Source organism: Ambystoma mexicanum, chromosome 7q (genome assembly GCF_040938575.1).
Source record: "Ambystoma mexicanum isolate Mex_15411 chromosome 7q, UKY_AmexF1_1, whole genome shotgun sequence".
NCBI lineage: Eukaryota > Metazoa > Chordata > Amphibia > Caudata > Ambystomatidae > Ambystoma > Ambystoma mexicanum.
In genome coordinates this window covers 655,214,672-655,503,029 of record NC_090941.1, presented here as the reverse complement: position 1 = coordinate 655,503,029, position 288,358 = coordinate 655,214,672, and positions in this window count along the sequence as shown.

Genomic DNA, 288,358 nt, shown 5'->3' with positions numbered 1-288,358 from the left:
TGTATTTGAGGATTCAGTAACTTTCTAAAAATCCTACATTTTGCATACAAAATGATCGAATATAATGATTGGAGGCCCAATTCTATATGAATCGGTGCAATAGGAAGACAAGGTGGAAGGCTTAATGTTTTCCTCAAAACGAGGCCTTCCAGTTTATCTAGATCTTGTTTCTGCAGTGTATTGATCACTTCCAGCTCGTAAGTCAGGGATGAAATTATCTTCCCTCTATAATATTTTATCAGTGACATACAGTAAAGGCACAATATTTGATATAGGTTTTCCTCATTTGTGCTGAGAGAGGGGTAAGTTTGACTTCAGCCTGGTTATCACATCAATTATCCCAAATGTGAAATAGAAGGGAAACCAAAGGTATACCAGGTGTTTAGAGATTTCTAATGGGCCAATATGCCCAGTGGCGGCAGGCCGACCCTGTCGTTAACAGCCCTCTGCCAAAGTTAAAGACCCGCATGAAGTGAGAGTCCCTTAATGAGGGCGGTGGTGCCGTTACTGACAGGGTCAGCCTGCCTCCCAGGGGCATATCGCCATTATCACCTGTGTAGTTCCCTACACGGGTGCTATTTGTATCTTTAAGAAAAAGAAGAAACTTACCTATGCTAATGCCGCTGACCAGTCGCCACGCAGTGCTTTCTTGTGAAGTCCATTTTCAATGTTGATTACTGATGTCATTGAGAAGAGACTTCGGGGACAGCACTGTGCGGTGCTGAGTAATGCAGCAAAGGTACGTTTCTTTTTTTAAAAGTAATAAAACCTCACACTCTTAGCACCCATGTAGAAAACTACATGGGTACTAAGAGGTGAGGGGGAAGAGGGAACGGGGAAGGTAAGCAGGAGCTGGCTACCTAGGTTGCTTGGAACACAGGCTTCTACCATAAATACAGCCCACTTTCAGAGCACTCTCACAGGCCAGCACCCCCTTGTGCTAGGCCCTGAAGACCCTCCATATAAGAAAACCAAGGCACAATCACCATATACGAGTGATACGACAGACACAAGGTTCGATTTCCAAGTACTAGGGTTTATTGCAAAAATATGCTCAGTCGGCCATCTGGGTCTAACGTCTTGCAACGTGTGTCACCCAGACCTCGTGAGACGCAAGAGAGCGAACATCATAAACACAGTTACATATATACAACATAGCTTCAAGGCACATCAGAACTGCCCATAATGTATCTTCTTCAGCTAGGGTTCAGTGATTGACAATTATGACACATATGACACATTATGACAAGTTTCCTGATCTGTTGTACTCAGCAACAGTTACAGACATAGTTCTTTGTTATAAAGAACATAAAGCTCTCGTTCAGTGAGGATATCGTGATCGCGGGAGAGACACATTCCAAAGCACCTTATCTACTAGTTTCTATTCGTGAACTTGGGGTCAGCCCGTTCTAAGGAAGATCCTTGAAGGAGGACCGCTAGAAAAGTATAATTCATGTTTTAACTGCCTATTTCTACAGCTTTAGTGAGACAGGCCGGCACCTGGGCCGGTGATAAAATGCCGTTTCTGCTTGCTCTCAAGGATTTCATGAGGGAGGAAAACAATGTATTTCTGTAATGTTTGGCATTCCTGTCTGGGCTGATCTTTCAACATGCAGGCTGTGGCCTCGTACCGCGTATGAGCTTTTCAGAATATAATATGTTTAGCAAAGCATTTAACAGAAGAGCAAAAGAGCAAAGAGAGATCAGCAAAAAATGGCGGATGTTACACAAGATGGATGCCCTGTGGTTCTATAGATGATTCTGTGATCGGACATGATGCGATTGGTTTACGGCTAACATAATATACCTTCTCTACTTGGTTTAGGGTCATTTCTAGACTTACAAACTCTCCTTTTGGCCGTAAGCCAAACGTATCATCCATACATCTCATCTTCATCTGACCATATGTCTAATTCTGAACTGTACATGCTTCTGTAATCGTCATCTTCAATATTAATTGACATGAATTCTTTCATTGTTTCCATTTTGATATTTACACTCTCCTTCACTATGGGAGTCCTTTTTTCCGTTATAGCCTGTACACATTCATTTGTAATATCAGAGCAAAAGATTGGTAGGCAGTGTATGCAACAGCAGAAGACCATAAGGATCCCAAGTGATGTTAATAATATTGGGATTAGTTTCCAGCCCCATGAACGCAGCAGTTCCCACAACCATGTGCTTATATTCAGATTCCAACCGCCTGTCGGGGCATGAATGTCAGAACTCAGGATGTGTAATTTCTTGATTGCTTCAAAAATCGTAGGGGAGGAGTCACTTACAAATACACAGCACGCTGACCCCACATTTTTGCACACACCTCCACAATTATATCTAAAGTCATTCTATTCTGAAGTGTCATTAATCTAACTGCTTTCTCATCTAGTGTCATGTTATATAATATATCTGTAGTTCCATTTATTGTTTGTTTCTAGTACCCTGGACAATTTTCTTATATTCCATGAATTTATTGCTTGCCCCCAAAATGATATGAATGATTTCGCTATGTCTTCAGCAATTAGTCCTTTATCATCCCGTCGTGGCCTGGATCTGGATAGTCTGGATATGTCTATAGTTTTGGAAAGGAATAGACCAGGAAAAAGGATCCCTAAGTAACCCATCCCTCCCCAATTTCTAGGTAACCAGGGGTAGGCCTGTTCTCCACATATAAAATAAACGAGATCACCTACATATATTGGTTCTTCTTCGTTCTCAAGTACTGCAATATTCATGCATCTGGTGATTGTTCCTACTGAATAGGAACCCCTTTTTCGTAAGCAAAATGGGACAGCACGTGGGCTGTAATTGATAGTATATGAGGGGGGCACAACATCCTTATTCCCTACTGGATTCATGTGGAAAGTGATTACTGATGATTTATAAGGCACAAACAGTCTAACTACCGGCTTTACATTTGTTTTTATTACTCTCGCCCTGTTAAATATGCAACAACCCACTAGTTCCATCACCACTCTTTCGAACTCATCCATGTTTGTTCCATCCAATTGACCCGTATCACTCTTGTTCCATTTACCATAAAATAGTGCACTCAATGATGCATAACATGCGGTATTAAGCGGTAATGGCTGTACGTAGTACGTACCAACCCATTCCTTTTCCCCCATGCTGGGGTAAATGGGAGCAGACCCAACAATTCGTCTTATTCAGGATAGTGTGAGTCGAATTCATAATCAAAAACAATGTGTTATTATCATGCCCTCTTCTGTGTCTCTGTAACGCTCACCTGATTCCCGCAGAGGCGCCGGTCTTGACTGGGTGAATGCCGTATCTTCAAAGGTGATGTGTAACACACGGTTGGCTCTTTGGGCTCGACCTCTGTGCACTGTATGTCTGACTCGAAGAGTAAGATGTCTGCAGATAGAAAATATGGGATTAATGAACTGGGGTTATTGGGTGCCTCTCTCCTCTTCCCTTTCTCTTCTCCTGTAGAACCCCAAAGGTTAACACCCTCACCTTAGGTAAGTGAACGCCGAGCTCTCCATCTGCCTCGGGCAGGGTGCCGTAACCAGTTTCTTCACTGGATAAGGGTGCAGGCCTCTTGACCTCAGAGGACTGCTGTCCGTCGTTAACTGCACGAACGGTAAGTTCTGGGTACTTCAATTGTCTTAAAAGTCTTTTGTAATGATATCTCTTGTTTTGCAGGGTTCCGACGATGGCGGATGGCGGGCTGATGAGAGTTGAGGATCGAACCCGCGTGAGGAATAGAAGCGCCTGGAAGCACGTAAGTAAGCGCTTGTAGCCTGCTTCACGATGCGCACTAACTGTCCCTTTTGTCTTGCAGGTACAAGTTCGGAGCTTTAGAGAAGCTGAAGGGTGCTGGAATACCCACTGGATTCGGCGTGGGAAGGAGTAATGGCACGTGAGTAATAAAGTTGCCCAATGTCTTTAAACGCACCTTCTTTTGTCTTTCAGATGCGGGATGCAGCGCCGAAGGCCTCCGGAGCGTGCGAAGAGCTGGTAAGCTTTTGTCTTTCAGATGCCGGAATGCAGCGCGAGGCGTTGGTGACAGCCGATGGACCAGGTAAGAGATGCGCTGCCACTGAAGACCGTAGTGCTAACCTGTTCTTTCTTTGTCTTTACAGGTGCTGCTGAAGACTGGATTCCAGGATGGTAAGCCTTTGTTCCCTTAGGCCCAGGATCAGAAGCAGAAGACACGATGAGCGTTCTGCTGCAGAGAATGCAGAATAACGCAAAGCAAGATTCATCCATCGGGTGTGGTTTAAATAGCCTCCTGTAGTGCTTAGGTGTCTCCTTCCACAGCCACGCCTAAGAAAAGAGTTCCTGCTTTCCAGAAGAGTTCCAGTGTTCTGAACCTAGGGAGTGGCTCCTGCCCCACCCAACAGGAAAAGTAGTCCCAAACAGAAGAGGATCAGGGGTTCAACTGGCAGGTAAGTAAGCAGCATGGTCTGCTGCAGGTAAGTCCACCCAAGCATTATGAGCCCTTCGCTTCCAGCGCTGGGACTGGGCATCTTTATGAGCCTGGTGCCACTGGCGCCAGGACAGGGTCCAAAAGGTCCCAATTGGGACTGGCTGGCACTCGGAACCGGGGTTATGGGTCTGCTTCCAAGGGAGTTGGGCAAGTCCTGATCTTTTGGAAGCAGAGATCATGACAGCACCCCCCCTCAAGGCCCCTCCCAAACCGGGCTTCTCCGGGGGTTTGGGCTTGTTAGGAAATGTTCGATGAAATCTTTTGATTAGACGAGGCGCGTGGACATATTCTGCAGGTTCCCAGGATCTTTCTTGGGGACCGTAGCCTTTCCAGTCAATCAGGTAAAATAGTTTAGATTTGGAGATCTTGGAACCCAGGATGCTTTTGACTTCAAACTCGAGTTCTCCATCAACTAGAATAGGTTTTGGAGATGTAGTTAGTCGGGTTTGAGGTTGCACGGGTTTTAATAGAGAGACGTGGAAGACCGGATGTATCTTCATGTGAGGGGGCAAGTCCAACTTGACCGCTACTGGATTTACTATGGTAGTGATGGAATAGGGACCAAGGTATCTTGGGTTGAATGTGCGTGGTCCTTTTAGAGGTAGATATTTGGTGGATAACCAGACTTGATCTCCTACTTGATATTGGGGGGCTTCCTTCCGATGTTGGTCTGCTCCTTTCTTGTATTGTTCTTTAGCCCTTTGAAGGTGAGAAACGGCTTCCTTAAAGGCTTGGGTGATTGTAGAATGCAGGTGGTCTACTGCTGGTGTTCCAAGATCTTGGAGTGGATCCAACTCTGAGGTTCGAGGGTGACTACCGTATGAAAGAAAAAACGGGGTCTTCCCAGTTCCCGAGTGGACAGAGTTATTGTAGGCATATTCGGCTCTCCAAAGGATATCTTTCCAAGTTTTTTCAGTTTGTTGTAGCATGCTGCGCAAATACTGTTCCAGAGTTTGATTGGTCCTCTCGGTTTGTCCGTCGGTTTGAGGGTGGTGGCTGGTCGAAAGTCTCACATCAATTTGAGCCGACCGACAGCAACTTCGCCAAAAATGAGAAATAAATTGACTACCTCGATCCGAAATTAGAACTGAAGGAAAACCGTGCAGTCGGACGATGTTTTCGAGAAATTCTCGGGCCAGAGTTGCTGCTGTTGGTAAGCCTTTGAGTGGAATGAAATGCGCCATCTTGGAGAATAGGTCCACGATTACTAGGATCGTATTGTATCCGGAGCATGGAGGTAGATCGGTGATGAAGTCCATAGAAAGCGTATGCCAAGGGCGAGGCGGGATGTCAATAGGGCGTAAGAGGCCGGCTGGTTTTTCCTTTTGACTCTTGTTTTGGGCGCATACTCCACAGGACATTATAAAGTCTCTGATATCTTTTTTCCAAGACGGCCACCAGAAGTAGCGCTTGATCTTTTCCGAGGTCTTGGTCATACCGGGATGTCCTTCCATTAAAGAATCGTGATAACAAGAGATTACCTTTTTCTGTAAATCTATGCTGGGCAGGTATAACCGTTCTTGGAAATATAATAGGTTGTCCTTCACCGTAAAGTCCTTTCCCTGCAGATGCCAATTATGTATGTCTGCTGGAGTTACCAGTAGCCTGGCTTTATCCTTAACTTCCTCTATGGATTGTGTGGCGATTACACCTAGAATTCTTTGTTCGGGAATGATAGGTACAGGTTTAGGATTGATCAAATGTTCTTCCACTCCCATCCGAGAAAGGGCATCAGCTTTACCGTTTTTTGTACCAGGTCGATAGGTAATTATGAAGTCAAACTCGGCAAAGAATAGTGCCCAACGGAGTTGCCTAGAGGATTGAGCTTTTGCGGTTTTCAAATATTGCAGGTTTCGGTGATCTGTAATCACAGTAACGGTGTGTCGGGCCCCCAGAAGATAATGCCGCCAAGCCTTAAAGGCGGACTTGATAGCTAGAAGTTCCTTATCAGTAATAGTGTAATTGATTTCAGGAGGCGAGAATTTGCGGGACCAAAATGCCACGGGATGCAACTGATTGGTTACTGGGTCCTTTTGTGATAGAACTGCCCCCATGGCAAGGCTCGAAGCATCAGTTTCAACGATGTAGGGGAGTTCTGGGCGAGGATGTTTTAAGATCGGTGCAGAGATAAATCTAGTCTTCAGATTCTGGAAAGCTTGTTCCACCTCGGTAGACCATTCAAAACGTTTATTTTTCTTTAACAAGGCGGTGATGGGCTGGACTATTCGAGAGAATTCGGGGATAAACCTGCGGTAAAAGTTAGCGAAGCCTAACATGCTTTGAACACCTTTTACGGAGGATGGCGATGGCCATTTGAGAATTGCATCGACCTTCTTTGAATCCATACGCACTCCGCTAGGTGATAATATGAATCCCAAGAATTCAACTTCAGTCACGTTGAAAACACATTTTTCCAACTTAGCGAAAAGTTTGTGTTGACGCAATCTCTCGAGGACCATTTTCACGTGTTTCCGATGTTCAGTTTCCGATGAAGAATAAACGAGGATGTCGTCAATGTAAACAACAACACACACATCTATGAGCTCTCTGAGGACATCGTTCATAAAATATTGAAAGGCGGCCGGGGCATTGCAAAGTCCGAAGGGCATGACCTGATATTCAAATAGCCCATACTTGGTGCGGAAGGCCGTCTTCCATTCATCGCCCTCTTTTACTCGTACCAAGTGGTAGGCTCCTCTAAGATCCAGCTTTGTATATATGCATGCTTTTCTGACTTGGTCCAGGAGTTCAGGGATCAAAGGTAACGGATATCTGTTCTTAACGGTGATCTGGTTCAGGGCGCGATAATCTATACAAGTTCTAAGGTCCCCTTCTTTTTTTGGAACGAAGAACAAAGCTGAGGAAGCAGGGGACTTGGAAGGACGAATAAACCCATTCGCTAGGTATTGATCCAGGTATTGTCGGAGGTGAAGATTCTCAGGCTCGGTGAGGGCATAAATTCTACTACAAGGAGGAGTAGATCCAGGTATCAGGTCTATCTGGCAGTCATAAGACCTATGAGGAGGTAGAGAGTTAACCTGATCCTTCCGGAAAACATCTTGGAATTCTAGGTATTCAGGAGGTAACTGAGGAGCCTCCGAGGAAATTGCTGCCAGTGCAACACCAGGTCGAGGGTGACAAGTAGAGACACATTCTGGAAACTGAACCGTTCTTGCTCGCCAATCGATCTGAGGATTGTGCTTCTCTAACCAAGGAATTCCTAGAATAATCTGGAACTGGGGGGCCTTGATCACATCGAACACGATCTTCTCATGGTGTCCATCTTGATTTACTAGCGTCACTTCTTGGGTGGTATGCGTTACTGGTCCGGAGGCTATCTCTGTACCATCCACCGTAGTAATGACGTCCTTTACAGCCTTTGGACAAAGAGTCAGATTCATCCTCAAAACCATTTCATGATCCACATAATTGCCGATGGCACCGCTGTCGACGTAAGCTTCAATCGCATGTAATCGATCCGGATGTTCAGGGCTAATGAGGACCATAGGTATCACGAAATGCGAGGTCACGGAACTGGTTTTAACGCTCGGCAAGAGGACCTCTATTCTTGTCGGGCGAGGTCGTTTCCCTGCTCAGAGTTTGTGACCCTGGTAACTGCAGCTCCTACTGCCTTCTTGGCTGGTTTCACCGGACAGTCTCGAAGAAAGTGCCCCGAGTTTCCGCAATAGAGGCATAATTGCAGCTGTTTTCTCCTTTCCCGCTCCTTTTGTGTTAGTGGTCCTTTCAGGCCCCCTATTTGCATGGGTTCCCCGGAGTCTACTCCTTTGGTAGGAGTTGGTGGTTTGGAAAATACTCGAGCATCAAACTTGGAACGATCGGCCTTCCTGTTCTGCAGTCTGTGGTCAATTTGAACGACTAAGTCAATATAGTCCGAACAGTCTTGCGGGGGATTCACTACTTGGGCTAACACATCTTTGAGCTCTCCACGTGGACCTCTATAAAACAGCGTAATCCTTTTGTCCTCAGGCCATCGAGTTTCCACTATCAGTCTGTTGAAAGACGCAATATAAGCCAAAAGGTCTTGATTACCCTGTCGCAATGAAAGGAGCTCATTGTCCAAGGCCTGCCCCTGTGAATGTCTTGCAAACAGTTTTTCCATACTGAGCTGAAAAGCTCGAAAATCATGGAGAACCGGATCATCTTGATTAACTAGAGGGATCGACCAGTCTGCCGCATTGCCACTAAGGTACGAAAGCACGAAAGCTACCTTAGCTTGATCAGTTGGAAAGGCTGCTGGCCGGCATAAGAAGTGCAACCGGCACTGATTAATAAATACTGCAAACCTCTTTGGGTCACCAGAAAATCGTTCGGGCGGAGCCAGAGGTACATTCCCAGGTAGGTTGATCTGCACTGGGTTCGTAGAGGATGTTGAAGGAAGATTTGCCCCTGATGCGGGTAACAGAGTTTGTCCGGCTTGTGACTGTAGCAATTGTCTAGCGAGATCGTCTGTTCGCTCCTTGGAAATAATCAGTTCCCTTCTTAGAGCATTTGTTTCCTGACGGGCTGCATGCACTTCTGCTCTTAGTTCCCCAAGTAACTGGGCTAGCTGGTCGGTATCCGATGTTTGCATAGCGCCTGGGTGGGAGTTTTGCGATAGGCTTTGCGTTCTGTAACGCTCACCTGATTCCCGCAGAGGCGCCGGTCTTGACTGGGTGAATGCCGTATCTTCAAAGGTGATGTGTAACACACGGTTGGCTCTTTGGGCTGGACCTCTGTGCACTGTATGTCTGACTCGAAGAGTAAGATGTCTGCAGATAGAAAATATGGGATTAATGAACTGGGGTTATTGGGTGCCTCTCTCCTCTTCCCTTTCTCTTCTCCTGTAGAACCCCAAAGGTTAACACCCTCACCTTAGGTAAGTGAACGCCGAGCTCTCCATCTGCCTCGGGGCAGGGTGCCGTAACCAGTTTCTTCACTGGATAAGGGTGCAGGCCTCTTGACCTCAGAGGACTGCTGTCCGTCGTTAACTGCACGAATGGTAAGTTCTGGGCACTTCAAATGTCTTAAAAGTCTTTTGTAATGATATCTCTTGTTTTGCAGGGTTCCGGCGATGGCGGATGGCGGCCTGATGAGAGTTGAGGATCGAACCCGCGTGAGGAATAGAAGCGCCTGGAAGCACGTAAGTAAGCGCTTGTAGCCTGCTTCACGATGCGCACTAACTGTCCCTTTTGTCTTGCAGGTACAAGTTCGGAGCTTTAGAGAAGCTGAAGGGTGCTGGAATACCCACTGGATTCGGCGTGGGAAGGAGTAATGGCACGTGAGTAATAAAGTTGCCCAATGTCTTTAAACGCACCTTCTTTTGTCTTTCAGATGCGGGATGCAGCGCCGAAGGCCTCCGGAGCGTGCGAAGAGCTGGTAAGCTTTTGTCTTTCAGATGCCGGAATGCAGCGCGAGGCGTTGGTGACAGCCGATGGACCAGGTAAGAGATGCGCTGCCACTGAAGACCGTAGTGCTAACCTGTTCTTTCTTTGTCTTTACAGGTGCTGCTGAAGACTGGATTCCAGGATGGTAAGCCTTTGTTCCCTTAGGCCCAGGATCAGAAGCAGAAGACACGATGAGCGTTCTGCTGCAGAGAATGCAGAATAACGCAAAGCAAGATTCATCCATCGGGTGTGGTTTAAATAGCCTCCTGTAGTGCTTAGGTGTCTCCTTCCACAGCCACGCCTAAGAAAAGAGTTCCTGCTTTCCAGAAGAGTTCCAGTGTTCTGAACCTAGGGAGTGGCTCCTGCCCCACCCAACAGGAAAAGTAGTCCCAAACAGAAGAGGATCAGGGGTTCAACTGGCAGGTAAGTAAGCAGCATGGTCTGCTGCAGGTAAGTCCACCCAAGCATTATGAGCCCTTCGCTTCCAGCGCTGGGACTGGGCATCTTTATGAGCCTGGTGCCACTGGCGCCAGGACAGGGTCCAAAAGGTCCCAATTGGGACTGGCTGGCACTCGGAACCGGGGTTATGGGTCTGCTTCCAAGGGAGTTGGGCAAGTCCTGATCTTTTGGAAGCAGAGATCATGACAGTCTCACTTCTAAAGGAGGAAGAGTGTAAGAGAGCACATGTACCGGACTGTCTGTGGCAGGAGCATTCGTGGCAGGTAAAAACAAGCTTAAAGGATGCACAGTTTCCAAATACCAAAAGATCGGGACCCGCGTAACCAAAATGCAAAGTAGCGTCATAGTCATTAACATATTTTTCCTACAGCAAATTCTATGCATTTTTATTTTGTCTCTATCGCTATAATATCATCAGCAGTGGTGCAGGAGGGAGCAGGAGTTAGTGTAGGCATTGTCTGCAATGTCTATCGCGGCAATGTTTGTAGCAAAAGATTTTCTTCACAGCAGCACACGTTGGACAGCAAAGCGTTCAAATAGCAGTAAAGCATTCAGGCCAGTTCTTGTTAGCCTGCTTGATAAATAAGCAGCAAGCTTATGCAGAGTGCTCCAAAACGTTAGAGCAAGCATCAGTTGTGTTGGTACCATATGCCTCCCCGCTTGTCCCCACGGGCTTGCATTGGTCATTCATTTCCCAAAAGGTAGCACCGGGAAGCTGCGTTTCAGAGCTTTCAATTTGATGCAGATTGATACAGCTCATATGCTCCACTTCCCTAGGCCTCCGATTCCCAATTCATCCGTGTTGGGAACAGAGGCAAAACAAAGTCGCAGATCAGATCGCTTCCATTTTTTTTTGAGAACGTAGGTTGTACCTTATTGCTCCACGTACTGTGTGATCTATGAATAATGCATTTTCGTTCCTGGAGGCAGGCTTAGTGTCAGCCTGTGATGCAATGAGTGATGATGCGGCATCTGTCGGGCAAGGCAGGTGTGCCTAGGGCCCTTTTATCTTTGTTGCAATCTCCCCAAGCCCTTTTTCCAGCTTAGGAAGCACTTCTGACAGAGAACTGGCGATTGTGTCTATGTGATCGGGTGCAGCTGCTTCTCTCTCAGTGTTTGGATCAGAAAGCTCTTTCAAAGGAAATGGAATTCTTTTCGTGTGCATAGCATGGATCCATGCCTTTTGACCATCCACTCGGACTGCAGTCTGTGTTGCCAGGAGGACCTGATAGGGGCCCTTCCACCTCGTTGATATAGAAGGTTTTCGCTTGATATTTTTTGTCAACACCCAATCTCCTGGCTGCAGACAATGCCCTGGGCCTGTATATCTGACAAGAACAGCCTCCTGCACCTGCTGGTGAATCAAACGCAAGTTCTGAGTTAACAGTTTACAATAAGTGCTGAGCAAGGGGTATTCGATCTCACTTAGATGCTTAGGCTGCGGGACACCCCAAACATTCGCTGGTCTTTCCATTACAATTTCATATGGGGAGAGTCCAGTCCTTGCCTGCACAGACATTCTCATACACAACAAAGCTAATGGCAACGCATCAGGCCACTTCAACTAACTCCCTGAGCATATTTTGCTAATTTTATTCTTCAAAATACCGTTCTGGCGTTCCACAAGACTGGCACTCATCGGGTGTCTGGCCGAGTGGAATCTTTTATCAATCTTGAGTCCTGCACGAATTTGTAGTATTACGGCTGCAACAAAATGCGGGCCGTTATCTGACCATATAACACTTGGCAAGCCGAATCGGGAAAAATACTCTTTTGGCATCACTTTTGCTGTGCTCATTGCTGTGCAATCTTTAAGCGGATAGACCTCCACCCATTTACTAAATGCACAGACCACCACAAGGACGTACTTGAGATTTTGACTCCTTTCCATTTCTATCAAATCAAAATGGATCACTTCAAAAGGCATAGATGGTGGGCCAAAAATACCTACTGGAGTCGTGGTTCCTTTTCCAATGTTATGTTTTAAACATGTCATGCAGTTTTGGACTAATTTGTCAGCAGTTTTTCTAATGTGCGGATTCTGCCATACTGTGTCTAGATGCTGAACCATTTTCTTAGCACATATGTGTGTGGGGCTGTGGGCCATAGTGACCATCGCTGTTACATAGGGATTGGGCAACATCCATTTTTTACTCGTCTTGTCCACCCAGCAACCCTCTATGTCTAATTCTGCTGTACCTTCAGACCAAGCTTTTATTTAGTCTGCAGTTGCTTCTGTTTGCATCTCTTTAACTGTGGCAATTCCATTTTCTATCATGCAGGGTAACTCTTTCGACCTTTCAATACACATTTATGTAAATCAGTGGCAGTTTGTTTCGCAATTTTGTCTGCAAATGCGTTTCCTTTTCCAACATCACATGCTATTTTTACATGCGCTTTGCATCTCATTATTGCTAATCGTTTAGGAAGTGCAAGAGCAGACAAGAATCTTACTATTAAAGTGCCATGTTGGATCTTTGTTCCATGTGATGTCAGGAAACCCCTCTCAGCCCATAATTGACCAAAATTGTGTACCACTCCAAATGCGTACTGACTGTCAGTATATATGTTCACATTTAAGATTTCAGAAATTTCACATGCTCCGATTAACGCTATTATCTCTGTAGCCTGTGCTGAATTGTATGGGATTATTTTTCTCTCCATAATAGCCTTTAGTGGCGTGAAGGCAAATGCAGCACTTGATGTACCATCGGGTAATTTGAAACAAGAGCCATCACAAAACAGTTCTCTGTCTGGCTCTTTTTGTGGTGTGTCTGTTAGATCGATTCTCCCTTTCGTTTCTTACTCAGTAACCATTAAACAATCATGGGGGAATTCTTTTTCACCTGTTCTTTCATTTGGAGGGAGCATTAACTCAGCCGGATTCAAAGCGCAACACCTCATAATTTGGATATGTGGTGCAAATAGAACTATTTCATACCTCGTCAGCCCGGCTGATGTAAAGTTCTGCGTCTGCGTTCTATTTAAAAGAACGTCTACTGCGTGAGGCACCATTATGGTCAAGGAGTGACTGAAAACCATCCCCTCGGTTTGTTTTACTGCTGCGCCAGCCGCAGCAACAGCTTGCAAACAGCGCGGCAAAGCGCATGCAACAGGATCCAGTGCGGAAGAGAAATAACCACATGGCCTATTTCCACCTCCTTGTTCTTGCATCAAGACAGCCAAAGCACAACCATTGTTTTCATGCACAAATAACTTAAAATTCTTCTCATAATTTGGTGTGCCCAAAACTGGAGCTGGGCACTGCACAACTTTGAGCAGATCAAATGCTTCTTGACATTCCATGCTCCATGGCAAAGGCAAAGCAACATCCTTCTTTGTCAATGCCATCATTGGTTTCACAATCATGGTGAAATTTGCGATCCACTGCCTACAATATGAAGCCATGCCTATTATAGCTCTGACTTCCTCCTGCATTTTTGGAATAGGCATACCAGAGATACTTTCTATCCTTTCTGGTATCAGTCTCCTTCCCTCCTTCTAAAGGAGGTAGCCCAAATAAGCCACCTCAGTACGACCATACTGGAATTTTTTCAATGAAGCTTTGTGTCCATGTGCTGCTAAATGTCTTAACAATGCAACTGTACTTTCTTTACAAATTTCTTCTGTGTCTGCAGCAGTTAGTAAGTCATCAATGTACTGTAATAATACACAGCCTGTTGGTAGTTCTAACATGTCTTGTTGTTCTTTTATTACCCTACTATAAATACTCGGGCTTTCAGTGTAACCTTGCGGAATTCGTGTGAATGTAAATGAACATCCTCCTAGAGTAAAAGCAAATACATATCTGCTATCTGGATGTACTGGAATGCTGAAAAATGCATTCTTCAAATCTACAACACTAAAATACAATGCAGTTGGTGGAATCATAGTTAAAATGGTTGTCACGTCTAGGACTAATGGAAATTGAGGATCAACTACTTCATTCAATCCGCGCAGATCAATTATGAAACAATACGGTATCTCGTTACCTCCTTTCTTATAAATCGGAAGAATTGGACTATTGCATGTACTACCTGAAATCTCTTCAATTACGTTTCGTTTAATCAAATCAGAGACAATGCACTTCAATGCTTTCTCCCCTTCCCCCGAGATCTTATATTGTGGAATGCGTGGTAATGTAATTCCTTCTTTCAACACAATTTTCACTGGCTCTATCTTTAAACAGCCCACATCGTTATCATTCATTGCCCATATACATGTTGGTACTCTACTAATTCAGTCGGTAATGGTTTGGACAAAAATTGTGATACTGGAGATTTTTGTGGTGATATTGTCAAATACACTCCATCAGGAGAACAATGAATAACCGCACTCAATTTTTTCAAATTTAAACCTAATAGATTTTTGCTGCAATTTTGTGTCAAAAGAAATGGGCAAGATTCAGTGAATGGACCTAGTGTTATAGGTACTGACTGTGACACTGGACTAATTACTGGTGTATGCGAACCCTACTGAGACATTATTCTGCCCTGACAGTGGTATATCTGGAACCATCTGATGGTCAATTGAACATTTTTGTGCACTTGAAAAGTGTGCTCCCTATTCCCAACCTTCATTTCTACGTAGGGCCCTTTCTGGTCTACAGGAATAGATACTGGTTCCAACCCCTGTCCTGGGCTGTCCTAGTAAAACAATACATCATCAGATGTGAAGACGCCAGAATAGTATGCGTTGGCCTGATTATCAAAAACATTTCCATCTCCCGCACCATTCTGCTGTTGTTGGCTTTGGTTCTGATACAGATTCCCCTGGTTCTTCTGACTTTGTGGCATTCTTGTGTTTCTATTCTGTCCTTGTGTTCCCGAGCGACCTCTATTCTGTCTTCTCAGGAAATTCCCATTTTGATTCTGTATCTGCGGGAACTGTGCTCGCCAATGGCCTTCTTGTCTACAATAGGCACATTGATTGAGTCCAATTGGACCACAATGCATGTTGGAAAAGTTAGAGCTTGTTTGTGTGTTCCCACCACCTCTGTTATTGTTTTCTACTTGTTGCATTAATACCCTTGTTTTCAAAATCCCTTTGTCCTTTATTTCTTTCTCCTTCTCTGCATTTACTCTATTCTCATAATATTGGGCCATGTGTAACACTTCACTCTGATTTTGCTTGCCATGCACTCTCAGATGTCATTATTAGATTTTGAATTTTCGGTAACAACCCTCGTACATACTTATCAACAAACAACCTTTTCCCGGGTTCAGTACTCAAATCTTGGCCACTAAAATCTGCAAATACTTCTTCAAACCGATTCAAATAACTATTTCATCTTTACCCTGCACGCAAGCCATAAATTTGTCCCAAACAATTCTTCTCTCAGGTACTAAAATTTTCAATTTCTGTACTATTCGCGGTGGTAAAGCCAACATGACTGGCGGCGGTTTCTCGCCAGCTTTTTTGTTTGCTCACTCATAATCAAATTTTGCGGTGGATCACCCAAAATATCAATGCCATCTGTATTTCTAATCTGTTTCCATATGTCTACAGGAAGAATCACGGGAAACGATAGGTCAATATCACTCACTGTAAAGACAGACAAATTCAAAACAGACTCTATTTCTTTGTAAAATCCCGCTGGGTTTTTCCTGAGATCAGGGATTGTTTACTTAATGTTATTTACCTCCTGTCTAGAAAAAGGGACATGTACGAACTGCGCAGTATAATGTGGATATAGGTGGATTTCCATCCGCGGCAGCAATCTCTACTTTCGGGACAAACGTGGGGGGCACTTCTCTCATAGGCAATTGTAAGCTAGGCGTTTCCTCCACTGTTCGCTTGCTGAGTAATAACGCTAAATCGAGAGAGAGAGCAGCCTTTCCAGTTTCAGGCAAAATGCCCTTTTGTATATTGTCATTAAATCAGGAGAGCAACATACATTTTTTTTCAAACACTCAGTATATTGACTAAACGAATCATGCACTTCTATTGGGGTAGTGGTAACATCAGTAATCCATCTAAGCGCCTCTCGCGTACAAATTTTAGTTTCTTCACTAACAGGCTGTATCAGCGGCAAAAATCGCTGCTGGACATATGGCACTACCTGTCGTTTCCCTCTTTTCATCTCGTCAGTCAATTGATCAAGCTCACTTTTAAACACAAATAGCTGGCCTACATGTTCTTGTATTTCCGATGCACTTTCCCGCATGCAAGAAAAAACATTTAGATCCCGCAACTCCTGCGATGCTAGTGTACCAGTCAATTTTTTCCATTCCTCCACTAGATACTCCCCCATGCATTCAAACAATACCTGTTGTTTGCCAAGCTTCTTATAGTCATACATGCCCGGATCCCTCATTCAATGTATATTTCTGCCCATTCTTTCAGCTACTCTTTCCTCTCTTTGCTAACCGTACTACGAGTCACTCTAGTGCTTCCTTTCAGCGCTGGCCCCACCTCTCTAGAACTGTCTCCTGCGGTGGATGCTAACTCACGCTCTGTCGGCAGTGGAGGAGATTGTGTCACGTGTACAGGGGGAGCTGGTGCAGACGGAACAACAGGAGTGGGGGGTGGCAACTGAGGTGGAGGAGCAATAGGTAGAGGTGCAGTAGTGTCAGCACTACCTTGAGGACGTTCATTTCTTCGTTCATTCAAAATTTTGTTTATTAGGTCATCTGATATATGCAAATCTTGTTGTGGATATATTTTTTGTACACCTATTTGAAAGGCCCTGTCCATTCTTCTTAGATACTCTGTTATTTTAAGCTCATCAAGTTCTAGTGCTTTCTCTGTGTTTAATTTATGTCTTCGTGCATGTTTCTCTCTACTTCTCAGACGGATGTTAGCTTCCTTCCTCCAATCTCTCACGACATCGAATGCCGCTGGGCGTGCTTTTTTGCATAGCAATACTGATTCTAAATGTTCTATACGTGCCAATTCAAAAGTCCCATTGTTAGGCCACTGTAAGTCTGCTACATGTCTGGTCTGCCTATGCCAAATCACATTATTGCCCCTATTCCATACTCCACATACATTTCAAACTCTGGCGACCCTATGGGTGGCGCAAACTGGCCAGTTTCCAAAGATTGTCTACCGCAGTGGAAAAATCCCACTAGACAAGAAGACAATTTCCCAGGCATAATTGATCTTTTACAAGTAACTTACCATGGCCGTTTGATCTTGCAAGAGCAAAACTCAATCAATATCAGGGCACAACTCACCTTATCAATCAGTTCGTTACTCAAGATGCAATTCGTCCGTATACAGATGCAACCAAGAATCGTTGTGACTGCGTATCTGGCTAAATCTGCCTCGTTTTGAGACCCTCACCTCGATGCCCTCTGGACACTCGTTGATCAGGGATCGGCTGTGTACAGATCTGCAAAGGAGTCTCTCATCACTTCTACAGGGGCGCCCCGAACACCTTTCGATCCCGGCTTGACGGTCTCGTCCTCGATTCATTTTCACCTTCTTCAATCTTAACGTATACGATGGAGCAAAAGGGGGAGGGTACCTATTCGGGCGCCATTTTTTGATAGGCCCTTAAGACCCTCCGTAAATGGAAACCAAGGCACAATCACCATATACTAGTGATATGACAGACACGAGGTTCGATTTCCAAGTACTAGGGTTTATTGCAAAAATATGCTCCGTCGGCCGACTGGGTCTAAAGTCTCCCAACGTGTGTCACCCAGACCTCGTGAGACGCAAGAGAGCAAACATCATACAAACAGTTACATATATATTAAATATTAGCCTTCAAGGCACATCAGAACCGCCCATAATGTATCTTCTTCAGCTAGGGTTTGGTGATTGACAATTATGACACATGTGACACATTATGACAAGTTTCTTAATCTGTTATACTCAGCAACAGTTGCAGACATAGTTCTTTGTTATAAAGAACATAAAGCTCTCGTTCAGTGAGGATATCGTGTTTGTTGGAGAGACACATTCCAAAGCACCTTATCGACTACTTTCTATTTGTGAACTTGGGGTCAGCCCGTTCTAAGGAAGATCCATGAAGGAGGACTGCTAGAAAAGTATAATTAATGTTTTAATTGCCTATTTCTACAGCTTTAGTGAGACAGGCTGGCACCTGGGCAGCTGATAAAATGCAGTTTCTGCTTGCTCTCAAGGATTTCAAGAGGGTGGAAAACAATGTATTTCTGTAATGTTTGGCATTCCTTTCTGGGCTGATCTTTCAACATGCAGGCTGTGGGCTCGTACCACGCATGAGCTTTTCAGAATAATATATGTTTAGCAAAGCATTTAACAGAAGAGCAAAAGAGCAAAGAGAGATCAGCAAAAAATGGCGGATGTTACACAAGATGGATGCCATGTGGTTCTATAGACGATTCTGTGATCGCACATAATGCGATTGGTTTACGGCCAACATAATATACCTTCTCTACTTAGTTTAGGGTCGTTTCTAGACTTACACTTGCAGGGTGCTAATGCTCTTTTTGTAAAGGGATCAAGAATATTTTGGTATCCTCTTATTATTTTTACAGAACATAACATACAACTTTTTAGTATTAATCAATAGATCATTTTTGACATATAGAGCTTGAGGCTATTCAGTGTATGCTGTAGCCTGAAAGGGGGTTGATCAAAAACATGATATTGTCAGCAAAGGCTAACAGTCTCACTATCAAGTTACAGTGCTTAATTTTTGGGGGTGTTTGACAGGGCTCAGTCCTGGCACCTATTTCTGAGCCCTGGCACATATTTCTTACCCCAGTTTGATTAAGTTGTGGTAGTTTGGCAACTTTATTATTTTAATTGTCAGTCGTAGCAACACAACAAGCAACAACAGTGTGCTTAGGTTGGCAGGTCAGGGCTGATTAGCCATTTTCATGAATAACAGTGTGTTGTAAGTGGACAATGCTGGTCATCCACGCTAGCCGTGCCTGCACAGTGAGCCATTCAGCCTGCATGACATTGGTGCACATTCTCTACCTTAATAACCAGCAGCACTGCCACAGCAGGGTGGGTTGGCAACATCTGGACAGTCACCAGTGAGCCGCCCCAACACTGGGACATGGTCAGAGAAAAGGCCAATGTCGAAGAGGAGTGTCTGTCACGAGTGACAACCTATAGAAGAAGAACTTACTGCAGTGTTTGGAAGGAAATTGCATTAGTTCAGTGATGATTGTGCCTGTATTTGTCCATCAATTCGTCATAGGAGGAAAGCATGTTAGCTCTTTTGTCTGTGGTTAGATTGCCAATATGTTCCACTTGCCATTGATAGAATTGGAGCAACATGTTAACGATGATGTGTTTTAAAGAAACACTCAAACATTTTTGTTATTTTGAGCCACGCTTTATATATGTTATGTCGACACTGCCAGAGTCGAATTATTCATCACGTTCAATGAACCGATGGGAGTTGCAGCTTCCCCGCCAAATACGTTGATACTGTATGTAGCAGACATGGGTGGTATCACATGCGTGCTAGAACATGTTTGTGCCCTGGCACTTATTTTCTTCCAAACGAAGCACTGCCAAGTTGCCTATTCTAGTTGGAAAATATCTGACTTTAGTCCCATATTCAAACAAGTCAGATATGCAAAGATTAAAAGGGCAGTCGGCCAACACGCAGCCCTGTCCCAAGCATGTACTTTATCCTATGAAAGACTCTAATATACCTATGTGCTCGCTCTGTGAAAAACCATGCACATGTACTGTGCGCACCTAATGTGGGGCTGCATGTCAAACTGAGTGCACAGCGCTGTGACGCCTGTGGGGGCATCTTCAACATACTATAAAGTGCAGGAGTAAATAATACATGTTACACTTTTCTTTTAGATTGCCTCTTCCCACACACGCGAAGAGAGAAGATGACAGCAAATAAGTTCAAAATCTCGTTTTCAAAGGGATAATTCTTTATTTTGCCTCTAACATGCGCGCAGTCTTGTAGCCGTCTTCGTTCGAGTGATAGTTTGCCCTACTTTTTTGCACCACACGCATCTCATTTGCAGCCGCCACCCCTTTGAGGTTGATTGCCGGGAAGATAAGGGTAAGCCTTGGCTAGGTTGAAACGTTCTATGAGAGTTATAATTTCTAACTCCTGAGTGCTTAGAAGCTAGTCCTGCATTCCAAAAGGCTCAATTTAGTTGGCATAACCCACTTTATTGGACCAACTGGTGGTAACAGTCATACAGTTTGGTGGTATCTCGGCGGATTTACCACTGAGATGCCACCAAACATTTCAGTAGGCCGTTGGTGCTGTCTTTATGTCCATCTGTTGTCTTGCCTATCCTGGTTTTCTACTGCTCATCACCAGCAAATGGATAGTAGTCCAGGCCCTGACTCTGAATAATAATGTCTAGCGGGTGGCTACGTCCATTTATATTTACCCCCATTCCAAAATTAATAGAAAAATCCCAAAACACTTTCCAAATCCATGCAGACGACACACAGAGGCTTATCATGCTACCAACTGAGCACGACATTGGGAACACCATCTCAGACTGCGTGCTGTATGTCCAAGCCTGGATGACAACCAACAGCCCACTTCAGTAGTCAGCACTCTTCCACTCTTCATATGTTTTGCACTCGAACTCCCAATAGCTAGAGCAGTCATTGGTGAGGGATCATGGGAGTTGCAGTCCAAAACACCTGGCGAGCCACAGGTAGCAGATCCCACCACCCCCCTGTGTCTAAATGATCTTAAAACAGAGGCCTTCATTCATGGCAATCCCTTCTCTAGTATACTACCATTCAAATTCCTATTCAAGAGGAAACCCAGTCTATCGCACCCAGCCAAAAACCTGGGCATTCTTTGCAATACCCAAGCATCCTGTATGCTCCAAATAATAACCTCAATCTTTAATACTCACTATCGCCACCACCACCGAAAAAGATTCTCCCTCACCTGAATAATAACCATAGAATAGAGCTGGCACTAGCCCATATCTTATCCAAAATCTTATTTTAAAAAACAGATCAGATATTGATATTGATATTTTATTTCTATTGTGCTCGTATGCAAGTGTTTCAGAGTGCAACAAGGCAAGGGAGGGGAACCGGGGAGAACAAAACAGCGATTTTACTAGGCCCAGTGACATTGAGAACGTGCAAGTGCATGGGAGAGGGGGAGGGGAAAAGTGCATGGAAGGGGGAGCAGTGGAAAGTGAGAAGCAGAGGAGAAACAGATAAATAACAATAAATAAATAATAAAGGTAACAAACAGTGGTAGTGCAGCCAGCAGTTTGCAAGTGCTAGGTTTAAGGAAGCAGACAGGGTAGGTCTGACAAGTGCAGGAAGAAAAAGGGGGGGCTGTATGGGTACAGATACAGACCCAAGTGCAAGAGGTGGCCCAGAAGCAGTGCCGGAGGGTGGCAGGGTGAGCAGGTACCTGGGCCCGGACGACAGAGAGTGGCCAGGTGCACGGTGCCAAGAGGGTACAGATCATCAGGGGAGAGGGTGAGTGAAGGCAGAAGAAAAGAGGAAGGTCTTGAGGTGCTTCCGGAACCAGAGATGGTTCTCCCCGAGCAATGCCAGTGGTTAAGATTCAGTCTAAACCTTCCAGCCATCACCTCTTTGTTTTTGCTTTGTCACCCCGAGTGGGACGGGCATGCCCAGACGTGGGTCCCGTGCCTGCTGGGCCTAGAGACCCAAGCTACTCCTCACTGATGAGCCCCAACAGGGTGAAACATGTTTGGGGATGCTTGTGGTCTCGTGCAGTAGGGATGTGACCTAGCAGTTCGGGCTGGACTTCCCCTTTTGGGGTGGGGCCAAGCCTGATTTGCATATGGTCTTTCCCCTTCTGTAATGGCTTGGCAGGCGAAGAACGATGGTCTGGAGGGTTGCCCCGAGCAATGCCATTGGTTAAGATTCAGTCTAAACCTTCCAGCCATCACCTCTTTGTTTTTGCTTTGTCACCCCGAGTGGGACGGGTATGCCCAGACGTGGGTCCCGTGCCTGCTGGGCCTAGAGACCCAAGCTACTCCTCACTGATGAGCCCCAACAGGGTGAAACATGTTTGGGGATGCTTGTGGTCTCGTGCAGAAGGGATGTGACCTAGTAGTTCAGGCTGGACTTCCCCTTTTGGGGTGGGGCCAAGCCTGATTTGCATATGGTCTTTCCCCTTCTGTAATGGCTTGGCAGGCGAAGAACGATGGTCTGGAGGGTTGCCCCGAGCAATGCCAGTGGTTAAGATTCAGTCTAAACCTTCCAGCCATCACCTCTTTGTTTTTGCTTAGAGTGGCACGGAGGCTGTTCCAGAGGGAGGCCCCAGCCAAAGACAGAGATCTACCCCCAGCTCATTTCTTTTAAAAACGACTGACCCTGAGGGAGTTAGAGGTAGAGGAGCGAAGAGCTTGCAAGGGGAGGTATTTGCAGAGGGATAGCTGAAGGTATTTTGGACCCAGGCCCAAGAAAGCCTTGTGGACAATGCAGAGGGTTTTGAATTTAATCCGTGCATCCACTGGGAGCCAATGGAGAGATTTTAGAGCTGGAGAGATACGATCCCAGGGCCGAGGCCAAGGACTGAGGCCAAGGACAAGTCTTGCAGTCCTGTTCTGGACTAGTTGTTGCAGAGGGCGGAGAGTAGAGGCAGGTAGATTTAGAAAGAGGCTGTTACAATAGTCCAACCTAGAGAGAACCAGAGCTTGGGATACCATGAGGGAAAGGATGGTGAAGGTGTGCTGATGAGGAGGATCTCTTGCTGGCATTCAGACAAAGATCATTGGCGGCACACCAATCTTGAATGGCAGTTAGACAATCAGAGATGAGAGAGGCAGAGGAGGTGACAGAGGGCAACCTGAAAATGAGTTGAGTGTCGTCAGCGTAGCACTGGAAATTTGAGCAGAAAATGGCAATGCAGTGGGTGAGAGTTGACAGGTATTGGTTGGATGAACCTGTTTTGACAAGGCTTTCATAGATCGGACTTGTCTAGCAACCTCGTCAGGGGAGAAAAGAGGAAAGGACAAAAAGGATGGTGGGGGGTGGCTAAAGGAGGGTCAGCAAACACAGATGGAGAGGGGATCCAACTAGTACTGACAAGGCCATTGGAAAAAGGCCCTGAAGTGCCAGACGGGCTCTTTGAAACATTAAGCGCCACCCAGGATCATAAGATCTTCTTTAGCCATGTGGCTTTGAGGACTCTGTAGAAGGAAAGCAAAAATGGCAAGCATTCTTATACTTCACCATCCCGCCTCTTCTGGGACAATCTGCCTCACTGATACACATACGAGTAAGCGCTCAAAATAGGTTATTCTCCGGCCCACAACCTGAACATCTCTATTGCCTACTGAACTATCTGTATCCCCCAGCCCCCATTCAGCAGAAAGGGTTTCCAGGCACCACTAGACAAAGGGGGGGCAGGGGAGAAAACAATAACGGTCCTACTAGGCCTTGTGACGTTCTGATTGTGCAAGTGCAGTAACTAGAAGTGCAAGGGAGGGGGCTGATCGGGGTGAGGGAAGGGATAAGGAGAGGGGGTGAGGGAGAAGTGCATGGGGAGGGGGCTGATCGGGGTGAGGGAAGGGATAAGGAGAGGGGGTGAGGGAGAAGGTAAATATCAAGTGGGCAAGAGGGGAGCGGTGAATGTTGAAAAGCCACGTTGAGAGGATAGAGTCCTGTGGAACGCCGCAAGTAGAGAGTGAAGTAGAGGAGAGAAAAGCGCCCAATTGCACTTTTGAGGGCCGATTTGAAAGGAAGGAGGTCAAGCAATCCCATGCCCGGCCTGTAATGCCAACGGTATCAGAGAGACGATTTATGAGGGTGGAGTGATTGACCATGTCAAAGGCAGAGGACAGGTCGAGGAGGAGGAGAACGGAATGTTGGCCCTAACCAAATCTATCCAGCACCCTTCTGCCCTCTTCATCACTCTCCTCACGCTCTCCTTTCTAGACCTTGGAGTGAATTATATTTCCATGCTAGCCGTTTTATAAATTACTCATTAAATAAAAAGTAAAGATATTTAAAAAGAAATGAATGTTAATCATGGACCACCATTGGGCACTCAACATTTAACCGAACTGACGACTTAGATAAAGGTGCGCAGTTTCAGTATCTGCATTTTAAAAATGTTTGTTTCATTTTATGGTGACTACTTTTATTAGCAGACCAAATCTGTCTTGCTTTTTGTTTTTTTGTTGTTAGCTATTGTGTTTATATCTCTTTCAGGATGAATACTGATATAGAGACATTTATGTGAATACATAACATTGTGAGACTGCATTCATCAAGGTGGTCAGTGAAACTTTATGAAACTTCAAGTTTTCAGGCTGATGTACTTTGCGTTAGGCCAGCACAGCATTAGGGAGCTCAGACAGTAGATCACTGACTGCACAGAGAGAGTGTAGTACCTTAGAAGCATCACAAGGCCACGGTACTAAAAATGCAAGACTGATGTGGATTTAAGTTTGTGGAAATGTACTGGTATGTGAGGAAGACATCAGGCAACCCCCAATGTTACTGATGCATCTAAATGCTTCGGGAATGTTCTTGGTCCCGTGAATGGCACAACAGGAGCATCAGAAATCAACAACAGACTAATGAAGAAATGAGAGAAGGACTTATCACTGCTCACTTCTGGAAGCGGAGCGAAGCATCTGCCCATGGCTGTTTGGCATTGGTATTATAGATAAGATTTCCTTCCCACCATCATATTGTTGTGAATACCCTCAATTAGTGAAATGTAGGGGGGAGACAGGGAAGGAGTGTGGCTACGGTGGCAGGCGGCTTAGGAACCCTCCCGTAAAATGTCCAGACGATTCTGCTAGAGCTCACGGCATTCAGGGCAGAAGTGCAAACATCTTTGAGCGCCATCACCAACAGGGTCTCTATGGTGGAAGAATGGGTGGAGACCTTGGAACACAATCAACGAGCAGCAGTAGCGGATGTGGGCCTAGAGGTGGGGGTAAAAGATCTCAAAGGCAGGGTAAGGGAGACAAGGAGCAAACTGGACAATGTGGAGAGTAGAGAAAGGAGGAACAATCTAAGGATATTGGGTCACCCAAGTAAGGAGGCTGAGTCACCCAGGGAACTAAAGCTCCTGCTAGGCAGAGTGCTGAAGAAGCTAATGGGAGAGATATTAGATAGAGGGATCTGCTTTGACAGGGTCCATAGATGCGCTGGAGCACCGAATGGGCCTCACTCATTGGTGGCTAAATATCACTACTACAGGGATAAGGAGGACATTTTGCAAAAAAGGTCAGTGAGTTGTGAGAAATAGAGTGGGATGGTGCTTCAGCAAACATATTCCAGGATTTTTCAATGTACACTCTGGAACAAAGGAGCAAATGCACACCCTTAACGAAATGGCTTCAGGAGGAAGGGGTGCGATACTGTTGGTGGTTCCCCTTTGCCTTCTCCCACAAGCATAACAGAAAGCAATACGAGCTTAAACAGGTGGAGGAGGAAGCCCATCTGCTGACAGAGCTACAGAAGGAAGGAGAGAGGCAGGACCGGAAAGGCCAACACAAGTTGTAGGAACATTTTAACAATGATTCTGCACAGCCGGAAGGGTCGCACGAATGTCAGTGGAGCCAGAAAATCCGGGAAAATCCAGGCATTGCAATCGAAAGCCCCTGGTTGAAAAGAGGACCCCCTTGAAGAATGCTAATCAGCCTATGTTTATAGGGTGTGTGGAAAAGTTATAACAGTTTATAGTTCTGTTGTTCGGCAGGATGGCGGTCTCCACATTATCCTAGTGACCCAGACATGTCTGGGTGTCTCAGGGAGTCCAGCTGTGGCGCTTCAGCCGGGTGTAATTACCTGAGAATGCTGAGTGTGTTATTTGACTTCTGGAGGGCAAGAAGGGTGGTGGGAGATGCATGCATTACTTTGTCACAACTACAGTTGGAAGTTAGCTTGACAATGGAGGGAGATCAGGAAAGACTGTAGTGGTGGGAAAATTGATATTTTGAAGGCTGCTACATTAAATGTGAAAGGGCTGAACTCCCCAAATAAAAGGTGTTCCGCAAAATCCACCTAGCAGTATTGTTCCAGCAGGAAACCCATTATAAGCAGGGAAAGGAGTGTGCTTTGAAGGGGATGGAAATTGTGCAAACACAGTGGGCTTTGAGCAAATCAAGTAAAAAGGAAGGTGTGAGGATTGTTTTAGCAAGGTCTATGCAACTGAGAGAGTTCCAAGTCAGACGGGAGTTTGGAGGTGGGTTTATAGCAGTTAAGAGTCATCTAGAATGGAGAATGCTCACCTTGGCATCACTATATGCCCCCAATGTGAACCAGCAGACTTTTCTTCAGAGGGTGTTCACAGTGTTCGAGGATTTATTTATTTACTTATTGGATATTTATAAGGCGCCTATACAAATGAACAGCGTTTCTAGGTGATTGGCGGGAAGCATTGTTGATGGTGTTATTTCAGACCTAGCAGTTGATCGGTGGTCTGTGCAGGGAGATAGAATCGAAACGAGGGAAAGGGTGCACAAGGCATTTGCACAACTACTCTGGTACCACGTTTGGACCGACGTGTGGAGGTCCAGGTTTCCTCAAGCAGGGGGGTATACCTTCCTTTCACCCCCACATAAACCATACACTAGGAATGACCTCCTGCTAGTCCCTCAAGAACAGGATACTAGGATGGCTTCAACTAGGATGGAAACCGTTACATGGTCGGACCACAAGATGGTCACAACAGAGGGGTGGGCAGAGGAGGGGAGGAAAGGGACATCTAGATGGCGCTGCAATTAGGGTCTCCTTCGGGACCCAGTGTTTAGAGACTTCTTGTGAAAGGAGATCAGCCATTATTTCGAGACCAATGCCTCGGGGAAGGTGCATTTGAAAAATGTGTGGGAAGCAGCCAATGCAACGATACAAGGCCTCCTCATAGCGGAAGGCCCCCATAAAGAAGGGAGAGTGCTCTGTTGGAGGGGCAACTGAGGGAGGAGATACGGGGTACGAGAACAAAACGAACAAAACTGGAAGTGGACTGTAGGGGACTACTAAGTGAGATGAGGGATAAAAGGCAAAAACTGCACTCGATCTTGATAGCAGAAGTACTAAAATAGATGTGATATGCCAGGCAGAGACTTTATGTAAGGGGAGACTGCATGGAGACTCTTTTGGCGAATACAGTGTGTGGGAATACAGTGGAGAGGAGAGTTGTTCACAGTAAAGATGCAAGGTGGAATTTGATTAATGCCCTCGGAAACATCCTGGATTGTTTTGCTGAATATTACGAACATCTCTATGCTCAACCCCCCTCGAGTTGGGAGGGGAAACATACAGGAGGATTTAGACAGACTTCCCATCTCACAGCTGACCAGAGGGGGAGAGAACAATGTTAGAGGCGTACATCACAGGGAGGAGCTACTTCAAGCCATAAGCCATCTTAAACTGGGTAAGGCGACCAGGGAAGATGGCTACACTTCAGATTTTTATAAACAGTTTCAGAAGATCCTGACAGTTTCCTTAGCTAAATTATTTAACTCAATCAAAGGTGCCAATAATATATCGCCCGCGTTTCTGGAAGCACTGGTAGCCATTATTCCCAAACTGAGCAAGGATTGTATGCATTGCACATCCTACAGACATATATCTTTTCTAAATGTGAATGTCAAGATATTCGCAAGAATATTGCCGTCAAACTTAGAGACACACCTCCACAGGCTGATCCACTCAGACCAGGCGGGGTTAATTTATAATAGGCAAGGCTCAGATAATTTTTGGAAGACCCTTCACATATTGAACGCACCGGAGGTAAGGCAAAGCAGAGCCCTGACCCAGTCCCCTGACGCCAAGAAGGCTTTTGATCGGGTCAACTGGTCCTTTATGAAAAGGGTTCTGAGAAAAAGTGGTATGGGGCAAGGTGGATGCAATTGATCTCTGCCTTGTATTCATACCCAAGGGCCAGAGTGGTAGTGAACAGGGGAATGTCAATGACATAGTTGTTGAATAGCGGCACCAAGCAGGGCTACCCTGTCACCCCTGCTATAGGCGCTTGTGATGAAGACATGGGCCTTTGGGCTGCGGGGCAACAAGGTGATCACAGGGGTAGAACTGGGAAGTCTGCCTGCATTATAAGGTGAGCCTTTTTTAAGACGACGGTTTGCTTTATGGTTACGAACACGCATACTTCCGTTCCTAGCCTGCTCCGGGGCCTCCAATGTATGGCAAATTGTCAGGGTTCAAGATGAACTTGGACAAGTCAGTGGCATACCTGGTGGGGAACTGGTGTCAGTCGGATAGGGGTTTTGCGGGGGGTATTGGATTTAGGGTACAACCTATATCTGGAGATTGAAATTATGAGGGACACTAAAGACCTGTTTGATAGGAACTATCTCCCCCTCTGGGAAAAGATACAGCTAGATCTACAGCGTTGAGGACGGCTCAGTCTCTCATGGATGTCTCGTTTAAATAGTGTCAAGATGACAATCCTCCCCTATCTGTTGTTCTTGTTCCACATGCTCTCAACAGTGGTCCCAACCCCCTCTTTTGCAACCATTCATATTGCTCTGCTGCATTGTTTGTGGGCAGAAGTGAAACCTAGGATGTCCTACAGAACATTGGTCCTACCGAAAGACAAGGGAGGGGTGGGATTCCCAGACCTCATGGCATATTATAAAGCAGTGCAATTGCGCATCATGATGGGCCATCTAGACTCCAGTTCAGAGAAAATTGGGTTAGCATGGACAATGCGGTCCTTGCACCAGTCTCATTGGGTGAGTGGATATGGGTTCCACAGAAGGAGATCCCCAGAAGGGTATTGATGCATCTCATATTAGAAGGTTTCTAAAAATAGCACCACATCCTGGCTGTCGACATGGACTAGCCGTTTAGTTGTATTCGGGGACCCCCTCATAAACTCGATTGTTGATGCATTACAGTTCTAATCCTGGTATGAGGCAGGCCTATCAAGGCAGATTTGGGAGGTGGGTTGTTTCTTGTACCTAGAACACCTGGAAGAATGCCTTCACATAGGTAGACTCTCGGTCTTTCGGTACTTACAGCTTAAAGGGGTGCTGATGAAGCCAGGTTGGGGGGACAACCTACGAAGGGATCTCACCTCCTTTGAGAAGATACTACTGCAGGACACAAATACAAAGGGTCGGAGAGCTAGGTTATATGGGGAGTTATGGTGCAGCGACCCTATTGACATCCTGCAACAAGGGCAGAATGGGCTAAAGATCTGAATAGGGATATAACTGACCGGTTGTGGACCAGGATTTGTAGGAGGGTAAAGTTATCAACATTGTCTCTGCAATATAGAAAGCAGGCGGTCAAATTGATACATTGTTGCCACTATAACCCGGCCGCATTAGCCAGAATGTACCCAGGGGCGGACTCACACTGCTGGCTCTGTAGGCAGCCGCAAAGCGATTACTATCACATGTGGTAGGGTTTCTCTCATATACAGAGGTACAGCACAGATTTGGATGGGATACAGAGCACATTGTTGCCATGGTTATTTTTGTTTAGGGTGCCTGCAGAGGATGAGGTAGAAGAGAAGGAGGGCCGCATGTTGCAAACTTTATTAGTGGCGTCAAGAAGCTGCATTGCACAGCACTGGAAAAGAGGTAACATCCCCACCGAAAAAGAATGGGTGCAGAAGGCGATGGCCATATGTGATATGGAATATCGAACGCATTTAATGGACGAGGCGCGTACGGACATAAAGGGAGCTTGGCTTTTTTACCAAATACAGACGCTAACCTGCCATGGGGGAGCAACAACATTGAATATGTATGTGAGAGTTGTGACAGGGTTGCAGGTTGTTTTGATTGCAATGCATCAGGGAGGGAAGTGGGAAAGAGGGATAAAAACTGACAAGAGCTATTTTTTATTGGATTGTAAGGTGTTTTATTGAACGATTGTATACTAAGAAAATGACAATAAACTTATTGTTTTTAATGATGCATTTTACAGCACACTTTCTGTGAAAAATTTGGTAAAAAGCCAGACATTATGCAATCGGTTATGTAGGGTAATTCACAAATAAATCAAATAGCTGCAAGTCACCAGCAGTGCACAGCAGTATTTCCCAAAGCAATTTCATGATGTCTTTCAACACTATATATGGCAGTATAAAAAATATTTTCATGCTGGCTGTGCCCATACATTTCCATGCTGACTACACCTATATATGCCAGTATTCCCATATGAGGACATATTCATGTTTGCTTTGGACATAATGCCAGTAATGGTATTATAAGGTACTATGAGAAAACATGTCTAAGCTGGCTCTGCCAATATATGCCAGTACCCATTTGTAAGAGCATACTCCTGTTGGCTTTGCCATTAAAAATGGCATGCCACAATATGACATGTTCAAACTACTTGCTCGAATATAGACAAGTCTAGACATGTAATAACACTTACCATGTTTGCTTCATTATAGATGGTCAGTAAAAAATACTACAATACGATATTATTGCTAGATAGGCTGCCCCAAAATGACTATCTAGCCATTTAACAATGCTTAGCATGCTTGCTTTATCATAATAGAAAATGCCATGCCACAGTAAGAAATGCCCAGACTTCCTAGCCATGTAATTACAAGAGATGGGGGAAAATCCTGCCAGCAAAATGGAATTGATGAAATTCGCCAGCAATTCCATTCCGCCAGCTGGGCTGCAACACACAAAAAATGACATTTTGGAGAAAACCAAAATCTAAAGGTGTGAAACACCCATTTCCCACCCAAAATGTAGTTTTTAAAAAAACAAAATTTTGAAAAAACAAAGGACGTTTAGGCGGGACAAGGCCTGGAACAGCCAATTCCTTTCTGCAATTCCTTTCTGTCGCAAAATTGGTGGACTGTGGTGAAATTTCCCAGGAATCTGCCAAATTTCCCACGGAATGGAATTACCCATTTTTTCCCACCCCTGGTAATAACTGTTGTCATGCTTGCTTTATCAAAGATGCCCAGTAAAAAAAGTCATGCCACAGTAATAAATGGCTAGACCTTTAGAAAAGAGAATCAGCAGTTTAACTCCACTACAGTGAAAAGAAGACCTCATATTCTTAACTTGTCGGCTCAAAAACGGTAAGGAAACAGTTCTCTCCAAAGTTTTCTTAACTCAAGAAAGAACTTTCATTAGTGAAAGATTACTCGGGGATATTACAGAAGGATCATAAGATTCCCACATTTAATATGATTGATATATGGGAATCCAAACTTGATGTGATGGATAAAAATGCATGATTGCCAGCAGGTGCATGCTGCAGATCCAAATTGCTGGGTCATGAGAGCTGTCATCTCTGATGTTTATATCAGCAATGAAATGCTACATCGATGTGCAATTAATTTGGATTTTATTAATAACAAAATTTGGTCCAGAATCGGGGGAACATGATGGACTTCAAGGTCATTTCGGTCAGGTCGATAGCTGCCTTTTGCTGCGGAAGTTCAAATCAAAGAAGAAGTTACCATTCCTTGAAATACCTGACAATATACCTGCCAGTACAAAGTAGACAATAACAGACATTGTTTGATGAAGAAACTTTTATTACTTTAAATAATATTCTTCAGCAACAGTGCCTGTCCCTACGTCCAAATCCATTAGAAGATCTCAAATATTACACAATCTGAATACTGGTTTATAATAATGATCCCCAAAGTGTCATTTTATTCTGTGGACCAACCACTGGAATGGCTGTTGATTCGAAAGACATTTCCATGGATATAGCCAATCCTATCATTGGTCGTACACCAGATGATTTGGATGACAATACTGATGGTAACAGATCAGAAACTCCTTGAACTCGACAAGGGGAGGGGTGTCATGATCCCTGCTTCCAAGGGGTCAGGACTTGCCCCACGACCTTGGAAGCAGGCCCATGACTCTGATCCCAGGAACCAGCCAGTCCCTATAGGGACCCTCTGGACCTTGTCCTGGCGCCAGTGGCGCCAGGCTCATGATGGTGACTGGTCCCGGCACAGGAAGCGCCGGGCTCATATTGGATAAGAGTGCTTGGTGGACCTACCTGTAGCAGACCATGCTGCTTACTTACCAGCTAACTGGTCTCCTGATCCTTCTCTGCCTGGAACTACTTTTCCTGTCTGGGTGGAGCAGGAGCCACTCCCTGGAAGCAGAACACAGGAACTCTTTTCTTACCTGGGTGGGGCCGTGGAAGGAGACGCCTAAGCACTACAGAAGGCTATTTAAACCACACCCGATTGGTTTCACGTGCTTCGCGTTATTCTGCATCTGCAGCAGGACGCTCACCGTGTCAGCTCCAGGAAACCTCCAGCTCCAGATCCTGTGAACACGAAATAACCTGCTGGAATCCAATCTTCAGTCTTCTTCAGTCTTCTGCAGCTCCTGCAAAACAAAGGCACAGGTTAGGCTAAAGTAAAGGCAGTGAATCTACTTACCTAATCCTACGGCAGCATCCAAGGCGCCTTTTTCTGCCTTTCTCTTCCGGCATCCGACATCTGCAAAGAGAGAGAACATTGGTCAGTAATATTCAACTACAAGTTCTGCTTACCTGTGTTACGCCCGTTCCAACTCAGCTCGCGCTGCATTCCGGCACCTGCAAGGCAAGATACATCGGTTAGTAACGCTTAGTTACAAGACTGCTTACCTGTGTTATGCTCGCTTTCAATCTGTTCGCGCTGCACCTCAGCACCTGCAAAGACAAAAGAGACATTACGGAGCCTTATCCAGCGCTAGTGCAGTCTTTCTACTTACGTGCCATTAGAAGGATAATCTTCATCGTCACAGCATCTGAAAAGGGAAAGACATAGACTTTACAGACTTAAGACTTCTGAAAGAGAAGAGAACAAGGCAAAAGGAACTTTAATACTTACAAGGCACGCTCGTGCATTAACGGCGTCTTCGCTCTCAGCAAATCCTCTGCTATCAAGAGGCAGAGCTCGCATCCAGTGAAGCAACTGGATCCAGCGCCCCTGCATAAGACGCAGGATGGAGAGCCCGGCATTTACCTATATAAGGTAAGCGCAATATCAACCCAGTTCCACGGGGAAAGAAAGGGCGAGAGGGGCTAGGAACTTTCCGAACCTTCCAAATACTAATACCTTGGTTTACCCTTGCAGACACCTCACTCTTCAGCTTAAACTGTCGGTGGGAAGGGGGCCCAGTCCGGGAGCAAAACGAACCCTGCGCCTAACACTGAAGACAGTATCCTCGCCAGATCAAGACCTGCGCCTCCGGGGGAACCAGGTGAGCGTTACAAGGGGGGGTTATGGTGTACTCTCTGTGCCCCTATAGAGCAGAGGATGTTACATGTGAGATGCTGGAAGATTAGATAGTATTCAAAGTTTCTAGTAACTACCTGTACACTAAGGAATCAATCACCCAGGTAGACCATTAGCAAAGACCTTTTCACTCAATTAGAAGGCATCTCAGAAATAGTCATCCTATAAGTATTTCCAGGCTTCAGTTAGATGGTCAAAGATGGTCAAAGAACAGATCAGTATCGCTGATGCCTAGGAGACAGAAGAGCAGAAACAACAATTAAGACAGATATTTATGGATTTCCCTAAAGTATTTTCTGGGGACCCATATGATTTTGGACATATGTCTCTTCATTATACAATACCTACAGACTCTAATATGGCGCCAGTATTTGTAAGACAATACCGGTTACCTCTAGCGTCGCTCACAGAGATTATCAAGAATTTGAAATGCTGTGGATTATTTGACCAATCTACAGTACCTTTAATAACCCAGTACTAGGAATATTGAAACCCAATGGACAATAGAGCCCCTATTCCGACCTAAGAGAATTCAATAAGAGGGTACACATGTTACGGTGGCCTCTTCATTATATTGCTCAGGGCCTTGCACAGATCCAAGGTTCTAAAGTATATGCTGCCCTCTATTTGGACTGTCTCCATGCTCTGTAAACACCAATATATATGTACCTTTATGTTTGGGAGGGCAGCAGTATGGATGGACAAGAACTCCCTTTGGGTATATTAACAGCGGAAATTAGTACGATGTATTCCTACATAAAGTCATGCCTGACCTGGTAGAAAGAGTAAATCTGGATTATGTGGATGACCTATTATTTAAAAGTAAAACTATTAAAGTACACTTGGAGGAGATGCGCCGCATGCAGACTCAGCTAAGAAATACAGGTGTGAAAGTATCACTTTAGAAAGCCCAGTGGTGCAGAATTAAAGTAAACTTTCTAGGCCATGAAATCACAGCCATGGGTTTTAATCCTCAGAAGAAGGTTGAGGCTCTACTTAAATTGAAGAACCCCACAAATCTATATGAATTCCATAGGATTTTAGGATTGACTAACTACAGTTATAAAATCATATAGGATTAGATTACTCAACCCTTGGTCTATCTGTTAAAGGCAGGGGTGAAGTGAGAGTGGGTGGGACTATCAAACAGAGGCTTTGAAACAACTGAAAAGAGGTTTACCCAAATTCTATGATTGGCTTACCCTATCAAAAACAAGGAATTCCTAGTGGAATTCAGATTTTGTGACACCTGCTTAACCACGGTCTCCTATCAAAAGCATGACCAAGTTAATAAAGTGATACCTTATGCAAGCACAACTTTATCACCTATGGAAATCAAACTTAATGAACTTGAGAAATCACTTCAGCCCAAGGTACAGGCATTGAAAAACTACTGTCTCTTGATCCACTGGGAGCATATACTAGAGGAGACCTAAAACCAACCTCTGCAATATTTTCTGAGTGACTCTATAGAAACTGGAAATGTATTTAATTCAAGGATTATCGCATTTTTTCAATGCAGAGTTACCCTGTAGCAAATCAGATATTATCAAAATAAAAAGAGTGAAATGGCACAAGAATTAGCTGATCTACATGATTTTTTCCAAGACAATTGTTTGGAGGATGAAGTATACAAAACAACCAATAATACAGAGGCTAATCTAGCTTCTCCTCATAAGGTATATGACAGGCACACCTGTAAGGGAATGGACATAGTTTATGTGGGTGGATGTTCCTACCATATTAAAGATAATTATTAGAAGGAGTTAGTAGCTGGTGTTGGGAATGCTTGTGTGAATTATACCCCTGAACCCGCTGCTGGTTATATAATTGATCCCGAGAAGTCACATGGTGGAACAGACGGCCATGTACAAAGCTGTGCGTAGTACTGCAAATCACCAACTCAGAGAACTAGTTATCATAGCCAATTCAGACTATGTCTGAAATGGATTTGTTGAACATTTACTAAAGTGGAAAGCCAGAGATATGCTTTGTGCAAACAACAAACCCATGAAACATTGGAAGTTAATTCAAAGGATAGATGATTTAGTGACATTAAACAAGATGAGCCTATTTTGGAAGAAAATAAAGGGCCAACCAAAAGTTGAAGGTCCCCATAAAAACAGAAATGATTTGGCTGATCAACTTGCCAAACCAGAGCAATCAAGGAAAATATGTTGAAATGGAACATCTCCTTGGAGAAATACAAGTAACAGCAGTGATTTGATCACAAACCTAAGCTGAAAGTAAACTTTATATTCTGTAATGGAGCAGAGAGACTCCAGACCAAGATTTCTTTACAGCACAGAAAGAAGATCCAATCATCTGATAATTCCATAATTATTTAGAAGACCCAGAAAACCTTCCCTTATCCAATCCGGATTGGAAGGCAAGGGAAGATCTTCAGGTCTTGATGAAATGCCAGAAGATTTTCAAAATTCAAGACAGACATTTGGTTATGAAATCCCAAACTAGTTATGATCAGTGGGTGGTACCTACCGCATTCTGAATATATAATGTTAAATCATGCCCATGATTCAGAAAAAGCTGGTCATCTGGGCTTTCAAAAGACAATTGCGATCCTACTGTGGGTCAAGAACTAAAAATGTATTGTAAGTGGTGTCATATGTGTGCTCAGTTACAGCTAACTTCTCCCACTCACAGGTGTCCTCTACACAAGAGAAGAATGACCTTACCATGGTCTGATCTTCAGTTGTCTTTTATTGTCCAGTGACTCATTTTGTACGTGGCAAGAAAGATATGTTGCCGTTATGTGTCTCTTTACCAAGTGGGTCAAATGTCTTCTGCTCCAAATTGAAAGGTGGAAACACTAGCTACGTTATTGATGAACCACATCTTTTCTTGTTTCAGCCTCCCTCAAAGGATTGAGTCCCATGAGGTAGCCATTTTACCAGTGAGGTAATGACTAAAATGTGGGAAATTCTTGGAATTAAGCATACATTACATATTGCCTACCACTCTGCATCGAAGGTGGGGCTAGAGCAATAAAATAAAACTATAGTAGGAATGTTAAAGACAGCCTTTGTGGATTCTGGACCCATTTGGGACTTACGATTACCACTACTCCTGATGGCTCTGAAGTCTACACCTTCTTCTACATCTAAAATGTCCCCTTTTGAAATCATGACTGGTAGGAGAATGGCCTTGCATCAATATCAGTTTTACCGAATGCAGGTACAGACCTTGATCAACTCCTCTCCCACTCATGAATATGTGGAAAATATGGGGAGGCATCTCCAACATATCTTTACCTATGTGCAGAGGAACCTGGAGAAACCTGCGGTAAGTTCAAAAACCTACTATGACTTGCAGCCATCCAAATAGAAGTCTGAGGTAGATGATAGAGTTTATCTTTACAATGCCAAAAGGGAACAGGCGAAGGAATGCAAGTTCCTTGAATGTTGGAAAGTATCGTATGAGATCACTAATACGATCTCCCCAGTAGCCTACAAAATATGCATTCTATAAGGGGAGCAGACAGCGCAACGTCGAGTCCATGTAAACCATTCAAAAGCCTGCCACGCTCAAAATGCTATAAGTTGGATTGAGGAATCAGTTCCTCCTCCCGATCAGATGAATTCTGGCCAAGGAAAGGAATCCATGTAAAGAGATTAATACAAATGATTTGGTTGAAAGGAAGAATGTTTGTAGAAGGTTGAAGATAAAATATAATGTCATAATAATATTTTCAGGGTTGATGTATAGCATTGTGTAAAGGATAGGGTAGAATATTGAATTATAAAATCTCTTTAATAAAACCTTCTTCTTATGTTATACATAATTAGCCTTTCTACCCTTCTCTGTAGTTATTAACAGCAAAATTTGTTTCAGCCTCCTGGACCAATAATGGGAAGAATGGGAGAGACCCCAAGGAAATGGCCTCAATCAAATGCCTCGATGAAGGAAAAGGGGCTATGATCCTAGTATCTGTGGCTGAAGAAAGAAAGATGGAATCCGAGCATCCATATTGATGAACTGAGGACAGTTGAATGATCTTTTTGGGCTGATATAAACTCCATGTTGATAAAAATAATATGCTTTTTTGAGAAGAAATGGTCCCTGACCCTTTTGGTGCTCATCCTGGAGACGTCGGTTCTGGGAGTGGGGAGCTGTCAGTGACTTTGAAGTGAAAGATAATTCCCCTGGAGTAAACTGAGAGCAAAAATGATTAGCAATAAACTCAGCCTGGGGCCCAGAAAATGTATTTGTTTAGCCCTGAATGTTAAAAAGAACTAAATTTCTCAGCATATTAGTATAATCCAGATGCCATGTATCGAGAAAATAGATCTGTAATTTTACAATGTGTTCCTTTTCTTTCAATGGTAAAACTCATAGGAAAATGCAGTTATAAATAAACAATTCCAGGATTTCATCATATTGCCCTGTTTCTAATATTGTTGGCAGAAAGTGCACTTGTGAATTCTAATAGAAAATAACCTTTTATTAATTTTCAATTATTGTATCATGCTATACATTCCATTTAGTTTTGGATAATACCGCATTTCATTTAACTTGATATGCAACATGCCTAAACAAGTCACTAGATTTGGCTGAGAGCAGTAGCCCCAACCAGAGGAATTTCTGTCATAGGTCCCCAGTTAATACTTTATTTACTTCAAGTAAGAATCACATCCCAAGTAAGGCTTGTTCAAACTGTTTTTTCCATGCCCTAGTCATAAAACCATGTTTACGTTGAATCAAAATCATTTTGAGCTTCCTATGCCAGTTAAATGGAAAAGAGGCTATTTCCCATGCACCGGCAATGACATCTGCAGGCCAAAATCACCATTTGTTTGACTTATAAATCTTATCAAAATTTAAAACAAATTCTTTGTGTGCATTTCAAAGCAACAATGTAATCATTTGACAATCTATATCTTGATCATAGAAAATCCTACCAACTTGAGACACAATGCAAATGGTAAATACAAAAAATATATCTTACAGCCAATATACAACCTGCCAGGTGCATTATGAGAAAGATGTCTAAAAAGTTGGAATAAAAATGATCTCTGTAAATATATACAGTACAGGTACATGAAACATCTTGAATTCTTCCTCCTGGTGTGTAGATGCCATTGCTCTGTATTTTATTAAACTAGCACATTTTAATCAAGAGTTATTGCAATTAAGCAAACCATCTCTGCATAAAATTAGGAGTTTCTCCCTGCCGATCTTAGTGACAGGACTCAGAGGGAAGAGCCCCTCCTTCGAAGTCACAAGATGAAGGGAGGAATCGATTATTATAAAATAGCTCAAATTGATAGAAAGATTCACATTAAAGAATATTTCTGGATACAACTGGAAGGATATGGTTGGGGAGCAGAATTAAAACCAAGCGGATGACTGGTTTCCTGGCTGACTGGAGAGAGGAGCCCTTTGAGGAAGAGAGATGAGCAGGCCATATAATGGAGACTAATCTTCAAACTGAGGGTCCCAGCTGACTCTCCAGAATAAGAAGCCACATTTAAAATGTAAGTTGAACCGTAATATAACCCAGATTGCTCAGAGTGCAGCCCATGGTAAATCCAAGGGGCTTGGAGCCAATGGGGTGCTAATCTGACAAAGATACAGGTGCAGTGTTAAATATGGTGCCCTGTGTCTCCTATTTAAACTGAGTACCAAGTAAGATACATTTTCATAAAGCTCAATGCATTTTTGTACGTGGAAGCACAGTTTAAAACTGACAGTATGTGGTGCTACTTAAATGCAGTGTTTGTGTAAAATTAAGTACCATCCAAAATAAAATCAGTGGATCCTGCCAGTATAGACTCATGCAGACCATATAATCATCACAAAATACTATTGACTGATGAAGTACTATGCACATTTGCGGCCAATGGGAGCCTAAATGTTTGCACAACAGAAATTAGCACAGGGAATTCATTCAATTCACAGAAAATCTCATGCAACGTGTAAAAACCCATGCTATCCCTTATCCTGCAATGCACACGCATGTTCATTGAAAGCTGCACACAGATATTCAGAGAAGAGTGCATATACATGCGACAATCCCCTGAACCACATTTAATGTTGAGAACGTATTTTGATCTGCAAATGGTGGGTGTCACTGGGAAAATTGAAGACTGCATTTTTACGTCGCTAAACCACTAAGTAAAGCCTCGTGTTCAAATACTTTTGTGAAGTTATGGATGAGAATCACTAGAAGTGTTTAGAATACCTATTATCTTTCAGAGCATAATATATATGTAGAATTGATTATGGTAAGGAGTGTGTGTGTGAATTAGTACGAATCATGTAGGCAGGGAGAATTTAGTGTTGCTGAGAAAAGTTTTTTGTATGTATAACTTTGTAGTGATTTTCTTGGTATAAAGATGGAGACCACCTTTGTTTGAATTGGACTTAATAAAATATTGAGTTTTGAGAAATCAACCCCGTTTCCTTGCACAGAATTGTGGGGTGGGACTGTATATAACAGGACATAGAATTAGTGAGCCTATAATTTAAACATAAAAACATACATATTTGTACTTGCCAAAACATTAAACGTGTAGCTCTAACATATACCCAAAGAGGGGAAATGAAAATAACTGTAACCACCATCCCTTCACAAAACATGAACACCTAGCATGGGGCTAGAAACACGCCAAAGTCCATGTCATACTCACCAGCCCCACATATCTAGGGTTTGACCTGAAACACAAAGGGCCTGATTTACAAAAAGTGTTTACCATGGGAAAGTCACATTGAAAACATTTTTGGAATTCATGCCCAAAGTGTTAAACATAACGAGAGGCAACTTATATCCGGACTGGCATGGACCCGAGCCAGCACGGTGCTGACACATTCTGATGAGAACAGACTCTCACAAAACCTTGCCACAGGACAATAACGGTCACTATTCCATTTGTAGTGTAGGCCAAACTCCATTAATCTGGAGGGTGCCAGACCAGTTGCCCTCTGCCTCTAGATACCAGGCTCCACGATGCCAGAATGATCCACACACTCAGCAGTTCCTCAATTTGCTTCTGTTCCTTTTGGGACCGCGTTGAATGAGAGTCTGTGCTCCCCGACCTTTTCTAGTTGTGACCATTGCACTCGAGAACATCAAGATTCTAAAACGTCATCAAATCGCCACGAGAGAAGGACTAAGTGACCCTCCTTGGATTCTCACACGGTTCGCTGAGCTCTCAGCCTCCTAGCGCACACAGGGGACTGTGCAACAAAGGCCATGTTTCCATTGCTTTTTTAAATTTTCTATTTTGCCCATTGCTCCCCGCACATCAAGCCCTATGCAGGTAGCTGCAACACCCAGCACTACTAAATGGAACCCCCCACTGGTTCAATTACCACATTTCAGATGGAAGTTTGTAGTGAGTGGTTGAATGGTGTCTTGACCTGCTGGACATCAGCTCAGGAGAATGTTGACGAGTGCTTGGTGCATGAGTGCTCTGAATGTGTCATTTGTGGGCCTGAGGCAGATTGGGTGAGGACAGTCGGTGGGTTGTCTCTTATTTATATAGCTCAGAAGTAACTGGATCCTTGAAATACTAGCAAATCAAGGTAACAGGACTGTTTTAAGAAGTAGCTCACAGTAGATCTATGCCTGGATTCCATCTGCACTTTCTGACCTACCCGTCACCCCCGGTCCTGATCGTAGTATGGCCCAATGATGTAGGGGATGTCGATATCTCATAAGGTCCTTGGAACAAGCAGGTGCATCGGTTCATCTCCCTAAGCTGTGCTGATCAAGTGCCTCTGGTGCCTGGCCACTGGCAGTCTAGCCACACACAGCTTCCTCACAGCCAACTGATTCCACTGTCACTCGAAGCTAGCCAATGCCTCTATGCCGCAATATAATAGTGTGCCCTTATACGCATGGTAGGGGCTCCAATGTTTGTCTCTGCAGCTCTGAAGGAAACACCATCTTCCAGGAGAGTAAACACGGCCTCCCAGTGTAGCACTCCTGCCCTGCACAGCTTTGACAGGTCTTGAGCAGACCAGATCTGTGGCAGCTCCCCATTATGTCTGCTTTACCATTTTGCTGTGCTGCTACATGGCTTCTACATAGTGACCTACATAGTGACTTGCTCTGCAACAACTTCCCCTTGTGCCTGCTTTTTCTGTGCTGATACATGTCCTTCTCCACTCCTGAGTTACACAGTGACTTGATCTGCACAGCGTCTCATTATGCCTGCTTGATCCCTTTTCTGTGCTCGTGCATGGCCTGCTTCACTCTTAAACTGCATAGTGACTTGATCTGCGTCAGCTTCACCTTATGCCTGCTTGACCATTTTTCTGTGCTACTACATGGCCTTCTTCACTCCTGAGCTGCACAGTGTCTTGATCTGCGACAGCTTCACCCTATGCATGAATGACCCTTTTGCTCTGCTGCTGCATGGCCTTCTTCACTCTTGTGCTGAATAGTGACTTGATCTGCGACTTCTTCACCCTATGCCTGATTGACCCTTTTGCTGTTTTAGTACATGCCTTCTTCACCTTTGAGCTGTGCAGTGTTTCTTATGTGCTTAGAACAATGTCTCTGATGACCAGCACTCCTTCGCTGCTAATTGTCCCTTAGCACTTAGGCTTAGTAGAGGTGTGAGCTATATATGCCCCTGCTGTAATAACACCTTCCTGTGTAGCCCCTCGCCTTCTTTGTACAGCTCACTTGAGGTTGGGTGATCCATGGGGTGGTCTGTACTTAGCTGCTCCCTCCCTCCCCCCTGCACAGTGCTCGTTACTTGTGCCTTGTAGATTAATGGTGAATCCTTTACTACTCTTTGCCACCGTTAAAAAGAGATGTGCTGCTTCCAGACACAGACAGGTCATGAGCCTCTTCGTGGCAATATCCAGGTGGCTTTAACTTCCATAGAGGTTACAGTTACTCAAAGGACCACCCACTAACCTCATCCATAGCAGCTCAGGCCCAGCAGACACTCCCAAAACATACATCCACTCCATAAACCAACGTTCTCCTGAGCTGTCACTAATTCGCATGCACCAATATTTTACAGGACTCACAGGTGGACAATAGGACAAGCCACATCATTCAAAGCCAACCCACAACAAAGTTCCATAGAAGCTACATGTGAATGATTACTTCCTCGTTATACATGTCTGCTATATACATGTTTTCATCTTTCATACTTTTTCTTTAAGTATGTTTGTACATATCTTATTTGGTTGTGCCTGTGCTGAGCAGCTGAAATAATCTAAAGTAAAAGTGACAAAATTAAACATTGTGAGCATAAATCCCAATCGATAAAGGATCATTTGCATTCATTGCCAGGCAAAAAGAAGGATAATTTTATTCGGGCAGTGTAATAAAAAATATTTCTGGAAATGAAATGCACAAAGACACAAAGGTAAAAGGGAGCAGAGTACTGAACTAGAAAGTGAATTCACAGATGGCAATCAATCGGCGATGCAATAAGCCCCAGGCAGGAACTGACGAATGTTCATGGACTTTGTGTTTTTCTGTGAATTGGTGCATTAGACAAAGCATGGTAACATAATGGGCCTATTTTTTAAAATACCAATAACAGTATCAGAAAATCAAGTTACAATCAACTGGACACCTAAATTACATGAAAGACATCACCTGGAAATCATGAATAGCCTACGCACACACGTGTTTAGACCAATTAGGGACTGGTTATACCTTCACATGCTTTCATTCGGTTTCACGTGTTTTTGCAGCAGCTTACCCATTTGCACTTACACCGTGCAGTTTTCACCGTGGTCGTTTTCGAACAAATTTAAGTTTTATTTAAATGTGTGGGTTCCCACCAACCCCTCATCTAACCACATCCACCACCTCACCCTAACACCCACCACCCCGTAAACCCTCACCCCAAACACACAATACATATAGATTAAAAAATTAATAATGTTACTGTGACGAATCAAATTCCGGGGTCCAGGGGTGAATATCGGTTTCTAAACCATCAATCAGCCCTACACCTCGACTACAACAGAATGGATCTGAACAGATTGCATTAAACAAGCATAAAATTCAAATTATAAACCTCCTTGTCCAATTTTGGTAGTGTGGACGGAATGGCAGGCTTATCTCCTCTTAAGGTCGTGGATCGTTGGTTAGTTGCAACGCAGTGAAAATACAAATATTACCCAATGGTAAAAGGAATGCCCAGTTAAGGTTGTATACAAATATCTACTTTATTATTATCACAATGGGAAATAGAGGGGGCAATTAAGCTTGAACCAGCTGTGCATGTCAAAGCATTGGAAAAAATATATATTTATAAACCAGTGTCCTAAGTAACAATTGAATTTACAGCTACACAACCATACTGTGCTAAAAAGGCTTTTTAATCAAAGAGAAACAGCTGACATGTGTTTTGACTTCACAGGTTGGTGTGACAATATTATGGCAGAATAAGACAAAAATGATGGAATAGTACACACATTGAACATTCCCAAATTACATTGCATAAAGTTGCATCATTAGGACACATGAAGCACAGACATTAGGGGCATGAAGGTTGGAAAGATAAACATAATTGCCAATTATTGATTATTTATTTATTGTTCACTTGTTAGGCGCTTATACAGGAAGCAAATACTGTTTCAAAGTTCGCACAAGGCAACAGGGAGGGGCCAGGGGATGATAGGCAATGTAATTACAACAATGTTAAATAATGAATACAACAATATAAGAAGAGACAATGGGGAGGGGAAGATGAACCTATTATGCCTTGTGAGTATTCAGAACGTGTAAGTGCAGAGGGGAGAGGGGTATGGGATAGGTAATGTGGTACTCATGGAGAGCAGTAGGTGAAATGCTGTGAAGAAGGTAAGTGCAACCACCAGTGGTGGAGGGTGAGCCGAGGCAAGTGCATAGGATAGACAGCAGCTGGGATGATAAGATGTGCGAGGTCAGGGCCCGAGGATGCATAAGGGCTCTGCACACCAATCAAGCTACTGTGCGATTAGCAGTGGTGGAGGGAGGTAAGGATGAGGTAACGAGGAAGGTCTTGAGGCTTTTCCGGAAACTAAGGAAGTCCTGCTCAAGACAAAGAAGGAGGTGGAGGTTGTTCCAAAGTAGGGAGCCTGCTGAGGAAAGTGATCGACCACCTTCCCGCTGTTTGGCAAACCACTTTACACACAGAGAGTTGGCGCCAGAGGAACGCAGGTGTCTAGTGGGGGGATATTTAGTCAGAAAGAGTTGCAAATAGAGTGGTCCCTTGTGGATGATGCAGAGGGATTTGAATTGAATCCATGCTGTGACCGGGAGCCAGTGAAGACTTTGTAGGGCAGGAGCGATGCGGTCCTTGGGCTTGAGGCCAAAGATAAGTCTTGCTGCCCTATTCTGGGTTAGCTGTAGGGGTCGCAGAGTGGACAAATTTAGATTAAGTAAAAGGCTGTTGCAGTAGTCAAGACTAGAGAGAATCATAGCCCAGGTAGCATTGAGTCTCTGCGGGAAGGTGAGGAAAGGTAGAATTCCTTTCAGAAGGAAAAGCTGAAAATGGGACCTATTGGCAATGTCCAGAGTATGAGCGCGGAAGGAGAGAAAGGAGTCGAAGATAACTCTGAGGCTTCTGGCTTCCAAGGAGGGAGCCTGGGGAGAGCACATGGAAGAAGGCCAGAGTGAAGGGAAGATGTTGGGTGCCGTGGTCCCAATAGGATCCCTGTTTTGCTTGCATTGAGGCAGAGATCATTAGAAGTACCCCAGGCCTGGATGGATGAGAGCCAGTCAGGGAGGATGGAGGGTTCAAGGGCGTCAGCAGGAAGTTTGAAGAGAGTTGAGTGTCGTCAGGATAGCACTGGAAGTTGGGGGAGAAGGAGGAAATGAGGTATGCCATCAGAGTAAGGTAGATGTTAAAGACAAAACATTCCAACCAAACAGAAAGCCAGAGTAAAATATAATGAATATGCGTCAACCGTCCATTAGTAGGACACACACATAACACATGTAAAAATACCATTAAGTCAAATCAAAAACAAGGAGAAGAAACAAGATACAATCAAAAAAGGCGAGACAAAAACAAATTTAGATCAATTTGCATTCTTCGTGTAAATAACACACAAAAAATCGCCAGATGACCGCAATTAGGTGTCATCTGAGCCAAGTTATCGATTGGCATGCTCAAGCTTGCATGTAGGCGATTGCCTCCACACCCTGTGTGCAGTGAAAGTTTAGAAACGCACCCTTAAATTGTGCAAGAAAAGTCGTGATTAGTGATTGTGGCCATTCAAATCTAGAGTGTGTGACAGTCTTCCAAATCCCTCAGATAAAGCGCACTGCCTGTTAGTCCTCACAAAGCGATAACAAACAATGTCAGATGGTTTTCTTTGAGCAAACACTAAGTTGATGAATCCAACTAACAAAAATAGGTCAGCCCCTTATGGTTAAATAGATGCATACCTGGGAACATTTCTGTTGGTTCTACCCGTGCATTGGGTAATGGTAAAGAACTGTAAGGAAGATGGAGAACTATATATAACATGTTACGGTGCATATCTCTATTGCCATAGAAGTAAACCCACCCCACACCCCATGTGAGGTAAACATACCTGCAATAGAGAGCTACCTTGTTGGTAACCAAGTCCAAAGATCTGACTATGGATTCCAACCCTCTTGGACTCATCACCCGTTACAACACTGATAGCCATAAAGCTTTGACCGTTTACAAAAAACATTGGCATGTATTACGCCTGGATAAAAGCCTGATAAAACATCTAGATACTACTCCAGGCATTACCTACAGCAAGGTGCCTACACTTGGGAATCTTTTGTGTCCTTCCTATATGGGAGAAACACCAAAGACCAGAGATTGGGTGCTTAAAAGGCATAAAGGTGGTTTTCATAAATGTGGATCTCGTTACAGCACTCTTTTAAAGCCAAGCGGGCACCAGCGACTGGTGTAGGCTATGTTTACCTTAGTGAACCAATCCTGGGGTACCTACCAACAGTTTTCTATATGCGTGAGTTCATAAACAAAGTGCTTTGCAACAGGAAAAAGTAAAGGTGTAACACAGGAACCAGGGGTGTCCCAGAACAAGAATGGCAGAAGCCGCATCTCAACAGAAATAGCTGTGGGCTCACTAAGTCCCATCCATCTTCCTGTATGTTGTGACCAAAGAGTCTCTCTGGTTAACGGCCATCCCTGTTTGGTTTCTGTTAAAGCAGCAGATCTCCCTTGAAGCTGCGGCGAGACCAGACTTTCTGGCTTCTGCAAACCACATTCTCACACCTCATGAATGGGGTCCCCCTAGCGGGGTGGCCTACTGCAACAATAGATCAAGACATGTCAGTTCACTGTCAGAGATACTGAGATGTGGGAGCTAGCTTCATGGTGACACAGTTACATATGAACAGTTGCTGGGTTTCCTGTCTCCTTTGTTATCCTCTGCAGCCAGGCCTCCCTGGGGGCCTGTTTCAAGTACCCTCTGTTGGTATGTTAATTACTGCCACAAAATGCATGGCCTAACAAAAGAGCAGGGCAAGTCAATGGAGCCTTTGGGCCTCATTACAACTCAGGCGGTAAGGGGTTTACGGCGCCGTAAACAGCGCCGACCCTTACCGCCTGAGTACGAGGTCCCTTAGCGCCATGGCGGATTTAACACCTGCTTTTAGCAGGTGTTAAAATCCATGGCGCTAAGGGACCATGGAGTTAATTACGCCACCGTAATTTAGGGTGGCGTAATTAACGCCTTCCCCACTCCCATTATGCCCTATGGGGCAAAAATGGGAATGGGGACGGGTAAATGGGGATTGGGGACTTACCGCCCCGCCAAACTCGGAATGGGGTGGTAAGTCCGCCAACCACCATGGCGTAAACGTAGTTTACGCCATGGTGGTAAAGTCACGGCCCAGGCGGTAACTTACCGCCTGGGTCGTAATGAGGCCCTTTGACAGTTAATCATGCTGCGCATGGCAAGGGGAAGTTTTGTCCTCCCCTCCTTGAGATGACATCGTGCCCTCATCTGCTTTCATATTACACTTAAATATGCCAGGGCGGACTGTGTCTGTAGGCGGTGTCCAGCCCAGAGTAAACAGGTCTATACTTTTGCTGTGGTCTGAGCATAGGAAAATATGAATGGATTAGATCATTTTCCTTAGGTCGGTCTACCATCATTGCATTTATAAGCGCTTGCCCATCATGCCGATGGTCAAATTCTTCACATCTGCAAAAACGACTGCGGTGGAAACTGAACATTTAAAATGCAAACGTGTAAAGTAGTTGCGGCAAAAACATGCCATACGTATCATTCCTACCACTGTGATGCTTAAGCTATTCTACTAAAATGCTGACGGGTGAAGGTAACTCATGTGAACAACCCTCCTGGGCATTCAGGGTCAGACTCTACATTGGTTATCCTGCCACGTGCAGGAGAGTAGCTCTTTGGTGAAATTAGTCTCTTTTAGCTCTGAATCATTCATCAACACATCTGCCGTTGCCCAAGGCTCCATACATGCCCCACTCCTCTATAATAGGTGCATGAATCCACTGGCTGACGTGCTAAGAGACCTTCCACACTCCCTTCCAGATGTATGCTAATGATACACAAATCTCTTCTCGATCCAAAGCTCTACTGAGGCACCGCAAGACATCACTGGGTGCCTGGCCGCCCCCCAAGACTGGACAATTGATAGTCATCTCTGCCTAAAGGCAGCAAGAACTGAGAGCATCTTGCTAGGGAGAAACTCCCCCCGCCCCCGCCCGCTCTTTGCGTGGCCTCCCTTCATGGGCCCTATCCCCACACAGATCCTGAAAACAAAGATCCTTGGCTTTTTCTTTGACTCCAAACTCTCTTTCAATAGGCAGATAAGATGTGTCACTGTCTCCTGCTTGTGGCACAAACGCATCCTGACGCGCCTGAATATGCACACAAAGTGGAGGTTATCCACACTAGTCTTAGCCAGTCTCGATTGCAGTAACAGTCTACATCTGTGCCTCCCAAAACACCCGAATCATATCCTCCAGCTTATCCAGAATAAGGCCGCTAGGCTTTTTCCGATATCCAAAGCATGTGACCACATCAAACCGGCGCTAAAAACATTGCCCTGCCTCCCATCGGAAAAAAGAATCAACTTTGAATTCCAATAAGGCACTGCATGGCAAAGCCCCAATGTCAGTGGCGGGTGGTGAATTTTTGACTTGGAGGGACGTAAATGCGTCCCAGGAATATGCGCAAGAGACCGGGAGTAGCGAAGGAGCACAAACCACCTAGGAAGGTTGAGGTATGTTCTTTCCACAATAACATTTCTTAAATCTTTGTTTTAAATCATGCATTTTGAGCCCACTTGCAGTGAACTCATTGGGTAAAAAGACTGTTTGCAATTGGTTTTGTAGAGTAACACGTGCAAAAATTAAACCGATCCAAGTCATCTACATGGGCAGGTGATTTTTCCAATACACTTTCATGATGCCTTTGCCCGCAATATATACCAGTATAAAAATCTGTTTATGCTGGCTGTGCCCATACATGTCCATGGAGGATGTACGGGCCCTCAGAATGTTTCCTTCCATGACAGAGTAAAGAAATATGTACCGATTGGGCCAAGTACCACATAGGAATACTCATCATGCTGCTTTCACCCTTGAAGTCCAGTAAAAGAAAAATGGCTTGCCACAGTAAATAATCATGTTCAGACTGGCCCACCAATATGGGCCAGTACCACGTAGAAGCACTTTGCATGCTACCTTCATCCTTGATGCCAAGTAAAAAAATCCCATTACTCAGCATATAGATATGTTCAGGCTGGAGAAGCAATACTTTTTTATACTGCGCCAGCTCACCACTCAAGCAGTCTCAAAGCACGTACACTTTCTCTGTGTTCAGGTGTATTGAGTCTGGCCAGGGACAGCTGGACCTTATTGTGCTTAGGATGTATTGACCTAAAAAAATGTGTGATATGAGAAGAGAGAGATATGCTGAAGTAAAATCTTTTGCAAGAGTATATGACGTTCCATGCTCTTTATGCCTCTGTTAAAAAGCCGATTTACATGTTTGGCTCAGACATGAAACTCCAGAATGAAGGAAAAATGATGAGAGATGTACTGCCTTTCAGCGAGGGGAATGAAAAGCAGAAACATAGAAGACATTCCTGATTCACAGAGCGTTTTCCTATGGGATTGGCCATTATAAAACGCTTCTGTGAATCAGGCCCTAAGAGTGATGCAATAGGTGCCACTTTCCTGCTATTCTTTTACTGGCCTCGTGGCGCATTTGTATTCTTTTTCTAATTTTCCTTGTTCTTTTAAGTGGTTCCACAGGGCCTGGTAGATGGATGATGTGTCCAGGGTTGCAAGCTCGGCTTTATGCGAACACGACGAACATGAATTAATATATGTTATGCTTGGACACTTTGACACGCTGCACGTGCTTATGTAAAGACACCACTTCCCCTATTTATTGTGAAAGTATCTAGAGAGTATCCCTTTGGGGCTTTAACTCTTTGTATATATTTAATTATGAATTTTGCATATTTAAAATCAGACCACAAAATACGCAATCCTGAAGCATCAACACTGGTACTTGTTGGGTATTTTGTATAGATTTGGGGCCTAGCAGTATTTTCCTACCGCCAAAATGAAAATAATTCAGTAATAATCACTCTTTGCATTCAGATTAGTTTTGGTATATAGTACTACAGTATACATACATTATTTCAGCACACAGATACATTTAGTGGTATACATTATGTTGGTATGCGTTATTGGTGGTATTTCTGGTGAGCATAATTCCTTTGTTTTTTATGTGGCCCCAATATCCAGAACCCCTTATTTTTGTTTAGTTTGTTCGTGTGATTACTAGAGAGGCCTCAGGCTTACATTTCAGGAACACCACATTTTCATTTGGAATGCCACCATGGGCTGTTCTCACTGACTTATCTACGACAGCGAGCTAACATGTGGCATTCATCACCAACTTTCTACATCAGTGAACTATGTCCAGGGCCTCTCTTTCTGCTGACTCATGTACCTCCAGCAGCAGGCTATTTCATTATGTTATTATTATGTTCCGTTCAGAAAACACACACTTATATACTGAATGGAATCGTGCACACAGCTACCGCCAAGTCTTATTTTTAGCTACCTTAAAAATGACAATTGCACTGTCTAAACATCTCCCATATTATCAGTACTGTAATGGTAGATGCACAAAGAAAAGAGAAAAATAAAACACACTACCCGTCTGCTTTCAGATATTTTTGTGTATTATAAAAAATTGCATTTCAACACGATCTTACTCTTTTTACAGAAATAAATGGAAATTTCACAGTAACAACATTATCTGTAACAAAATGAGAAAAGAGCGGCGAGAACATATTCAATTTGCAACATTAAACATGTTGATAAAACACTGGAATTCCCTCTTCTACTCTGACTGAATAGTTTCGCACACATACACACTGCCCCCACACTCTGTAATATAATTACGAAGCCTGTCCAGCATGTGAAATTCTTCGGCTGGTCGCCTTCTGGAAGTGGCTTAATGCTCCCTCTTAAATCACCCCAGCAAGGTCGAGCATCTGCCGTCACTCAAACCGGGGCTTATTGACTGGAATTCCCAGTCTCTTCAGCAGTGCACTGGGATCTGCTTTTTCAATCAGGAAACTCCCCAGCCACCAGCCAGATCTTTGTCCGAGCTGTGTAAAAATGTCTTCTCTCTCTCTTCCCCGAGATTCATTAGAAAAGCTCTGTAACAGCCTACCAAACGAGTTCAACCAATGAAATTCTATCATGTCCTACCCTCCTTCTCTTGAACAATGGCTTGGCTTATACAGTTGCAACTGTAACAAAACTGATTTCCTGCTTATTCAAGCCTTTGCTTCCTTTGTCTTTGATAGAAGCAAAGAGAAAAAAATCTGGATGCACGTTTAAAATGACTTTCAGAGCCTGTCATTTTCCATCTCATTTTGCACTGGAGAACACATTATATTATTAATGAGTTATATTATCATGTTAGTATTGTTAATGAGGTTAGTTCATTAATCCTCGAATGTGTCTCCTGCAACAGAGGAATTTCAGATGAGAAAAAAATATATATGCTTTTAACTGTGAAAAAAATTATTTGCATTATAGATGTAGAAATTGTTTTTGACTGAATAGCCTGTTTTCATTTACATGTCCATGTCACACTGGCAACACATGCCTTGCTGTACCGCATTATAGCAATGCACCAAACCCATGCAGTGGTGCTGCATGAAAAAAATGCTAAATACTCTTACATATTCCCTCCTTTTTTCTGAGAATTTGGCAGTCCAAGCCATAATTAGAGGAAAATCAACTTGCTCCCTTCCTTCTTTTAAAATGTAGCAATCCAACAACATGAATATTCACATGCAAAAACAAAAGAATTGAAAAACCACTGTCCAATCAACCTAATATCAAAATTCATCTTTGGGTCCATATGTTCCTTCCCAATGGAAGTGTCCATAGTCCAGTGCTTCAATTTTATACTTGAAGTCAATCAAAAACAATAAGATAAAACAAATAACTAAAACAAAGAATTAACATAACAGATTAAAATAATTAATTAAAATAATAAATACGTGGAACTCCATACGCCAGGACACTTGTCTGCCTCTGATATGTCCCGACCAGCGATGTCACATCATTTGGTTCATTCGGGTGTTCTACCATCTTGGTACTCTTGGATCCTTTTCTATAGAAGTCATCTTTTCTTTGGCATTCCGGTTATTTTGTCTTCACCTCCACCCGGAGGCAGGCATCATTCGATCTTTATCCAGGGGACTCCAGGACTCCATCGTCTCCCGTGACCTCCGGTACAAATATGTTAATATTCTAAATCAAATAGAAAAGAAACAGATTAAGTATATAGGACAATACTAACTTCACCCTTTTGCCAAAAATAAAACATGCTTTGTAAATCATTTCGCCCTTTTTCTTTCGCCTTCTGAAATTAAGCACAGGTTAAAAAGAAAACAATCATACATAAAACAGCATTCAATATTTAATACATTTTCATTCTGCACACCAACTCCATAAACTTCAGCTTCTATTTTTTTTATATTATATATTTACATATATTACAGTGTTTATGTGCCATTATAATCAACCATCTTTATTTAACTTCTCTGTCACTGCCTCCTGACTGTACCCATTTATTTTACCTCTTTGTGTTCAAGGGACTTTATCTGTTCTACACGCTCCAGATTTTTTATCTCATGTCTTGGATGACATGGCTTGGTTTGGTTTACATGCACAAACTGTTCTGTTGCTGTTTCACCTTCAGTCTTTAAAATTTTATAAACTACAGGAGAGACTTTATCTATAATTCGGAATGGCCCCTGCCAGGCTTCTAGGAATTTGGAATTTTTCTGTTTACTTTTTCCAAAATGAAATTTATACACCTGATCCCCTACACAATATTCCTTTACTGTTGACTTTTTATCATAATATGTTTTAGCACTGTCAGCAGCCCTTTCCAGATTTCTCTGTACAAAAGCAAATGCATGTTGTAAATGCTTCCTGAGCTCATCAATGTATTCATGAACTGTAGATGCGCTTACAAGTGTTTGCTCGTGTGTTCTGTATAGCAGGTGTTGTGGCAACACCATTTTCCTACCTGTCAAGACCTCATGTGGGCTAATACCTGTTGCTTTGGCAGGAGTTGATCTGATTGCCATCAAAACCAACGGTAAACGTAAATCCCAGCTGGAACCTGCTTCAGCTACAAATTTCTTTAAAATGTCCACAACAGACCTATTACCCTGTTCAACTCCACCTGAAGAAGCCGCCCGATATGCGATATGTAGTTTCCTTTTCACACGCAGTATTTGCCATACCTTGCTCATTAGAGCACTTGTGAAATGACTTCCTCTGTCTGACTCATTTCTTTGTGGCAACCCAAACCTTGAGAACACATGATTCACTAGCAATGTGGCTGCTGTTTGCGCACTACAATCTGGTGCAGTAATACATTCAATCCACTTTGACATCAAACATACCACACTCAAAATATAACGGTTTCCTCTGCTCGACCTTTTTAAAGGCCCTACATAGTCTATTTACAAATCTGACCATGGAAGGGTTAGGCCTCTTTTCATTAGTGGAGCTCTGTGCATCAGTGAAGCAAGTTTAAATTGGGCACATACTAGACATCCTCTAGTATACAATTCCACATCTTGGGACATATGTGGCCAATAAGCATAATCTTTTAGTATTTCCAATGTTTTTTGTGAACCTCTGTGGCCTGCAGTTATGGCATCATGTGCATGGTCTAGCATTAGCCCTCTAAATGAAAGGGGTACCACCCATTGTATCTGTCCTGTTATGGACTCTCTAACCATGAGTCCCTCCTGTAGTCTAATTCGTTTTTTATTCTTTAATAGCACCCTCAATTCCTCTTTTCGCACACAACCATCTTCTGTTAAAGGGTTTTGTCCAGGATTTATCAAATTGTTATAATAGATTCCCAAAATTCGATCATTCTTTTGTGCCTCAATCAAATCTTGGTCTGGGGTGTTGGAACTCCATTGTACCACTGATTTTTCTGTCTCCTTTGGTGCTTTAGAACGTGTTACTGCATCAATCTGTATTTCACCCAGTAAATGTTCAATAGGTAGCAATTCCCCCATCACAGTCCCAATTTTAGCCAGGTGGTCTTCCTTATCATTCCCCTCCTTATCCTCTCCTAAATGCCCACACATTTTTCTCCAGTATATTGTCAAATTATTTTCTGACACCAATTTGTCTATGGCTTGTATCATTTTTCCATGCTCAAGTGGCTTTTTGTTGTATGTAATTATGCCTCTCGCTTTCCAGCCAGGTAGATATTCCACAATATCTACCTGCCAATGAGTTTTTAAATGCCCACAAATTTTTCTCCAGTATATTGTCAAATTATTTTCTGACACCAATTTGTCTATGGCTTGTATCATTTTTCCATGCTTAAGTGGCTTTTTGTTGTATGTAATCATGCCTCTCGCTTTCCAGCCAGATAGATATTCCACAAAGCTATTTCGTGCATAGTCAGAATCAGTCACCAGGACAATTTCACTGAATTTATTATCAATTGCAGTAGCAACTGCTTTATAAATGGCTGCCAATTCCGTTACTTGACTGCTCCTAGCTCCAATTCTCATCCCTATGCTGGGGATACCTTCACATTTCAACCAGACATTTCCTATTCCTGACACTAATTGTTTATTACTGTAATTTTCAATGTAAAAAGCACAACCATCAACATATACAGTTGGCAAGTCCTTGCATGTTTTTTCATCAAAAGCTTTGTGTGGTGATTGTTCAAACTCCTGTAAATTAGGTTCTATTTCCATTTCGTTTGATGCTTGTTCAGCTGCACAGTCATGTAAATCTGCTAAACCTTGAGCAATTGGGCTCTTTTTATTTTGGCCATATCTCACTTCTACAGGAAAACCTTGTAATGCTAGCGTCCATGAAGTGATTCTGGACTGCGCTAGATTACCTGACCTAATTCTTTTACTCTCTAAGAATTGCAAAGGTTGATGATTTGTTTCAATAATCACCTTTTCTCCCTGAACAATGGGGCGGAAATGTTGTAGCGCCCACACAGTGGTTAATAGGGCCTTTTCACATTCATTGAATTTCATTTCAACTTGGAAAAATGCTTTACTTGCATAGGCAATGGTTTTGGGATTCACATCATGTTTTTTGTGATAACACTGCTGACATACAATGTTCAGAGAAACCTATTTCTATAAAGAAATCCCTATCCTTTATGGGGTATGCTAAACATGGTGCCTTTACAAGACATTCCTTCAATTTGGCTACTGCCTCAGACTGCTCTTTCTCCCATTTCCAGGGCGTATTTAGTTTTAGCAGTTTAGTCAATGGTTGAGTGATTTCAGCATAATTTTCAATGAACTTTCTGTTATAGCCTGTCATTCACCCCTTTCACATTTTTAGGGTCTTTTAGTTTTTGTATGGCCTCTATTTTCTTCTTTTGTGGATTTAGTCCATGTTAAGTTGCTTCATGGCCTAGAAAATTCACTTTTTTCTTGCACCATTGTGCTTTATGTAAAGATACTTTGGCGCCTGCTTTCTGCAATTGGCCTAGAACATGTCTTGTTTAATCAAAATGGTTTTTTAAGCTTTCATTTTTTATCAGGACATCATCCACATAAACTATGGTTCCTCTTTCCGCTGCATCAGGCATGGCCTTCCTCAAAAATATTCCAAATTCACTCCCACCATTAACGTACCCGAATGGAGTTCTAACCCATGCGTATTGAGTCCTGTCAAATGTAAAGGAAAATAAATTCTGTATCTCCTCTTCCAATGGCACGCACCAATATCCAGAGGTGAGATCTAATGTGGTAAACACTTTTGAACCATGTACCTGAGCTAGGCCCTGATCAATGAATGGCAGTGGCCATCTGGACACTGGTACTCTTTTATTTAACTCCCTCAAATCTGCACATAGCCGCCATTGACCATTTGGCTTTAACACACCTAAAATGGGCGTGTTGGATGTGCTATGGTTAGGCCTGATGTATCCTCGTGATTCTAAATTTTTAATAATCTCTGCCAATGATTCTAAACATGCCAGCGGTAGTCTATACTGGCGTACAAATACTGGACTTCTGCTACACCCTTCCGGAAGTGTGGCCACATGTAAATTAGTTAAGCCGCAATCATAGGCATCTTTTGCAAATACATCTTTAAATTCCATAAATATCTTCCTCAAATAATTTCTATCCTCATCGTTGTCACACGCATCCGCTAAGGAGATCTGCTCTTCTACCATTTTGGAAAATTCTGGAAAATGTTCTGGTAGTGGAATCTCGGCGCTTTCCTCTAGCTGTGTGGCTGTGTCTCTTTGTAAAGCTGCCACTTTTAAATGTTTTGGCATGTCAGCTTCCATTTCAATGGGCTGATTTTCCATTCCATTTTCACTTAAATCAAATGTTATACAACTCTCTTGATAATAGCACACTGTCTCACTTGAATCATAAGGGTACACAGAATGAATTTTAAATATTCCTTTGGGCTGAGAGTCCAGGTATTCTGGCAACTCTCCCTTGGCATCTACATACTTTTCAGGGATATTTCCAATCACCATGTTATTTAGATCTGCAGTATAATGTGATTTTTGTATGACCATTCCTAATGGGGAGTTTTCATCTAAGTGAATATCTTGACAACCCTTATTATTTACCATAATTCTTACAGGCCCTTCACCAATATCTACCAATGGAATGTATTCATAATCCAGACCTTGCTGTTTTATGGATTCATTCAGGCACACAAATGCATCAGAGTCTTTCATCTGCTGTCCATTTTTGCATTTCAGTGTTATTGCAAACTGTTTTGTAAATGCAGGAATAATAGTATCTTTCCTCATTTGTAGTTCGATTCCATAAGGAACCAGTTGTGCACAATGATAAGCCCTTCTTTTGTCTTCAAATTCAGGTGCCGGCCCACCTAGGCGTGACCATATTTTTTGATTAAGGAAATCTAACACCATACACATTCTGTGCATGATATCATTGCCCATGTAAAAATCATTTTGTGCTCCACTCACTATCCATACATTATGGTAAATTGTTTTCTGCCCGATGCTAATTTTTAGCATGCATCTGCCTGCAATTCGGTTTTCAAAATCTGGACTGTCCAACCCAGAAACATATTGGTTTTTAATCCTAAACTTTGGGATTTCCTCCCTCTCCATTATTTTTTCAACAATTTCTCATTAATGAAGCTCCTCTCCTGTTCAAGCACTAAAGTGGCTTTTATTGTTTTAAAACAGTCATGTATACCAACATGAACCCATGGTTGTTCATCTTCCATGTGTATTTCAGCAAGAGTGGTAATGTGTTTTTCTGAATCTGCTTTAGGAGTAATATTTTGTTTGCATATCTTTTCTTTTAAATAAAAACGTAATGTGTGCTCATCTATGGCGGTCTGCCAATTTTTCCTTGGGTCCAAGTATATTTGTACAGGTAGTTTCTCATTGACGCTCTGCATTTTGTCTTGACACATTAATATAACAGTGACACTAGGTATGCAACTATTCTGGAGATATACCTCCACAGCATCATTTGTTTTGGCAATGGTGTGACATTCATTTATGTTGCTGTTTTGTGATTTTAGTTTCTTAGGTCTCAATGGATTTTTGGTTAAGGACCACAGCACTCCATTCACCCCATCTGTGAGAGGAGACAATCCTTTCAGGCAATCTGTCCCCATCAGAAATGGAATTTCACAAATAGATGTGATCAATACCTCTTGTTTCATTCTGTGCTTTCCTATTTTTATGTCAGCCTCAGTTACACCTATGATGGGCACCTCCTCCCCATTAAAGTTATGCACTGGACCTTGATTTTCCTTCACTGTGATCTGATTCTGTGGGGATCTCCCTTCATTGATACTCTTTACCAGCTCCTTGGACATAATTGTGGCCTGTGCGCCAGTGTCAATCATTGCAAATGTTTGGCATTTTTCTTCTACAGTGATGGGAGCATACTACCTGTCCTCAACTTCCTCTAATACACATAAGAAGTGTGAATTCTTATTGATTTCAGGACTCACCTTTCTCAGGCCTTTTTCACTTTTGGCTAAGCACATTGGTAAATGGAAAGACATTTTTCCCTCCTTTTTACCCATTTCTGCGCGCAAGACTTTATTCATTTCTCCATGTTCAGAGGTTTTTTGGAGTGTGCCCACTGTTCGCCTATCCATCCAGGTATCATCAGGGGCCACATTACAATCCTCCAACTGAACATGTGTAACAACATCATTCAGCAATCTGTCATTGTTTAATTCTGTGCATTTGTGATCATTTATTGTGGTACCAGCCATTTCAGCCTCTTCAAAGATATGTGGCTCAAAGAATTCTTCAGGTGATTGACCTGTACCCTCCTTTTGAGTATTTTCTTTTTCTGCCTGTGTTTGGTCATTGTTCTGAGTGTCCAGGGAAGAAATGATAGCATCCCCACTTACTCCCTGTTTACTGGCATTCCCCATGCATGAGTCATTTTTCTTAAATCTGTCTCTTTGTTCTCGTGGAGTTTCAGGTTTTCTTATTTCATTTGTACAAATCTTCAATGTTTGATTTAGCTCTAGGTTAAACCGTACCTCTCTTTTAGAAGTATTTGCACTTTCTGTTACATGTCCATTTACTGGCATTTTCACTTTTAAATCATTAGACATCTCAGAGTCATTATGCGAAATTACATCAGAGCAATCTGTCTTTTCGGCGCTGTATGTATCCTGAGTACTTAGTCACTTTTCAGAACAAGCCCCCCGGTCATTGCTATGGCCATCTGCCCCCTCCTTTGATGACTGTTTTTGTGCTGTACAAAGCTTCCCTATTTGTTCAGCCACCATTTTCACTTGGGCCTCAAGGCACTGGAACCTTTCCATCTCTCTAGAATCCTCCCTCTGTGGCCTAGATCGATATTGGTTGCTTTCTCCCTGATTGGATCTATTCTGATACCTCTCAGGTGAGTGATTTCTATTGGGATAGTTTCTGAACTCTTGATTCATTTGTGGAGGGGAGCGGGGTGCACCCATCCTTTGGTTGTAGTCCCCTGGTGGGGAATCATTGTACTGACGTGGAGTGTAATTCATGTTCTGTCTCATGTCCTGTCTCTCAAGTTGTGGGTACTGGCCCCTATGTTGATTCCCATTATCAGCAAATCGATCCACATATCGGGGTCTATCCTGATTACCATATATCATGGTGTTGGGATCAAAATTGCTCTGTGTCCCCAATGTCTGGTAGGGACCATCATTTCTTTGATCTTGATTTTGTCTCTGATTATGGTTCATACCTGACATATCAGGCCGATAGCCTGCCCGGGGCCTATCTCCTAAATACCTAGGACTGATGTAGCTCTCCCTATTACTAGGATCATGTGATTGAAACATTGGTACAGAGTGTGATGACCTTTGTTGATTGACCCTTTGTTCAGGTGCCGAATTATTTTTACCTGGACTTTGAGCAGATTCAAGGGACATCTTGGCTGAGCTGATTTCCATCACTGTTGTTGAGGGTTCTTTAGATTTAGGTCTAGTATCTTTCATTTTATCACTTTCTCTACCCTGACAATAGAGTACCTCATATAGTTTTGTGCTTTGATGCACAATCCACTCAAGGGACTTGTCACGATCAAATTCACGAACCAATTGGGATATGATGTCTTTCTGTAGCCCATAGAAGTAGGCGGTTTTAAATTCATTAGAATTGGGGTCAAAAGATACATCAAAGCGAGAAAATGCTCTTTTTAAGTCTTGTAAAAACTGGCGAGGGGATGTATTAGGCCCAGCAGTAAGTGTGTAAGAAACTTTCTTTGCCTCCTGTAATGACTGGAAAGGAGAAAAATGACGCCTAATTTCTTTTTCAAACTCCACCCATGTCATATTCTGCTGTTCATTTAATCCACTTATGATGCTTGCCGTCGGAGCATCTAAAGTTAAATGAAAATATTGTCTGTACTGTTCCTTAGGTATCTGGAGTGCTTTAAAAATGTCATGAACCGCTTCTAAGTGATCCTCAATGCAGCATTCCCCTCCTTTTTTAAATGGTTTGATCAGAGCTTTAATATATTTCATTATTTTTAAGGGGCTACTTGTTGCAATGCATGGAATTGCACTACTTGGTGACTCAATCCTGGTTCCAGGTGTATGGGATTGGTGGTGGCCCCCAATGGGAGTATCAAATCCCCCAAGCGCGCTGCAACCAAGTTCTGTCACCGGCCCAGTCACTGGAGCACTAGCTCTTTGGGTAGAAATAGAATTCACCTCCACTCCATTGAATGTAATACCCTACCGCCTCTCCTGGGACCTGGGAATGCACATTTGCTGTTCTAAGTCGTTGCACTTTTTAAGGAGCCTGTCTGCTTCATTTTGCAGATGGTTGTTTTCATCACTCATTTTATTTATTACCTCCTGCATGTCGCACATTTGCATTTGGCATTCATTGAATTCTTTGTTTCTCTTGTCTCTTTCTTGAATCATTTTAACCATTTCTTGCTCTGCACCTTGGAGATCACTTTCTTTTTCAAAATGTTCTTTTTGTAAAATCTGCATTTCTGAAACAATCTCATCTTTATCCTGTCTAATGTGATCCACTAAGGCTTTTAAGTGTACCAATTCTTGCTCACTGTCTTCAAACTGTTTCTTGCTTTTGGACAACTGAATATCAAAATCTCTGCATTTTAATTGCATGCCTTTTTGGTATCCTTCTAATTCTGTTCTTAACATCTCCTCTTTTTTACTTGCCCCATCTAAGTCACTCTTTAACCTGTTAATTAGCTGGGTATCATTTTCTTGCATTCGCAGGGACCTATTCAAAATAAACCATATTTTGGCGCATAGCCGTATTAAACAGTCTTTCTCTGCACTTTTATCGGCTGCATTCAATAACCTTGTAAGGCAGACTTGAATTATGCTGTCTTCCGCAAAAATATTGTCTAGTTTTTCTTTCTGCACCTCACCCTGAATGCGGTCATGCCATTCTGAGGTACTGTTTGATGACCATGTCCCATGTGCAAACAACTTTGCCTCTAAATATTGCACTAGGTCTGAGAATGTGGTATCCCTTTGTGACATTCTGAAATTCGTTTTTGGTGACACACTGTTATTATGAAATGGGTTCCCTTTAATGTACAGATGGCAGTGTGAGACACACTTGCCACGCCCAGTAGGTGCTCTATGATCACTTTCCCGGCCTGCAACGAACCATAAATATGCTGGGTATTTTGTATAGATTTGGTGCTTAGCGGTATTTTCTTACCGCCAAAATGAAAATAATTCAGTAATAATCACTCTTTACATTCAGACTAGATTTGGTATATAGTACTACAGTATACATACATTATTTCAGCACACAGATACATTTAGTGGTATACATTATGTTGGTATGCGTTATTGGTGATATTTCTGGTGAGCATAATTCCTTTGTTTTATATGTGGCCCCAATATCCAGAACCCCTTATTTTTGTTTAGTTTGTTTGTGTGATCACTAGAGAGGCCTCAGGCTTACATTTCAGGAACACCACATGGGCTGTTCTCACTGACTTATCTACGACAGCGAGCTAACAGCGAGCTAACATGTGTCATTCATCACCAACTTATCTACATCAGTGAACTATGTCCAGGGCCTCTCCTTCTGCTGACTCATGTACCTCCAGCAGCAGGCTATTTCATTATGTTATTATTATGTTCCGTTCAGAAAACACACATTTATATACTGAATGGAATCGTGCACACAGCTACCGCCAAGTCTTATTTTTAGCTACCATAAAAATTACAATTGCACTGTCTAAACATCTCCCATATTATCAGTACTGTAATGGTAGATGCCCAAAGAAAAGAGAAAAAAAAACACACTACCCGTCTGCTTTCAGATATTTTTGTGTATTATAAAAAATTGCATTTCAACACGATCTTACTCTTTTTACAGAAATAAATGGAAATTGCACAGTAACAACATTATCTGTAACAAAATGAGAAGAGAGCGGCGAGAACATATATTCAATTTGCAACATTAAACATGTTGATAAAACACTTGAATTCCCTCTTCTACTCTGACTGAATAGTTTCGCACGCATACACACTGCCCCCACACTCTGTAATATAATTACGAAGCCTGTCCAGCATGTGAAATTCTTCGGCTGGTCGCCTGCTGGATGTAGCTTAATGCTCCCTCTTAAATCACCCCAGCAAGGACGAGCATCTGCCGTCACTCAAACCGGGGCTTATTGACTGGAATTCCCAGCCTCTGCAGCAGTGCACTGGGATCTGCTTTTTCAATCAGGAAACTCCCCAGCCACCAGCCAGGTCTTTCTCCGAGCTGTGTAAAAATGTCTTCTCTCTCTCTTCTTCCCCGAGATTCATTAGAAAAGCTCTGTTACAGCCTGCCAAACAAGTTCAACCAATGAAATTCTATCATGTCCTACCCTCCTTCTCTTGAACAATGGCTTGGCTTATACAGTTGCAACTGTAACAAAACTGATTTCCTGCTTATTCGAGTCTTTGCTTCCTGCAAATGCTGTGGACAGAGCACAGATAGAAGCAAAGAGAAAAAAATCTGGATGCACGTTTAAAATGACTTTCAGAGCCTGTCATTTTCCATCTCATTTTGCACTGGAGAACACATTATATTATTAATGAGTTATATTATCATGTTAGTATTGTTAATGAGGTTAGTTCATTAATCCTCAAATGTGTCTCCTGCAACAGAGGAATTTCAGATGAGAAAAAAAAATATATGTTTTTAACTGTGAAAAAAATTATTTGCATTATAGATGTAGAAATTGTTTTTGACTGAATAGCCTGTTTTCATTTACATGTCCATGTCACACTGGCAACACATGCCTTGCTGTACCGCATTATAGCAATGCACCAAACCCATGCAGTGGTGCTGCATGAAAAAAATGCTAAATACTCTTGCATATTGCAATGTTTGTTTGACCTTTGATTGACTTTATTAAACGTATCAACCAAAACAGTTTGATTTAGTAGTCCAGTTTCAAAATCACAAAAATCCAAAGATTGATTCGTTTCAATGGATGAACTGAAAATAATAAGCTACTATGACGCAATGCATTCGATTTTGTAGTTTCATGGTCTTCTTCATCAGGCACTTACAGCGGGAGCGAACAACACTCTTGGTAGCTTCGGGGAAAGCTGGGAAGTGTAGTCACAGGCGGGGGTGGGACTCAGGGAACCGGGTAGGAAGTGACGCAGCGGAAACACAGGAATTCAGTTGGAAGCCGGCATTGAATAAAGAAGGTTGTGCCTGTTACCGGTGTCCGCGTGTTCATTGTCAGACACGCTGTGCGGTGTCCGAAGTCACAGGTAGCCCCGTTTGACTCAACACTGGTGACGAAGGGTAAATCGAAGTGGCAGCCCATGGTGGGTTGCTGCTCATGTGTATGCGCACCAGGGCATGGCAGTGATGACTGAGGCCTTTCCTTCAGCCCGGTGCCATGGAGATGGGTTGCTGTCAAATTGAAGCCCTGTGCTGTGGCAGTGATTTTGAACAGTTGGAGAAAAATGGTCTACACGGTGGACCGGCGGTGCTCGTGCCTGACAGGCGGCCGCCATTTTGGAGGGTGCACCAGCTCCCTGATACACAAGGTGAGCATGGGGAACAAGGAACTGTCTAGCAGTAAAACCTGCTGGCACAGGGCACTGCAGATTGCCCTGCCAATTATCTAGTTTGTTTAACACCCCACAGCTTCTATTCTGTTAAAAGCACCATGTTATGTTCTTCATTTGAAATTATTTGACTGCTCAGCCCTGTGGTATCTACCAATGGTGATCTTCTGTTCTAAAAATATCTGATCAGGATATTGCAGCCACCGTCCCTGTCACACCACAGGTGCAAGTGCAACAGAGGGTCCAGGAATCCCCGGCAGTGCAGCTGCCCGGGGTGTTTCATGTTACCGACACCAGCTACATGTGGCCGAGGTGGATCAGGGATTTCTACCTGTATATGGGTGCCATGGGGACCATGAAAGACAACAGGCAACAGTGCCAATTGAAGCTGGCAGCAGCCCCAGTCACCAGGGACATCATAGATGAACTACCAACCGACTCCATCAACACTATTCAAGGCTTGAAAACTGCCCTGGCTGCATATTCCACACCACATACTAATGTAGACTATGAAAGACATGTGTTTTGATACTACCAAACAGCAGAAAGGTGAGACCATGGATGCCTTTGTAATGACATCAAGTTGAAACACTGTTACTTTAATAATTACTCGAACACGGAGGTCTTGCGATCCCAAATAATTGCAAGGTGTGAGTCTCAAAATGTCAGGAGAAAACTACTGAAGAAATCCAGAACACCAGAGGAAATACTGATGTTGGTAAGAGCAGAACTAGCGGTGGAGTCAAAATTGGAAACCGTGGGTTATCCTAAGGGCTTGCAAATGCACCCAAAGATGATTTAAAAATGTATGGGGGAGCAAAGGACCCCAGGTGAGTCGTTTTGCTACATATGTGGGTACAGATTTCTCCATCACGGCACATGTCCGGCGATTAGGACAGAGGTGTTCAGCGTGTGGGTGGGAAACCACTTCAAATCAGTCTGTTGGATGTTCTGAAGTCTGAGGAAAGGAGAAAAAAAAGGTAGAGGCATGACCAGGCCCAGAGTAAAGGTGCCAACCATGGCTTCCCAGGCCTCCAAAATTGCAGCCCAACTACATGGCAAAAACAGAGAAGGGAGTCGATGAGGCCATGACTCAGCAGACGAGAAACCTGGAAGAGATTGGAGGGAGGACTGGCCACTGAGAGACTGCAGGAAATACCGATTCTCGTCCCCAAAACCAGAGAGACGGTTGAAAAATCACCATCTTAAATGGAAGTGAGTTTCTTAGAGGGAGATCAACAGAGGAAAGGATATCTATACATTTTAGGCAACAAACAAGCCACAGAACACAGTCTGATGCTGCTCATGCACCTAAACGAGCGGCAGACGGAGTTGTTGATAGACAATGGCGTTACAGTGATGAGCATGTATACCAGAATCTTCCACAAGCATCCAAACTTCACCCATCTGAAGTGGACATATACCAGTATGTGTCCAAAACCCCATTGAAGTGCCTAGGTCAGTTTGAGGCAAGATGCCGATATAAGGCGCAGGAAAGGAGGATTACCATACATGTGATCTCCGCATCGACAGAATGTGGGCACGTTCTAAGTTTTAGAACCACTGTCGATGTGGGTCGGATTCATGTCATCTACAGGTTAATGGTCAACAAATACATTGACACCGTGGACAAAATTGACCAGCTGTTTCCAACACTCTTCAAAGGAATCAGAAAACTGCACAACAGACAGATCATGCTTCATATTGATGAGGGCATTCAGCCAGTAGCACAGAACTACAGGGGCACTCCTGTCAATATACAACGGCAGGTGGAGGAAGAACTCCACAATTTACTGGAACAAGACATTATAGAACCAGCAGTGGGTCCCATGTCTTGGGTTTCACCAATTGTGCCCATACCAAAGAAAGTAATCTAGCTGGCTGTGTGTAGACATGAGATAGACCAATCGGGCCATCAAAGGGGAACGCTTTTTGGACCCTTGCATCACGGACATGGTACACCTCTTAAATGGTGCCAAGGTGTTTTCCAAACTAGACCTGAAAAAAGGCTATCACCGGCTGACCTTGAGCTGCTATACATTACCATGTTTGTCACACATCTTGGATTATATAGGTACAAGCGCCTGAGTTTTGGGGTTTCGTCAGTGGCAGAAATATCCCAGGCAGAAATACATAATGTAATAAAGCACATTCCAAATTGCCTCAACTACAGTGATGGCATTTTAGTATTTGGTACGATTGGAGAAAAACACAATGACACCCTCTCAAGAGGTTGCATGGCATTGAAAGCAGACAATCCCACTTTAAACCAAGACAAATGTGAATTTCAGAAGGGAACCCACTGTTTCTTTGGGCACATCTTTTCAGAGAAAGGAATGACCCCAGTTCCTGAGAAGGTTGCTACACTTAATGAAACACCATCACCAGCAAATGTCTTGTAGTTTTGCTCTTTTCTAGGGCTGGCAAGGTATTGCACAAGATATATCAAGGATTTCACTCCCATTAGTGAGACACTGAAGGCCTTCATAAACAGCAGGTACCGTTTCAGTGGTCGACAGCGTGTCAGACAGTATTTACAACCATTCGGGACCGGATAGCAGAGGCTGAGAATACGGCTTATTTTGACGCACAGAGAGGGACTGAGCTGACCATAGATGCTAGCCCCGTAGGGCTGGGTGCCATTTTGGCCCAAAAGACAACAGGTGAATCCCAACAGCAACATATTGTGTCATATGTCAACAAGAGTCTGTCGAAAACGGAACAAGTATATTCACAGGTCGAAAAAAAGAAAGCCTGGCCGTTGTCTGTGACTGTGAACATTTTCATCTGTTTTTCTATGGAAGCCATTTATGATAGTCACAGATCACCAGGTCGTTCTGTTTCTGTACGGGAACCCCGAACTGAAAATGCCTCCTTGCATTGCACGTTGTGGCCTGTGGTTGCAAGACTATGCATTCAACATAATTCATCCAGGGAAGAAAGACAATCCAGCTGACTTTCTATCTCGTCATCCAAGATCAGAGGACGTGCCAGAACTATCTGCGGCTGATCAGTACATCAGATACCTGGTCCAACAGGCAATTCTGCAAGGTGTGGATCCAGTGTAGCTAACACAGGAGGCGGACAGTGACACAGCTACTCAGATCATCATAGCAGGTCTCTGGTTAGGGAAGTGAAGGAGGGCCAAAGAAAGGGCTGGCTTCAGCCCAAAGAAGTGAAGAGGGATGTGGACAGTTTCTTGCAAGTGAAGGAAGAACAGGCCCTGTCAGATAAAGGGATACTGCTGAAGGGTAACAAGATGGTGGTGCCTACGCCACTGAGAATGCAGGTGGTGGAATTGGCGCATGAAGGGCATCAGGGCATTGTGTCAACCAAAAGAATGTTGAGGCAAAAGGTATCATTTCCACGACTAGACTCGATGGTAGAAGACCTACTAAAAGAGTACCCCACATGTTGCTTAATTACACCCAAAAGGCACCCGGAACTACTAGGAATGACAGACCTTTCAAAAGGGGTGTCGTAGGAAGTGGCTCTTTGGACCAATTGATGAGGGGGAAGCAGTGCTAGCAGTTGTTTATGAATATTCCCAGTTCCCGGGAGCACAATTGGTCACTTCCACGGCTGCCCACCACGTGATTCCAGTATGGACCGAATATTCACAGCATATGACATTGCGAAACAGGTGAAGTCGGACAATGGACCACCATTTACAAGCCAAGACGTCAAGATATTCTCTGCATATATGGGGTTCAGCCCCAGAAAGATAACTCTCTTATGACTCCAAGACAATGGGACGGTTGAGCACTTTATGGCCAACTTAAAGATAGCGCTACAAGTATCTCACTTGACAGGGTAGCCATATGAAAACATCAATTGCTGTGAGATTACCAGAGCACGCCCCACAGCACTACAGGGAAAGGCCCTGCAGAGGTCATGTTTGGTCGCAGCATTCACACTTGGCTGCCACTACACAATAAGGAATCTGAGAAATATGTGGAGGATGATATCATGAGAGCAAAGCACCTGGCTACTAAGGAGAAGATGAAAGGTTATGTTGACACCAGGAGGAATGATAAAGACTCCTCACTGACACCTGGAGATGTGGTAGTTGTGAAACAGCCTAGAACTAGCAAACACACTGCCGCAATTCATGAGGACCCATTGATCATCACAGAAACGAAGGGTTCCATGATCACAAGGAGACCAGCATCAGGTGACACGGAACTCGTCACACTTCAAAATGGTGTCAGTGCCCGACCAGTCATGGAGGAGCAGACCTCATGAATGTGAGCTGATCTAGTCTTCGGATGAGTACTGCATGGTTGTGCCTAGAGCTGGAAATTCAGAGGTGAGATATGGATGACTTCAAAGGGCAAGAATAAGGCCCCGTAGACTTAATGAAGAAATGGGGTAGTTTGGGATAGTTGACATTTAAATTGGGGGGTAGTTGTAGCATCGGGGTAAGCTGGGAAGTGTAGTCATGGGTGGTGGCGGGACTCAGGGAACGGGTGGGAAGTGACGCAGCGTAGACACGGGAGTTCAGTTGAAAGCCCGCATTGAATAAAGAAGGTTGTGCCTGTTACCGGTGTCCGCGTCTTCATTGTCGGAGATGCCGTGCAGCATCCGAAGTCCTGCGTAGCCCTGTGGCACTCAACTCTCTTGTTCTTTAGTTTTGCTACTTTTACTTTAACATAATTAGGCAACAACCATAGAGACAGGGCTTTGACTGGATATGCTCAGGGTTTTATCTTTGTCCCAGCCAGGGATGTCAATTGTGGCCGGCCAGGGGTATCAGTTGCTACCCGTGTCCACTTCCTTCATACCCCTGACACTGCCCTTGGAACCCTTTAGTTCAAGGTTTTGCAGAGAGAGCTCCAAAACTAAATTAAAGAGGGCTCTGATGAGCGATCTGTTTACTTTCGGTATTTCCCTGATCTGAACACTGTCCTAGCACGTCAGCAGTTTCCTAATGGTTGCTGCAGGGATAGCGAAGGAACAAGGGTTGTTACTTCTCGTTTGCGCCCTCTTTGTTTGAGCAGGAAGCTGTCTATGTGGTCCACTAGGAAGAGGAACAACTGGAAAGAAGGAACAGAAGCAAGGCTGAAGCAGAGTGTGACATCGAAAATGTGAGCCACATCCACGGATGGAAGTCTCTATCCAGGTAAATATAGCGTCGTGTGGAGGGTATGGGGGAGAATACTGTATGTCAAGATGTACCTTATGCACATTAGCAGTGCAGCCATGCAGGTGAGTAGTGGGTGCATTCATTGTGGCTGCTCTTGGCATATGATGGCAGAAGCTGTATTTGTGAGGCTGCAAATTACATGCCGTTGGAATAACTTGTATACAGCATTAAATAGCATTGGGTGGCATTACTCCAGTATTTGGGTCTGTGCTTGGCAAAATATGGCAACAACTAGACATGCAAGGCCGTTACTTGCATGTGGTTCCTATAACTCCATTATAAGGCATTAACTGCCCTTGGATGAATTTACTGTGGCATTTGACGCTACACTTAGCATGTAATGACAGCAAATGGACATGTGAGGGTGCACTTACGTGTAATGGCAATACCATGGATATGAAGTATTTTCTGGCACTGAAGAGCATCAATAAAGCATTATTACTGTCCGAAGGCAAGCATATAATGCCTTTGTATTTGGTCTCTGCCGGTTCATCTGACCTCCATGGTCCCAGCTCCTCAAGCTCACCCAGCAGGATCATCATTGCTGGCTTCATCAGGCCAGCAGACACACAAAACCACATTAAGATGGCCGAAGAGCGCTTATCCAGGCTGCCAGCCTGCAGCTAGCCTGATGTCTTCCCATTGGCCACCATCCAGCTTTTTGCAACCTGCCCAGACTAGCCGGGAGGCGCACCCAGCCATCACAGAAGGCCAGCACATAAGGCCTTTGCATTTCATCTCTGCAGGTCTCGATGGACAAGCCTGCAAGCTGCCACCCCAACATTTCTTTCCCCAGACATTCACTGTCCCTACCACCTTATACTCATAGGTAAACTCACGCAATGGCCACCAGCGTGCGCATCGCCTAAGTATAGCAGCGTCTAGGGCTGCTGGATTCAAAACCTCACAGGGACAACGCACCCGCCCACAACCAAACCGTCCTCATTCTTCCCACCACTCTGCCCTCTACATACAACCACCCTCCTACTGCTGGCAACTATCACTCACACAGCACAATAAAAGATTGGGCATGCCAACCTAAACCGCAATATCCCCACTTATGTCTCAAAACTGCTGCAGCTTCAGCCAGCTTCCTTCTTGCCACAACTCTGACACTCGCAAACATTCACTGCCTTGCAGCACATAATTGCTGGGTATGTGGCATGTCCCACATTTAGTTGATGGCCTGCCATTAATTCAATTCCTCTAACTTACCCAGCAGTGCACACTGCCTTATCCCTCCCCCCTCACTTGACGCTACTCCGAGGTCACCCTCTTCGGCACACTACACATCTTACACCCTGGAGCTAGGAACCTGTAGTCCCACAATTAACTACACCATCAACCTTTCCAGTGCTACAAACCTGCTGCTACCTCAGCCAACTTCCTTCCTCCCACCTACCCGACCCTTTGAAATAAGCACCTGCTTGCAGCAAATAACTGCCAGCCTCCTGCAACGTCCCACATCCAGCTTTTTGTTGACCATGGGGTCAGCACACTCATCTTACCTAGTGACGCACAATGCTTCCTTCTTCCCACTCAACTGAAACTATCTCCAGTCTGTGCACAATGGCACACTACACGACTAACAGCCTGCCGTGACATACAACAGAACGTTCCCACCACCTGGCAACTCACACTTCGTCACCAACCTCTCTTCCTAAATCCTTTCCACCTACAACCTTGCTTCACAAGCCTCTCAGACTCTGTATGGCCGTCAACCCTCTCCCATCTCCTGCCACAGTTCCATCACATCCTGCCATGGTTCCATCATATCCTGCCAAGGTTCCATCGCATCCTGTCACGGTTCCAACATGGAACTGAAACAGCCCTACTGGACCTTAAAAACCAACTTGGATGCTGGCAACCTCTCCCTCCTCTTACTCCTTGATCTGTTTGCCGCTTTTGACCTTTTTGACGATCTGACGCTTTGCTACCACCTCAAGTCTTCTGCCCATTTCTCCCCTGAAGCTGCCAAACTTGCAACAGAAAGAATGGTCTGACAAACTAGTGGTGTGGAAGAGGTTTAATGATGATAATTTTGCCATCTTAATGGGTCACCAGAGTGAGTTTAGTATATTTCTGACCTACCTTAAGACCTGTCATCACAGTATCAAATTCACCCTAAAAGTAGGATCACCAATACACTTTTTAGATGTTGAAGTTACCCTTACTGATAACAAACTTACCACATCAGTTTATCGTAAGCCAACAGACGTAAACAGTACACTGCATTATGCTAGAGATTCCACCCCAGCATTTTATGGATAACCTTCCTTTGAGTCAGTCCATAAGGATCAGAACAATTGTATCAGATGATACTGAACATGAAACAGCATCAAACAGTTGCAAGAAGCACCACTAATTCTGCTGCTTGTGCTGAGAAGTGAGACGGTAGTCTTGCATTTGCTACAACCTCAAATTCCCTGTTTGCTCTATGCATCACCACAGTAGCACCTGAATGCCTTTCCCCATCAGTTTGATCAATTTTTGAAGACCCATCAATAAAGAGAACCCCCAGCCCCTGCTAGCATATTTTCCTTTACGTATGTGATGTCGTCATATAATTCCTCCTAGTTGGCGCAATCATGCACATGTTCACCCTCTGCCACAGGCTCAGCTACAAACAGGGTTCACTATTTTACACCTGACTATTTTGATTGCTGGATTTGATATAACCACCTCATATGCAGAAGCCCTCTGAGATGTCCATGTACCCTTAGGTTTCTCCAAAAAGGCAAACAAAGCATGCTCAACAAACAATGTCATAGAACACCCCATTAAACTTCTCTATTGCGAATGCGGCTGCTGCCAGCGACTGTTCGCGAGGAAAGTGCCCTCTCATAACTGGATCTAAAATCCCACTATAATATGCCAGGGGTGTGTACCCCAATGTAGTCCTCTGTGTAAGCAATGCTGTCATGAGTGTCCCATTCGTATGGAAAAACAAAAATAATTCCTCGTCATAGTTGGGAATTCCTAAAACTGGAGCTATACAAATTGCTTTCTTCAATTCTTCATTCTCCATTTCCTCAGTCCATTCTATTCTTTCCTTATTCACTTGTGCTTTCTTCAGAGTCTGCACAAGGGGTCTTGTTTATGAACTATAATCAAATACCCACATTCTAAAATGGTTGCATAATCGCAAAAGCTGCTGCATTCGTTTTATCGTGTGTAGATTTGCTTTTTTCATAACGCCTCAGGTTTGACTCTCTTCCCCTCATGTGAGATTAACAGACCTATGAACAACACCTCTTCTTGACAATATTACAACTTCTCCTTATCCACGTTATATCCCTTGTCTGCTAGAATAGCCATTAACTGAATTGAATCTTGTCTGCACTCATTTTCTGTCATGCTACAAACCAAAATATCATCTATATACTGCAGCACAACACGTTTCAAATCAATATTTCCTAAATCCATCTGCAGGACCCTATTAAAGATTGATGGAGATTCACAGTACCCTTGGGGCAAACGAGTGCTCTTCAGTTTAGTTTGGCGAAACATAAATGACGTAAGGTCTTGGGAGTCCTTATGCAATGGGATTGAGAAAAACGCATTTTTCAAGTCAATCACTGTAAAATACTGTGCTTCTGCTGGGATACTAGATAGTATCGTCGCCGGATTCTGAACTAAAGGAAACTCTGCCTATACAATCTGGTTAATAAGTCTCATGTCTTGTATGAATCTCCATGACCCTCCCTTCGATTTCTTCACAGGGGACACCGCAGTATTACACAGTGACTCTGACGTCACGAAAATACCTTATTCCATCAGGGCTGATAGAGTCTTGAAAATACCCTCATCCATCTCTCGAGACATTGGGTACTGTCTTGCTCGAGGAAAAATTGCTTCTGGCTTCAGCTTAATTTTAACCTCTCCTATCCTCTTCAATAGGCCTACGTCATATCATAGGGGTCTGTAGTCCACAAAGAGTTTGGTACCTTTTCCAAGTCTTCATCAAAAAATTCTGCACTATCACCATTTGCTGTAGGGTTTTCTCTTTCCTCTATTCTGATCCAATATGTAATACTCATCTCAAATATTACTTTATCATCTGATGGATCATCTCTAAACCTATCTTAGTCAGTGACGTCAGTCAATCTATACCCTTCCCCAATGGCAATCACTGTTCTCCATGGCCTACCCCCGTCATAAGTTCCTTCTAGCATGGCCAATTCCCCTTGCACTATGGCTGCATTTAACTCTAGGGGAATAGTCTGTCCCCCCACTTTGGCCATAGGTATCTGTGGCCTGAACAAAAACTCATCAGGTATTCTCATAATCTTTCCCACTAAGCCAGGTAGCCATGTCAACAAAATGCGTACCCTATAAAGAACGACTTCTGTCTATAATGGCATTCCTCGCAGAGCCATTTGCCCTGTAAATGCCAATATGAATTTGCCCACATTCATATAATGTATCCCTGGAGTAGAGCACACTATGCCTTCATCTGTAAAAGAAATCATCATATTAAGCTTCGTCATTAAATCTTGTCCTAAAATATTAATCAGTGTTTGCCTTGAATACAGTAATGGAACAGACGTGTCGCACTCTCCTATAGAGACTGGTAATTCATCAGAAAAACAAACTCTGCTTGTAGCTCCAGAGAACCCGTCAGTATTCATGGCATTTCCCGACATTGGATATTTTCCCTCTCGTATACATGAACGAGTAGTCCCAGTGTCTACTAAAAAAGAAAAAGATTTGCCTCCTATTGTCACATTAGCCCTTGGTTCCTCTTGGGGGTCTGCTGTCACTGATAGTACTGAACATTTCAAGTTGCCCTGTGAGCTGTGCTATTTTGGATACATACTTATCACCATACCTGTGAAAGGACTTCCTCCTACCACAGTGACACCCCCTACTCTAGGTGTAAGTAGCTGTCCTGTGCTTGCATTCTGCTGTATCTGCATGGGTACGTGCTGCGACTGCCCTTGTGGCTGGTTCAACGGTGCTTGCTGTGGTGCAATGCCTGTTGCATTTGCGGTGCTTGTGCTTAATACACTGCCTGATCTTGGGCAAACCTATCCCTAGCTTGTGAGCTATATGCTGGAGGATAAGCTGTCCACCCTCTTGAGAATTGCCCATTCTGCACATACCCTTTGCTTTCACATGTGCAGGCAATGTGCCTTGTCATTCCACTTGTCCAACATACAGGAGGAGCTCTTCTGACGTGCCCCCATTGGTTGAATCCTCCTTTGACATTCTGATTATGATTCTGCATATTCTGAAAACCGCCTTGATTATTCTTAAAAGCACCCCTTCCTGTGGAGCTCATTCCTCTGCCTCGTGGCATAAACCCATTCACTCCTTGATCCATTTGGCGCTGACTATTCGCCTGTGACATTCCCACTGCTTACTGCATTCTCAATCATTCTCTGATTGTTAACACTGCCCCTTCTATGGCATACTTTGACAATTTCTTCTGAACTAACTTGGCTTCCTCAAGTTTTCTAGCATCTTCCTTTTTATTTTTCTCTTGTAACAGCCGTCAGTGATGCACTATGGTCAACTGTATTTCTGCCCATGCCTTCACTTCCATTCTCACTAGTTTCTTGAGCTGTCTCTGTACCTGTTCTGGCAATCCTTGACACAAAATATGGTAGAATACTGCCACTGTCTTTCCCCACAGTTCCCGTGTTCAAGAGTCCACCATGCCTGAATACTTTGAACGTAAGTGAGCAGATCTTCGTCATCTTACATTTTACGTGCCATGATTACACCCATATCTGACGTATCAGGATACTGTACCCTGAGCGCTCTCCAGACATCTGCTCTACAACTGTTAAATGGCGCTTCATCATGCTCTATTTTCTGTACCGTGAAACTCAAGTATCCTGCTCTCGTCCATATGTCATCATCCTTTACCCCAGAATGGCTGCTAGGAGACCCTTAATGTCCTCTATCGCTAATGTATTTCCTCCTGTCATTTTTTCTAACTCATAGATCCATTTTCCCTCACCCGCCATTAAACAGGGAAGGTTACACCTTAAATTATACTTATCCATTTGTGGCCTGGGAATATACTGCGGTCTGGTCCCTCCTTTCTCCAATAAAGGGAACTGCGTGACCCCAAACCTGCAATCGGCTCCCATAATCTGCCTATCCATAGTGGGGACAATGGTTCCTGATCGGCTTCTTCCTGGCAATGACCTCAGCCTGCTCACATATGGTGGTGACCCTCCCTTCTCGCTTTGAAATCATCCTTTAGGTCACTCTGGGTACGCTATAGGATCTGGCATCCTATCTTTAGGTTGCTCTAGATCAGACCATCTTACTTCCTTTTCTGTCTGCAGACATCCCTCGGGACCACATGCACTTCCTCCTCCCGACGGAAGGTTTCTCTCATTTGGTCTGACATATCTAGCCCCAGCTAGTACAGCTTTCGTCCCCTTCTCCCTTATTTAAAGTCAGTCTGTCTAAGGACAAGGCTCTGTGCTTGAGACTAAAGAGGTCTCTTTCCTTGCTTTGTGATTGGAGGACCAGGGATTGTTCTTCCTTCCCTCGGTTTCTCATTGTGTTTCTTTCCCTTAAGTCTTGATAGGCCTTATCGGTCCTATCTCTGATGCTCCCTATGTCAGAATTCTCCTCTAGGGTTACCCTAGATGGCCCTGATGTTGTTCCATGTGATGGGAGGAAGTCCTCTTTATTGCCCCATGATATTACTGGACTGGGTCCCATTAACTCTTTCTGAATGTGATCAATATCACGTTCCATTTGTCTCCTTTTTCGTTCCGTTTCTTTGTCTAATTCTCTTTGCTTTCTCGCTTTCCATCTAACTCTTTCCTCTTTTTGTCTTTTCTGTTCCCTTCTTTCATTCACTCTATGTTCTTCTTCTTCCCTTTCTCTTTGCATTCTTTTATCCCTTAAGCTCTACGCTTCCTCCTCTTCTTTTATTTTCTTGCCTATCCCATTCTTCGATTGCTCTCTGTCTGTTGTCATACTTCCTTTGCTCCTCTGCCCTTTCCTCTTTCTTTTGCTGTTCTTCCTGATACATCTGTTCTCATCTCTGCCTATTCTTTCTCTTGTGCTCATCTTCTTTCAATCTTTTCTCTCATTCCCTTTCTTTTCTATCCTGTTCGTCTTGATCTTCCCTTTGCCTATCTTCCTCGATACTTTTCACATTGAGCTTCAGCAATATCTGTCCAACCATCCATTCGTTCTGCACAAGCATTACCTTGTCAGCTTTATCCTTTTCCCCTTTCCATCTCTTAATATCTTGCTCAATGTATGTGGTCACATTCGAACGTTCGCTTTTCTCCTCCTTGTCCTGTAAAATCTTGAAGATCTCCTCCTTTCTTTTAGTCTCCTCTGGACTAACGTCACTGCTGTAGGCAGGCGGTTCATATATCGGATTACTATATCATGTCGCAGCTTTAAGTTCCTTTAACGGATACAATCCTACATCTTCTGTACTATCGCTGTTTACTTCTGGCGAGATAAGGGGAGCAGAAGGCTCAACACCTTCCTCCCCACACTGATTAAGCATCCAATCCTCAGGAGGCAGATCCCCCACTCTTCATGGTACATCTTCCAGAGTTCTAAAATAGCTAACCTCTTCTCTAATTTCTTCCCTGTGTATGCAGCGTGCAAGTATGTGGTCATGTGTTGAAAAAACGCTTTTGACAGCGATCCCCCTTGTGGTCATGGCATGAACATTTTGTCTGCTCTGCCCTTTACCCACTCCGCACTATACTGTTTGAGCTTAAGTGTGTGTTTTGGCAACGTTTTACACAGGTGCATCAGTGGAGAAACATCCCCCATTGTGACAAGTCTCAATTGCCCTAACTGACAATGACCTAAAACAGATAACTTTTTATCTCTTCTTTAACCTCACAGTTTATTCTCATCGCTCTTCAAGTCCACTTTTCAATTACAAAATACACAAACAGACAGACTAGTCGACTTTTGACATATACCCCATGGGACTCCTTTTCTACTAGCCCCTAAAATACCTGATTGGAGTTTGAGTCATTCCCTATCATTAACGTGTTTATGTGCCACCTATTTACCCCCTTGAGGTTTTTAAATGACTCCTTCTAGACCTGGAAATCAGCTCTATAAAAGGCTCCTTCTTTAAACGCTCTTAGTTTACACTAGACAACCCCCTGTTACTTTTCTCTGTTACCACAATCCCATGCCCTTATTTTGCCAGTCCCTTCAATCTGCTCACCATTCGCTCTTCAGCTCAAAGCCTTCGGTATCGTCTCTCCTCCTCCAATCGACCACCGTCGCCTTCAGTCCGCTCAGCGCTTGTGGAAACAAGGAGGGATTTCGTCAAAGAGGGATCAGTCCCACCTGTATCGAAATTCTTGCAAGTTTTCTACATCTCCACAGTAAACCTTGCGATTTTCCGTCTAAATGACGGAGGGTGTCCGATCTTCCTATGCACTGGAAACCTACTGGTCGATGGGTACTGTAACCATCCATCCTCCCTCTGCTACCATGTGAACCCGTAGGCCCTTTAAGCGAAGTAGCGCTATATGGGGATGTAGATTTTACTCTAACACCAATAATAAGACTGACTCAGGAAGTTGGCAGATCTTTAGCTGTTTTATTAACAATTATCTAAAACAGGCAGTACAGCGTACATCAACGGATGTTCGCTCAAGTCTCTCAACGATTTACATGAAAAAATACAGTTATATAGTAAAAACCTGTCACCAGTGGCCTCATACTACATGGCAAAATAAAAAAAACCTAAGCTAGATTGTGGTTGGTCTACGGGGAACATCTAGGTATACTTTCTATGGGGGAAGAGGATTGTGATTGGGTCTCTAAGGTCAGGTGGACAGCTATGCCCACCCCTAGTGAAAGTCATCGTCAGTGTCATAAAATACACAATGTTTCATTGGCTTTCAAGCTATAGGGCTCTTTGCTATGTGGCCCTCTATGATTGGTTGGCACGCTTGCACCCTTCTTGAATATTCCACTCGCTAGCAGCATGCAAGCTGGTACTCCAGGTGCTGGTGGGTTGGACTTGACCATGCCTCCCTACACAATTAGCCCATCATCCATCATCACTCTTGCTGTCTGCCATTCGAATTGTCTTTGAACTCGGCCTTGCAAAGTATCACTGCGCCTGAGAATAGATGGGAGTGTGAGCATGGTCTTATCTTCAAGTCTCAGTGTAGCTTGCCCAAAGTCTATTTTCATCTAGACCATGTGACAGGGGACCGCTTTGGAGCTCTTTCTTTCGTATTTAACACTTTTAATTGAATATACACCTTGCGCTTCTAGTGTTTTTCCAGTATACCTCAACATGAGCTTGCCTCGCTTATCACGTTCATTGTATCTTCTCGAATAGATAACCAGTTTCTTGGCTGCCCCAAACCTTGATACCGGGCCAGACAAGCTTTCTCGAATCTTGCCTCATCGGACGCTGTTTTCTTCTACTGTGCCACACTTTCAGCCCTTCTGTTCATGGGGTCTTAGTTTGCTAAAACACGACGTGGAACATCGAGATTCTATATACGCATATATATTTTGGCAGCACCGCCTGCAGTCTATTCACTACGTATAGCCAGCCTTCATGATTACTTAGACTACTTGCGTTTCAGCATCTGTACAATTATAAAACAGCTTGCATTTTCTTCAGTGCTCGCTGCACGTATCTATAATCCACACATGAAATGTTGCTCAATTCTTCACTTCGCCATCAGATTCTATAAGGTCTATACGCTCTATTCCTTGGCATTTCTTCTTGGTGCGTCATCCCTGATTCATGTGGCGTCACCAGTCTCTTGCCTTTGTCACTTCACCTCTTCTTCAGGAACCTCCTTTAAGAGACTGTCATTCCTCCGCAGGTACATCATATAGGGTTTTCTCAGTGGATACCTTGTTTTGAGGATTCTTCGCAGTATAGGGACCATTATTGGCGTTGAGCATTTCACAATTTACGGCTTCCAACATATAGAAAAAAATGGGGAAAGGACTTCCGATAGAGGGAATTGTATCATCCTCTGCCGAATTATTTAAATTAGATGCATAACCCTATTCTACAACAACACAGTCATAGAAAAGGCTCTACAACATTCCTGAATGACGTGGCAAAAGTAATGGTATACCCCTAACACCTTGGGAAGTGATCCACATTACAAAGTATACTCAACAAAATGATTGTCTTATTCTCAAACTTATTACGGACATATGACAAAAAGGGAACGAATTATAAACAAATTGTCTGAAATAATTAACTTGTTTTGTTTAGGGTAGTTGTACTCAATTTTGGGGCGTCTTATCGGATGCATATGTTGTTACACAAAGTGATGCTCATGTTGGCTTTTGCACATAAATAAGTGTGTATCTGACAGCTGCACGAGAAACATGTGCATCTTGTTAGGTGTATCATCAAACACCCACTTATTTGCACATCTTTTGCACAATAATGCTTGCACTCTTTCAGATAGAGCATAATTTCTTTGGCGTTTTTATGGTAGTTTGTGCAGGCACAGGGCATCTAATGGTGGTTTCTTTGCGAATAGGTGCAGTGCAATTAGATGCATGATGGTGCAGATGCATCTTTGTGCCTTTGAACATCTTATTGAAATGCACATGCTTTTGAGAATCTGACCCATAGTTACATGAACACAAATACATCCTTCCATCACCACAGTCACAAAAACGGAAACAGAAACACACACATCCACCACCTTCCTTGAAAACACAAATAAATATAATAGGTTTTTCTCACTCAATCACCAGATACCCCTTGCAGTTTCCTCTGAATATCATGAATTAAAATATGCAACCAACCTTCCAAGAAAGTGCAACTTGGGAGAACAATTAATAAGCAAGCAACTTTCAAGAAAGAGCAGCTTGGGAGCACAATAAAAGTCAAGTCCCCTCAATCTCTTTCACTTGGAGTTATCCAAGTGTAGACCCCATAGCCACATTTACCAGCAAAGCCCAGACCACAGCTTCTTGTTGTCTCTGTTAAAGACTAACTGGCAAATCAAGCCAGTGTACTGTTTACATGTGTGCTAGGAGATGGTGAGTGACAAGGAATTGGTGTCCGTGAAATGTGGGCAGGGGAGGTGGGTGCATTCAAGTTAAGGTAAGGGAAGCTGATCAAGTTAAATGTTAAAAGATGGAGCACATTGGGAATGGGGGTCTGACCATTAATTGTACTGAATAAGGTTAAAGGGTAAAGGAGCCCTGGTGCAAGGGAAGGACACTGGAGGCTGCTGGGTAAGGAAATATGGTAAATGAGACATGGGAATACATCTGGAAAGGTATGTCAGCAGATTCAGTAACTGTTGCTGAGATCTGTGCCAGACCTGCATGCCACTGCACCTGACTGTGGGGCTGGCTCAACCACCTTAAAGTGATGGATTACTTTACGAACATATGTTTCAAAGACGACTTCTCTCACATTTTGTGAGGTTGCTTTATCATGTGACTTGGTACTTTGAAAGTACGTACAATTGTACAGACTAAGATTGTAATTATAGTGAGTTTTCATTATAATAATAATTTTGGTCTGGTCTATTGTGTGTACTGCCAGATAGTCTTGCCTCAGGATACAGATGATAAGAAGCTTCCATCCTGTAGATGCATAGGTGCTTAGAAAGCCAGTTTTATTGCACAGTATATGATTTTAGTACTTGAATGAACATTTTGCAGAACATGTATTTTACATGCAAAGGATTGAAACTGACCAATTCTGGTCAGCTATTTATGATGGAGAGATTAAGGTCTATATTGGGGCAGCCTTTTATATTTTATATTTGGAAGCGAGTAATATGATGTATGCTTTTTGTATGTATAATATATGTATTTGTGTTTGGTTGATATAATATTTTTTGTAGTGTATAAGGTTTTAATTAACCAATAAACACTTTAATTAAATAAAAAAAATAAAAAAAAAAAAAGAACATGTATTTTGGTTTTAATATTGAAGATGGAATAGGAGAAGATGAAGTCTCTCCTCCTCATGAAATTGGAAACTATAGAACCAGTAAAACAGGGCTGAAATCCCCTCATTCCACAGTTCATACATGATGTGAATCTGAGCAAATCGCTTTTCACTACTGTGCCTTATTTTCCATAACTATCGGTATGAAATGATATGATATGATATGATGTGGCATTTATAACGTGCCTGTACACAAATGTTTCTAGGCGTGACAAGACAATGAGGGGGGAAACAAAAGGAGGACAAAATAACGATTTTACTTGGCCTTGTGTAATTCAGATCACGCAAGTGTAGGAAAGAGGGAAGGGGAGAAGTGCCAGGGGGGAGGAGAAGGGGGAAGTGCAGTTAACTCACCAGTGCAGCCAGTGGGTGGCTCATAAGTGCAGAGAGAAGGGACTGTAGGGTTGCAGATAAAGACCATTAAGTGCTGGGGGGCCGAGAGGACGTGTGAGGGCAGCTGGACATGCAGGAGCCTGGCCCTGAGTTCAGAGGGTGACCAAATAACCAGTGTACAGAGCAGTCCGGTGCATCAGCAGGGTAGAGGAAGAGAGAAATTGGAAGTGAAAAGGAAGGTCTTGAGTTGCTTCCAGAACTGGTGGTGATTCTGCTCAAGTTTGAGAGAGGCAGGGAGGCTGTTCCAGAGGTAGGCCCCAGAGAGAAAGGCTCACTCATATGGGTTTATAATCTGCTAGCAAAAAGTACCCGTACTCCGCACAGGTTCTGTAGACAGACATGATAATACACTCATCAATAGTTGAAAATCAATGATCCTGTAGGTTGCAGTTTCAAGTCGCTTATCACTTGATGTGCTTTGCACTCTGAAGTGAACTGCACTGAGAAGGGGCATGTGTGGTTGGCTGACATACCCCGGAGCATACATGGAGGGGTGGCAAGAGTTGGCGTGCTGCAGCATACTTGGACTTTCTATGTGCCCTCCCCACCTGTCACCTCACCTTGACGCGGTACAGTGTGTTGCGGTACGTTGTGCAAATATCTGAGAAATGGTGCATCCTATGGCCTTGAAGCATGGTTTGTTTGTTTGTTTGTTTAGAATTTATTGTGCGCACCGGACCCTGAAGTATAAGGGCGCAAAAAGTAAGAATATGTACAGCTTAGAGCATAGGTTACAGGTTACAGTTACAAGTTACAGACATTACCAGTTACAGAAATTACCAGTTGCAGGTGCAAGTTTACAATACAGGTTTACAATCGTATGATGCAGATACTGTGTAGCAAACAGGCGTGAGCATTATCATGGGTTCAATTAGCAGTTGCTGTCGTTAGCCAGTTAATTACAATTTGCCTGAATTTGGAAAAGGAGTGTTCTAGCCTCGCAGTAGTGGGTAATTCGTTCCACAATTGAGCAGCTTTGACTGGGAAGCTAGCTCCGCCTATGGTGGTCAGTTTAAAGCGTGGTACTTGTAGGCGATTGGTGTAGGCAAGTCTGGTTTGTCTTGTGGGGTGTGTTCTGGTGAATCTGTCCTTAAGGTATTGGGGGGCTTTGTTGTGTAGAGATTTGTATGTGAGAGATGCCGTTTTGAGTCTAATTTTCTCGTGGGTGGAGAGCCATTTGTGTTTCCTTCTTATTACTGTAATGTGTTCTCTCCTGGGGATGTTCAATGCCGCTCGGAGGGCCTTGTTTTGCTGTATCTGGATTTTGTTTATGATAGATTTATTGGCTCCTATGTACAGTGCGTTACAATAATCTAGTTTGGAGATGATAAGGGCTCTGGCTAAAGTTAGACAGCTGTGCTGGGAAAGGAATTGTTTTCCTGCTCTAATGAGCTTACATGTGTAGGCTGTCGAGGAAGCTAGGGAGTTTACCTGTTTGGAAAATGATAGGGTAGAATCAAGGTAGATCCCTAATGTTTTAACTTCTTTGGCAACTTGTATGCAGTTCCCATCTATGATAAAGGAAGAGTAGTTTGTGCTTAGTTTTTTGATGAGGGGTGCGGTGCCTAGGATAAGAAGCTCAGTTTTATCATCGTTCAGGCATAGGCCATGGGTTGCCATCCATGCCTGAACGATGCTGTATATTTTGTTCACCATTGCTAGATCTTTTTCGTAAACCCCTGTGAGTGGGAGGAGGATCTGGGTATCGTCAGCGTAGTTGGTATACGTGATACCCAGAAGGTCCAAATCATCAAACAGAGGCTTAGTGAATATGTTATATAGCGTTGGTGAAACGCATGATCCCTGTGGCACGCCGCAGGTAATAGGGATGGGGTCTGCAGCTGCTATAGGTGAGAAGACCCTCATGGTGCGGTCACTGAGGAAGGATTGTATCCATGCTATAGCCTCAGTGGAGAAGTGTGCTGCTGAATCTAGGTGGTTACATAGGACTTTATGGTCCACTAAATCAAAAGCGGCCGATAGGTCTAGTAGCAGGAGGAGTGCTGGTTTTCCAGAGTCTCTTACTTTGTCTATTTGGGCTTTCAGGTCAATCAATGCAGTTTCTGTGCCGTGGAGAGGGCGGAAGCCAGATTGTCGGGAGCCTAGTAGTTGGTTTTGTTCCAGGAAACTCTGGATTTGTATATATGCCACTTTATCCAGTATCTTCAGAAGGAATGGTACCGTAGTAATAGGTCTATAGTTAGTGGGTATGGTGGGGTCTAGAGTAGCCTTTTTTAAGAGTGGGAGCACCCAGGACTCTTTTAAGTTACTGGGGATAATGCCTGTGGTAAAGGAGGCATTAATTAACTTGGTGATAAATGGTGCTAGATCTCGTGCGGCATCTTTGATGAGTTGTGCTGGACATAAGTCTCCTTTGCAGTTGGACGGTTTTAGACCGAGTATTACTTTCTCTACTTCTAGTATGGAGACTTTGGAGAAGTGGAATTGCGTAGTGGGTTTGGAGTTAGGAAGTGTCTTGATAGGCGGTAATATGTTGGGTGCTAGGGTCTCACGTTTTAGTTCTATTTTCTTTTGGAGGTTTCGGACTTTGTTAGAGAGGGCTTGCTGGATTTCGGAGCACCACTTTTTATCTTTAAGACAGTTGTCTTGAGGTGTTATTGGGTTTTCCAGTTCTCTGAGTATGGCGAACAGTTCTTTAGTACTTGATTTGGCTTGTGTGATTCTGTTATTGTAGGTCTCTTGTTTAGCTAAGATGATTTCTTTTTTGTAATGAGAAGAGATTTTAGCTAGTTTCAGTTTATTTTCTGGGCTGGGGTTAATTTTCCATGTATTTTCCCATTTCCTTTTTTCTAATCTCAGATTTTTTAAGAGAGGGGTGAACCAGTTGTTCAGGTGGTTCTTTGGCTTGCTGTTTCTGAGCTTGAGTGGTGCGATGTTGTCAAGAGTTTTGTTCATGATATTGTTAAATTCTTCCACTAGGCTGTTAGGGTTAAGGTTGTCAGGTAGAGCGACCAAAGTGGGCATGATGCCGGGGAGTAGTTTGTCTAGTGTCATGTTTTTTTTATTTCTGGTAAGTGCAGGAGGTGCACATGGTTGTTGCAGTTTGGGGGTGGCAGTGTCCAAGGAGAATGAGATTAGATGGTGATCTGACCAGATTTGGGGTGAGATGGTGAGAGTGGCTATATTGCAATTGTGGTCAGCAATCCAATCAAGGGTTCTCCCTTTGATATGGGTGGGCTCAAGCACTCTTTGTGTGTAGCCCAGTTCTGTTAGGGTGTTGGAGGCTGCTGTGGCTTGTAAGTCGTTGATATCATTGAAGCCAATATTGAGGTCGCCTAGTAATATTGATTGAGTAGTATCTTTAAGGTTTTCTGATAGGATGGTAGTTAAGTCTTCTATGAAATTCTTGATTGGACCTGGAGGTCTGTATATCAAATGAATGTTAAGGGTTTGTGAGTTAGCTGTAGGTGTCTTGGTGGACATTATCTCACAAGATTCAATGGTTGGTGAGGGGGTGAGTCTCATCTGGAGTTTAGTTTTGACGATGATGGCTAGTCCTCCACCTCGAGCTCCGCACCTATCTGATCTGAGGATAGTGTAATTATTGGGCACAGCTAGGGATAGTGCTGGGCCTGATGTCTCATGTAGCCAAGTTTCTGTAATGGCTAGGAAGTCGTAATCTTCTGTCAGGATAACTTCCGATATTTCTATGGCGTGGGCGACTAAGGATCTAGCGTTTATTAAGGCTCCTTTGAGTTTAGGTGTGCGGTTAAGATGTGTAGCAGTATTTTTTGCAGCATTGGGAGTGGCAATTGTTTCTTTATTAGTTTGGTAGTTGTTGAGCTTAACGTGGTTATGGGTGAATGGTTTGCGAGTAGGTTCTTTTTTGGTTCGAGTAGTGTTAGTTTCGTATTTGATGAGCGGATCAAAGATTCTGGGTAGTCTTGCTCGTAATCTTAGGTTTCTGTCAGCTATGTTATATTGTGTAGTGGAGTGTTGTATTGTAGTTGCTATAAGAGGCGACATGGTGAGATGTTCCCATGGGGCGAGTGAGGAGGCCAGGTATACTAGGTAGGATAGTATAAGGAGCATTGTGTAATGTGTAAGCGTCCTGTGTCTGGATAGATGGCTAGAGTTTTAGTTATGGTGTAGTGCAGGCAAAGTAACTGCTAAGTCTGCTATGTTGTTATCTAGAAAATGAGGTCAGGCACATAGTGTTAAGTTGCAGTAATCATAGGGCTCGTACAGATGGCAGTGTGGTGAATATATGACCATGGGCAACACAATTGCTATAGTCTATGAGCGACCAAAGGGCACAACACAATTACTGTGGTCAATGAGCGACCAAAGGGCACAACATGATTACTGTGGTCAATGAGCGACCAGAGGGCACAACACAGTTAATGTGGTCAATGAGCGACCAAAGGGCACAACATGATTACTGTGGTCAATGGGCGACCAGAGGGCACAACACAGTTAATGTGGTCAATGAGCGACCAAAGGGCACAACATGATTACTGTGGTCAATGAGCGACCAAAGGGCACAACACAATTACTGTCGTCAATGAGCGACCAAAGGGTACAACATGATTACTGTGGTCAATGGGCGACCAGAGGGCACAACACAATTACTGTCGTCAATGAGCGACCAAAGGGTACAACATGATTACTGTGGTCAATGGGCGACCAGAGGGCACAACACAATTACTGTGGTCAATGAGCGACCAAAGGGCACAACATGATTACTGTGGTCAATGGGCGACCAGAGGGCACAACATGATTACTGTGGTCAATGGGCGACCAGAGGGCACAACACAATTATTGTCGTCAATGAGCGACCAAAGGGTACAACGCAATTACTGTGGTCAATGAGCGACCAAAGGGCACAACATGATTACTGTGGTCAATGAGCGACCAGGGGCACAACATAATTACTGTGGTCAATGAGCGACCAGAGGGTACAACATGATTACAGCGGCACTAGTAGGCGTGGCGCGATGTGTTGCACGAGAACAGTAGCAATAGGCTGATGCACATGAGTAACAAATAGTTAGCAAGAGTAAATTCACCAAGGTGTGTGTATATTCTAGCAGTAGGCAGTAGACATTCACATGCGGATCGTGGGTAGACTAAGCAGCTAAAAGTGTTATGCTTACTCACATTGGGTTGAGTCCAGATAGTGCAATTAGAAAGTACTGCTTCCTCCTCGGCATCACGGAGGCTGTCCCACGGTTAGACTAGACTCTTTCAGTGGGTCTGTCAGGAGGCCTCAATACAGCAGAATCTTATGGTGGGATGTAGAGTGAGTGTTACGCTCACATGCGCCAAACAGGGGCAAAACAGGGCCTTAGTATGGCCTTCGGTTGGCCGGCGATCCGCCTGCCGGCGGTTCTTCCTGGTCAAATCGAGGATTAGCCTCGATTTCGTGCCGCGATGCGCCCGGCATGGGCGAGTCAGGCACTTATATGGACAGGGTCAGGCAGGCCCTGGTCCGATGCACGCTTCGCTCCTCGACAGGATCCTCTGCTGGGCTGTGGGGCTGGGGGGGCTCCTGCCCTCGCCCCTCGAGGTGGATGCTGGAAGTGGGGGACCTGGGGCAAAACAGGGCCTTAGTATGGCCTTCGGTTGGCCGGCGATCCGCCTGCCGGCGGTTCTTCCTGGTCAAATCGAGGATTAGCCTCGATTTCGTGCCGCGATGCGCCCGGCATGGGCGAGTCAGGCACTTATATGGACAGGGTCAGGCAGGCCCTGGTCCGATGCACGCTTCGCTCCTCGACAGGATCCTCTGCTGGGCTGTGGGGCTGGGGGGGCTCCTGCCCTCGCCCCTCGAGGTGGATGCTGGAAGTGGGGGACCTGGGGCAAAACAGGGCCTTAGTATGGCCTTCGGTTGGTTGGTTTTTGAGGTAGGACCGTCATGTTTTGTTCCCCCAGTCAAGACACTTAAAATGAGCTTTAACTAGTCCTTCTACGACTTACATTGATGTTTTGCTGATTTCAGGCAACCGTCTCATGGGTGAAGGGGCTGCAATCTGGGAAAAGGGGTGGGGTGTCCAAATGCCATGTAGCCAGTAATGTCCGAGGGTCCTAACAGGTAACTATGCAAACTGGTGCAGATTGGTGGAACAGTGTGGAATTGCATATGGAACAAACTAGCAGATTTTATGCTATATATATATATATATATATATATATATATATATATATATATATATATATATATACATATATATATATATATATATAAATATGTATAAATATATATATTACATGGACGCGGTAGCGTCCATGTAGTTATGGTTAAATTGGTGTTTCCATAGGAAGAGCACTTTTTGGGAGGCTTATAACTTCGCTCCCCCTGGACGAATTCTCACCAAACTTTGCAAAAAAAGTATATGGCCCACTCTGAATTTTTTTGCAAAGTCTGGTGAGGATTCGTCCAGGGGGGGAAAAGTTATAGGGGGGTCAAAAAATGTTTTTTTTCCCCATAGACTGAATGGGAAAAAACTTTGCACACGGCTACAACCAGAACCGCTGGACGGATTTACAACAAATTTGCGGCAGGAGCGGCGGCCTGGTCCTGAAAGCGTGCTCTTGCAAATTTGGTGTAAATGCATCCAGTAGTTCTTTTAAAAATGACCAAAACGTAAGGCAAAAAAATTAGTGATATCTGTGTTCGCTTCGCGGACGGACTTCCCTGTTCGCTCCGCGGACAGCACTCCGATTGGCCCATAGCCATGGATCATGTCCGCGGACATGCAACGTGTTCGCTGATTGGACGGCGAGGGGCGTGGAGCACGTCAGATTTTCTGTGGCGCCCGCCATCTTGTATTCGCCGTCGGCCGCGTACAGCGCGGTGAAACGTGGATAAAAAATTGTATTTAGTGCCGTGCGTTGGTGTGTAAGAGTGTTTGGGGAGGGTGGGGGGAGTATGAGATAGGTTCAATGTTTTGTTTTTTTATGTGCTAGACGTTTTTGTTGCGTTCGATTTATCCGCCAAGAACACGGCTGTTCTGACATTTTGTAAATAAACTAAATGGTGGGGTGTTTAGAGGACGGAGTATGTGTCATTTTTGTTCGCAAGGAAGGTAAAAATGAGCTATGAACACTCGCGGTGTACTTAATTGTTCATAAATACACAAACTGGGGGTGTCCTCAGGACGCTGTCCGTATTGTAATCTGTCTACTTGAATGTGTTCTAAGAACACTCGTGGTGTCCCGAAATGGTTGCAATTACACAAAATGGGGGTGTTCTGAGAACGTTGTTTGTATTGTTCGTTGTCAGGGTGTAAGTGTTTTAAGACCACTCCTTTTGTCCGCTAATAGTACAATTTCCTATGGGCGTCAACCGACTTTTTGTCCACTAAAGAAACGATAAATCCGGCTGGTGTGCGCCGACATTATATGATAATCCTATGACTGGCGCTATTGACCTGGCTGACTTGCTTTTGCGACACTAAATCATATCTCCCGCCCCTAAGCCTGATATTATCAAAGCATTCATATTCCCCGCCTCTGTCCGTGACGTTACAGGGTGCGTCATCAAACGCGCCCAGTCCTCTGCAGTCTTAAGTGACTTTACACAGAACCCGGAAGACAACACATATTATGTCACAACACAGCGCGCCACAATTCGGAATATGAAACAGTGATTTAAAAGCAAACAGCAAGATTGTACATTTTGTAAAGTACATTTATTTGACATCAAATGTTTAGAGAATATTCAGCAATTTGCATTTGTCTTTGTTGTCGATCCGCAAAAGTTCATGTTGAGGCACGCAATGTTCCTTTGCGGTACAGAGGGTGTTAGATCAGCTTACAACTCAGTGCGCCATAATTCGGAATATGAAACTGTGGTTTAAAAGTAAACAGCAGGATTGTACATTTGGTAAAGTACATTTATTTCACATGAAATGTTTAATGAATATTCAGCGATTTGCTATTGTCTCTGCTGTCGATCAGCAAAAGTTTATTTTAAGCCACGCGTTGTTCCTTTGCGGTAGATAGGCTGTTGGTTTATGATAAAAGCAGTAAATGGTCGCTCTGATAATCGGAAGGTTGCTCCAACAACAAGCCATTAGACCACCCTATTGGTTGGTATGTTGTTTGTAGCCGCTAGTACTGCGTAAGGGCATATTGGTCCTTGGCGATTGTCCCATAAAATGGTGAGGATCATGAAGTTGCATATTTGGACCTGCACCTGGCAGTTGAAGACCCCATCCGCTGGAGTCTGTAAATCGTGACATAGGCAAAATGGGGCCACATACCTGTTTTAAAAAACATAAATTAGTCTCACCGGCCGATCTTCATTAAAAATCATCATTTTATTTATTAGGGCGTGAAACTATTTGCTATCTAAGATAGTGCAACAGAGTATGTTAATAATAAAATAATAATATTTTCCCATTCATATAGCGCTAAGAACCGTGAGGTATCTAAGCGGTGCTTATTTTTAACCACAGTGTGTGGTGCTCATTTATCGACCATGGAAGGATGAAAGGCTGAGTTTGGCCTTGCCGGGATTCGAACTTGCGTTAGCAAGTTGTGCACGGATGTCAAAGCGAGCGTTGTACTCGCTGTGCCACTTGACAGGCTACAGTGAAGTGGCACAGCGAGTAGAGCGCTTGACCGCCTATAGACCGGTTAAATTATTTCTATTAACCCACCCTGTGTCGTCTGCCTTTTCCAGAGCCCTCTAAAAGACAGGGGATCAATTCGGCAGTGAAAGTGCGCGGTAGAAAACATTATGCCACTTTCAACAAACAAGTTCAACTTGAGCTGTCTTTAATGCTACGCTATTGTAATTATATTTGTTATAAAATAATCTAAAGGGTTACTTACAGTACAATTGCAATTTCCATTGTCTACGAGTAGTGCAGTCCCAAAATACGACTCCGCGTGTGCGAACGATCTTTCGCATAGTGATATAATATATAAAAGTGGTTTCGTTTCAGAAATTTCATCCTTATCTTCTCTTACGTTTTAGCAACACTCCTTCAAGAGAAATCTTTCATCACAATCTCTGTCTGTCAAGGTCAAAACACAATACAATCTTATAGTCCGCTTCGTGAGGCCCAAGAAAAAAATGGAAGCAGCTGACCTTCACTGTGAACGAGCATAAATTCTTACTTTGCAACATTCTGTGTAAAGCCATCTGTGAGAAGTTGGTTTTTGGACGCCATGTTTGTATATTGTTTGCGTGATATTAAAAAAAGTTTGTTTAAGGGACGTTATGGTTCTAAGTACAGCCGAAAGACCCCTGAAAATCGCAAGTTATGGTAAGCTATGAAAAATAACTCGCGCCACCACCGTGCACTGCTAAGACTAACACCCAGGACATCAAAGATGACATCGCAAATGTCATTGATGAAATCACTGATGACATCACATGTGTATGTACTTTTCATGGAATATGTGTACTAGGGATTTTTATTATAATGTTGTGAAAAAGTGTCAAGGATATTGCAATAAATATCATACCGTTATTAGTGCTTTGAACGATGCATTGATATAAATAGCATTGTATTATGGGATTCTATCTAATATACTGAGCTACTAATGGAGAAACATAGCATTGTGTGCAGAGTACAAGATGAAAGTATAATATTTGTAATGTTAATATGTTGAATAATGAAATGATAATTGTTGTGAGATGTTCGAAAATTCACAAAATGGGGGTGTTCTGAGGACGTTATTCGTATTGTGTGATTGCTTAGCTGTATGCAATGAGGGAATGGCACAGAGAGTAAAGTGGACGCCGTCCGCGGACACCGCGGCTGTTCGTGGACGGGCGTGCTACATCCGGGTTTTTCCAGGAAATCCAACATGGAAAGAAGACTGTACGGATCAGCCAATCAGATGTCGAGGTTGTGGATTTGTGTTGAAAGAGAATGTGTGTGGTGAAGATGGCAGAAGTAGAGAAAGTCAGGGTGTTGGTGCTTGGAGATATGTTTGTGTATCGTTTACAACAGTACGCTCAATGCAGGCATGTTGCAAAGAACTTTGATGTGAAAGGAGTGGAGGTGGTGTGGACCACTGTGCCTGATTGCAATGTACAGGGAATTGTACAAGTTTGTGAGGATATGGCCACGATGAACAGTCCGCATGTGGTAGTTTTCCACATGGTGCTTTCCATTTGGGCAACGTCAGTGCCCCTACTTTGTTGGCTGATTTGGAACGCTTGGTTCAAGTCGTAATGAAGATCCTTCCAAATGCGAAAGTAATTTTTTCTGGATTACTACCTAGGGCAATATGGGACAATAGTTCAGTTTTTTGTCCTCAGCAAAACATTGCTAGGTGTCTCATCAACCGAGGCATGTGTGCCTTCATGCTTACAGCTGGTATGTTCTTCTGTAATAATGAGAATATTGATGCCAGTAATGCTGTTAATTTTAAAGAAGATGGCATTTCTTTATCTTTTACGGGAAATGCCTTTCTATTTTGGAATGTAAGGGTTGCTTTGGAGAAGGTTATGTGAAGATTTTAGAAGTAAAGTAAGAAAAAAAAACAAGAAAAAAAATACAAAATAACAGGTGTCTGTCAAGCATCTGTAAAAAAAACAAAAAAAAAATGGCTCTTTTCAGAGCCAACTTTAAAGGGGAAATGGGGCACACTATTTAAATTTACATTCACCACGCTCAGATTTTTGATCTGTCCGCGGACATGGCGGTAGTCCGCGGACATGAAAATCACTACGAGGGGTTAGTATGTTCTATGTTACATGTATATGAAGTCAGGGATATTATGGTTAAGTTGTGCTACTAAAAACCTATGAAATTCAGTGAAAAAACTTTGTTAAAGGGACGTTATGGTTAAGTTGCGCTACTAAAAACCTATGAAATTCAGTAAAAAAACTTTGTTAAAGGGACGTTATGGTTAAGTTGCGCTACTAAAAACCTATGAAATTCAGTGAAAAAACTTTGTTAAAGGGACGTTATGGTTCAAAATAAAACCGAAAAACCCCTGAAATTCGGCAGTTATGGTAACATAAGCAACCATAACTCGCGCCACCGTGCACTGCTAACACTAACACCCAGGACATCAAAGATGACATCACAAATGTCATTGATGACATCACTGATGACATCACATGGCTAGCTCTCCATTTTTATCCTTTACTGACATATCGAAGACACATAGTTTTATTCAGTAACAGTCAGGAAGTAAAAATTGAAAAGGTACTATATTTGTAGACTTAGGGTCAAGTCACATCATATGAAACATATACATAGCGGAAGACACAGGCTTGAAAGAGAGCAATCATTTCTGTGCATGAAGATAATCATTAGGGTTATCAGCACTTTCTCATAGTTTTATTTTTATTACTCTACCTTCCCTGTATATGCTCATATTTGTATACATTATACTCACTCTCCTTTCCTTTGGGTGCAGTCACATCATGTGATACACATACATATGGTAAGTAGCAGCTTTGAAACAGAGCAATAGTTTCTCTGCATAAAGACAATCAGTTAGGTTATGAACTCTTTCTGCTACTACTTCTGCTTTTTTGTTTACTTCACTGTCCCTGTATATACTCATATTTGTATGTGTTGTTGTCTCTTTGTGTTTTGTCTGTAATAATTATGTATTAGTGGGTTTTATTATCTACTTATTACATGTTTCAGAGACGCAAAACTCTAATAAGAAAGCAGTTATCATTTCAGTATTCAACATGGCAAGATTATGAATATGGCACCTTCATCATGTATGCTGCACACACTGCCTATGTTTCTGCCTGAGTAGCTTAGTATACTGGATAGAACTTCATAATAGAATGCTATTTATATCAATGCATTGCTTAATGCACTAATTAGCTCATGATATTTATCCCAATGATCCTTGACAGTTTTTGGTCAGCATTATAAGAATCCCTTGTACAGAGTTTTTATGAAAAGTAAATGCACATGTGATGTCATCAGTGATGTCATCTTTGATGTCCTGGGTGTTAGTGTAGCAGTGCACGGTGGCGCGAGTTATGGTTGCTTATGTTACCATAACTGCCTAATTTCAGGGGGTTTTCAGTTTTACTTTGAACCATAACGTCCCTTTAACAAAGTTTTTTCACTGAATTTCATAGGTTTTTAGTAGCGCAACTTAACCATAACGTCCCTTTAACCAAGTTTTTTTACTGAATTTCATAGGTTTTTAGTAGCGCAACTTAACCATAACGTCCCTTTAACAAAGTGTTTTCACTGATATATATATATATAAATAGTGTTAATCCATAAATATTTATAATATTAACCATTTACATAATGCGTACTGGTGGGAAGGCAGGATGCAAGGTGAGGGTCTTATGTTGTTGCAAGTGTGGGTAGATAGGGTGGCAAGTATGGAGTTTGTGTTGTAGGCTGGGGAGGCTCCCAGAGTGAAGCCAGATCTTCTGGTTCAGCTATGGCTCTGCTCTAGCAATGAGTTCTTTAGCTTTGCCACCACTTTACATTGGTCTAAAACTGAAGGTAGGATTAGATAACATTGGAGGAGATGTAGCCTCCTGCTATCAATGTGTGGGAGATTCTCCTAGGTTCTTGTCCTCTAATAAACCATAAACATAATTGAAAGATATTTTCTATAAAAGGAAAGTAATGCCAATAATGTCTGCTACACATACCCGAGTATGTGTGGGAGGGCGAGAGGTTGGTATTGAGTTGACTTGTTCTGGAAGTTGGGGCTGCTTCATTGTGGGCTTTGGCCACCTCACCATGGGCCAGAAAATGATACTTGCGCCTAGGCCAAATGTTGCCAGTCCTCCCCCGGCACCTCCTATAAATAGAAGAACACATAGCTGTTACTCACATGTCGGTTATCTGATGCTTACCGTTTTAGTCAATGCTAATTTTAGTCCTGAAGGAGTGCCTTTTGGCAGCAAAATTGTGTAGATTCATAAAGTTTCTAAACCATCTAACAATGATGTAAATAATAAACTACAGCTGACAACAGGAACAATTTTTGCGATGGAATAACTTTGAGGGCTTATTCATGCAGAATGCATTTTTCACAGCTCAGGCAGAATAACCAATCTCAAAGCATATGTTCACCGGTGCAGAGAGGTTTCACACAGCACCAGCAGCAGTAACTACATGAAAGCACACTGGGATCCAGCTTCTTTGTGAGTTCTCCATGAAATTCTTTGCCCATCTGCTTTATCCGGGATTTAGCCTCTTACAAAAGTATTGTGTGCATTAAATAATACCACCGCATGGTCTGTTCCTAAATAATAGCAGTGTTTACATATAGGCAGTAGAAAGAGCTAACATGTGGAGCAACCCATGTTTCTGGTATTTAAACAGGTAATAGTATGTATGTATCCATGGATGCTGCATCTACTTGTTGCTATTCAGGGGATGAAGTGTAAAAAATAAAAGTAGGGCAACAATGTTCCTTCTGCCCTGCCCTCTTCCACCTCCACAAAGACCCCATACTCACCGTCACTCTCCTCTCCCCAATTCAAACCGCGTACCTGGGTCATTCCTTTCCTCCCCTCCACCCCACGGCGCTATGTTTTACAACAGTACTATCAAGGCTGAAGAAACAACAAAATGGATTTTAAATCTGGGTATCATGGTAAGTGTACTTCCCCATTCAGACTTCAGGTTCGAGACTGTAAACATGCAACACACAGGTAAACCTGACTGCCATGTGTGATACTGAATGTGCTCTTTTCTAATCTGTGCCTACCTTGTGTTACTCACTCCATATACTTGTTGCACTTTTACAACTCCAGTGGGCTGTGTTCTCATTACACTATCATCAGGAAGGGGGTGTGTCAAGGAGCACTCCTGCCCTTAGGGAGGTGCGCTGTCTGGCAGTTACCTTACCAACAGTTCAGCGTCTGTGGGGTTTGAGTACATTTCCATCTGTGGCTCCTAATGACTCAACTTCCGTGATCAAGAAGTCCCAGTGACTGACAGATTGCGATAAATGTTTACCCCTTGAGCCATGGAGGCCCTACTAAAGGATTTAGTGGCAGCAGCGTAAAAGCTCTAGGTAGACGTAGGCTGTCCCGTCAAGTGAACGCATTGCTTTACCAGTCCTTGACAGCCTTGCAGAGTACGGTTGATCAAGTAGTCAGGGCAAAAAAAACCTGTTGGTAACCCTTGGGGGATGGGAATTACGGTGCTTCCTCTGGAGTTACATCCAAGTCTGACACCCGACCCATTCTGAACCCCAGCCACTTTACCGCTACCAGTTGCTGCTCACATGGTTCCCTCCCCGCCTATGCCCCTCAAATACAGAGGGGAACCTTGTGAATTCGTACCTTTCCTAACCCAATGTAAAATCCATTTCCTGAACCGACCCCAAGTGTATACATCTTACCAGGCTCAGGTATCGCTAATTTAGTTTAGTTTGGAGAAAAGTGCTTTGGGTTGGGCAACACCCTATATAGATGGGAACAGTCCATTACTGCAGGATTATATAGGTTTCTTGACCACTTTTCACACAAGGTTTAATAGACAATATGCAGGCCAATGTATACAGACAGAGCTGCTTGAAATCCGTCAAGGGAATCGTGATCTTCTTCACTACATAACATAGTTCTGGGGACTGGCCACCCAGACCACTTTGCCTGAGCATACCCAATTAACCATCTTCGTTAAATAGTAAATCCTCCTGATGCGTTATCTGACTATATAGCTCTTGTGATATGATCTATCAAAGGACTAATGATCAATGGGGTGAGAAGCGGAGAATGGAGTTTTGGAGACCAAACCTCCATTGGGTTAATGAAACACCCCCATCCATTGAGCCAGAACCCATTGCAGTTGGGGAGCACTCGAGGCCCAGTGTCCCCAGAAGACAGGGAACAACGACAATGTCTACACGTCTGCTTTTACTGTGGAGATGCAGGGCATTCTGTGAGAGCTTGTCCAAAAAGGTCTTCTCCTCCTTCAGGAAATGCTGCAGCTCGACCTCAGTAGGGAAGCGGGAAGCGAGCAATCAGTTTAAGTGTTCCCTTCAAGATGTATGTGCTTTCATAACTACTCAAGCCACGCATTTCTTCATTGAAGTCAATTTATATATCGATCAACAAAAATGGACACAAGTTATTGCACTCTTTGACAGCAGAGCCACAGGGAATTTTATAGATATCTCCTTTGCTCATAAGAACCATATTCCCTTGAAACTCAAGACACAATCAGAACCTATTCTGTCCATAGATGGCTCTCGCTCATTTCTGAGCCCATTCAAATCATCATGAGTACCCGCTGGCTCAAACACTACAACTCCCCCATTGACTGCAGACAACAAACACCTTCTTTCCTTCCCAATGCCCATGAGAGTGCTCTTTCTCTCAGCCGTCCTCATCCATGTCAAACGACAGTCTAGTCAAATTGACTCCTTGTACAGGTATAGGAGTAAGTGCCCTGGTAATTCAGTGGATTACCTTGATGGAATGGAATTCATCTCATACCTTGATGTGCTCAACTCCAAAGAGGCTGACAAACTACTTCCCCATAGGGAATATGACTGTCGAATCAAACTTCTGCTTGGAGCGAAAATACCTTTCAGAAGAATGTACGCTCTTTCTGAGGAGAAAAACATAATCTTAAAAGAGTACAAAGATAACAATCTCCAGAAAGTGTTCCTTAGACACTCCACTTCCCCTGCAGGAGCGCCCATCTTCTTGATTCCGAAGAAAGATGAAACGGAACTCCGTCCATGTGTAGACTATTGACAGCTGAATGCAATCACTGTAAAAAAAAAAGCTACTCCTACCCCTCATTCAAGTATCACTAGACCAGGCAAAAAACTGTTTTATGTACACCAAAATAGATCTCAAGGTTGCCTATAACCTGGAATGGAACGCCGCCTTTAGAACCCATGGCCATTTTGAGTATCTAGTAATGCTGGTCGGGCTATGTAATGCCTCAGCAGTCTTCCAATTCTTTCTGAATGAGATTTTGGGGTATGTATTGGATGTCTTTGTCGTAATATACCTAGATGATATTTGATATTCTCAAAAAATGGTCGCAAACATGTCTCCAATGTTAAGGAAGTCTTGAACTGTCATCGGAAGTACCAATTGTATGCAAAACACTCTATTAATGCAAATTTCATCAACAACACATTGTGTATCTAGGGCAGTGGTCTTCAAACTTTTTTGGCCAAGGCCCCCCTGAACAAAATTTGGGCAGGTCGGGACCCCCCAGAATGCCAAATGGACAGTATGTATTGCGCGCCATCACCTGCTCCCATCACAGTCGCTGGGCTCCCTCATCCCACTCCTACCCAGTCCCTGGTCTCTCCCCACCCCATCACACATCCTGGGTTCTCCCCACTCTGCTCCCACCACTATCCCATGGTTCCCGCCCATTGTGCTCCCACCATAGTCCCTGGGTTCCCCCCATCCCGTTCCCAACACAGTCTGAGGGCCAGGGCCGGCTGGTGATTTTTTTAAGTGGAGGGGCGTAACTATTTCCCCTAAAAATGCCATAGCGGCCGAGCATAGTGAGGGAGCCCGAACCAATAAAGGGAGGTTCGGGGGGAGGGGGGGTTTCCCCCCTGTGAAATTTTGTTAAATAATGGGTTGAAATGTTGCATTGTAGCACATACTTTAAACAAAAAAATGGGTAAATAGCCAAACAGTTTGCAATTGGTGCTGGGGGGCCCAGGGGGCAGGCATGACATTTTTTACTGGACATCTATGATAGATGTCCAGTAAAAAGATACCATCCCTGTCTCCTTGGCCCCACTGGGCCTAACACAATCAACATGATTATGTGTGTATGCAAGGCACTGCACATTCATACAGCAATCACTATCATTCACACAAGCATCCATCACCATACAATCACTCATAACATAAGCATACACGCATCCATACATGTTTAAATAAAAATAAACAATGAACATAAACGTACCTTCTGCATTGGCCTGCGTGTGTGTGCTGAAACCCCCTGCTCCAGGCTGCTCTGTCCGTATGTGCGAGGACGCAGAAGCTCCTCCTCAGACATACAGACATGCAGTGCCCCAGCCAGCATTTCCAATGAGCTATGCAATGCTGGCGAAGCAAAACACCCCAGCACTTGCATGGCTCAGTGAGCATGTGCGGCTGGGGAACTAAACTGAACTGTCAAAGGGAAACAGTGTTTCCCTTTGACAGTTCGGCCAGCCCAGGAGCACTCATCAGCTGGAAAAAACAGCTGAGGGAGTGCTCACTGTTTCACTGGGCTGGCTCCTTAGCTCCTCCATAATGGGTGAGGGGCCACTGGTTGGGTGTCCCCTCGCCATTATGGATGAGCTGCCAGGCTCAGACTGGCCTATAGGGCAATGCCTGTACCAAAAATGTAAAATGCTAGTGTGGGCCAGTCAAAATGGGCCACCATTTTGGCCAATGTGGACCAGGTTTATGAGTTTCTTAACTATGCAGTTAGTAATTTTGACCATTGTTGCTGAATATACCACAATTTACTTACATTTTAAACACAAAGCACCCCCTTGGGTACTATTGAAACAGTGGGCCTCATTACAACCCGGGAGGTAGCTGTGCTGGTAAAACCGTCACGGCTGCCGCCAGAGTTGTATCCGGGTCCGCCACCCGCGAATGGGCAATTACCGGGTCATGCCGAGTTAAGCAGACCTGATAATTGCCCTTTCGGGCGTACCGGTAGATCCCCATTCCCATTGAGCCCCATAGGGCTCAATGGGAATGGGGAGCTCGGATGCACCGGCACCGTTAATAATGGTGCCGGTGCATCCGATGAGCTGTGCTCACGGTTACCGCACGGCCTGCCAGGTCAGACCTGGCGGGCTGTCAGGCACCCACGAGCACAACTCGTACTATGGCAGTACGGTAGCAACGGTGCCGGTAGCTTACCAGCACCGTTGTTACCGTACCGCCATAGTTGTAATGAGGCCCAGTCTGTGACTAAAGGAATGAATACCCATTTACAACTGCGGGCCACTTTTTCATTGTTGCCTGAGACAGTTTCATGGTTCAGCCCGACCATGTGAGCCACCCCTGCCCATTTCTTCCAATCTAAAAAAAAAACAAAAAAACAAAAAAAAAAACGTTTTTTTAAATATATTTCTTGCTGAGCTCTCAGGGCCCCCCAGGGATGCACCCGCGGACCCCTGGGGGGTCGCGACCCACAGTTTGAATACCGCTGATCTAGGGTATATCATCACTCCAGAAGGTATCAAAATGGATCCTCACTAAATTGCAGCTGTGATGGATTGACCACGTCCAGGATCTGTTAGGGAAATTCAGCGCTTCCTAGAATTCACCAATTATTATAGGAGATTTATACCTGGCTATTTCAAAATCCTGATACCAATAACTCACTTTTTAAAGAAAGACATGGCTTATGTCTATACTCCATACACGGAAAAAGCCTTCATAACACTCAAGAAATTGTTCACTTTGTCTCCCATCCTTCATGTACATAATACTAACCTTCCTTACATTCTAGAAACCGATGCTTCTAACTATGCTCTAGGGGCCTCTTACTGAAAAAGGAATCAAGCTCCAAAGAAAATCATCATCCCTCCTACTATTTTCTTACATTCACCTCTGCAGAAAGGAACTCCAGTATCTTTGAAAAAGAGCTTCTAGCTATCAAAGACACCTTTCTACAACGGAGACATCTCCTGGAGGGAGCCAAACATACGATCACGGTATACACTGACCACAGAAATCTGGACTTCCTTAAAACATCCCAGTTAATGAATCAAAGACAGAATTGTTAGATTCATTTCTTTTCTATGTTTGATTTTACAGTCCCCTTTAAACTAGGCAATCAAAATACCAAAGCTAATGCTCTTTGCCGAGCCTACAAAGATTCCTCTGACACTCATTTCCTTCAGAAAAGATTATCTCCACTATCAATAATCCTTTGCAAACATATGAAGAGGTCTTATGATAGCATTATACTCCTCATCTCAAGGAACAATTTCTACAACAATTGCTTCTCCATGTTGAAGAACAAGGATTACTGTTCCATTTTAACAAACTATGGCTGCCCGCCTTTGCTTGTCAACATATCTTGCTTCGTTGGTGTCATGACTTTCCTGGAGCAGGACATTTTGGAACAAGGAAAACCCCTGAAAAAATCAGCAGGTATGGGACCTGATACAGAAGATTATATCAAAGGATGTGGCGTTTGCGCCCAAGCTAAAACTCTTAGACAACATCCCATGGGATTACTACAACCTCTTCCCATCCCTGATGGCCCATGGCAAACCTGCTCTATGGATTTTATCACCAACCTCTCCACAGAAGAAGGGTATACAGTAATACTCATGGTCATGGATTCCTTCTCTAAAATGGTCAATTTTCTAGCCCTCCCGAATGTGCCAAGTGTGCACGGATTTGGCCATGTGCTTCATACAAAACATTTTCTAGATTCATGGATTCCCCAAAATCATAATTACTGACCGTGGTACTCAATTTATACTCTTCTTTTAGAGAGCTAACAGTAAAGGATTGGGAGTCCAGTCAGCAAAGCAATGGACAAAGTGTAAGAGCCAACAAAACCATAGGGCAATACCTAAGATGTTATTTCACCGAACATCACCCAGGTGGACCCACTTACTTCCCTTAGCAGAATTTGCATACAATTACTCATACCATACTTCAATTCAGGATACCCATTTTCATCTTTCACTAGGTATACATCCTGTCTCTATTCCCATTCCCTCCTCAAAATCAAGCCCAGTCCCTACAGCCAATCAGTCATTGGAAAACCTATCATTAGGATTCAAGAAAGCCAAACTTTACCTTCAAGATGCTCAAAACCAAGACCGACTTTATGCTGACAAAAAAGGAGAGTTTCTCTAGAATACCAAATCAATGATATGGTCTGGTTGTCCACACTTCATATCAAACTTCCAGCCTGTTACATTGGTCTTTTCAAGATTATACATATTATTAACCTAGTAGGCATGGAACTAAAACTCCCTGCTCAATATAAAATCCATCCAGTTTTTCCACATTTCCCTATTTAAGCCTATCCAGCACTCTATCCTTTACCCCTGACCTAGACCACAGGGCCCCCTGGCTGAAGGCCTACAAAATGAATACGAAATACAGCGTATCATTGATTCCCAGTGGTATATACATTCTCTACAGTATCTGGTTCAATGGAAGGGATACAGTGTGGAAGACAGAACTTGGGTTTCCGTTAAGGATGTCATGGCTCCTTAATTTGTGAATTAATTCCATGCCCGATTGCCCTCAAAACTGGGCCCATTCCAGGATGTAGCACCATCCGGAATGGGGGGGGGGAGGATGTATACTGTCAAGAACTCACTGCTGCGCTCTTGGGTAGTTAGAGCACATTGGCCTCCATTACAGCACAAATTCAGTTGGTGGATTAAGGATTCGCGTCCTCCATACTTACGGCTCCCAGTGTGGTGTGTACTCACGCTGTTCAGTGCCTTCCTCTTGCAGGGACGCACAATGTGCCAGGGCCAGAAGCTTGAGAGTGAGGTCTTGTATTCAACACTGCAGAGAGCAAGACACACCCTTCTCGCAACAGTCATGTTTTGCTAAAATAGCCACTAGACTTTCACTGCTAGCACAACCTTTCTTAGAGATCCTTAATATTCCAGTCCAGTTCTACATTTAGTATTTAGGTAGTTAGAGTTTAGTTTTTAAGTTATGTTAGTGTATTTCCCTATTCAGACTCCACGTTCAAAGCTGGACACAAGCAACACCCAGGTAATCCTGGCTGCCACATGTGATACTGAATGTGTTCTATTCTAATTTGTAAACACAGAAAAATGTACCACCAGGAAATATTTCTCTCTGATCACACATTTTTCTAAATCCTTTTGTGTGGAGGTGGTGGAATACTAAGTGCGGTTCCACTCAGGTCTACCAAACATAGTCAAAGGCAGGCAAGCTACAACTTTAGATGCATCAATATTGCTACTGATATGCAAATGGATATTTCTCCTCTGTGAAAGGTACAGTGAGCTAAAACGTGGTTTTAGATCCTCCCAAGTGGGCACATTCCAATAGAACAGGTTGTTTGGCTGTGTTCTTTCTCGGTAGCGAGGCTCTGAGTCCTCTTTGTGCATTTTTAGGGTACTTTGGGTGCCACCCCAAATTACCCAGGCTAATCTAGAAGTGGACCCCTTGCTCACTGTACTTAGAGAGGCACAGCTTCACCTCAATGATGAGGCTCGACTAGGCCAAAACATGTGTATGGGGTTGCTGTTAATGCTCTTTTTCTGAGTAGAATTGCCTAGCATTTCGGTGCTGGACTGCCCTTGTGGGTGGGACAAAGACTGAAATGCAAATGGATATTTCTCCTCTGTGAAAGGTGCAGTGAGCTAAAAGGTGGTTGTAGATCCTCCCTAATGGGCACCTTCCAATAGAACAGGTTGTTTGGCCGTGTAAGTTCTCGGTAGAGGGGTTCGCAGACCTTTTTGTGCAGACTTTTTTACCTTGCATGTTGCAGGTTATTTATTTTACAAAAATAAAAGAGTTAATGTCTTTCAACAAATGGACAAACAGATATATATGTTTTTAAGTGCATAATATAATGAATCTACACAAACCAATTAGTGAACATATATCAAACACATGTCTGGTTTAATGAAATAAGGATATCAAAAACCAGTGATAGAAAAGGGGACAGACAATTTGTTCTAAATTAGCAGTCTGTATCCTATCACCATGATCCTCACTATCTAACTATCAAACTAAGTTTGACAACTCCAGGGGGGGGTGGTGTTGCTATTATCTACAAATGTAGTCTTACCATGAGATTAGCAACCACTATCAATGTCCTCTCCTGCAAACTACTCTCAGTTAAAGTCCCCCTTACTAATTCCCAAACTCTCAAAATCCACGTGATCTATCACCCTGCAGGCCCAATAGGCACATTTGATGAGAACATTAACACCATATTATCCAGCAACCTTAAAAGTTCCACTCAAGTACTCATCCTTGGAGACTTCAATATGGGCTTCAATGACTCGGAAGACCAATTCGCCAACACTACGCGTAATACCCTTGCTGAGTTAGGATTTACCCAAAAAAGCATGGAACCCACTCACGCCAAAGGTAGAATACTCGATTGGGTGGCTGACAATTGTCTAGCTAACATTACCGATATTTCACCACTAGCCTGGACTGACCACCATCTGGTATCCTTCACGCTTTCTACTATCCGACCCCCACCCCTGCCGGCCAGCAGGGCTCCACCTACACTCACGAGAAACAAAAAGAGCATCACTGTGGAGAGACTTATCCCAAACTTACTCCCCACACTCAACACACTTCCTGACAACTTGGATCCTGAAACTCTGGTTGAAGAATACAATAAAATTATGTCCACTTCGCTGGACCTAATTGTCCCCCTCAAACTCAGACCAAGTAAGCCTAAAATGCACCTGAACAAATGGTATACACCATTCCTTAAAAACTTAAGGCAGCAAAAAAGAAACTGCGAGGCCACTTGGAAAAAATTCCCGTCAGCAGCTAATAAACTCAAACTTACTAAACTAGCTGCCCTTTACAAAAAAGAAATCTACCTAGCAAAACAAACTTCATTCGACTCCCGTATATCCCAAGCCAAATCAAATATGAAGGAATTATTCTCCATCCTTAAAGAAGTAGAAACCCCTATAGCACAACTAGACACTTGTACTAAAGATAAAAACTGGTGCTCAGAAATCCAAAATGCCTTAGCCAACAAGATCGCCAACCTACAAAATAAAATATCCTGTAAAAAAGCTTCCTTGAATGACCCACACCCGTCCAAACCACCTGAGAAGCCTACTTTAAGGGAAATCACCTGCTACAATTTCTCTAAAGTCACCACACTTGAAGCAGAAAAAATCATCTTGTCACTGAAACCTTCCAACTGTCAGGGAGACTTGTGCCCTGCACAGCTCATTAAAGACGCTGGCCGTGACCTCTCCCCTTTCATCACAAAGTTAATCAACGCTTCCTTTTCCACTGGTTCTATCCCTACTAATTTAAAACAATCCTGGGTACTACCACTACTAAAAAAAAACACACTTGACCCAGCCACGCCGACAAACTATAGACCCATAATGACCTTACCATTCCTTCTAAAAATCTTGAATAAGGTCGCCTACGTACAAATACAGAAGTACTTGGAAGAACATCACCTATTAGGAGCAAGACAATCAGGCTTCCGTCCTCAACATGGGACTGAGACGGCTCTTATTGACCTAAAACACAGATCGATAAGCTCAGAGACAATGGCCAAGCCACCTTACTCCTCCTCCTTGACCTTTCTGCAGCATTCGACCTGGTCGACCACTCTGTCCTATGCACACACCTCCACTCATCAGCTCACTTCTCTGTCGAGGCTATTACATGGATTGGATCATTCCTCAATGGCAGAACCATGAGGGTCTTTTCAGCTACAGCTGCAGCAGACCCTATACCTATCACTTGTGGTGTGCCACAAGGCTCCTGTATCTCCCCCACACTGTACAATATATTTACCAACCCCTTTTTGATGATCTGGATCATCTTGGTATCACCTACACTAACTACGCAGATGATACCCAGATCCTCCTTCCGCTTTCTGGAGATTATGGGAAGGATTTGGCCTTGGTGAATAGAGTGTACATCATCATCCAGGCATGAATGGCCACACATGGTCTATGCCTGAATGATGATAAACCTGAACTCATCATCCTGGGTACTACCGCTAGTTTAAAGAAACTAGGCCCTGCCTATTCATCTTTTACGATCGATGGCAATAGCATCAAGGTGGGACAAGAGGTTAAAACGCTAGGTTTTTATTTAGATTCCAACTTCTCTTTCAACAGACAGGTGAACTCCCTAGCCTCTTCCACAGTTTATACGTGTAAACTGATCCGTGCAGCCAAACCCTTTCTGTCCGACACTAGCTGCTTGATCCTTGCTAGAGCCCTCATATTGTCCCGCCTGGACTATTGCAACGCTTTCTATCTTGGGTCCTCCAAAGCTACCACTAGCAAACTACAAACTCTTCAGAATAACGCTCTTAGAGCGGCATTGGGCATCTCTAGAAGAGATCATAGCACAGTACACAGCCAACAGAATAATTGGCTCTCTATTAAAGATAGAATTCTACTAAAAACTGTGTCACTGACTCACAAGTCCCTCAATAACGCTGCTCCAATTTACTTGATCAACAGATTTCATAGACAGACTTCCCTGAGACCCACAAGAACAGCCTATAAAGACTGCCTTTCTGTCCCCAACTTTAAACGCTCCACCATAGGGGGCAATTGCTTCCCAGTGAAGGCGACTAAACTGTGGAACTCCCTACCGCCAACTCTCAGAATGGACTTACCTTTTCAAAACTTCAGATCTAAGATTGTCTCATGGCTGAAGACGGAAGCCTTCAAACACATCTAGTCATTCAGTCTTTCTTATTCCTGCCAACTGTATCCCTGCCAACTGCACATACTGTACCAACAGGTGTTTAACTGTATATATTCCTGTTATTATTACTGTGTGTATGTACATGTATATATCGCTGTTGTTGTAACTAAGCTTCTCAAATTCATGTAACTGCTGCGTCTTGTTCCCTAGGGTATTCTGGCGCATTACAAATAATAAAAGAAACAAACAAACAATAAACCTCTAGTTTGGCCACAGGAAGGCCAGTTGACCTAGTCATGGAACAGGGACCCCTGTTTAATATCCTGTGTGAACAGTTAACTCTTTTCTGAAATACTTTTGGTGGCTGGCATGCTGCTTTCTTCTTCAGGAGGCCTCTCTGAAATAAGGATATAAAACAGGGGTCCCTGTTCCTGTCACGTCTCCCTATCAACACTAGTCCTGGTGGCACTGTAGGAGATTATGCTATACTGTGGCTATTTCTCGCACCAACATGGCGCCCAGTCTGTTACACACCGATGGAAGGCATCACGATGTTACAGCCATTCACCTGGCTCTGCCTCCTCTGCAACTGGGAACCGGATATCAGCATTCTAAAGCTGCATCCCTTCAAGTCGCTACACTTTTAGAAGACGTTCCATAAATCACGCCTGTCCTAGTACTGTTTTCCTCGTTTCCTAGACTGTGTACCTAGACTTAACCTTTACTCCCCCCCCCAGCCATCTCAATTGTTCTCTCCGTGCTCACATGAAAAAACTCCCGGGCGTTCTTGCAGAGCTACGGCAGCTCTGTATATTCACTGATAAAGTCACCCCCCATCTTACCTCCCGCTACGGTAGGCACTTTTCTCAGTTCTTAGCCGCTCTTCGCCTGAGACCCAATTCGAATTCTCAAATATCATTCTTTCCCACAGCACGGAAAAACCACCCCATGGAACGAACCTCCGCACTGACTCAACATTCCTTCCTCAGCCCTCGTACTTCTCTTGGGCACATTCTCAATCCAGAGAGCCTTCACATCAGGTAGAGAAGCTTTGCATATACCGTTCTCCTTTTCCTTGATTCTCTCGACTTCTCTTACCTGTCAATTCCCTTGCAGAGCTTGTTTAGTTAACTCCTTACTGCAGCCCCTCCTAGCACTGAAGCTCGGCAGTCTGAAGGTATATCAGATTCCTTAAAAGAAACACTGCTCTGTACCAGTCTTCTAGGTCACATTTCACCCCTTACTTTCTTGTCAGACACTCCAGCCTACTGCAGAGCACAGATTGCCTTCCAGCAACGCCCTCCATGACTAGAGAACATAGACGACTGCACCCTGCCTGATTCCTGACATCGCCCATCCTGGTTCCTGGCATCAGGGTTTTTAACCCCACAGGGTTTCCATGGGGGTTCTTCTTCACTCCGACCTGTATCTTAGGGTCGGGGGATTCAGAGCTACTAGGGGGATTTCTCAGAGTCCTCAGTCGCGCATTTGGTCCAGGTCAGTGTCGTTTGGATTATATCGAACTTTAACTGTCTGTCCATGCCCTTCCATGTCACTTCCATGATTAAGTCAACTGGCCTTGCAGTGGCCGAACTAGAGGTTTAATTAGATAGTTAGATAGTGAGGATCATGGTGATAGGATCAGACTGCTAATTTAGAACCCATTGTCTGTCCCTTGTTCTATTGGACATTTCTATTTCAATCTTAAATTTTGTGGTACACATTATGCATTTTTATCATTTCTTTGTTTCATAAGTTCTCCACCCTGAGCCCCACCGAATGGCATGTCCCTGGTCCACCTCCACCCGCCAAACGGCACAGCCCTGGCCCCCTACTCTCCCAGCCCCAGAAAACATGTTCCTGTTCCTTCTACTCCCCCACCCCCACTATACGACATATCCCTGGTCCCACCACCCTCTACCCGGTCCCCATATTCCTCCCATCCACCACGCACCACCGTACGGCATGTCCCTGGTCCCCCCAACCTCTCCAAAATGGCATGTCCCTTGTCTCTCCACCTGTCCACAAACAGCATGTCCCTGGTCCCAGCACCAGTCACCCCCCCCCCATCAAACGGCATGTCCCTGGTTCTCGTATTCTCCCACTACCCGCCGTTCAGCATGTCCCTGGTCCCAGCACCCTCCACTATATGGCATGGCCCTGGACCCCTTTTCGCCTAAACCCCCCACCAAACCACCCACCCCCAAATGGCAAGTCCCTGGCCCCCCACCACCTCCAAACAGCATGTCCTGGCCCTCCCATCCACCACCCCCCTAACCAGATGACTTGTCCCTGGTCCCCCCACCAAACAGCAGGTCCCTGAAATTGGTGGAAGACCTGTTTTTTTGTTGCTTTCGGGGCACCCTCTATTAGGAACGTTTTTAATGTTAACGTTAAAAGTATTTGTTTCGTGCACCATCATCACTGGAGTGGTCCCCAGGGGCTCTGCCAGATCTGAAAAGAAGGGTGCGTACAAAAGGAGAGGTTAGGGGGGCTAGAAGGGTGTAGTGGGAAAAGGAAAGTGAGAGTTGTGATTTCCTGTTGGCATCTTCAGTTCGGTTTGCACCATTTGCTGAGCTTAAGTGCGGTGTTCGGGTCAGTGCGACTTCCCATGTGCTGTTGTGAGGTATTATGTGTTGTTAGTCTGTTGTTGCAGTGTGGTGAATTATGTGAGTATTGCTGTGCAGAGATATGGTTGTGTGAGTTTCTGTACGGGAAGTGCATGCGGAAAGTTGAGGTTTAGAGTTGGGATAGAGGGTTTTCCTTACCTCTTTGTCTTTGCATTTCTGTGCTTAACATCTATGATTATCCTGTGTGTTTGGTATTGTAGTTTGTCTGCTTAGTTGGCGGGGTTGTTGAGGAGTGGCTGTTTTCCTCTGTGTTACTCTAGTGGTATGTCTACCTGACTGATGTTGGCGTCTTCCATGGACTGGTTTGGCAATGATTGGGATAAAGGGTTCTGGTCACTCCCTACCTGACCTTTGGGAGGTCCTTAACTACTTATGTTTCCTATGTGGGCATGGATTGCTGGGGTGTCCTCCCCCCGCCCTTCGGTTAGGGGAGATTAACTTAGGCTCATGGGCTACTCCTTAAGGTTCTTGTTTCCTGTTGGGTGCATGCTTCCTAGTCATTTCCTTCTGGTTTTGGAGCGAAGAGCCAAGTTTTGAGTAGTTTCCTGAATTTCAAATGATCCCTTGCGTTGTGTATGTTTTTTTGTAGGTCATTCCAGGTTATTGCTGCCATTGCTGCCATGTAAGAGAAAGACAATTGTCCGAATTGTCTTTTATTGTATGGTTTTGTTTCTAAGCGAATGTCGTTGCTTGATATAAGTGGTTTTGTCGGACGGTAGACGGTTATTTTCTCATTTAGGAACTCTGCTCCTCGTATGTGGATTGTTCTGTGCATTATGCACCTTGTTCTGAACTTTATTTGCTGTTTTATTGCTAGCCAGTGTAGCATTTTCAGTGCTTGGCTAATGTGTTCTCTTCATGGCACTTTCAGCAGGAGTCTGGCCACTGTGTTTTGGATACGCTGAAGTATCTTTAATAGTCGTTCTGGAATTCCTATGTATAGTCTGTTGGCGTAGTCTTCTCTGGACATGATGAGTGCGATGATGGTGAGTGTTTTGTAGGCAAAGGAAAGGAATGGTAGGATCTTTTCTACTTCATGTAGGAAGAAGAAACATTTCTTGATTATGGTGTTTACTTGTGGCTTCATTGTTAGTTTGTTGTCCATCAAGACTCCCAGGTTTTTTACTATCGTTGATGGAGTCTGTGCTGTTCCAAGTTCCGTCAGCCATGGGATGTTGTGATTGTTTTTCCTGCTTTTGGATGTGATCATTATTTCTGTTTTGCCTGGGTTGAGTTTGAGGCTGTTTGTGTTCATCCAGCCGTAGAGTTCTTGTAGGCAGTCTTCCAGAGTTGTGTTTCCTTCCTGTGTATCTTGTATTTTACGGACAAGGCCCTCAGTGGGCCTCCAAGCTTGTCATGGTGGGCCGCACTTGGACCCCAAACCATAAATTGGGCACCTGTTGGTTAGGGGACAGATGGGAACCACCCGCAAAGGAAGTACAGTGTCATGTTGTGCTCTTGCTTTCTTTCTCTTACCTGCTTGCATGGTGATGCAGAACGGGGTGCGCGTGCTGACTGCTGAGCGGACTACGTATGAGCGGACTACGTATGACAGTTGGGGAGTTGCCGGCTGAGGGAGAGGGTGTGCTATTGGATGCCCCCTTTGCCTAAGCCTGGTGGCCAGTGTTACCTTTGGGGCCAAGCTGTCCTGATGCTCTAATTAAATAAAGAATGTTCCCTTTGTACCTGCGGATCCTGTTAATTTTTTTAAAGAAAATATCACAACATGGAGATTCTGTCAGGCACCATGTTCAAGAGAGCTTTAAAGTACAACAATGTTACTGCCCGGAAACCTCAGTCACGGATTGGCTGGAAGGAACTGAGTGTACCAGTCCAGGTGCTTATATATAGCAATTCTTAAAAGTGAAAAGTCAAACGGAATTATGATGTGAAATTAATTTAAATGAAAAAACGCAGGGTTAAAGTATACTCCACAATAACTTTTAAACACATTAAGTATGGGAGCTAGAAATGTACAACCCTCACTGACAGATTACACATGTAATGAGCAGAACCCTAGGAACTAGATGCAACTGCTTTTACTTCTCAGTATTTCTCCCTACTCGTCTTCTTTATTTGTACCAAAAATCATCCACGGTAGGTATTGTGGCATCGCCACCACTGACTGTCCTTGGTGCTGTCTCTCATCTTGCGTCTTCACTTGTCGGGGCCTCCTGAGATATTTTGGACCCAAACAGGGCAGTGGTGTGAGAAACTGCCTCTTCTACTAACACATCCAGGGTACTTAACGTGGCCTTCCTCTTTCAGGAGGCGGACGATGGTAATGGGGTCCCAGTGCAGGGTAACATTCACCTAACATTTGGAAACCTGGTTTTTCACCTAGCGAACCTTGGGAAAGTCTCCCCGCCCCACAAGACTGTCTGGCAGTATGAACCAGTGGTAGAAGTGCACCAAAAGAAGTAGCGGAACTGTGGTCCCGACAGGGGAGAGGGTAAGCAGAAGCATAGTGCAACATGTGACCAGGTATTACAGCCGGGGCATTGCAATAGTCCAAGTGACTAGTAACTAAGGCTCCTATTACAACTTTACACTTGCACGGGGGCATGAATGATGGACAAATCCTCTATATAGAATGGTGAATATGGCTGTAAAAAGTAGAGGAATGGTAAACAGAAAGAAAAAAAAGTAGTGGAACACCGCTCCCGACCGTTCCTGCTTACTTGGATCACTGGTATGAACACGACTTAGGCGGTAACGCCGGCGGTAATACCGCCGGCGGTATTAGCCCTACCGCCGAACTGCCCGGCGCTAATAGCGGATCACGAGTTCGGTGGTAATGTTAATCCCCATTCCCCATTGAGCCCATTCGGGAATGCCCCATTCCCCATTGGGCTCAACGGGGAATTTTAGCGCTCTTACCGCCGGTGCCCGCTGGTGGTAATAGCGTTAATTTTTGGCGGATTTCTCCCAAGCTCAGAGCTAGGGCGAAATCCGCCGAAGTCCTGATTTGGCGGACCCTTAAATCCAGCGGTAATAGCGCTACCGCCGGATTTAAGGGTTACCGCCAAAGTCGTGATCAGGCCCATTTTAACTTTCACTGCATCCAGCGTCTTGGTGCTATGGGTTTAGAGTTCTTTAATAAATAAATAAATGTCCATGCATTGGAAGATTAGCACTGGTTCTCTCGTGGTATTTATGAGGGTCGTGGCACCCTGGCATACACGACCCACACCTGCTCTTGCCCAAACCATTCAAAACAGAAATCACAGACTGCGAGGCGTTCTCAAGCAGGCTTTCAGCAGCATGCCAGCCCCCAAAACTATTTCAGAAGAGTTTCAACTCCTCACACAGGTATACCTCTGCAAGGTGTGCCTGTTCGTTCACACCGGAAGTTGTGTCTCAGCACGACACGGCTGCAGTGCTACACACAGAAATTCGAGTCACGAGACAAATGCGCAGCTGAGGAACCAATCTACACAGCTGCACAGTGTGTTCAGAGTGTGGCTAGCACCACCAAAATAGGAAGCAGTGCAAGTGCACACACAATAAGGCGTATTGCATGTTTATATGTACAACCCTTTAAAGAAAAAACGCAGAATACTCTTTACTTCCGCTTTCCCCCTACTTTACCCCAAAAGGAGACCTTAAGTGATCCAAGACAATAATTCCCATATGCTGACCCTTTAACATATATGGCATTCAATCCTTCACCCCTGGTTTCAGGTGCCCTTGCTCTCAGCACCCTCAACAAACTCCCTGGCTGCTTCCACCTGAGTCAAAATGCAGACCCTCAATTTGCATTCCACTCTCTGATTTCCAAACTAATGACTATGGGCCTCATTAGGACCCTGGCGGAGAGGGTGTTACGCCAGCGTAGTGCATGGCGTACCTCTCCGCCATACTACGAGTTCCCGTAGCGCCATGGCGGCCTTTTCCGCCTGGTTTTACCAGGCGGAGAAAACCATGGCGCTACGGGACCTCGTTGTTAATTACGCCACCGTATTTTACGGTGGCGTAATTAACTCCTTCCCCACTCCCATTATACCCTATGGGGCAAAAATGGGAATGGGGAAGGGCAGAATGGGGATTGGGGATTTACCGCTCCGCCGAGGTCGGAATGGGGCGGTAAATCCGCCAACCCCCATGGCGCTATCGGCGGCTTTCCGCCATGCTTCGCGGTGCATTTAGCACCGCGAAGTCCGCCTGGGTCCTAATGAGGCCCTATGTTTATTGCAACTGTTCTTACTTTACACTTGGGGGTTCTTTCATCCCGCAAGTCTCTTCAAAGTCTGAAAAGAACACCAACTCTTTCTCTTGTTAAGAAACTCCTTTTTTTCCCTGCTGCCGTCCACAGTATGTTCTCCTCTAATTTTTTTTAACTCACCCACCACTGCACCAGCTCTCCGGTCATTGGCACCCACGTAAACAAATGAAATGACAGCGCAAAACCCACTGGATGACCTTTGTTGTTCTGGGTTGGCTCCGCTTAACAACTAAGGGCCTTATTACACGGTAGGCGGTAACCATGGCGCTATTAGCGCCATGGTTGCCGCCGGTATTTTACTGTGTTCGCCTTGGTGGATGGCGGAATTACCGCCCTACTCCAAGGTGAGCGGGGGTGGTAATTCCCCTTTCACCAAGGCACTTCCCCATTCCAATTTTTGCCCCCATAGGGCATAATGGGAATGGGGAAGGCGCTAATTACGGTACCGCAAATTGCTGTACCGTAATTAGCACCAAGGTCCCTTTGCGGCACCCTACTTGTCGGGTCCCGCAAAGGGAACTCGTAGTAAGGCGGTAAAGGTTTACCGGTACCGGTGCCCTTACTGGTACCGGTAAACCCTTACCGCCTACCGTGTAATGAGGCCCTAAGACTCCATCAAGCTTTCGGTTTTGGCCGATCATTTCCAGAAGGTAGTCAAGGGGGGGTCATTACGACCCTGGCGTTAAGGGTTTAAACGGCGCCGTAAAAGGTGTCGGCGCCGTTAAACCTTCAACGCCTGATTACGAGGTCCCTTTGCGGGACCCGACCTTAACAGCTGGTTTTACCAGCCGTTAAAGTAGGGTGCCGCAAAGGGACCTCGGTACTTAGCGCCTTCCCCAGCCCCATTGAGCCCTATGGGGCGAAAATGGGAATGGGGAAGGGCCATGGTGAAATGGGGAAATACCGCCCCGCCAACCTTGGAATGGGGCGGTATTTCCCCATTCCACCATGGAGGACTCGTTACAACACCGGCACCAACCATGGTGCTAATAGCGCCATGGTTTAGTGCCGGGGTTGTAATGAGGGGCAAGGACTTGTATCGTTGCAACCCTTCACAGACTCAGTTCTGATGTCTGATTGCCTTATGTGTGGTTTGCACAATTATGTGATAGTTGTGAATCATAAATTGATGTATTGTTTATTCTTTTTATTATTATTATGTTTATTATTTGTAACAATTTTTTAATACAAAACATACATTTTTTGATAAAATTACAGCCTGTGTCTGATTCGATAAAACTGTTTGTAGTCTGCTCATGTAACCGTGTTTTGTGATACATCCATTGTAATAAGATGTTATGTTGATGTTTGTTGTAAAAGCACAACCAATCCATTCTTTGTCAGTATAGAGAGGGGTAATCAGTCTCTCACTCCTTATTATTACTGATAGCCACTCCCATATTTGAGAATCTGATCCCCACACAAAAAATAGGGAGTTTACCTTGTTATTAGATGCTAGTGCTAAAGCAAAATCTGTGCCTAAGAGCAGATAGTGTCTACTTACCTGTAAATAAGTAACTGACCTGCCTTCACCTGACCGACATTGAGCAAGCACAGCATATACAGAGTCACTTTCAATAACAAAAGAAAACAATGTTTTCAAACTTGCATAGATGCATTTATAGGAAAGCAAACACAAGATTAGGTGAGGTGAAAATGGCGTCATTAGCACCTGGGGGAGGGGTGCAGCTAATCATGTTGTGTGGATCGTGGGCTGAAACTGCTAATCTCAGCCTGCCTTCCATGGAACCCACAGGCTGCATCCCCGTCCTGCTCCTCCTTGTCTTGGGAGGATAGCACGGGGGCAACGCTCTTGTCTTGGAAGCAAGACGACGCAGAGCAACACAGGTTCTATCCCTGGGTCCGTGCTTAGAAACCTCTGGCTATTAAGTATGTTATGAATAATCAATTACAATTCATCCTCTCCCTGCCCTTCTTTTTTTTTATATCCCCAACTCCCCTCCCCAGTCCTACTTATCTGATCGTTATGGCAGGCATCCCTGCCGCAGCTTCTCTCCGTCTCCCTTGCGGGCTGCCATGGAAATAGAGAAGGGACTCAGAGCCCCGCCTTCCGTCTCCATGGTGGCACTCTAGGAACAGTATTTCCTATGATTGAACGGGATGCCACTAGGCATTCCGATCATTCATAGAAAAGACTGTGCTAGAAGCACCCCAGGTTACCGGATTGGCAACCTAGGGTGCTTATGGCGTTAGTAACCCGTTTCATGGGCTATACCAGGTGGATAACGTCCGGGTGCCCTCATTTAATGCCCTTGCTTTGCTCGGTCCTTTAACTCGGACAGCTGCCAGACTGTTACCCCCAGGTATGGCGTTAGTAACCTTTTTCATGGGCTATACCATGTGAATAACGTCCCGGTGCCCTCATTTAATGCCCTTGCTTTGCTCGGGCCTTTAACTCGGACAGCTGCCGGACTCTTACCCCCAGGTATGGCGTTAGTAACCTTTTTCATGGGCTATAACATGTGAATAACGTCCCGGTGCCCTCATTTAATGCCCTTGCTTTGCTCGGTCCTTTAACTCGGACAGCTGCCGGGCTGTTACCCCAGGTATGGCGTTAGTAACCTGTTTCATGGGCTATACCAGGTGGATAACGTCCCGGTGCCCTCATTTAATGCCCTTGCTTTGCTCGGTCCTTTAACTCAGACAGCTGCCCGGCTGTTACCGCAAGGTATGGCATTAGTAACCCGTTTCATGGGCTATACCAGGTGGATAACGTCCCGGTGCCCTCATTTAATGCCCTTGCTTTGCTCGGTCCTTTAACTCGGACAGCTGCCGGACTGTTACCCCCAGGTATGGCGTTAGTAACCTTTTTCATGGGCTATCCCATGTGAATAACGTCCCGGTGCCCTCATTTAATCCCTTGCTTTGCTCGGGCCTTTAACTCGGACAGCTGCCGGACTCTTACCCCCAGGTATGGCGTTAGTAACCTTTTTCATGGGCTATACCAGGTGGATAACGTCCCGGTGCCCTCATTTAATGCCCTTGCTTTGCTCGGTCCTTTAACTCGGACAGCTGCCGGACTGTTACCCCCAGGTATGGCGTTAGTAACCTTTTTCATGGGCTATCCCATGTGAATAACGTCCCGGTGCCCTCATTTAATGCCCTTGCTTTGCTCGGTCCTTTAACTCGGACAGCTGCCGGGCTGTTACCCCCAGGTATGGCGTTAGTAACCTGTTTCATGGGCTATACCAGGTGAATAACGTCCCGGTGCCCTCATTTAATGCCCTTGCTTTGCTCGGTCCTTTAACTCGGACAGCTGCCCGGCTGTTACCGCAAGGTATGGCATTAGTAACACGTTTCATGGGCTATACCAGGTGGATAACGTCCCGGTGCCCTCATTTAATGCCCTTGCTTTGCTCGGGCCTTTAACTCGGACAGCTGCCCGCTGTTACCCCAAGGTATGGCGTTAGTAACCCGTTTCATGGGCTATACCAGGTGGATAACGTCCCGGTGCCCTCATTTAATGCCCTTGCTTTGCTCGGGCCTTTAACTCGGACAGCTGCTGGGCTGTTACCCCCAGGTATAGTCAGCGGAATGGGTTACTAACGCCATATTATTATGCATTGTTACATCTCCCAAGAAGCCTCCACCTCTCATTTTCTCACACACCCATGTGTGACAACCCTGCAGCCAGCCCTAGCTTTTTAGCTAAAACATGTTCAACCTTAATCATTTTGAGGCGGATGCCTGAAAAAAGTACCAAAATAAGGCTTTCTGCTCTTTTTCTACATCAACCCCATTGTCCTGGATTCCCCACACAATACATAAACCCTGGGCAGGAACCCGACGCATAATTTCCGAACTAGAGTTTATGCACAGGGTTCCTGCACCATGCAAAGAATCCTGAAGCCCCCAGGGGGAGTCGTGGTTACTGCATATTTCACCCACTTTTCTTGTGCCGGGGAAAGCAGCTGCAATGAGAATATATTGTTCCATGACAACCTTCCTTTTTGTGATGGCGGCTCCCATTGCTGAGGTCTACTATATATGGGCGTGCAGAATGGATCACTACGTTTTTGCCACACGCAGCAGTGAAAGGCAGCAGAACCTGGATCTCACGCCTCTTAACCCTGCTTGGGGTGAATACAGTGGCTTCAGGTTAATCTTTTAATTGGAGGGGCATACATATTTCCCACTTATTCCAGAGAGACCAAGCATAGCGAATGAGCTGGAACCAACCAAGGATGATGCGCTGGGCTTCCACCTGCCCCGCACCCCAATACATTTTTTAAATATTGGGTTAAAATGGTGCATTATACGGCACTCTTTCTGTGAAAAACTGGGCAAAAAGCCAGACAGTTTGCAATTGGATTTGTAGGGCAACTCCAATCTAAAAATGCAACAAATGCAAGTAACCAACAGTGCACAGGAGCATTTCCCAACACATTTTCATGATGTCTTCACCCACAATATATACCAGTATAAAATATTTTCACACTGGCTGTACCCATACTTTTCAATGCTGGCTGCACCAATATATACCAAAATTCCTATATTAGAGTATACTCGTGTTTGCTTTGCACATGATGCCTATAATCATACTAAGAAAAGATGTCCACACTGGCTCTCCCAACACATGGCATTATTCCCACATAAAAACCTACTCCTGTTGGCTTTGTCTTTAAAAATACCACGGCACAATAAGAAAATGTGTCCAAACTGGCTGCACAATGTGGTGCAGTCTAAACACGTCATAAAACTTATCATGTATACTTTACCCTTGAAGCCCAGTAAAATGTACCATGCCACAGTATGAAATAACTAGACTGGCTGCACCAAAATCCCAGTCTAGCCACGTGATAACACTAATCATGTTTACTTTATCACAGATGCCCAGAATAACATTCCAGGCCACAGTAATAAATAGCTATTCTGGCAGCATCAAAATGCTAGTCTAGACACGAAATAACACTTAGCATGCTTGGTTTATCATAGATGCCCAGTAAACCATGGCATGCTGCAGTACGAAAGGGCCGGACTGGCTGCACGAAAATGCCATTCTAGCCAGGTAATACAAAAATCATGTTTAGTTTATCATAGATGGCCAGTAAAAAATGTCATGCCACAGTAAGAAATGGCTAGACTGGCTGCCTCAAAATACCAGTCTAGCCAAGTAATGACACTTGACATGCTTTCTTTACCATAAATATCCAGTAACAGTTCTCATACCAGAGTAAGAAATGGTTAGACTGGCTAAGCACAAACTCACACACGCCCCCACATTCATAGAACTCATTCATGTGTTTATTCCATTCACACAAAGCATTCATTCACTCATTCACACATGCACCCATACATCATATACTCACTCATTCACACACATATAATACATTTTTTTAAATCTGACTTGCATGCAGCCCGATCCTCACACAGCTCTGCTGTGGACTCCAGAAAGCCCTCCAGCTCCTGTGCAGCACAAACAGGAACTAGGAAGTAGAGCGCTTCCTTGTTCCGGCTCATGCACACAGGAGCCAGAGAGCTACTGACCCATGTCCCCCTCTGTTTGTATGTGCATTGTTGCGCAGAAACGCCCCCTCACACATACAAACGTGCAGTACCCCAGCCTGAATCCCCAATAGGTCATGTGAAGTTAGGGAAGCAAAACACCCCTGCCCTTGCATGGCCCATTGTGCATGTGCCCTGGTGTACGAATTGTCCAAGGGAAACCACATTTGGATGGGTAAATGTTTTGGCGGGTGGGCGCCTCTTCACTCACTATGGACGAGTCGAGGCTGGGTGAATGATGAGAATCTGTGTAAAAGAACCGAAACCTCACATGTGTGCTAGAGGTGGGTGTCTCTTTCGCTAGGATTCTCCGGGTTAATGAGAATGTGCCTATTTGAGCTCTGTAACCTCCAGTTTTATGTTTAAGACAGTGGCACTGTGAATGCCTATACTTGCAGTCTCATGTTTTAGGAATCACTGGAACCTATGGACCTGAAACACAATCTCTGCTTAAAGTGTCAAAGTGGCGGTTACTCTCGTGAAATCTAGAATAACCCTAAAGCAAGACATTTTGATGACGGTCAATGATACATGTATGAGAAATTCATTCATTAGATTGGCTATCAAGCATTACCTATTTGCTGAAACTATTGCATTAGAGTACAGATAGGGAGAAATGGTATATGAAGACGGGATAAAAAGTTTGTCGGTGTTCTTTGGTTATTTGCCCACCCATTGACTGCCCATGGACATGCTAATCCCTATGACCAATAGCACCTATTTCCTGCCCCTCTCTGCCGAAAATACCTCCTCATGGGACATCTTCGAGCTCGCTTTAATCAAGCCTCACCATCAAACTGTGTACTCAAAGTGCCTGCCAGCGTTTTCTCAAAGCAGTCTTCACAGAGTTAAGAATTTAATTGGAGTTGTAAACACCCTACTGGTGTAATGAAATTTCTTAACCAGGTCGGCCTTCAGCCGCACGATTCATAAGCACTATACGTGTCCTTCACTGAAGTCCTATTAAAAGCAAGCATTGGCAAAGCCAACTGCTTTGGCTTGTGTATACGTATTAGGCTGTTTGCCAGGCACTGCTATTAGATTCCCAGGTACTGGGACCATTTTGCACCTACTACCACCAATAGCTAGTTAATGCCACTAGGGCAGTGCCTGGCAAGTGCCTTGCCCATGCCCATACGAAAGCCCAAACTGTTGGCATTACCAACGCTTCTTATGTATACCTTGAATGTGTGATGTGGATTTTGCAGGACTCTATTTATTTGTTTCCAAATGTTCTTGCTTTGTATATGTAAAAAAAGATGTTCAGGTCAGCAAATGACAGAAAATGTGTCAAATAACTCAGTGTTTCGGTAATAACGTGGCATTTAACAGAGGGTTAAGAAAATACATCAGACATGGGTGAATAGAAGACTCAAGTTATGTGGAAATGCTGCCATACCTCTATCGAGGGTGAGGGGGTGTTGGATGCCTCTTTATAGCATCACTTGCCCTTAGATGAGATGACAGTACAGGATAGTAACGTATTCATGTCAGCCTCAGTCAGGTTTCACCTGTAATTGTGTCTCTGGTTTGAAGACAGAGCAATTAGAGCAGAAAATGAGCCTTTGTGCAGACGAGCGAGTTCTGTTTCCTTGAAAAGGCGCTCCCCTGAGCAGGGATTATAAACCGGCATTAAATTGGATTTCCGTGAGCGTGGCAACAGAGAAGTATTCGGATGAGAAAGTGTCTGCATGGAAATGTGCCGAACACAGCAACAGTGACTGTTTTAGGTGCTCGGGATCCAAAAGTGAACCAGAAAGCATTGGATATATGATGAATTCAGTGGGCTTCACTACCAGTGGCAAGTCAGCCAAACCCGTTCACTGCTACTGCCACTTGCTCTGGCAACTTAAGAGTGACAGGGAGGCAGTGTTATGTGTCCTAAAGGGCCCAATTGTCCTTATTAGGGTATGACGGAATGATCAGTTTAGCAGCAATTCTGCCTGTAGTAAATCCTTCATTTTTCCCGTAACAACTCCAGCCAAGTACAGGAGCTATTTCCCTGAATGCCCTTTAACTCTGTAATATAAATGGTGGAGAGGTGATATTGGCAATACACTTATCGCCTACATTTGTTTGGCACTGCCACCATACTCGAAATGAGGCACAACCACCTCTAAAGCAGCCAGGTTAGCTTAAAAGCCTGCAGCAAGTCTAAGAAATATGATGATCAATACATGACACTTCTCCATCATCTGTCAGATCAGCTCAAGTGACATGTTTCTAACATAATGTCAAGAGTAACATCTAAAACTGTCAAGGGGGCTCTGAACTCACACCGAGTACTGCATAAGTGGTGCTTCTAGAAAGGTTTGTGTGTGTATTAATGTATAGGTTCAGCTAGGGTGGCAAAATGTGTCTCATGCCCCCTGATCTGCAGTCCCACCCCACAATTCCAGGAAATGAACACACAGTGTATTTTCAAAACTCGAAATGTAATGAAAAGAATAGAGTCCGTTTAAACAAAGGTGCTCTCCATCTGTATGGGAGGGAGGTCACCGCAATGTTACAGGCTCAAATACAATTGGTCAGTAAAATAAATGCTACCTGTCTACATGAATCCCACTACCGGTTCTCACAAAAGCATTTATTTCCATAAGCAGCTTTATATAAATTCTACAAGATAAGCAAGCATTTTAAATACACTCCTTCTATGATTGCTTCTCTCTAGGCAGCACAATTTACTTTAGTGATAGCATCATCGCCCATCGGCAAATGTGAACTTGGCTGGTGCAGGAAGTAAAGAACCAGTAAACAGGCCATCTCTGTCTGTGCCCCACGACTTTGGATCCACCTCCCCATCAACATCAGATTTGCCTTGTTGCTGCTACAGTTCCAGAAGGAGCTCAAGACTTTCCTTTAGAATTAATGGCTCCTCTTTAACACCTAGGTCCACACACCCTTAACTTCCACCTTACCTGAGACTGGGTATATGCTCCCCACTATTTCCTCCCCTGATCCCTTTGCTACCAAATTACCCACCCTCCCCTACCCCTGTTAGCTCCCCACTCCATTGTTTCTCAGCTCTCGTTGCATTGATCTTCCTCTATGACTGTAAAGTGCTTCCTGAAGTTAGGCCTGCACTCAATAAATACCATAATAAAACAAATAATAAGGAAGGAGGTGAACAAGTCAAGGACAGAACCTAAAAGTTTCATCCTGTGGGACAGTATGTTGACTACAATGTTATGGTCAATGGTGCTGAAGGCTGCAAAGAGCTTGACGAGTATGAGTAGTGCTGTGTGTACTTTGTCGGTGATGTTGGGGAGGTTATCAAGGTGTGAAGTGCAGCTGTCTCAGAGAAGTGTCTAGGTCGAAAGCCAGATTAGAAGGGGTTAAGTAGGTTGTTTGTGGTGATGTGTTCTTGCAGTTGGGCTGTGATTAATTTGGACCAAGTTCCACAACATGGCATATAAAGGGTGTAAGAGTGCAAAAGTACAAGTCTGACACAGAAGTGGTATGTTTGCTGGCAAAGACTTTTATTTATAAAAGTGAAAGAAAAGAAAAGCCCATCTTGCCCTATGACTATGAGGGGTTGCCCTACCTCAACAAAAATACTAAGGACTCTGTCAGGATGTCCATGAAGTAAAATGTCCCTTATACCCTGAGCTAACTAAATTAAACTGGATGTCTTCTTAATCCAATAGGATGTCCCTCCCAGGTGAACGCCAGAATTGGGGAGGTGAGGCCAAGCCTGTGGTACTAACCTTGACTCGTAAACTGAAAGACTGTAAAGACAAGAAAGAAACGCTCACAGCCGGTGAGTTTGCAAGCTACGTGAGAGACCTGTGTTTGCTAAATAATGATTGAAGTGGCAAAATGATATCGCACAAGTGAAGGCTGCACGCATGTGGATGAGATGCAAAGAAACACAGACCTACAAATGAACCTTGAAGTAACGATAGCAGTAAAGTCAGCGATACTGAGTAACACAGTGGTCTGGCGAAAGGAAATAGCACACTCAAAATTCTCTGTGAAAGATGAAAAGGTTATAGTGACAAACTGAATGAACTGTAAAAGCAAGGTGATGGAAATTGACCCTGAGAAAAGGGGAGAGTAAATGGTGAACGTTGAACTTTGGTGCATAATACAGTGAACTACCCAGACCAGGAAGCACTGGGACAAATAAAATAGGAGTGTAAATTGAAAGCTGGAAAGTCAAAGTGATCCTGTGGAGGTCTGTAGAACAAAAGCCAAGCACATTCGAAAGTCATCAACATCAGGAAACAGTCCGAGGCTGACTGAGGGAGACCAAAGGTGTAATAAGCTAGGCGATGGGTGAATTAAGCTTGGGGAAGGGAACTCCTGCAAGTGTTTTGTTTTGTTGTAAGAGGTCTGACCATGACTGAGGGAGACCGGAATGAACTTTTGCTGTGAAAGGTCTGAACCCGACTGAGGTGGACTAATGTGAACTTTTGCTTTAAGAGGTCTGAGCCCGACAGAGGGGGACAGACGGGAACTCTTTTGATGAACTATATTTTGGAAATTGGAAAGTAAGACTTTAACATGGAATGCCAGGCAGCCTCGATCCACGTCTTGAACTGCCTTTGTGTTAAGAGCCTGAACCAGAGTGTGTCAACTTGCCTACAGAGACTGCCTTACTCCATGCTGGGGAGGAAAGCTGACTCAGCCACATTTATTCCTTACATTTGAACACTAACTTTCCTTTGCATACATATTCTCCTTTTTACATATTTTGTACAAGATATATGGCAGGCATTAGGTTTCTGTTAGTATAGGCCATTTTGATTTGACAGACTCAACTAGGACTGTGCTATTTATTATATGATGGTCAAGACTACTCCCATCTTAGCTACAGGGCAAAGTAGGAGTTTCTCCAATCCCATTGAAACTTTTATAAAGCTTTTACAAATGGTACCTTTTGTGTCAGTGACATGCTTGTGATAACATGCCTCCCTTATACATAGTGTCAGTAGTGGGATATGACTCAAAGAGACAAATTGGGGACTCTAAAATTCCAGAAGCTTAGTCATAGAGTGTCAGACCCCTCTGCCGCCACAAAAGAATCCATAGGCTTTCCCAGGAAAAGAGGGATGATTCCAACGGACTTAGTTCTAATCTCCCCTGTGGGTTGTTATATAAGATTGGCCCAAAAATCTGGCCTATCCTAGAAGTTTGGTCTAGATGTCTGGCAGGCATTATAGATCCAGACTTTTGGGGAGGCATAAAGGTTCTCCTACAGAACCATGGCAAAGCTCCGTTTGAAATACGCCCTGGGACAAAACTGCACTAGGAATTCCTAAGAAGGCTGTAATTCCCCATTTTGAGGAAGAATGTGAACCAGAGGAAATTGAGTATAGGCAGCTTAGGCTTGGGAGAGGGCCATGAGACACATATCACTGAAGCAAAAAGGGAAGCGGAACCTGCCATACTTTCAGATATAGCCTTCGCCCAGCGAAATGATCCAATACTCGTAGAGGGTTTCTTACAAGCGATTAATGATGGAGAAGGACAAGAGAAGGGAAGCCCCTTTTTCTTCCTGAAACAGGGATTACTATATAGAAGGGAATCCTCCAGGGAAGGCCTAAGTAAAACTCAGTTAGTAATACCAAAACCCATAACAAGATAGTGCGAGAGATCGCAAACTCTCATTTGACAGGGGGACACTTGGGACAATCGAAACCCCAAGCTCACATCAGTGGAAAATTCTATTGGCCGGGTATCCATGCTGACAAAGAACTTCAATCAGACTCGTGAGATATGCCAAAAAACCAGCTAACATATTCCCTTACCTCCACCTCTGAACCCATTAACGATAATAGAAGTCCCTTTCTCCCGAATTGGGATGGATATCATTGGACCGTTGTAAACTTCTAGACTGGGTAATAAATATGTTCTTGTAATCGTTGATTACAATACCCGATTTCCAGAAGCTTTCACTATGCGGAACAACACCACCCAGCAAATTCTAAAACACTTGCTGCCATTCTTTTCTAGTGTTATTTTCCCCAAGGAAATTCTAATATCAAATTTCATGAGTAAGCTTATGGGTGAAGTCAAGGTCATTACTACACATTACCACCTTAAGAACTTCAGTTTTCCACCCCCAAACAGGCGGATTGGTAGAGATTTAACAAAACCCTCAAAATGATTTTGAGAAAATTGGTAGATGAGGATGGGAAGGACTGACATTTTATGAACCCATGGACCCTATTTGCAGTCACAAAGACCCCTCAGGCATCCAGTGGATTCTCCACTTTTTAGTTACTCTACAGCAGAGAACTGTCATGATCTCTGCCTCCAAAAGATCAGGACTTGCCCGACTCCCTTGGAAGCAGACCCATAACCCCGGTTCCGAGTGCCGGCCAGTCCCAATTGGGACCTTTTGGACCCTGTCCTGGCGCCAGTGGCACCAGGCTCATAAAGATGCCCAGTCCCAGCGCTGGAAGCGCCGGGCTCATAATGCTTGGGTGGACTTACCTGCAGCAGACCATGCTGCTTACTTACCTGGGAGTTGAACCCCTGATCCTCTTCTGTTTGGGACTACTTTTCCTGTTGGGTGGGGCAGGAGCCAGCCACTTCCTAGGTTCAGAACACTGGAACTCTTCTGGAAAGCAGGAACTCTTTTCTTACCTAGGCGTGGCTGTGGAAGGAGACACCTAAGCACTACAGGAGGCTATTTAAACCACACCCGATGGATGAATCTTGCTTTGTGTTATTCTGCATTCTCTGCAGCAGAACGCTCATCGTGTCTTCTGCTTCTGATCCTGGGCCTAAGGGAACAAAGGCTTACCATCCTGGAATCCAGTCTTCAGCAGCACCTGTAAAGACAAAGAAAGAACAGGTTAGCACTACGGTCTTCAGTGGCAGCGCATCTCTTACCTGGTCCATCGGCTGTCACCAACGCCTCGCGCTGCATTCCGGCATCTGAAAGACAAAGGCTTACCTACTCTTCGCATGCTCCGGAGGTCTTCGCACTGCATTCCGGCATCTGAAAGACAAAAGCTTACCAGCTCTTCGCACGCTCCGGAGGCCTTCGGCGCTGCATCCAGCATCTGAAAGACAAAAGAAGGTGCGTTTAAAGACATTGGGCAACTTTATTACTCACGTGCCATTACTCCTTCCCATGCCGAATCCAGTGGGTATTCCAGCACCCTTCAGCTTCTCTAAAGCTCCGAACTTGTACCTGCAAGATAAAAGGGACAGTTAGTGCGCATCGTGAAGCAGGCTACAAGCGCTTACTTACGTGCTTCCAGGCGCTTCTATTCCTCACGCGGGTTCGATCCTCAACTCTCATCAGCCCGCCATCCGCCATCGCCGGAACCCTGCAAAACAAGAGATATCATTACAAAAGACTTTTAAGACATTTGAAGTGCCCAGAACTTACCGTTCGTGCAGTTAACGATGGACAGCAGTCCTCTGAGGTCAAGAGGCCTGCACCCTTATCCAGTGAAGAAACTGGTTACGGCACCCTGCCCCGAGGCAGATGGAGAGCTCGGCGTTCACTTACCTAAGGTGAGGGCGTTAACCTTTGGGGTTCTACAGGAGAAGAGAAAGGGAAGAGGAGAGAGGCACCCAATAACCCCAGTTCATTAATCCCATATTTTCTATCTGCAGACATCTTACTCTTCGAGTCAGACATACAGTGCACAGAGGTCCAGCCCAAAGAGCCAACCGTGTGTTACACATCACCTTTGAAGATACGGCATTCAGCCAGTCAAGACCGGCGCCTCTGCGGGAATCAGGTGAGCGTTACAGAACACAAAGCCTACCGCAAAACTCCCACCCAGGCGCTATGGAAACCTCGGATACCGACCAGCTAGCCCAGTTACTTGGGGAACTAAGAGCAGAAGTGCATGCAGCCCGTCAGGAAACGAATGCTCTAAGAAGGGAACTGATTATTTCCAAGGAGCGAACAGACGATCTCGCTAGACAATTGCTACAGTCACAAGCCGGACAAACTCCGTTACCCGCATCAGGGGCAAATCTTCCTTCAACATCCTCTACGAACCCAGTGCAGATCAACCTACCTGGGAATGTACCTCTGGCTCCGCCCGAACAATTTTCTGGTGACCCAAAGAGGTTTGCAGTATTTATTAATCAGTGCCGGTTGCACTTCTTATGCCGGCCAGCAGCCTTTCCAACTGATCAAGCTAAGGTAGCTTTCGTGCTTTCGTACCTTAGTGGCAATGCGGCAGACTGGTCGATCCCTCTAGTTAATCAAGATGATCCGGTTCTCCATGATTTTCAAGCTTTTCAGCTCAGTATGGAAAAACTGTTTGCAAGACATTCACAGGGGCAGGCCTTGGACAATGAGCTCCTTTCATTGCGACAGGGTAATCAAGACCTTTTGGCTTATATTGCGTCTTTCAACAGACTGATAGTGGAAACTCGATGGCCTGAGGACAAAAGGATTACGCTGTTTTATAGAGGTCTACGTGGAGAGCTCAAAGATGTGTTAGCCCAAGTAGTGAATCCCCCGCAAGACTGTTCGGACTATATTGACTTAGTCGTTCAAATTGACCACAGACTGCAGAACAGGAAGGCCGATCGTTCCAAGTTTGATGCTCAAGTATTTTCCAAACCACCAACTCCTACCAAAGGAGTAGACTCCGGGGAACCCATGCAAATAGGGGGCCTGAAAGGACCACTAAGACAAAAGGAGCGGGAAAGGAGAAAACAGCTGCAATTATGCCTCTATTGCGGAAACTCGGGGCACTTTCTTCGAGACTGTCCGGTGAAACCAGCCAAGAAGGCAGTAGGAGCTGCAGTTACCAGGGTCACAAACTGTGAGCAGGGAAATGACCTCGCCCGACAAGAATAGAGGTCCTCTTGCCGAGCGTTAAAACCAGTTCAGTGACCTCGCATTTCGTGATACCTATGGTCCTCATTAGCCCTGAACATCCGGATCGATTACATGCGATTGAAGCTTACGTCGACAGCGGTGCCATCGGCAATTATGTGGATCATGAAATGGTTTTGAGGATGAATCTGACTCTTTGTCCAAAGGCTGTAAAGGACGTCATTACTACGGTGGATGGTACGGAGATAGCCTCCGGACCAGTAACGCATACCACCCAAGAAGTGACGCTAGTAAGTTAAGATGGACACCATGAGAAGATCGTGTTCGATGTGATCAAGGCCCCTCAGTTCCAGATTATTCTAGGAATTCCTTGGTTAGAGAAGCACAATCCTCAGATCGATTGGCGAGCAAGAACGGTTCAGTTTCCAGAATGTGTCTCTACTTGTCACCCTCGACCTGGTGTTGCACTGGCAGCAATTTCCTCGGAGGCTCCCCAGTTACCTCCTGAATACCTAGAATTCCAAGATGTTTTCCGGAAGGATCAGGCTAACTCTCTACCTCCTCATAGGTCTTATGACTGCCAGATAGACCTGATACCTGGATCTACTCCTCCTTGTAGTAGAATTTATGCCCTCACCGAGCCTGAGAATCTTCACCTCCGACAATACCTGGATCAATACCTAGCGAATGGGTTTATTCGTCCTTCCAAGTCCCCTGCTTCCTCAGCTTTGTTCTTCGTTCCAAAAAAAGAAGGGGACCTTAGAACTTGTATAGATTATCGCGCCCTGAACCAGATCACCGTTAAGAATAGATATCCGTTACCTTTGATCCCTGAACTCCTGGACCAAGTCAGAAAAGCATGCATATATACAAAGCTGGATCTTAGAGGAGCCTACCACTTGGTACGAGTAAAAGAGGGCGATGAATGGAAGACGGCCTTCCGCACCAAGTATGGGCTATTTGAATATCAGGTCATGCCCTTCGGACTTTGCAATGCCCCGGCCGCCTTTCAATATTTTATGAACGATGTCCTCAGAGAGCTCATAGATGTGTGTGTTGTTGTTTACATTGACGACATCCTCGTTTATTCTTCATCGGAAACTGAACATCGGAAACACGTGAAAATGGTCCTCGAGAGATTGCGTCAACACAAACTTTTCGCTAAGTTGGAAAAATGTGTTTTCAACGTGACTGAAGTTGAATTCTTGGGATTCATATTATCACCTAGCGGAGTGTGTATGGATTCAAAGAAGGTCGATGCAATTCTCAAATGGCCATCGCCATCCTCCGTAAAAGGTGTTCAAAGCATGTTAGGCTTCGCTAACTTTTACCGCAGGTTTATCCCCGAATTCTCTCGAATAGTCCAGACCATCACCGCCTTGTTAAAGAAAAACAAACGTTTTGAATGGTCTACCGAGGCGGAACAAGCTTTCCAGAATTTGAAGACTAGATTTATCTCTGCACCGATCTTAAAACATCCTCGCCCAGAACTCCCCTACATCGTTGAAACTGATGCTTCGAGCCTTGCCATGGGGGCAGTTCTATCACAAAAGGACCCAGTAACCAATCAGTTGCATCCCGTGGCATTTTGGTCCCGCAAATTTTCGCCTCCTGAAATCAATTACACTATTACTGATAAGGAACTTCTAGCTATCAAGTCCGCCTTTAAGGCTTGGCGGCATTATCTTCTGGGGGCCCGACACACCGTTACTGTGATTACAGATCACCGAAACCTGCAATATTTGAAAACCGCAAAAGCTCAATCCTCTAGGCAACTCCGTTGGGCACTATTCTTTGCCGAGTTTGACTTCATAATTACCTATCGACCTGGTACAAAAAACGGTAAAGCTGATGCCCTTTCTCGGATGGGAGTGGAAGAACATTTGATCAATCCTTAACCTGTACCTATCATTCCCGAACAAAGAATTCTAGGTGTAATCGCCACACAATCCATAGAGGAAGTTAAGGATAAAGCCAGGCTACTGGTAACTCCAGCAGACATACAGAATTGGCATCTGCAGGGAAAGGACTTTACGGTGAAGGACAACCTATTATATTTCCAAGAACGGTTATACCTGCCCAGCACAGATTTACAGAAAAAGGTAATCTCTTGTTATCACGATTCTTTAATGGAAGGACATCCCGGTATGACCAAGACCTCGGAAAAGATCAAGCGCTACTTCTGGTGGCCGTCTTGGAAAAAAGATATCAGAGACTTTATAATGTCCTGTGGAGTATGCGCCCAAAACAAGAGTCAAAAGGAAAAACTAGCCGGCCTCTTACGCCCTATTGACATCCCGCCTCGCCCTTGGCATACGCTTTCTATGGACTTCATCACCGATCTACCTCCATGCTCCGGATACAATATGATCCTAGTTATCGTGGACCTATTCTCCAAGATGGCGCATTTCATTCCACTCAAAGGCTTACCAACAGCAGCAACTCTGGCCTGAGAATTTCTCGAAAACATCATCCGACTGCACGGTTTTCCTTCAGTTCTAATTTCGGATCGAGGTAGTCAATTTATTTCTCATTTTTGGCGAAGTTGCTGTCGGTCGGCTCAAATTGATGTGAGACTTTCGACCAGCCACCACCCTCAAACCGACGGACAAACCGAGAGGACCAATCAAACTCTGGAACAGTATTTGCGCTGCATGCTACAACAAACTGAAAAAACTTGGAAAGATATCCTTTGGATAGCCGAATATGCCTACAATAACTCTGTCCACTCGGGAACTGGGAAGTTGGATCCACTCCAAGATCTTGGAACACCAGCAGTAGACCACCTGCATTCTACAATCACCCAAGCCTTTAAGGAAGCCGTTTCTCACCTTCAAAGGGCTAAAGAACAATACAAGAAAGGAGCAGACCAACATCGGAAGGAAGCCCCCCAATATCAAGTAGGAGATCAAGTCTGGTTATCCACCAAATATCTACCTCTAAAAGGACCACGCACATTCAACCCAAGATACCTTGGTCCCTATTCCATCACTACCATAGTAAATCCAGTAGCGGTCAAGTTGGACTTGCCCCCTCACATGAAGATACATCCGGTCTTCCACGTCTCTCTATTAAAACCCGTGCAACCTCAAACCCGACTAACTACATCTCCAAAACCTATTCTAGTTGATGGAGAACTCGAGTTTGAAGTCAAAAGCATCCTGGATTCCAAGATCTCCAAATCTAAACTATTTTACCTGATTGACTGGAAAGGCTACGGTCCCCAAGAAAGATCCTGGGAACCTGCAGAATATGTCCACGCGCCTCGTCTAATCAAAAGATTTCATCGAACATTTCCTAACAAGCCCATACCCCCGGAGAAGCCCGGTTTGGGAGGGGCCTTGAGGGGGGGTGCTGTCATGATCTCTGCTTCCAAAAGATCAGGACTTGCCCGACTCCCTTGGAAGCAGACCCATAACCCCGGTTCCGAGTGCCAGCCAGTCCCAATTGGGACCTTTTGGACCCTGTCCTGGCGCCAGTGGCACCAGGCTCATAAAGATGCCCAGTCCCAGCTCTGGAAGCGCCGGGCTCATAATGCTTGGGTGGACTTACCTGCAGCAGACCATGCTGCTTACTTACCTGTCAGTTGAACCCCTGATCCTCTTCTGTTTGGGACTACTTTTCCTGTTGGGTGGGGCAGGAGCCACTCCCTAGGTTCAGAACACTGGAACTCTTCTGGAAAGCAGGAACTCTTTTCTTACCTAGGCGTGGCTGTGGAAGGAGACACCTAAGCACTACAGGAGGCTATTTAAACCACACCCGATGGATGAATCTTGCTTTGTGTTATTCTGCATTCTCTGCAGCAGAACGCTCATCGTGTCTTCTGCTTCTGATCCTGGGCCTAAGGGAACAAAGGCTTACCATCCTGGAATCCAGTCTTCAGCAGCACCTGTAAAGACAAAGAAAGAACAGGTTAGCACTACGGTCTTCAGTGGCAGCGCATCTCTTACCTGGTCCATCGGCTGTCACCAACGCCTCGCGCTGCATTCCGGCATCTGAAAGACAAAGGCTTACCTACTCTTCGCATGCTCCGGAGGTCTTCGCACTGCATTCCGGCATTTGAAAGACAAAAGCTTACCAGCTCTTCGCACGCTCCGGAGGCCTTCGGCGCTGCATCCCGCATCTGAAGGACAAAAGAAGGTGCGTTTAAAGACATTGGGCAACTTTATTACTCACGTGCCATTACTCCTTCCCACGCCGAATCCAGTGGGTATTCCAGCACCCTTCAGCTTCTCTAAAGCTCCGAACTTGTACCTGCAAGATAAAAGGGACAGTTAGTGCGTATCGTGAAGCAGGCTACAAGCGCTTACTTACGTGCTTCCAGGCGCTTCTATTCCTCACGCGGGTTCGATCCTCAACTCTCATCAGCCCGCCATCCGCCATCGCCGGAACCCTGCAAAACAAGAGATATCATTACAAAAGACTTTTAAGACATTTGAAGTGCCCAGAACTTACCGTTCGTGCAGTTAACGACGGACAGCAGTCCTCTGAGGTCAAGAGGCCTGCACCCTTATCCAGTGAAGAAACTGGTTACGGCACTCTGCCCCGAGGCAGATGGAGAGCTCGGCGTTCACTTACCTAAGGTGAGGGCGTTAACCTTTGGGGTTCTACAGGAGAAGAGAAAGGGAAGAGGAGGGAGGGACCCAATAACCCCAGTTCATTAATCCCATATTTTCTATCTGCAGACATCTTACTCTTCGAGTCAGACATACAGTGCACAGAGGTCCAGCCCAAAGAGCCAACCGTGTGTTACACATCACCTTTGAAGATACGGCATTCAGCCAGTCAAGACCGGCGCCTCTGCGGGAATCAGGTGAGCGTTGCAAGAACCAAGAGATGTCTTAAACAGGCTCCCGGAGTCCTTGGAAGAAAGAGAAGAGGCACCTATTCCCCTCTCCAAGACAGCTACCCACTTGTGAAAGCACAAGAAACTCGTCCAGAGTCTAGTTTGCACTCATATGGAGAAAGCTGAAGCCTAACAAAAATCCACCTATGATAAGAAGGCAAATAGAAGAAGATTTTCAGTGGGACAGAAATTATTAGTCCTCTTACCTACCTCTGAAAATAAACATGTCTCAAAATGTCGTGTGCCCTATGAAGTGCTAGTACAAACGGGAACCTGTATAATATAGCCCAACCTTATACAAGGCAAAATACCCACTTCTACCACGTAAATTTCCTAAATGAGTGGAAAGAAAATCCTTCCCCTACTACCTCCTCTATATTGTCCTGTTTGTTACCCGAGGAGATAGTTCTTGGGTCATACGTTCAGAGTTGTCTATCTGAACAGAAACAAGAAGATTTGAATGAGCTTATTATGGCATTCCCCAATGTATTCTGTGAGAAACCAGGGTGAAAGAATTGTACTTATCATTATATCCGAACTCCAAAGAGAAAAGTGGTCCATTTTAAACCATAAAGACTCCCAATAGCACAAAAGCATATAGCAATTGATGAAGTTAAACACATGCCAATGGCAAACATTAACAAGCCCTCTTCGAGTCCATGGTCCTCCCCTATTGAGTTGGTGACTAAATCTGATAATTCTTGGAGGTTTTTCATAGTCTTCAGGCAGGTCAATGCCATCTCTGCCTTCAATGCTTATCCTATGCCATGCATCTATGAGTTCATAGATAAACGTGGAAATGCCACATTCCTGTCAACTCTTGATTTAACCAAGGATATTGGCAGGTCCCTGTACACGGGCCTGATAAGGAAAAGACAGCTTTCTCGACACCAATGGGACTATTCCAATTAAAAGCCCTCCCTTTTGGACTGTATGGGGCCCCAGCCACTTTCCAATGACTTATGGACAAGATAATACAGCCCTCTTCTGATTTCTGCCGGGCCTATATTGACGACATAGTCATTTATAGTAAACCTTGTGAAGACCATCTTTTTCATCTTTCTACTATTTTGAGAACCCTTAGAGAGGCCGGCTTCACTGCCAATCCATTAAAATGCAAGCTGGCTCAATCGGTACATAGGCTTCTTTGTAGAGAATGGCAGTGTCCAACCCCAGCAAGAAAAAGTGAAAGCCGTCCTAGATGCCCCCACACCCAAGACCAAGAGACACCTCACGGCATTCCTAGGATTGATTGGTTATTATCATAGGTTTATCTCAGATTTTTCAGATAGAACAACCAGACTGACAGACAAACTAAGAAATGCGGAGACCCACAAAATTCATTGGACTGATGAGGACGATGCATGCTACAATAACCTGAAACAAACCTTATACTGAAATCCAATACTAAAAGTGGTGGAATTCTCAAAGAAATTCGTATTATAGACTGATGCCTCCCTCACAGAGTTAGGAACAGTATTGTTGCAAATATGTGATGGATTAGAACACCCCATCCTATTCACTAGTAGTAAAATCTTCCCACATGAGAAAAACTACTCTGTATTAGAATTAGAGGCCCTTGCCATCAAATGAGAAATTGTTCATCTGAGGTACTACCTTCTGGGAAGAAAGTTCACACTTGTTACGGACCACTCACCTTTGGTATGATAAGTTAACGAAAGGACTTTCACGCTCGAGTCATGCAATGGTTCTTAGACCTGCAATCCTACTGTTTCACCGTGGAAGACCGAAAAGGAAAGGAAGAGGGTACCGTTGATTTCCTTTCCCGGTTTCCCTGTGAAACAGATGCAGCTACATCACACGGGGAAGGGTATGTGAGAAACCAAAGGGTGTCTCACCTGCTAGTCCCCGCGGATCTCTCTCTCTCAGGTGATGAGCTTTATATTTGAACACTGATTTTACTTTTCATACATATTCTCCTTTTCACACTTTTTGTACAAGATATAGGGCAGGCCTTAAGGTTTTTGTTAGTATAGGCCATTTTGATTTGACGGCCTCAACTAGGACTGTTTGATTTATTATTTGATGGTTTAATCTACTCCCATGTTAGCAATAATGCAAAGTAGGAGTTTCTCCAACCCCAATGAAACTTCAATAACGGTTTTACAAATTATACCTTTTGTGTCAGTGTCATACTTTTGATACCATGCCTCACTTACATATCCCAATGCCATATAGGTATACTTGGTGAGAACTCTTCCTCTTCCCAAATCTCTAGTGGAGAGTAAACTGCTGTTTGTTTATTGATCTTTTCTATAATTCAGTTCCGATAATGGTTTCCTCTGGTAGCCCGGGAATGACTGCTGAGTTTCTTAAGGTTTCTTGGCTTCGGATTTTAATAACAGTGGGGAACTATGGTACAGCTACTGATCACCATGGACGCAGGTGACCCTAAAGGGTTTAGCATGTTTCAGTTTGTCTATATTGACCAAATCACTGCTTACTGCTGTCTGCTTGCTCCCCGAATCCACCAGAGCTGGCACCCGGACTCCGTTAATGGTGACAGGTTCTTGGGTTTTAAAAGGAATGGTTTGACAGAAATAATTGCTTGTGGTTTCAAGATTGGTGTCCAACTGGTACTCTGGATCACCCCATTCTTCTCCTGTCATATACCCAATTTCCATAGGCTCGTCTTTCTTATTAGAGGGACGTTGTCTAGCCAAATGCCCCTTTTCTACAGCAGAGAATCCAACGATTGGAGAAAATCTGGGAGCTCTAGTTCGTTCCACCTTTAAGCGTACCCTTGTCTTTTATCATCCGTTGTCTTCTTTCCTCCCTCTGATTATCAGGACCCTATTTTCTATTTTATTAGTTTTTTTGTAAACTCTCATTCATTGTCTGCCTTATTTAAAAGCCTGAGATGTTTATTAGCTTCTGCATGATTTTGGGCAGTTTCGGTCTCGTAAAGCATATGGGCGTATTCATTTGCAAGATGGGTCTATGGAGAGATGAAGGTAGGCCGGTCTGGAAACAAGGGTGCCGGTAAACTCACTGGGACCCTTGTCTCTGGATCGGCAAACTCTGAGTCTGCCTACCATGGCTGATCTGCTCGACCCTGCTAGTTACAGTGGCAATGGTAAGCAGACTGGTCACGGAAGCACCGGCACTGTTAGCAACGGTGCCGGTGCTTCCGTTTCCACACTCCCATAGAGTCCCATAGGACTCCATGGGAATGGGGACTTACAATTTACCGGCGCCTGACTTCCCGGGCCACCAGACTCATAATGAGCCGGTGACACTGGGAAGTCAGGCGCCTGTAAATTATTATGGGTCCGACATCTATTCGCCGGTAGCGCCGGCAGGGTTACCACCTGACCCGTAATGAGGCCCAAGGTGTTTAGGTGTCCACCACGATATTAACAATCAATTTAGCATCATAAATCCTGACACCATATGTAAGGGTGCAGAAGTACGAGTCTGACACAGTAGTGGTATGTTTGTTGGCAAAGACTTCCATTTGAAAAAGTGAAAGAAAAGAAAACCCTATCTTGGCCCATTACAACGAGGGCTTGCCCTACCTCAACAAGAATACTAAAGACTCAGGATTTCGTCAAGTAAAATGTCCATTTTGCTGTGTCCAAACCTATTTCCTTCCCTTACACTCTAAGCTAACTAAAGAAAACGGTGAGTCTTCTTAATCCAGAAGGAGGTCCCACTCATTTTGGATATAGGCTACAAGGCTCAATCTTGTAATGGAATATTTAACTTCAAAGTTCACTTCTTGAATGTTCATTTCAACATATATACAGCAGAGTTCTCAGGCCTCTGGAGGGAACCACTTCCTCTGTTTGTGCTTATATTCTCAAATGTTCTATCAGGTCTGGTTCTATAGCCTGCCAGAGCTCACCATAGATGTTACTCCTTACAAATAAAACTCAATGTCGAAAATATCTCCAGGTCACCAATATGTTATTAAATCTTTTTCAGTATCTTGTCAGGCTTGACTGTGGCTTTTCTATTCACTAAAGACTGTCTCCAAGTAACTCCAGTACACAAATGTGGTATAAGTCTGGTTCACTATTATTGCTGCTTGACACTGTTGTCTGATTGACCATGCTGCATTGATGTATCAATAGCTGGAAACTAGCATGGAAACGCTGCAGGGATTGCATTGTTCCTGTTTTTGCATCACTGGATTTAAGAAGATTGTATGGTCCTCGCTGCATGCTGGCTGACTGTTCTGATGACAAGAACCTAAGTGCTGTGGCGCTCCAGCTTCTACGGTCTACTTGCCTTTCTTCATTGACTCTGGTGAGTTTTTGTGGGTATTGTGGCGCACATTAGTCCTTTCTCTCGAGGAATGTTTTCTCCTTCGAAATAGAGACAGAGACTACCTGCGCCTTTGTACGCTGCTGTGCTACACACACTATGACTAATCTGAACTCTCGTTAATACTCCTGGGAAGGGCAACACTGATAGTACACTATGCCTGTTACTAGATCCCATGTATCTAAAAAGTCACCCACTCACCTGGCAAAGAACATGCTCAACTATGCATCTGCAAAGCATGGTACTGTGACCACCTCCCCAACACCTAGTAGTGTAACCATATCTATTGAGGACCACTATCAACACGGGAAGGGCATTCTCCCCCCCAGTTAAAGCGCCACACCAAATACTGTTATTCTGTAAAATTTAGTTTGCTTAGCCTGTTAGGGTTTATTTTATGGTCACACCCAAGTCTGGGAGCTCCTTCCCCAACCATGAATGTGCGGCACACGAAAGCGCTTTAGTTGATATTAGGTTCTTTTTGATAATGTCTCCAACCCATCTCGCACACAACCCCAACAAATACCCAGTGCCACAATGGACTAGGAACCAAGCCGGTGTGTATTAATAAGATGTTTATTAATTTATCTATTTAAGACAAATTGGGACAAAGAGATTACATCCGCCACACAAAGACAAAATAGCCTTTTGTAAAGTACCAACACAGGGATAACACTAGAATATGCAGTTCCAATAGATTCCTTTTCAATCATCCACCAATGCAAGGAAAGAACAATTTTACCACACAGTTATAGCAAACAGGATTACGCTTTTCTCCCAGCAACCCTCACGCTCCAAACATCATTTAGGCTCAATTACTTTGGCTGGAAAGCAGTGGCAGGAAGTGGGAACATAATAGGGAAATTGGTTTTGGATAGTGCTCACATAAACAATATGGGAGACAGAAAGGTAATGGGGAAATCATTTTGCAGAGCACAACGGGAAAATCGGTATTGAATTATTGAGTAGAACTGCTGTGCGAAAGACCAGAAAGAAATGGGCAATTTGTTTTTCTACACCTAAAAAGGACAGTCAGGACACAACGGGAAAATCGATATTGAGTTGGAATCACGGATGCAATGTAAAACAGGAAATGCAAATGGAAAAAAAAAATTCAGAGCACAATGGGAACACAGGGACAATTTAGTTTTCACAGGTAGAAGATCCCCCTGCACTTTTTTTTATCATTTGGATCAATCTACCTACATGGGAGACCTTGGTTGTTGGGCACTCAGGGATACAGCAGGGTTCATCTTTGGAAAGCACAGATCTGGTCAAAGGTGTCTGTCAAGGATAGTCACAAGCATCCAGTCCTCATCTGGCTCCTCAAATGTCAGGCCCAGTCAGATTTTAGGTTTCCAAGTCTCTGCATCCCATGCAAGGTTTAAGGCCTTTCAATGTAGGCAGGTGTCTACCTCCAAGATGGTTTAGTCATCTTGGGTCCTGTTAAGGTGGTACCCCGATGGTTTTGGCAGCTCTTCCCTTTCCCATGCAGAATTTAAGTTTATATAGTACCTGTGACACACTCTAAATTATGAATATTCCCACGCATTGGATTGGACACTCATGTTCTCTCTCACCTCTCTAGTCCGGCCTATGTCAGCCGATAGGTGAAGGGGTTTAGGACGTCTGGATTATGGATGATGAGGGGAGGAGGGAAATGCATCATTTCAAAATGACAATTATGTTACATTTTGGTTTTCTTCAATTTACAGATAACCGCCGCAAAGTATATACTTTCAGATTCAGCGACTCCTGCTGGGCCTATTAAAATTAGTATGGTCTCAGCACGACCTTCCTGGAGCATGCTATAGTTTTTCATACTTTATTCATACACCCAAATAGTTATGAACATCAAACTTCACAAAACATATGTTCATTTTACTTACTATCATCTCACCAGGTTTCAAATTTCCATCATTTATGGGAGGACCACAATCATAGTTTTGCCTATAACTCAAATTGCACACATTGCATGGTGTTGCTATTTATGTGATCTTCGAAATGAGTCCTAAATTAGTTCATTATGACACATGGTTCTCCTGTTATTAATGAAAAAGGAGTCCAATGTCAATCAGTAGCAATGCATAACATAGGATTTTTCCGTTTCACATTTCGGAAAACCCAGGCAGTTTGTTTTTCCAAAGTCACATGACTTGGACTTCTGCTTATCTGTGTTGTCTGTTTATACACAGTCTTTGAAGTTCCATTAGGATTCTCTGAAAGGCATTTTAATGGAGCCATGACAGCCCTGAAAGGTCAGTTCTGTTGGCTGCCTTATCTGTCCCTGCCACAATTTTGATCTAAAAACAGTTGTATTTCTTTGGATTTACTGGTGGGCCTCAGCCAAAAGTCTCTGAAGTCAGAGCTCCAGATACACAGTCCGGCAGTTCATTTGGGGAAGCTGCAAAAGAAAACTACAATCACATTTGCAAGCTGAAAGCAGTGTCTTGTTAAATCAAAAGATATGTTTTACACGTCATGCATTTTGTTTCAATACATTGCACTTGGCCCTGCTTTCCATGGGTTAATATATTTCTTTAATCTGGCCGTTGAAAAGACATGAGTATTGCTCTTGAATTGTGCACACATAGGCTATTATTGAACCTGGGAAGCCAGTGTCCATTTTAAAACACAGTAGGCCTTTCCATTTTACCCAATGTCACTTTGCGTGGTGGAAAGTAAGTATTTTGGTTTGTGTCAAATTAAATGTCACTTGGCTTCACTTTTAGGCATAATGCACAATTCCTTCTTTATTTTCCAGTGGACATCATTTTAATGTATGGCAGTCTTATGTATAATGCTGCTGTTTGTTTCTGTCAGACAAAAGGTGCCTTTTCTTTTTTTTTTTTTTTTATTTCATTTAGTTTTTACAAACTTTTCGAAATGTATAACTATAAGAACACATTACGTGTAAGAGACAAAAAAAAAGATCTTAATAAGACATAAAAAACTATATAGGATAAAAGAACTAACATCATTTCCAATTTTTTTTTTTTTTTTTCCTTCTCGTTCTTTCACTTTCTTCTGTCAATCGATAGCTTCACCTATATTTGTGGCGGCTCCTTGTCAGCTGATTCTATTGGATTGGTCTCTAAACGTATTTGGATTTGATCTAGAAATCTCATTGTGGCGATCCTTAGGGTTTTGCTCTCGCCAGTGTGTAGATGCCTCCACCATTCTTCTGCATTGTATGTCAGAACTCGGTTCCTCTCACGCCTTAAACATAGTTCGCGCTGATCCTTTAATTCAGCACAAAACAATATCAAATGCTTTAGGGTTTCGTCTTCTCTGGCACACAACCTGCACTTGGAGTTACTTGTTTCAATTGACCTTCTCCAAATTAGAACTTCTTTTGTTTCGAAGATATTTAATCTGAACTTCAGGTATAATTTTCTTAGTCGTTTGCACGGTGATAGCATTAAATAGTTTGCAAGTATGTTACGTTTTTTGGCTTCTGATGGTACATTATTCATACACTTTTGTGCCGCTCTTTTCTCACATACTTGGATCCAGTCTAGATCTAATAATTTCTTTTTCACCAGGTCGGGGTTCTGCCATAACGTTTGTTCATCCGACCCCACCTGTGCAAGAATCTCTTTACACTGGCTCTTCCATTCATCTAATGCAGATTGCCTTGTACTCTTCTTTTGACTTAAAATTTTGACAGATGGTAAGTTTGCTTCTGCATTCGTTTTTCTAAACAGGGCCAACTTATTCCAGGCAATCCGTGCATTGAGTGATGAAACCCCTACTTCGTACAGCACACAGGCCGTTGGCGTTCCTTGAGGAACTTGCAGTATTTTCTTCCAAAAGACTCCTTCACATCGTGACCATACCTTGTGATCAACCCCGAACATATTTTCAGCTCCATACGCAAGGATTGGGGTCACTTTTCCTTGATAGAATCTTCTTACGGGATCGTACGTAAATTTCCCGTATTTTTTCTGTATCATATTACCTTGCGTTGTGAGCTGCTTGCAACTATGTAGTAGCTTTCTCAGCATTGGCTCGTTGTTTATGTTGGAATTAATGATGGTTCCTAGATATCTCGTGTAGGGTACCTTATATATCTTTTTTGGTCCTACATACCATGATAACTTCTGATTTTTGGATTTTCGTCCTCTTACGTTTTCCAACACTAGAATTTCAGATTTCGCTTTTCCCTTTTACATAAAGACAGCATTTTCAGAACACACGTCTTTTGGAATCCATTGGGCACACTCTGCTATATCAATGTTTTAAGGCACGCTTTCCTTCACCTGAATGCGTTCCCATTTAGGTAATGTTGAGAGTTGAGTGAGGCCCCCTTTTCGCAGTTGCTATGCCTCATGTTGGAAAGTGAATGTTTTGGACTGGCCTGCATGTTGCAAGGGGTCGCATCCATCAGCCAGATTTAATCTTGCAGTAGTGGTCTTGCATGGCCTTTTAGTTTGTCATTCTGGGGCTGAAATTATACCCCACAGTAGTAGCCAACTGTCTGAGGCCCTGGCGCTTAGTATGCATAGGAGGCAGAGGCTCCTGATTAGGAGAACAGATACCCCACAGACTTTTAAAAGGTTGCCCTTTGCCTGGCTTCTGTTATGTTCATAGCAAGCAAGAAAATTGAACACTTGACCCAGCCTGTCAGGCAAATAGTGGGGAATCTCCAGGGGCAGTTAGTACTGGCGCCCAATCAGATAGCACCAATGATTCCTTGGCTTTATCTGTTATGGCTATACATGCTTCTGGGAAAAAGGTGGAGAAGACTACTCATGAGCCATTCGCACCCTCCTCGCCAATGACCTCTCCGCCCCCACTACTGCCGCCACTGGGACCCATGGGCAGTCCTGAGGAGAATATGCTGCATAAAGGACATATTACCCCTGCAAAGTGGCTGCAACGTAGGGGTAACATAAACCATGAGTTAAACATATGCAGTAGTTTCTCTGACTTCTGCAAATGGGTAGAATTGCTCGATAAATCTGTAGCACATTACCATCTGGACAAAACGGGCAGTGCCTGCCATAATTGTAGTACAACATCATCTGGACAAAATTGATAATTCCTGCCAAACAGATTATCAACCTGATAGGGTTGACCAATCGTTACAAATGGGAAATTACTGCCAAGACTTCAAAACTATACATGATCCACCTACCACAAGCCTCCCTCCATCATTAGGAAATAAAGAACAAACAAAGGTTTTCATTCCAACTTCTTCCACTGTCATTTATAAATCTGTATCAAGATCCGTATGCCTCTTGTGACTCACTATTGGCAAAACTAATTTTGCTACTTTTCAAGGTCTCTGCATGGGTAAATCTCAAATGCTGGTGATAACGGATAAAACCACAAGATAACTCTTCATGGACCAAAGAAATGTTATTATTACCAACTTAGAGAAGCCTATCGGGAAAGAGCCTAGAGAGGCCCTCTGTAATGAAGTACTGGTATTGCTTTTCGCCAGAGAACTGGGCCAGGAGTCATTAAAACCTCTGACTTGAAGATATTTTTGTTATATTCGTTTGTTTTGTCTGTTGCGTGTTAGCACTCTGAGGCCTATGGGCATGTGGTGCTTTATAGACTTTTAAATAAAATAAATATAAATAATGCTATCCTGCCGGACTTGACTGTGGCCTCTCTTTTTCCAAAACACAATTTCAGTGTATCTCTAGATCACCAATGGGTATCAAGTCTGGTTCACTATCCTGCCAGACTTGATTACATATTTTAGCATTCCAAAGTTTATTTTTTTATTTGGCAAAGGGTCCACATCCAGTAACTTAGCGCCTCTTCTCTTTCTCGTCCCGGACCCCAGATCTCTTTGGACTGTTTCTGGGTCTCGCTGCTTTGTTCTGCCATTTGTTTCTCATTTGTCTGAGTTTGAGATCCTTTTGAACTTGTTTGGGATCCTCCTGACTTACTGAGAGCTCCAACCCACTGATTATATGTGTCTGTGTAGTGATGTGGGTCCTCAACCCTTGTATACTTCTATGATGGACTTCGCCTATTTCTATATGGGCTACAGACCCTAATGTGCTCTGCCAGGGCTTCCCCAATAGCCGGTCTGTCCCTTTCCCCACCTTCGGGAAGTCTTGGGGCGGTCTTCGGTCTCTCCTGGAGGTTGAGCAGGGCTTCTATGTTGCCGTCACGCCCAATAGCTTTAGACTCTCCCCCACGTCCTTGGCTGTGTGTGTTCTCAGTCTTGGTTCACTTTCGCTGGTTGGGTTTCCCTTCTCTCTGCCACCGGCCAGATCCTTGTGACTTGGACCTCTTGGAGAGTTGCTTCTCTCCCTGACAGAGTCTCGGCTTCCAGCCTTCGAGTCCCACACCACGGAACCAGCGGGGTGAGGGACTACTCTATTGAAACACATAGGGGTATGGGGGACCAGATGGCACTGAGTGGGACATTGAGGACAACAATGGAGGTAATGAATATAGCTTTCTCCCAAGGCTGTTGTCACTGGTCCCATGGAGGATTTCCCTCCCAATGAGATCCACCCACTGAGTACCAGCACCAGGGGGACTATCGGCTAACGGCTTCACCTCCATGGCCTCATGGGAAGGGGCTTCCCCCATGGAAGCAGAGACAATACCCTGGGGTACATCACAAGAGGCACAGATGGATGTAGCTTGTTTTCAGCCTTAGGCTTATTTTAGAGAAGCAGGAGGTTGTTTCAGGAAGAAGGCTTAGATATTTAGGGATGGGTGACTACACTAGAGTAGTGTTATAGTTGGTAAGTAGGTAGAAAGGTAAGGAGAGGTCCTGAGTGACTGGGTGCTTTGTCAGAGTGATATAGATGTTGCCTATGCAAAGCTGTATGGCACAATCAATGATTTTAGTTAAGCAGAATACCACAAGTGCTGTCTGCTGTGAGTTTAGAGAGATGAAATCCCTCAGAGGAAGTGCAGCTTGGTTGACTTTGAGAAATACGTGCACCTGACTCTTGATTTTGTGTGACGTGTCTAGAAGTCTAGAGAAAATAGCAGTGATTGTTAAAGGCAGGAGGAGAAGCCAAGCATTCTGAATGAATGCAAGCAACACATGTGCCATGAGAAAAAGAAAAATTTATCCAACTTGTGCTTCACACTAGGGTAGGGCAGTTGTAGCGGGGAATCATGGAGTGCAGTTTGTGTGAGATTCATGCTTAGGTGATATTTGTGGGAGTAACTAGCAGAGATTCAGGGAGAAGAGGCCAATCAGTGCCCATCTCTTGATGTGATGGAACGAGAGACATGCCATGGTGTGACACCTGAGAGGAGGAGCAGAGAATCACTCAGGGCAGCTAGTACCATGAACAGTCTGTTGTGTTGTTTATAGTTGTAAGTGTCAGTGATTCAGGGAGGCAGTTTAGAAACCAATTAGTGTCCACTTCTTGAATAGAGTGAATGAAACACGTGCCACATTTGGGAGTAGGAGCAAGAAGGGCAAGGAATGGCTGAGGGCAGCTTATGTGAGACTCACGTTCTCACAATTTGTGTCAGAAGAAGGAGCAGAGATTCAGAGAGGTGGATGATAAACAAGTCAGCGTCAGATGATGCATGGGAAGAGCAGAAGGAGGAACATAGAATCCTGAGGGCAGCTGCTGTGACATGCACGCTTGCTTAATATTTGTAGGAGGAAGTAGAAGAGAGAAGCTATACATTAGTTAGTAACCACCTCTTGAAGTAAATGGATGAGAAACATGCCTTAGTTGACACCTGCGAGGTGGAGTAGGAAGAGCAGAAAAACCCTGATGGCTGTTAGTACAAGACTCAAGCGAACATGTTTTTGTGGAAGCATGAGATTCAGAGTGGTGACTGATATAAGATTCAGCATCTTGAAGTCAGTGGGTGGCACCTGTGTCATCAGGTGACTCCTCAGAAGAGGAGCAGGTAATCCCAGAGGGAAGCTTGTGTGAGATTCGAGCGCATGAGAATTTTCTGGGAGGAAACAGCAGAGATTCAGGGAGGCAGCTGATACACCAGCCAGTGGCCCTCATTACAAGTTTGCAGGTCTGGAAACAAGGGTGCCGGTAAGCTCACCGGCACCCTTGTTTCCAAACCGGCAAACTAGGAGACTGCTTGCCAGAGCCGTTGTGCCCACCAGGTCTGACCCTGCCGGGTGCAGCGGCCATGGTAGGCAGACCAGTCATGGAAGCACCGGCACCGTTAGCCATGGTGCTGGCGCTTCCGAGTCCCCAATCCCATAGAGTCCTACGACACTCCATGGGAATGGGGATTTACATTTTACCGTCGCCTGACTTCATGGGCCACTGGACTTGTAATCTACCGGTGGCACCAGGAAGTCAGGCGCTGGTAAAAGTTTACGAGACTGGCGATGACCCACCGGTAGAACCAGCAGGGTTACCGCTGGGCTCGCAATGACGGGCCCAGACCGTTTCTGTTGAAAGGAGTGGATGAGACACATGCCATCAGATGACACCTGGAAGGAAGAGTAGAGAATCTCTGAATATATGTTGTGATGAATCCTGCAGAGTCATCGCCAAACCCCAGCCTAGAGTCTCCTCCTATGATCCTAAACCTGGTGGTGATATCAGGGGGAAATATCACATGGGAGGAGACAGCTATCAATGGGAAGTGATGACTTCACTAAGAGAGATGCAGTATTCATCTTCTTCTGAAATATTTTCCAGATATTTAATGGCATGTTATCAATGTACCAATCATTCTAATATTAATGTCCAAAGAACCTGTTATGAAAAGTCAGTTAAACAAAACAAAGTTGGTGCCTCAAAGTTTCAGGATTTAAAGATGAAAACCTTGAATTGTCATAATTCTACCTTAATGAGAACTTCTCACTATCAGCCACTTTCCACAATCTCCCCTTACTCTAATAACTCTCAATTCATAGACCAGTCTGACCTATTTAAAAATAACTTGAAATAACTTAGTGTTTCACATTTCCCATAATCATAAAGGTACTAGTACGAGGAAGAGGATCTCAGAGGCAATAAAGACTCTCAATGGTGAATATTCAAAGGTGTGGTCTAGTTGCTGTCATTCAAAGCACCTGAGCGGGATATTTAAAACACAAGATGATGCCCAGCTGGGGAACAAATAGAATGATGATGAAGCAGAGGACGAAGGCCCAGGAGAAGGTAATGGCCATGCGGGAGTCATAGCCAGAGAAGCTGAAGCCCTTCAAGGTGCAGGTGCAGCCACAGAGAGAAGCCCGCCAGCAGGATTCACCACGAAAAGTGAAAGTAAACAGAACTGCAGAGTACGCTCAGTGGAAAGTGGCGTACTAAGAAGAAGCCCAGCTGAGGAGGAAACATGCTCCCACAGCAGCGTGGGGCAGACCAATGAAGCCGCAGAAGATCCACAGAGCTGTCAACGCTCCCAAAGACCGGCGCACAACTTACCTGAGGCTAGCAGAAGTGGAATAGAAAGCTGAACGGTTGCTGAAGGACCACCTCAAAGCCTAACGGCAAGAGGGAGTCACCGCAGAAAACAGAGTTGGCAGAGAGCAAAGGCTGCCCCCCCGGTGCTGATCCATACTCAAAGGCTGGTTAAAGCCATAATTTTGAATAATGAACAATTGAACAATCAAAGCAAAACCTATTGACTGAAAGCCGAATAGTTCAAAGAAACAAAGCTAAGTGGCAAAGAAGAATGTTCCTTTACAAGGGTCTATATGAGAGGGAGTTTGTAACCAGTACTACCCATAGACAAGATGCTGTCAAAAACACCTTCTGGGAAAAGCTCATAACCAGCATTACTATGAGCCAAGAAGTTGTGAGAAAACCTTAATAAATTAACCCAAGCATGAATCGCCTCTTCAGAGATATACTTTTGGGAAAGATTGCATCTCACATTGCCAAAAGCCCAGTGACTTTGAAACCATACTAAGGTGACAAGGGCACAGCCCTTCCTTTCTGGGATTACAACTGGAGGAAGCTTGTAACCCAAACTGCTATCACTCAAAATGCTTTCTAGAAGTCACTTAGAGACCTTTTGAGAATAATCCATGCACATTCCATTCTCAGGTTAGGGAGAACAGGAACACAAGATGTCAAGAGTCTATTAGAGAATGCAGTTATTGGCCAAACCTCCATCCAAGGGAGATTGGTGTGGAGAACCTTGGAATCAATATTGCCATCAAGTTTTAAGTTAGTTGTAGGAGTTTTCCTCCTGGCAGGCGAGTATAACAGGAAAGGGTTTTAGTGGTTAGTCCTGGCATCCAAGTGGGCCAGGAAAGAAGATATTGTTTGATATCTTTATGACAGAAAGATATGTGGAAAGAACCTTAGTTGAATTAAGAGAATTAATGCACTATATCATTTGATTGACAAACAGTGGCATCACCGAGACAAGTCGCTTTTTGCTATCCTGACAAAAGCGTTTTATTTCAAGAAGAAGTGTTGAAAAAGATTAAAGTGCTATCTTGACACGAAGTGAGTTCTTTGAAGAAAGAAAACATTGCATTTGGTTTATTGAACCTGTGTTTTGGGAGAAAATCAATCATCCTTTCAAGAGGGCTATTATGACCCTGCCGGTCTAGAAACAACGGTGGCGGTAAACCTGCCGCCACCGTTGTTTGCGGACCAGCAAACTATGAGTTCTGCAGGCAGGTGGTGTTACTCCCTCCAGGTGTGACCTGGCGAGAGTAACGCCACCCGCCTGCAGACAGAAATGGAAACACGGCAGCGTTTATTACGGTGTCGGTGTTTCCATGGTCCCCATCCATGGGACTCCATGGGAATGGGGAGTAACGTTATTCCGCCTCCGGAATTACCGGACCACCGGGATGTAATGCCCCAGTAATTCCGGCAAGCCCGGAGGCGGTAATTCATTCTGGGTCTGGCGGCAGCCTGCTGGTTTTTCCGGCACTGCTACCGCCGGACTCGGAATGAAGCCTTGACTTGGTTTGAGTTATAAACCAACTGTGGTGAAAGGGACATTTGTGGTATCTTTGAGAAAGACACAGTGGTTGAAAAAGAATGTCTATTTCTTTGAACAGAACCTTGTTGTATCAGAACTGTAAGCTAAATATTCCTAAACTGATCCAGGGAAAGAGAATACAACCCTGGTCACAAGGAGTACGTCTCAAGAACATTTTGAGATTGAATTACAAAACTGTTTTGTTGAACAAAAAGTCAGCAATGATTTCCTTTGTATTAGTTTATTATATGTATAGAGTGGGGTACAGAGATATTTTCGACACTAGGTTATTTTTTTAGCTTTAGTTTGCCAGGCAAGGACCTCTTTATTAGGTTAGGGACAGTGAGGTATTTATCAAAACCCCTTTTTTATTTTGAATCAATGCAATCCTTGAGAGAACTTTACTTTTGTGTCCGTCTCACATTTATGACCCCTCACATTGTACAGCAAGGTGCATGCTTGCATGATTTTTGTGGCACAAAGTAGCAAAGATTCAGTGAGCCATGTGATGAACCAGTCACTGTCTTTCCTCTGAATTGAGTGGATGAGACACGGGACATTTAGCGACACATGGGAGGAGGAGCAGAGAACCCATGAGGGCAGCTAATGTGAGATTTGTGCTTGTGTGATTTCTCTGAGAGGAAGTAGCAGAGATTGAGAGGGGCAGGATATATACACCAGTCAGTCAGTGAAGGACACATTGGAACAACATGTCAGCACCGAAACAAGACAGAGGCAGCAGGAGAGATTATGCTCTCAGTCTATTCACTTCCACTTCTTCAGCATGACTTGCAGTATGTACTGGGGATGCCAGATTTGCATGTAGCCAATTAAAGGTATGCAACTCATACTTTGCACCCAGCCAAAATTCACTGTGAATTACATGAACCAGTAGAAGTTCATGTAGTGGATTTACACCACAACAATGAGCATCTACTGAGACAGAGGAGTTTGCACTTTCATTGCCTTCCATGATCCCAAGGGTTAAGGGGAAGTGGTGCAGATCTTACAATCCAGTTATCATGGAAAGAAAACACATAGTGTAATTGATCAGCAGGAGGTGATGGGCAAATCCAGTTCTCTATCTCTGTCTCCCCCAAGGGGTGTAATCAGGCCTTAGGAAGACAGCAAAGCTTATCTTGCTAGAGCATCATTCCATGAAGGCCTGAGGCACAACCTCCTTAGCCCCCCCTTTCCAGGCTCGCTAGCCCAGCAGTCTCCATAATGTTCTCCCGAGCCATGGCAGCTCTTCAGAGACTCAAAATAAGAGTGGGACTGTACGATTAATTTACAAGCTGTGTGACAAAGAGCCAAATCCATCCATTCATAGAAGACTGATATTGTACGAATAAATATTTATTTCCTGTGGTTTACAGGTATTTTTCTGTTAGGGTGAATGTTGTGACAAATGGAATGAGCAGAGAACCCACTTCACATTACTCGCTCAGTAGGGTTTCATGTTTGAATCACAACCTTTCCAGCACTGGCCACCCTCATCCACTGATAAGTCAGACAATAATGAAGATGATGACAATAGCATGAATGAACATATCATGATCCATCAGAGGCTAGACAGGAACATGCTTTGCAGCTGAAAATCTGACACTGAGGAGGAGGAGTATGGCACCACAGATACAGAGGCTGTAATGGAAGCTCGCCCCGTACCCCCACCTGTGAATTTTTTTTGGGAGAAACGGCCTTCATGTTAGACTTCAGAAAGTTCCTCAAATCAATACATGCCATCTAGAACATCCCCAGCACCAATGCTCCCATATAGGGCCAGCCTGTGTGCTTGGGGTAGGGTGAGGGGTCAAAAATGCGAGACTGACACAAAGGTATAGTTTTCTCAATGTTTGCCATTTACTAAAATAAAAAGGGTGAGATAAACGCATATCTTTCCCTATCCTCACAAGAATGAACCTACCTAGTGTGAAAAACTGGAGGGTGTTTCACAACCTAGTCCTCGGGAATCCCGTACTCAGGTGGCCAGGGAAAGGCCACTGCTTTTGGATCCCATCCCTGTGGGTGGACAAGTGAGGGAGGATCACCGGGATAGGGAGGTCCTCAGGGACTCGGGTAGAAACACCCAATGGAAAGACATGGTAATCCTCTTTTTCCACAACCAATCTAACCCCTATCCCTGTTTATGTTATGGAAAACTACAACTCCCATAATTCCTCCCACTTCATCTTGACAAACTTACTGCACCTAGGAAGATGAAGAATGAGGTCAGAAGGATTACCCTGTCCCTGTAATGAGGCCACGCAGAGTCAGATAGAAAGCTCTAATAATGTGCACCTGACACTTATTAAGACTCCCTGTTACAATAAAAGGTGGGGCGTACAGGCACACTTTGACCGAGGCTGGGTACGAGAAGGAACAGCTCTTCCAAGGCTGGAGCGAACCAGGCTGTGGGAGGTGGAAGGCCGACGAAATTATCCAAGCTTTCGGGAAGCCGTGAGTATTTGAAAGGCAGAGCCGAGCGAGCGGAGGAAAGACACCTTCCAGGTGCCAGGAAACGGCCTGTGACCCTCGCGATGAATGGCAGAGTTGGGGAGGAGCAGGTACCAGCCTTGAAGTGAGGGAAAAAGGCGAAAGAAAGTAATTTAGCACAACTGATGAGTTATCGAGAGCAACAAACGCCTGGTTGATGTTAACAAGAAAGTGACTGTGACATGAAAGTTGAAGCTTGCTCATGTGGCAATAAAATGCAAATAAAGAGGACACATTTTAAATAAAAAGGATACAAAGTAGCAGAGTGGTCTTTCGAGAAGAAGTCGCACATTTGAAAGTCTTTGTGAAATGTTGTGAACTGTTTTTTGAAAGATATTGCGAGTGGAGTTCAATGGAAAGAACGTTTGAAATATGAATTGCGAAATATGCCCCAAGAGCTAAACTAAAATATAAGAACTAAAAGGCCATGAAAGCAAGTGAAAAGAGAATAAGAATTACAAGTACTAAGAGGCATTGGTGCTGCATGAAAAGATGGGAATTGTGAAATATGCCAAAGGGGCTAAAAGTGACATATTAAGACTACAAGTACCAAGAAGCATTGCTGGGAGAGAAACACCACAAAGTATTGGTGTTGAATATGGACTTTGGAAAAGGCCAAGAACAATAAAAACTGCAAGTGCCAAGAGGCATTGGGAGGGGAAAATAAATACCAAGGGGTATTGGTGTTACCCACAAACCTTTTTCTTGAAAAGGCCAAGAGAGCAAACTAAAAAGAGCGAGAATTATATATATCCAAGAAGTATTGGTGTCACAAGAGAAGTGTGGACTGTGAATATTGAAAGACAGGTTGAAGTGGTAAAAGCCTTGCAGTTTCGAAACCCCCACGAACAGCAAAACAGGTTTGCGCCTGGCAGAGGGAAGCCTGTAGAACTGTGAGAAATTGAACGCATTTGAACCAGGTATTGATGGCAAGGCGGGTGAAGCCTAAGGAAGTGATTGAACTACCAGAAGTTGACAGCCTAAGATCGAACTGTTAAACTGTACCAGTAAGCCAACATGTGTAATACTGACAGAACTGTGCCATCCACCTATCCTTTGTTTAGTAAGATTCTCTCTAGGCCCTGTGGGGTTGAATACGGGTAAGGGAGCTGGTGCAAAGGCCATTCTGACATTTATTTTTGACACACTATTTTCCTTTTTGTAATCCCTTAACACGTTTGTTATCTTGAGAAGGAGAGCAAGGTTATGTTTTCTTAGATTAGGCCTTTTTATTTTGACCAGGCTGAGTTGGAGGTATTTGTTATTGTTTAATGGTTGAGATTACTCCCTTTTTAGAGTTAGGGAAAGTTCTATGAGTTCTACCATCCCAATCAAATTCGTTAATGAAGGTTTTCAAAACTTGTATCCATTGTGTTTGTACCTACTGCTCCATACCATGCGTGTCTCACACTAGCAAACTACAACTAGAGAAAAATGACCTAGGGCCTTATTACGACCGAGGCGCTAATGGGTTAACGGCGCCGTAAAGGCTGCGGCGCCGTTAACCTATTAGCGCCTAATTACGAAGTCCCTTTGCGGGACCCGACCTTAACGGCCGGTGTAGACCAGCCGTTAAAGTAGGGACCCGCAAAGGGACCTTGGTGCTAATTACGGTGCCGCAATTTGCGGCACCGTACTTAGCGCCTTCCCCATTCCCATTAAGCCCTATGAGGCAAAAATGGGAATGGGGAAGGGCCATGGAGGAAGGGGGAATTACCGCCCCGCCAACCTTGTAATGGGGTGGTAATTCCCCCTTTCTCCATGGCGGAGTCGGTAACTTACCGGCATGGACCATGGTGCTAATAGCACCATGGTCTTCCGCCAGGGTCGTAAGGAGGCCCCTAGTGTGCAAAAATCATCTGACCCTCATATTAAAACATGTAACAAAAGTGTGCACAGAATATTTGTCTAACTTCAGTTCAACACAAAAATGCTAAGGTTCAAACCTATGCAGTTTAGAAAGTACTCCTTGGACCAGGGTTGGGCTCCTTTCCCTTGGATCAATTCAGGAATACCCTTGGAAAAGTTTAGATTCAACAAAGTTCTGTTGAGATCAAAACAAAAGGTTTTTTCCATCCACTCCGTCCTTCCACTTGGTAAAGTAAATACCCTTTCACATAACACTAAGGCAATTGTTTTCCTCTACACAATGTCTTTGTCAAGATGCCAGGCAAATCATAAACCAAGGGAATTCTTTTCCATCCACACAATGGGCCTCATTCCGACTGTGGTGGCCACGGTAGGAACGGTGCCGGTAAGGGACCAGCACTGTTCATACCTGGCCGGCACATTACGAGTTCTGCAGCGGGTCCCACTCTGTACACCTGGCCAGACCAGACGTGCAGACCGACTACCGCTAGCAGAACAGGATGCTAACAATGGACACATCATTAACGGGTCAGTTGTTAGCATCCTCCCCATTCCCATTGAGCCCTATAGGGGCTCAAATGGGAATGGGGACGTATCGGATCCTGAAAATGGGATTTACCGGGCCCGCAAATGTTGGAATGACCTGGTAAATCCCATTTTTCGGGACCCGGGCCCGGACCCGAGTTTGGGGGTAGCCATGCCGCTAAAACCGGCATGGCTACCTCCAAACTCGTAATGAGGCCCAATGTCTTTCTCAAGATGCAGGGCAAATATTAGTATCAAAACTATTCTTACAATGGAATACTTTGGACAGGATAGCACAGCAACTAACTTTGTTGAAGCAACAGTTTGTCAACATGAGAAAGTTACCAATGTCTTTCCACAACACTTTTTTGATAACTACAAGTGGTTCCTTTCCTGGTTCACTCTCCTGCCAGGAAAAAAACTCCTACTGCTACAGTTGATCTCTTTTTAGTGGCAATATTAGTTACAGATTTCTCCAAACTGGTGTCTCAGGAAAGGAGAATTGTGCTCTTGTTTCCCTTTTATCTCTTGGTTAAAGTGTCTGCGCTGCTGGAAATGTAGGTTACAGGTTTCCTGAAGTTGACCTCTCATAAGTGGAGAATTGCACCCTTTTTGCCTTCTTACTTCTTCTGGATAGCCTCTTGCCTGTTGGCAATGCGGGGTACAGGTTTCCCAAGGTTGACATTTCATAAATGGAGAATTACGCCCTTTTTGTCCTCTTACATATTCTGGATAGCCTCTTAGCTGTTGGTAATGCAGGTTACAGGTTTCCCCAAATTGACATCTTAGAAATAGGGAATTGTGCCCTTTTATATTTGGCCAATCAAGGGGTTTAATTTTTCATTCATTTAACACTCTTTGCCGCCCCCTCCATCTTTCACTTTGCTCTTGGGCATCCCGTAGCTTAATTGCGGGAGTGGAAAATGCTACGAAGTACCCCGGGGCCCAACATCTCTTCTGAGGATCACCGGTTACTGTTGGCAGCTTTGGCGTCCTTCCCATGTGCTGCACAGCGGTTCTTTTCTTAAGCGTCTCAGCATCTTGGGCACCTCTACGGTGCTCTCACTGTCTGGGTCTCTTTCTCTCTCTGGGAGCCTCTGCTGCTCCACTTTCAGGGACAACGACTCTCCAGATCTCCCGGCCTCTTTGCAGAAATCGCCACATCCGCTTCCTTACTTCTCGGCACACCGTCTGCTCTATACATGATCCGACTCCAAGCCACAGCTTGGGAGAGTGAAACCTCTTCTTGTTTCATCTCCAGCTTCTGCCGCTTTTGCATCCTCCTGTACTGCTTCTGCCTCTGCTGCTCCTTCCCTTCCTCTTCCACCTCCACCTCTACTTTCAGATTAAAATCTCCTGTTGAGGTGCCTTGCCTTCAAACAACTAGACTGCACATTCTCTTCAGGGGTACTGAACCCGTAGGCCCTTTAAGCGAGGCAACGATTTATCAGATGGATGGGGATGCAGACTTTACTCTGACGCCAATAATAAAACGACTCAGGAAGTTGGCAAAACCTAGCTGTTTTATTTGCTATTATCAAAAACAAAGAGTACAACGGTTATCAACGGACCTCGCAAAGCATAATCTCAACCAAAAACACAGAAAAACACTATTATATACTAAAAATGTGTCATCATTGACGTTATACTACGTGGGACACTAAGAAAACCTACTTGGTTGGTATACTTTCTATGGGGGATAGGATTGTGACTGGGTCTCTATAATCAGGTGGACAACTTATGCCCACCCCTAGTGCAAGCCATCTTTGTTGTCATAAAATACACAAAGTTTCATTGGCTTTCAAACTATAGGGCTCTTTGCTACATGATCCTCTATGATTGGTTGGCATGCTTGTACCCTTCTGGAATATTCCACTTACTAGCAGCATGCAAGCTGGCCCTCCAGGCGCATGTGGGCAGACTGGACCATGCCTTCCCACCCAATTTACCCATCATCCATCATCACTCCTGCTATCTGCCATTCGAGTTGTCTTTGAACTCGGCCTTGTAGAGTTTCACTGCAGCCTGAGAATAAAAGGGAGTGTGAGCACAGTCTTATCTTCACTCTCAATGTGGTCTGCCCAAAGTCTATTTCCATCTACACCATGTGACTGGTTTTTAGCTCCTTCCTCACATTTAATACTATTAAATGAATAAAACTTGGGACTGATAGTGTTTTTCCATTGCACCTCAACAGAAGCTCACCTTGCTTCTCATGTTCATTGTATCTTCTCGAATAGATAACCAGTTTCTTGGCTGCCTCAAGCCTTGACACTGGGCAGACAAACCTTTATTGATTCTTCCTTTGTCTTCTGACTTCTTTCTTTGCTGCGCCACACTTTCAGCCCTTTTCGTTCATGGGGCCCAAATTTGCTAAAACACGATGTGGAACATCCAGATTCTATACATACATATAGATATTGGCGGCACCGCCTGAAGTCTATTCACTACGTATGGCCAGCCTTCATGATTACTTAGTCTACTTGCATTACAGCATTTGCACAGTTATAAAGCGATTTGCATTTTCTTCAGTGCTCTTCGCACGCGCAATCTTCATTTCCACACATGAAATGTTACTTAATTATTTACTTTGTCATCAGATTCTATAAGGGCCATATACTTTATCCTTTGGCTTCACTTCTTTGTGCGTCATTCCTGCTTCATGTGACGCCAACATTCTCTTGCCATTGTCATTTCACACTTCTTCTAGACTTTCCTTTAAAAGACTGTCATTTCTCTGCCCGGTACATCATGTAAGGCTTTCTCAATGGATACCTTGTTTCGCGGATCCTTTGTGGAATAGGTACCATTACTGGAGTTGCACATGTCGCAATTCCTGGCATCCAACATATAGGCAAGATAGGGGCGGGACCTTCGGCAGAGGCATTTGGCTCCTCCTCTACACTACTTCTGATCCTCATTGACTCTTGGTCCTTCTTTCTCGTCCCAGTACCACGACATTATGGATCTTGAAGTAAGTCTTTTAGGTCTACTAATTTCTATTTGATTGTTAAATTGAATGCTATTAGAGTTAGGAGATGTTATATGCATAGCAGTTACATTGGTTTGCTCTACTAGATTTGATTTGATTTGATTTATTTCTTTTATAGTGCAGCATGCCCATAGGCCTCAGTGCGCTTACAAAAAATAAGAACAGTACAAACATAACATAAAATAGCAAACTTAATAAGAACCATAATAATAATATCAAGAGAAAAGGAGGACAAGGAGGACAAGTTATGAAAGACATGTAAACCAGGAAAAAAAAAGAAGAAAAAAAAGTCAAGTAACAATAATTCTCAATTTAGTGTAAAATGACACGTTCTATAGATTAACATTTTTGCTCAAAAACATGGGTAGATTGCTGGATCCACATCCAGCAATTATACAATCTGTGTTATCCAAAGAACACCAGCCGTCAATCAGAGAACTTTTAAGTCTTGAGTTCTAATACAGTTGCGGCTCGCTCTTCACTTAAGCCAAGCTAACATTTTATTTTTTAGCAACTCCCTGGATTCATAGTCCCTTGGCTTCTCGACATTGGTAATAACAACATTTCTGGGATCCACGGCAAAGCTCCTTAATGAAGGATCGACTATTTGTGTCATACCAGACTTGTTTAAACGAATGATCTTTGTGAGAGAAGGGCGCAATGGATAATAGGATTTCTTTAACGAAGGAGTTCCATCAGGCAGATGAACATTTCCTATACCAGGAGTAGTTTTTGGAATGGAAGCTTGTGGGTTCAGACTTTTATGAGAATGTTCTTCTGAGTAGGTTTGACAACCTTTGTGCACCCTAGCCAGGGTATTTGCGGTTTGAGAACGTTTTTCCGCGCTTGTAGGCACACATTGAAAGCATTTATCGCTACTCGAGACGGGTAGCAAAGAAGTTTTTGACGCCAGGGAAGCTGCCCAGATATGGAAGTCTTCAATGTTAGAGCATGCTTCAAGGTCCCACATAAGACGCTCCTGGAGAAGTCACCAACTTCCCACCATGTTTTGGTCGCCAGGCCTATTATTAGACTCACAGGGGTACTTTCCCCTGTCCTTACCCCTGATTTAACAAGCAGGGTAGGGGTTAAATGAATCTGTGTGGGTCTACCATCTTCAGGTTTGTTACATTTATCCCTCTCTACATGATCCTCCTTTGCCCTCACATGGGCAATAGAAAGCAGAGTCTCTATATTCCCAGACTGTCCTTGCGCATGGGAAAGGGACCCCACTGACACATCATCATCCTTAGAAAAATCACTCTACATGACTTTATTGTTAGGGAGGCGAGAGTTGTTTTGCAGTCTTTGTTTCCTTTTTGCGCTTAATGCAAGCACCTCGGAAAACCGACTACCGCACCCTTGGGGTAGAGGGCGTAAACTGTAAAAGGGGTTCCATACTACCTGAGCAGACAGGAAAATTGGTATAGGGCAGAGTGCCCGGGACATTGATATTCAATAGATCCCTCTTATTCTCCAATTTACTCAAGAAAACGCCCTGGTTACTGCCATTGTCTGAGGCAATGAACAGAGAGAAGACAAAGCCAATAGAGGGGAGAGCATTGTATCTAGGCAGCAGTGTGAACAACAGCAGGAGTTTAATATGCAGCAACTAGCTTAGCTTACCAAAATGCAGCAAAAAGGGAATCAAGTCAGCCGCCAAGCAGCAACACGGCTCTTGCAGACTCTCTAAGAATAGAAAGCAGCTAGAAGAAGGAGAGAGAATAATTAACAATATGCCATCAGTGCTTCAGGGATAATAGGGAAATCATGAGTTAAAGAGGTCCCCAATTCCCTTGATAGGAGTCCTCTCCCATGTGAGCCTGCCTCATAATACCACCCCCAGGGTCAGGATCAGGTAGCAGCTGCATTACCCTGGCCACATGGGTGGAGAACTCTATTGGGTTTGTAGGGGTGATCTCCCTAGATTCATCACAGTAGTCAGGCACCAACATCTATGAGGCTCCATATGCTGTCTCACTGATGATGCCCAACACGGCTGAAACATTTTTGGGGATACTTGTGGTCCCATGCAGAAGGGATGTGACCAAGAGGTTTGGGCTGGGTGGGACCAAGCCTGATTGCATATGGTCTTTCCCCTTTTGTAATGGCTTGGCAGGTGAAGAACGATGGTCTGGAGGGTTGCCCAGAGCAATGCCAGAGGATAAGATTAATTCTAAAGTTTCCAGTCATCACCAACTTTGTTTTGCAATAACACAACATGTAAATAGGCACTTGAAATTACATATGTAATTTACCTTTCAATATTGTATTGTTTGGTCTATCTTCAGTATTGTTCTTACCTGACTTCTCTATCAGCTCTTCTCTCTCCACTGTTTAAAAACATTCCCTTGGCCCTTCTCTTCTTGCTTCCTCTCCAACCTTCTCAAATATGCTTCCAACTCTCAGCAACCTCTCGATCTTGATTCTAACTCTCTCCTTCCTCCCCTACAATTTGGTTTTCATCATATCCATTCTACTAAAACTGCTTTGAAACACATCAATTGTCTTGATTTCTCATGTTATTCTAAACATTCCTTTCTTCTTATCCTTTTGGACCTATCTTTGGCTTTTGTGAGAAACCTGAAGGTGTCTCACCCGCTAGTTCCCGGACAGCTGTCATCCAGGTGGCCAGGACACGGCCATCGCTATTGGATCTAGTTCCTGGGGGTGGACCAGTGAGAGAGGATCATCTGGATGAGGGGTCTTCGGGGAGTGGAAGTTTGACACCGAAGGTTGAGATGCAGTACCCACTTCCTTGTAACACCTTTTCCCATTCTACCCTGTCGGATATTTAGAAGCTCTACCCCCCTTTTCTGACACAAGCACTTTCTTACACCCTAACAGACAACGGACTAACAACAGAGCCATTTACCTGACATGTCCCAACAAACGGTTCAGGCAGAGTCAGGCAAATGCAATAACCACCCACAACTGACGGCCCTTTACCTTCCCCACAGGGATAAAAGGCGGACCACGAGAGCATACTATGAGCAAGGCCGAACGCACGAGGAAACAGCTACACATGACCGGCAGTTCAAGTAGAGGAGAAAGGCAATGAAACCTGGAAGGACAACAAAGGGGGAACTGCCCTTGCCCTTTTAAATTCAGACCCATGAAGCATCCAAAACGAAAATCATAAGGTGGGGAGTTGCAGCTGGTGTGTGGAGGAACAGATGTCAATGGGGCATGGGGAGGCGTGCTGGCTATCGTGGTACTGTCCTTGACCCCAGCAGCAAGACAAGCCAACGGGTTCAACACAGCTGGTGAGTCGGAGGAAGTTGATAGCAAACTGAACTGTGTGGAGCCCAAGGTTGCAAGTGGCAACATTATATGAATGCAAGGAACTTGAGAACAAAAAACATTTGTGTGCGTTTGAACTTTTGCAAAAGCTGTTAGGGAGAATTCTCTCTTTAGGCTGAATTTCCTAACCTAGTGAGTCTCCCAGCAGCTTTGCTGGATTTCTGGAGTTTGTTTTTTTTCTCCCACTCTTGGACATGATTTATAGTGTTCCTTTGACTGTTAATGTGTTTTATGGGCTATGGGGTCCTTTACTCCATAGGGTCTCATGTGTTTTTACTATGTGTGTTACACAGCACCCTCTGTGCCGTAACACAGAGGTGTCATAGTGACACCCCACCATAGACTCCATACCCTGGGACTGACTACTGTCTCCCAGGGCATGTAAAGTCACCATTGGCTTTACTAGTCCCAAATTATTAACAGAAACCAGTACAAACCATCATATTGTGGACGTACTTGTCGGGGCAATTCGATTGCCCCGGGGTCTGTTAATCGAGGGGGCACGTCTCCGTCCCCCCTGATCGAGTTTTGACTGGTGGCAGTGGAAACTACTTTTTATATTCGACCGCGAATATTTCCCTATGGGATTTTCCCATTGTTCGAGGCTACCAACTTTAATTATTTAATTCTCATAGCCTCGAACATACCGCCGGTTTATTTATTTAATATTAATTTGCCGGTTGGTATTTATTGCCAAGACTCAATTCTAAAATGGAGTTTGTGTTCTCTTCTGTGACTCCAACCCAAGTCGAGCCCTTTGTTCCACTTTTTGGCGGGCTTCTCCACAGAAGCCTCCAAAAGTGGTGCCACTCTGTCTGGGTACCACAGGGGGGTGGGAGGGGGTTTAGGCATCCTGGACTGAGTTACCTTGATAACTCAAGTCGCACTCTTGTATGATTGGCCCAAGTGGTGAGCCGGCCGGCTCACCACTTAGCATGTTTGATTGACAGCTAGGCTGAGTGAATGTGGGTATGCTGCATAAAAGCAGGGCTTTGGGGACTGGAACTTCAGAAGTCGTCACAGGACCTGAGAATCTGACGAGGGAGAAGCTGAGCCGACCTACCACGATGACACCACCGGTGGAGCCCTGCGGAACCGACTCACCACTTCCCGACGACAGAGAAGATCTCCGGCTGGAGAGGCTTCTTCCCCTGACTGGTGGGCACAAACAGTTTACCTTCTTTCTTCGCACCCCAGACCGGTTTGTGGTCGAACTGCCCATGCCAAGCACCCCGGCGGCCGGATAGCCACTCATCACTGAACCACGAATCAACAGACCGCTCCTTGTACCTGAGAAACTCTGCGGCTGGTTTCTTCCCTGGCAGTGCAAAGGACTCCTGTCTTCCTCCCCGATGAGATCCTCTCTTCCCCCGGATGAAGCACCGACTTGCATCCGCTGCCAGGAACAACTGCCCCCGCTGGAGTGTTCTCACCACTTTAAGGTACCGTGTCCACCAGGCCTCCCTTTCTAAAGATTGCTACAAGGTAATAATAACCCCTTAACCTTCTGGACTGGGCTGGCCGCCTTGACCCTCTAACTGGTTCCTCTCTTTGATCCAACTCCTTTTTGAACCGTTACAAGACTTTTGTGCACTGCAACCGTGTGACCTTGGACACATTTCGTTTGGACCCTCTTAAGCGGATCCGGCCTACTGACTCTGAATTCCTAGTGTTACTTTGCCTTCCTCCCTTGTTGTGTTCGTGAAAAAGTGTTGGGATCTGTTTCAATTTATTCTCTGCTTTTCTCTCCCGTTTAAAACCAATTATTAGAGTGCCATCTGCGTTAAGCGCTCACCGCTGTCTGAAAATAAGTGGGGCTTTACTTAAGACTTGTCTAATATTCTTTTAAGGGAGTGTATATCTTTTAGTGACCGTGTTTTTTAATTGCTTACTATTTGTGCCTGTGTGTTTTTCTAGATGTGGTTTTAAATAAATAATTATATCTCTTTTACACCAAGCCTTGGTCAGTGTTTACTTGTTCTTGTTTATGTGTTCTCTTGACCTATTGTGAATACTCTGTATACTGCCTAACTCTTCTTGAGGGAAGTCTGACTGCTCAGCCAAAGCTACCAAGTGAATCTGTGTGGTACAGACTGCTACCAAGTGGGTTTACTGCCAAACACCTGTAGTCCTAAATCTTTTGCAGTGGTCCCAGAGGCAACTGCACAGGTTTCTGCCTAACACTGGTGTACAGCAGTGGGATTTGTATTGAGTATACACTTTAGAGTGCTTGTTGAACACTTTAGGACAACTAACCACAGAGCTTAGCACTAAAAAGCAGATTTTCTAACTATGTCTGCTATGGAGAGTTATACCCTAGAATCATTGTCTGCCAAAACTGCTGATTGCTTAAAGGTATTGTGTAGACATATGAATCTCTCTGAGAAGGGCAAGAAAATGGAACTTATAGAAAGATTGTTAGAAAACCAAAGTCTGGGTGGTACAGAGGAATCTACCCCCCCCCAGCAAATGTAGAAAGAAGTGATGATATTGATCTAAATCAAAGTCTTGATAATGAGTCAGAAGAGGACAGTGAACTTAATGAAGTTAGCCACTCTGAGCCTCTGTCTGCCTTAACTACTGTACCTACTGGGCCTGTACCAGGTGCCACATGTAACCCTGCTTATTTTGAACTTGAAAAAATGAAGCTTGAATTAGAGTACAAACGTTTTTTAGCTCAATCTGAAAGAAACCAAGAGCTAGAGTTCAGAAGAATGAATGCCCAGGCTGAGCAGAAGCAAGCTGAGTTAAGACTCAGAGAAATAGAGCTTAATCATGAACTAGAAATGAAAAAGTTGTCTGTGGAAAACGCTTCTCTCTACTCTGGTTCTTCTAGGAGTTCCAGTCCCAAAAGACCCCGGATGCCTAAGGAATTAGTGGGTATGTATGAACCTAAGTTGGATGTGTTGGATTGGTTAAAAATGTTTGGGTATAATCATGGGCTCCAGGACATCACAGGGAATGAGTTACTTCCCTGGTTGTTCTCTATGCTTCCCTCTGTTGCAACTGATGTGGCCATGGAGTTGGGGGAGGTGGATAAGAAGGATTATGAATGTGTGAAACTAGCTTTGATAGCTAGATTTGGGAAGACCCCTTCCCAGTTCCTTAAGAGGTGTAGGACCCTCAAAAAGCATGATGGTACCCCTTGGGCTACCTGGGTGAGTGAAAGTTTGAAAAACGTGTAGGGATGGATTAAGGGTTACAGAGTTAACACTTATGAAGGAATGAAGAATCTTGTAATGTTGGAGTCGATTTATGATGCCTGCTCTCCTGAGCTCAGACAGCACTTGGCTGATTCAAAGGAATTAGATTCCAGGAAGTTAGCTAAGGCTGCTGACTTGTGGGTTGCCAACAGGGCCACTCACAAGGATTCTGGGGCTACTCAGAAAAAGGATGAGGGAAAACAGCCAAAAAGGGACTCCAAAGAGAATTCTAATAATTCCAATTCCAAAGAGGGCCCCAAACAGAACCAAAAGGGTAAGCCACCAGGGAAACCAAATCAGACTAGTGTACCTCCTGGTGCCAAACCAGAAGGGGTCAGAACAAGCCACCATTCCAGAAAGCATTTGGTAAATGCTTTGTTTGTGGCTCTACTGACCATGTGAAAGGAGATCCCAGATGTAAGGGTAAACCTTCAGGGGTCCAGCTTGTCTCCTTAGCCTTCGCTCCAGAGGAGGAAGTACAAATGGCAAGTGGAAACTTTCTATTACTGGCTGATGAACCCATTGGAGTCTCAGCCAGTGTTTCTTTAGTATCTCTGGGTTCGTGGGAACAACAGTGTCCAGGTGAATGGTCAGGAGACTCCTGCCATTAGGGACACTGGGGCCAGCATAACTGTGGTGGACAAATCGTTTTTTCAGGCTGAGGATGTTGCTAAGGGACCCAAATGCCTCACTAAGTTAGCTGGAGGGCCTGTGCAGATGCTTCCCCAATTACCAGTTCTCATCCAGTGTAATGACATGACTGTGAAGATACCTGTCAGCATACAAAGTGAGGTGACAGGAAGGGTTCTGCTGGGTAACGACTTGAAAACTCTTGGAGTAGTGTCACATACACCCAGACCTCCTAGTAAAAGGTTACAGGAGCTCACCAGACCTGCAAGGGAGAGAACCATGAGAGGTACTTCCAAGGAGATGATGAAGAAAGAGATCACTCCTACTGGAGATGTCAGCTGCTGTCTCTAAGCAACAAGAAGCAAAAGGGAAACCTAAGACTTCAAACAAGAAACCAGCAGTCAGCACTCCAGTGCAGCCAACAAGGACTTCCCCTAGGTTGTCCAAAGTTAGACCAGTAACTCCCCCTCCAGCTGAGGCTGAGAGGGAGGTACAACCCTGTGTGGTTGAACTAGAGTGGAAGGCCAGGAACTCATTGGAGATCTGGATCCTGTTGACCATCCTGAGCTGCAGTCTTTACTGGCAGAAGGTGGACCCAACAGGGCAGACTTCAGTAAGGGACAGAGAGAATGTCCAACTCTGGAAGGTCTTCACCACCAGGCAGATGCTCAGGCTGAAGGGCAGGAGCCTGGGAAATATAGGTTACACTGGGAAGATAGCCTCTTCTACAGTGAACCAACCGAGTCTGCACCTGGGGACAACAAACAACTTGTAGTACCCCAAGAGAACAGACCACAGTTCTTGCAGTTAGCCCATGAGATTCCTTTGGCTGGTCACTTGAGTTTCAAGAAGACTAAGGAAAGGCTCTCACTCTACTTTTATTGGCCAAAGATGGGGGCTGAAGTAGATAAATACTGCAGGAGCTGCCACACCTGCCAGACTTCTGGTAAGGTTGGCTCCAAGAATGTGGCACCTTTAGTGCCTCTCCCAGTTGTGGGAGTCCGATTTGAGAGAGTAGGGATTGACATTGTTGGTCCCCTTGATCCTCCAGCCTCCTCAGGCAACAGGTTTATACTTGTTGGGGTTGCTGATGGTACTCTTGTTCAGAGAGGAATTGCCATAGCATTTCGGTGCTGGACTGCCTTTGTGGGCGGGACAAAGACTGATATGCAAATGGATATTTCCCATCTGTGAAGGTACAGTGTGCAAAAAGCAATGGCTGCAAACTCTCAATGTGGTTAATAACCACTGAACAGGTTATCATACCTTGTTCTTTCGAGAGAGGGGCGCCTGCTACCTTTTTTGTATTATACTTGTTGTAGTAGACCATGCTACTAGGTACCCTGAGGCAATTCCTATGGGGACTGTTACAGCTCCGGCTGTGGCTAAGGCCCTCCTTGGTATTTTTACCAGGGTCGGGTTTCCTAAGGAAGTAATCTCAGAAAGGGGGTCAAATTTTATGTCCCACTACATGAAAGCCATGTGGAAAACCTGCAGAGTTACTTACAAGTTCTCAACCGCATACCACCCTCAGACAAATGGGCTGGTTGAAAGGTTCAACAGAACCATGAAGAGCATGATAGGTGCTTTAGAGGACCCCCTTAAAAGAAAGTGGGACCTTCTACTGCCATGCCTTCTCTTTGCTTATAGAGAAGTCCATCAGGAGGGAGTAGGTTATTCTCCCTTTGAACTTCTTTATGGTCATCCGGTCAGAGGTCCATTGGCCCTGATCAAGGAGGGGTTGGAGAGTGCTCCTTCCCCCAAGCCAGTCAGAGTGACTGACTATGTGATAGGTCTCCAAAGGAGAATGTCGCAAATGATGGCAGAAGCAAGTGATAACTTGAAAGCTGGACAAGCATTGGTCAAGCACTGGCATGACCAAAAGGCTAACATGGTTGAGTTTACTCAGGACCAGCTAGTTCTTGTTATGATTCCAACAAGGCAGAGGGCCTTGCAAGACAAATGGATGGGACCCTTCCAAGTTGTGGGTAAACTTGGAGAGGTCAACTATCTGGTGGACTTGGGCAACCCCAAGGAGGCTCCAACAGTCTTCCACACCAACAGACTAAAAGCGTATGTCTCCAGACCTGATGTAGGAGCTTTGCTTCTAGCATCATCAGAGGAAGAAGAAGAGAGTGAAGCTCTTCCTGATCTCCTCAGAGGCTTACCTTTAGACGAAAAGATTGAAGGAGTAAATCTCTCTTCAAATCTGACACCTGAGCAACAGGAAGAGTGCAAATCTATGTTGAATCAGTTTGCCTCTCTGTTCTCGCTTTCACCAGGCTTGACCCCTTGGGGACAGCATGACATACTCACTGGTGACTGTCTGCCAGTCAAAAGCAGAGGATATCGAATGTCAGAAAATGTAAGAACCCACATCAAAGGTGAGGTCAACAAGATGCTTGATCTCGGGGTAATAGAGCCCTCTACTAGTCCATGGTCTAGCCCAGTTGTGTTAGTACCAAAGGCAGGATCTAACAAACTTAGATTCTGTGTGGATTACAGAGCTCTTAATGCAGTCACTAAGACTGATGCCCACCCTTTGCCAAGGACAGATGAGTTGGTGGATAGACTTGGTGCAGCCAAGTTCCTCAGCACATTTGACGTGACGTCAGGCTATTGGCAAATAGCCACGACAGACCATGCCAAGGGGAAAACTGCATTTTCTACCCCAGTTGGCTTATACCAGTTTAAGGTTATGCCTTTTGGATTGACAAATGCACCTGCTACGTTTCAAAGGATGGTAAACCAGGTTCTGAATGGGATGGAGGACTTCTGCATGGCATAGTTGGATGACATAGCAGTGTTCAGCAATTCCTGGGAAGAACATGTGGACCACCTGAGAGATGTTTTGCAGGCTCTTGGAAAGGCCAATCTGACCATAAAGGCAAGTAAATGCCAGATTGGACAGAGTAAAGTGGTCTACCTTGGACATGAGGTAGGAGGTGGAGAAATAAGGCCTTTGCCCAGTAAGATTGAAGCTGTGCAAAATTGGACAACACCTCCTACTCAGACCCAGGTGAGAGCCTTCCTAGGTCTCATTGGGTATTACAGGAATTTCATTGAGAACTATGGGTCCATAGCTTCTCCATTGAATGTCATCTCTTCTCCTAAATTCTCTAAAAAGGTTAGGTGGAATGAGGAATGCAATCAGGCCTTTGAAACCCTGAAAAAGGCTCTTTGCCAAGCCCCAGTACTCAGAGCTCCTGACTACTACCAAACTTTCATTGTGCAAACAGATGCTTCAAATGTAGGAATAGGTGCAGTCCTCAGTCAACTGGATGGGAAAGGTAGGGAACACCCCATTTGCTTCATCAGTAGAAAACTGAGGGATCCTGAAACAAGGTGGGCAACCATTGAACGATAGTGTTTTGCTATTGTGTGGGCTCTGAAGAAGTTTAGGCCATACTTGTATGGTTCTACTTTTGTCATTCAGACTGACCACCAACCCTTGAGATGGTTAATGCAAATGAAAGGGGAAAACCGAAAACTATTGAGATGGTCAATCTGCCTGCAAGGGTTTGATTTCACCATTGAGCACAGGTCAGGGTGTCACCACCAAAATGCTGATGGTCTTTCTAGGATGTATGTCATCGACTAGAGGTATGAGATTCATCCAGGAGTGGATTAAATCCTCCTGTCCCTTAGTCTGGAGGGGGGGAGTGTTAGGGAGAATTCTCTCTTTAGGCTGAATTTCCTAACCTAGTGAGTCCCCCAGCAGCTTTGCTGGATTTCTGGAGTTTGTTTTTTTCTCCTGCCAAGAGTGAGAATCTTTTTCTCCCACTCTTGGACATGATTTATAGTGTTCCTTTGACTGTTAATGTGTTTTATGGGCTATGGGGTCCTTTACTCCATAGGGTCTCATGTGTTTTTACTATGTGTGTTACACAGCACCCTCCGTGCCGTAACACAGGGGTGTCATAGTGACACCCCTTCATAGACTCCATACCCTCGGACTGACTACTGTCTCCCAGGGCATGTAAAGTCACTATTGGCTTTACTAGTCCCAAATCATTAACAGAAACCAGTACAAACCATCATATTGTGGACATACTGGTCGGGGCAATTCGATTGCCCCGGGGTCTGTTAATCGAGGGGGCACGTCTCTGTCCCCCCTGATTGAGTTTTGGCTGGTGGCAGTGGTAACTACTTTTTATATTCGACCGCAAATATTTCCTTATGGGATTTTCCCATTGTTCAAGGCTACCAACTTTAATTATTTAATTCTCATAGCTTCGAACATACCGCCGGTTTATTTATTTAATATTAATTCGCCGGTTGGTATTTTTTGCCAAGACTCAATTCTAAAATGGCGTTTGTGTTCTCTTCTGTGACTCCAACCCAAGTCGAGCCCTTTGTTCCACTTTTTGGCGGGCTTCTCCACAGAAGCCTCCAAAAGTAGTGCCACTCTGTCTGGGTACCACAGGGGATGTGGGAGGGGGTTTAGGCACCCTGGACTGAGTTACCTTGGTAACTAAAGTCGCACTCTTGTGTGAAAGGCCCAAGTGGTGAGCCGGCCGGCTCACCACTTAGCATGTTTGATTGACAGCTAGGCTGAGTGAATGGGGGTATGCTGCATAAAAGCAGGGCTTTGGGGACTGGAACTTCAGAAGTCGCCACAGGACCTGAGAATCCGACAAGGGAGAAGCGGAGCCGACCTACCACGACGACACCACCGGTGGAGCCCTGCGGAACCGACTCACTACTTCCCGACGACAGAGAAGATCTCCCGGCTGGAGAGGCTTCTTCCCCTGACTGGTGGGCACAACCAGTTTACCTTCTTTCTTCGCACCCCAGACCGGTTTGTGGTCGAACTGCCCGTGCCAAGCACCCCGGTGGCCGGATAGCCACTCACCACTGAACCGCGAATCAACGGACCGCTCCTTGTACCTGAGAAACTCCGTGGCTGGTTTCTTCCCTGGCAGTGCAACAGACTCCTGTCTTCCTCCCCGACGAGATCCTCTCTTCCCCCGGACAAAGCACCGACTTGCATCCGCTGCCAGGAACAACTGCCGCCGCTGGAGTGTTCTCACCACTTTAAGGTACCGTGTCCGCCAGGCCTCCCTTTCTAAAGATTGCTACAAGGTAATAATAACCCCTTAACCTTCTGGACTGGGCTAGCCGCCTTGACCCTCTAACTGGTCCCTCTCTTTGATCCAACTCCTTTTTGAACCGTTACAAGACTTTTGTGCACTGCAACCATGTGACCTTGGACACATTTCGTTTGGACCCTCTTAAGCGGATCCGGCCTACTGACTCTGAATTCCTAGTGTTACTTTGCCTTCCTCCCTTGTTGTGCTCGTGAAAAAGTGTTGGGATCTGTTTCAATTTATTCTCTGCTTTTCTCTCCTTTTTAAAACAAATTATTAGACTGCCATCTGCGTTAAGCGCTCACCGCTGTCTGAAAATAAGTGGGGCTTTACTTAATACTTGTCTAATATTCTTTTAAGGGAGTATATATCTTTTAGTGACCGTGTTTTTGAATTGCTTACTATTAGTGCCTGTGTGTTTTTCTACATGTGGTTTTAAATAAATAATTATATCTCTTTTACACCAAGCCTTGGTCAGTGTTTACTTGTTCTATTGTGTTCTCTTGACCTATTGTGAATACTCTGTATACTGCCTAACTCTTCTTGAGGGAAGTCTGACTGCTCAGCCACAGCTACCAAGTGAATCTGTTTGGTACAGCCTGCTACCAAGTGGGTTTACTGCCAAACACCTGTAGTCCTAAATCTTTTGCAGTGGTCCCAGAGGGAACTGCACAGGTTTCTGCCTAATAAAAGCCCAGACAAGGGACAGCTGCAGAGTGGTCAGGCGCCGCAGGAGTGCTCATTCCAAGGACTCTCGCAGGCCCCTTTCATTTTGTGTCAAAACTGCAAGTACCAGAAGGCCCTAGGAAAGAGTGTGAGGTGTCAGAGTAGTCCTACAAGTGGCACGTCAAATCCCTTAGACATCATAGGGGCGAAGAACAATCACCCAAGGTGCAGGACCACCAAAGGAACTTCTGTTTGTTTGTTTGTTGTTTTGATCCAGCAGGCCTTCTAAGGCAAGAGACTTTGTAGAAAAGAGACTTGGCCCCTGAAGGTTCTGGTATCATTGAATGGAATTGCAAACATTGTGCTGAAGAGGCCCAGGAGGGTGCTGTGCTCAGGAGTCAGGCCTTGTCCCATGCTTGAAACATAAGGAGGGAGATCCAGCCACACCATCCTGACTTATTATTTTGAGAACACTTCTTTCTTTTCTGGTGAACATTATCCCACAATCTTTTGTAACTTAGTGGTAAGGATTGGCAATAGTTTATTTTTAGTATAGGCACTTTTTATTTGACAAGCCGCTACTAGGACTGTCTTATTATTATTTGATGGCCGTAGCTTGCTCCCATCTTGCTTTAGGTTTATATGAGTTATTTTTCTCATCCATGCATACAGTTTAATAAACACCCTTGAACTGTGATCACTTATGTCTGTCTTTACTGTTGCCACCATGAGTTCCTTACACTTTCATAGAGTGGATCATTCTATTATCTGTGCTTATCTTTCTTCTCTTGGTGTTACTAGGTGTGCTTTTTCCTGGTTCTTTTCATAGCTCTCTAATCACTCGCATTTTGTTCTATAAACCAGGGACTCTGCTTATCCTCTCCCACTACGTTTCTGAGTCCAATAGTCTCAGTCCTTCGTCCTTTATTATTCTTTCTCTGTACCATTCCTTTCTGTTGTATTAATATTTCCTTTGGCTAAAAATCTATGCGGATGATTCTCAAATCTTTTTTTTTGTTTTTCTATCTTTACAAGCTTCAGTTTCTGACTGTCTTTCTGTGATTAGGCTCTGGATGATCACCCACTCTTTTCATCACCAGCCATCCAAAACTGAGACTGTCTACCTTGCCTTCCACCTCATCTCACAGCATTCCCCCAAAATAACGAGAAGAAAATGCCAAATGAGTGTTTTGTGGCATTCTACATGGACGAAAAACCTGTATCCCATAATGCCGAAAAAGGGCAGCAGGATTTGCGGGGGTGTCCCCTTTTCCCCCTTGTCCGGCATTATGGGATTCAGGCAGGGTCGAACTGTGGTATACATTGGGTCTGGCACCAATGAAAAAGTGTCCCACAGTTGCAAATGGCAATTCATTCCTTTTGGGACAGACTGTTTGAGTAGTACCCAAGTGCAAGGTTTTTTGATAAAATGTCCTGCAAATTGTGCACTTTAAAGAATATGTATTCAGTAACATTGGTCAAAACTACTAGCCGCATGGTTAAGTCACTTTTCAAACTTGCCCATTTTCACCCAAAAAACTGGCCCACACTAGTATTTTGCGTTTTGAGTTTGGGTATTGCACTATTGCGCTACAGGCCAGTCCGAGCCTGAATTTGGTGGTTGCGGGGGTGTCCCCCACTTTCATTACATGGAAATGGGGGACAATTGACTGATGCAAGCAATCGTCTTTTTCATCATACAAAGCTTTCCACTTCGCCAAATCATGCTGCATTGTTGTCGGCTTCAGCATTTCAATGAAGAACCCATCTCATAACTAGCCACCACCTCCCTGTATTCATTTTCCTCCTAATCCTCTTTCCCTGTCTTCTTTTGCCCATAATATTAGTGCCATTTTTGTCTTCACTATTTTCCCTAGTGATCCAATTTCTTTTCTTGCTTTCTTATTCTATGTCCAGCTCTTTACTATTAACACAATCTGAATACAAGAAATAGATTAAGCCCTCAGAATGGAAATGCCACTCTGATACTTCGCACTGTGGCCTTTTACAACAAACACTTTCAAACTCTGATTGGGCTGGAATTATTAATATTGCATGCCCTTCCACTATGGTAAGACTCAATTCAATATTTGCTTGTGTTTATCTCGCAGAATGCCATCTGATGAAATGTCCTTGCTGCCAGGCAACATGGCAAAACTTTTCTTATTCAGTGCGGATCTTTGCTTCCATGGAGCACACAGGGCCTAACTACAAGTTTAGCAGTGCAGGAAAAAAGTGGTGGTAATTCCGTTACTGCCACTTTTCCTGCAACACCAGATTATAATTTTTGGTGGATTTAACGTCGGTGGAATTACCACACAGGAAATCCACCGATTTTCAGAAGAAAAGTGGCAGACTCCCCTGCAGCTTGTTACCTCCACAAATCGGCAGATTTACCATGCAGTATTTATGACTGGCGGCAAATCCGTCCTATGGACTCAAAAAATGGGGAATTACCATCACTTGTAATCCCATAGTAATTCCACAAATCCAAGTGGCTGTAACAATAATTGAGTTTGGCAGCATTTCTGTCGATTTACAATACAGCCAAACTAGTTATGAAGCCATGTTGTTCATTTAACTGCTCTTACTTTCTCATTAACTAGCGGTTTTATAACATTGTTGATATATCTTGCTAGTGTTTCAGTAATTCCTCCTATTCCGCTCATGATCGGTCTACCTTCTGGGATTTTGTCAAAGGTCTTATGAATTTTTGGCAGAAAGTAGAGGGTTGGCATGATCGGGTGATCTGTTCTGAGGTATTCATGTTCATCATCTGATATGAGTCCTTCTGCTTAGTAGTGTTTAAGTAGTTCTTTGTGTTCCTTCAGGATTCTTGCTTGTGGATTGGTATCCAGTTTTTCATAGTTGCCTGGTATTTGGAGGTGGTTCTCTGCCATCTTTATGTAATCAGCTTTGTCCATTATTACAATGTTGCCACCTTTGTTGGCCTCTTTGATTATAATGTTCTTTTCTTCCCGTACGTTCTTAAGTATGGTTTGTTCTTCTTTCGAGAGATTTTCTTTGTTGTTTTTCTTATGATTCAGTTGATCCTCCAATCTATGTAGGTCGTTGGTGACAGCTTGTTGGAATGTATCTATGTAATTCTCTGCGAAATGTTGAGGGGTAAATTTGGCACTTGGTTATACCCCAGATCACTGCAACCAAACCTCGAGGCAGCCAGGCGGCCCACCACCGCGCCCAACGGCGCAACTCTCCTGTCACTTCCCAATTGGGTTCCTCAGCAGACGCCATTTCCTTTGGCACCCCCCACCCACCAGCAACTCTGTCCAACTCCCAATAGGCACCTCCAGAGCACTACCGGTCCAGCAATCTATTGCAGGGCCAACCAGCACACGGCCAACGGGCCACAAGATACCAGCTGGATCTCACAGCACTGCCGCAACACAACAGTGCAACCTCCAGAACTCTGCACGCTAGACCAATTGACAGCCCTTATCAGGGACAGACCCCCAACTCGCGAGCCCCAACAGGGCACCCACCCCTCCCCGGGCATAATTCGGTCCAACTCCCAATAGGCACCTCCAGAGCCCTACCTGTCTGGCAATCTAATGCAGGGCCAACCAGCACATGGCCAACGGGCCGCAAGCTACAAGCTGGTTCTCACAGCACTGCTGCAACGCAACAGTGTGTAATAACTAGGTACCTGAAGCAACACCCGGGCCAGCAGGTAAGTTATAAGTAGGTTTATTGTAGTATAGTTGTCAGGAACAACATTGGCATGTCCCCTTCAAGCCAGCATATCTCTCAACTGTAAAACATAGAACCCAGCTTCAGAGCATAACATCCCAACACTCCACTCACTCTGACATCACCGCATTACATTCCATGTAACAGTGATGTCACCACCCCACCTCAGATACACATTACAACACCTCTCCCTCCTTTCATTTCTTGAACAAGGAGAAATTCCACTAAAACCACCACCATACAAACCCCTACATACATGTGTGGCCAGCACTTAATGCACCAACTAACCAGACTCCACTGGCAACAAGAAAACTGCCACCCGGAGCTCACCTCTAACCCTCAACACTCCAAGATTTATGACACTAGGGAAATGTGCTTAACCACGAAACCATGGGACTAAACAATACCTACATGGCACCCCAAGAAATACCGTATCTATCTGCGCCACCAACAAATTGGACAACATAACAACCTGTGTCAGTTCAACACACCCAAATCCAACTCCAATTCCACTCCTCCCTCTATAAACACAACAGTGTGGAACCCAACACAATCTAATAAGGGCTAACTCCTCCCATAAACAGAACTGGAAAATACCCTCGAGAAATTAAACAATGAACTAAGCACTTCCACCTGTTCCAAGCTGCCCCTTGGAACCTAGGACCTGCCACGACCCAGCGTTCACACAGATAAACTACCTAACGCGCCTAACACTCCGTGTACAAACAACCTTCTGCCCTAGTCTGCCCCCTAGGACACCAGGGCTGCCACCCCCGGGCGCGAACCCAGCTCAACAAGAGCAACAACAAGCACACCTTTCTAGATCAGTCCACAACAGCACCCCCACAGTGCACCCCAACACCACAAGAACACCCAAAGAATCACAATCCAAAGGATTGCACCAAAACACCAGCGTAAACAAACACAACCGAGAACACTACCTCCTAGGACCCCTAGTCCAGCCAAACTGCATAACCGCAGTACATCCACACACACACCATGGACCCCGAGCCCAGCCAACTGCACCACCGCAGCACACAACACACCCATGTACCCCAAGTCCAGCCAACTGCAAAAACCGCAGGACACTACACCATCAGTGCCCTCCACCTGCACCACCGCAAGACGCCACTTTATTAATAAGAACTCCAAGCCTTAACTAACTCCAACAGCAGGATACCACACAATTTAAAATTGAACCACCCAAATAGCACTAGGTTGCTATTGGGACACCAATCGAGGCACACTACGAAAATAGTACACAAGCCCCACACACACACTGAAGATAGAGGTTCCAGCACACAAAATGTGCACACTCACTAAACTCCCAAGGGCATACAATAGAAATTTGGCATGTAAATAGAAACTTTGACTTACATATGCAGATATACGCTACACAGAACATTAGCATAACTGAGCAAATACCCAGTGAAATGTCCTAAACGCACCATTGGGTTGAAATCACTGCAGCAACCCTACCTTTAGCACAGAGTATCAATGCTGCCATTAATAAATAATCAATCACCCGCGAGTACCCCGCCCACGAGTCCGTCCAAACCCAAATGTGCGAAACCCGACCTGTAGAAAACATTGTTAGGCATTAAAACTTTCCTTTAGCACACAATGTTAAGTCATCACCACAGTTCTCTACATGTGAGTACCCGCAACCACGAGTCCAAAAAAGTTCAGTCCACCTGCAAGAAATGGATATTTCACAAGAAAACACAATGCAATTTCAGGCATATTAATGCAGCAACATACTCAACAACATCTCACTAGCACATAAAATTTCAATTTACGAACACGACACAAAACCACAGATCCAAACACACTCATACACAATTTTCAGCACGCGCATCCACTCACTCACACGGGCCCATGCAAAACGCACACACTGTCCTAAACAAAACCGATAATACAATGAAATCTCACTAGTGAACTAAGTTCCCCATCAACAGGAACGTCCTCTTCATTGCATCAAACTGCTGTGGTATAGGAGCTAACTCCTCCAAGGCCCACGCAGCACAACAACTCTGGTCACAGGCTGCAGGCGCATCCTCCCTTGCGCCTAGCCTGATGGAACTGCAGTGCGATGGATCCACATCACTGCGTCCCTCCGACACGACTTTACAACTCCCCATAAAGTCCACACGGATGTCCACACGCACCCCTTGTATGACAACACTCAAATCTTCATTGTTGACATTTTCTCAACAATGTGCACTTCTTCCGGCAACATAAGGAATAACAGAAGTACTCCTCCCGAGCTGCGTAGACTCAACGCAACAAAAGACTTCCTTGCGTTCAAGCTGCCCACGCTGGAACGCACGCGCAGTCCAGGGCAATGTCACTCTCGTCGAGCGTTCAGCGCTCCAGTCAACAACACATCCGCGTTCCAGCTTCTCATGCTGGAACGCATGCACAGTAGAAAGCAACTTCACCATTTTGCTTGAACTGCCGGCAAGACAATCTCTGCAGCGCATGGATGGTCACGGGTTCTGTGCAGTCCACGGCATCGGGGGACTTCTTCCCGGACACTCTTCCCCTCGACACACAGCGTGGACCACCATGCCCTCCCTGGCGAGCAATCAGCTGGATTCTGGCAGCCATGTGCATTATCAGTACTACTCTCCTTCCGCACCACGCCAAGACCTCACTCCAGCCTCAGCCCCAGGGCGTTTCACTAGCACCTCCGCTCCCACATGCAGAATGTATCCAACTGGTCCCACACACGAAACGGAGCCTGGCCGCAGCGCTTCCCAGTAACTGGGCCCCAACAGCTGAAGGATGAAAGCAATTGCTCCCCGGACACTCCACACACCGACCTGTGTGCCGCTAGGCTCCCGCAGCTGCACCAGGTCACAGATAGCAACAGGACTTAAACCGGAGCACATGCTGCCAAACCAAAGCGCTACCCAGTAAACCGGGCCCCCACGGCAGATGCCCCCTACATCCACAAACACCAACTTGTGCGTCGCTCGGCTCCCCAAGGCACCAGCCGACCACTGGGGATAAGATGTCCCCAAGGGGTGGAGCACTTGCCCGGCACTGCACACCGACCTGTGCGTTGACACAGCTTCTGGATTCAGCACCACCCGGCCTGCTGAGCAAGCGTACTGGGCCCAGGCAACACAGCCCTGATGAAACAGCTCCCGACCTTGCCACAACACCCTGTATGCCGAATAACTACCCACAGCACCACCCGGCCACTGGGGTCAGATGGCTCCCTTAAAGCTGCTGTGGCAACCTGGACTGCACACCGACCTGTGTGCCGACTGGGCTCCTCAACTCAGCACCTCCCGGCCTGCTGAAAAGGATACACAGCCCAGTCAAAACAACTCTGGGCCATAAACCCGCTGCCTCTTCTTCATGGGACATGGATTCACTGGAGGGCAATGTTTCCTGGTTCTGGACTGTCCCCTCCTCGACAGGATCCCATCCTCGTCGCCAGTGTAATAACTAGGTACCTGAAGCAATACCCGGACCAGCAGGTAAATTATAGTAGGTTTATTGTAGTATGGTTGCCAGGAACAACATTGGCATGTCCCCTCAAGCCAGCATATCTCTCAACTGTAAAACATAGAACCCAGCTTCAGAGCATAACATAAGAACAAGAAGGGAATCCAATGAGGATAGCTACGTCCCCTGCACACTTTCTGTAAGGCCAAACAACGGCCTAATGGAGATTAGATAAAGACTTATAGCAATTATAGACACTTAATGTCTCATATGTAGACAATTTCCATAAAGAATTCAGTAATAAAAAATTCAATAATAAACTTGTGTGGATAAAAAACAGTTTTGGCTTTTTATTTTTATCTTGGTTGGCCCAACGCGTTTCGAGTTATGTACACTCTTCATCAGGGGCAGCATAATTCAACAATTAAAGTCTAAAAAAGAAAGATTACATATGACAATATATTAGCATCAATTTAAAGAAACTTATGTGAATCAATTAACATTTACAAGCTATGATAGAGAGTAGTAAGGCATCCTGTTATTTGTCCTCATTAGTGACCCAATAATAACTCAGTCTGAAAAGAGCAAATACTAATATTAGAGTTATAGGATTATTGTTTCAAAACATTACTTATTGGAAAAGTGGCCTAGCATGTCCAACCCCTAGGTTTAGTGTGGGGTATGCTTAGAGAGAGTACTAAGAGATAATGGAGCATGTGGTGAGCAAGAATCTCAGTTTGAGTACTTATCAAAGACACTGTGCGTAGTGCACCCAGAGCATAACATCGCAACACTCCACTCACTCTGACATCACCACATTCCATTTAACAGTGATGTCACCACCTCACCTCAGATACACATTACAACACAGTGCAACCTCTAGACTTCTGCACGCCAGACCAATTGATCAATTAGACAGCCATTATCAGGGACAGACCCTCAATTCGCCAGCCCCAACAGGGCCCCCACCTCTCCCTGGGCATAATTCAACAGTATCACACGGAACCCAGAATACTTACCCATACTTCAACCTTCCCTTACAGGGCCCAACAGGAGCCACTGTACTCACAGGACAAGCCACCCACACCATTGTACCAGGACCCCACAGGGGTCACCAGACCTGAAATAATAGATAAGAGGCTGCAAAACTCACACATGATTTACTTGGAACAAACCAAAACTCTTGCTAAACCTTTAGAGCAAAGACAAACAAGGTCATAGTCCAAGAAAACAATGGGACAAAAGAACGGCAAAATTTAATTATGAACTTGTCATGCAAAGAATTCACATCTGTAGAGATGAAAGTACTCAACAAAGGACTCTCCTTTTCACCATCAAGCGACAACAACTTTGTAGATATTCAAATTGACCTTTTCAAATTCACAAAACGTCTTAAATTGACCAAATTCTTTGCTACAAAAGCAACAGTATACAAACCCAGAGAAGAGACACCACTACCAAGTGCTCTCACTATATGTGATCTAAAAGACATCCTTCTCCTAAGCACACTTGAAGAAGACAATAAAAGCAAAAGGGACTGCATGCAAGAACCTGGGATCCATAATGTAGCCATGAGTATCCCGGACCTCAGAAGCAAATCCAAATTTACTCCACAACTTTTCGCAGAGAATTACATAGCTACATTCCAACAAGCTGTCACCAACGACCTACATAGATTGGAGGATCAACTGAATCATAAGAAAAACAACAAAGAAAATCTCTCGAAAGAAGAACAAACCGTACTTAAGAACTTACGGGAAGAAAAGAACATTATAATCAAAGAGGCCGACAAAGGTGGCAACATTGTAATAATGGACAAAGCTGATTACATAAAGATGGCAGAGAACCACCTCCAAATACCAGGCAACTATGAGAAACTGGATACCAATCCACAAGCAAGAATCCTGAAGGAACACAAAGAACTACTTAAACACTGCCAAGCAGAAGGACTCAATACAGATGATGAATATGATTACCTCAGAACAGATCACCCGATCATGCCAACCCTCTACTTTCTGCCAAAAATTCATAAGACCTTTGACAAAATCCCAGAAGGTAGACCGATCATGAGCAGAATAGGAGGAATTACTGAAACACTAGCAAGATATATCAACAATGTTATACAACGGCTATTCACCAAGATACCAACGTATCTCAGAGACACCATGCATACCTTGGCAATACTTTCACAGATTGATTGGGATCCTAACTTTATAATGGCCACATTAGACGTAAAGGCCTTGTACACATCTATCAACCATGAACTTGCTATAACCAGTCTGGGTTATCTTCTGAAATATGAATCAGCATCACATCTGGAACAAGTGGAGATGAAAAAAGAATTTCTCAAATTCTCATTGACTAACAATACATTCATCTTCAACTGTGAATACTACAAACAAACGAAGGGGATTGCCATGGGAGCCAGCTATGCTCAAGCACTAGCCAACTGCTTCATGCATTCGTGCATTCGTATGAACAAAAACATGCAATGCGAGAAACCAAATTCACCACTCTTATTGTCAAATGTGCACGCTATAGGAACACAAGAAGAACTAAACCTATATGTGTACTACCTTAACCAAAACAGCTATGGTATTGAGCTAACTAGCCATATCAGTACAGAACAAATTGACTTTCTGGACCTAAGGATTTCAATCGAAGACAACAAGATAAAAAACAAAACCTTCTGCAAACCGACTGAGGTAAACTCAGTACTACATGCAGAAAGCTGCCACAGGAGAAGCGTCGTCCAGAACATCCCACAAGGAGAATACATTCGAGCCAAGAGAAATTGCAACACTCAGACACACTTCTCAGAAGAATTTGATCTTCTGTTCCAAAGATTCAAATGCCGAGGCTACCGAGGGAAACATTACTTACACCTAAACCAAAGAAGATGGACACAGAATCTACAATCAGATTTGTAACCAGATATAATATGGACAGTCATGAAATCCCAGAAAATGTGGTCAAACACTGGGACCTGCTACTAATGGATGAACACATTAGACCCAGTCTAAAAGCGCAGCCAAGCCTGTCATACAGCAGAGCGCCCACGCTCAGAAGCTTACTCAGCCCATCTTTTCTGTCTGAGAAAAACATCTCAGCAAAAGACTGGCTAAGCAGTCAAACACCAATTGGTTTCACCAAATGTGGAACCTGTTTGATGTGCAAATACGCCACCCAAACCAAATGTGCTAATTGTACAGGCTGCCCACCATTCAAAATCATGGAACACATAAATTGTAAAACTAAATATGTAATTTATGCACTTGTTTGTGTATGTGACAACATTTACAAAGGGAGCACCATCCGAGAAGTACGAACTCGGATAAGGGAACAAATAAACAGCATCCACTCCCAGGACCGGAAGCTGCCTTTAGCCAACCACTGGCAGAAAAACCACCAGATGGAAGACAAAAGCCAGATAAGATACGTTGGATTGAAAACAGTAAAGAAGGGAGCAAGAGGAGGGGACAGAGTACAAAGATTGCGACAGGAAGAAGCAAGACTTATCTGCCGCTATAGATGTGTCAAGAATGGCTTGAACAGTGATCATGATTTTAATGTGTTCTTGTAACCATGATCTGTCTCAACATGCCCTCCACTCTGCTCCCTGGGAGAAATCCCCAGGACAATCACCAACCCTTCTTGACAACCATGGCCTGACCTAGGGCGCATTACCAATCCCAATACAGGACGACATGAGCAGGCAACTCGGCTTGCACAGACGGTTGGGACTTCCCTCTCTACACGTGATGATATCCGCATTGCAGGACCACATGGACTATAGACATACAACAGCACACACCAACAAATGGACACATCACTAGGGTTCAGGATCAACACGGCCCGAAATAATCTAACAGGACTGATGACCACACAGCTCTCACCATCAAGCAAGAACTTCTCTGCCACACCACATTGCTCCGCATACCTACAACCTCAACATCCAATGGGAGAATCCAAGAGACCCAGACACAATTGGCCTACTTCAAACCATCTCCCTCCAGTGTCAGTAACTGGCACCCCTCGGTACCCCCCCACTAGCCCAGCAGGCTGTACACTAATCACTTAACAGGCAGGCACGGCGGCCACACTCCACTTCCCTTCGCACTTGCACACAACGGAACCGTGTGTTCACTGCCAACACGCATGCATGTCATAACACGTGCATGTACTACTCTTCCCGCACATGCGCACGGACATCCTCTCCGTGACTCGGCACTTCACATGCGCACAGGATATAATCCTACTGCCCACACGGCACCCGGTACTGTGAAAACAAAATCAAAATATCGAGGCTGAGTACCCCAAAAGGAAATACACCGAACACGGGTTACAAATGAACATACAAAGATCTTTATTTTATACTGAACAGTTTTCCAAGAAAAGTAACAGATAGCTATCGGCCCTCAGTACAACACAGTGAACTCCAGGGTGGTTCAGTGTGCTTAGTGAGAGACGCTGTACATTAGAATTCGTTGCTCTTTTATACCATCTGCGAACATGATGTCCAACCCTACTTTGGGTTAATATTCCTCTAATACATTACTGATCTAGGGTTCATGCCGGGTTCATACCACTATATGCATAGGGATTGCCTTTAATACATTCGCCAACAAGCCTACATGGTAACAGTGTATTTTAGGATTTCTCATAAAGGTCTTCTCAAACAGTAATACAATGTAGTTAAACAAGTGTTCTTAGTTCAGTATTTGGATACATTGTTCTTAACATATGCTCGTGGATTAGTTTCATTGCACGAGTAATCCTTTACACACAAGTCAGCGAAGGACAAGGTCTCAGTTCACGACCCAAACAAGTGGCCTGCAGGCAAGTTACATATTAATTACACACAGAGGTCAAGACGGCCATGTTGTATTTCAGAATGACATCGTCCACCATTTTAACTAACAGGGTGACTTTACAGAGAGAACCTAAAATGGCTGATTGAACTAAAATGGCGGTTTACATTGATTCTAAGGTCAGGACCTTGCAACATGGATTTCTTCGTAAGCGGCTTACAAGCAGCTTGGCCTAGGCCAATATACATATATTCGTTGCAATAGGAGGTATGATATAATTTCCCGTTTGACAAACCCTCCATTTGGCCTATGCCAAGTGCTAAACTACTTTGGATCTCCTTGCAAATAACTCCATGCATCATCGTCCATGCACCTGAATGACTGTCAGAAATATCTATTGCCATCAGATCATTCGCTAAAATTTCCTTTAACACGTATTCCTTGGAGATTTTATCCGGGGCATACACTTTATGTCCTATCGTACCTATCGCTTGTGGGCAACCTTCCCCTAGCATTGAGCATATAGTAGGTGGACACTGGATACAACAACAAAGGAACAACGGAATTCCCAAAATGATCAGTAAAACCGAAAGTACCTTCCAACCCCAAGATCGCAAGAAGTTCCAGAACCAAGCCCTAAGATCCCAGTTTCCCTCGGGAACATACACTTCTGAACTAAGGACGTGCAGATTCTGTATTGCCTTGAAGATAGTTGGGGAGGAATCTGGCACAAAAACACAGCAAGCGGAGCCCACTAATTTACACACTCCACCACATTCAGACAGAATGACATCTAATGGCATCCGGTTCTGAAGCGCTACTAGTCTTATCGCTTTCTGTTCTAATGTCATATTATAGAGTATGTCCGTGGTCCGGTTGATGGTTCTCTCCAGTACTCTCCCTAGTCTTCTGATATCTTCGGAATTTGCTATCTGTCCCCAAAACGGCACAAATGATTTTGCTACATCTCCCAAGACCTGTGCTGGAGTGTCACTATTCTCGTACCGCCGTGGACGAGCCTTTGAAACCTCTACTGTACTAGCTATAAATACCCCAGGTAACACGATCCCTAAATAACAGGTTCCCTGCCAATCCCTGGGCAACCATGGAAATGCTACATTAACGCAAACAAAGTAGACAGGTTCCCCTACATACAAAGGTCTGTCTTCCCCAGTCAAATTTGCTACGTTGGCACAACCTCCAAAATCTCCCATTGACTGAGTACCATTCCTCTGTATGCAAAAAGGAACTGAATCGGGGCTATGGTTAACAGTGTAAGAAGGAGGCATGGCATCCTTATTGCCTATCAGAGCCATCTTAAAGAAAATCAAAGATTGGAAAAGATGAGACAGTCTGTCAGAAGGCCTAATAGAAGCAACGTTGAGCTTACTCCTATTTGCAAAAAGCGAGCATCCCAGGGGAGTGAGAACACGTTTCCCAAAGCTATTCAAATTAGTACCATCAAAGTTCTCCCCGAGATGCTATTGTTCCAACGGCCAAAGAACAGTGCTCCAAGAGAAGCATAACAAGCAGTTGTCAAAGGTAACGGATGAATATACCAACCTAACCCCTTACCCCGCGTTGCGGTAAATGTGAGCAGACCCAACAGTTGGACTTATTAAAAATGGCATGTGTGGCATTCATGATAAGTAGCAGAGTATTATTGTGGTACCTTTGTCTATGCTGGAAGTCCCTAGGGGACAGAGCATGCAAATGTAAGAAGGGAGTAGAAACAGTAGGTACATTTTCAGTCAGTAACAAGGACTCTAAAGGATGAGTTTCCTCGAGGTACCATAAGCCTAAGACAGTGACTATTATAAAACCAAATATTATTATAAGAACACAGCAATACGTTTTCGGGGCCCAAGTACTTTGTCCATTATCCCGGTTGGTCACACAATCATTTAAAAGTCCCTTACGACGGTAGCGGTGGCAGGCATTGTAGTCTTCAAACGGAAACCCCCAATGTTCGTTGCTGGCGACCTCCTGGCCGTGCGACTTCTTAGTCCTTCCACAACCCTCGCCAACAGAATCCCCTTTCTCAAATTTGAGCAAAAACAAGCCCTCGATGATCCTTTCCTTCTTCAAATGCACAGCCGAACCGTGCTGTAAGTCTATCAGATGCACAGCAAAACCGTGCCGTAAGTCTATTTTCTTGGACGCAGATTGTACCTTGCTTTTCCCGGTACTGATTGATCTGGAAACAATGTGTTGTCACTTCCCGTTGGAAGCAACGTATCAGGAGCAAGTGAAGATGCCGAATTTGAAACGGCAATTTCCAGAAGCAAAAGTTTTGGAGAGTGTGGAGACAAAATGGCAGATTTCCCAAGCCTCACGGGCTCAGAAAGATTCTCCGATACACTCTCAGCGCTATTTACTGCTTTGGGATCGTTGGTTGCAGCATTAGCGAGGGGTTCTGTTTCTTCTGTCTCGTGTGGCACTGGGTGAGGAAGTTTCTTGACGTGCGACGCGTGCGAAGCGTGGATCCAGTTCTTTCTGCCATAAACCCACACCGCCATCTGTGTGACCAACAGGACCTGGAATGGGCCCCGCCAGCGAGGTGCAAGGCAGGAAGAGTGCTCAAATGCCTTGATGAGCACACAGTTCCCAGGCCGAATGCTGTGGCCGGGGCCCTCGTATCGCACAGGTAAAGCCTTTTGCACCTGGTGATAAATCAAATATAGGTTTTTAGTCAACTGGCTGCAATAATCTGAAAGTAATATATTTTCAACATTTCTCAAAGATCTACATTTAGGAAGGTTCCAGATATTGGCCGGTCTCCCCATTACCACCTCAAATGGAGAGAGCCCAGTCTTAGTTTAAGGGTTTGTAAGCATTGCTAACAACACAATCGGTAAGGCATCCGGCCATTTTAATTTAGTGCCGGCACACATCTTATCGAGCTTGTTCTTGATGATACCATTGTGTCTTTCTACTAGTCCGACGCTCTGAGCGTGTCTGGCCGAATTGAACCATTTGTCGATCTGTAATGCCGCACATATCTGCAGAATTACAGCAGCGACAAAATGTGGACCATTGTCCGGCGAGATGACTCTTGGTAGCCCGAACCACGGGAAGTATTCTTTTAACATGGTTTTCGCAGTAGTCATGGCCGTAGCATCTTTGACAGGGAAAGCCTCAACCCATTTACTAAAAGCACAGATGACCACTAATACGTACTTCATATTGTTGCACCGTTCCATTTCAATAAAGTCAAAATGGATGACTTCGAAGGAGACAGAGGGTGGGCCAAAACTTCCACTTGGAGTTGCTGTCCCCTTTCCCACATAATGTTGTAGGCAAATCATGCAGCCCTGAACATAGCGCTGGGCAATTTTTGAAATTTTGTCATTTACCCGAACTTTCTCTAACATTTTCATAACTTTCTGGGCACATATATGCGTAGGACCATGGGCCATGATGACCATCATCATTACATAAGCTTCAGGGAGTAGCCATTTCCCTTCAACTATGTCCACCCAACACCCGTCATCATCGAGTTTCCCCAAGCCTTCAGCCCACCTCTTGGATTCTTCTAACGTGGCATCGGCTTGGATATCACATACAGACCCAACACCCTCGTCCATTGCATAGGCATTTACAGTCTCCCTTGAAACATACATCTCCGTAAAGAGATCGGTAGCAGTTTGTCTAGCTATCTGATCAGAGAAAGCATTCCCTTTTCCTATGTTATCTGTAATCTTTCGATTTGCTGCACATTTTATGACGGCTAACTGAGTAGGGAGCGCAAGCGCTGAGAGCAGTTGTACTATTAGAGAGCCATTTTGGATTTTGGTGCCATGTGAATTTAAGAACCCTCTCTTTGACCAAAGTCTCCCAAAGTTGTGAACCACCCCAAAGGCATACTGGCTATCAGTATATATGTTTACTGTGAGCCCTTCGGAAAGTTCACAAGCTCGGGTCAATGCTATAATCTCTGCGGCCTGTGCGGAGTTATGCGTGATTGAAGTTTGAAGCAGGAGCCATCACAAAACAGCTCTCCTTGCAGATTATTCAAAGGAGTGTCTTTCAAATCAATTCTACCCTTTGTCTCTTGTTCGGCAGTATACAGACACTCATGTGATTCTTCATCGCTGCAAGCAATACCTTGCGGGAAAGGTAGGAGTTCACCCGGATTAAGAACACAACACCTCTTAATTTGGATGTGAGGAGCAAACAAGATCAATTCATATCTCGTCAACCGTGCGGAAGTGAGATGTTGCGTTTGGGTTCGGTTCAGTAGAACATCTACAGAGTGAGGCACCCTCAGGGTTATATCATGGCCTAGGACCATTCCCTCACTCTGTTTTACAGACGCAGCAGCAGCGACAGCTCGCAAACATCTTGGCAAAGCGCATGCTACAGGATCAAGGGCGGAAGAAAAGTAATGGCACGGCCTATTCTTCTCTCCATGTTCCTGCGTTAATACAGCCAAAGCACATCCATCACATTCATGCACAAACAACACAAAGGCCTTTTCAGAGTTTGGTGTGCCCAAAACCGGTGCCGAGCATGATGCAGTCTTGAGCAAGTCAAACGATTGCTGATGTTCTGCGTTCCACGGCAATGGCGAAGAAATGCCCTTCTTTGTCAAAGCCAACATCGGTTTGATCACTAGTGAAAAATTTGGGATCCACAACCTACAGTAAGAAGCCATTCCTATCAAGGCTCTAACTTCCTTCTGTGCATTTGGGACAGACATGCCAGAAATGTGTTTTATTCTTTCAGGTGTCAATCTTCTTCCTTCCTTTGACAGGAGATAGCCTAAATAGGCGACCTCCTGGCAACAATATTGAAACTTTTTAAGCGAAGCTTTGTGACCATGTTTAGCTAGATGAATAAGCAACAACACAGTGCCCTCCTTACAGGCGCTCTCAGAGTCAGCAGCTAAAAGCAGGTCATCAACATACTGAAGCAATGTACAAGTAGAGGGCAGTTCAAGGGTATCAAGCTGTTCTTTCAAAGACCTACTGTAGATGCTAGGATCTCTGTGTAACCTTGAGGTGCACGAGTAAATGTGAACGAGCGTCCCCCTAAGGTGAACGCGAACATGTATCTACTATCCTTGTGTATAGGAATACTAAAGAAAGCATTCTTCAGGTCCACAACACTAAAGTAAGTAGCTGTAGCTGGAATCATTGTCAATATTGTCGTCACATCAGACACAATTGGAAATTGCAGAGCGACGACTTTATTAATGGCACGTAAATCAATTATGAAATGGAATGGAATTGCATTATCGCCTTTCTTGTACATGGGTAAAATCGGACTATTGCACATACTACCTGAAATTTCCTCAATCCCCCCGCGATGCACAAAATCGGAAACAATGCATTTCAAAGCTCGCTCGCCCTCAACTGAAATCTTATACTGGGGAATGCGTCGCAGCTCAATTCCATGTTTCAAGACTATCTTAACAGGCTCAATCTGTAAAACACCAACATCATTGTTGTCAACAGCCCATAAGCACTCTGGTACATCACTGAATTCTGGCGGCAAAGGTCTAGTTAAGAATTGAGAGACAGAAAGTTGCTGTGGTGAAATCGTCAAGCGCACTCCATCGGAAGAACAATAAATGATTGCATTTAATTCTTTCAATAGATTTAAACCCAGCAAATTCTCTCCACGATTTGAAGTCAAACGGAATGGACAGTGGTCCGTAAAGGGACCCAAAGAAATTGGTACCGGAGAAGAAACTGGACAAACAACTGGTGTGCCACAAAACACTACAGAAACATTAGTTTGCCTTGACAGTGGAATGTTTGGAACCCGTGAATGATCAATGGAACACTTCTGTGCTCCAGTATCTATCAAAAACTGATGTTTCCTATTTCCTACTACCATTTCAATGTAGGGACCTTTCTGATTGACGGGAATAGGTGTAGGTTCCAAACCCTGCTTCGGGCAATCCTAACGAAACAGAATATCATCAAAAGGAAGCTCTTCAGATAGATATGCAGCAGAAGCATGATCAAATATGTTCCTAGTATTCACACTTGGAGTCTGATTATCCTGTGAGAAAGGTTGCTGAGGATCCTGTGCAAACTGACCTCTACCAGGGCCCCCTACACCCGGGCGACCTCTGGATCGTCTACACATATTCCCAAATGTGTTATTCGACCTCTGTCGAAGGACGGGGCATTGTGCACGTCAATGACCCTCTTGTCGACAATAGGCACACTGGTTAATGTTCACAGGACCCAAGGGCACATTCCCTTGTGGAACATACTGACCTCTAATCTGCGAACTGCCCCCTCTCGGGCCTCTAACAATTTGCTGTAATAATACTTTAGTCTTTAAATCACCTTTTCGTTTTTCAACTCTATTTGTTTCATTGTTGACACGATTCTCGTAGTACTGAGCCATGTGCAGTACTTCTGATTGGAACTTCGCCTGCCAAGCGCTCTCAGAAGACATCATTTGTGACTGGATGTCGGGCAGCAATCCACGTACAAATTTGTCCACAAATAATCTTTTCCCAGACTCTGTGCCTAAGTCTTGTCCGCTGAAATCCGAGAATACCTGTTCAAACCGATTAAAGAACTCGGTAGCACCCTCAGACTTCCCTTGGACACAGGCCGTAAGTTTGTCCCAAATAATTCTTTTCCCAGGAATTATGGTTTTCAATTTTGCAATAATTCTATCAGGATAAGTTAGTATCACCTGGGGCGGTCTTTCACCAGCTGACCTTTCTCCATCGAATCTAGTCATGTTCACCCATGTATCTCCCAACCCTGGTATGTCGTACATAGTCCTAACTTGTTTCCATAAATCTACAGGCAGGAGTACAGGAAATAACAAATCAATATCACCTAGGGTGAACACTGAAGACTGCAAGACGGACTCTCTTTATAGAATCCTGTCGGATTTTTCCTAATATAAGGAATAGATTGTCTAATAGTATTCACTTCCTGTCTTGAGAAAGGGACGTGAACAAATTGTGATACATAATGTGCAGGAATGTTCACTGCAACTACATTTGTTACAGGATCAGCCGCAATCTCAACCTTCGGGACAAATGTCAGAGGAACTTCTCTCATAGGCAACTGAGAAGTAGGCAACTTTGAATGCTTACTAAGCAACAGAGCTAAGTCGAGCGCTAAAGCAGTCGAAGAAGTGTCTAGTGAAAAAGCTCTCTTATAAATACTCAATAACTCTGTGGGACAACTAATTTTTCTCTTTACACAATCATCCTGTAGGTACTCTATCATTACCTGTATCACTTTCCTCTGCATTTCTGGCATATACTGACTGTATGTGTCATATACCTCAACTGGAGTTATCGACATATCTGAACTCCATCTAAGTGTGTCTTTCGTGCAAATTCGTGCTTCCTCAGATATTGATTTACGACAAGGAAGGAACCGTTTCTGTACATAGATACTTTCCCCCTCGTAATCCCCATTCTGTAACCTTTCCAACTCCTTTCTATACTCAAATAACCTCTGGACATGCTCATTAACTTTCTCCACAGTGTCTCTTGAAAACGCTAAAGTGTTTAGATCCCTTAACACTTGAGGGAGATCTGTATTATTTAATTTGCCCCACATTGCACATAAATGAATCCCTAAACCTTCAATAAAAACATTTTTCTCAGGAAAATGATCCATATTAAAAAAGTGTGGCAAAAACATTAGCTTGATCATCTCTCTCCATACAATGCTTAGCCCATGCAATCAAATCCCGTTTCTTCTCTGGCGGTACAGTATTGCGGGTGACAACCCTTGACCCCGCACCCTGATCGGCTACAAGCGGCACAAGAACACTTGGAAGAGGGGGAGCAGGCAAATTCAATGAAGGTACTGTTACTGGTGCAATAGGAAGGGGTGGAGGAATAGGTGGAGGAACAGTAACTGGAGGAAGAGGAACATTAGGAGTAGCAGGAACAACAGGAAGAGGCAAAGCAGCAGGAAGAGGAACATACGGAGATGGCACCAGGCCTTCGTTCATTTAACAATTTGTCGAATTTGTCGGAAATGAAGGTCTTTAGAAGGATACATTTTCTGAATTCCAAGTGAGAAAGCCCTATCCATATTCCTAGTCGACTCAGAATGTTTATCTTGGTCATATAATAATGCTTTTTTGGCGTTCGTCAAATGACGGCGCGCATGTTTTTCTCTACTCTTAAGTTGCTGCAACGCTTCTTTTTTCCAATTCGGCAAAACATCGAATGCTGCAGGTCTAGCTTTTTTCTTTAATACAATTTACTCTAAAAACTCAATACGAGGGATTTCAAAACTACCATTGGTTGGCCACTGAAGTTCGGAGGCATGTCTGGTTTGTCTGTGGCAAATATCATTAAACACTATACTTCCAATGCCATGCTTACAGTACATAGTACACGCCGGCGACCCCTCCTGTGGTGCTGGACGGCTAAATTCCAAAGATTGTCTATCACTGTGGAACAACGCCCTGAAGCAGGTAGACAATTTCCCAGGCATATCAAATTATTGGTGTTACCTGGTCAATAATTGTGTCTGCAGATACAATATGCCAAAATCAAATTATCAGGATATTTAAGAATCGGGTCACGACTCACCTGATCAGTCCTAAGGAGGTCCATCGGATTACAAAGAATCTTACCTAATTAATCTTACCTCGTGTTTGGTGATTCCGGCAAATCTGCCCGCCTCGATAAGTGGACCCTCGTCAAGATGCCGTCTCAGACCACAAGCTAATCGTCCAAGGATCGGGTCGGGCAGCGCTGCTGAGGTGTCACGTCTCGTTCAGAAGGGGCCCCTTATTTTGTCACACCGTCCGATCCCGGTCCGATAGCATGCGTCAACCTTCGACAATCCGGCATCAATCTTGAGGGTCCCTATTCGGGCGCCAACTGTGAAAACAAAATCAAAATATCGAGGCCGAGTACCCCAAAAGGAATTACACCGAACACGGGTTACAAAGGAACATACAAAGATATTTATTTTATGCTGAACAGTTTTCCAAGAAAAGTAACAGATAGCTATCAGCCCTCAGTACAACACAAGGAACTCCAGCGTGGTTCAGTGTGCTTAGTGAGAGACGCTGTACATTATAATTTGTTGTTCTTTTATACCATCTGCGAACATTGTCCAACCCTACTTCGGGTTAATATTCCTCTAATACATTACTCCTCTAGGGTTCATGCTGGGTTCATACCACTATATGCATAGGGAGTGCCTTTAATACATTCGGCAACAAGCCTACATGGTAACAGTGTATTTTAGGATTTCTCAAAAAGGTCTTCTCAAACAGTAATACAATGTAGTTAAACAAGTGTTCTTAGTTCAGTATTTGGATGCATTGTTCTTAAAATATGCTTGTGGATTAGTTTCATTGCACGAGTAATCCTTCACACACAAGTCAGCGAAGGACAAGGTCTCAGTTCATGACCCCAACAAGTGGCCTGCAGGCAAGTTACATATTAATTACACACAGAGGTCAAGACGGCCATGTTGTATTTTGGAATGACAACGTCCACCATTTTAACTCACAGGGTAACTTTACAGAGAGAACCTAAAATGGCGGATTGACCTAAAATGGCAGTTTACATTGATTCTAAGGTCAGGACCTTGCAACACGGATTTCTTCGCAAGTGGCTTACAAGCAGCTTGGCATAGGCCAAAATACATATATTCGTTGCAATAGGAGGTACAATATAATTTCCCGTTTGACAGTACGACCAGGAGCGAATGCGCTGAACGAGAGTAAGAGCGAGCCCCCCAGCCCTGAGCTTCACCAGGCCACTCTGTGCCCATCCCAGCCCAGAGCCTGGCCCCTTTCCTATCGGCCGGCCGGCACACTCATCAGGAAACAGTCAGGCCCCGATGAACCCGGTGCACCAGGCACCTGGTTATACCACAAATCACTGCAACCCAAACATCGAGGCAGCCAGGTGGCCCACCACCGCGCCCAATGGCGCAACTCTCCAGTCACTTCCCAATTGGGTCCCTCAGCAGACGCCATTTCCTTTTGCACCCCCCACCCACAGAAACTCTGTCCAAATACCAATAGGCACCTCCAGAGCACTACCCATCTGGCAATCAATTGCAGGGCCAACCAGCACACGGCCAACGGGCCACAAGATACCAGCTGGATCTCACAGCACTGCCACAACGCAACAGTGCAACCTCCAGACTTCTGCACGCTAGACCAATTGATTTAATAGACAGCCCTTATCAGGGACAGACCCCCAACTCGCTAGCCCCAAGAGGGCCCCACCCCTCCCTGGGGATAATTCGGTCCAACTCCCAATAGGCACCTCCAGAGCACTACCCGTCCGGCAATCTAATGCAGGGCCAACCAGCACATGGCCAACGGGCCGCAAGCTACAAGCTGGTTCTCACAGCACTGCTACAACGCAACAGTGCAACCTCCATACTTCTGCACACCAGACCAATTGATCAATTAAACAGCCATTATCAGGGACAGACCCTCTATTCGCCAAGCCCCAACAGGACCCTCACCTCTCCCCGGGCATAATTCAACAGTATCACACGGAACCCAGAATACTTACCCATACTTCAGGCCCCAACAGGAGCCACTGTACTCGCAGGACAAGCAACCCACACCATTGTACCAGGACCCCACTAGGGGCCCCAGACCTGAAATAATAGGTAAGAGGCCGCAATCCTCACACATGACTTACTTGGAACAAACCAAACCTCTTGCTAAACCTTTTCTCTCTTTATTTCCTTCTCCCTCTGCTTTAACATTGGCTGATAATGCATTGAATATATTGTGCAATGTTTAACATGTGTCTGTCCATTTTTAACACGCCACTTCACCCAAACACCACTCACTGTACACTAATGGAACAATGTATGTCACAACTATGTTACAATTGATCACTTCACATGGTTTTGAATACGTATCAGCCTTGATAAAGACCCATGGGTCGAAACACATGTCGGCTGACAGCAAGGGGATGTAAGAGCCCCAGATGTACTACATGTATACTATGAATTGAAGAAAAACCTCCCACTTGCACACATCAAAGCAAGACTATATCGCAGTAACTAGTGTGAAAGAATAATTTCTTTAAATTGCAAAAGCAAAATAGCCAGGAGAATACCCCCCTTCTTCTACGCAACAATTGGGGTTTTGGATAAACCTCAAACAGCTCCTGTGATCTTGCGACTCATGAATTCTACCCTAATGCACCAAGAACAATAGAGCTCAGCAAGGTCAATTCCAGATCTAGAGCCAACCACATTTCTACTTAAAACTAAAGAGAGCTGAACAAAAATATTTCCTCTAAGCAAAAATCTGACCTTATGACCTTACGGGAACTCAAGCAGACCTATAAAAGAAACCCCCTAAAAGACAACGTAGCTGTAATCTTGACGTATAGACTTTTTCCAGCAAACATCACGTTCAAAGAGTTGATTATTAAAGTTCTTGGTGCACTTAAATCTACTTCATATTCTGACTCTGAATTCAACTTACACATAACGGTCTAATGACATAGAAAGTTACTACTTTGAATAATTAAGAAAAATCAAAGAAGAAATTGAATGTGCTTGCAAGATTCCATATCAGGGTCTCCTAACTAATCATTGGGATAAGACATTCTACTCTGTTATCTTTGATACTTTTCACTGCTTAGATCATTAGAATTTTACAAAATAATAGTCAAAATAAAATCTTCCAGCTAACCATGAGACCCATAGCCAGAAATAATAGCTAAAACCATCTCTCCGTTGATTGGATGACCACTCAAAGCATCTATAAACAACTCACTTTCTAAGGGGACATTTCCAAAGACAGGAACGCACACTATGATGTTCCCTTTCCTGAAAAAGAAAGGCACCAACCCATTAGACACATTTGCTTATTGCCTCATATCTCTTGTACACTTATTTGGAAAAATGTTTCAATCTGTAGCCACTCATCACAAATGACCAAGCATGACAGAGGATTTTCACGCAAGCTACTACACTGATCTCCTGGTCACTTCCATGATAGTTGACATCAGGAGAATAGTAGACAGTGGTGGCGTATGAGTGCTGTCATTATTTGTAATCATCCCTGTTCGACAGCGAGATGGACTTTAGGGGGATGGGTATCTTAGTGGTGGCCCAGATGTAGTCCCGTCTTGCCCTCTTCACTGCATCTCCCCGAGCACCTCCCCCTCCACTAGGAGGTCAGCGCCATAGGAGGAAAGGGAGGGGCTGAGAGGCCCCCCTTCTGCTTTATCAGGCACGTGTGTCGTTGCATTACCTCTTTCGCAGACTGGAGCTCCTGTGTACCTAACATGTTTTGTTTCCCGCAGAAGTCACAGATGCGAAGATGGGTGTTACAGGGCGATCCCCCGAAACAGAATAAGAGGGTGCTGCACTCACATACCCTGGGGCCGTGCCATGAGGGCTGACCTCAGGAAGTACAAAACTGCACTCTATCCGTAGAAGAGAGGGCAGTCAAAAGTACTGACTGGCAATTGGAGCAGGCCAGATCAGTAATAATATCTATGTCCCAGAAGTAATCCATTCGGAAGTGACATGTCCCCGGAAGTGAATCCTTTCACCCTGAAGTAATAAGCGAATGAACAACGTATCACTGCTGACAATCAGCAATTATTAGATGTAAATGGATACCCTGATTGGTATGGATCGCCTGTAAACTAACTATATATGAATTTAATTTAAAAACCTGCTGCCTTTGGGTATCCCACCAACTGTTGTCATGCCTTATTTATGTTGCACTTGGGGATGGTAAATCTGGTTGTCACGGCTAAGATCTTTCAGCTGCATTTGACACTGTCGGCCATGTCATGGGTAGGCTATGGTGTATTCGTATCACTGGGACAAAGCTGGCTTGGATCCAAGATTTCCTAATAGATAGAACGAAGATGGATTCATTTGAATTTAATACTACCTGGGAATTTGTGGTGTTCCAGGAAGTGCCTCACTTTCACCTTTTCAATCAGTATTTTTCCACACTTGATAAACTGCTCATCTGGTATGAACATTTACACATACGCCCTTTTGCAAATGGTGAGACTATAGTGTTAGGAAATATTTCATATGTGTATGTAATTTTCCCTCCATGCGTCAACCCCCAAACTTTTTGCTGCTGTTCAGACACCACTGACTGACTTTGCCAGAGAAGCACAGCCTTCAGATGTACTCCTCTGGGCTTTCGCTCACTTTTTATGGGGAAACTGACATGCCCTTAAGACAGTCAGTACTGGGAGACTTTGTTTCCCTTAGTCCTTTTCTCATGTTGCAACTTGTGTGCAACATGTAATAAGTGTGCAATGTGTCTTACCATACAGCACACTTGGGTGTACAGTCATTTCCAAAGGTCCTAGATACTCTCGCTGGACTTTTTATGAACTATGCAGATGTGTCATGGACAAGACTGGTGGCAGCTATTGTTTAGCATTATTTTTAACCCTTTCCTGGCATGTTAACCACGTTAACCGCGTTTGGCACTAATAGGTGGCCTGGCTCCAAAATGGCCATGCCACAAGGTTCTTTGTCCTGTCCTTTGGCCATCTTGCCCCTTCACGTTCCCCAGGTCGAGTCGACCCCAGCCAGTCATTATTTGGCCATGCATTTTCCCACGAATCCCAATGCTTTCGCGGGCTACTGCATGCCTTGTGTGTGCAAGTCCAGGATGTGGGCTGGGATGTCTGGTCCCAATACACATCCTGGGTGCCAGAGAGTCTGGAGTTTCGTGAATGCCTGAGACCACTGTGGTCTGTGATTGGTCCACATATGGAGTGTGTGTTTGCAAGCAGATCTCCCATTGGGTCCTCTCCGTTTTGGCGCAAAGGGAACTTTGGATAAGAGGAGGATGCAAACACCACTACCAGGTCCATATTCTGAGTTCTCACTGAACAAAGGATAGGATCCAAGTATCCTGGAACTACGAAGCTGAGTCGAGGAATCGCTGGTGACCTGCTGGAAGGTTTGGCACCCTGAGCCTGCTGACGTCTCGTGGGACCCCTCTGCATCTGGTCACCCTAGAAGGTCTGCGAAGATGCTTCAACCCATTGGAATAGTGGGACAAACTATTCTCTGCACCTTCGCCAAAACCTGCAAGTAACCTTTCTCGGAAGTGTCCCTGGGCCAACTAGTGGGCTGACCAGTTTACGCAGGACCTTTGCCCTGTCTCTGCCATCCTTTCAAAGAGGCCCTCATAACTTGGTATACTGTTAGCTCTGTGTCCACGGCACTGTCACACCGAATTTCATACACTTGGCATTCCCAGGTCAGAAGTGAGATGAGTGCGCCCAGACCGGAGTAAACACGATTACCGTGTTGCCCTGCTGCGGCAACATCCTTTGCAAGTCCGCTGCATTTGTGACCCTCTTCCCCAAGAAGCCTGCTGCAGTGAAACTGGGGCGATTCATCCACCCGGAGCGAAGAAATCACCACTGTCCCGTTTGGGAATCCTCGCTGGATCTCAGGAACTAAAAAGGTGCTGAGGCGTCCTTTTTGCCGCTGTCGAACCTGCAACCGAATTGGACTAACCTGCCGAAGTTTGGGTCTCCTTGCCTCAGGGACCGGTGAGTAATCTTTACCCCAACCGGTGGCCCCTAGTGCCAGAGCCCAACTGTACGCACAAGTGGCCCCTGGGGGCCCCTCTCCTGTCCATTGCTATTGTGAAATAGCGACTCCATCCCGAACACTCGAACTACCACCGCCTTCAAGTGGAGGTCCTTCTTGAATAGTGGGAACTTATTCTTCATCACCTTATCCACCTTCCCGAGCTGCTAGAGACCCCTGAAGAGACCCTGTTTTGCCCATTGGAACAACCACGTGCATTGGCATACATGTACTATTGAGAACAAGGCTCCCCTCTTCTTAGGGCTTGGACTGCCTCTTAGTTAGGTGAATATTTGATGTTGAATTGGGCCTAAAAGATTAACTGCACTGCTTCTTTTCTCCCCCTCTAGGTTGTCAACATATTTCATGCAGTCATCCCTTTAGACCTCCCTGGACTTGTATATATATTGTATTGAGCGTGATGTATTGGTTTACTTAGTGTTACTGTGATTCTTTACTATGGTCTATGTTACAAAGGCCTTGCAATAAATGTGTCTACATTTTTAATATAACACCTGTCTGGAGTAATTTGTAAGTGTCCTTGCTCTGTGTGCTCATTGAGGTCCTTCAGTCACCCTCACCCCTACTGACACTTAGGGCCTCATTACGAGGTTGGAGGTAAGTAACGGTGCTTGGCGGCATGGAGCAATTACCGTGTCCGTGTAGTAAAGAGCCCGCTAATAGCAGGCCATTACGAGTTGGCGGGCACAAGCTTTGAGCCGGCATTAGCGGTGACTAATCACGGTGCCCGTAAATAAGTGGAACCGGAAGTAGCGTCATCGCACAGGAACGGGAAAGAGTTTGGCGGCCCTCTTTAAAAACACAATCCATTGCCATCCTCAGCACCCAGGACCTGCATCAGCACTGCAGCAGCCCCAACTTCACCCAATACATATCAGAATGCCCTAGGCCCTGAAGAAAGGTGTTGCGCGCCAGCGCAAGGTCCGTTTCTCAGTGGAGGAGCTAAATATGTCCGCAGACACACTAGCGGCAAATGCGGAGGTCGTGCTCGTGCAAGACATGCCACATGCTGCCCAGATAAGAAAGAAGGAGATCTGGGAGGAGGTGGCACGCAAAATCAGTGCGGTGCGTACCACCCCCCGCACTGTAAAAGATGTGCGCAAGCGCTGGGATGACCTGCGCCTCCGTGTCCGGAGAATACTCGCAACCAATCGGAGCCAGGGCAGGGGAACAGGTGGCAGAGGAGGCTCCCCGATCAAGATGACACACTGGGAGGAGACATGTGCCAGCACAATAGGCATAGAGACAATTGAGGGAGTGGGGGAAATGGAGCATGGTGTGCCGTCATCGGCTGATGGAGGTGAGTGTCCATACAAAACACTGTAATGCGAGCCAATGCATGTGGCATCACACACATGTACACAACCCTGCCCATAGGCTGTCCACATCCACAGCACATCCCCATGCATGCAGCCCCTCATACATGTGTCACCCAGACGTATGCCATTATGACTCACCTATATGGCAAGCAACCTGTATGTCACAACTCAAAGTCCAAATGCATAGAAGTGCAGCAATACCAACATATGCATGATGCACGTAGAACCATCACCAATGCTGTCCCTCTCTTGGTCCCCCACAGGCTCACAATCTGACAGTGAGGACACGGACTCCGCGGCACAGGCCACAACCCCAATGAAGAAGGCCAGGGGCATGGAAAGAGGCAACAGGCCTAGTACATTAAGGGGCACTGGCAAACCAGGACTGCTGCAGAAGGCGAAAGCCACTCAGGATGACACGTCAATAAGGTGTGAAAGGGCTACTGACAATGCAATAACACCCACAGCTGCCGCTCACACCACACCGGAGCCAGTGGCAGAAGGCTCACTGTTTCTGCCAACCGTTCTGTTGGAGAAGCAGCTGCTACGGCATCCCTGTCGGATGTAGAGGGACCATGCCAAACACCCGTAGGACAGGGCACACCCAGCCCGCAGCTGTCACCCCACCTCAGCCCACGCCCCACATTCAATGCCAGCAGCCAAGGGAGGGAGATGGAGATGGCAGGGAGATGGAGCCCCAGGGAGAGCTCACCTGATGGCGGACCCATGCCGGAAGCTGCGCCAACATCAACCAAACGCAGGGACAGAGACCAGGGAAACAGCCTCATCCAATCGCAATAGAAGCCAGTACAACACGCATTTGCGATGAGTTGGCAGCTGTGAGGCATGTCCTCAGCCACATCGCTGATGCAATGGAGAGCCAGCGTCCCGCACAGGAACAGGTGTAACCAGGCACCTCCTCCTCTGCCAGCTCCAGGCAGACCAACCCCCTGCGCAGGTCCGCGCTGACCTTGCGCCGGCCAGACATGCAACCACCCAATGCTGGTAGAGGACATGGGAAGTAGGGGCAGCCTGTTATTGGTGACTCTTGCAGACTAATGCTGCACTGAAGTGCACACCATGCATGGGGGAGTTGTGGTGGGAGGGGGGAAGAGGGTGTTTGGGGGAGTTGTGGTGGGAGGGGGAGAGGGTGTGTGGGGGAGTTGTGGTGGGAGGGGGAGAGGGTGTTTGGGGGAGTTGTGGCGGGAGGGGGGAGAGGGTGTTTGGGGTGGAAGGTTCATGCACTTCCTATTCTCTTTATCGTTAATACACCAGTTGTGTCAAGAACAATCACATGACTGGACATTGGTTATTGTGAATGTGTGCTTTATTGATGAAGAGTGCACAGTGTCCATGTCCCCCCACACCCAGTGCCCTGGGTCCCACATCCATTGCACCCTCCGCATTCATGTGTTTTAGAAATATTGGTCTATCAGATTCTGGCGCACAGCACATGCCTCCTGTGCATCGCCACCTGCCTGACGTGCAACCCCATCTTCTTCTTCCTCCTCCTCAGCCTCACCAGGCGGTTGCATTTCAATGTCAGGGAGCAGAGGCACGTTCTGTCTGATGCACATGCTGTGCAGCATGACACATGCCATGATGATCTTGGCCACCTTCTCATGCCTTTACAGGAGTGCCCCACCCGACCTGCTGAGGCATCGAAACTGTGCCTTCAATAGGGCAAAAGTCTGCTCAATAACCACTCGGGTACGGGTATGTGCACGATTGTAGTCCTCTTCATGCCTGTTCTGCGGGTTCCGGACAGGGGTAAGGAGCTATCTCTTCAAGGGATAGCCAGCATGACCTGCAAAATGGTTATGTGTCAGTGATCTCATGGAATGTGACCTCTACTTATCACACACAAGCCTGCATTGATTTTTTGCTCACATCCACAGATCCCTGCAAGAATGGAGATATTCAAAGTAACTGCAATGTGTGAATTCACCATCGTCTAGTTGATGCAGGATTGTCCTATTCCTTTCTAGGGTTCATGCACTGTGGTTGCCTATGGCAGTTGTTGACATGATCTAGGTGATGTGTGGTCAATCACATGCTTTGATCCTGTCACCGTTGGGAACAGACTCTTGATGATCTGCCATTTCACGCTTGATGTCCTCATGCTGGCATGCTGCACTTCTGTGGTGGTGTGCCAGTGACATTCTGTGTATTGGCTTCATGTGATTCCTTTCTACGCACTCATGGATGCATGTCCGTTGTGATGCTATTCAGCGGTCATTTACATTGGGCATACTCTCAGCATGTCGCTGCATTGCGTTGCAGAGGCTACGGTCTGATTCTGTGCAGTGTACATGTGGATGGATATGGTATGGGTGCTGTACTGGCTTGTTATTGTTGTGCAGTTTACATCTTGCATATTAGTTTAAGGTGTCACGTATAGTCTGGGATGGCTTGGATCACAGTGTATTACAGTATGGGCATTGTTCAGTTTCTCGACAAATACCACCCAGGTGACGTATGCATCTCCCCCCCAATCTCACCCAGGTGAAGTATGCATCTCCCCCCCAATCTCACCCAGGTGAAGTATGCATCTCCCCCCCAATCTCACCCAAGTGAAGTATGCATCCCCCCCACAATCTCACCCAGGTGAAGCATGCATCCCCCCAATCTCACCCAGGTGAAGTATACATCTCTCCTCCCCCCAATCTCACCCAGGTGAAGTATGCATCTCCCCCCCATCTCACCCAGGTGAAGTATACATCTCCCCCCCAATCTCACCCAGGTGAAGTATGCATGTCCCCCCCCGCCCAATCTCACCCAGGTGAAGTATGCATCTCCCCCATCACACTGCCATGTGCTATCCCTGCAACTCACCAAGTAGCCAGGAACGTTGTCCGGCATGTCGCTCCATGTAGCGTGGTATTGTGGAGTTCCGCAGGACCATTGAATCATGGGTTGATCCGGGATATCGGGCACAACAATGTGTAATGATCTTGTTTGAGTCACATACCATTTGCACGTTGATGGAGCGGTAAAGCTTACGGTTTCAGTACACTACCTCCATGGCATGTGGGACAACCAATTCCACATGGGTGCAGTCGAGGGCACTGATGCAATTTGGGATACCTGCCAGTGAAGGTAAGCCAATTTTGGTGTTGGAGATCTCCTGGGCAGTCCGTGGTAGAGATATGTGGTCGCTTGTGTGCTTGAGGAGGGCATCGAGCACTTGGTTCGGCGTGCGTGAGAATAATGGTTGTGATATGCCATGCATCTGCCCTACCGTGTGCTGGTAGGTGCCTGTGGCCAAGAAGTGGAGCACAGACACCACCTTCAGTAGAGGGGGGATGGCGTTACGGATGTCTATGAGACTGGCGATGTCGTTGTGTATCATGTCCACAATGGTGGTGATGGTGTACCGGTCCAGACGGTACAGGGTTTGGATCTGCTCAGGGGTTAGGTTGAATGGACTGGCTCTGATGCGAGGGATTGGGGGCTGCCTACGTGGTACAACTGCCTGCACTGGTGGGGCATGCTGTGCCTGTCTCACGCTCCTTCTCCTCCTGTGTCTCCTCTGTGCTGCGTGTTGTTGTTGTTGCTGTTGTAGCAATGCAAGCATGTCCTCCAGCCCCAGCATAGCTACTAGTATTGGAATCATGTTGGTGTGTAAAGGGGTGTGGGAAGGGGTGTGGCATGCTCATTTTGTGATGGCCCAGTCTACATTGACTCCACCTGTGCTGATTGTGTTCACCTGTGGCAGTTGAGAACACTGCACATGGCAGTTTATGGGTGGTTCGCGATGCTGGTATTGCCGCCATGCCGGTATCCACTTTTAGCGCCTTCTTCATGCTGGTATTTGCATATCCGCCTGACTTGTGATGTCCTCCTGTTTATGGCATGCCGGTATTGCCGGCATTAAGGGTCGCGTGCCCGCGCCCATGCCGCTATTAGAGGCACCGTTATTTACGGTGCCGCTAATAGCGGGTTGTCAGGTCAGAATAGCCCAGAGTGTTAAGCGATGCCGGTAATCCTTATCCTGCATCATTTTTCCCTTACCTCCAACCTGGTAATGAGGCCCTTAGTTTTGACCGCCTGGCATAGCTACCCTGATTGGCCTGGCTTGTCCAGAGGTTACCCTGTTCCAAGAAACTAGGTTGGCCTTCTGAAACTCTGCCCCTCCGGGTCAGAGTTCAGAAATCCTTCTTAACAAATTGGTGGCAACGGTGGGATAGGACTGAAGGTATCCAGTGTTGCATACTAGTGAAGGCATTTCACGTTATTCCTACCAGGACACGTAGTGAATTGTTGTAGTATAACTGAAAAAGACCATAGTTCTATCAAACAGTTTGAAAACAAGTACCTTGTTAACTTTAAATGCTTCTAAATCTGAAACGTTGAGAAAGATGTGTGCTGAGAGAGGTGTCTCTGCTCAAGGCACACAAATGGAAATGATCCAAAGAATCATGGACTGGCAAGATGCTCAGCTTAGTGCCATAGCTCCTGTGGACAGTACAGAAGGAGGTGGGGCTGCTCCCACTGGCACAACTGACAGTTCTGTCACTGCCCTTGTTCATGGGACTCATGAGGATTTGGTGGGTGTAATGTCTAGTGTTTCCTCTGCCAGTACTGAAGGGGATGCCATGCTTGAATTCAAGAAGCAAGAACTGCTGTTTAGGCAGAATGAGCTTGAATTTAACATGACCAAACTGAAAATAGACCAGGCAGAAAAACAGAAAGACAGGGAACACCAGTTGCATCTGGCCAATCCTCAGGTTGCCAATGGATCCAAGGGTCCTGGACATGGGTCTGGGGCCTCCTCTCATCCAAGGTTTCCTAAGGATCTGCTCAGTGTGTATGAGGAGAAGAATGAGATTATGGACTGGCTGAATGCATTTGAGTATGTCTGTGAAGTTCAACAAGTTGACAATGCTGATAGAATTGCCTGGTTACTTACCAGACTGCCCCATTCTGGCTGCAGTGCCATTATGGAAATGTCAAAAGCTGAGAGAGCAGATTTTGCAATGTTGAAGCAAACTCTCATCTTAAAGTTTGGAAAGACTCCTGCCCAATACTTAAAAAGATTCAGAGAGTACAAAAAGAAAGTAGGTGGTACTTGGGTATTTTATGTAACTGAATCCTTAAAAAACTTGACTGGCTGGGTTGAAGGTTATAAGGTCTCTACTTTTGAAGGTATGATATGTCTTGTCATGCTTGAACACATTTTAGCATCTTCTTCCCCAGAGCTTAAGCAGCAGTTGGCAGATTCAAAGGAGATAGATCCTAAGAAACTTGCCATAGCAGCAGACTTGTGGGTATCACATAGAGTGTCCCATAAGGACAAGACTCATCCTGATAGGCAGGAGGAGGGGAAAAAGTCCAAAGATAAGGAGGGTGGAGAAACTGATAAAACTTCCTCCCAGAAGGGCCACAAAAGAAGAAATAAGGGTAAGACACAAGCAAACTCACAGGGTAGTGTAGCTCAGCATCCAAAACAGAACTCTGGTTATAGTAAGCCTCCGTATGTAAACAGACCCAGTGGATCTTGTTTTGCTTGTGGAGCAACTGACCATGTGAAGCGGGTTCCCAGATGTAAGGTCAAAACCTTGGGGGTCCACTCTGCTAATCTGGCCTTCTCCTCCTATGAGGAAGAAGAGATTACAGGGGCATCCTTCTTCTCAGACTCCTTTCCCAGTGGGATAGAAGTTGAGGTAGTTTTAGTTTCCCTGGGTTCCTGGGAGCCTAAAGTCTCAGAGGCTTATGATTGTATTCCAGATAATACCAAGCACTACTTTGAAGACAGTGTGCTGATCAATGGAGTAGATACTCCAGCTCTTAGGGATAGTGGGTGCAGTCGAACTGTGGTGGATTCTACCTTGGTAGACCCAGAGAAAGTTGCCAGAGCTCCTCTGGCCCCCACTAAGTTGGCTGATGGCCCACCTCTCATGTTCCCAGTAATACCTGTTACTTTTACTATCAATGGTACAGCAGTCAGAATTCCAGTGAGCATACAAAGGAATGTCCCAGGAAAGGTCTTGCTGGGAAATGATCTCAGAGCTTTAGGGCTTGTGGGAGATAGCGCTGAAAGGCCCTGCATAAGGTCTCAAACAAGGGCAGCACTGGCCAAGACCAATGCTATGACCCAGCCAAAGGGGAAACCCAGGGCTAAAGGAGTCAGAAAATCCAAAAGAGGGAAAGAAAACATTCCCCTTAACTCACCTACCACTGAGGTGGAGGTAGTTGGTCAAACACCAGGACCTGACGAGGAGGTGGTGATACCTGAAATAATTGACCCACATGACCATCCTGAACTAAATGATTTGTTAGTGGAAGGTGTTCCTGATAGGAAAGAATTTAGTAAGAGCCAACGTGAATGCCCATCTCTGGAAGGCCTAAGGAGACGGGTCTGCTCCCAGCTTGAGGGTGAACCTCCTGGGAAGCACAGGATTTATTGGGAAGGTGGGCTCCTGTATAGTGAGCCTACAGAGTCTACAGAAGGAGACCATAGGAGGTTGGTGGTTCCCCTTGCTGTAAGACCCTTCCTCCTGCAGTTGGCACATGAAGTGCCCCTTGCTGGTCACCTTGGAATCAAGAGAACCAAGCAAAGGTTATCCATGCACTTCTACTGGCCCAGGATGGGGGTGCAAGTAGAAGGTCACTTTGCCTCCTGCCGGTTATCTGGTAAGAGTGGCTCAACAATCCAAGCTCCATTGGTACCACTCCCAGTTGTGGGGGGACTATTTGAGAGGGTAGGGATCGACATTGTTGGTCCCCTTGACCCCCAAACATCCTCAGGCAATAGGTTTATCCTGGTGCTGGTCGACCATGCCACCAGGTATCCTGAGGCCATCCTATTAAAAACTGTGACTGCCAAGTCAGTTGCAAAAGCTTTGCTTGGCATCTTTACTAGGGCTGGCTGCCCTAAAGAAGTTGTGTCTGACAGAGGCAGCAGCTTTATGTCCAGGTATATGCAGGCCATGTGGAAGGGATGTGGGGTCACCTATAAGTTTTCATCTGCATATCACCCACAGATCAATGGCCTAGTTGAACGGTTTCACAGAACCTTGAAGAGCATGATTGGGGCTCTGGAAGAACCCCAAAGAAGAAAATTGAATCTTCTGTTACCATGCTTACTGTTTGCCTATAGAGATGTACCACACGAGGGTGTTGGCTTCAGCCCCTTTGAACTTCTGTTTGGTCACTGTAAGGGGACCCTTAGCCATAGTCAAGGAGGGATGGGAGATTCCCCCATAACTACCAACGTAGTGGACTATGTGCTATGGCTCAGAAAAAGGATCGTACTCCTGATGGGTCTGGCTTGTGAAAAGTTTAAGGCAGGGCAAGCTCTGGTGAAACATTGGTATGACCAGAAGGCTTCCCTCATCAATTTCACACCTGGTCAGCAAGTCATGATCATGAATCCCATAAGGCCTAGAGCTTTACAGGACAAATGGTCAGGCCCTTACACAGTGGTAGAGTCACTGGGCGAGGTTAACTATTTAGTGGACCTTGGAAGGGCTGGCCAGGCCCCAAAAGTGTTCCATGTAAATAGACTGAAGGCTTTCATCCCAAGAGTTGAAATCACAGCACTGCTGTTGGCTTCAGATGTTGAAGAAGAAGAGTCTGAACCTCTTCCTGACCTGTTCCAAAGCAATCCTTCAGACAGCTCCATTGAGGGTGTCCAAGTGACCCCTCACCTGACTTCTGATCAACAGGCTGAGGTGAAAACTTTGCTTAGGCAGTTTTCCCCCTTGTTTTCACAGTCCCCTGGTTTGACACCTTGGGGCAAACATAACATAGACACAGGAGACAGTGTACCTATCAAAAGTAGGGATGCAGAATGTCAGATAAAGTAAGGTCTTACATTAAGACAGAGGTCAACAAAATGTTGAATCGTGGGGTGATTGAACCCTCCAGTAGTCCTTGGGCCAGTCCAGTGGTGTTGGTTCCAAAAGCAGGTACTTCTGAACTGAGGTTCTGTGTGGATTACAGGGCTCTGAATGCTGTCACCAGGACAGATGCACACCCCTTGCCTAGAACAGATGGTGGATACCTTGGGTGCCTCCAAGTACCTCAACACGTTTGACCTCAGTGCAGGCTATTGGCAAACAGCCCTTGAAGAGCATGCCAAGGAGAAGACAGCTTTCTCAACAACAGAGGGTCTTTAACAGTTTAGGGTAATGCCTTTTGGGTTGAAGAATGCCCCCGCCACTTTCCAAAGACTTGTGAATCATGTGTTGAATGGGTTGGATGAATTCTGTCTTGTATATCTGGATGATATAGCAGTTTTCAGTGCCACCTGGGAAGACCAGGTGAAACACTTTAGGATTGTGTTACAGGCTCTTCAGAAGGCCCACTTGACCATAAAGGCCAGTAAGTGCCAGATTGGACAAGGATCAGTGGTCTACCCTGGACATGAAGTAGGTGGAGGGAGGATACATCCTCTACCCAGTAAAGTACAAGCAGTACAAGACTGGCCTACCCCCACTACACAGACCTAAGTGAAAGCTGCCCCTCTGACTGCTCTCACTACTCCAAAGAAACCCAAGAAGGTAACTTGGTCTGAAGAGTGTGAGAAGGCCTTCAATGGCTTAAAAGACTCCTTGTGCCAGGCCCCTGTTCTCAGGGCCCCTGATTACCAAAGACCTTTTATTGTGCAGACAGATGCCTCTGACACTGGGATAGGAGCTGTACTGTCACAAGTAGATGAGAAGGGTAAGGAACACCCTATTGGCTTCATTAGTCACAAGCTTAAGGACAGAGAGCTCAGATGGTCCACATTAGAGAAAGAATGTTGCTCTGTTGTGTGGGCCCTAAGGAAGCTGAGGCCCTACCTCTATGGGACCCACGTCACTGTGCAAACTGACCATAAGTGTAACGCTCACCTGATTCCCACGGAGGCGCGGGTCTTGGCAGGAAGGTGTCTGTGACTCGAAAAGTGATGTGCAGGACTCGATTGGCTTCTGGGGTCGAACCTCTTCGCACTGTGTGTTGAACTCGAAGAGTGAGGTTTCTGCAGGTGAAACAATATGGGGGTTAATGGTCTGGGTTGTTGAATGTCCCTCTCTCTCTCTCTCTTCCCAGCTTTTTTGTAGAGCCCCCCAGGTCAACGTGCTCACCTTAGATAGGTGAATGCTGGGCTCTCCATCTGCGTCTGATGCAGGGTGCCGTTGCCAGTTCCTTCACTGGTGAAACATACGCCTCTTGACTTCAGAGGATGGTTACCGTAGTTATCTGCACGAGCGGTGAGTTTCTGGACACCTTTTGTCTTTATAGTCTTTAAATGCGTGGCACGTTAATATTGAAGACTCTGTATAAGGCTTTTCCCTTATGTATTGCAGGACTCTTGAGATGGAAGATGGAGTGAAGCGCCTGGAAATTCGTAAGTATGGCAAGTGCTCTAACTGTCTCTTTCCTTGCAGCTTAGTTCGTGTTAAAGAGACGCCGGAGTATTCGCAGGCGTTTTATGGCGACGAGCGTGATGGGCGTAAGTAAATACCTGCTTAATGTCTTTTCTTTTGTCTTTCAGATGTTGGTCTGCAGCACCGGAGTCCGCGGAATGCCAGTAAGTTGTAACAATACTTTGTCTTCACAGACGGCGATGCAGAATGAAGAAATCCGGAATTCACGGCGTGCCGGTAAGTATAACAATGCTTTTATCTTTGCAGGCGGAGGTGCAGCGTGAAGACACGGCCGCTGCCGATGGATCAGGTGAGTAAGCACTGCGTGTAAAGGTTGCCTTGCTAACCTGTTGTTTCTTGTCTTTTGCAGGTGCTGATGATGACTGGATACAGGAATGGTAAGTATAATTCTTGCAGGTTCAGGATCTAAAGAAGAAAGGCTGGAACAGACTCGGTGAGCGTTCTGCTGCAGATGCAGAATAACGCGAAGCACGTTTCATCTATCGGGTGTGGTTTAAATAGCCTTGGAGTGATGAGGCGTCTTCTTCCACGGCCCCGCCTAGGTAAGAAAAGAGTTCCAGTTTCCAGAAGAGTTCCAGTGCTGCATCCAGGGAATGGAGCTGCCCCACCCACGTAAGAAAGTAGTTCCTGTTCACAGAGGGCTTCTAAGTGGCTGGTAAGTAAGCAGCATGGTCTGCTGCAGGTAAGTCCACCCAAGCACTTTCACACCAATTATGAGCCCGGCGCTTCCAGTGCCGGGACCAATGGTTTTGATGAGCCTGGTGCCACCGGCGCCAGGACAAGGTCCAAAAGGTCTCAGTAGGGACCGGCTGGTGCCTAGGATTAGGGTTAGGGGCCTGCTTCCAAGGAGGTTGGGCTGGTCCTAGCTCCTTGGAAGCAGTGATCATGACAATAAGCCCTTAAAGTGGCTAATAAACATGAAGGGAGAGAATCCAAAGTTGCTTAGGTGGCCAATAAGCCTGCAAGGCTTTGACTTCACTATTGAGCATGGGCCAGGTGTCCAACATAGCAATGCTGATGGGTTGTCCAGAATGTTTAACCGACCTGAACAAGAGACTCATCCAGGGGTGTATTAGGGATTCCCCCTGTCCTTAGTCTGGGAGGGGCGAGTGTTAGGTTAGATTTCATATGTGTATGTAATTTTCCCTCCATGTGTCAACCCCCAAACTTTTGGCTGCTGTTTAGACACCACTGACTGACTTTGCCAGAGAAGCACAGCCTTCAGATGTACTCCTCTGGGCTTTCGCTCACTTTTTATAGGGAAATTGACATGCCCTTAAGACAGGCAGCACTGAGAGACTTTGTTTCCCTTAGTCCTTTTCTCATGTTGCAACTTTTGTGCAACATTTAACAAGTGTGCAATGTATTTTACCATACAGCACACTTGGGTCTATAGTCATATCCAAAGGCCCTAGATAGTCTTGCTGGCCTTTTTATGAACTGTGCAGATGTGTCATGGCCAGGATTGGTGGCAGCTATCGTTTCGCATTATTTTTAACCCTTTCCTGCCATGTTAACCGCGTTTGGCACAAATAGGTGGACCGGCTCCAAAATGGCCATGCCACAAGGTTCTTTGTCCTGTCCTTTTGCCTTCTTGCCCCTTCACCTTCCCCAGGTTGAGTCGTCCCGGGCAAGTCCTTATTTGGTCATGCATTTTCCTGCAAATCCAATGCTTTCACAGGCTTCTGCATGCCTTGTGTGTGCGCCTACAGGATGTGGGCTGGGATTTCTGTTTCCAATACACATCCTGGGAGCCAGAGAGTCTGGAGTGTCCTGAATGCATGAGACCACCGTGGTCTGTGATTGGTCCACATATGGAGTGTGTGTTTGTGAGAAGATCTCCCATTGGGTCTTCTCCGTTTTGGCAACAAGGGAACTTTGGATAAGAGGAGGCTGGAAACACCACTACCAGGTCGATCTCCTGAGTTCTCACTGAACAAAGGATAGGATCCAAGTATCCTGCAACTATGAAGCTGAGTCGAGGAACCGCTGGTGACCCGCTGGAAAGTTTGGCACCCTGAGCCCGCTGTCATCCCGTGGGACCCCTCTGCATCTGGTCGTCCTAGAAGGTCTGCAAAGATGCTCCGACCCATTGGAATAGTGGGACCAACTATTCTCGGCACCTTCACCAAATCCTGCAAGTAAGCTTTCTCGGAAGTATCCCTTGGCCAACCAGTGGGCTGACCAACTTACGCAGGACCTTTGCTCTGTCTCTGCCGTCGTTTCGAGGAGGCCCTCGAAACTTGGTAAACTGCTAGCTCTGTGTCCATGGCACACTCACATCGAATTTCGTACAAGTGGCATTCCCAGGTCAGAAGTGAGACGAGTGCGCCCGGACCGGAGTAAGCGCGGTTACCGTGTTGCGCAGTTGCGGCAACGTCCTTTGCAAGTCCGCTGCATTTGTGACCCTCTTGCCCCTGAAGCCTGCTGCAGTGAAACTGGGGCGATTCATCCACCCGGAGCGGAGAAATTGCCCCCACTGTCCCGTTTGGGAATCCTCACTGGATCTCAGGAATTAAAAGGTGCTGAGACGTCATTTTTGCCGCTGTCGAATATGCAGCCGAATTGGACTAACCTGCCAAAGTTTGGGTATACTTGCCTCAGGGACCGGTGAGCAATCTTTACCCCAACCGGTGGCCCCTAGCGCCAGAGCCCAACTTTACGCATGAGTGGCCCCTGGGGGCCCCTCTCCTGTCCATTGCTATTGCAAAATAGCGACTCCATCCCGAACTCTCGAACTGCCTCGGCCTTCAAGTTCGAGGTCCTTCTCGAATAGTGGGAACTTATTCTTCATCGCCTTATCCACCTTCCCGAGCTGCTAGAGACCCCTGAAGAGACCCTGTTTTGCCCATTGGAACAACCGCGTGCATTGGCATACATGTACTATTGAGCACAAGGCTCCCCTCTTCTTAGGGCTTGGACTGCCTCTTAGTTAGGTGAATATTTGATGTTGAATTGGGCCTAAAAGATTAACTGCACTGCCTGTTTTCTCCCCCTCTAGGTTGTCAACATATGTCATGCAGTCATCCCTTTAGACCCCCCTATTCTTGTATATATATTGTATTGAGTGTGATGTATTGGTTTACTTAGTGTTACTGTGATTCTTTACTATGGTCTATGTTACAAAGGCCTTGTAATAAATGTGTCTATATTTTTAATACAACACCTGTCTGGAGTAATTTGTAAGTGTCCTTGCTCTCTGTGCTCATTGAGGTCCTTCAGGCACCCTCACCCCTCCTGAGACTTAGTCTTGACCGCCTGCCATAGCTACCCTGATTGGTCTGGCTTGTCCAGAGGTTACCCTGTTCCAAGAAACTAGGTTGGCCTTCTGAACCTCTGCCCCTCCTGGACAGAGTTCAGAAATCCTTCTTAACATATAGCAATCTCCAATTTGTAAACGGGCTGTGATTGGATGAACAAAAACAATTTAAAATTGAATGTAAGCAAAACAGAAATCCTACCCGGTGATCCCACAGGGAAGATGCAGAATTCTACCTTTGGCCCAAATCTTTGTTCAAATACCCTCTGCCTGTAGATAGATCTGAAATCCAAAGGTCACAAATGATAGCGAGCTTACTATGCCGAACCAAGAAAACAAGGTGGTCTTCATGTGTTGTGGCCATTTGCAGTCGCTTAGGAAGAAGCTGTTGTGCTTGTTTGCTTTCAGTCATCCAATATTTTTAAAAGGTTCGTTTATCTATGCTAGCCTGGATTGTTCTAATGCAGTCTATTTAGGTGTTTCTAAATATCTCCTGGTGAGACGCCAGGGAGTGCAGAAGGCAACAGCTAGAACCTTATTCTGGCTCCTTGACCGGCTGCCGCATCGCAGAGCGTGCGCTAAATACATTGGCTGATCATCGCAGAAAGAAGAAAGTTTAAGACACTATAGAACATATTACATGTTTGGCGGTGCATTACTAGAGTGCCTGCAATTCGGTTATCTTTTACTGCACTGCCGAATTAGAGATGCTGGAGGTGAATCCTCCACTTTGTCAGTCTAGAAAAATTAGACACCCATCGAACGGAAAGAAATGCAGAATAATTGGTTGGCCGAAGACCAACCGCCTCATTTAAAGTGTTAAGAATATATGCTTATTAGTCATTACATAGTTATTAGCTCAACTAGAGTGCGGCCATTTTAAGATGACCAGAATCGCCATTTTGTTTTCTCTCTCTGTTCTCTCTAATGCTGCTACTTTGCCTTATGTAAAACTGCTTTGCTGTAGATATTATTCCGCTTCAATGGTCCAAGGTTACTAAAGACATGTTGAAACATTACGCTGGAGAGCCAGACAGAAATGCCCGGTTCCCACCCTCACATATCCTTGAAGGCAAGGAGCAAGACATTTTAATCAGTACACGGATGCCAGCGAGTCTCCTTAAAAGAATAGCAATGTACAAAACTAATATTAAAGGGTTTGAATTATGTTCTTCTTTACGGCCCCCCCTTCTGAGCACTGTGAGGCCCCAGAGAGCAAGCTGACCTCTAGAGCGTTAATCGAAACCAGGAGATAGTAAGGCCTGGAATGTGCCAGTCCCCTACGCGCAACTTGCCCATGAAAACAGAAGCGCTGTGTTCTCTCAAATAAAGAATGGTGTCTGTAAATTTGAGATTGCAAACTGTTACTAAATATGGTGGTCTAAGGTGTCATATTCATCACCATGGTCAATCATCGCCTCCAAATCAAAGGGAATGAGATAGGGGCGGCATCGAATGTGTCATTACTGATTGTAAGATGCTCATTTTGTATATATGTAACTGATGTACGATTTTCGCTCTCATGCATCCCCCGAAGCCTGTTAGACACACGTCGCGGGGCGTGGGACCATTTGGCCAACTGGGAATATTTGTTTTGCAATAAACCCTAGATTTTGGGAATACAACCTCGTGTCTGGCGTATCAGTTTGTGTGTGGTGATTTTGCCTTGTTTCCACATCCGAGGGTCCCTCCGGGGCCCCTTCAACTTCAAGACCAAAATACGCTTGATTTACTTTGGGCAGAATTACTGCCAAGTAAAATTTCCAAATCCGCACTGGACTCCTAAAACGAGGAATGATACCGGCATTGCCCCAGTTATGATCCCACAGCAAAATCCCAAGGCCGAATGGCGGTAACAGTAAATTACTTCAGAGGTAATACTGCGGAAAAATCAATTGAATTGCTGCCATACTTACAAGAAGGCCCTGTGTGTTGCGGACAAAGTGTATTCCGCGAATGAGCTTATTTGAGCAAGAAATGTACAAAATACAAACCAAATTACACTCTGCATTCCGAAGGACTTACCCTTTTTGTAATACCCAAAGCATATACAATGTGGAAAACGCTAATTTTCTAATAACTGTGCGCTTTCTGTGTAATTTTGTTCCAGGTACCAACAGCAAAGAGTTCTAAAGCCTGGGATTTTAACCATTTTTGAAAACTCTTCCCTAGCCTTTTGATCCGTATCTCAAACATGTAATTTGCCCTGAATGAAAAGAAATTAAGGAACACTTCCGAAAATTCTTAGCACCACTTTGCCTTCACTGGTGAAAGGTTTCACTCAATGATTAAATACATGTAATACATATACAAGCATACTCCAGGAGATCTCCTTAGTGTAAGGCATAGATGCACGGAAGACCACAATTTCCAGACCCCAAAACTAAGTCCTAGAGTCCTGCAAGACTCTGGCAGCCTTGCCAGAGTGCCAGCAGGATTTCCTGTGGGTCTCCACTTCCGGCAGATGCCAATTGTCCCAGTATCTGTCCAGTGTGCAACTCAATATTCTGATGAACCTTCATAAGAACCATGATTTTCCAGTACATAAAATGCACAAGTGCTTCTAGAGGGGCTAGGATTCCTCGTGCTGCACCCTATGTGACTGCCCTTTTGGATGCCTTGAATTCCTTGAGCTTTGCACTGCCTAGCAACCAGAACTGCCTAGCGATGATGTAAATGGCCTGGTTTCTGAGCCATCAATGACACTGATCCCCGATGACCGGAAAATCAGAACCACCTTGCTTTCCAGAATCTTCTTTTTGGGAAGTCCTAGTGCCAACTCCTGCAAAAGCAAGAATATCCGACAAAAAAATGTCTACTCATCCTTTAAGAATAAGTTATCCTTAACCACATTCAGGTAAGAATTGACCATGGACAGTATTATGTTACTGGGTACTGTGACACAGTAAGGGAATAACAGAAGGATCTTATTAGGATTAAATTACAGGTTTGTATTTATTACAAAAGATAGACATGGTTGCAGTACAGATAACACAATCTAGATCAATATCCTTGAAACAGACTCAGGGTTCAGAATCAACAAAATAAGTGTAAAACAGTGTTCAGAGACACTGGTGTTGTATGCTAATAGAGCAGTGGTCCGAAGACCAAGAGTTCACTATGGCTTGGCTTGTGGTCAGGTTGCATTTCTCTGGCCTCGACAACAAAGGGAAAAAAAGTCACTCACAATTCCTTAGGGTCATGAGGAATCTAACAACGCTTCTAGTGTCTGTTACTTTTTTCTCCCCTTCACACCGCCCCCCACTCCCCAGGCAGTGGTCACCTAATAACAGTCTATTTCTTTCTCATCTGCCTTAGGTATTTATTTTGTAGGACATCATTGTTGTAGCCCACTGTATGGCTTTGGGTGTGATAGCAGCGATGGTCCTCCTTTCTGGGATCTGCTTTCCCGGAATCCTCTCGCCAGCTTGAGTTGCCTGTTTAGTCATTGCTCCCAGGCTTGCTTTCTTAGACAACCTCCAGATCTCAGGTACCGACGGGGGCATCTGAATTACTAGTTGATGACTCTACACCACTATCCAAGTGCTGTTTAGTGCCATGGGTGGGCTTGCCAATTCGTCCAGTCTTGGTCTATGGATACTGACTCATTTCCTCTTCTTATATGCAGGCTTGGCCCTACCAATCTTTGGGCCAGGGGCTATCAAGCACTTTCCTTTCCTGGCTTGTATCATTTGACAGAACCCCAGCTCAGATTCCAGTGGTCTTGCACCCTGTCTCTTAGCCTCACTTTTCATTTGTTCAGTACTTGCTCTCTGATGAGAACTGCTCTGTCCCCTTTTCCCCTCTTTGGTCCTCTTCTCTTGTCCAATGCTTGCTCTGATCTTTCTATCCCTTTTCTGTCTTTGACTTGCTCCGCTGTCGCCTTCCTTTCTCCTTCCTTCCCCTCTGTACCTCCTACAGCACTAACCTTTGCCTGACTTCTGATGCTCTTCCCTTTCTTCTTTAAAACTTTCTCTCCTAACCTCCTTTGTCCCAACTAAAAGGGCAAGCCCTACCTTTAAATCCTTGCATCCACCTCCCAGATATTTCTCTCTCTTACTTTCTCTTTTTTCTCCCTCCTACCACAGCAACCTTAACCTCACAATTGTGTCTTCAACCTCTTTGATATCCCTTCCCTTCTTCAAGTTATTGCTCTTCACTACTCTGCTCCATGCTATCTAACCATCTCCAAACTCCCCTCACCCTGACTAAGGGACCAGAGCTATTCATATACCTCCCAATCAAGTCTGCGCTCCCTGATTAGTTGTGGCAGACAGATGGTTTCCTCCTATGAACTGATTAGGCTTGAGGCTTTGTAGTTCAGGACTCTGGTGGCAGGGCTTGAGTAGGCTATGTGGCCAAGGAGTCCCACGCTTGCGCTGTTAGGTGCCTTTTGTACAGATTACTTCTTTTAAAATTGGGGAATTCTTAAGAGTCTGGGCCTGTTTCATTCCCTTTGCCCACTTGTGTGTAAGGCCAGATAAGTGTTTTTAAAGGGAAAGATCATTTTGCTTGATGGATAGATTGAGCTTTACCCCCTATAATGGTTAGGCTGCTACAATGTTTAAGATTGTGATATAAGGGAGGTCTGTTCCCCTATGATAAAAGTGGTTCCCTGGTTATTTTGGGTTCCATGTGTGCCTTTTTATTCCCCACACCTCTTTGGAAAATTCTGGATACATTCTGGGTTTTTGGACAGATCAAGGCATTCTGTGAGAAGTCTCAAACCTCCCCATTTTTAGATGGTTTTGTAAAACTATGGAATGGATGGCCCTACGGTCTTCCATGTGAATGTCCTGCTTCCTGGCAACCTACCTGGGTTTTCTCTGTAAGCCATTGGGTGGAATGTGATTGGGTAATGGAGAGGTTGGAAAATGACTCTTCTCTTCTGCTCTGCATTTGGAATACAGAGTGGGAGAACCTCCTCTATACCACATGAATGGGTCACATCTTCTACTGGGTGGAGTCACCTGGCACAAATATTCCTCACTGCTGCCCTGTTCCATGTGAGTTTGTCACAGTGCTAGAGAGTCAAACTCCCAAATCTTGTACAACAGGCTTTGCAATTCACCACTGCGTATGCAACCTAAGGCTTCCCACCCAATAAACAAAAGCCCTACTCCTGCGCACAGATGTATGTAAAAGCTCCTTTCTCCCTGTCAAACTAAACAGATTTAATACATGGTTTTGCCATTTTGGCTAGCTTTAATGTTCACCTTCTGCCCTCTCTGTCTTACAGGGCAGGCCATATCAGTTTGGGTGAATAGACATTTCTTTGTGACAAGAATGAAACAGAATTATGGCAAGGGGAACCATCGGCTTGGTGGTTCAGCTAACAGAGTTGAGTGGATTGACACATTAAGCATGAAAGGGGGAGATTTAGGTTCAATTCTACTCCAGCTGCAAGCTATATGTATTTCAGATCCTTCGCAAAAAAGGAATCATCTGCAGGGCAGGGGGGCAGGTGAAGGATCGAACCAGAAGGGACCATTGACCTGGAAGTGATAAACACAGTTCCTGTGGAAGTGAAACCGTCACCTGGAAGCAATTCAATTAAGTTGCATAATCAGATTTTTTAAAAACATCTGCGCTGATTATGAAGGATCATCTGTCAACTAACTTGCTGCTTTACTTCCTGTGGCTAAAATCTTTATCTTGTGTAAGAACACACAAGGGGATCTGAATTTGTTCATAAATAATTTGAGCGATTTATTTTTTAGACTCATAAGATGAACATCTTCATTTCTGCCTCTTCAATATATCAGTTTTAATTTGTGGCTACTTTTTCTGTCTCATACAATTGGCCGGTGTTCTGCTCAATGTGAACATTCTACATGGGGAGTTACAGCATGATTGGCGTTGTCTCTCTTGCTACCTGGGGAGTTCTGGTAGAATTGGCTGTATCTTTTTTTTCCACCTGGGAAGTTTCAGTGGAATTGGCTGTGTCTCACTTATTGCATGAGGGATTGAGCAAAATTGACTGCATCTCGCATGCTGCCTAGGGAGTATGGGTGGAGTTGGACATGTCTTTCTATCTCCAAGAGCGGCACGTAGGATTGTGGAAGATGATGCTTCAACATAATCTGTTAGGTGTGAGGAGAACCTCAAAAATTCCTCTAACAATATGATGAGGATGATTATTGACCATTCCACTAAAGTTCCTGGAGATCTGAGAAGGAAAATTAAATAATTGAAAATAGATACTGCAGAGACTGGACTACAGAAACCAACTAGAAATAACCATGAAGTCTTAGATATAATTTTGGAAGAATCAGGATGAACTGAAACTAAAAAAAGTTCTAACAACAGGTTTAGAGAAGAAAGAGACTATAGAGGGTTAGGGTACACACCTTCCAAACAACATATGACAACTAAGGGCCCGATTCATGGAATTATTTGCTTCGAAAATCGGGGATTTACGCGTGAAATCGCACGCAAGTCCCCATTCGTCGATTCATGGAACACAATGCGTGGGGCTTACCCGGGTCTTGCGAGGAATACGCGCCAGTCCAACATGCCACAGGGACACCACAAATGCCTTGTGCGAGAATCCAAGCGAAGGGCCGGCCAGGTCTGAGCAGCTACCTCAAAAGTAGGCAGAACACATGGAATGGGTAAAACCAAGCGAAAATGTGGGCTTTACGGGGGACCTTACACAATCAATCAATCGCACAGCCCATACGCACGCAAAACAACCGTATTCATGGAATTGAACAGGGATCTACAGCGTGCTAAAAATCACACGCAAATCCTGAAACACCTATGCCACGCGATAGCAGGCATAAACGTCAATGCGCACACAAAAAGAAATGCATAAAAAGCACACGCGATGAACAGACACACGTATACAGCTACGATTAATGTACCATTTGTCACAGCAGTGATCGTGCGACACCGCAGCAGGAGGATGACCAGTCTTCCACCCCAGGACCACCCTTTTTGGGATGCCTGACGACCTACTCTATGCCAGGTATAGGTTCCCACCTCATATCATCTTAGACCTTGTCACAGAGCGGGAAGATGACCTCACATCACCCACCCTGTGCTCCCAAGCACTGAGCCCCTTGCAAAAGGTGGTCACTGTACTGCATTTTTTGGCCACTGGCTCATTCCAAAGACCACTGGCATAGTTGGGGGCATTTCACAGCCACTCAGTCACGCTGCCTACACCAGATGTTGATAATAATAACTGCACGTCCTTCTGTCCGTCAGCATATATGTATGCCCAGAACATGTGCAGAAAGGCAGGCAATGGTCCAGGATTTTTATGGGGTGGCACACTTCCCAAAAGTGCTCGGTGCCATTGATTGCACCATGTTGCTCTACGTCGACCTCGAGCAACAGAGCATTTATACCACAACCGAAAACACTGGCACTCCATCACAGGTTGTGTGTGATGCCAAGGGCATCATTACTTCAGTCTATGCCAACTGTCCTGGCAGCACCCATGATAGTTAAATCTTCAAGATGTCCCCCTACACCGGGCCCTGCAAGCTGGGAAGCATGACAACACATGGCTCATTGGTGAGTATGAATGTTCATGCACATGCATGCATTTTGAACACCTACAAATATACACTGCTAAGAAATGACAAACTTTCTCACCTCTACAGGAGACAGTGCCTACCCTCTGAGCACATACATGATGACGCCAATATGCAATCCCAACACACCTGCCCATGCAAGATACAACACTGCCCATATTGCAACTCGGGCCATAGTGGAGTGCACATTTGGAGTGGTCAAGTCACGTTTCCGCTCCCTTCACCACTCTGGTGGTGTGTTGCTATATGCAGTACCACTAGTCTGCAGGATCATTGTGGCAGCATGTGTCCTACACAATGTTGCAACACGGCGTGGCATCCCAGTGGACATGGTGATGGCATCCCATCCATGCCCACAGGCCCGCCGCTGGCGTATGGCTGGGTAAAGGGCACGTGGAGAGGCTACACGTACCCAGCTTGTAGCAACTTATTTCACCTAAAACCCACCCCTGTGGAGTGCACACGAGGCCGCTACATCCCAGGTGCCATTCAATGATGACAATGGGCCAATCCACTGTGGCCACAAAACCACCCTGAGAAAGTGTCCTTGGAAGTGCTCAATTGTGTGCATCCCTTAGAATTAAAACACATTTCATCTTGTTTCCAAAAGAAACACATTGAAGAGTACCACACTACCAGCATGCCAACCATTCAATTCAATCACCTCTGTTTCAGCAAAACCACCCCATATGTAATGTAAAAGGATAATAATACAGTGCACCATACCCATGTAGTGGTCACCTTCTGCTCTGGTGGATATTAGTAAGTAACATACCAGTCAAATGTGTAAGCATTGATGAATTCTGAAACATGACTGAGCTGCAAGCCATACATGGCCTCAGCCATTCACATGTACACAACCTGCAAAAAGCACAATTGTTAATATATGCACACATGATGCGCACAAACATGTCCCTATTGTGGGGCGTAGAAAAGAAGTGCAGTATTGACCCATAAGTTCTTGAACATCCCATAACAATCAATATAAATCAACATTTTACCTGTCCCCATGGCATGCATTCATCCCATGAAATAGCCATCATTCCCTGATGGAAGGATCTGCAGACAAAGAACCAACTGAAACATAGTGCAGCAAACATATACATGCACCCAAAAAATGAAGACCCCGGGCACCCCTCACTGACATACAACACATGCAAACAACTCACAAGACAACCATCTTTGCAATCTTGGCACGTGGTGTTGGCATTCACCCTATGCTGCTGGGACCACTCTGGGCTCCACATGCTGCACCGCTAGTGGCCTGGGACATGGCATCACCCACTGGGGCTGGGTCAGCTGCTTTAGCTGCACGTCCCTTAACCTTTGTGGCTGGGCCAGCTGCTTTAGCTGCACGTCCCTTACGCTTTGTGGCTGTGCCAGCGACTTCCGCTGCATGTCCCTGGACCCTTGGGCCACGTCTCCGACCCTGGCCACCTCTGCCACATTTCCCTCTTGGGTCCTTTCCACTCATGTTCCAGGTGTAAGTGAACAATGGAAGGCACACCAAGCGATTGCACTGGGCAATTAAGAGTGAGGGGGCAGTGTAAGTAATGGAAAACCTACTCCTGTGGTCTAGCAAGGCTCAAAAGTACCCCAGGTGCCCTCGGGGTAAAAAAGGAGACACGCGTATGCGTGGAGGCAAGTCCCCCACCAAAATAAGAAGTTTGTACGGTTCCAGAAGTGAACGGTTTGCGTGGCACCCCAAAAATCTCAGTAATCCACTTGTCCGTGTACTCACAATTGCATGTAAGGTTGGATTTGCTTCGACGCGTACGTCTATATCCATGATTCTGGCATGCTGAATGCCAGCGTGCATCACATGTCACGTAAATTACACGCTTAGGGCCTTTCCTCGGATTTCACGTGTCCATGCTAATTTCGAACATGTAAAGTAACGTCATAATGCTTGTGCAGCCAGAAACTCTGTTTCTGGCTGCACAAGCATTATACACAGAAGACCCACTCTTCTGCCTATGAGCCTTTAAACCTGCATCCTACTGCCCTGAGCTACCACCTACCAAGCTATCTGCTGCTGTCTGCCCGGTGGGTATACCTGCTAACCACCTGCCCTGAATTTTGAGTGCCTGCTGTCCAGCTATTGCCATTGATCCTGTCCTTGGCCCTGTGACCACCTCAGCCGATTTCCTGACTCCCACCATGCCATACCATCACAACTGCACCACAGCCCATCTCCAGGACCACCTTTCCCACCCACACCTGGCTCGGGGGTTGCCATATCAGCACCATCATCTTCTGACTAGAGTGGCAACCCCACGGCAGCGAGGCAGAGGGCTGTCAACTTCACTGCCAGGTTCCATGGTCACCGTGGGTGTGATCATCTTGTTCATCCAACCAGGGTCCGATTGGCCCTTCTGCCTTTTGGCCCGTGGCCGGGCCGACATCGTCCCTATGGGAGTGGGGGCCGGATTCTGGCAATGCCTGGGCCAGTTTGGAAGAAAAAAAATGGAAAACAAATATTTTTTTTCTTCAAAATTTTCATGTTTTAAAAAAGCCTTTCATCCTTCTTAGGTCAATAAATGAGTACCAACACGGGTTGGGTGATATTGTATGCATATTAGTTCTATAAAAAAATAGCTTATGCGTAAGTGCTATACAATAACATATCATTTGGCCTTGGACGTCTGCTTGGATTCACAGTAATTTAGTGCACTTAGAAACAATGCTATTTGATTCCACTTCCTGCTTTGTCAAGGGGTGAAAAGTTGTGTTTCATCGCATCCCGGGATGTCACTTTGGGGTGGGGTCAAATTACATCACTTCCAGTGATGTCATCAGAGGTCAAGGGTCGTGAGGCGAGGGGTGGGCCACTTTTTTGAGCTGAGGGGTGGGCCACTTTTTTTGGGTGACCGGGCCTATTTCTTGTCCCAGTCCGACCCTGCATCCAACTTCCTTCTATCGCGTGACTGGACACCAGGAATTGAGCCTTTTCGTGTATTTGATTTTATTCTTCAATAGTCCTCTGATGTCTTTTGTTTTTGCTTGACCTCTCTGAACAGGAGCTTCTGTTCTTCCATGTTAATTGTATCCAATGTCAGCCAATTCCAGTTTGATAAGACCTTGGCTTTCTTGGCTCAGTAAACTCCTTAGCTGAACTTTTATTCTGTTTAATTCAATTGCTTTTCTCAACTGCGATACTGAAATGAGGCCTTCTTGCTTTATTCAGTACTGCTTATATACGTAGTGGAAACATTCATCCTTTACTTGTCCATATGTATCTATAGAGGTATAGATGTGTATGTTGGCGCTTGCCGCGGTCTAATCTATTTAAAAGCATGCGACTAGCTTCATGATTGCTTTGCTGCTTGCGTTTAATTGCATCTGTACACGTTTAAACTAGCTAAGTATTTTCATCAGGTTTGTGGCATAAATCTCTTCATCTTGATCCCAAAATTTCACTTATCCTTGGTACTTCTTTGTTTTTATAAATTGTCTGCCTCTCTGGTCTGGTTATCTTTCTATATGGGCGTTGATTTAACTTTGCCATTTTGTTTCTCTGCTTCTTCAGGAATCTCGTTCAACTGGCCATCATATTGTCTTATATGCAGGTATGGTTTCCTCAATGGGTACTTTACCTCTCACATTCTCTTAGGAATAGGTATTCTTATGGGTACTGCACAGAGCCTGCGCTCTTCTCTTTGCTGGTTTAATTGTTCTGTATACGTCACATACTTTGGGTCATACTGTTCAGGTAATGTAGGCGGGGCAGTTGGAGTGGGGGTACTTGGCTCCTCCTCTACAGGGGGGTCACACGTGATGGGGCTGGAGGGTGGTGTCCCCTCTGTAGTGGGCTGCCTGCAGGGGTATCACAGGTGATGGGGGCTGAGGGGTGGTTTCCATCTGGAGGGGGCTGCCTGCAGGGGGTGTCACAGGTGATGGGGGCTGGGGGTGGTATCCCGTCTGGAGGTTAGGAGGTGGTGTCCCATCTGGAGAGGGCCGCCTGGAGGTGGTGTCAAAGGTGAGGGGGCAGGGGGTGTCACAGGTGATGGGGGTTGGGGGCTGGTGTCCTGTCTGGAGGGGCTGCCTGCAGGGGGTGTCAAAGGTGATGCGGGCTGAGGGGTGGTGTCCCATCTGGAGGGGGCTGACTGTGGGGGGTGTCACAGGGGATGGGGCTCAGGGGGGTGGTGTCCAATCTGGAGGGGATGCCTGCAGGGGGTATCACAGGTGACGGGAGCTTAGGGGTGGTGTCCCGTCTGGATGTGGCTGCCTGCAGGGGGCGTCACAGTTGAGGTGCGCTGGGGGGGTGTCACAGGTGAAAGGGGCTGGAGGGTGGTGTCCCGTCTAGAGGGGACTGCCTGTGGGGGGGTCAGAGGTGATGGGGGTTGGGGGGGGTCACAGGTGATGGGTGTGGTGTCCCGTCTGGAGGGGGCTGTCTGCAGGGGGTGTCACCGGTGATGGGGGCTGGGGGTGGTGTCCCATCTGGAGGGGGCTGCCTGCAGGGGGTGTCACAGGTGATGAGGCCAGGGGGTGTCACAGGTGATGAGGCCAGGGGGTGGTGTCCCGTCTGGAGGGGGCTGCCTGCAGGGTGTGTCCCAGGTGATGGGAGCTAGGGGGTGCCACAGGTGTTGGGGGTGGTGTCCCATCTGGAGGGGGCTGCCTGCAGGGGGTGTCACAGGTAATGGGGAATGGGGGGTGGTGTCCCATCTGGATGGGCCTGCCTGCAGGGGGTGTCACAGGTGATGGGGCCAGGGTGTGGTGTCCCACCTGGAAGGGGCTGCCTGCAGGGTGTGTCAAAGGTGATGGTGGTTAGGGGGTAGTGTCCAATCTGGAGGGGGTTGCCTGCAGGGGGTGTCACAGATGATACAGGCTCAGGGTGGTGTCCCGTCTGGAGGGGGCTGCCTGTGGGGGGGCACAGGTGATGGGAAGTGGTGTGTGTACTAAAGTGGTTCATGTGCAGTAGGGGGCTATGAGGACAGGGTGGGTTCCGAGGGGGTAGCGGGAACTCACGTTTTTTTAAGGGGCATAGCATACACTTACGTGGGGGCACCCGATTCTGCTGGGGTATGGCTGGGCTTGCGTGTGGTGCGGCCTGGGAATGCGAGGTGTTGTCGTGCTTTTTCGCTGGGGTATGGCCTGGCCTTGCAAGGGTGGGCACGCGTGTTAGCTGAGGCACGGACTGGGAATGCGAGGTGTTGTAGAATGATTTGGCTGGGGTTTGGCCTGGCCTTGCGAGGGAGGGCACACGATTTCGCAGGGGTACGGCCTGGGATTGCAATGTTTTGTTGCGTGTTTTCTCTGGGATGCTAGATGCTGGGCAGGGGATGGTGAGGAGACGTGGGCCTTTCATTTGTTTTTTGGTGTGTGGGGGCGTGTTGGGAGCCATCCTTGAGCAGCTTGTTGCTACTTGCACAATGGCTAGTAATGTGTCTTCAAATCCATGAATACGCGTGCGCGCAATAATTTTCCTGCACTACGGCTCGGGCAGGGAGCTTCTTGGCGTGCTGCCCTTGCGCCATTTCTGCACCCAATTCCATTAATCCGGTTCTAAGGATCTAAATTTAATCGGCCAGGTACTTCTACCATCTTCCCAATTAGTTACTATCTAGAAAGGGGCAACAACAGGGACAAAATGGCATCTACAAATTCAAATTCACAAACCGCTCCAGAAGTCACAATTAGGAAAGATGATTTTAGCAGAAATCAAAACACAAAGGAAGGGCCACCGGATAAAAATCACCAAAAGGGTAACATCCGAAGAAAGAAGACAAAAGGGTACTTTTATAACTAATTTGGAGCAAGAGGTTGGAGGGAACAATAAGGAAAACAAAGAGAAAGAGAAAAAGAACCACATGTGGTCATAAAATCAAAATACAGACAGAGAATAGAGAGGGGAAGGCAATGGAACAAGATATAGTCCACAATGTATCTGATGGACCTATCAGCACGAAAGTATGAAGGTTGTTACAAAGATCACATTAGAATGACTTCTTACAATCATACAGGGATGCATGATTTCTTAACAATGTAATATGAATGTAGAGGAACAGCTGCATGCCTCTGCAGGAAACCCCGCCCCACCACCTCCCATATGTTGGAAGCCTGAGATCATGCCGTGTTTGACACCAGCAGTTGTGCCAATACTGCAACGTATGTTCAAAAGAAGATACCCATCGAACAGCCCTATCGAATGTATCCCCGAAGGGACGACAATTTGAGGGAGGAACTCCCTGAAGGAATATGAGAAGGAGCAAAGAAAAGAAGCCTGTGATGTTATAAGAGAGTATGAATGGCGTCTCGGGATATTGGCTGAAGAGGATGTATAGATCTTGAAGAGACTAATGACGAAGTAAAGAATCAAGAGAATTTTTTAAATACGAAAAAGAAAATCACACATGCACAAAGTGTGGCAGAGACTCAGCCATTCAATAATTGTACAGATGCTGAAACGCAAGTAGGCTAAATCATCATAGAAGCTGGCTATATGTAGTGAATAGAATACAGGCGAAGCTGCCATTGTATAAAAGCTGGAAATTGGTATCATGAATTTTAATAAGCCAAGACCCATGGAGAGGGAAGAGAAAACTATGTTGCAGCAAGAACAAGCTGAATCGTGGAGCTGCATGGCAAGACTGCCTGGTCTAGAGTTAAGATTGAAGGAGCAAAGGTCAGCTATTTATTCTGGAAAGGAGCAAAGGTCAGCTATTTATTCTGGAAGGGAACAAATGTACAGAGGATGAATCATTGTTAAGGTGTAAAGAAAGAACACCAAGAGTGACAAGTTTAATAATTCATTTAAGACATTTAAAACCTGCAAAATGGACCAAATTGTGGTCTCCTGTCACGTGAGTCAAGGATGAAAATAGAGTTCGAACTTGGAGTCCTAGAACACGATAAGCAAGCGCCCGCACTCCTGTGTATTCTCAGAGACAAGGATACTCTGCAAGGGCAAGTTCAAAGACAATGTTCATGGCAGAAGGCTTGGGCAATGAGAGATGCTGGGCTAATTGGGTGGGGAGGTAGCGTCAGGCCCATCTCCTGCACCTGGGTCTAGGCTTACATGCTGCTAAGTGAACCGAATGTTCCATATCTGGCACAAGCATGCCAACCAATTGTATTAGTCCATTTAACGAAGGACCTTATAGATTGAGGACCAATGAGAAACTACATCTAATGTTTCTGAAGATGACATTTTAGAGGTAGGCATATGTTGTCCACATGATAGTGGACAGCCAATCACAATCCTAGTCTCTATAGAAAGTATACTTAGATGTTCCTCTGAGCCAATCCTGACCCTTGATAGGTTTTTCATTATTACCACATAGTATGATGTCACCTCTGACGCATTTCTGATATAAAAGCTGTGATTTGTGAAATGATCATTGAGAGACTGAGCGTATGTCCATTGATATTCGTTGTAACCTCCCTGTTTTAGATCATTGTTAATAAAACAGTACTTTGCCATCTTCCTGAGTTGGTTACGTTATTTGGACTCTGAATTATTCTGTATGATCCCATCCATTACATATGCACGTTCCAAAAGGGCCCTAAGCACAATGACATGGTGACAACAGAGCCGGGGTAACACTTCTTGATCTTCCTCGTCATGCTTGGATAGTGTCTCTTCCTGGTCCTGTTTTGCTGAGAAGTATACAAGTTATTTCCAAGCTTTAAAAAAGAGGACACAGGGATTATACACAGCCTTTCACGTCCCAGGGCGTATAGTCACTCACTGGGGGCTCACTGGGAGCCTCCATTTCAGGTTTCTCCTTCAAAACTGTGGTATGCATAAAAACGTTTTTTAAAGTGCATTTTTATTTGCTGAATGAATAAAGAAGAATGAATGTCTGCGTCTTTAACAGCAGATGCCTTCCTGACCCCCCTCCTCAACCCCACTCCCCCCACAAACACACACACTCATAAAACTGGCCATGCCGTAGTATGTTTTACTTGGTTGCTTGCACTTCCTTCAGCTCGCCTTGTTCCAGAATGTTCCACGGTTGCGTAGGCTCCGAACCATCCTGACTGCACCTTTCACCCCGCTTCCTCTTGGGGTGCTAGGAAGCGTCTGTGTTTGCAGCCGAAGTCTTACTAAGCAATAAAAAAAACAGATTACCCGAAGTCCTCACAGCTACTGCAAAGCTGTGCCACTAGACATGATTTTGAAATGGGACCCTGGTCACCTTCAGATAATAATAATAATAATTTTGTATGGTTTGTAACCCCATGCTGGGCTGGTCAGTATCCACTGCTAGACATATTGACAGGGCCCTTTTGGTATGATATGGGTGGGATAAAAAAACATTTTTTTTAAAAGGAATGCTACCCAGAATTATTCCCGGTAATTGTCTGTCTTTAGCACAGTAATCCCGTGCATCATTTTCAGTTTAGCTAAAGATGCCACTTTCGAAATATATTCTGCTACGCACAAATAGCATTTTGCAAGTGCACATTTGCAGTGGAAAGCTGGGACCTTAAGAATTCAGAGTGGCGGAGGTGGACCAACATCAAACTCGCATACAATAAATAACATTTGGAGCAGTAGAATGCAAGGTTACCGCAGCGTAACATAAAGACCGCAGCACCGCTTCACATCCCACCGCAGGGCCCATGTTGTGCTCGGGTGGCATGTTCTTCTGTATCCCATTGCCAGTGTTCCACGCAAACCCATTGAGCAGCGTGTAGGGGACAGGTCAGTGTCTCTCCAGTGTGGAGAGCTGGGCTGTCGTCGGAACACCGCCGCACGCACAGCTGCTGGAGAAGGAGCGCATATCAGGTAGAGAGCGCGCGCGAGAGAGAGTGAGAGAGAGAGGGCGCGAGCGCATGAGAAGCGCAGCTGCTGCAGCCGCCTCTGTAATTGCTATTCTCATGCGACTCGCCTTCCTGACTGCACCGTAACGGTTCCTCTGCCGGGGCGGCTGAGGTGGAAACAGGGCAGCCCTCTCCGCGCCCCTTCGGCCGGCCGCAGCCCCTGGGCTCTTCAATGCCCGCCCCGCCCCGCCTGCCCCTGCGCGACCTGCTGCTCCTCACGGGAAGGCGGGCTGCCGGGGCGGTGTTTTCGTATTTGAGGAGCCTCCCAGTGTAACGCCATCCCCCTTTTCCCCGGGTCGGGGGCTGGGAGGCTAATGAGCGGGGCTATGTTTTGCAGCCGCCAGGGACGCACGTGCACGCCGCCGCCGCCTGCGCCGCGCGGCTGATGTCACCGAGGCTCTGGGCTTGTTTACTGTCGTGCTGCTGCGCCCCGTCTACCTTCCCCATTCACTGCTGCTGCCGCCGCTGGAGGAGGAGGAGGAGGAGGAGGGCGACGCTGCGTTTGGAATGAACGCGGGTCCGCGCAGGGGAGGAGAGGAAACCCCCGGTTCTCTGCTGTGGAGGAATCCATGCAGCTGAGGAGCGGATAGACAGCCAGTACCGTAAGTGCTGCACTGCACTGCATGGAGCGCAGCGCCCAGGAGCACCTGCATAGTGCGAACAAAGAAAGGATGCTTATCTTATCTGATTGCGGGGCTGCGTGATTTCACTTTAGGACCCTCACGGTTGGTCAGAACAATATATTTACGGGAATGTATTGACAGCATACATCTATATATTTTTTTTTTTTGATCAGCCTGAATAGAAAAGCAATATAACTAAAAGAGAGCAATGTTGTCTTCAAGTGTCTGTCAGGCTGTGTACTGTGCACTTTTGTATTAATCAGTGACAGGCATTGGATTTGCATTGCCCTCGCATGGAGGCGCATTGTACACAGAACAATGCCTTCTGGCGGGGGCTGCGGAACAGGGCAAGGGGTGATGCTGGCTGCCTTACCTGCCAGGCACCGGGCTTCCTGGCGCAGGAGTTGTAGACTTGTTTGTGGCTGAGATGCAATGTGTGCACCCAGAAGACCAGACTTCCAATCCCAGCTTGCCTACCTGTTTAGATGTGTGATCCGGGGCAAGTTACTTCGTCATTCTTTTGACTTGTTAAGAGAAGGTGCCTCAAGTATTGCAGTAATTCTAAATCCTGAAATACGTGTTAAGAGCTAAACCAGCACCCCCTGTCATAGAGTGAGAGGGATTGAAGCGTTGCTGCTCTTTAGCAAAGCTATCAGAAATGTCCAATGCGTCGCCTTTTTCCCAAAGCGCTGCTGGCAGGCGAGTCTCATTACATTTCCGTGCAGGTTACTCAAGCGGCGCATTGATGGCAGGCGATCTATAGCGTGATGGGTAGATTCGCTGCAGTTAGCATTTTAGAGTGTGCCTGCTGAATGCACGCACATGTCCCGCAGGAATGAAGTATGAATGTACTTTCAATCACACGTCCTTGCTCAGTTGCTCCCAGTTAGATGTTATTTTCTGTGGTAGGGCTGTAGTTTCCCGGTGGCGTTCAAAAGCAACCGATTGTGCAGTCCTGTTTTTAAGTCGATTCCCCAGAAGCTGAAGGCAACGGTCCAGCGCTGTCCCTCGTGCTCCAGGCGGAGGCGGATAATGGAACAAAGGCACACAGAGACTGATTTGCACAGGGTCACACGAATTAGGTGGGGAAGAGAGCATCAGATGTGTCGGGTCTATTTGCGTCTTAGTCTCAGCGCTAGGTCACACCTCTTGGAGAGCTCTGGTGCTGTACCACGCATATATTTCCTGGCGGTGAGGTGCTGAAGCCGCCCCCACTTATTCAAGGCAGGATGTGACACTTTGACTCGCGCGAGGCAGTGCCAAGACTCGCTTCCACGCTATGTGAGAATAAGTGCAGTGCTGGCAGTCTTAGTCACGCGGAGCTGCTGTCCCTGTATATTGCACTACCCCGCCATTTCACCTGAAGGGCTAAACTAGCCAGCGCTGCGCAGGGGGAACCCCGCAGCTCCAAAGCAGGGGCCAGTAACCTCTGCCCCATGGTAGGCAGGATAGGAAGAGGGGCATGACAGTGGGCTGCCAACAGCACAGCCAAGGTCAGGGGGATAGCAAAGGGACACACACTCTCCCTCGCCCCCTCAGACTCCTGGAGCCAGCCAGGATGAGGGGCAGGGGGGGAAACACCTTGGACACGTACAACAAGGAAGCAAGGAAGGGCTTAGCACCTCAGGGCAGACCGGACACCTCAACATACAGCAAAGAAAGCACCTCAGGGTGCAAAATGCCATTGGCGCCAGCCGGCTGGGGCTGGACACAGACGCCCCACACAGGCAGACAAAGCCCAGGGCCAGCCTCTGGGACCAATATAAGGAGCTGCATTTGCAGCAAACACACACAAATCAGTTTGGGACTCCGCACAGAGCCCCAGACAAGTACCTTGCTTATGCAGTGTACCTTTTTCTTTTCCCATATCCCTCCCACCCAAGAAAAAGGGAGAGAAGAAGGAGAAGAAAGAACAGGGCACTTTACGGGGCCCACACTGTCGTGGGGGGACCAACAAAGCGGTATTGGCCAGAGGGTTGTGTAAACACATTGGCCCTGATTCATGAAAGTGTTTTATAATGGCGCAATGCCATAGGAAAACGTCCTGTGAATCAGGCCCATTGTGTTTATGGTTATTATGTTTATGATTGTTTTATTATTATCACATAATGAGGTACAATAAAAACCCACAGCCTTTTTATTGCCAACACCCAAACAATGTTTTCTGTGTAAATGGTGGGGGGGTGGGCATTGGTTTCCAGCTGTCTACCTCTGGGTGCACTGGTTAATGGCACACCATCCTTAGGAGTGTCGGGGTGCGCCAGCAGCGGGGCGCTGGGATTAGCGCCCCGGTTTGACATGGATTGATGTGTGGTCTTCACTGCTACCACCGATAAGGATGTGTTGCCACTTTCTATAAGTATCTTATATCGATGCTCACTGCATGTATGTTTCCTAAGCAAAGCCGCGCGTGCACTCCAGGGGGGCGGCGTGCGGTCCTCTGTAGGGTGATAAACAAGATGGCACGTGTACCACTTTCCCAGACATGGGCTCTCTCCTTTACATGTTATTGGAGTAACACTAAAGCCTTGCTTCTAATGTGTTCACATGAAGTACACCAAGTCAGTCTACAAGTGCAGGAATCCATGTGTTTGTTCAAAAAATGCCAAGGACACTGACAGTTATTTGTTCACCACAAGACCGTGCTATCAGCGTTCTCTAATTTAAGGCGACCCCTGTATTCATCCTGCAGCCCTGCTCTCCAGTCTTACGCTGCAAGCCTGTCTCTCAAAGCGCTGCTGCCCGAGCGCGCTGGCGATGGCGGGGCTTCACTTTCCCAATCCATTCGTTTGCATTGGCGTGTTCCGCATGTGTACCCACTGCTTTTGGCTAGCGTGCGCCAGTAGCGTGTCCTGACACTTTTGACTGTGGTGACCCAAGTGGGGGCACTGTCTCATGCAGGGGTGGCATGAAGCACGAGCGCGCACGTGACGCATAATGATCTTAGTTCCAGACAATGGGGTGGCCCCTGGGATGGCCATTCAGATTCCCTGGGTGGCACTTGCCACTCCCTGGACACACCACTGACGCGCGCTGCACACATGTGATAGGCAATACGTGGCTGGCTCATATATGATTGCTTAGCAAGCAGTTGAGAAGACCACCAGTAGACAGTATTACTATGGGATGGGGATAAAAGTAACTCCCCATCACCCCAGTGACACTCCCAGCCATGGGAGTGAGCATCCCGGATGCATGGCGAGTAGTTCATTTCATAGAACTTCTCTCCAATGAGCACTTTGGTATCTGCAAATTTACTGGCAGGGGAGCAAATGACACCACGACAGCTTTTGCTGTACAAAGGGAGGTTCCTACTATTAATGTCTGCCCCCCTCTACTCCCAAATTGCCTGGAGACCCTCCGCATTCCCCAGAGACCGGCCCGAGCAGCTTAAATGGTAGGGTCCCAACTAAACGCGTTTTGTAGGAAGCTCTCTTCGTTGTGTTTTTGTCCGCTGCTTATATTAATTGGCTTAAAGGTACGGGTACTGATGTAAGGTACGGGTACTGATGTTGTGAAGTGTAACTTGCGAAAGCCATGCAAACACCTTCAAGTTTGTTAACTCCAGTAAGAAGACCGAGGGGAGAGGCAGTGACCCCGTTTACATTCGGTTTGTGGTATTGCTGAACACTTTGGCTCCTTTATGGTATGGTGTGATATGGTATTATTAATTTATATAGCGCCTATACACCGCAAGTGTTTCAAAGCGCTCAAGGAGGGTGGGAAACAGGGTAAAACAGCAGTCGCTCAGAGCCCTTAAATTCTGAGACGATAATAGTCTGCGTAGGCAGAGTAAGTGCATATAATAGATTTTAGTATATAATCCTACTTCAAGGAAAAAGGCCCATGACGTTTTCTCCAGATGATTGTATTCACTGTGCCGCTAATGGCTGAGGGGATAGATATGGGCTGTGTCCAGGCAGATGCACAGGGCCGCGCCTCTCCAGCATGATCAGAACAGCTGAACGCTCACAGGGAGGCTGCAGGATAATACAGCAATGTTTAGAAGAAGAGGCAGGCTTGCAAGACACAGTGGACCTCTGGGAAGACTAACCTAGCCCTAGATCTCAAAGTTCTCAGTTTGGGGTTCTACCGGATGCATGGCGCTTTGCCTATCTTGCTGTTTTGGGGAGTCTAATGAGAAGCAGACTCTTGTAACCAGATGGAGTTTCTTGCATCACACAGGCATCAGTGCACTATGCCAGCCCTCATACTGCCAACCTAGAAATCATCCCGGGGTCTGTAAACGGATCCATCTCTCTGTCCATGCAACAAGCGCAGAGAAGCCTTACATGGTAGTTACACACTTTAGGAAGACAAATAGCATAGCATGCAGTAACATTGTAAGCTATGTTCTGTTTTTATGAACATTTTTCAGATAAAGGTAAATATAAAGAAGTTCGCATTTTAATTCTCAGAAACTCTCTTATGGCCAAATGCTGTACTGCAAAGGCAGTGCTCTTGCCATACAGGCCATTGCTTTTCACTGTAAGTGTTAAGGAAACCACTTTATGGTGGCAGTGCCATAGTGTGTCTCTAAGAGGAAGGTGAGTGAAACCCTAGGGATTGCTCCCTAAGTCTACGTAAAGAAGAGCTTCTTGGGATTCTGTTAGAGTGGTGCTTTAAGCCACTAGAAATCCTTATAAAATGGATGTTTAAGATGTCATCAATTTGGGAGCAAAAGGCCAGCCATGCAGTAGGCAATGTCTTTTGCGGTCAATAGGCGGCACCTCAGATTAAGAAGACCCAAAATGTAGAAGTGTCCTGTTGACTAATTGGTGAACTGTTTAGCTTGTGCGGTTGTTCCGTCCCCTTGCTGGCGGTAAGGGGTTTGGTAAGCTTGTATGTCATTTTAAATCCACTGGCTTCCCGCTAATAATCTGCTTCAGTCAGATCAGCAGTGGAAGCGAAATGAGGTTCTACTATTTGCACTTTGGTCTCCAGGTGATATCAAGGGCCTGATTAATTTGCCATTGACTAGCAGCAGTCCAACCTATCCCTCGTGTGTTGCTCTGTTGCCTCCTGTGCACCGTGTTTTTCAGAGGTGTGGCAGAAAGCTTTGGCCAATGGGTCCTTTACTTTATTAAAGCAGTGCTTGCCGAGTGGGTGGCAGGGGTGGCACCTTAGCCCTCTCAGTGGCTCTTTTCCGGGGCAGACCGGGACATTGGCAAGACAATGAGGGAGGGGAGCAGGAGCTCCTGCTCAGCACTTTAATTGCCCTGGCAACAGGACACCGCCCGTTGGGCACCCTCATTGTTTGAGCCCTTGGGTAGCAGAGCGGCTCTCACAGGGGCCAGGCACGTTGCTCTGTGTGAACAGAGCATTACACTGAGAGACATTAGGAACTGATGGAAGGGAGGGGTACTACTGGCTGGAACTTTGGTCTCTTAAGAAATGTGAATGGGGGTGATCAGAAGTGAGACTGGTGCCTAATGCTGAATGCTTTATAAAATAACGACTATTGCTTTAATTTGTTAGGATCACATTAATCTGCATGATGCTATTGTAATTTTGCCCACATGATGGGAACAATGAAACTAAAGCAATACCCTTAAATGCTCAACATATTTCTATGACACTGTACATAGTTTAAAGTTAGTTTAACATGAAAGGCTGGTTTATTATATAATGTGGTTTGCTTCCAAGGCATTGCAATAAATACATTATTATTTAAGCACATGAAATGCAAAGCGAAATCTTAATAAACATCTATATTAACTAGACCTGGGAAGATGTGTTATATTGCCCACATCCCGGTTTCACCAATTAGCCAAAAGTGTGTGATACTGGGTAAATCATTCAATCGCACTGTGTCTTATCTGCAGCGCTGTAAATGATTCACTTCATAGCTTATGTTAATATATCATGATATTATAAAAAAAAGAAGCCCAATGACTATGCAGTTGCTCCATATATAATAATAATGCAATTTAGGTGTTTTGCACCACAGAGTTATTTGCCACTTGCCTCACTTATTACAATGTATGGTGCCTCTAAGTATCAGAGAATGATGATGCTCCTTGCAATGTCCTTTTCTGTTAAGTCACTTTTGTTGGTGCAATGCAATTAGGAGATTTGCATTTATTTTGCCCAAGAGCACTGTAGTGGTCCTGCAGGTTCATTTTTGTTATGTGCATGTGGTAAAATGGCATCTATCACGAGTTACCCAAAAAGTTGATTGGGGGTGCAATCAATACCATATGGAATCGCGCGCACTGCAGGGTGCTTCTGATGCGCTACCATGTACAAAGTGTTGTGTAAACCATTTTGTAATGTTGGCCACTCTAACAATGCGGGTGCTGCCATTCGAGCAGGCGCACACAGCAAACAGGTGCCTGTGTCCCACCCCGCTCTGAGCCACCACATCAGCTCCAGTCCTGCCCGCATTCACTAGACTGACTTCAGAAAGACGTGAGGTCATAGTGAATGCACTCAGGGACTTAAGAAAGTAACGTTCTAGTTACAGCACGCACGCTACACTACATCATGTGGGGGATGGGGGTCCAGGAATGATTGTATGTCAGTTTAGCATTAATTTTCCAAGGTGCATTTGGGGGGGAAAGTAGTAGGACTTTTTTCCTGGCTCTCCACCCAACTCTTGCAATGCTGGATACTCCCCCGCATTAAAGAATATTTTTTGATTATGAGAGAGGGCTGTATGGGTTTCAGTAGTGCTCTTTGTCTCAAATGGTCATGTAGGACACTCGAATATACGGAGGACTTCTTTGTCCAGGAGGGATTCATCCCTGTGAACATCAGCTTCTTCATGCATTATGCAGTGACCTATGAGCTAAGCATATAGCCTGGATTTGAAAAAGGCAGCTCTGCCGAAACACGTGTCATCCACAAAGGCTCTAATATCACAAAAATAAAAGGAATTTATAACTCTGATCATAACTACTTGCCTATTCCATTATTTTTCGGCACACTACGAAGGTATAGCTCAACACAACAAATACACATTCTGGGAACATTTAAATTGCGGCTCCTGGGATGTGGCCAGTAGCATATGGCTCTTTTTTTCTGGAGTGGCTGGTTTTCTGATAGCTATAGCCGTTAAGATAGCTCAGTAGGTTGAGCGCTCTCTGCTACATTGTGTGTGATCTGCAGGTTGTAGGTTCGACTCCCGGCAAGGTGAACTCAGCCTTCCTTCCAGCTGAGGTTGATAAATGAGTAGCAGCACAGGTTGGGTGATATTGTATGTATATTTGTTCTATACATAAGGCGCTTAAGTGTAAGTGTAAGTGCTAGTCCACATCATTATCGTTTAACCTTGGACGTCTGCTTGCATTCATAGTAATTTGGTAATAGGGGCCTATATGCGCTGATATTAACGATACACATGGTGATCCATTCTTGTATAAATGTTTCACTTTACAGTGATATAACCATATTTTTCGTAGTGTACTTAGAAACAATGCTATGTGATGCCACTTCCTGTTTTGTCAAGCAGTGAAAGGTTGTGTTCCATCGCCTTCCGTGATGTCACTTTGGGGTGGGGCAAATTACATCACTTCCTGTGATGTCATCAGAGGTCAAGCAAGGGTCGTGTGATGTCTGTTCCCTTACCCCTGGCAGTTTGGTGAAATTATGTCCCTGAATACACTCTCCCTGTCAAGAGTTTCGTTCAGAGTGAGTTTCAACCGAGCCCATCCTAAGCTGAGCAGCGCTGCATGACTGCCTGTCTTTTCCCACTCAGCCTTCAATGCACTAATGTTTAATGCGTGATCACGTTTCATTGAAATCACCTGAACTGCCGCAAGAGAATACTTTATATTGTGTTTTTCAACCCGCAATATGAAGTTAATTAATCTCTCAGAACGTCTTAGTTTAGAGCCTTCACACGCCCATGCCTCCCAGCAAAGCAATAGTGAGAAGTGTTGTTTTTTGTTTAGCAAGTTGCTAGTCACATGGTGGTCTTTTGCCCCCCTCCCCCACACTTATTGGCATGAAATGCTCATGATTCTAGGATATTTAGTTACTGGGACATTTGCTGAATTGGTTTAATGTGTGAATGGGTGAAAAGCTTGGCCTGTAGGTCCTTTCGGAACATCCCCTTACTTTGACTGCTACCAAGAGACCTCAGCAGCGGGCTCCATAGGCTGTGGTCCAGGTAGCAGAAGGATTGTAATGTAATGTAATAGTCATTTTATTAAGCGCAGCATATCCCCGAAGGCACAATGGCGCTCCTTGCAGAATGGATGAGAGGACAAAGACAATTCCTTAAAACAAATAGGTTTTCAAAGCTTTGCGGAAAGTAGAATGAGCCACTGTGGCTCAACGATCAAAAGGGAGAGAATTCCAAAGGCAGGAAGCAACAAAAGAAAAAGAACGACCACCAATTTGGCTATATCTGGCCGAAGGGGTAGGGAGCAGAGCACGGCTGGGGACACGAGGCCAAACTTTGGCCACAAGATATTCTGCTCCTAAGCCGTAAAACGCCCCGTGGACCAGGCAGCGAGCTTTAAAATGAATGCGCTTGGCAAACGGGAGCCAATGGAGCCTTCGAAGAACTGGAGAGATGTGAGAAAACTGCAGGGTGGAAGTAGCCAGATGGGTGGCAGAATTCTGTAAAACTTGCAAGCGCTGCAAAACATAAGAAGGCTAGGGAAGAAAAAGAGAGTTACAGTAGTGGATCGCAGAGATCACAAGAGCAGAGACTACTGGTGCCTGTAGATGTAAAGGAATGTAGGGACAAACCCAACAAAGGAATTTCAACTGAAAATAACCACGCTGACAGACAAAGCTCACCTGAGGTTCCACAGGGATGACGAAAGTTTCACCCCATGATCTTAGACAACTAAGACAGGTGCAAGAAACAGGCCAAAAGTCAGCAGTCCAATATGCAGACACCTCATGGGGACCCACCACCAACACCTTGGTCTTTTTGCCATTCAATTTGAGTCAGTTGCTCCACATCCATTTGCCCACAGCCTCCAGACGGGCACAAAACCTGTCCACCGATCCAGGGATCAAGGCCAACCAGAATGTGCAGTTCATAGTGACTGTTTCGACAGTCAAAGTTTCGACCGGTGAAAGTTCCGACACAAAAGTGTCGAAAAAAAAGTTTCTATTAGTATTTGTTATTTGTATGGGGGTCCCTCCCTCAAAACCCCTGTTTTTTTAAACACCTATTTAACTATACCAAATGAAAATAAACCCTTTAATATTTTTTAAAAAAAAAAAATCTAAACTTTTTTTTCAGCACTTTTGTGTCGAAACTTTTACCTGTCGAAACTATTTTTCGAAACTTTGACTGGACACCGAATGTGCATGTTGTCAGCATAAGAATAGCAAAGGAAGCTGTGGGAGAAGATAAGCTTGGTCAAAGGTTGAGCATAGGCATTAAAAAGAACCGGTAGAGATGGGGGAGCCCTTAGGGACACCACAACTGAGATCCGCCACCAGAGATGTAAAAGGTGGAAGGGAAAGAGTTTGGCGGCAGACTAAAATAAAAGAAGAGGAGCACGCCAGAACAGTTCCCGAGAGGCTGACTAAATGTGGCAGACAGGTCCAGTAAAACCAGAGCACTGACGCCGCCTGCATCACAGGTTCCAGCTGGATCTTCCATACCAGAGACCAGGACATTCTCAGCCCCATGCCCTGGACGAAAAACCAGACTGTAAAGAATGAAAAAAAGAAGATTCCTCCAGAAAGGTGGTAAGAAGAGGACAGACCAAAGATTCCAAAAGCATCATAGCAAAACAGAGGCGGGAAATAGGACAAAAATTGGCAGGGACCACAAGGGGTCAAGAGAAGGCTTTTAAAGCAATGGAATAACAACTGCATGCTTCAGAGGGGTAGGAATCATCCCAATAGAGAAGGAACGATTAACAGCTTCTGTCAGTAGATGAATCACAAGTGGCAAAATATCCTTAATTATACAGAGGGGGGATAGGATCCAAAGGGGAAGAGGAATTTTAAAAAAACTTTTCTTTATTGGCATGATGAGAGAACAGACAATCAACACAGTGCACGAGATATACACAGATGCAGTTACTTGGATGGTTATATGGTGCATGGGGAATACAAATGGAGGTAGACTTTGTTTTTACAGTTCAGTGAGTCACAGCAATGATCTAGTTTACTTCCTCAGGAGGGGGGGGGGGGTGACAGTAGTTCTAGGTCCCCCTTGCTGTTCAGATAGCTACAAAATTTAAGTTTCCCGGCAGAGGCAGGGACCTCCTCAGCAGAGAAGGTCGGTATGACAGACCAAGAGACCAGTGACGAGGATTCAGCAGAGGACAGGGGGCAAACAGATGATTGACCTTTGCAGTGTGATCTGAAGGCTTTGCAGTTCAGAAGTGTCGACTTCCTTCTGGGATCTTATTGGGGTACAAAGATGATCCTTCTTGATGAGAAATTGTGAGTCCCTGTATGGGAAGGCCTCATGCACAAGGCTTTAAATCCACTCTCTTGGCACCTGGCAGTTATTGGAGAGCGACTACCGGGCCACTGACTCCAGAATTGCATCAACAGTGATAGGCAGTCACCAGCCATGCTCTGAAGATGCTACAGCAAACGCTGCCAACCGCAAGTATGTACATGGTGGGACCAGAAACGACTGTCCTGACACTCTTGCTGTGACATGCTAGGAATATGCCAAGATTGGGAATTCGCATCTCAACATTTAAAATATGGAAGTCGCCACCCATAACTATAAAAGAGATCACTGGTACAGGGAAAATGCTTCTTTTGATAGTTATCTCAATAGATTTTGCAATAGGGTTGCAAGAGCTTTGCAATGATTGGGTGTCTTCTGTGTAACTGTAAAAGCTGTACCAAATTCACTTTTGAAATGAAGGAGATATCTAATCGAAGTCTGGGTAATGAGACCGATCGCCTGGGAGCACAACTGAGAATGGCTTGGAAGGATGATCTGAAGGGTAGGATAGATATGCCCTTGAGTTGCATTTTCAAGAAGGAGTTTGTCCATATGGGTGTAATGTTGACCATCTCCATTTGGGGTAAATGCTGATGCACAGTAGAAAGGCAGGGTGGTGGGACCGATCTCTAGGGAGCAAAACTGAGAATGGTTTGGAAGGATGATCTGAAGGGTAGGATAGGTTTCAAGAAGCATTTTCTACCTGTGCGGGTAATGTTGACCATCTCTATTTGGGGCAAACGCTGATACACAGCAGTAAGGATCACCACATGAAAGGCTGCCAGAAGTCTAGTACAAGAAGAGTGCATCTTGAGGATTGGCCTACCTTTGAGCCCAGAGGTCAACGGGGCAGACATTAACAGAAGTGGTCATACGCCTAAGCAAATGTACTTAACAACCCAAAATCTTTCACTGATAAGTATTGGGTAGTAAACTATGAAGTGCTTTGTAGCAAAGCAGAGCAAAAGCCTACAATCCATCCACTGCATGCCCCAAATTCAGCTCTACATGCCACTTAACTTTACAAACCAGCAGAGGTGTGCCAACAATGTGTTACCAACACTTATTCATATTCATTTACCACCGCATAAGACAGCATTGATAAAATATGGTATTGTGCCTAGCCTTGCTCGTGTTCTATGTTCCAAATCAATGCGTCAGGACATGGCTTGTGTATCATTGCACTTTCACACTAGTCTTTTGCCAAAAGATGTCAGTGAGTTTGCTAGAGCCACTCTAGTTGTTTCTGTCAGCAGTGCTCTAGAAAAAAAATGATCTTTTGAATTAGTGCGTGCAATGTTTTTCATGGCTACAATTATAATGATGGAGCATCAGTAACAGAAGCTTCCCCTGAGTGGGGACCTGCCTGTGATTTGGAGACATATATTGTCATTGCTTTGTATGTGACCTGCAGGAATGTCACCATCACATACAGGGCATATTGCCCAGGCCTCATTGACCTTCACTGGCTCTCACTGCACGCATGAATCACCTTCAAGTCTTGCTGCATCATCTATAAGGCAGTCGCCCTCAAGTCACCCAGCTACCTCGCAGAGAAACTCGGCATCTCCGGGGGACCGCGCACCACCAGAAGCCAGGACACGTACAGACTTAAAATCTACTGCTGCAAGGAAAGGACCTGAAAACAAGCCTTATCTGCCTACGGCCCAAGACTATCGAACCTCCTCTCTGTCAGCGTCAGTCCTGCCCCCATGCTCCTACAATTCAGAAAGGAACTCAAGACTCACCTAGTCAAGGAGTCTCTCCTCCTCAACACCTAGGCCATCACGTCAGCCCCCATGCCACCTGACTCTCTAGACACTGTCTGAGCTTCTCCTCCCCCCACGACCATGAACAGCTGTACCCCTCCTCTCTGCCCTTCTGTGTTACATCCCCCGCTGTATATCTGTTCTGTTGTTACCTCTGAAAAGTACTTTGTTATGCATCTGTACTGTTGTATACCTCTGTAACGCGCTCCATTGCTTCTCGAAGCTTGGACAGTGCTCAATAAATACCACCATAATAATAATAATAATACAAATAATAATACTAGTGAAGTTGAGGGAGATGCAGATAGCTTCTGCTGGGTGTGCCAGAGTTCTGATAGAGCATGAAAGGGACCACTGGGCTAGACTTTACTGTTCTTAGTTGTGTTTGTTATTTTCTATTGTTTTTCTAATTATTCATATTTGTGGATATTGTAACATTGCCATGGTTCTCACAGAAGAATACCATTTGTTTTAATATGAGTGTAACCCTTTCCAAGACGGAAGGACAATTTGATAGGCAAAATTGTGTGCATTATAACCAAAAGATGCACTAACCTTGCATGCTGTGTCTTTTAAAAAATGTTCAATGTTAATTTATGTTGATCACTTCCAGTATATGATAGTCATAATAAGAATGTTGCATTTGTCTTACTGAGCAAAGCAAATGATCACAACCCTGATTAACCATATACATTATCCTTTCATGGAAATGTATCGTTCCAAATCCAAGAAAGTCTGGAAGACTCTGATTGCAGAGAATGGGAAAGTGGACAAAGAACACCAATGACAGTTCCTGCTGCTTTGCATACAGGTTCACTGAGTACCAGTCCTCATATCTAGGATGTACTCATATGCCCGATAGAACAGAAATGGAGGCGACTGTCCACTGAGAAGGTGCCTCCAACAAGAAATTGTACAGGGACACAGGGATGACCATCGGCCGGTTTTAATGCGATATGTCGTCAGCATGACGTCACAACCTGGGCCATGGGCTTAATTATAGGGGGTATGGGGGTTTTATCCCCCCCAACTTATGTCTCATGCCTTTTTGCCCCCCCCATCTTTTGGTAGGAGGGCCGGGGGGCCGCATTGTGACCGCCTAATACTTGATATGACTTGATAATGAATGCGTAATTTGAGATGTGTGTGTGAATGTGTTCTTTATAAATGTATTGTTAGGAAACTTTAAAAAGCAGATTATAAATCGCAGTGCGCTGCTTGTTTTTTTTTCCTTCATTGTATGTTATTGAGTCAGTGCATGTTACTGGTGAAGCATCGGTCCTGAGTTTTAGGATTAATAGGGAAACAAATTGGTGTTTCCTTGCAGAGAAAAACGGTGAGTGGAATGCGTTTTCCATACTACTTGTGATAAACCCTAATCGGGGGAAAAACACGTCTGTGTTTGTTGGCTCTCTTTGAGCAACAGCTGCACTCCCAAAAGAAGGTTGCTCCAAACGATCAGTTTTACCCACTGATGACTGGGAACAAAAGGATAGCTAGGTAAGGGAGGTATGAGGTGCCGCGTGTAAGGGAAGACCAGGGGAAGGTGACGTAATGGGAGACAGCGCAATGAGAAGCAGGCACTTGTTCAGAGGGGTGTGAGGTGAAGTGTCGGAGGGGATACCAGGGGGTAGCGACAGCAGCGTAGTTAAAAGCAGACAAGGGATGGGAAGTGCCACGTGGGTGGAGATACCAGGGGTAGGTGAGGTGATGGGAGAGAGGCAGCAGCACAGTGAGAAGGCGACAAGTGGGGGCAGGTGAGTCTCCGTGTGGAAGGGGTGAACAGGTGAATGTGAGGTGATGGGAGACTTGTCCAGGGGGATGTGAGGTGCCAGGTGGGAGGGGAGACCAGGGGAAGGTGAGGTAATGGGAGACAGGCAGCAGCACAGTGAGAAGGCGGCAAGTGGGGGCGGGTTTGGTGCCGTGTGGAAGGGGTGAACAGGTGAATATGAGGTGACAGCAGACTTGTCCAGTGGATGTGAGGTGCCACGTGGGAGGGGAGACCGGGGGTAGGTAGGTAGTTAGGTGAGGTCATGGAAGAGGGGCTTTGGGGGGAGGAAGCGAGTCATGGCTAAGGAAGTGAGGGGTTCTGCAGGGGCGAGGTGCTGGGTGAAGTGTAAGTTCAAATTTGGAATGAAGGGGGTCATGCTGCGATGGGGAGTGGGCACATACATAGGAGAATCTAAGATGGGGCAGATAGGTACTTGAATATTAGGGACATTCTATGGGGCATGTAAGGGGATAAGAGAAGGACAGTGATGGGCAGAACAGGAAAGCCCAGAGAAAGCTAGTGGGGGAGGGTCTAGCGATGCCTAAGGGGTCATTCGGAAGGGGTGGGAGAGGATGAGTCGAGTCTAGAGTTAGCAGAGGAGGCCTGTCCATAGTCTAGTAAGGTAGTGGGGCAGGGGTAGGGTGAGCAGGGGAATTGCACAGCACAGGAAATGTGAGGTCGCACAGCTGCGTGAGCTGGTGGCGAGTCATGGGCAGGGCAAGGCAAGGTGGTGCGTGATAGACAGGGTGAGGAGGAACATGCCAATGCATGGGAGGGGGGGCGGTAATGTCGGAGACGACACATTAAGTGATGTAAGAGGGTGTGGACTGACGAGAAAGGGCATGCAGGCTGATTGGGAGGGTCTGGGTAAAAAGCAGGGAGTCCATAAATTCATAAGTGTCATGCATTTAATGACCCCGCCCGAGACTGAGGGAGCTGTAATACATGTTGTGTGTTCCTGTTTAAGTTGTTGGAGTTTCCATAAGTATATTACGCCTGTTGCGGCACTCTCCCATCCATGCCCCACCACCAAAACACCCAGAATCTGAGTGTTCTCATTTGGCAGACATGGGATGCGTGTATTTGTGGGGTGTGGGGGCAGAGGGCGTGTGTGGGGGAATCATGGGATTTGTGTGTGGGGAGGGTATGCATGCATGTATTCGTTTTAATATAGCATGAACCTAGCCAGTGGTACAGATCATATACATGTTATGGATAATAACTAAAATGGGTGGGTGGGGTGGTGCATATGGGAGTGCAGGTAGGGCCGGTCCATTTAAAGCACTGGGTGAATGACGTTTACCATCTGGTACTGCCCGTTGCCTTGGGGATTTGCCCCAAATTGTTAATTTTTTCTTAAGATTGTGGTCTCCATTGGAATTGTTTCCTGGATCCTAATCAAGGTGCCACTTGGCACTTTGGTTAGGAAACTAGAGTTCATTATCTTTCACCAAGCAGACAGTAGCCAATGGCAAATCAATGCAGAGATATGTTTGCGCAATGGTTCTTGCGCTGCACAAGTCACCACCCAGTTAATGGCATCTATGTGGTGCTCCCTTATGTAACAGCACATATACCTGTTTTTGTCTGATGTGCTCAATGGCCATACAAGAACACACTGGAATGTTTTGTGTATATGACTGACGAGCATGCCATACTGTGCCCACACTTAAACACATAAAGCAAAGAAGTTGCCTCAAATTGTAAATCCACTAGGACAGACACCCTTTCTACACTGCCACACCATGATTTTCACTGGCTGCAGGGCAGCACTAATAAGAAATGCTAATACCAGCTCTGTTAGATAAAGCATGGGCCTGCTCTTTTTTTGCTGAAATAACCCCTGAGGCCTGCATCATAGTGAGAAGGTAGTGGCTGAGGAACTGTGGACCCTTTACCTTGCATTAGAAGGCAGTTTTGTTCAAAATGCTTCATCAGCTTAATACAGGTCAGGCTAAAGTTTGAAAAAGCCACAAGCCTTTCTGTGCATTGTTTATTGGGTTTCTCTTGTGCAGTATCCTGCCCTGTATGTAGATCTAATTCCCTATAAATGTTTCTGTATTGGGGCTGGCATGCCCACACTGAGACCTAGTCCCCCTCCTCTAAAATTCTTCAGAAACAATAGGCAAAGGAGCCCTTGTACCTCATTTGAGTGGCTGATGTTGCAGCCATTGTATACTCGCATCCAAAAACATAAGCTGTCCAAATGAGCATGTATGGTTCTTGTTTACAAAAATGTTAATGTTAGGGTATTTTGAACCATGATGTACGTTTCAGAAGACTGGCATGTCTTTAGAATTTAATTTTAAAGATACCTATCAGTCTTATGAAAGTTATAACCAAGCGTGTCGGCAATGGACTCTTGTTGTGTAGTAGTTTAGTCGTATCCCTCAGTGCAACGTCCACCCACTCGACCCCGCCCCTTTCTTTCAGTTGTCATGATGTCCCCCCCCCCCCCCCCATCCCCAACATTTTCAGCAAAATTACTCCTCTGACCTGGGCCCTTCTCCAGAAAACCTATCGGGCCACACAAATGGGTATTGAGTGTTCTACTACCTATAGTGGACTATATTGAAGTTATTCTACTGGCCCTCGCATGTCAGGTGGCTGGCCTGGTCCATCCCCAAGTTACTATCTATAACAATGTTACAGTGTGGTGAACTTACCATTGGTTCTTGCCCATTGCTACCGACCACTAGGATACTAAACTGTGATTGGCTAGAGCTGACTTTCCCCAGGCCTGGGATCCCCAAAGGTTCTCAGCTCTCTGTGTGCCTCTTCAAGGTAACAAGAATGACTTTGTGTCTGCATTGAAAATTGTGTACACCACCTTAGATGAGTGATCTCTTGATGGGTGCAACACTTGCATATTGCAGCATACTTGTCGCTGTCTGTGTCTGTCGACCTGGGACCAGTGCTCCTTTCCCACCGCTGATCGCTGTCCATTGTCTGCTTCGGCCGTGTCGCGTTTTCACAGACCACGATTGTGAGCTGCCCAGCTCTTAATTATGAGGATTTATTAGTAATTTCTGCAGCTGGTCCCTTTGTCATCTGTGGATTGGAATGTCATCCGTATCGCTTGGCCTTGGCAGCGGGTCCTGTTTGACACATCTTGTTCTCTGTCCAGCCTGAATCGGCTATGCTTTTCTCTTGCTCAGAGGCCCTCACTTCCATGGGGATAATCACACCTGTTTCTGTCGTAGGTGCTCCTGTAGTTCCATAGCGTTATTTTGCATGTAAGCATCTGCAAGCCTTGCTCAAGATTTCTTGTCACTTGTGGTTTCTGTGTTGCTGCGTTTGGCTAATGGCAAAAATAATAAAAGCAATGACAGTATGTATATGAATCTGTCCTCTAATTATAGAACTGTACGCTCGGGTTCTTCATGTATTCCAGTGCGTGTTTGTGTCCCTACGTGCGGATGGCACGTGTGCTTCATGTCTAATGCGGCTATATCGTTGTGTCTCCAATGACGTCAGCAACATGGCTCCTTGGTGCTTAGTCCAGGCTGTCAATAGAGGTGTGTTTGATCATGGTCTGTGGTTCTTCTCCATGCGGGGTCAATCCATACCACACCCTGTCTGTAGGGCTGGTTCAGGGGGTATGTCCGGGTAAGGGGGTATCTCTGAACATACTTGTCAATCATAGGACTACTGGGAATCGGTCCAAAATAGAATGGGTGATTGCAGTGTTTCCTGGCATTCTTCCTTGTCATGAATTTCGTAGGAGGGGGGATGGTAAACTTCCCCATCCCTCTTCAGGCCTCCCTCTGATCGACCTGTCGACCACATCCATACATGACAGTCCTCCAGCTCTTGGCTACCATATCTTCGTTATACCTCCAAGGTGTCCATAGTAATTTGTATGGTCATTGAACGACCAGTTCACTTAGCAGCACACTCCTTCGGGGTTGCACCAAACCCATTTTCCTTCATAGTACTTCGTATCGAATGAGTTGTCTAACTTCATTAATTCAGTTGGGAACCGTTGGTATTGTTCAATTCTTCCCTTTCTGTCACAATCTCGTCCTTTGCTCATCCTATGTTTACATCCATCAGGATCTGCATTCCTCTTCCGCTATTTTCTTGCATTTGGTCATGCAAATATTGATCCCACACATTGATGTTCCTGCCAACACAAGAGCTCCCATTCTCACCTTTAGTCCGTCTGACAGCCATGATGGCATCCATGACCATATGTACGCTATCCTGCCTTGGTTCTTTCCTGTCCCCCTTGCTTCATCTTCCATCTTGGCATGCATCCATGCCAGTTGTGCCACTGCATCTGATAGAATCCCGTTATCTTAGTCTTTGGCAGGTGTAATGTGCAACAGGAACTATCTTTACGCTAACTCCTCCTTCCATGGTTGTGAGGAGGCCCAGAACGTACCTATTCTGGAGCGCCACCAACCATATCTCTCTGCGCTCCTCCTTTATGATGTTGAACCCATTCACTGTAGAATTGTCACCATCATCTCCCAGCAAGTGATTTGCAACCACTTTGCGATTGAGTACATCTGTACAGATGGTATCATTGATGCAAAGAACATTTGCGTCCTGCTGAAAAGCCTGTGTTCTGCTGAAACCTCATCTAGTGCTGCTTCTGAAGCTCCTGAGAAATAATTTCGTCCTCTCTTTACTCTGCTCAATCCTGCTTGCTTCTCTGCCATCTCTGTCTTGGCAGTTGGTGCTACTTCAATCAATCTCTTCTTTCTTTTGTTTTTGTCAATTTTTGGGAACTCATCAAGCTTCACAACCTTTCTTGGCACGACCAACAAAGGCATGTTGATGTGTACCAACAAGCAAACTCCTCCCCAGTCGGGTGGCAGCTTCTCGTATGCTTTCGATCCGCAAGCCAAATAGTGATCCATCAGTGCTGCTGTTCCCACCTTCGTAGCTGTGAGTTGCTCAATGCTTCTGCACCCTACATTCTCACCAACCTCAACCTCGCCATTGTTCTGGTAGCACAGTGCTGGTGTCTTCAGAGGGATTATCAGCATCGGACCAGCTTCATTTTCCACCCATGTCAGTTAATTTGCACTTGCTTCCCATTCCTTCAGGCACTTGTCATTTTCTTCCTGTACCCTGTTCAATGGTGACTGTGCCAGTGCCATTGCTTTGCTTCCCACCACTCCATATTTCCAACCATAGTTTGTGCATACTTGGCCATAAACTATTATCTGTGGTTTTTCCAAACAACCAGGCTCTCATCCCGTCTCCCTCACTCTTGTCCAGGGACATGGCAGTTCCTTCAAGGTGGTAGTCTTTGTTTCCCCTTTTTCAGGTCCATCAGTTATATATTGTATAGCTTCATCTAGCTGTCAATAATTGTTCGTCATGTCTAATGTCTTTATGTAATTATCTCCATACAGGGACATTTCTTTGGACATCCATCTCAGTGTGCTGTCTTCCCTTGAAATCTTCCTCGAGTTTGCACCATTAAGAGATACATTAGGCATTGCTGTTTCAGTTGCTATGAACATTGCGGAGGCAATCATTGCATAGGACATTAAAGAGCAGACATAACGGCTCTCCTCGGTGGTTTCCTTACCTACTTTTGTCATGTGTTTGTACCACATGTTATTAAACACTCGAGCAGTGTCGGTGAGCTACATGTCAACCCCTTTCATGTCTGTGTCAACACTGCACTCACCTCTTCTTACCTTATCAGCAGTGTTAGCCTGTCCACCTGACATAGTCGGTCTACCTGCTTGCGCTGGGGGACTGTCCGTAGAGGGTACAGCGGTAGCAGTAACAAAAATATATAATTGCCAGACTATAAATCCCACCAACCCACTTGGAAATAATAGACACTACATAATAATCATGTTCTTTATTGTTTCCCTCACTTTCACTTACTCTACTTGATCCTTGCAGCTTGAAGATATAGTTGACCAGTTGAAATGTGTTCATTTGTTAGTATTGTAAATGCTCTTAAGCCCTGCCGACCAAATAATCACTGATGGCAAAGGCAAACACTTCTTCCCACATTGTTCTTACTGATGGGTCTCTTAACGTGGCAAGGACTGGGTGATCACCATGCTCAAGCTGTGGGTACATTTGGGCCAAATAGTCTATAAAGGCAAGATACTATATTTCAAGGAATCTGGCTCAAATCTGCTGGGTCTCCTTACATTGTGGACAAATTGGTTGGAGAAAGTATCTGGGTGACGGGTAGAGGGCAACATGAATATGACCAAACAGTATAATGACATCAGCTTTCACGTAGACTGTGTGTGTGCGGAAGAGAAAAATTTCCAAACATACATTGTATTCTAATCGATATCTGCAAGTATTCCAGTCTCTACGTCTGCTGCTCAGGAGCACGTGACCATTAGATGTCCTGGTCTACCAAGTCATGTAAGTTATGAACCCACTTATAGCCCCCTAAGTGGTGAACGTTGGCCCCGTCAGTCACACTGACTTTGTTGCCAGGTGAGGCTGCTGCTCTGTAGGGCTTGACGTCCATCATATTGTTCCAGACTGACCATATGGGCCTTTAATTTAGGTAGTGTGTCATGCATGTGGATGGGAAACAGAATAACTCTGTACTCCAATAATCAGACCAGGTCAGGAAGACAGCAAATTGTGTTAACTGTTTTAATCATAAACCAAGAAAAATTAGTACTGCTACTGACCAGGTATGTTCCCATATGTTATCAATGAATGAAACAATTGTATCCTAGTGGATGGGAATCCTGATATTGGTGGTACTACTGGGAAAAAAACTCTAAAATTCTACTCCATAGGGATGTCCAGAAAGAAGGTAAGGTTTAAATAAGAGAATCACATACAGCCATGGTAATGAATCAAACGTGGTTTGTATTGAGACAAAGATCATTCAAACATAAACAAGAAAACATTTACAAATACTTTGTGTGTGAGAATTCAAATACTCTTAGACATAAATAAAAACGGAAACATAGAAATCACAGTTTTGCTTCAGTACATCAATCAGTACAAAGTCCTTGATCGTGTAACATGGCATATATCACTGGTGAGATCATAAAGGCTATGCTAATATGCAGTGCAAACATCAGAATTTTGCAGATGGTATTGTAGGTGCGATGTTTAGTAAAGCATCTAGTTTTTCAAATGATATTTCAGGTACTGTTTTAATATCAATTATCTAAAACAGGGAGTTACAATGGACGTCGCACAGCATTCTCTCTCAAAGCATTTCATAAAAAAACAACACTTTTACAGCAGCAAAAACCCGTCACATGTGACGTCCTACTACGTGGGAAATAAGAAAATCCTACTGGGGATTGTGGTTGGCTCACAGGGAACCTCTAAGTATATCTTCTATAAGGGGTCGGGTTGTGATTGGGTCTCTACAGTCAAGTGGACAACTCATGCCCACCCCTAGTGCAAGTCATCTTCATCAGTTATTAGAAACACAGTACACCATTAGCCATCAAATTATAAGGCCCTTCGTTGTATGGCCCTCTACAATTGGTTGGTACAATCGTGAACTTCTGGAACATTTGATTCACTTAGCAGCATGTGAGCTCAGACTCAGGTGCCAGGAGATGAACTTGACTGTACCTCCCAACCCAATTAGCCAACCTTCTCATCACCCATGCCATCTGTCATGCAGACTTTCTTTGAATTTGGCCTTGCAATGTATTCACATCTGTGGGGAAAAAAAGGAGTACGGGAACACGCTTATCAAAAGTTCTGAACTACGTGCCCACTCTATTCTCATTTTAGCTCACGTGACAGGAGACCACAATTCGGCCCATTTTATAGCATTTAATTGTCTTGAATGAATACACTTGCCACTCATGGTGTTCTTTCCTTGCACCTTAACGAGGGATAATTCAGCTTCTCATGTTCACTGTTCTTTGAGGATAGATAACCAGTTCTTGGCTGCCTTCAGTCTTGACACCAGGCCAGACAGCCTCTCTCGTTTCTTCCATGCTCCCAGTTAATTCTTTGCTGCGACACACTCTTCAGCCCTTCTCTTCATGGTCTGAACGTACTAACATTGTGACACCGATGCTCAGCTTCTATATAATGGAGGCTTTGCCTGCAGTCTATTCACTATGTGCAGCCTGCTTCTATGATCACTTAGTCTACTCGCGTTGCTGCATCGGTACATTTATTAAACGGCTTGCATTTTCTACAGTGCTTTTCACATGTGCAATCTTTGTTTTGCACATGAAGGTTTACTCGATTCTTTACTTTGTCCTCCTTTTCTATAAGGTCCGAACATTCTCTTCATCAGCCAGTCTGATCAGTGCATCATGCTCGTTTCTTGTCACGTCACCAACTTCTCTTTCTCTCTTTTTCATATTCCTTCAGGTATCTCATTCAAGAGATTGTGATCTCTTCGGGGATACATCTGAAAGTGTTTTCTTAGTGGATATCTTTTCTCGAAGACTCGACGCAGAATAGTCACAACTGCTGGTGTCAAACATGGGACTACTTCAGGCTTCCAGCACACAGGTAGTAGGGGGCGGGACTTTCACCAGAGGCAGTTGGCTGCTCCTCTACAAGACTGTCTTACCCTCTAGTTTGACAGCCTGGTTGGCCACTTTCTCCATGATATGCGGCCTGTGAACCTAGGCGCATTCCAGCGCCTTATAACATTGCATAGGAAGACCATGTCACCCACTTTCACAGGGTTTTTAAGTCCTATGTCTTGTGATGCGCTGTCGTCGTTGCTCTCTTCACTGTCTTCTGGGCCTCCCCAGTGTTGTTGTATCTGGTGAGAGATAAAAGAAGCGGTAGCCACTAAAGAAGTAACATAATCATTTATCTCTTGTCCTAACACATCTGCACTATTCTCACAATCTTTCAGTGCTCTTGTGGGAGGAGCCAGGGGAAGATGCATGCACCATCCTGTCACCACCTCATGGGGCGTTAAATGGTGGTTGGACCCAGGCTTACTGCGCAGTGAAAATCAGGCAAGAGGTAAACGTTGCAGCCAATGATTTTTTAAACTCTTCTGCATCTTGGCTATGCACACCTTGAGAAGGCTGTTCAAGCGTTCACATACCCCATTTGCTTGCGGGTGGTACACACAGGCAATTTTGTGTTGGATGCGCAACAGTGCTGTGATATGCTGAAATACTTTGTTGCCGAAGTGAGGCCCATTGTCAGACCGCAGGACCTCACACACGCCCCATTTTAGGAACACCTCTCTCACTAGAAACTTGCAGGCTCTAAGAGGGTCAGCATGTAAACGGGGCCCAGCCTCAATCCATATGCCGAATGGGCATACAACCCCCATCATATAGCGATACCCTTGACAGACCTTCATCATGTCGACATAATCCAGGTATAAATGCTTTAATGGACCTACTGGTCTTGGTATGACTCCTCTCACCGATCGACCTTCCCAGGTCCAAATTGGGTCCTTCCTCTCCTCTATCTCTACCTGTGGTGTTCCCCACGGGTCTAACCTCTCTCCCTAGCTGTTCAACCAATACCTGGCACTCCTTGCCCACCGCATTGCTGCTCTCGGCCCGAACTTTCAGTGCAATGTGGATGACACTCAACTCATTTTCAGGCTCCCTTCCGCCACTTCTCCTTATCTCATCTCTGACTGTCTGTCTGCTATCCAGGAGTGGTGTGCCGCCAATAATCTCTTCCTTAATGCCAGTAAGACCGAGATTCATTATCGGAACACCTGCTCCCTCCTTTCCTGCCACTCTCTGGCCAGACTCTCGTGGCCCTCTTCCGGCTCCCACCTCACCTGTGAGGCTAAAAACCTCATGGTCACCTTAGACTCCACACTCTCCTTCTCTCCTCACATCTCTGGCGTCTCTAAAAAGTCACGCTACCAGCTGCATCTCCTCAGAGGTATTCTTCCTTTCCTCTCCTTCCCCCAAAGGCTCACTGTCGCCAGAGCTCTGGTTCTAGGCTGGACTACTGCAACAGCCTCTTTCTAAATCTGCCTGCTTCTACTCTCCACCCTCTGCAACTCATCCAGACCAGGACTGCAACTTGGCCTCCATTGCATGGATCGTATCTATCCAGGACTGAAATCTGTGCACTGGTTCCCAGTGGCTGCAAGGATTAAGTTCTAAACCCTCTGCATTGTCCACAAGGCCTTCTGGGGTCCGGGGCCTCCATACCTTCAACTCTCTCTTCCTAAATATCTTCCTTTTCGAGGCTTTACTCATCTGCCTACAACTCCCTCATGGTCAGTCGCTTCTACAAGCAAAGAGTTGGTGGCAGATCTCTTTCTTCTGCTGGGGCTTCCCTCTGGAACAGCCTCCCTGAAACTTGAGGAGAACCATCTCCGGTTCCGGAAGCACCTCAAAACCTTCCTGTTTGCTTCTGCTTTCTCTCCTCCTCTCCCCTGCTGAACTCCTTCTGAAACTGAATCTGGCCTGGTCACCTGGCTACCCTCTGATCTCAGGCTCAGGTCCCCTCCCCCGCCAGTTGCATCCCTGCACTGCCTCCCTGGCATCCCCCGCACGTGGGGACTGTTTTCTGTATCCCTACAGCCCCCTACCTGCACTGACACCTGATGTCTGCACTTACTCATGCACTCGCCACCAGCTGGCTGCACCTTTACTTATTGCTCTTAATTATTATATTTATTTTACTCTCGTTCCCATGTACTGCACTGCCCCTTCCGCCTCCCCCCACACTGGCGTGATCTCAATGTCACCTGGCCCAGTAAGATCGTTGTCTCTGTCTTCCCCGGTTCCGCCTCCCTTGCTCGGCATGCCTTGAAACACTTGTGTATAGGCGTGCTATAAATACCATATCATATCTCAAGGAATGCCCTGTTGTAAACTGCTGGCAGGTCAAGCAGTTGCTAAAAAATTCTTCCCCTTTCGTGTGGGCTTGGCAGTTCACTATTGCTACCTGTGTTGGATAAGCAATTACTTCAATCTGCCCGCCCAGTAAGAGTGCATGTTGTACTGGAGTCCTGTCTGCCCTTCTGAACCCTCTCCTGAGCCATTGTGACAGTCCAGAGTGTACTGCTGACGTCACATAGTCGTTTCAAAATAGATCATCCTGTCCTCCTCTATGCTGTTTTCCAGTGCTAGTATTGGGGCCACTAGTTCTGCTGCTTGTGCTGAGAAATGGGATGGCAGCCGCGCGCTGGCTTCCACTTCACTTGTCCTGTCTTCCTTCAGTCTTACGACTGCAGTCCCAGTATGCCTGACCCCATCTGTCTGGTCAATTGTTGATGGCCCATCAATGTAGAGCGCGCCCCCCCTCATGTGCATACTCCTACCTTGCGACTGCCACTGAACATCTCTGTTTGCTGTTTCAGTCGTGTGCATAGTCTCCTACCTGTAGGACGTCAGCCAGGAATGTTGCTGGGTTAACGGTCCTGCATCTCACTATCTTCAGCCCTACATTTGATAGTATCACTCCATACCCTGATGCTCTTTGTGTAGTCGGTGTGCTCTTTGGTTTCTGCAGTATAGCAAAGAGGGTGTGCCCCACATAAAGAGTGGTGGTGCACTGCATGGTCACTTCTGCTGACTTTTCCACTTTCCACTGCAAATGCAGCAGCTGGCAAAACTTGTTCGTATTGGCTAGTGTCCTCTCATAACTGGGTCCAGTTGCCCACTGTATAAGGCTATTGGCTTGTGCCACATGCTTGTCTTTTGTGTCCGTACTGCCTTCATCATTACACCGTTAGTGTGAGAAAATAGGAAAATGTACTTTTTGTAGTCTGGGATCCTAGCACTGGTGCTGCGCTTATTGCTTCCTTTAGTTCCTCAAATGTCTCATTCATTTCAGAGGTCCATGTCAGTAGCTTGTTCCCATTCTTTGCTTCCTTCAGAGCGCCCAAGTGTGGCTTCATGTATGTCCTGTAGTCAAAGACCCATGCTCAGCAGTAGTTGCATAACCCTAAGAACTGTTGCATTTCCCTCACTGTCGTGGGCTTAGGTGTCCTGCGTATTTTCTCTGCTCTCTCTGGGGTCGACTATCGGCCATTTTTGGATATTGTCTGTCCAATGTGTAGCACCCCCTTCTGACAATACTGTAGTTTGGCCTTGTCCACCTTGTATCCCTTGTCCGCTAACACAGTCAGCATGTGTACTGAGTCCTTTCTACACTGATCTTATGTTGTGATGCAAATGAAAATGTCATCTTCATACTGCAAAACTGTGCTCTCCATATGTATCTTGCTTCAGCCCATCTGTATCACTCTGTTAAAGAAAGATGGTGACTCGCAGTACCCTTGTGGTAAACAAGTGTTTCCATTTCTGGTTTCTATACATAGTGCTGGTCAAGTCTTGTGAGTCTGGGTGTAGTGGTACTGAGAAAAATGCATTCTTCAAATCAATGACCGTGAAACAGGTAGTTTCCACTGGAATGCTGCATACAATTGTCACTGGGTCTGCAACTAAAGGATACTCTGCTTCTACAATGTGGTTAAGAGGCCTTGAATCCTGTATGAATGCCATGACCCCCGTTGCCATGCTCACTGGATACACTGCTGTGTTGCATGGGGATGTTGATGGTTCAAGAATGCCTCTCTCAATCAGGGCTGTTATTGTCTCATAAATGCCCTCTTCTGCTTCTTTGGTTAGGGGGTACTGCTTTACGCTTGGTAGGATTGCCCCTGGCTTCAGCTTGATCTTCACCCCCCTATGCTCTTTATGCAACCTATGTCAGAGGGACTTGTAGTCCATAGGGTGCTGGGTACCTTGTCCATGTCCGATTCCCATAATGGTGATGGCACCTCTATTGCCATTGTCATTCTCTGTGGTACTTCTATGTAACCAATAGGTCACACTTATTTCGAGCCCCATCTCTATTTCTAGCCTTTCTTCCATAAAAAGCTCTTCACCGGTCACTGTGGTCAGCCTGCATCCCTCTGCTACTGCAATCACTGCTCTCCATGCCCACCCTGTGTCATCCAACCCATGCACTGCAATCCAGTCCTCTCTTGTAACCCCTGCCTCTATTTCTATTGGAACTATGGTTCCCTCTTCCTCATCCATTGGTAGCTCAGGCCTGAATAGGTACTTGTTTGGAACTTGCCAAATCATCTCTGCAATTCCTGGAAGGCAGGCAATGGCAATGCCAGTTCCATGCTGGAACATCTCTGGGTCCACTGGCACCCCCCTCAGCATCTTGCGTCCACAATAAGCTTGAACGATCTGCCTTACATTAAGCATGCGTATTTGCAGTGTGGAGCACACTATTCCCTTGTCTTTGAATGAGTTGGTCAAGTTTAGTCTTCTCATAATGTCTAATCCCAGAATGTTTACAGGTGTTTGTCGAGAGTAAAGCAAAGGTAATGATAGATCATGATCTCCTATAGAAAGTGGGACATTGTCTGTAAAAGGAACCACTTCCCGAGCTCCACAGAATCCTTGAGTGTTCATGGCATCGCCTGACAATTTAAACGCTCCTTCCCTAATGCAGGACCTAGTCACCCTGTGTCAACAAGAAAGGAAAATGTTTTGTCACCTATCGCCACCCCTATTCGTGGTTCCTCCGCTGGTTTGGGTGTGATCGACAGGATGGGGCACATCAAGTTCATCTGTCGGCTGTCCTATTGAGGGTACATGGACATCTAATTCCCAAAGAAGGGGTTGTTCCCTATCATGGTAACTCCACCCAATTGCCTGATGGAACTGTTGCCACTGTGTCCACGTGTGCTTGACTTTCCAAGGTGCCAAAGTTTTTGAATCTCCTGAATGTACTGCACAGGATCTTCACCTTCCCTCATCTTCCGTGACGTAATCGCCCCAATGTCTGACGTGTCTGGGTATTGTGTCCTCAATGCTTCCCATACTCCTGCCCTGCAATTTGCGAATGGTGAACCATCATGTGCTGTGTTTTGTGTCTTCACTGCCGGGAACCCTGCCCTTTTCCATAGGTCATCAGTTGCATCTCCTATGTTGGATAATAGAAGTCCCTTTACATCACCTGCAGCTAACCTATTTCCCGCTGTCATTTTCTCCATCTCATATATCCATTTCCCAGCCCCTGCACTCAACTATGGTAACCTGCACTTCACCTTCTCCTTGCCTGTTGTTTTTCCAGGGTGCACCCCTCCTCTTTCTAATAAGGGCATCTGTGTGTATGCTGCCCCCTCCTCATGCATTGTCCTAGTTAGTCTGACTTGTCGATTCCCCCTCTTGCTTTCGATGCTTGCGCATACATCAATTGGTTCTAGTATGTGTACTCTCCTGCTGTCGTCATACCTTCTCGTCAACCAGCCTCTTGACCAGGCCATTGCTGTCTCCCCTTTCCTTCATCCTCGGAGGTCTCTGAGCCTATCAATATATGCAGTGGTGTCCTGTTGGGTGTGAAAGTCGGTTGGCAGTCGTGTCTGCTCACTCGCGCTGCTCTCTCCTTCTCCCTCTGTGTGCGTCCTGAACTCCCATGACACAGTTTGTCTGAAACTGTCCCTGTTGACTTTTATTGGAACTTCTCCCCCCCCTGTCATCCCCACTGTACCTCTCCTCGTTGTCCGAACCTGTGTCCATATTACTACAGAAATCATCTGTAAAACTCAGCCTCCTCGATGTCAGGTCGGTTTTAGATGTTGTACTTAGTTCGTTGTCCTCCAGATCGTCCCTGCTTCCCCACGCCCACGCTCCAAGGCCTGCTCCTTCCCTGTCAACAGTGCTCCGCCTCATGAGCTTGTGCTGTCTGGTTCTGTCCGTCTGTCCTCCTCGTCTCCCCTGTCTAAAGGTCCTTGTGCCCTTAGCGCCCTTATTGCTCCCTCATCCCTCTCTTTGCACGTTCGCTCCCTTGCCAACCTGTCCAGCTGCAAAGTTCTCTTTTCCCACTCAGCTAACTTGCGTTCTTCCTGCTCTGCTACCTCTCTACACCTCTCGATCTTTCCCAGCACCCTTTCCCTCTTCTCCCCGTATTTCCCTTTCTGCACTCTTCCTCTCCTTAAGATCTCTCTCGATCCTTTCTTCCCATTCCCTCTCCATGTGCTCCTTCTCCTCCTCCTTTCTTCTCTTCCTGTCCTCCTTTTCCAACTTCTCAACTCTCTTTCTCTCCCTGTCCTCTCTCTCTCTCTGTCTCTCTCTTTCTCTCTCTCTCTCTCAAGTTTCTCCTCTCGTCCTTTCTCCCTCCTGTCCTCCTCCTCCATTATCTCTACCCAGTCTGCTGCCTCGCTGCTTCTCTTCAGCCCCTACATGGCCTTAGTCACCCCTTCTGCCTCCGTCTGTTTTCCCTTGCAGTTCCAGAAGTATCTGGCCACCTATCCAGTCATTTGTGGCTATGCGCCCGAGCCCCTCCTTTGCGTCTTCCTGCACCTCACTGGTTGCCTCTCGTTCGATGGCCTGTTGTCTGTGCCTTTCTGTTTTTCCTCCTTAGTATATGGTGATGGCTTATATGTCAGGTTTGAGTACCCCTCTGCTGCCCTTAATTCCCGCATTGGGTACATCCCTTGTTCATCTGTGTCATCAGATGCTACACTTGGAAGAACATGGGGAGGTGCGAAGGGATGAGTATCTGGCTCCTGCAGGCTCATCATCAACTGACCCCTCGTGGCATCCCCCTCGCCCTCCTGAAACATGCACCACAACTCGAATATGGGCATGCGTTTGGTTAATTTCTTCCCCTTATAGGTACCCTGTATGTGTATCAGTAGTGATTGTTGCGCGTCTTTGGAGAAACTTCCACAAGGGGGCCATGGGTTAGTTAACTTTCCCTCAGTACTTTTGGACCATTCTATGCTATACTTGCACATCTTTTTTCTGTAAGGCAGGAGTGTCTTACACAAGTGCTGAAGAGGCGTGTCCCCATACGTCGTTCGAGGGTTTCGATAGTCCGCTGTCACGGGAGAAAGGCACAATATAATGGCAATACTTTCCAATTTCCACGAGCCTCTCGTGCTCCACAACTTAACAGGCATGCTCTGGGCACCGACCCTTATTCACAACCACTGCTGCCTCCACAGGCACACCCACAATCTTGGGCATGTGCCTTTCTCACACCGCCAATGATGCACCTCGCCTGCCAATCCCAAGTTTCCAATGCTAGCTCCTCACTGTCTCGTGCTCTCTGTGTCCTATCTGCAAACCTAAGGGTGACATCACAAACTATTAACCTAGGTAACACAGAAAAAGCCAATGCTGCACGCACACTGTAATAGCACGTTACTCCCAAACCATACAAAAACCCCACAGCTGTCTTCCCGCCTCCAGGCGGTGTATGCCAATATTCTCTTGTAGTCAAACTGCACCCGCTGCATCGCCTAGCGTGCAAAACATCTCACTCCAGGAGACTTAACCAGTCAACTCACCTACGCAATCTAGGCCAGCTCCCTTGCTAACCTTTATGGGGATATCGTCATCTATGACCCGAACTAAAATGCCCAACCCACAGGAATACCTTTATTTACATATCTTCTGTCATCAGTGCCCTCGAGTCAATAGTCTAGGTTACTCACAGAACCTTTTACCTCCTAAAACCGAATGTTCCCTAAACATAGAAAAAGGACTTCTACCTCTGCTCGTGCCCTACTACTTTGACAATGCTAGAAAATACCTTGACAATACTCGATACTCCTGAACAATACTTTACAATACTCGATACCCGCCCACATCCACAGTTGCCGTTAGACTGGATGAATACTTACATTCCGTGATCTGCTGATGCTGCTCAGCTGCGGACTCACCTTCTTGTCCTGGTATGTCTGGACAACTTGCTGACTTTGGGCAGGATGATTTCCAAGGTGCTCCTGAGGGCCTTTATACAGGCACATGTTTTCCCGTCTTTTCGAAAATATGTGAGGGTCCCGCAGCCTCTCAGATTTGGTGGTGAAGGAGACGACCTGGTGCTGTGCTGACCCAGCCAAACATCCTCTGCTACCAATTTGTTGGGAGGGACTTCCCCCGGTATGGCAGAGGGGCACTGGAAGTCCGCGGACATGGAGGGCCCAACACCCTTCACCAGGATATAAGGGGGACTCAATCAACGGCAAGTTCAACTGTGGTTTATTACAGGCAAAACCAAGAGGGATCAGCACAGGAATAGGAAAAATCCATGCACATCTCGCTCTCAGACTGGTTTTAATACGATATGTCATCCGCGTGAGTCACAACCTGGGCCCTTCTCCAGAAACTCTATCGGCCCTCATGATTGGGTATCAAGTTTTCTACTACCTATAGTGGACTATATAGATGTTATTCTACTGGCCCTCGCATGTCAGGTGGATGGCCTGGTCCATCCCCAAGTTACTATCTATGACAATGTTGCAGTGTGGTGGACTTACCATTGGTTCTTGCCCATTGCTATCATCCGCTAGGGTACTAAACTGTGATTGGCTAGAGCTGACATTCCCCAGGCCTGGGACCCGCAAAGGTTCTCAGCTCTATGTACCTCTTCAAGTTAACAAGAATTACTGTGTGTTTGCATTGTAACTTGTGTACACCACCTTAGATGTGAGTGTGCTCTCCTGATCGGCGAAACTCTTGTTGCATATTTAGCATACTTATCTGTGTCTGTTGGCCTGGGACCAGTGCTCCTTTCCCACCACTGATCGCTGTCCATTGTCTGCTTCGGCTGCGTCACATGTTCAGAGACCACGAATTTGAGCTGTGCAGTTCTGATTTATGAGGATTTATTAGTCATTTCTGCAGCTTGTCCCTTTGGCATCTGTGGATTGGAATGTCCTGCGTATCTCTTGGCCTTGGTAGCAGGTCCTGTTTCACACGTCGTGCTCTCTGTCCAGCCTGAATCAGCTCTGCTTGTCTCTTGCTCAGAGGCCTGAGGCCTGCTGTAATTTTCCTAAACCTTGTAATGCGGTTTCTACAGTATCCATACTATACTACATTTCCATGGGATAATCATTCTTGGTTGTGACAGGTCCCATAGGTGCTCCTGTAGTTCTATAGGGTTATTTGTGTGTAAGCATCTGCACGCCTTGATCAGGATCTCCTTTTTTTTCTCTTGCCGTTTCAGTGTTGCTGTGTTTGGCTAATGGCAAAAATAATGAAAACAATGACCGTATGCATATGTATCTGTCCTCTAACTTTAGAACTTTGCATTCGTGTTCATCATGTATTCGAGTGTGTGTTTGTGTCCCGAAGTGCAGATGGCACATGCGCTTCATGTCTAACGCTGCTATGTCATGGTGTCTCTAACGACGTGAGCAAAATGGCCCCTTCGTGCTTATTGCAGGCTGTCAATAGAGGTGTCTTTGATCATGGCCTGTGGTTCTTCATCCACGCGGGGGTAGATCCGTACCACTCCTGGTCTGTAGGGCTGCTTGAGGGGGTATGGCTGGCTGAGGGGGTATCTCTCGACATACTTGTCAATCATAGGACCAGTGGGAATTGGTCCGAAATGAGAATACACACCTAGATTTGAGATTCCTAGATATTGGGGGAAAAAAAGGCCTAGGTTTCACAAAAATGGCAGTCAATGAGAAAAACGCACCTAGATTTGAGATTCCTAGGTAATGGAAGAAAAGCCCTGAGTTTCACAGAAAGGCAGACAATGAGAAAACACACCTAGATTTTAGACTCCTAGATGGTGGGAGAAAAAGGCCTGAGTTTTAGCCATGCAATAGGCCCTTCAATGTGGGCCTGTAAGTTGGGTGCACACTGGATTCCTCAGAGTATGTCCTTGGTGTGTATGTTTGGTGGGTGAAGTACTTCTTACAAGAGGTGGTGGTTTAGGGTGGGGTGAGTGTTAATGTAGCAATCACTAGCCGTACTTCTCCCTATCTTGTCTGATGCAGGTTGATGGCTGTCTGGTCCTCTTTTTCCACATATGGATACTATCCAAAGCTGCCTATGCTGTTCATGGGTGGAATTGTGCCTTGGCAACTACTCAGATGAGTCGAGGTGAGAGCAAGGGAGCCTGTTTTGCAGCTGCTTGGGTAATAGGCAGGGCTTCCTACTGCAGCAGTGTATGAGCTGCCGAGCTCTGTTTTACCTGTAGCATGAGCTAAGCATGGCAGGGGGGGGACCAGGAAGAGGGGATAGGGGGCCCAGTGGGCTCTCTGTTGTATTTCTGCAGGGTTTGAGGTTAGGTGGTAGTGAATGGCACTTTTGCTTATTAGTGGGTGGCAGCCTGCTTTCCCTGCGGACACCTGCAGACACTTCTCAGGGCTGTTTCTTTGGCAATTGCCTTTTGACTTGGGGGCCCTTCATAACGGGGGCTGCAATAGGCAGGGGCTGCCCTACAGTGATGACTTAAGAGGACCCTGGCACCCAATCACGACCTTGTTTCAAAGAGGTGGGATCAACCCATCGGCTCAGGGGGAGCTCTGTGAGGCGAAAATCAACACTCGACGGGGAGGCATACAGCAGTTTGGGGGGTGAAACCAGGCAAACAAAAGTACAAATGAGAGCTGATTGCAGGGCAGGGGGCAAATCCAACCCTACCTCGCGCTATGGGACCAAAAGAGCCAAGGAAGATGGCAAACGCAGGACCTAGCCCCTCGTTGCAGTAGATGGAATCCGATGGCAAATCAGGCTCAGGGAAGCTCTGTGAGGTGGAAATCTCCACTATCAACACCAGGTGGGGATGGGGAGGTACACGGCAGCTTGGGGTGGGGGGGGAGGGTGAAACCAAACAAACAAAAGTACAAATGAGAGCGTCTTACGGGGCAGGGGCAAATGCAACCTTACCTCACGCTATGGGACCAAAAGAGCTGAGGAAGGTGGCAAACGCAGGGCCGACCTCCCCTTTGCAATATATAGACTCTGATAGCCAATCAGGCTCATGGGGAGGTTTGGGGGGTGTTAATCTCCACTATAAACACTGTGTGGGGATGGGGAGGCACACAGCAGTTTGGGGTGAAACCAGACAAACAAAAGTACAAATGAGAATGAATTGCGGGGCAGGGGTCAAATACAACCTTACCTCGCGCTATGGGACTATAAGAGATGAGGAAGGTGGCAAATGCAGGGCCTCGCCCCTTGTTGCAGTAGATGGAATCCAATAATCAATCAGGCTCAGGGGGAGGTCCGTGGGGCAGAAATCTCCACTATCAATACTTGGTGGGGACGGGGAGGCACACGGCAGCTCAGGGGCAGGGGGGGTGAAACCAGACAAACAAAAGTACAAATGAGAGCGGATTGCAGCGCAGGGGGCCAAATACAACCTTACCTCGCACTATGGGGCCAAAAGAGGTGGGGAAGGTGGCAAGTGCAGGGCCAAGCCTCTTGTTGCAATAGATAGAATCCGATAGCTAATCAGGCTTGGGGGTAGGTCCGGGAGGTGGAAATCTTCACTATCAACACTTTGTGGGGATGGGGAGGCACACAGCAGCTCAGGGAGGGGAGGGGGGGAAAACCAGGCAAACAAAAGTACAAATGAGAGTGGATTGCGGGGCGGTGAGCCAAATGCAACCTTGCCTCGCGCTATGGGACCAAAAGACCAGAGGAAGATGGCAAACACAGGGCCTAACCCCTTGTTGCAGTAGATGGAATACAATAGGTAATCAGGCTCAGGGGGAGGTCTGGGAGACGGAAATCTCCACGGGCAACACTCGGTGGGGACGAGAAGGCACACTGCAGCTCGGCGCGGGGGTTTAGGGGGGTGAAACCAGGCAAACAAAATTACAAATGAGAGCAGATTGTGGTGCAGGGGGCCAAATACAACCTTACCTCACGCCTTGGCGCTAGAATAAGGCATAGTTGAGGTTAAGACTAAGGGCCTCATCACGATTTTGGCGGTAACCCTTAAATGCGGTGGTAACTCTCTTACTGCCGCATTTAAGGGTTTGCCAAATCACGGGCTTGGCGGATTTACCCCAAGCTCTGAGCTGGGAGCAAATCCGCCATGATTTTTCTGATTTTCACTGCTATTACCGCTGGTGGTAATACCGCCAGCGGTAATAGCACCAGACATTCCCCATTGGGCCCAATGTGGAATGGGGACTTACCGTTCCACCAAACCCATAATTCAGCGCTAATAGCGCCGGGGGTTTGGCAGTAGGGCTAATGGCACCAGCAGTAATACCACCGGGGATAGTGCCCAACTCATGATGAGGCCCTAAGTCTCTAAGCATTTGAGAAAATGGCTTTTCTCAATAACTCTCTAATGCTTGCATGTACAAATCCGAACATATTCCACACTGTGTCGAGATAGCATTCACAATTTCTGTATTGTACTTTAACAGCTTCATAGTTTAAAAAATGTTTACTTGTGATCCGGGTTGAACAGCTTTTAACATGCTTTGTTTTGGCCAAAATATCTTTTTAAAAATTGTCTGCTTCAACTTTTACAATGTTTTGCTTTTTCCTAGATTTCACCTGAAATCTCGGGGAACTGAAAGAAAAAATTGAAAATTGACTTGCCCAATTTAATGCATCTATAGCTGACGCATGTGCAGAATGAATGCGCATATTTCATGCAAACTGTACACACAGCATATGAGTTTTACAGTTTGTACATTACACAATTAACATCTCCTGAAAGCTCACATCAAAGGCAAGTCACACCTGACTTTGATGTCAGCTTGAAGGTGATGGAATACACATACACTTTTCACATGAACTGTAGCAAGAGGTGTGTCCATTACGCAGTTTTCATCTGAAAACACATCCAAGTCCAGGCTGATTATACACACGCGCCTACAACACATAACATGTGGATGTATGACACATGCTCTCACATGCACCTCTGACACATGCACCTCTGACACATGCACCTCTGAACCTCTGACACATGCACCTCTGACACATGCACCTCTGACACATGCACCTCTGACACATGCTCCTATCACACATGCTCCTATCACACATGCTCCTATCACACATGCTCATACGACACATGCTGATATGACACATGCTCCTACTATACAGCCACACTTATGACACACACTTACTGCGCACTCTTACAACAGATACTCTGATGACACATGGTCCTACCACACGCGCATCTATTACACACGCGCTTACTACACATAGCATGTAGAGGTACAAGTGCTCTCACATGCACCTACCACACATGCATATAAGACCTAAAACACATGCTCCTACAACACAGGCTCTTGCGACATATGCTCCTACCACACACACACTCTTACAACACCCACTTACTGCACACTCTGAGACACATTCCTACAACACATGCGACGGTGACAAACACTACTATAACATATGCCCCTACAACACACACACATATAATACATATTTCTATAGCACGCGCACCTACTCCACACGTACCTATTACACAAAGCATGTGGACATATGACGCGTGCTCTTAGGACATATGTTCCAACCACACACACTCTCATGACACACCCTCTTACAATGCACACTCTTTTGATGCACACTTAGCGCACACTCTTAACTCGCATCAAAGGCAACTCATACAAACTGTACATAGAGCATATGAGTTTTTCAGATCGTAAATTACACAATTAACATCTCCTAAGAACTCGCATGAAATGCAAGCCATAGCTAACTTGGATGTCAGTTTTAAGGTGATGGAAGAAATGTACACTTTTCACATATTTTTAGATGATATTTTTAAAATGTATTAATAAAGCTTATCATGTTCTTACCTTAACTTTATTATTTCTGATGTTTGTAGACTTTACGTTTTTATTGATTTAACCAACACTCTTTTGTAAATTTATTTTGTTTATATGACTGATTCACTGTTACTCACTGAGCTGGTGAATGGATGAAGCAAGAAGACAGGACTCGGAATCTTGAGCTCCTGGAGTGATTGTAGGGCTCAGGCTGTGTTAGAACCCGAGCCTCCTCTCTTGAGGGATAAACTCTTTTCTATGATATGCCCCTTTGCTGGGCCAACTAGGGAGATGCAGGGGCTGATCACCTAAAAAAGCGAGGAGAGCACACTGCCACGGAACCAGCTGAAAAAAGGAAATTTTCACAGGTCAATAATATTGTAGGCTTCAAGAGACCAACTAACCGAGAGTAGTGGTATCTATCTACCTGGGCCAAGAGTTCCCCTCCCTCATATAGGATAGTAACCAGTGGTCTCCCTACAAGAGAATGCAAATCTGATACAAGTAAATTACAGTACAACTGCCAAAGAACAGAGCATTCCGTACCGTTATTAGAAAGTGAGAGAACGTGCTGAAGGAGTTATGAAGAAGAAACAATGGCAGGATAAAATAACAAAAAGGTATATTAGTATGGAAACACTTGACCCGGGCGGCACAAGGGGCGCACTAGGATCGAGAAGGTGCACTAACTGTAGAGCATTCAAAAGTGCATGGAGGTTGAGCACAAAAGTTCTGGACTACAGAGGTGAGCAGTTCAATACAATCCAAGGCGTGAGATAGAGATGGTCTGTATCGGGCGAGCGCAGGATTCAATACACAGGTGTTTTATAAGTGGTGGTCATAAAGCAAAAGCAGTCCATGTTAGACAGAAACGGGATTCGGTACACGGGTATTAATAGAAGACAAGCCGTAAGTAAAAGCGGTCCGTGTTAGCCAGAAGCAGGATTCGGTACACAGGTAGTCATAGAAGGTGAGCCATAAGCAAAAGCAGTCCGTGTTAGCCAGAAGCAGGATTTGGTACCCGGGGTAATCCATTCGGAGGAAGAAAGGCACAATAAAGCGAAGACGGAACTTGGTGTTGCCGGGAACTACTTCAAACAAAAGCAGCGTTTGGCAGGTTGATGACAATTATTAATCCTTTGAGGACGAGCTCCCATTGGTGGATAGAATCACATGTCACTCTGTTCACTAGTGGAAGCATAGGAATCAGGAGTTTTTTGGCAACAAGTGGCCGCCGTAGCCCGTCTCCACAGCAATCTCCAATGCCGGAGGAACGGAGCAGAGAAGCGCTGTATGCCATGCCGAACGGCTGGAAGCAGTATGCATTTACCAGCTCTGATGGACAAGTGTCTGCTAGAGTGCATCGTGTGGGCTGGGAATGTCAGTACCGGCTTCCGAGGTGTGACATTCACAAAGTGTTTTTCAATAGAATTGTCCCATTACAAAGCACTTTGGGAATCAGGTACATATACGTATATTAGGTAGGAAGAATACTAAGGCAAGTCTGTTGTTTTTTAGCCATTATATTGTCCTGAGCTAATCCTATTAGAAGCAATTGTTGACTGATCTGCTTGCATATTGAATGGGGTCAGAAATGTGAGGCGGACAACTTGATAAGGTTTTTCCTAATTACCCATTTTATTAACTTAAAAGGTAAGATAAATGCCTCACTTTACCTGCCATAAAGTGGAATTCCCTGCCTAAGACTAAAGGAGAACACTGTAACAAAAGGAATCTGTCCTTCACACTTAAACATACATCAAACTCATAAAGGTACAATGTGGTATTTCAGGTTTAACAAAATAACAATTATGCTCAAACATAAACCTTACCTTGTGATCAGGTATCCTACTAACCAGATTCAGATCCCCTTCCCTGGGTTTAAAGCAGGATTTTTCTGTTTAAAAAATTGAAGAAAGTTACTTTTTAGTAGATGAGTTCTGCTTCAAACTATCACTTCAAAAGTCTGCCTCTTGGCCTTTAACAAAGTTCCACAAGAAGAAACGATATTTGCCTTGATACTTGCAATCAATATTTCAGTTCAACTTCTTCTCCTGGAAAAGTAACACTTTTATAACTTTTCTTGATCAACACCAAAGTTTGTCATGATGATGTTTCCACAGTTCATCTCTTTGAAGAACAAATATTTCTGTGAATCTTTTTCAACAACAACAAAGACTGCCAGGATAGTTTTTCCACATAGTCTTGCCACTTTACTTTTTTTTACAGCCTCTAACCACAATGCAGTACTTTAATTTCTTCTTCTTGGTCCACTAACCTGCCAGTACTAACTCTAGAAATCCCTTTCCTGGTATACTCATCTGCCAGGAAAACAGCTCCTAACACTACTACAAGCACTATGTGGTAAAGAGTTCTTAAAGCTTTTAGGAAAGTCTTTGACTTTTGACAACTTTAGAATTCACAACTTCTTCTGTAAAGAAACAACATACATTAGTGCTGTTTATTCCATTGCCTCATTTGCCACATGCAAGACTGGTTTTATTCCTCTCCTCATTGATACCTATCGTGGGGCTTCTCTCCTACCAATTCTGATTTTCCCGCTTTCACATCAAATAACTGTTGACCAGGTCTATTGACATTTGCCCTTCTTTGGCTTAACCAATGTTTGTTGGTATCTGGTTTAACTGTTGCCTCTTCATCATTCTTGTAATAGTGGTTACAATTTATCTGTGATATCTTTCTCTCTGTGCTTTTATAATGTTGGCTTTGCCAATGTGTTTCTTTTTTTGTGCAATATTGCTTTTGCTCTGCTTTCGTAATTTTCTTGGCTTGGATCATAGTAATTGTGTCCTTTGTCAAAGTTGTTATAACGCAAATATGATTCTCTTTCATTAGTTTGTTATTCAAAATGGATTAATTACAAATCGGTCCACTATGAAGAATTCCGGAATTACCTAGCAGGCAGTTCGATCTGCTGCTTCATCCAACTCTGCTTCTTCTGATGCTTTCTTTATAACCGACAGCTTTGGTCATATTCCTGCTGCCCTCACAAATCGAGAAAGGAGCTATTCTCGCTCCTAAAGTGCTCTGGTGCGCGCCGGCCACTGGGACAAGACACCCAAACAGGAGCGCCTCTCTCTCTCTCTCTCTCTCTCTCTCTCTCTCTCTCTCTCTCTCTCTCTCTCTCTCACTCTCTCCCCCCCCCCCCCTCTCTCAAGGGGGAAAGCCTTTCCTGCTGCGCGACCTCTGCACTTTCGATCTGCAAACACAAAGACCCTCTCAGGACCGGTATCTGCTTCAGATACAGCGGCAGCTTTGGCGTCTTCGGTTTTCCACTCTTGTAACTGTGGCTTGCAACTTCTTGTGACTCTCCACCTTCCTGTTCTAATGGCCTGCACCTGAAGAGGCTTTAGATATTCAAAAGTCCCGCTCGGGTGTGGGTCATTAGATCAACTAGACTCCATAATTCATTTCTGGACCTCTGAGTCCCTCTTCTTCGTCCCACTGCTTAGGGCATTGTGGGATTTGAAATCCTCAATGTTCTGCTTTCTTTTTCCATTAAAAGCCTCCATTATACTAACTTAAATTTCTACCTTACGTAACTTACTCTGTTTATTGAGGACATCTTTTACTGAGTACATCTTTAGGGAAGGATTTTAGAGGAGGTAAGGTTTTATTCTTTTCTTCATAGCCCAAACCTAAGTGATAACCACTCATCCAACATTAAGGAGCAACTGTTGGTATTCTTATCATGGTTTTAATTACTGACAAGGTGGATAGTTTTGGGAAGAGAAGTCTCACTTTGACAACAAGCCATCCTATATTCTGATATCATGGAAATCTTTCCCCCTGAAGAAGAAGAATACCATGTCTCTCTGAACTGAGTCCTTCTATTCCCTTGGGGCCCTTCTCCACCAAGGTGATCTAACCATCTAATACTACCCCCAGGGTTAGGATTAGGTAGGGGCTGCCTTGCCCTGGCTACCTGGGAGAATACTTTAGGAAGGGATTCTGTGAGGACTCTGCATGATTCATTACAATATGCACATTCTATTTATAGGTGTTCATGTATTCGATTGTCAGTCTTTGTAAGATGATTACCAGTATGTGCATGTTCTGTGTGTCTGGCTAATCTGTGGAAAGTCTACAACTCATATACTAATTGTATTTTGTACATTTTGTAAATAAAGGAAAAATGGTAAAACTATTTAACAGAGATAGCACACATATAGTGATACAATTATATTGAAGCTTTAATTCAAAAACACATCCTAAACAATAGGGTAACAATTCCAGGTTCAGCCTTTTCTGGATCTCTCTTGCTTTGTTCCCTTCCTGAACATCAGATACAAACTAATGTTAGCAATCTATGAATGCTTTGGTAGCAAGTCCACCGTGGACCACTGCATTTTTGCTCAATCTGTTATATATCAAGGAAAAGGACGGGAACCCTGTCTGTGTTGGCGCTGGATTCCAATAGTTTTCACCAGATAAGGTAGTCATCTAGCATGAGCAAATGATGAGTTTAACTACTTGGTTATATGTGCAGTGTTGATTTGATTAGTATAAAGTTGCCACAGTCTTTAGAGCACATGTAGTGCCAATCACATGGAGAAAGCCGAAACGTGTTGACCAGAAGGTCTTTATCAAGGTGGTGATGGTGTGGCATAGTGAAAGTGCCATATTGGTGATGTGGTGAGTGGCGAGTTGCCATGAGTAGTAATGTGAGTTGTGACAAAGTACATTGCCAGGTGACATAAGGACATGCATATGTCATTTGAACAGTATAGGGACGCAAAGTGAGTGTGATGTGACAGACATACACATGTTAAGGTTGGAAGATTAAACATTGGTAATGATCAAAAATAGAAGGGCCCATTTGAGTACAGTTTGATAGTAGACCGAGACTGCACCAAGGGGCGAGGAGAAAGAGAGAGAAAAATTGTATGGTTTTGCTCGATACTGGTTGGTGTTGGTAGGGGAGAGGGGAGGTTCTTACCGGATCGGGTATTGAAGATTTATATTCTTTGGTTAAGGAGGCTGGGAAGCAACTAAGCAGAAAGAGAATAGAATATTAATGGTGGGGCTCAGAATTAACTGGCGCTTAGTGGCTGTGTGTGGTGCAGAAATGAGGATGTGTCCTGTGCCCCCATGGGAAGTCATCTCATGGTGGGGAGGTGGTGATCCTAATGTTGAGAATAGGTCCCCTAAAGTGAGGGTCAGTGTATAGCAGGAAATTCCCTATCTGAGATGGAGCCAGTTGGCATGTATGGGTGCTAGTTTGTATGACTAACATGCTGGTGCAGGGTAGGAGGAGGCGATCACGAGGAATGAATTGGCGTCCGGTTTGCCCTGGAAGTCGTGGTGTCTCTGTGGGTGCGGGTGGAATGTGGCCTGTTGGAATACATCTTGCCTGATGGGGCAAGAGATTTAATTATGAGATTATGGACCGTATTGGCGGTGTGCGTCAGGCGGCCGGATGGGGTGGCATGCTTGAGGTGGCTTGCGAAAGATAAGGGATAAAAATATGGGCGGTAGCGGTAGAACATGTCCGGCAGAGGTCCCCGTGTGTTTGGTCTGGTGTGAATCATGTATGAGAATAGCATGCATGTGGTGCCATCAATGAGTGATGGATGTGGGGTGGATGGATGTGGTAGTGATGTGGAGCATAGGGGCCCAGATCCCAAGCATTGGCCTAGCACAGGGCAGTTGCGGTGCAGTTAGTGAGCATGTAGTGATCCGGAGCAGGTTGGCGGCGCAGGGATAGGGCGCAGAAAGGATAAATGTGATTGGGGGGATGAGGTAGTGTGCCCCGAGTGGGTGCATTGGTGCGGCAGCATTGGCTGATGTGAGCGGCTGATAGTCGTGAGGGTGCCAAGTCTATGGAGCGTGGCTGTGAGGTTGGAGCTTACCTGTGTGGCCATCAAGGCCTCTGGAAACAAGGTGAGTGGTCACGGTGATCTTTTGATACCGGCCACCATCTTGTTTCCCTAGATGTACAGTATCTGTGTGCTGATTGGCCAGTCTGCCAATTGCAAGGTGGATTCCGATTGGCCGCCGGGTTGCCATAGGAATATCAATGCAGGCATAAGTGGTGTGTAGTTATTGCATAATGGCAACTATTAACGCACTTCATGACGATGAGGCTTAGGCTGTTCCCAAGTAATGCCGAGCCTATCGGCGGGAAGGTGTGTGGGTAATTGCTAGAGATACGGTCTGAAATAGTGGCCTAATGGTCATGAGAGTGGTATAGGAGTCAATAACTGTGTGTATGGGGATCATGTTGGCACATATTGGCATGTATAGTAAATGGTGCAGCGTGTTGGAGAACAGACAAGGCTGGGCAGATAAGATTAGAGAGTGCGTCTGCTGGGGGCCATGTGCCCTTCAGAAATTTGGAGTGAGTGGAGAATGTGGCGTGCATAGCGAAAATGGATGTGAGTTGCAGTAGTAATTAGAATTGGCCCAGGCTGAGAATGGTGGGGGACGGGGGTGTTGTTAGACGGGTGCTGGTGCTGGGTCCCTATCCCATTGGATTACATGAATTCATGGGATCAATGGGGATCCTGTTTTAATAGATAGAACAGTGTTCACATATGATGTCCGAAATAATTATACATTAGTGAGGTGTATCTGTCTAGTCTTAGGAAACAATGACGTTGGTCAAAAGCAGTTTGAACCGTAGTCCTTTTCAGAGAAAAACATTAAGCTTTTGATCAGACATGAGGCCTAGGCTGACACTTCTGTATTTACAGATGAGCTTGGCCACCCGTTGGTATAGTCTGAGTTCCCTGTTACCCCCTCTGGGATCACATTTGATAAGTTAGTCACACAAATCAGATATCCTCTTTCTTGTTGAGATGAAGTTATTTCCTGCCAATGTAAAGCCATGGGATATCTTGCGTCCTGTGAGTTCAGTAGACCCAGATGTTCTCTGATTCTGAGTTCTCTGATAGTACTGCTGATATATTTCAGATTACAGGTACAGATCATCACAATTACGACAAATTTGGATTTGCAATTTATAAATTGGATGATTTTGCAGCTGTGAGTTTCACTAAAGTAGATCAACTTGGCATTCAGCGCATGAGGGCACATGGTGCAAGGTCCAGATTTGTGGAAACCCACAGCTTTTGTTGATGTAAGCCAATTTAGGTTTGATGTTACAGGGGGTGCCATGAATGATGGGATGAGCATGGTACCTAGGGTGTGCGCCTTGGTGTACGACAGTTGGGGCCTAGCAGGTATTCATTGTTGGAAGTCCGAGTCAATGCTTATAAGGTGCCAGTGTTTGCTGAGTATTCGCTGCACCTGGTGACTGTCCTGATGAAACCTGGCCACATATCTTCTGACATCTTCCTGTGGTTCATTTTGGCTTTTGGAGTCACTAGCGTTTTGCGGGCCCTCTTGGTTGCCATAGTGATTGCTGTTTCCATCGCCTTTTCTGTGTATCCTCTCTCTGAGAATCTATTTTGTAATAGGTTGCATTCCGCTTGGAACACCTCTTTCGTGCTACAATTTCTCTTGGCTCTTCCACAATTTCCCAAAAGGGGTATTTATATCACAGTTCTGTGGTGGCAACTTGTTGCAAACAGGACCGAATTAACTTCGGTAGGTTTTCTGTAGGGGGTAGTATTCAGTCCATTGTCATTCACAGTGATTTTGATGTCTAGGAAGTCAATGGAGTGATCACTGTATGACCCTGTTAGTTTGATCCCAAACTGATTGTTGTTCAGATATTCCTTGTAGGTCTCAAGTTGGTCTGTTGTGCCTGACCATATCATCAAAACATCATCAGTATATCAGTACTATTTATGTATCAGGTGGTTGAAGTCTTGTAGAGTTGGAGAAAGCGTCAACCTGTTCATATTGGTTCATAAAGAGGTTTGCCATTGCTGGTGCATATGTAGCTCCAGTAGTGATGCCCTTAGTCTGTTTGTAGTAAGCTGCATTGAAGATGAAAACATTGTTAGTTGGTGATAAATGCAAGAATTATTTTGTCAGCTCCACGTGGGAGTATAAGGATGCTGAGGCTTTAGCATATATGAAATCAATGGATTTGAGAGCCATAGCATGGTCGATTGCAGTATAGCGTGCCTTGACGTCCAACGTAATCAGTCAATAGTGAGGTTTCCAGATCACCTCTTGAAGGATAAGTAGTGTGTGCGTAGTGTCCCTGAGGAAGGTATCCACCACGACTTCCAGGGCAAACCGCATGCTAATTCATTCCTTGTGACTTCATTCTGCTATCTGTTTCATATAAATTACTAATACACAGCGATCCCAAAATAGCTGAGTTTCTGGGCCTTGTGTGACTTAAGCAGCTTCATAAAGGCCAGCTGCAGATGTGTCGCCACGAACACTGTGTTTTTGCAGCACAGTCAGAATGATCACATCCAGTGCACCAACATTTTTTGCATGCTTGGGTCTGTGTTGTCTGGACCCCTGGAATTAGATCTTTACTTTTCATTTTGTTATACATTATAAACTATATAGTCACAAATTTCAAAAATATACCCCCCCCCAAAAAAGAGAGCCCAGATTTCGCCATACTATGTTCACAATGCGTCATGACATGCCCAGACACAATGCTGCCAAAAATTGATATCAATTATTTTTTAATTTTGATATGAATTTTTATTTCGATGTCAGCCCTTTCTATAAATCCATATCATTTTGATATCCCCCCAAAAATGTTGATATCATTTTTTAAAAATTTTGATATAAAAATTCTGATATTGTTTTGAAATAAAAAAAATGTTGATTTTCGTATAAAAAATCAGATATTTTTATATAAAAGAATTGTGATATAAAACATTTTGATATCAAAACATTGATATAAAAAATAACTACGATATAAAAAATGACTGATATATGTATATATTTTTTGTATATAAAAAATGAAATTGTTGATGGTAAAAAAGTGGACATAAAAAAATGATATTAGAACATATCCAGTATAATTTGCATATCAGACTTTTTTATATTTTGATATATAAAAATAATATGAAGTTTATATAAAACCTGTTGTACAATTATATAAAATCTATATAAAATGATATCAGTAAGATCCAACCCACCCCCGCGTTATCGCTGCATCACCAAACACTAACACACTAACTCCTCACAACTCACTTTGCCTGTGACCAAGCAACAGTGCACACGCGCTCTCCCATATTAAAAACATTTTGATATACACTTAGTCAGATTGATATACACTTTATATCAAACCATATCAAAGTACACAAACACACTTAAAATCGATATAAAATTTGATATCGAAACATATCAAAATTAATTGATATCAAATTCCATATAAAAAAGAAATCAAACTCATATCAAAAGGGGTCAGGACTAAGGACAACCAGGGGGCATTCCTATCTGTCAACAACTTTGCAATGGAAAAAAGGAGCCACCCCTTAACTACTTGTGGCTACACAGGTCTGTGCAGTTCATCGTTTGACGATACCCTTTTTGATAGCTAAAATAGATTTTGCTTTTCTGTTTTCTGAGATAAACTGCCACAACGGGTACATTTAAATGCAAATGTCACTTTCTTTACTTCGAATAATAGCTACTAGTCTCACCTTTTCATGACAATGTGTAAAGTAACTTGCAGTATTTACAATATTCATAAGTTAGCATTTTCAAATATTTGTGACATACGATGAACAGCAAATAACTTGAAGATTTGGGGTGTTTGAGTTTAGTTGAATATTTTAATGGATGCCCGTTGTGTAGATGGTAGATCCACTATGCCTGTCTTCAAAATGTATTCTTTGAAGCAAGAAACCTTCATGGCTTTCTCCTCTCAAGCCCTACCAGTCTTTCAAAGGCTATGGCTTGCCTAGAAACCCTGCCTTTTCTTTTAGTCTCAGGAGGATAGCTCGGGGGCAATGTGCTTGCATTGGAAGCCAGACGACGTAGAGCAATACAGGTTCGATCCCCGGATCGGTGCTTAGAAACCTCTCGGTATTAAGCGCGTTATAAATACCCAATCATATCATATCACAACTCAAAGGAGCACCTGTTATATTTCTGGGAAAAGTGAAGGCTAGGTTTGGTTTTCCTTTGAGGTTACTGGCTCTTGCTCAAACCTACTTATGAGGCTGCCAGAAAATCTGTGATTTTTCCCAACGGTCAGCTACAAGCACCTTTTATCATGAGACATGATGCACAATTTGTAGGATTCTATTTATTGTCTAGACTCATGTTTTTTTTAACTCTCAATGCTGCTCTTTCGCCATCCTGAATGGTCATCAGAGATTTGGGATTTTCCTATCAAAACCAATACATACAATATTCGGATAGATCAAATATAATACAATAATATTAATACCTACAAAATATATATTTTTTTTAAATCCAGAATAAGTGCATTAAATGTTACAAGTATCTAAAACTCAAGGCCGTAACACAAGTACATTCAATGTTACTGATATCTACAATGCAAAAAAATCATGTAAAATATTGCAGTTTTAATCTAATTTTGCATGTATACACTCACTCTAAAACAATTCTGGTTTTATTCATAAGCCATGTCTATTATGCTCACTGTGTATGGATCCACAGATAGACCTTTTAGTCAGATAGGGCAAAATTATACAGCATGCGACTAACCTGATCAGGTGCAGAACAGTGAGTATTAAAGGATCCCCTAGACCCACTCTACTCCCCTTCACTGTATAAGGAAATAGGAGATACAGGGGCCTCAGGGAAACCCTATGGGGAAGAAAACCGTGGAATCGGGAGCTGCAGGGTGTCGGAATTGGATCAGACTCTTTTGGAGCCGCAAAACATAGATTGCAAGCGGAAAGGCTGTAAGAGCGTCTTTTTGTCTGAGTATCCTATTCTTCATGCAGCACTCGGGTTCTGGGGCAAAGCCATGTTGCACTAGGAGGAAGAAACAGCATTAAAGTGAGGGACAGAGGCCGCAGGGAGAAAAGCTATGGTCGACTTTCTGCAAATAGAAGTGTACCAAATGGTTTGTTAGTTCAGCATCATGCGCGATGAGGAAGGCAGTCTCTAAAACTCTGATCGCGTTCTGGAACAAAGGAAAAGAAGTTTGCAGTAGATGTAAGGATCAGCAGAGAACAGATAATCAGCAGAGAACAGATAAGTATAGAGTCAAGGATACAAGAAGGGAGAACTTACGGAACATCCAGAGAAAAGAGTAGTGATCTGTCGGGTAGCTGGAGAAGGCTGCATGTGACTTGTTCTGATGCTGGAACGAGGAGAAACCAGGAAGTCAGCTGCAGAGGAAACTAGACCTGCACACGGCACAGCAGGTGCCATCTTGTAAGAAGGCAGGCAAACGGCCCGGATTCCTCTCCACCTATGCCAAACAGAATGCTGCTGTATCCGGGATGTTACAGTGTCCATATCTAAATAAGATATTTCAATCCTTTCCTCCAAGCCTTTCTGAAATACATAGCAACGACAAAGACTACTCTTTCATTAGAAGACAATGCTACACATACTAACTGCCCCAATCAAGGTTACAACTTGTAAGATATATTTGTTAATTATATTGGTCTTTTTACTAAGCAGGCATCACTGATTTAGCACTCTCTGATATACAGTCCTAACCCACAATTCTGGGACAAGAAACAGGCTATGTTTGAATTTATTCACACAAAATTTAACCAAAGACGGCCCCCTTGCTTTATGCAAGGGAAGTCTCCACAATCAAATATATGGTTATGACAAATTATATACACAATCACTCCTTAAATCATTTAAATATATTTCTAGATATTACTCTTCAATGATAACATTGCAGCTTATCGGGCAGTGTACTAAAGTTTCCTCTTCAATTGAAAACATTGCATTTCACTTGGTATTTTGTAACAACTGTAAGGAACTCATGGTGGCAACAGTAAAGACAGACACAAGTGATCACAGTTCAAGTGAGTTTATTAAACTGTACATGCAGGGTTGGGAAAATGCCTAACCTAAATCTAAGATGGTAGCAAGCTTCGGCAACAAATGAAAAATAAGGCAGTCCTTGTGGCGTCATGTCAAAATAAAAAGGCCTATACTAAAATAAACCTTTTGCCAATTCCTTACAACTAATTACAGAAAGAGTGTGGGATAGGGTTTCAATAAAGAAAGAAGTGTTCACAAATCATAAGTCAGGATGTGATTGCCAGGGGTCTCCCTTCCCAACATTTTGAGTACGGGACAAGGCAGATCTCCTGAGCACAGCACACACTCGAGCTTTCCTAGCACGAGTGGACAGTTCTGTTCCAGCTATCGGGTTCTTCGATAGGTAAATCTCTTTTCAATTTAAGTCTCTTGCCTTCGAGGGCCTGATGTATTCAACAACAAACAAATAAACAAAGAGTTCCTTTCTAAATGGACTTTGGGTGATAGTTTTTCCCCTGGATCTCCCTTGCCCGTGCTCGGAGCCAACTGACAAGGGGGATAATTCACTTCCCCTGGTCTTCTAATACTTCTTGCATTCACAAATCTTAATGTCTTTTTAACCAGTTCTTCAGGCTTTCTCAAAATTAGCTTGGAGGTGATGACTTTCCACCCCTGGATCTCCCTCCTTTGGGCTCGGACCCCTTTCACATATCAGCCCCCCTCCTTCTGGTTCACTATTGCTATTCTTACTTTCACAAGTCTTAATGGGCCTCATTACGGCTTTGGCGATAGCCATGCCCTTATTGGCTGCCACCAAAACCAGGTCTGGGTTCCCTGAATGGGGAATTACCGGGCCATTCCGAATTTGGAGGGCCCGGTAATTCCCCCTACAGGGAACCCGGACCTTCCCCATTTCCATTTGAGCCCCCATAGGGGTTAATGGGAATGGGTGCAGGGAGCTAACAACGGGCCGATTACAACTGGCCCGTTATTAGCTCCCTGGTCCACTCGCGGGACCCGGTAAGGACGCCTGGTTTTACCAGACGTCCTTACCGGGTCCCGTGAGGGAACCTCGTAATCTTGCAGAATGGGTTTAATGGGTCCGCCTCCATTAGCGGCACCCGTTATCCCATTCCGCAAAGATTGTAATGAGGCCCAATGTCTTTTCAAACAATTCACTGTGGACATCCCTCGATCGAGTTCACTCTTATCAACACACAGTTCACAAGGACTTCAGGCTTCGCCCCTTGTTGTCAGCATCCCTCCGCCGGGTTCACTCCTGCCAACTTTTGTAGCACATTATTCATTTGCTAATTTCACCAAGCGGGATTCATTTCCCTTCGCTACACAAACATCTGTCAGTCAAAGATATTCGACTATACAGAGGATTTTGCAAAACCCCTGTATGACCACTTTGACCTCCTTTTCACCTTCTTCCAAATCACTCTGCCTATTGTATTTTCTACAATTGGGTAATCACCAGAATTTCCTAAGTGAGCACCAATGTGGTGCCGGACTCATCTGTTGCTGGTTTTCCCCCTTTCTTTCACAATAGTCTCTTCAAGCCTTTCAAAGTTCAAATTAGCCCTTGGCTACTTCGTTCAATACAGTTCAGTTTCTTATCGACTCTCCCTTCAACTCACTGACTGTGATGGACCGCTGGGCTTTCTTTTCCTTCGAGTCAGGTTGATACCACGGAGACCCGTATCTCTCCCCGGCTTGGTTATCAGTGGAGGAGGGTCTCATGTACCGTAAACATTTGCTGCAACACACGCTGGCTATTGTTCGCTGACTTTTGATTCCTACTACCCACCACACACCGTGGGTAATAATAAGCAGCGCTCAGATACCTGAGGGTTTGTAGCGCTATATAAGTGCCAAATTATTATTATTATTTTTTTCTTCAGAGGTTTCAAGTGACTTGGTTGGAAAGGGCAAAGCCACTTCTCTCCTTGTCACCCTCTTGGTATGCCCCGCCTTTCTCCTCCTCTTGAACTGCTGTGCTGAGTTAGCTCTCACGCCATGCGGTCTGCCTTGATCCTCTTGTGCTATTGTGTGCAGGTAAACGGCTCTGGTGTTAGTCCGTTGTCTTTCGTGTTTGCTTCAGAAAAGGGGGCGGGGCAGTGTTTTTGAATATCCTAATTGGTAGGATGGGGAAAAGGAGTTGAAAGAGGGGGGATACGGCGTCTCACCCATTGGTGGCCCACTCCCACTTCCAAAGGACCCCCCCATCCAGGTTATCCTGCCTCACTGGTCCTCCCCCAGGAACTGGATCCAATAGCGATGGCCGTGTCCTGGTTACCTGGATGACAGACCCATGGGGACTAGCCAGCGAGACACCTTCAGGTTTCTCACACAACCTATTCAAATACTTTAACTGACATTCATTTAACCATGTCTAAATAAATGCCCCCTTCAGTATGAATGTTGGGTTCTGGGTCTCTAGCACACGTGCAATCAATTTAAATGTACGCTAAAGTTAATTGCATCAGAATTCTGTACGTTTGGGTCTGAAGAGCAGTGCTATCAATTTAGAACACAAAGGATGTCAATCCTTCCACACTAAATAGGAAAATGGTTGAGGATTTTCTAATGCAAGGATGAGAAACTCTTTCACCTTATTTTGATAATCAGGTCTCAATGGTGTGAAGCTTCTTCCCTCTTGTGCAACGTCAAGTCAGAGGAAAGTGTGGTTTTAAATTTGAATTATTTTTCTATGGGAATGGAATTGGGTCAGCTAAAGTCCCTTACTCTTCACAATGGCCTTCAATGATCACACACTATCAAGCAGTTTTTTTATATGGCTATGGAACCCCAGCCCAATGTTGACTATATCTGTGAGAGCTACAAGGATTCTTCTTATTTTAACATAATTTACCACAAACTGCTCTGTTGGCCCTGGAAATATTCCCAGTTTTAAACGGCAAACAGGGAAAGCATTTTTGCATTTCTTAAAATGTAATCTACCCTCAGGGAACAGAAAATGCTATGTTTTCTACAGGCTGTCAAATCTCACTGGGCTTTATATATAATGGGAAACACTGTTGCATTTGAATCAAAAATACCAAGATTTTCTATTTTGAATGAGTGCTCCCTAGTTGAAATGTTATCCCAAATTACCCCTTACCCCATGGAATTGCAGGGCAATTTTTCTAGGAGGTTTATATATTACATTTGGTGAGTTTTTATACTCGCTTTGAATGATTCTTTAAGACATGAAGTATACAAAGGCATTCAGCAGTTCCTAGGGTATTCCGAGCTAGCAGGTCTACTAGTGCCCTCCCCCTTTCTCAGTCTGCCTCAGGTTTAAGTTGGTTAGGACAGGGCCTGGCCATCTCCAGATATGATCCTAGTTCAGAGCTTGTCCCTTTGGAAGATGTGATTCTTCACTGCAGCTTTTAATTCCAGAGTCCGGATCCCAATCCATGAGTGTTCCCTCTTTTTCAAATACTCAATATTCTCATGCTTATGCTACCTTTTTTTAACACTATTTGATTGGTTAAATCTTTCCACTGGATTGCCTCATAGTCGGACACTCCAATAGACTACACCCCCCCCAATCTTCATTGATTGTTTATACTTTCTGCACATGTGAATAGAAAAAGGTGGGGACCCAATGTGCTTTTAATATTATGCATGTAAATATATAAATGCAAAATAAATGGTATGCTGCATTTACTGGTAGCAACATGCCATATCAATGAAATATGGATTTCTGTAATCCCCGGCACACAAAGGTCTGAATATGCAGCATGAATGTGTGCCATATTTAGTGATAAAGTTATATTACTAGTTTAATTATAAGCAATTGGAAACCATTCAGATTTGGTGTCATATAATAAACAAGAGTCTCAGCTTTAAAACACACTTTTCGGCTTGCTTGTAACTGATATAGTGGTAATCTTTAAGTAAAATCAAGTTTGGGTTTTAATAAGCCAAGCTACAAGTTATGTATTTTAAATGTAATGAAAGGTTTACATGCACAGGCCATCCCTCAGCTAATAATGAGCCAGGATGTTCTGACCCAGGGCCTCCATTGTTTGAATATCAGTTAGGCTAACCATCTGATCAGTGTATTGCTTTAATGTGAAAGGTGTCACATTAAATGCAATCAAATCTGTTTGGAGCTTTGCACAAGGGGAACAGAGTGGGTTGTTGTGTGGGCTACCCTGATGATTATCAGTGAGCGCACCATGAAATTCAACTTAGAGGAATTATATTAAATGTATTACCAAGCATTTATCCTAAACTAGTGGGAGTATCCTAGTTCAGATGGCCCTTTGGGGGTGTGGTCCTAATGGATTTTCTTGACAACAGACCATAAATGGTTCCACTCCAAAAGTCCCAGCTAGTCTCATGGGAAAATATGCCACCCCATTGGAAGTTGTAAGGAGTGCGTACGTGAAACTTTAACTTTTGGTCAATTCAACAAAATAAGCATTGCAAAGCCAACTCGTTGACTGTACTGATTTTATGTGCATGAAATGTTTATTTACTTCTATCGTATAGACAAAATGTAAATCATTTAAATGAAATATTTGTTATACTTCTTCACTCCTTTGTCTTCAAACTAATGTGAATAAGAATGACATTACAATTTAAACACTGGATACAATTGGGGATACACTGGTGCTTAATTTTAAATGTGTATATAATTCTTTATGATATAGAGTATTACAGGTGAATACAAAGACTAGTGTTATTTTCCACATAATCGTGTTTTCCTAGTTTGCAGCTGGCACTGCTTTAGCTTTCCATGCATTGTTCACATGTGTCAATTCTGTCATTTGCTGTGTGTTCTCTCTTTCATGGAAGCAAGTAACTGGTGAGAAATGTTACTGAATTAAGCGATGCATTATTTTGTTGCCTCCTCGCTTCACATTTAGGCAGTCTCCATGTTTTATGTTAGGTGGTGTCCATTACATGAGGCTGCACTTATTCACTTTTTTTGTCAATGCAATATTTGTCCATACAAGTTAATCATATGTGCCACACTTAAAGAAGAAGTTCAGCTTTTCAGATTCTCTTGCTTTAGTTGATTGTTTTTGTGTTCTATTTATGGTGACAAATCCCACAACCCTTAAATATTGGAACAAGCCAACATTTTCTAAAATCATTAAGAATAGGGCACCAAAAAAGAAAGTGATGTACATCTTTGTCAAAGCAAGCACACATGGGGCATCTTGCTGAAGTTGCTTAGGTCCAATGACGGTAACATTTCCTAGAGGAGAAATCTCTTCTCTTTACTCTAAGTAAATGTTTGTTTTTATAAAAGAATGGCACAGTCTGAAGTATGTAAAAGGCCTCTGAGCTATTTCAGGCCTTGCAAATTCTTAAAAATCTCACTAGACCTGCAGGGTGAGTTCCTTAGTTTACATTTTCAACCTAAGAGAAATGCACTTGCCCCAGGTTATGGATGACCAAATATTTACCAGTGCTTTCAGGAAAATGGTGCATATCACCATAAGCACGCTCCATATTTGCTGCAATACGGCCACCCAGAGGCCAGTCATGTATATTGAAACCTTTAGTTGCCATTTAAATGTCAAATACAAGTTTCAAACATCCACATACTCACCAGCAGGGTCGAGTAGCATGCAAATGATACTCTGCCTTTATAAAAATCTCCTCACAAATGCAAGTGGGCTAGTGGATTCTGCAAGTCCTGAGCTACTTGCATGTTGCATAATGTTCCATGACGGGGCTACCACTGCTTTTCTTTAAAATGTCTGTTGTGGTCCAATTCCAATAAGCCTATTTTGCTTTTTGCATCAGAGACCGATCAGTGTCATTTGCTTTATCCCATAAGAGGCTCATGCCTGTCTTTAACAGAATGTACTTGATATTGGTAATGCATGGCCAAGATTACGCCGCTCTAACCTGTAGCACATCCAACAAAGCCATTTTATACATCAGAAAATGGGGGTTAGGCCACAGTCTGAACTATAACGCTAAAGGCTTTAGTTTGGCCTCATATTCGATAACCAATTGACTCAGTTCTAATTTGAGGAGTTGGTTGGTGTCTTCACTGTAAAGGCTAAATGTTTCTTGTAGAAAGCGTCCTCATCAGCCCCCAAATGCCCTATATTTATATGGCCCCAGAGCTCTGCACCATAAGGAACAGCTGTTAATGCTTAGTCTCTATAAACCTCTATGCTGGATGATACTGCATGCCACCAAATAGTTTAGAAATATGCAGGGTCACCCCTAACACATCTATTCATGGGAAGCTTACTTTTATAGAGTTTGGGCTTCCTAGAACCCTTGCTGTTTACACGTACTCCGAAATAATCAAAATGATCAGCACACTGGATCTTCTCACCCTTTTAATCAATACATTATGGGATGTCATTTCAAGGAAATACATTGCCTTTGTCTCAGATTAATGTATAACAATCCCTTTACCATCACAAGCCCGAGCAAACTCACTTAACATTTTCTGCAGCCCACTAAGTTTCTTTGCTATAAGGACTGCATCGTTATCAAATAAAAGATTAGAATTGTTTCCCTAGTTAAGCAATAGGGCATCTGTTGGGAGAGATCAGCGTTGGGTAGCCATGGCGTTAGTAAAACCTGAAAGCTGCAAAGGGACCAGAACACCAGAATGAACTGGGAATAATTGGTTCAGCTCGCCCCCATGCCCACGTCTTTACTCTGGAAATATGAAAAGTTGAGAAAAAAAGCTGGTTTGGGTTTGGTATTGGAGGAAGGTTTGAACCCTAACAGTCATCTTGACAGTCATCAGAAATGTGGGCCGGAATCATTGTGGTCCTCTTGTGAGCCATTTCCTTTCTGTTAATGATGGTCACATCTGTTTGTGAGCATTGTGACATGAGCATTAAGATGTCCTCTCTATATTATGGCATACCTCACACATAGATTTCAACTTCATGAATAATGGCAAGTAATGTGTGAAGTCAACTTTTGAAATGAGTAAGAATGGAACCATTTTCTAAAATCAGTCAAGGGCGTATTCAAAGAATGTGGTTTCAAGTTAAATGCTATGCACTGATGAGCACAGGGCTAAGCTATGGAATCCCCCAAAAAGGGAGAAAGACCCACAGAACTAAGTAACACTTGCAAAGGGTGGAGGGTCACGAGCACATTCAAAAAGTATTTTTACTTTTGCGAAATAAGTGCCAAATTCATGCAACAGACTGTCAGAAAATATGGTGGAGACTAGGACATTAAATTAACTCTCAATGAAAGGGGTGGGAATGACATCGAGCAGAGCTGGAGACCTGGTAGTGGCATGTGTCAAGCGTAGGTGGGGAGGTGAGAAGGCTGGCCCGGATCTTTAGTCCTCTTCTGTTACCAACTTCTTTGTTTTCATCTGACTGTTCGAGTAATGCTTCCTAATTAAAGCAGTCTCCCAGATTAGTCCCTAATCATGCTTGCGTCTGCTAAAGTGACTTACTCTGCATTGCCACAAGTGAGGCCCATGGGAGGAATCTTTTCGTTTTCTACATTTATTAAGTATTGCACAATCCTGCAATGTGATAGAGACTTAATTACAGTATAAATTATAGAGGAGCCAAATGGAATGTTTATGTCAATGTCCAGGATCCCGCTATGGACGAGTCTATATTAGATTCGAGCGTCAGCATACATTGATCTATCACTCGCTGCCTCGGACCTCTGCAGTACAGGTTTTTCTCTGTACAGCATCAGGTTGTGTGCTCCTCTCCTCCTCCTATCCATGCCTGCTCAACTCCTTAAGTGCCAAGGAGGCGTGTGCTCTTCCTTTTTGCATAGACTTGCATAATAGCCTGGCACTCTTCAACTAGACAACAGCATGGCATGGCTTGCCTTTTACACCTTGCTCTTCCTGTAGTTTCTGCGAGGTGCTTGGAATCTCCACATCTGTGCGGCGCAACGTGCACTTAAGAACTCTGGAGCAGGCAGAGAAGGTCGCATTGTTTAGTTCTTGGGATAGGGTCTGAGGCTCTAGTACAGTAAAAGAAGCATGTGCTTGTGGGGTGCACACGTATACCCCAACCGGAGGCCTTTTTGCACAATGATGTTCCATCATCAGAAGAACCTTGCACACGGTATGTCGGTGTCAATGTTATTTTACAGCTTATCTTTTTTTCAAAACAGCAGCATAACATGAAGCTCTTGCAGATACGTTTTATTGGTTAGGTAAATTCATATTTGTGGTTGCTACCTTTTAAAGGCCGCATGGGTTCCATCCTACTGCCCAATGAAGAGACTGGGTCTTGAACGGTAGCAGACAAACATGTGAGTTAGCCTATTCAAGGGACGATTTGTGCCAGATATCGTTTCTTTGCAAGTTATTCTCTTAAACTGGCTAAGACTGTATCCTGCCTTCTTTTATTAAACCAAGCACATGTACATGTGACCATCCTGTTTTGTATTTCGGTCAAGCAGCCCCCCACCTGCGGGCATAGGAGAGTCTCAGAAAATGCAAGAATATTGAAAATTCTGGGCGAGCGCGACTTCCGTGCGGGCTACCCAGCTGCAATGCCAGAGCAGGAATGCACTCCGAGCCGCCCACCACCATCTCCAAACATCTCCTGGGGGACGGTGTGTGCCTCTCACGCTTTTATGTTCAGCACCCAGCTGTGCTCTACTAACCCAGGAACATCATTACCAGAGGAGAGCTGCCACCTGATAAATCTCCCGCCACTTTCCCTTCTCTGAAGTCAGCAGCTGCTTACCATGTTTTGATGATATTTTAATAACAGAAATGCACTTATTGAAAGAAAACACCCAGTGTTCTTCAGAAGAAGGGACAATCCAATGTCTCCCCGAAAGCAGCATGCATTTGTAATAAATGTGCCGGCGTTGTTCAGGGCATTCATAGACTTCCTTTCCTGTGGTTTGAATGGGCATATGGAGCCGTGCTTATGCAGAAGCAGCGAGTCGAAGTGCTTGGTAGAGGAGAGAAAGAAGCGTGCCTGAGTTCTGAAAAGGACCCTGAATTATTGAGTTAGTGAAAGAGTGGCATTTTATTCCCAGCGCACTCTGTGAACCGAATTGCCTCAATGCACTTTCGAAAATTGAGGGTATGGAACTCGAGCTTCCAAACTGTGTCTGATCAAGAGCAATGGATCTGAAGTCATCCAGGCCTGTGCAAGCACAGTCCGTTACAGGACCATCAGTTTCGGTTCAGACCCAGATGCAGCAACCATGCAGATCATGACCGCTCGCTCCATCGCTCCATGTCATAGGCAAAGGCGACCCATGTATATTGGTCTGACTCGACCTTCCTGCAGCCTTTGGCACAGTCAACCACACATCTTTACTAGCCCCTGTACATAGGGTTATCGGCTCAGTGCTCCAGTGCTTTTCATTCCACACCCTGGACATTAATCGGCTGTTTCAGATGGGAAAAGTTTTAACTTAGCACTTCCCATCCTTGTGTCAAGTACCGAGAGCTCCAGTGACATGTAATGTTTACTTCGAGCCCCTGGGACAGTGCTGGCAACTTTTGGCCCTACAGATGTTTTATCTGCCATCAGCCCTAGCCAGCATAGTAAAACCGTGAGGAAATAGTAGGAGTCACAAGTCAAAACATGTAGAGGGGTGCAGGTTGCCCACCATTGCTCTAGGAGATCTCCTTAATAGCCTGGTTGCCTCTATCCATCAATATGTGAATGACACACAATTATATCTAAAGGTTAGGTGCTCTAAAGACATCTCATGACTCAACCTGGGTGAAGCTAGCCAAACAACACCCTGAACATTGGACGTTTTGGATAATGGAGCTGTTCTGTACATAAGCAGTGGTTCAGGCAAATTGGCCTAAGTGGTTAAGGCTGAACAAGTATAAATCGGACATGCATGGTTGGATTTCAGTATCAGTCTTGTTGGTAGGAGGTAGAAGGTTGCTACATGAGATGAAGGAAGACGCGTTAGTTGAAGGAGAGCTAGAAAGTCAATGCTCTCTGCCGAACACATGTACAAAAAGCTGCAATTAAAACCTTTAAAAATAATCGTGAGGAATGTAGCCTACAAATATAAACTATTAAAAAATACCTTTGTGATCTAACTATTATGCCGTCTTTGCAAACGTAGTTGAGAAAAAGATCACCTTTTTAACAATTCACTTCAATGGGTATCAAATTGGAGATCTCAACATATCGATGCCCTTCACCGACCTAGAACTTCCAGAGAAATTGCTGGGAATCTGGAAAAAGGATCTGGATTTAGAGATTGTCGATTAGACCGAAGCATTGACTTATGCCTCACATCTAGAATCTTGTCTGGATCTAAACCTAGGGTATATTGTACACCAGGTAGATGCAAACACATCCTCCCTGTATTTTCTGTGTCTAGAGACTGTGCAAGGCAGAGATACTCTTCCTCTGTAGCCTGGCACAGTCAGCACTTGGTGTGATGCATGGGTTAGTGGGAAGATTTGCTCTACTAGTCTGAGTTTTTTGCAGCTTCTTAATTTGAATGAGGGGAACTTTCCTAGTCTCGAGTAACTTGCAGATGTGGAGTACTTTGGGCACCACAGGAGGACATTTCATCCCCAATTCCATTCTCAACTACTCCTTTCTGCTTGACCCTGACTGTATGTCCTGCTGCTCCCTTAGTTTTTCTTTTGGATTTCTGAGATAATGGCTAGCTCCAGAGAAAAATAGCTCTTCCATTCGGGGTCAAGAAGTCTCGGAAACCTCTCTGCCACTCTGCTCCAGAGCATTAGATGTGTGGCCGCGATAAGGCCTTGTGTCTATCCTGGTATCTGCTGAAGGGATCTACATGAACATTTTGAATAAAAAGTACAGAGGCTGAAAAGGCACCGTTTTTTAATTCAAAACTTTTGATTTTTTTGCACTTTAAAAAAAAAAAGAAAATGCCGGGGTACCTCCACCCCCCACCCCACCACCCCCAGCATCCCAACATTCCCCCTATTCTAATCTATTTGCAAAAATACGTGCAAAAGCTTCGAAAAATGAGACCCAAATAACTGCATTTTCAGCAAAAGAACTGCATTTTCAGTCTTGTTTTTTTGGTATTCGAAATGTTTGGGCATTACCCTGCTGAAGTTCTCTCTCAGTGGCTGTTTTGTATTCCTTTCCTAGGTGTGGTATTTCCAGAATCCCCTACATGCTTCCTTACATGCCCAGATCAAGGCCATTCATGTATGTCCTTCCCGCTTACAGCTCTTGCCACTCGATCTCCGCCAAATGGACACAGAAGTGTCTGTTTCCAGACTGGACCTTTAGTGGACTCCAGCAGAAAGATATTAAACCTTCTCCACAATGTATCATTTACTGGGCAGTTCTAGACCGTAGCAGATTTAAGGCAAAGGGCCTCGTGGTCAAAAATGACAGACGGGCCCTATGGGAGCGGGTCATGAAGGCAGAGCCGAAAGTGGGCGGAGTTGAACAATGATGAACTTTAGAGACAAATGCTTCATTTTTGCTACGTTTTTTTTTTTTTCTTCTTTTACAGTTTTATGTGTTTGGGGGTCTGACTCTAGCTCGAGACAGCGGGGCCTTCTCGCAAAGTTTTGCTTTTAATGGTGGTAATATTGAATGGTCAAGCCTGCAACTAATTTTGGAAATGATAGAGTTCAAGGCAATGAGCAATAACAGGGTAATTCCTACTGCATACAGAACCATTTTGTTCATGTTCTTGCCCTGCACACTTGAAATGTCATTGAACATCACAGACTTAAAGGCGTTAACCTTTTAATCTCAAAATATACTAGAGGTTACGTTTTTGTGAGTGCTACTTGTGGCACTTGAACGACCCCTTAACGCTAACCCCGCCATCTTCATTTCTCCTCCAGCTGCACAGGACCCTGCTGCAGGGCAGTGAATGAAAACGGAGCGGGAATAAGGGCAGGATAGTGAGGGTGAAAAGTAGAGCAGAAGCAGGTAACATGAACCCTGATGGGAAAGGAGAGGGGAGAATGCAGGAGCGCAGAACCATGAGGGAGAGATTGAGAGTGAAGGAAGGAAGGCAGGAGATATGGTGATTGAAGAGAGTCAGGTGAGGGTAAAAGGGTGAATGGGTACAGAGAATGAATGAGGGCAGGAGAGTAGGGCAATAGTTAATGAGGCACAAGAGTGGGGGAAATTCAGGGTAAAGAGGATGAAAGCGTGGGGAAATGGAGAGCAGGGGGTTCAGGAGTGCAAGGAGAATGTGGAATAATGGAGTTCTAAAGAGTCGGAGAGAAATGAAGAGTGAGGAGGACAGGAGAAAGGGAGACAAGTGAGTGAGGAATGGGGAGTAGAGTGACAGCAATGTAAAGGCAAGTGGTGTGTAATGTGGGTAAATGAGGAAGGGGACATTTGAGTAAAGGAAGGCAGGTGAGTGCTGAGTGTGGTGAGAGATTGATGTCGGGCTTGTATGCAAAAATAGTGGACAATACGGCGGGGTGGGCGGATGACCCATGAAAAGTGGGAGAATTTCCGAGGTGTTTCTATCCCGTATGATATGTGGCATTACTGCCTTGCTCAGACGAGAAGGGAGGACAACAACAACAGATTCAAGCCGATTCACTTTAAATTCTTGCACCAGTTTTATTTTACCATGTCTGAATTGCACAAGTTCTTCTCTGCGACACCCAACGCATGCCTGAGATGCAGCCTCTTTCCGGCCACATTTATGCACTTATTGTGGCACTGTTCCTGGGAGTATGCTTTTTGGTTAAGTTTTTGAAACAATAGGTGGGATGGTGGGGGTTAGTGTTGCACCTTCCCCTGTGGTTGCTTTGCCGGGGTACACAGAGAAGAGGGTAGGACATTTCACGGGTCTTACTGCTCTCCTGCTGGTGCCGGCGAGACAGAGAATTGCTGTGGTATAGGGTAGGGGTCGCCCTCCACTGCACAAGCTGTGGAAAGCAGATATTTTGTACTATCATGATGTGGAGACTGGATACTGCGCCACTGTGCATCCCTCTGCGAGGCTGAGGAATATTTTGGGGCCCTATGTAGCATACTTTATGTCTGGAGTCAGTCGCTCTCCTAATGTCCCAGAGTCTTTTCCTGTTGATTCATGTCATTGAAACGGCCTACCATACTGCTGATGGTATGATTTCTTTCCTACATGTCTGAAGAAGAGATGCTGTCCTTTTAGTTTTTGTTGTGGTCTTGTAAACTAATAAAAAAAACATTTCAAAATAAAAGGAAGGCAGGGGACTATGCGAATAGCAGCAAAATGGGGAAGAGGGTGGAATCTGTATAGCAAAGAACAATGGAGAGATGGAAAAAGGCAGGAGGATTAAGGGAATGAGGCAAGAATGAGAGATGATATAGTGTTCAAAAAGAGCAGATGAGAGTAGAATAGTATAGGAAATTGCTGGTAAGGAAAAAAGAGGGGATCAAAAAGAAAGCTGAATGGGAGAAAAATGAAGCAGGAGGGAAAAGAGTAAAAGGGGAGCATATTTGTGATAGCAGGTGCTTGCCCTAGCTGCCCACCAATATGCAGTCAGAGCTGCAATAGATACATTAACAGGGAAACAATTAAAATGCGGCTACTTAGATAAGGTTGCATTGAAATGGGCCAAAAAGATCCACATTGTTGATGAAAATCCCCTTTGTGCAAGTTCTTTGTGTTCACATTAAACCAAGTTGGCAGCTAAACCAGCCCAGATGAAACCCAAGTTCGGGGAACATGACTGGGTGTGACTGTCGGGTGGCCAACCATCCAGCATCATGTGGGACAGTCCCAATTCCATGTGCCATGCTGATATATCGGCACAGGAATAAGGCCTTACTTTTCCCCTCTAACGCAGGATCCACTGGGCATAGTCTTACCAGCTCACACTTTTCATGTGATAGTTAAAGGCGCAGGCAAGCACATTGCCGTTCCCAATTCTCCCCTAGGCCCAGCTCTGTGTCAACCTCCATTTCAATAAACCAATTGGAGGTTGATGATCCAGACACAGGGGTGCCTGGGTAAGGATTGTTGTCCCTTAAATATTGCAATTGGTGGGTGACAATAAATGGAAGGGGAGTATAACACTGCATGCTGTGTAAAATAATGGATGAAGCAGATTACCATATATTGAATTCGCTTTCACTGTGAAGACCCTTTTAAAAACCAAATGATATTGTTTTACGTCCACATTCCTCTGCGAGCTGCTACGGCAATCATGCATTCAGGGGGGCAACTACAAAGCTATACATGTCTTTTTGGTTGACCTATTGTGTGATAGCGGAATCACAGGGAATGCTAAATTTAGATTTCAAAATAATTGCAATGCCGCCCCCAGGGTGAAGGGGGCGACTCGATCAAGATGGAGTATGCTTTAACCAATGTACTATCGGTGAGGCATATTATATCTTGGGAGTCATCTTGCAAGAGCTTATAAAGAGAAGTTGCATGTGCAACTAAAGAACGTGTATATTTCGGAATTTTCCAGGAAATAATGTGTCCACGGGGTCTGTCCTGTTTAACTTACCCTTGCAGGATTGTTCCACACATCCAGCCCGTCCACGGCCCGGAAGGGCACGGACGGGCTTAACTTAGGTGCAACTTCGGCACAATGTCTTCTTGCCAGCTGCGCCTGACTGCTGCGCTGTCTGAATGGCAGTTCCCTATGTATGCACATCGTATTACTATGGCCAATCCCCTAGTGCTCTCACAATATGTGGAGGAGGGACTTCCTGCCAGCAATGCGTGTAGGTGAGAAACAAAGAGAGGACTACAACCGAGTATGAGGCTCAGAGTCCAAAGAGGCCAGGCGGTGACAGAACCAGTTACAAGGAGATCAGGGTAACTAATAACAAGGTAAAATGATAAAATAAAAACACCAGAGTGGCGTAAATGCAGGAAATGAGGCGCCCAGTCACACACCACAGCAGGGAATGAGACCTCAACCTAAAAGGAAATTTAAAAAGTGAAACCAGACAAAGGAAATAACAAAAGATAAAAGGCACCCCTAGAGGCTCAAATCTACCATGTGCATCCGTTGTATGCTAGATGGAACAAGAGCTCTAAGCTCTAAAATGGTCATTACCGTGTGCATCGTGTGTGATGTGTGTGTGTTAGAAAAGTCTCTATTCCTGTAAATGGAGTATTGCAAATTGAGGTGACTAGTGCATTGATCATTCTTCATGGAATTTACCATTGGCATTGGAATTACATAGATGCAATTGATTTTATTATTTAAATTTTATTAATAAATAGATCGTATGTGCAACCCAGCATGTGTCTTGTCCTGAAGGGCGAGGGTGGTTGTTAAATTGGCGTGTAACATGTTGATTAAAATAATTGTATTCAATAAATATAAATTGTGTGTGCATGATTTGGGGTGGGTGGAAAACTCCCCCGAACTAGTTGTTGCCTGATTTTAAAACATCCTATAACTTTGACAAAAATCATTTTGTTGGGGATGTATGTATATATATGGGTTAGTGCATTGGGGTGTTTGCGTGTTGAGGGGGTTGGTGTGGTAGTGGGGTAGAGGTGGGGCATGGTGGGGTGTCCCATTTAAAAAATAAAAACAATTGAATAAAAATTAAACGTGTTGTTTTGTCAAAGTAAACATTAAACGTGTTTTTTTGTCAAAGTAAATTACCACAAAGTAATTTACTTACACAAAATGATGTAGAACCATACCATCTAAGAGCTAGGACCGCCATCCAGTTGTATATAATATCGATTAAATGAACACAACATCCTCGTCATGTGAATCTGAAGATACAGCATACTCCTCGGAAATTGCAGTCCATGCTCCGGTATTTTTACCCTGGCTTAGTT